The sequence below is a fragment of the Panicum virgatum genome, chromosome 5N (assembly GCF_016808335.1).
Source record: "Panicum virgatum strain AP13 chromosome 5N, P.virgatum_v5, whole genome shotgun sequence".
In the NCBI taxonomy this organism is placed as follows: domain Eukaryota; kingdom Viridiplantae; phylum Streptophyta; class Magnoliopsida; order Poales; family Poaceae; genus Panicum; species Panicum virgatum.
Genome location: NC_053149.1, coordinates 64,810,618 through 65,064,720, shown reverse-complemented (window position 1 = coordinate 65,064,720; position 254,103 = coordinate 64,810,618). Strand labels below are relative to the sequence as shown.

The 254,103-nt window shown below is 49.2% G+C and overlaps 22 protein-coding genes and 1 pseudogene across 27 annotated transcripts; 12 read left to right on the top strand and 11 right to left on the bottom strand.

Moving 5' to 3' along the window:
• The first annotated feature begins 2,506 nt into the window (after window positions 1-2,506).
• LOC120675921 (DNA polymerase alpha catalytic subunit-like) lies at window positions 2,507-28,727 on the top strand. Its single transcript, XM_039957128.1, has 31 exons — window positions 2,507-3,891; window positions 4,332-4,496; window positions 4,576-4,659; window positions 4,740-4,814; window positions 15,657-15,721; window positions 15,822-15,912; window positions 16,045-16,230; window positions 16,472-16,635; window positions 16,729-16,843; window positions 17,024-17,203; window positions 17,316-17,429; window positions 17,518-17,637; window positions 17,722-18,039; window positions 18,159-18,251; window positions 18,365-18,483; window positions 18,578-18,650; window positions 18,740-18,796; window positions 20,027-20,119; window positions 20,264-20,383; window positions 20,455-20,552; window positions 20,624-20,669; window positions 20,798-20,911; window positions 21,014-21,094; window positions 26,765-26,878; window positions 26,985-27,074; window positions 27,167-27,246; window positions 27,342-27,564; window positions 27,643-27,696; window positions 27,798-27,917; window positions 28,010-28,084; window positions 28,175-28,727. The coding sequence occupies exons 1-31, from the start codon at window positions 2,542-2,544 to the stop codon at window positions 28,319-28,321; spliced, it is 4,824 nt and encodes a 1,607-aa protein (XP_039813062.1). The 5' UTR covers window positions 2,507-2,541; the 3' UTR covers window positions 28,322-28,727.
• A 649-nt stretch (window positions 28,728-29,376) lies between these two features.
• LOC120675922 (protein S-acyltransferase 8-like) lies at window positions 29,377-33,443 on the top strand. Of its 2 annotated transcripts, XM_039957130.1 has the most exons (7): window positions 29,378-29,707; window positions 29,880-30,079; window positions 30,501-30,707; window positions 30,907-31,092; window positions 31,182-31,472; window positions 31,849-32,082; window positions 32,682-33,443. In XM_039957130.1, exons 3-7 carry the CDS (start codon window positions 30,705-30,707, stop codon window positions 32,994-32,996), a joined length of 1,029 nt encoding a protein of 342 aa, XP_039813064.1. In that variant the 5' UTR covers window positions 29,378-29,707; window positions 29,880-30,079; window positions 30,501-30,704; the 3' UTR covers window positions 32,997-33,443. The 2 variants fall into 2 exon arrangements, with proteins under 2 accessions (XP_039813063.1, XP_039813064.1); XM_039957129.1 differs by lacking the exon at window positions 30,501-30,707 and having other exon boundaries at window positions 29,377-29,707.
• A 15,367-nt stretch (window positions 33,444-48,810) lies between these two features.
• Window positions 48,811-52,243, top strand: LOC120676718 (ethylene-responsive transcription factor ABR1-like). The gene is made up of 2 exons (XM_039958045.1): window positions 48,811-49,194; window positions 51,127-52,243. The coding sequence occupies exons 1-2, from the start codon at window positions 48,963-48,965 to the stop codon at window positions 51,915-51,917; spliced, it is 1,023 nt and encodes a 340-aa protein (XP_039813979.1). The 5' UTR covers window positions 48,811-48,962; the 3' UTR covers window positions 51,918-52,243.
• Window positions 52,244-58,994: 6,751 nt separating this feature from the next.
• On the top strand, window positions 58,995-62,692 carry LOC120673958 (protein LIKE COV 2-like). The gene is made up of 7 exons (XM_039955005.1): window positions 58,995-59,280; window positions 60,438-60,490; window positions 60,583-60,692; window positions 61,157-61,324; window positions 61,579-61,676; window positions 61,864-61,990; window positions 62,166-62,692. The coding sequence occupies exons 1-7, from the start codon at window positions 59,161-59,163 to the stop codon at window positions 62,264-62,266; spliced, it is 777 nt and encodes a 258-aa protein (XP_039810939.1). The 5' UTR covers window positions 58,995-59,160; the 3' UTR covers window positions 62,267-62,692.
• A 2,316-nt stretch (window positions 62,693-65,008) lies between these two features.
• LOC120675072 lies at window positions 65,009-71,188 on the bottom strand (annotated as a pseudogene).
• Window positions 71,189-72,161: 973 nt separating this feature from the next.
• Window positions 72,162-74,662, bottom strand: LOC120672234 (protein YIP4a-like). The gene is made up of 3 exons (XM_039952552.1): window positions 74,001-74,662; window positions 72,798-72,872; window positions 72,162-72,706 (listed from the first exon to the last, which is right to left on the bottom strand). Exons 1-3 carry the CDS (start codon window positions 74,490-74,492, stop codon window positions 72,446-72,448), a joined length of 828 nt encoding a protein of 275 aa, XP_039808486.1. The 5' UTR covers window positions 74,493-74,662; the 3' UTR covers window positions 72,162-72,445.
• Window positions 74,663-75,280: 618 nt separating this feature from the next.
• Window positions 75,281-85,372, bottom strand: LOC120672233 (sterol 3-beta-glucosyltransferase UGT80B1-like). The gene is made up of 14 exons (XM_039952551.1): window positions 84,900-85,372; window positions 83,187-83,320; window positions 82,466-82,708; window positions 81,820-81,931; window positions 81,290-81,460; window positions 79,757-79,820; window positions 79,312-79,369; window positions 79,000-79,174; window positions 78,225-78,355; window positions 77,125-77,227; window positions 76,916-76,992; window positions 76,393-76,440; window positions 75,912-76,061; window positions 75,281-75,740 (listed from the first exon to the last, which is right to left on the bottom strand). The coding sequence occupies exons 1-14, from the start codon at window positions 85,099-85,101 to the stop codon at window positions 75,543-75,545; spliced, it is 1,866 nt and encodes a 621-aa protein (XP_039808485.1). The 5' UTR covers window positions 85,102-85,372; the 3' UTR covers window positions 75,281-75,542.
• A 19,174-nt stretch (window positions 85,373-104,546) lies between these two features.
• Window positions 104,547-107,326, top strand: LOC120672476 (bZIP transcription factor 12-like). The gene is made up of 4 exons (XM_039952892.1): window positions 104,547-105,557; window positions 105,648-105,719; window positions 106,225-106,254; window positions 107,018-107,326. Exons 1-4 carry the CDS (start codon window positions 104,931-104,933, stop codon window positions 107,096-107,098), a joined length of 810 nt encoding a protein of 269 aa, XP_039808826.1. The 5' UTR covers window positions 104,547-104,930; the 3' UTR covers window positions 107,099-107,326.
• Window positions 107,327-108,209: 883 nt separating this feature from the next.
• LOC120672475 lies at window positions 108,210-113,043 on the bottom strand. Of its 4 annotated transcripts, XM_039952890.1 has the most exons (14): window positions 112,825-112,935; window positions 112,628-112,693; window positions 112,176-112,241; window positions 112,017-112,092; window positions 111,544-111,621; window positions 111,121-111,218; window positions 110,868-110,941; window positions 110,507-110,597; window positions 110,283-110,440; window positions 110,021-110,063; window positions 109,267-109,332; window positions 108,804-108,881; window positions 108,562-108,626; window positions 108,210-108,514 (listed from the first exon to the last, which is right to left on the bottom strand). In XM_039952890.1, the coding sequence occupies exons 1-14, from the start codon at window positions 112,933-112,935 to the stop codon at window positions 108,505-108,507; spliced, it is 1,080 nt and encodes a 359-aa protein (XP_039808824.1). In that variant the 3' UTR covers window positions 108,210-108,504. The 4 variants fall into 4 exon arrangements, 3 of the variants coding, with proteins under 3 accessions (XP_039808824.1, XP_039808823.1, XP_039808825.1); XM_039952889.1 differs by having other exon boundaries at window positions 108,210-108,626; window positions 112,825-113,042; XM_039952891.1 differs by lacking the exon at window positions 111,544-111,621 and having other exon boundaries at window positions 108,210-108,626; window positions 112,825-113,043.
• Window positions 113,044-123,961: 10,918 nt separating this feature from the next.
• Window positions 123,962-127,271, bottom strand: LOC120672931 (tubby-like F-box protein 3). The gene is made up of 6 exons (XM_039953563.1): window positions 127,056-127,271; window positions 126,154-126,219; window positions 125,643-126,061; window positions 125,420-125,513; window positions 125,175-125,307; window positions 123,962-125,088 (listed from the first exon to the last, which is right to left on the bottom strand). The coding sequence occupies exons 3-6, from the start codon at window positions 126,006-126,008 to the stop codon at window positions 124,275-124,277; spliced, it is 1,407 nt and encodes a 468-aa protein (XP_039809497.1). The 5' UTR covers window positions 126,009-126,061; window positions 126,154-126,219; window positions 127,056-127,271; the 3' UTR covers window positions 123,962-124,274.
• Window positions 127,272-138,515: 11,244 nt separating this feature from the next.
• Window positions 138,516-139,905, bottom strand: LOC120672240. Its single transcript, XM_039952556.1, has 2 exons — window positions 138,850-139,905; window positions 138,516-138,750 (listed from the first exon to the last, which is right to left on the bottom strand). The coding sequence occupies exon 1, from the start codon at window positions 139,848-139,850 to the stop codon at window positions 138,882-138,884; it is 969 nt and encodes a 322-aa protein (XP_039808490.1). The 5' UTR covers window positions 139,851-139,905; the 3' UTR covers window positions 138,516-138,750; window positions 138,850-138,881.
• Window positions 139,906-143,015: 3,110 nt separating this feature from the next.
• On the top strand, window positions 143,016-144,983 carry LOC120676186 (sm-like protein LSM3B). Its single transcript, XM_039957418.1, has 3 exons — window positions 143,016-143,306; window positions 144,305-144,400; window positions 144,686-144,983. Exons 1-3 carry the CDS (start codon window positions 143,187-143,189, stop codon window positions 144,764-144,766), a joined length of 297 nt encoding a protein of 98 aa, XP_039813352.1. The 5' UTR covers window positions 143,016-143,186; the 3' UTR covers window positions 144,767-144,983.
• A 4,527-nt stretch (window positions 144,984-149,510) lies between these two features.
• On the top strand, window positions 149,511-150,329 carry LOC120672903 (protein BOLA2). The gene is made up of 3 exons (XM_039953513.1): window positions 149,511-149,713; window positions 149,808-149,830; window positions 149,949-150,329. The coding sequence occupies exons 1-3, from the start codon at window positions 149,651-149,653 to the stop codon at window positions 150,142-150,144; spliced, it is 282 nt and encodes a 93-aa protein (XP_039809447.1). The 5' UTR covers window positions 149,511-149,650; the 3' UTR covers window positions 150,145-150,329.
• A 1,725-nt stretch (window positions 150,330-152,054) lies between these two features.
• LOC120672902 (soluble inorganic pyrophosphatase-like) lies at window positions 152,055-153,841 on the top strand. 2 transcript variants are annotated; one of them, XM_039953512.1, is made up of 7 exons: window positions 152,055-152,534; window positions 152,656-152,684; window positions 152,769-152,834; window positions 152,913-153,086; window positions 153,177-153,297; window positions 153,372-153,453; window positions 153,557-153,841. In XM_039953512.1, the coding sequence occupies exons 1-7, from the start codon at window positions 152,402-152,404 to the stop codon at window positions 153,597-153,599; spliced, it is 648 nt and encodes a 215-aa protein (XP_039809446.1). In that variant the 5' UTR covers window positions 152,055-152,401; the 3' UTR covers window positions 153,600-153,841. The 2 variants fall into 2 exon arrangements, with proteins under 2 accessions (XP_039809446.1, XP_039809445.1); XM_039953511.1 differs by having other exon boundaries at window positions 152,057-152,534; window positions 153,177-153,453.
• On the bottom strand, window positions 153,678-156,537 carry LOC120672901 (fructose-1,6-bisphosphatase, cytosolic). The gene is made up of 11 exons (XM_039953510.1): window positions 156,058-156,537; window positions 155,875-155,949; window positions 155,736-155,797; window positions 155,578-155,644; window positions 155,073-155,186; window positions 154,894-154,980; window positions 154,724-154,794; window positions 154,562-154,627; window positions 154,303-154,389; window positions 154,140-154,215; window positions 153,678-154,025 (listed from the first exon to the last, which is right to left on the bottom strand). The coding sequence occupies exons 1-11, from the start codon at window positions 156,262-156,264 to the stop codon at window positions 153,906-153,908; spliced, it is 1,032 nt and encodes a 343-aa protein (XP_039809444.1). The 5' UTR covers window positions 156,265-156,537; the 3' UTR covers window positions 153,678-153,905.
• Window positions 156,538-157,437: 900 nt separating this feature from the next.
• On the bottom strand, window positions 157,438-162,027 carry LOC120673171 (VAMP-like protein YKT61). The gene is made up of 7 exons (XM_039953894.1): window positions 161,648-162,027; window positions 161,124-161,221; window positions 160,645-160,749; window positions 159,348-159,413; window positions 158,746-158,832; window positions 157,883-157,967; window positions 157,438-157,778 (listed from the first exon to the last, which is right to left on the bottom strand). The coding sequence occupies exons 1-6, from the start codon at window positions 161,871-161,873 to the stop codon at window positions 157,917-157,919; spliced, it is 633 nt and encodes a 210-aa protein (XP_039809828.1). The 5' UTR covers window positions 161,874-162,027; the 3' UTR covers window positions 157,438-157,778; window positions 157,883-157,916.
• Window positions 162,028-162,215: 188 nt separating this feature from the next.
• Window positions 162,216-162,920, bottom strand: LOC120673172 (histone H3.2). Its single transcript, XM_039953895.1, has one exon. The coding sequence runs from the start codon at window positions 162,817-162,819 to the stop codon at window positions 162,409-162,411; it is 411 nt and encodes a 136-aa protein (XP_039809829.1). The 5' UTR covers window positions 162,820-162,920; the 3' UTR covers window positions 162,216-162,408.
• Window positions 162,921-170,714: 7,794 nt separating this feature from the next.
• LOC120673006 (actin-7) lies at window positions 170,715-174,157 on the bottom strand. The gene is made up of 5 exons (XM_039953676.1): window positions 173,694-174,157; window positions 172,585-172,654; window positions 172,084-172,477; window positions 171,393-172,006; window positions 170,715-171,303 (listed from the first exon to the last, which is right to left on the bottom strand). The coding sequence occupies exons 2-5, from the start codon at window positions 172,639-172,641 to the stop codon at window positions 171,238-171,240; spliced, it is 1,131 nt and encodes a 376-aa protein (XP_039809610.1). The 5' UTR covers window positions 172,642-172,654; window positions 173,694-174,157; the 3' UTR covers window positions 170,715-171,237.
• Window positions 174,158-178,908: 4,751 nt separating this feature from the next.
• On the bottom strand, window positions 178,909-179,755 carry LOC120676284 (RING-H2 finger protein ATL74-like). Its single transcript, XM_039957520.1, has one exon. The coding sequence runs from the start codon at window positions 179,672-179,674 to the stop codon at window positions 179,012-179,014; it is 663 nt and encodes a 220-aa protein (XP_039813454.1). The 5' UTR covers window positions 179,675-179,755; the 3' UTR covers window positions 178,909-179,011.
• Window positions 179,756-202,653: 22,898 nt separating this feature from the next.
• Window positions 202,654-204,009, top strand: LOC120672144. The gene has a single exon (XM_039952442.1). It carries the CDS (start codon window positions 202,763-202,765, stop codon window positions 203,747-203,749), a length of 987 nt encoding a protein of 328 aa, XP_039808376.1. The 5' UTR covers window positions 202,654-202,762; the 3' UTR covers window positions 203,750-204,009.
• A 12,518-nt stretch (window positions 204,010-216,527) lies between these two features.
• LOC120674325 (E3 ubiquitin-protein ligase PUB23-like) lies at window positions 216,528-218,149 on the top strand. Its single transcript, XM_039955498.1, has one exon. It carries the CDS (start codon window positions 216,712-216,714, stop codon window positions 217,945-217,947), a length of 1,236 nt encoding a protein of 411 aa, XP_039811432.1. The 5' UTR covers window positions 216,528-216,711; the 3' UTR covers window positions 217,948-218,149.
• A 2,970-nt stretch (window positions 218,150-221,119) lies between these two features.
• LOC120677010 (putative UDP-rhamnose:rhamnosyltransferase 1) lies at window positions 221,120-222,697 on the top strand. The gene has a single exon (XM_039958353.1). The coding sequence runs from the start codon at window positions 221,184-221,186 to the stop codon at window positions 222,600-222,602; it is 1,419 nt and encodes a 472-aa protein (XP_039814287.1). The 5' UTR covers window positions 221,120-221,183; the 3' UTR covers window positions 222,603-222,697.
• Window positions 222,698-232,431: 9,734 nt separating this feature from the next.
• LOC120671837 (UDP-glycosyltransferase 91C1-like) lies at window positions 232,432-234,412 on the top strand. Its single transcript, XM_039952091.1, has one exon. The coding sequence runs from the start codon at window positions 232,722-232,724 to the stop codon at window positions 234,180-234,182; it is 1,461 nt and encodes a 486-aa protein (XP_039808025.1). The 5' UTR covers window positions 232,432-232,721; the 3' UTR covers window positions 234,183-234,412.
• The last annotated feature ends 19,691 nt before the right edge of the window (window positions 234,413-254,103 follow it).

Sequence of the window (254,103 nt, the reverse complement as noted above, 5' to 3'; positions counted from 1 at the left end):
TGGTGATGGTTCTAATTCTACTACTTCTCCTGGGTCTGGTCTTGGCAGTGTTGGTGCTGGTGGCTCTTTTACTGTTCCTCTTGGTAGAAGGATATCTGCAAGTGCTTTGCTGCAAGCAGCAAGCACTGGTGGTACATATGGTATTTCTTCTGAACTTACTGCCTACCTAGATAGTGACACTGTCAACCAGTTTGATGATGATTTCAACATCTTGACCTGGTGGCATGAGCACAAACAGTCTTATCCAGTACTTTCTATCTTAGCTAAGGATGTTTTAACTGTGCCTGTTTCTACCATCTCTTCAGAATCTACCTTTAGTCTAACTGGCAGGATCATAGAGGAGAGGAGGCGTCAGTTGAAGCCAGAGATGGTAGAAATGCTCACATGCATTAAAGACTGGGAGGCTGCAGATGAAAGAGCTCAGCACATGGTGGAGGATGGAGACCTGCAGGCAGCTTATGAAGATCAGTACCTTGATGAAACTCCAGCACAAGCTGCTGTGTAATAGGATAGTTTATTTGCACTGCATGACTATGAGGTTAACTTAACACTGGAACTTGAACTTAATGAGCTGGGCTGTACTCTTTTTTCCTATCTAGGGTTTTCTCACGAGGTGTGAGTTTTTACCTAGATAGGTTTTTAATGAGGCAGCCATTGCACAAAACAGCTCATCCTTGATATTTTGTTGATTTCTGTCATTTTTTGTTACTCAAGATGAATTGATCTGTTGAATGAGTCATGTTGCGATTTTAGTGCCTAGCCTCGTGCCTGAGCACTTGGGCGGCACGAGCCCGGCGGGCGGCACGGCACGGCCCGAAAGGGTTTAGTGCCGTGCCTGGGGCTCAAGTCCGGCACGCTGGGCGGCACGGCACGGCACGAAAGTCTTTTCGTGCCCAGGCGTGCCGTGCCTAATCGTGCCGTGTCTAGGCGTGCCGTGCCGCCCATTTGGCCATCTATAGCAGGGGTAGAGACCGAGGTGCGTGCGATGGACCGTGCGCCATGTTGACAGGCTTCTTTGCAACCTCACAATTCGTGATCGTGTGTTCTTCGTACCTGAAAATGGCGCTCTTATAGATTTTTTTACGCGTTAATCGAATTGGCTGTATTATACAGTTATGACGTTTCCGAGGATGCATCGCCGGCATCCAGAGGTACGTTTTGTCTCTGTGTGTGTCCTGGATGAACTTTTTCTGGGAAACGCAGAAGCCGGCAAATGGTTGAGCACAGCTAAGGCGCTGTTTGATTCCTCCGCGCTAAACTTTTACAAATGGTGCAACTTTTCGATACGAATTTAATAAACCAAGTTCCGCCACGACGTTTCGATACGAATCTAATAAACCAAGTTCCATAATGATTGACTACAGTGATGCTACAGTAACTATCATTTAATCTTACGGTCAAAGAACTCGTTAAATTCATTTCGCGAAGTAGCGCAGGGGTTGTGATTTATTTATATTTCTAATTAATGATCAAAGGTGTGAACAATAACGCTACCAAATCAAATAGGACCAAAACTTTTTTTTTAAATTACACAGTACAACGTAGACGCCCATAACACGCACGTACACTCACTCCTATGAACACACGACACAAAATCCTGCCTCTATGAGCACATCCGAAGGACTGAGCACCGGCAGATCTGAAGATTTTCGAAGTCACCACTGGTGCATTGACTTATTATCGACGGAAACGTCGCTTACCACTTAACTAGGCGTGTGGCCCGCGCATTTGCGCGGCTAGTATTGAAAATTTAAAAATTTGCATATTGTTGTATCCTTACTATTTTTTAAAGATTATACTATTTGTTATATCATACATCATCCTATTCATTATAGTAAATTTTGTCTTATTGTTGTTTAAAAATATTCAAATATGATCTACCTATAATAACAATTTGATTTGTTGAGTTTTAATAATATTATGCATATAATTATTCTAATTTTTGTTTTATTTTGATTGATTGTTATTAGCTTTAGTTTTTATTAATAATATATGTTTGTAACTGATACATAGCTAAATGATATTTTATATTTAATTTTTTATAGTAGTATTGATGGGTGATTTTTAGTTAGGTATATGGGTATTTTAGACTATTTTTTATCATAATAGCAGTGGTGAATAATTTTTATTTTCTATTTTTCTCCGATTGACATGGAAATTTCTAGACCTTGAGAGCGAACGTGGAGGCTCCGTTTGTTGGCCAAATAATAAGATAATAGAAGATGCATAATGCCGGTAAATTCTAAGAAAAAATGCAAGCACCAAAATTTAAACGCTATTGGATAGCGTCCCACTAGACGGTTCTGCCTACAACTCGAAGCCAATTCGCAGCAGGACCAAAGCTGCACACTATTCCTTCCCCGCAAACCCGACGCATCCCGATTTGCGTGGGCCAGTGGGATTCAATGGAGGGCCCGTTTCAATGTGGCCAGTGGAGGGGCCTGATTCAAGGTGGGCTTGCCATAAAAAAATAAGATTCAAGGTGGGCCAATGGGAGCTCAGGAAAGCTACAGCCCATTTCTTCGCCCCCGCTTGATCTCCATGAATCCACGGAAAAACCCTAGACCCCTGAAACCCTGCGCGCCAAATGCTCGAACACCTTCCCGCCAAAGCCACCATCTGCATTTCAATAAAGAAGAAGAAGAAAAAAATATCCACCCTTTGGCATTCGCAGTAGATCTCCGTGACTCCGCGGTCCACATCGAATTTGTGCGCGCGCCGGAGAGAGAGAGCGAGCGAGAGAGAGAGAGAGAGGCCATGGAGGACGCATCCGGCGACGCCGGCGGCTCCGGCCGCCGCACGCGCACCCGGGGCGCTGAGGCGGTGGCACGGTCCGCTGCGCTCGAGCGCCTCCGCGCCATCCGCGATGGTAGCGCCCGAGCCGCCGCCGCCGTTCAGGTGAAGGTCGACGCCCCGATCTACGACACTGTTGCCGAGGAGGACTACGCCGCGCTCGTCGCCCGCCGCCGCAAGGAAGCCGGCGAGTTCATCATCGACGACGACGGGCTCGGCTACGCCGAGGATGGTCGCGAGGAGGATTGGACCCACCGCGCCCTCCCCTCCTCCTCCGACGAGGGATCCGACGGCGAGGATGGCGCTCGCCGCAAGCGGAAGCAGCCGCGCCCTCCCCAGGCCAAGCGCCCGCCGCAGCAGTCCGCGGCGGCGGCGTCTCTCTCCGCAGCCGCCGCTATGATGGGCAAGCAGCGCATCTCTTCTATGTTCACCTCCTCAGTGTTTAAGAAGCCCGGCAGCGACCGCGCCAACGGCTCCGCTCTCGCCATCGACAGCATCGTGGACGAAGTCCTCGCCGAATTCGCGCCTGACGAGAACGACCGCGAGGAGAGGCGGCGGCGGATCGGTAGGGTTTGTGCCCCGCAGGCTCCTCCCCCAATGATTGCCCGCATCAACTCGGAAAAGGTTGTTGTAGATGCTGAAACTGTGGTAGGATCGGACAGTGGATTTGAAACTGATGGGGTTTCGGATCATGGAAATGATATGGTCGTGGAATTGAAGCCGGATGCGGAGATGGACACCAAATTGGAAGAAACTCATGGTTCTAGTGCTGAGTTAGTGGTCAGGGATGAGAGCTCAGAACTGAAGCAGGATGCTAATGGGGAAGTGAAGGTAGAGAAAGTGCACCGCCTCAATGCAAAGATTAAGGCAGAGCAGAACAGAAATGGTGGTATGACTAGTGCAACAGCAGGGTGGATGAAGGTATGTGGGGATGGAGAGAATGCAGGAGGCGAAGGAGGGGTGGCTGTTGAAGGTAATGCAAATGTGGATGAAAGCTCAGAGTTTGAGCTGAAGGATGGAGCACTGCCATTCTATATATTGGATGCATATGAGGAACCATTTGGTGCTAATTCAGGCACAGTGTATTTGTTTGGGAAGGTAAAAGCATTCAGACATTGAAATCTCAGTTACAAATATTTTCATAGATTATCCTCAAGACTACAATTTTTTAGTTTCTGATGCCTGACCGATAGCTTGTCCTTTTCTCCTTAATGCAATATTAGAATAGCTCTTGCACATACGAGAAAAAACTATAGACTGTCTTTAGCTGATAGTTGCACACTGTAAAGCCTATAGTCAAACTGATTTTTAACTACTTTCTCTGGTCACAAATACAAGTCCATCTAGGTTTACCCTAAGTTAAACTTTTAAATATTGATGGTCAAATTTGAAAAGATTATGCTTAAGGTAAACATTGATTGACCTACATTTAGAGGAAGTAGTGTTCTTGTACAGATTATTATCCCGAGATGAGACATGCCTTCATCTCCAGGTACTGGGTTATTCCTTTTATCTGACAGTCTGCTTTTCTGTTCTAGGTTGAAGTTGGCAAGTGGTTCCATAGTTGCTGTGTCATTGTAAAAAATATTCAGAGATGCATCTATGCTATTCCGAACCATTCAGTGTTCCCAAGGGAGTCCATATCAGGGCTAGAGAAGTCTACAAATTCTGATTTTCTGCCATCTCTTAGAGCAACTTTACACGTGAGAATGATTGTTTATGTTGAAAATATACTTGTACTTACTTGCAGCACTACTCTAAGCATAACATATCTTTTACCAGGAGTTAGCATCCGGATTAAAGAGTGAAATAGCTGATAAACTGTCAGACCTCAATGTGTCAAATTTCGTAATGACTCCAGTCAAGGTTAGTACTTGCACACACACAGCACAGGCTCTTTTATTTCCCCTTTTCTGGTCTAATCTATCATATTTGCCATGTCGTAGAGGAACTATGCATTTGAGAGGACTGATTTACCAAATGGAGAGCAGTATGTCCTGAAAATCAATTACCCATACAAGGTTTGTCCACCTTTTTTTGTTTGTATAAATGTTATTGTGGTTGCAATTTGACCGCTGGAAGTGAAGACAATGTATGATAAACAAAGGTGACTAGTATCAACCATAGCTGGTTGATTAATCTCTTGTTGTTGGGAAATAAAGATATGTTAATCTGTGTAACCAAATGACATTTATGATGTAATATGTTGTAGCATATGAATACTGAATATTTCTGTGAAGAGCTCCTGAAATTTTCTGAAACTATAAGAATCCGTATTTTATCTTGACTTTGATCCAAGTCATATTTATATTTTCTAATATTGTAGCATACATAGGAGGAAGCTATGAAATAACAAATGCGATCTTATAAGATATTGTAGGAGAGAATAATCCTTGTATTCCTCCAACCCTAGAAGGGTGGGTATATATAATACTTGTACATGGGCCTCTATACACATGTGCTTAATATACTCCAACACCCCCCGCATTCTGAACTACCGGCGCGGCGGTGTTCAAGACTGGACAACAAGAAAGCTAACACCCCCGCAGTCTGAACTATCGACGCAGCGGTGTTCAAGACTGGACAAGAAGAGAGTACAAATAGAGTACAAAGGGCCAATACCCCCCGCAGCCACAACTAGCCACCGGCTATGTTGAGGTTGGATCGAAACTCCGAGAAGGTCGAGGAGGGCAGTCCCTTGGTGAAGATGTCAGCAAACTGGGAGGTAGTCGGGACATGGAGTACCCGAATATCGCCGATTGCGACTCTGTCGCGCACGAAGTGTAGGTCGATCTCCACGTGCTTCGTCCGCTGATGCTGGACGTGGTTGGTGGAGAGATACATGGCGCTGACGTTGTCACAGTAGACGAGCGTGCTCTTGGCGAGCGGGCTGTGGAGCTCCGCCAAGAGCTGTCGTAGCCAGGACGCCTCCGCTACGCCGTTAGCGACAGCCCGGTACTCCGCCTCGGCACTGGAGCGAGAGACAACCGGCTGCCGCTTGGACGACCAGGAGACCAGGTTGCCGCCCAGGAAGACGACGTAGCCGGAAGTGGAGCGACGAGTGTCCGGGCAGCTAGCCCAGTTAGCGTCGGTGTAGACCACCAGCTCAGCAGAGGACGAGCGGTGAAGCACCAGGCTGAGGTCCACAGTGCCACAGACGTAGCGGAGGAGACGCTTCAGCACAGCAAGGTGTGACTCCCGGGGATCATGCATATGGAGACAGACCTGCTGGACAGCATAGGTGAGGTCCGGCCTGGTGAAGGTGAGGTACTGCAAAGCACCAGCCAGACTCCGGTAGTCAGTAGGATCAGTCACCGGATCACCCAGATCAGTGGACAGCTTCGTCTGAGTATCGACAGGAGTGGAGAAGGGCTTGCAATCAGTCATCCCAGCCCGCTCCAGGATATCGAGGGCGTACTGCCGCTGGTGCAGGAGAAGACCAGACGGGCGAGGCTCAACAGTGACGCCCAAGAAGTGGTGGAGCTGACCGAGATCCTTCATAGCAAACTCCTGCTGCAGAGAGGAGATGACACTCTGAAGCAACCGCTGACTAGAGGCTGTGAGCACAATGTCATCAACTTAGAACAGCAGATAGAAAGTCTCATCCCCACGGCGGTAGACGAAGAGGGACGTGTCAGACTTGGCCTCGGTGAACCCCAATGTCAGCAAAAACGTGGCGAACCGAGAGTACCAAGCCCGAGGAGCCTGCTTCAGTCCATAGAGAGACTTGTTGAGCCGGCAAACCATATCCGGACGACTCGAATCCACAAATTCCGCTGGCTGAGAGCAGTAGACAGTCTCTGACAGAGTGCCGTGAAGAAACGCATTCTTCACGTCCAGTTGGTGCACAGGCCAAGAGCGCGAGAGCGCAATCGAGAGGACCGTGCGCACCGTAGCGGGCTTTACGACTGGGCTGAAGGTTTCATCATAGTCTACACCAGGCCGCTGAGTGAACCCCGGAGAACCCAGCGAGCCTTGTAGCATCCAGATCCATTTGCCAGTCACTACATTGCAACCAGACGGACGCGGCACGAGGTCCCACGTTTGGTTGGCAAGAAGAGCCGCGTACTCTTCTTCCATCGCGCGACGCCAGTGAGTATCCGCCAAGGCGTCGCGGACAGAGGAGGGTACCGGAGAGACTCGCGGCTCTCCTTCGGTGGCGGAGAGAGTCGCGGCCTGAGACGCCATCTGCCGAGTCACCATGTGATGGATTTGCCGAGGATCCCGATGGATGACTGGCGGGTGGTATACCTCCGGCTCGGCTCGAGAGGGAGCCGGAGGAGGCGGCGGCGGCGGCTGCGACGGCTCCGGCGTTGGCGTCGCAGGAGCCTCCGGAGCAGGAGGCAGCGCCAGTGTCGGCGCCGAACGACGCTGGTACACCTGCACCGGCTCAGCGTACCGCTGCGGTGTCGGGGTCGGCGCCGAGCGACGCCGGTACACCTGCACCGGCTGAGCGTACCACGCAGGTGCAGGTGAAGGCGCCGGGGCAGCGCGTGGCGCAACTGGAGACACCGGGTCCGCGCGCGGCACGATCGGAGGTCTGGGGACCGCCGTGGTGCGACCGCGGGCACCGGGGCCGCGCTCGGCGCAGCAGGGATCACCGGAAACGGTGCCGGCGTGCCGGGAAAACCTGCATGAAAAGGACAGACAGGTAACGGTGGCTGAACTACCGCGTCAGTCGGAAACAGAGACTCCATCTCGGAGTCAGGAGGTGTAGAGGAGGTAGAGTAGGGGAAATCCGACTCGTCAAAGACGACGTGTCGGGAGATCAGAACGCGGCGAGAGGTGAGGTCAAAACATCGGTACCCCTTGTGGTCAGGGGAGTACCCGAGGAACACACAACGAGTCGAGTGGGGCGCCAGCTTGTGAGAAGCGGTGGCGGAGGTGTTAGGGTAACACGCACACCCGAAGACCCGAAGGTGGTCGTAGCGAGGAGGGGTACCGAAGAGAGCGTGGTGTGGAGTGGGAGTAGGAGAAGTAGTGGACGGAAGGCGGTTGAGCAGGTTGGTGGCGGTGTGGAGGCTCTCAGCCCAAAAGCGCGGGGGCAGAGAAGCCTGAGTCAGAAGGGTGCGCACGACTTTGTTCGTCGTGCGAATCATCTGCTCAGCCTTGCCGTTCTGAGGAGAGGTATACGGACAAGACATACGCAGCTGAACACCCCGAGACAGGAAGAAGGATTGGGAGGTCGAGTTATCGAACTCCAGCCCGTTGTCACACTGAACGGCCTTAACTGTGAGAGGGAGGAAACCTAGGCTAAAGATACCATGTAGGAGAGAATAATCCTTGTATTCCTCCCAATGTTCTTAAGGCGTCGCCTAGGCGACGACTAGGCGTCGAGGCGTGCTCGGGGTGGTAGGCGTCCCCCTCGCCTTGCCAGAACGCCTATGGCGTCCGCCTCAGGCGCAAGGCGTCCGCCTGGGCGTCGAAAGGCGTCGCTGGGCGTCCTGGGGGACGAGGCGGTCGCCATAGATGGGTGCCGCGCGGGAACTCGAGCAGGGCAGGCGGGAACTCGAGGGGCGGGCGGGAATCGCACGGAAAATTGAGGGCAGGCGGGAATTGGAGCAGGGCAGGCGGGAACTCGAGGGGCGGGCGGGAATCGGACGGGAAATTGAGCCCAGTCGTGGCTTAAGCAGAGGGAAACAGAGAAGAGAGAGGTAAAGGAGGGAACTCACGGTGGTGGCATGGATCCTCGCCGAGGCAGCGACTGCGACCCTCGCGGCTCTGCGCATCACCACGGCGACACTTGCAGCCTCGCGGTCCCGTGCATCTCTGCTCATCCGCGAGACCCGTGCAGCCCGGCGCGGCGGCGCAGCCCCGCCTCCTCTGCGCCTTCACGCGCTCCCGCCTCTGCTGGTACACAACCGCGTGGGCCCCTGCCTCCGTGTGCCTCCTCTGCTATCTCCGGCCTCCTTGCTAGACTGCAATGCCTAGGTAATTCATCTCCAATCTCCGGTCTTCCCTTCCCTTTCCTCTGCTTTGTGCTCGTGTTTATCTTCCCTGCTCCCTAGTTCCCTCTGCTGTCTGTGCTTGCTCTGCTCGATGCCTGATGCCTCTATTAGTCTATTGCTTGCTTGAGTGGAGTAATTGGGAAGGAAGAATGTATGGCGCAACAGCTCAACAAAGGTATGTATATGCTACTAAATTTTACTATCATGGTATATTTAGGATATGTCTATGGCGTCGCCTCGCCGCGCGCCTTATACGCCTAGGCGTTGTGAGGGGGGTAGGTCGCCGCGAGTCGCCGCAGCGCCTTAAGAACATTGGTTCCTCCAACCCTAGAAGTGTGGGTATATATAATACCTGTACATGGGCCTCTATACACATGGGCTCAATATACTCCAACAGATATTATGAGCCATTATTTTTGAAAGTCTGGCAGCTGGTAAGTATATTCTAGAAGTTGGAGACTGATTTGATATTTGTGGGCTCTACTCATCAACTGACTTGAACTGGGGGATATGTGTTGCACGTTTGTAGCAATGTGAAAAGCGAAAACGACTTAATGATGAATCAATGCGAAGTTCGGTGATAGAAAATTGCAATTGCCGGCTAATTTTCAATAGTTGACATCTAGGTATTCATCGTTCATGTCAGATATGATCTCTGATGGATAAGTCTTTGTGCTGGATGGATAAGGCATAGAGTCCTTGCAAGGACCAGGGCATATATTCCTTTAGCATATTTCAGTTTGCTAGGACAACATCTTGCTAGGACAGTCAGTTTGCTAGGACAGCATCTAGCTTTAGTTCTTTTGACTAGCATCTTAGCATCTTTTGCTGCAGCAAGCTTTGGCTGCCTGCCTTGGCTGCCTATAAGTATGTATCCCCAGCCCCTTGGGTTGGCATGGCTTTGAGTTTGTGAATATGAGAAAACCAGAAAATTGCCCCAAGTTCATTGTCATCCTCTCAGCTCAATGAGAGTTAGAATTGAGCTTCTAACATCTGGTATTCGAGCCGTACTTTCCTGTAGGTTGGATATCTCTTGCTCCTCCCCTTCCCAAGCCTCTGTAGCAGCCCAACCACCACCACCAGCAGCTAGCGCAGCAGCAGTAGCAGCTGCACCAGCAGCAGCAGCAACTGCACCAGCAGCAGCAGCAGCTGCACTAGCAACAGCAGCAGCAGCAGCTGCTCCAGCAACTGCAGCAGCAGCAGCTGCTCCAGCAACTGCAGCAGCAGCAGCTGCTCCAGCAACTGCAGCAGCAGCAGCAGCTGCACCAGCCGCTTCTTCCCCGTTCCCTTCCCCCTCTCCACGCAACAGCCCCTTGGAGGCGCGCCATGTCCGACGCACCGTCTCAGCGCTCGGTCGCCTCGAGCGCACGGCGCCAGCGAGACGCCGAGCTCGCCGCGGCAGAGGAGCGCAGGCGAGCGACGGCTCAAGCCGCTGCAGCAGCGGCGAGGGCGGCCAGGTTAGCTGCAGCGGAGCTGGCAGCGGCCAGGGCGGAGGTGGAAGCAGAGGAGGCGGAGGATGCGGCAGCCTCAGCGGCTCCATCGCCGGCGACGCCACCGCCGACGAGGACCTTGAGGAGTTGGAGAGGGAGAGAGCGCGGGAGCGGACCACGCGGTGGGCAGCAGCCCACCCCGGCGGCGATGGCTTGGACGGCGGCGCGCCCGGCGGCGGTCCAGGGGCCCGCGCGCCCGGCGGTGGCCTGGACGGCGGCGCGCCCGGCGACGGTCCAGGGGCCGTGCGCCCGGCGGCTGCCTGGACGGCGGCGCGCCTGGCGGTGCGCCCGGCAACGGTCCAATGGGCCGCGCACCCGGCGGAGGAGGCTGCGCCCCTGGCGGCGGCGCGCAGGGCGGAGGCGGCGCCCCTGGCGGCGGCGCGCAGGGCGGTGGCGGCGCTCCTGGTTGGGGTGTGCGCGGCGGCGCCCCCGGCTACCACGGCCTCCAGGCGGTGGTCAGGGACGTCGGTCCCGGCGGTGGGTGGCCCACCCTCACCAAGACCAACTACGTCGAGTGGGCCGCAGTCATGGAGGTGAAGCTCCCGGTGCGGCACATGTGGGAGGCAGTCCGGTACGGCGACGTCGGCTACGATGAGGATCGACGGGCGCTAGATGCTCTCATCGCAGCAGCCCCGTCCGAGATGCAGTTCACGCTTTCCAAGAAGCGAACTGCCAAGGAGGCCTGGGACTCCATCGCTGCGGCACGTATCGGCAGCGACCGCGCCTGCAAGACCACTCTCCAGGCACTTCGCAAGGAGTGGGAGAACCTGGCCGTCAAGCCAGGTGAGGATGTTGATGACTTCGCCCTCCGTCTCAACACTCTGCTGCAGAAGGTGGTGCAGTTCGGGGACGACACCTACGACGAGGAGAGAGCCGTCGAGAAGCTCTTCCGCTGCGTCCCCGAGAGGTACAGACAGACCGCTCGCTCGATCGAGTCTCTGCTGGACCTCTCCACCATGACGATCGAGGAGGCGATAGGTCGCCTCAAGGTCGTCGACAGCGACGAGCCACAGCCTCCCTCGGGAGGCATCTCCATCGGTGGGAAGCTCCACCTCACTCAGGAGCAGTGGGAGGCTCGGCGCGGTGACAGGAGGAGGGGGGAGCCCTCTTCCTCGACAGGTGGCCGCAAGCGCGGCAAGCCGCGAAAGGGGCGCGGAGGTGCCCAAGCCGGGGCACGAGGGCGCGCCGAGGGTGGCGCCCGCGGAGATGCTCAGGGCGGCGCTGCTGACAGGCCCAAGGCGGCACGAGACGACGCCTGCCACAACTGTGGCAGGCCCGGCCACTAGGCCAGGGACTGCCCGCAGCGGAGGCGTGGGGGCCAAGCCCACGTCGCGGAGGCCCAGCCGGATGGCGAGCCGGCTCTGTTCCTACTCCACGGGGACATGGAGCCGCACCCGACGGCACCGCCTGTCACCGCTCTACTCCACCTCGACGAGCCGCGTGCCCGAGTTCTCCTCGGCAACGGCTCCGACGACGACAGGGTCGATGGCTGGTACCTCGACTCCGGCGCCACGCACCACATGACCGGGCGGCGGGAGTTCTTCTCCGACCTGGACGTCGACGTAGGTGGCTCCGTCAGGTTCGGGGACTCCTCCGCCGTGGAGATCAAGGGCGTGGGCTCCGTGATCTTCACCGCCAAGTCCGGAGAGCACCGGATGCTCACCGGAGTCTACTACATCCCGGCGCTGCGGAACTCCATCATCAGCCTTGGGCAGCTCGATGAGAGCGGCTCCCGTGTGGTGATCGACAGCGGGGTCCTCCGCATCTGGGACCACCGTCGCCAGCTTCTCGCCAGGGTGGTTCGAGGGAAGAACCGCCTCTACATCCTCCATGTCGGGGTGGCCCAGCCTTTTTGTCTTGCAGCTCGCAGGGACGACGAGGCATGGCAGTGGCACGAGCGCTTTGGGCACCTCCACTTTGAGGCCCTGAAGCGGCTCGGCGCCAAGGAGATGGTGCGAGGCCTCCCGTGCCTCGACCACGTGGAGCAGCTCTGCGACGTCTGCGTGCTGGCGAAGCAGAGGCGGCACTCCTTCCTCCAGCATGCGAGCTTTCGAGCCAAGGAGCGGCTCGAGCTCGTACACGGGGACTTGTGTGGCCCGGTGACACCGGTCACACCAGGAGGACGGCGCTACTTCCTGCTGCTCGTCGACGACCTCTCCCGCTTCATGTGGGTGATGATCCTCGGCAGCAAGGGAGAGACTGCGGACGCCATCAGGCGTGCTCAGGCTGCTGCGGAGGCGGAGAGCGGCCGCAAGTTGCGCGTGCTGCGCACCGACAACGGCGGCGAGTTCACGGCGGCCGAGTTCGCGGCGTACTGCGTGGATGAGGGCATCCAGCGCCACTACTCCGCGCCGTACAGCCCGCAGCAGAACGGCGTCGTCGAGCGGCGCAACCAGACGGTTGTGGGGATGGCCCGGGCCCTCCTCAAGCAGAGGGGGATGCCGGCTGTCTTCTGGGGAGAGGCGGTGGTGACGGCCGTCTACATCCTCAACCGCTCGCCCACCAAGGCACTCGACGGCATGACGCCGTATGAGGCTTGGCATGGGCGCAAGCCAGCGGTCTCCCACCTGCGAGTCTTCGGCTGCCTCGCGTTCGCCAAGGAGCTTGGCCATATCGGCAAGCTCGACGACAGGAGCACTCCGGGAGTGTTCATCGGCTACGCGGTGGGTTCGAAGGCCTACCGCATTCTCGACCCGGAGACACAGCGTGTGCGCACGGCGCGCGACGTTGTGTTCGACGAAGGGCGAGGATGGGCGTGGGACAAGGCGGTGGACGACGGCTCGGCTCCGACATGCGACGACTTCACCGTCGAGTACGTCCACTTCGAGGGAGCTGGGGGAGTAGGCAGCTCTTCTTCGCCGAGCGTGCCTACCCCGGTCCCCGAGCCTCCACCGACTTCGGCGCCCGCCACACCGGCGGCACCACGCCCTTCCGCTACGACTCCGGCTGCACCACCACAGCCGGCGACGCCGCGCACTCCAGTACCGATAGCTACTCCTCCGGGCCCGTCTACTTCGACACCTGCTCGTGCTGAGCACAGTCCGGTGGAGTTCGCTACTCCGCTCTCTCACGACGAGGAGCGCGTCGACGCGTACCATGACGGCGAGCCGTTGCGGTACCGTACGATGGAGGACCTTCTCGGTGACCAGCCGGTGCCGGGACTGGTGCCTCACGACCTGGAGGCGCAGTTGCACCTCGCGTGCGACGATGGCGAACCTCGGTCTTTCGCAGAGGCCGAGGGACACGCGGCCTGGCGTGCCGCGATGCAGTCGGAGATGGACGCGGTTGAGAAGAACCGCACTTGGGAGCTTGCTGATCTCCCTCGCGGTCACCGCGCGATCACCCTTAATTGGGTGTTCAAGCTGAAGAGGGATGAGGCCGGCACCGTCGTCAAGCACAAGGCTCGCCTGGTGGCACGAGGTTTCGTGCAGCAGGAGGGAGTCGACTTCGACGATGCCTTCGCCCCCGTGGCACGGATGGAGTCCGTGCGACTCCTCCTTGCGCTAGCTGCCCAGGAGGGCTGGCGTGTCCATCACATGGACGTCAAGTCGGTGTTTCTCAACGGCGACTTGAAGGAGGAGGTCTACGTGCACCAGCCGCCGGGGTTTGCGATCCCCGGCAAGAAGGGTAAGGTGCTACGTCTGCGCAAGGCCCTCTATGGCTTGCGGCAGGCCCCGAGGGCGTGGAACGCCAAGCTGGACTCCACGCTCAAGGGGATGGGCTTCGAGCAAAGCCCGCACGAGGCGGCCATCTACCGGCGGGGCAAAGGAGGCAATGCCCTGTTGGTGGGTGTCTACGTCGACGACTTGGTGATCACCGGCACCAAGGATGCGGAGGTGGCAGTGTTCAAGGAGGAGATGAAGGCCACCTTCCAGATGAGCGACTTGGGGCCTCTCTCCTTCTACCTGGGGATCGAGGTGCACCAGGACGACTCCGGGATCACACTTCGACAGACCGCCTACGCCAAGCGCGTCGTCGAGCTCGCTGGGCTCACCGACTGCAACCCAGCCCTCACTCCGATGGAGGAGAGGCTGAAGCTGAGCCGTGACAGCACGGCGGAGGAGGTGGACGCTACTCAGTACCGGCGTCTTGTGGGGAGCCTCCGCTACCTCGCCCACACACGGCCGGACTTGGCGTTCTCCGTCGGCTACGTCAGTCGGTTCATGCAGCGACCGACGACGGAGCACCAGCAGGCCGTGAAGAGGATCATCCGCTATGTTGCGGGGACTCTTGACCACGGTCTCCACTACCCGAGGTGTCCTGGGGCGGCACACTTCGTCGGGTACAGCGACAGCGACCACGCCGGCGACATCGACACCAGCAAGAGTACGAGCGGGATCCTCTTCTTCCTTGGCGAGTGCCTCGTTAGCTGGCAGTCGGTCAAGCAGCAGGTGGTGGCCTTGTCCAGCTGCGAGGCCGAGTACATAGCGGCCTCCACTGCGTCGACTCAGGCGCTCTGGCTCGCTCGACTGCTGGGTGATCTACTCGGCAGAGACATTGGAGCGGTGGAGCTCAGGGTGGACAGCAAGTCCGCCCTGGCCTTGGCGAAGAACCCCGTTTTCCATGAACGGAGCAAGCACATCCGGGTGAGGTACCACTTCATCCGAGGCTGCTTGGAGGACGGGAGCATCAAGGCAAGCTACATCAACACCAAGGACCAGCTTGCAGACCTGCTCACCAAGCCCCTTGGGAGGATCAAGTTCCTTGAGCTCTGCTCCAGGACCGGGATGGTCCAATCCTCCCACAAGACGACGCACAAGACTTAGGGGGAGAATGATGGATAAGTCTTTGTGCTGGATGGATAAGGCATAGAGTCCTTGCAAGGACCAGGGCATATATTCTTTTAGCATATTTCAGTTTGCTAGGACAGCATCTTGCTAGGACAGTCAGTTTGCTAGGACAGCATCTAGCTTTAGTTCTTTTGACTAGCATCTTAGCATCTTTTGCTGCAGCAAGCTTTGGCTGCCTGCCTTGGCTGCCTATAAGTATGTATCCCCAGCCCCTTGGGTTGGCATGGCTTTGAGTTTGTGAATATGAGAAAACCAGAAAATTGCCCCAAGTTCATTGTCATCCTCTCAGCTCAATGAGAGTTAGAATTGAGCTTCTAACAATCTCTTAGGTTGGAATAGCCTAACCTTTTTAACAGAAAAAAATGATATGGTAAATTTGGTAAAATGATACACTCTTGTTTTGCATGTTTGGTTGGGCGGTGAGCCGGTAACTTAAGGGTATTGCTCTAGGAATGTTCAGGATTTATTTCCTAAGGAAACAGGTCCAATGTCGTAATGAAATCCATCAGTTCATGACTAAACTATTTTCTTTCTTACTGTTTAATTTCACAACATGTTAACTACAGTGTGCATGTGTCTCTTACCAACCATTCAAGTCTTGAATTGCATTACTTATGTTGTACAAATTTTCTTAGGATCCCGCCCTACCAGCTGACCTCAGAGGTGAACATTTCCATGCACTGCTGGGGACAAACAATAAGTACGATCCATAACTTTGCATTATTTGACACGGATTATACAATATAGTTCCACGTGTATTTTTATGCCTATTTTAGATGCTGATCTTTATATCTTTGCAGTGCTCTTGAATTGTTTCTCATCAAAAGGAAGATCAAGGGGCCTTCGTGGCTGTCAGTTTCCAAATTTGTGACACGGCCATCTACTCAGCGGGTATTTCCTTGACTTCATCCTGTCCTGTTACTCTGGGTTGTGTTTCGTAGCAAGTTGTTAATATTTGAATAGCTCCTTCCTAATTATTTGTTGTGTTGTATAATCAATGGTGCCTTCTTGACTTTACCACAGGTCAGCTGGTGTAAATTTGAAGTTGCAGTTGATTGCCCAAAGGACATATCTGTTTTGACGACAAGTACATCCCTAGAAGTTCCTCCTGTTGTAGTTGCTGCAGTCAATCTCAAAACTATCATAAATGAGAAACACAATGTGCATGAGATTGTATCAGCATCTGTCATATGCTGTCACCGGGTGAAGGTACACTATTCATTTGGCGTTGGAAAATATATTTTTCTAGCATTTGATTTACAAGTTTGGGTACTTTTGTGATGAGGTGCCAAGTGAATGGTTATCCATGTCTATGTGAATCAATTGTTTTCTAGACAAAATGGGACACTCCCAAGCTCCATTGCAATAGCCTTGCATGTGCCTAAGATTATCAAAAGAAGGAAACCCTCATGTCTTGCAGCCTTTCGTTTTTTTGGGGAGTCAATTTCAGATTGATAGTCCGATGCGTCCGGAAGATTGGCAGAAACGTGGAATGCTCAGCCATTTTACTGTTATGCGCAAGCTTGAAGGTAGCATATTTCCTATAGGCCTTGCTAAGGAAGCTTCTGATAGGAACCAGAAGGCTGGTTGCAACGTGCTGGCATTAGAAAGCAGGTGGTTACAGCCTTTTTCTATATATTACCCATTCATTTTAAGGACTTCCATCACTGAAGAATGCATCGTTTAATTGTTGTACTCCTTTTCCAGTGAACGTGCGTTATTAAATCGCTTGATGATTGAGCTTAGCAAACTTGATTGCGACGTACTTGTGGGGCACAACATTTCAGGATTCGACCTGGATGTCCTTCTACACCGTGCTCAGGTATTTTTGATCGTTACATGTTCTAATGGTTCTGATATTCAACCTGTAGTACACTACTCTTCTTGAGTTTGTGAAATTTGGATGAGCTTTGTTTATATAATAGTCAGGGTTAGTACCAGATGGATTCAAGAGAACTACATTATATTGCTGACTGTCATTTTTATCTAATGATTATTCCAGACTTGCAAGGTTTCAAGTAGCATGTGGTCCAAGATTGGTCGTCTCAGGCGATCAGTAATGCCCAGGCTTACCAAAGGAAACACATTATATGGTTCTGGGGCAAGTCCAGGAATTATGTCCTGTATTGCTGGTCGTCTTCTCTGTGATACCTATTTATGCTCTCGCGACCTTCTGAAGGAGGTAACTAGCAGTGCAATAGTTTTTACATAGTGGAAGGCAAACCGTCCATTCAATTTTTTTGGTATAGTTTCAGCTACCAGATTCAGCAGTTCAATCTGTTTTTGCTATGCAGGTGAGTTATTCATTGACACAACTTGCAGAAACACAATTGAAAAAGGACAGAAGAGAGGTTTCCCCACATGATATACCTCCAATGTTCCAGTCTCTGGGAGAACTTCTTAAACTGGTAATTTCATCCAAACTAAACATTGTGCTGCTGTTTTTGAACTTCTATTTTTCTTAAATCTATAAACTGAAATGCTAAACTCAACTAGGTTGAATATGGTGAGACTGATGCATGGCTTTCTTTGGAGCTCATGTTTCACTTGAGTGTTCTACCGTTGACACGTCAACTGACCAACATTAGTGGTAACCTGTGGGGGAAAACACTCCAGGTATAGTGATTATTATCATGCATATTGTCTAGTGAATCACATCACCATGCAGTTCTGACATTATCTCTTATGAAATTCCTGTAGGGTGCTAGGGCTCAGAGGGTAGAATATCTACTATTGCACTCATTCCATGCAAAAAAATTTATTGTACCTGATAAGTTTGCACGCAACAAAGAGATGAACTCCACAAAACGAAAAATGAATGCTGATACTGAGGGTGCAAATGCTGATGATGGTACTGCTGATCCTTCTGTTGGTGAAGAGGCGCATAATGGTGATCAAGGTAAAGCCAGAAAAGGACCTTCGTATGCTGGTGGCTTGGTTTTGGAGCCTAAGAAGGGTTTATATGATAAGTATGTTCTACTTCTGGACTTCAACAGTCTTTACCCTTCGATAATTCAGGTAAATGAACACTCTCAGCTTCTATAATTTTTTGTTTGCTCTCCATAAATTTTTAAGATCATCAGATATTCAATGTGTTGTTCCGTGTTCCCTAATGGCTTTGTATTCTGTGTCTACAGGAATACAACATCTGCTTTACCACTGTTGAGCGTTCTTCTGATGGCAATGTTCCTAGCTTACCAGCTTCAAAAGCTACTGGTGTTTTACCTGAGGTATTTGGATGGATGTGCCATTGAGATTAAAATTTGTTATTGCTTTTGGGTAAACAAGATTTTTATATATTTTTTTCTCATATATGTGTTTGCAATCGTGGCTAACAACTCAGTTGCTGAGGAGTTTGGTGGAGAGGAGAAGAATGGTTAAATCATGGCTGAAGACTGCTTCTGGTCTTAAAAGACAGCAGTTTGATATTCAACAGCAAGCATTGAAGCTTACTGCAAATAGGTAAGAATTGTCTATACAAAGATAAATATTTCCACTTGCATTCCTTCAGTATGATCAATGAGTTCTGACTTGCTGTTTAATGCTTATGCCTTAGCATGTATGGTTGCTTGGGCTTTTCCAATTCCAGGTTTTATGCGAAACCACTTGCTGAGCTTATTACACTGCAAGTGAGAACAAGTTTTGCTCTCTCACAGAAGTTATTAGCAAACTGTAATTGTTATGTTGTGATTAATATATCCTATGCCGCCTCTTTCAGGGAAGAGAGATCTTGCAGAACACTGTTGATCTGGTTCAGAATAACTTAAATTTGGAGGTATGTAATTGCTATATGTCCTTGAGGTCTCTGACTCTGTAGTAAACAGACATTCTGAAAACTGAAATTGCTTTATGAGGGTCATGGCAAAGAATAACTTTGTAGATATTAGATATTAGAATTTACACATCCCAAGTTCTGTTTTCCTTCATGCTGTATTATCTTTATTTTTTCGAATACGCAGGAGAGCTGCTTATCTTTGTATTTCATGAGAAGAAATAGTCCAATTACAAAACACCCCACCCCACCTTGGACTAGAATGGGGATGATGAACTAAGGTTTAAAAAACGAACTATTACAAATTAAACTTCATGAAAGACCTGACCCCCAACTCTTCTAAGGCTCAAATCTACTGAGCCACCTGGCCCTCACCAAAGGCAGCAAGACTTGAGGCAGCAAGACCCTTCGCACCTGCAGCCAGCCACAAATGTCGTTCATCCTTAAAATCCAGGAGTGTACGCTGCAGATTGGGAGCAGACCCATCAAAACACAAGCGTTCCGATGTTTCCAGAGGATCCATGCTCCAAGAATGATCAGATAATTGAACCCCTTTTTGTGTTGTTTAGGAATTTTCCTCCAAGATTTCTTCCACCAATCAGCCAACGAAATGCTTCTTCGGCTAGGTACCAAATTTATTAGACCCAGGGGCTGCTAAATGGAAAACCAGAATTGTCTAGCGAATACACATGAAGTGAGGAGGTGTTGAACTGTTTCATTTTCCTGTATTACCTTTCACTATACTAAAAAGTGGAACCTGTATGCTTGTCAAATATCACAGCCCATTCAATTCAATCATTCAATGATGAATAAATGAGCTTTCGTTATAAAACATTCTTGGCCTGTAATTATATTTTTGTCAAAGGGTATTACATGACAACTTCTAGAGATAAGTTGCATCATAAGCTTATGGGTCTTCTAATATTCTTTCCTACAGTGCTAAACTAAAAAAAATGCTATCTTGTAGATTTTGATCACTGATATAATTCTTATCTAACTGTCCACATTACATGGTTTACTCATTGTGCGAATTCCAAAATGCTACTGCATACACTTTCTGAAGCTAAAGAAACATGCTTTACACATTCCTTAGTGTTCTCTCTTTGAAGATATTTCTTAATTCTACAACCACTGCCCAAAAGAATTGAAGATGTCTCCTGAAAATCCAGTACATTGAAGAATGAACAGATTTCTTTTTAATGTATTTAACATTATTTTAATTGTAATGGACAGGTTATTTACGGTGATACAGACTCCATTATGATACATACTGGACTTGATGACATCTCCAGGGCAAAAACAATTGCTGGAATGGTCATTCAGGAGGTAAGATTCTGGATGTTAGATTTTTATGTTTGAGGTGCATATGTTAACTTTAGCAGTTCAGAAAAGGGCAGCGTTTAATATTCTCTCAATTATAAAATGTGCAAACTGAAGAACCATGATCTTAACAAGAATGCTTTGATGCAGGTGAACAAGAAGTACTGTTGTCTGGAGATTGATCTTGATGGCATATACAAAAGAATGTTACTTCTCAAAAAGAAGAAGTATGCTGCTATTAAAGTGGCACTAGATGGCAGCTTACGAGAGGTTTGTGCTTATTATGAATTTGTATGTTATGTTGTAGAACTGGAAGAGTTGTTTTAACATGTTCAATGCAGAACATTGAACGCAAAGGACTCGACATGGTCAGACGTGATTGGAGTTTGCTGTCAAAAGAAATTGGAGATTTTTGCCTAAATCAAATTTTGTCTGGAGGGTAAGCATTTAAATTTAAATTTTGCTCATGATATTTTTCTTGTCTCATTGTTGTGAAAATTGTCTCTGTAGGACATGTGATGATGTTGTCGAGTCAATTCATAGTTCTCTTGTCCAGGTTAAGAGCCTACCACCTCCTTAATTTTTAAATTATCTATTTATACGAATCATTCTTTAGGAAAAAGCTGGTGCCCTGCAATCACTTTGTTGATTTGTTTATATTTACTTTTATGTTAATATATTCAGGTGCAAGAGCAAATGAGAAGTGGTCAAATAGAGCTTGAAAAATATGTTATAACAAAGAGTTTGACGAAAGCACCACAAGATTATCCAGATGCTAAAAATCAGCCTCATGTCCAGGCAAGAGTTGCCTATCTTTTGTTTCTTTTAGTCTTGATTTTGTTGGGTAAGCCAGAGAACTCATTATCTGACAACTGTAATATTTATGTTGGATTTCCTTAGGTTGCATTGAGAGTGAGGCAAAATGGTTACTCTGGTTGCTCTGCTGGTGATACGGTTCCTTATATAATTTGCTCTCAGCAGGTACTACAAAATGCTGTTCTTTATGTTTTGCGGTGCCACTAAATCATCATACCACATTAAAAAATATTGTGATTATTAGCTTGTGATATGGCACTGATTGGCACTGCAATTTCACCATGCATACAATTACAGACCAGAAAGCACTAAATCACATCAAATTTACAAGAAGTATAAGACATGCTCCTATTGACATTCGCAATTTGCACCCACAAACTTTTGCACATAACTGTTGGAGTATATTGAGCCCATGTATAGAGGCCCATCTAGAGGCCCATGTATAGGTCTATATATACCCACCCATCTAGGATTTGGAGGAATACATCTGATAATTCCCTCCTACATGGTATCATTAGCCTAGGGTTAGGTCTCTTTCTCTCTCCTCCCCTCCCAGCCGCCGCTGACGGCAGCCATGGCCGGCCGCCGGCCCCCCTCCTCCTTTCCTCCCCTACCACCCTCTGCTGCCAGGCCAGCCGCCGGACCCTCTGCAGCCGCTGCCGGTCCTGGCGGCGCCGCTTGGCGCCCTGCCGCCGTCGGCGCAGGCGCGGGCGCGGGTCCTGGCGCCGCCGCTATGCCCTGGCGCGCCTCGGCTGCCACTCTGGTCGCCGTCGCGCCGGCTCCGGGGGCCGCTGCGGGTGCTGCCGCCGCGGGCGAGCTCGCCCTGGTGCTGCAGCTGCCCGGGCAGGGCCCGCAGCAGGTGCAGGGGCCCCTGCCGGCAGTTGCCCTGCAGCGGGCTCCCGCTGCGGATCCGGGCCTGCTGCACGCCCTAGCGCCCGATCCAGCCGCCGCTGCTGGAGGGGATGCAGGGGCCGTGGGCGCAGGAGCCGATCTGACCCTGCTGCACGCCCCAGCGCCCGATCCAGCCGTCGTCGCCGCCGCTGCCGGCAAGCAGTCGGCCGCCGCCGCCGCCGATCCCGCGTGGTCCGGCTTCGGGATGGCGCCCGCGGATGCTGCTGTCCGCGGGCAGCAGGCCGACGCTGCTCTCGCCGCGGCCCTTCTCGCCGCCAAGTCGGAGGTTTCGGCGGCCCAGGAGCGGGTCCGCGTGGCTGCCCTCGCCTGGGAGCGCGAACGCTTCGTGGCCGACGCCTCCGCTCACCAGGTCGCCGAGGCGGAGCACTTCCTCCGCGTCTCCTCCGGCCAGTTGCCCGTCGACTCCGAGCCCGGCGCCTCTTCCCCCCGCCAGGCCCCGCCCGCTGGATCTGGAGCCCGGTACGACCGTACGACTCGGCCGACCTCATGGTTGCCTAGCTCCATCTCCAGGCCGTCGGCGTCCAGAACATCAGGGCCCTGGTCACCGTCCTCCTCGACCCGACGTCCTCCTACGGACGCTGGCGGGACCATGTCCTGCTCGCTCTCCGCTGCTACGCCCTCGACGACCACGTCCTCCTCGACACGCCGATCGAGGCGCGGGATGTGGCGTGGCTGCGCCTCGACAGCGTCGCCATGTCCTGGATCTTCGGGACCTCGTTAGGACCCACGGCGGCACCGCGCGGCAGGCCTGGGTGGCGCTCGAGGGGCAGTTCCTCGGCAACGCCGAGTACCGCGCCCTCCAGCTCGACGCCACCTTCCGCACCTTCGTGCAGGCGGACCTCTCCGTTGGCGAGTACTGCCGGCGGATGAAGGACATGGCCGATGCTCTTCATGACCTCGGGGATCCGGTGTCCGATCGGGTCTTGGTGCTCAATGTCTTGCGGGGCCTGAGCAGCACCTATGACCACCTGAAGAGCTGGATTGCCCGCCAGAGGCCCTTCCCCTCCTTCCTGCAGGTCCGGGACGACCTCGCCCTCGAGATCACCAGGGGTCTCGCGCCCGGATCGCCCTCGTCCACCTCCACTGCGCTCGTCGCTACTCCACCGGCTTCCTCCGCCACCCCTGCCATCTTTCTCCTTGGTGCTGCTCCCGCCGGGCAAACCGGAGGTGGGGGGGGGGGCGTGGACGTCGTCGGCGGGGGGATGTGGTGGTGGTGGTGGCACTGGTGGTCCTGTTTCTGGGGGTACCGGTACCGGTGGGGGCCGTCGGGGCGTGCCGACTCCTCTGGCTCATGCTCCGACTCCCGCTCCCGCCTTTGGAGGTACGCTCTGGCCATCCTTCAGCAACCCATGGTCAGGGCGCATCTCAATGTGGCCGTTCCAGGGTCCGGGAGGGGGGCCTCGTCCTCAGCTCCAGCCGGCGGCCATGTTCACCGGTGCTGCTCCCCTCTCCGCGCCGTACTGGACCCCGTCCGCTCAGCCCAGCCAGCAGCCGACCTGGCCTGGGGGGTGGGACCAGGCCGCTCTGGCGCAGTCCTTCAGCACCATGGGACTGACGCCGCCGGTCAGCACCGAGTGGATTGCCGACTCGGGTGCCTCGTTCCACACCACTCCTGATGCCGGTATCCTCTCTTCTGTCCGGCCCCCACACCCCTTTTGTCCTTCTATCATGGTTGGTGATGTGTTTTGCCTTCCTGTCACCGCTGTGGGTTCTGCTCCTCGTCTTCCTAATATTTTTTTTTGCTCCTCAAATGGTTCACAACCTTCTTTCCATTCGCCAGTTTACTGCTAACAACTCCTGTTCTATCGAATTTGACTCTTCTGGTCTTACTGTGAAGGATTCGGCTTCTTGGCGTCCGCTCCTCAGATGTGACAGCCCGGGGCTCCTGTACACTCTTCGTCTTCCTGCTTCCGCTGCTCCATCTTCGACTTCTTCTACTGCTTTTGCCGTGGCGCCTTCTTTCACCACCTGGCACCGCCGGCTTGGTCACCCCGGCCGCGACGTTTTGGCTCAGCTCAGTCGTAGTACCGATGTTCTAGGCACTAGGGCTCCAGCTGAGCACCTCTGTCATGCGTGCCAGTTAGGTCGTCATGTTAGACTTCCATTTTCTTCTTTTTCTTCGCATGTTGCGCATGTTTTTGATCTTATTCATTGTGACCCGTGGACATCTCCTGTATTCAGCATGTCTGGCTATAAATATTATCTAGTTATTGTTGATGATTTTTCTCATTACTCTTGGACTTTCCCTTTGTGCGCAAAGTCTGAGACTTTCTCTACTCTCCTCTACTTCTTTGCCTGGGTGTCCACTCAGTTCGGCCTCACCGTTAAGGCCGTCCAGTGTGACAACGGGCGGGAGTTCAATAACTCCACCTCCCGTTCCTTCTTCCTCTCTCGGGGTGTTCAACTGCGTATGTCTTGTCCGTATACCTCTCCTCAGAACGGCAAGGCTGAGCGGATGATTCGCACGATGAACGACGTCGTGCGCACCCTTCTGATCTAGGCCTCTTTGCCCCGCGCTTCTGGGCTGAGAGCCTCCACACAACCACCTACCTGCTCAACCGTCTTCCGTCCACTGCTTCTCCTGCTCCTACTCCACACCACGCTCTTTTCGGTACCCCTCCTTGCTATGACCACCTTCGGGTCTTCGGGCACACGTGTTACCCTAACACCTCCGCCATTGCTTCTCACAAGCTGGCGCCCTGCTCGACTCGTTGTGTGTTCCTTGGGTACTCCCCTGACCACAATTGGTACCGATGCTTTGACCTCACCTCTCGCCGCGTTCTGATCTCCCGACACGTCGTCTTTGACGAGTCGGATTTCCCCTACTCTACCTCCTTCGTACCTTCTCCTGACCTCGAGGTGGAGTCTCTGTTTCCGACTGAACCGGTGGTTCAGCCACCATTACTTGTCTGTCATTTCCCTCGAGAGCCGTGGGTCTCTCCGGTACCCTCATCTGTCCGTGACACCTTGGCGAATCCTCACTGACGTCGCGCGATGGAAGAGGAGTACGCGGCTCTTCTTGCTAACCAGACGTGGGACCTCGTGCCGCGTCCGTCTGGTTGCAATGTGGTGACTGGCAAGTGGATCTGGACGCATAAGCGTCGGGCTGATGGCACACTGGAGTGCTACAAGGCTCGCTGGGTTCTCCGGGGGTTCAGTTAGAGGCCTGGCGTGGACTATGATGAGACCTTCAGTCAAGTGGGGAAGCTTGCTACTGTGCGCACGGTCCTCTCGCGCTCTTGGCCTGTGCACCAGCTAGTCGTGAAGAATGCGTTTCTTCACGGCACTCTGTCAGAGACTGTCTACTGCTCAGCCGTCGGGATTTGTAGACTCGAGTCGTCCGGATATGGTCTGCCGGCTCAACAAGTATCTCTATGGTCTGATGCAGGCTCCTCGGGCTTGGTACTCTCGGTTCGTCACGTTCTTGCTGACATTGGGATTCATCGAGGCCAAGTCTGACACATCTCTCTTCATCTACCGACGTGGGGATGAGACTGCATATCTGCTGCTCTATGTCGATGACATCGTGCTCACAGCCTCCGGTCATCAGTTGCTTCAGAGTGTCATCTTCTCTCTGCAGCAGGAGTTTGCTATGAAGGATCTGAGTCAGCTCCACCACTTCTTGGGCGTCACTGTTGAGCCTTGCCTGTCTGGTCTTCTCTTTCACCAGCGGCAGTACGCACTGGATATTCAGGAGCGGGTTGGGATGACTGATTGCAAGCCCTGCTCCACTCTTGTCGACACTCAAGCAAAGCTGTCTGCTGATCTGGGTGATCCGGTGGCTGATCCTACTGCCTATCGGAGTCTGGACGGCACGTTGCAGTACCTCACCTTCACCAGGTCGGACCTCACCTACACTGTTCAGCAGGTCTGTCTCCATATTCATGATCCCCGGGAGTCACACCTTGCTGCGCTGAAGCGTCTCCTCCGCTACGTCCGTGGCACTGTGGACCTCGGTCTGGTGCTTCACCACTCGTCCTCAGCTGAGCTTGTTGTCTACACCGACGCCGACTGGGCTGGCTGCCCGGACACTCGCCGCTCCACTTCCGGCTACGCTGTCTTTTTGGGCGGCAACCTGGTCTCCTGGTCGTTCAAGCGGCAGTCGGTTGTCTCCCGCTCCAGTTCTGAGGCGGAGTACCGTGCTGTCGCTAACGGCGTGGCGGAGGCGTCCTGGCTACGACAGCTCTTGGCGGAGCTCCACAGCCCGCTCGCCAAGAGCACGCTCGTCTACTGCGACAACGTCAATGCCGTGTATCTCTCCACCAACCCCGTCTAGCACCAGCGGACGAAGCATGTGGAGATCGACCTACACTTCGTGCGCGATAGGGCGTCAGTTCGGGTACTCCATGTCCCGACCACCTCCCAGTTTGCCGACATATTCACCAAGGGACTACCCTCCTCGACCTTCTCGGAGTTTCGCTCTAGCCTCAACGTAGCGGGTGGCTAGTTGTGGCTGCGGGGGGTATTTGCCCTTTGTACTTGCTTCCTGTCCAGTCTTGAACACCGCTGCGACGGTTGTTCAGACTGCAGGGGGGTGTTGTGTTGGTTTTCTTGTTGTCCAGTTTTAAACACCGCTGCGCCGGTAGTTCAGACTGCGGGGGGGTGTTGGAGTATATTGAGCACATGTATAGAGGCCCATGTATAGGTCTATATATACCCACCCATTTAGGGTTTGGAAGAATACATCTGATAATTCCCTCCTACAATAACCAAAATAGGAATTTGCTCCTATTGAGTCGGATATTAAAATATTTACATTCTTGATTTCCTTGATGAACCAACATTTTGAAACAGTGCTTTGGACTCATAAGAATCTGGATAAATGGAGGGTGTAATCTGCAAATAGGAAGAACTTTTTGTGGACCTGAAATGTAATTTTCAGGGAAAAAGAGATCTCATCATGTATTTATCCATTCTGAGCAGGATTCAGAAAATACACATTCTGTGGGAATAGCTCAAAGAGCTAGGCATCCTGAGGAGTTGAAAAGAGATCCTGACAAGTATATGATTGACATCGACTATTATTTGTCACAACAGGTTCTTACCCATTGTCATATGTTTTTCCTTTTTGAAAAAAAAGTGCGGCTGTCTTTCCTTATGCTGTATTATATACAGTGTTTCTGACTTGAAATTGCTTTTGCAGATTCATCCTGTTGTTTCTCGTCTCTGTGCTTCCATTCAGGGTACTAGCCCAGCCCGTCTTGCTGAATGTCTTGGACTTGATTCATCTAAGGTGCTTATTTTCTGTTGATTCATCGATATCTTAACGATTGAATTCATTTTATTTCTATGGTGTTTGTTGATCCTTCTTATTATGTGGATTAGTTCCAATCAAGATCGACTGAGTCTAGCAATCAAGATACATCTACCATGCTGCTATCAGTAATAGATGATGAAGATGAGAGGTAAACCTCTAGCATATCCCCATTTCAATCAATTGCAATTAACTTTTTTTTTGCAATATTGAACATATAGTAAAATAATTGTGTAATAATGACAGATACCGTGGTTGTGAGCCACTGCGTTTATCATGTCCAAGCTGTTCTGGTACCTTCGACTGCCCCCCTGTATCTAGTCTGATTACTAGTGCAAGTGCTACAAATGTATCAGATTCGGATGAAGCAAAAGATGCTACTGCTAATTTCTGGCGTCGAATGCGGTGCCCAAGATGCCCAGATAATGTTGAGGACTCCAGAATTTCCCCTCCTGTGCTTGCCAACCAGGTTATTATTGATTATTGATATCGAATGGCCTATAGTTTAAGTTGATGAAAAACTAAACCTAGTGTCGCCCATGTGTAGATGAAAAGACAGGCCGATAATTTCATCAACATGTATTATAAAGGTTTGCTGATGGTAAGTGTTTTAGTTTGGAACTTGGAACTTCTATATATTGATCAAAACCTATTTATTTTTATTCCTGACATCCTGACCTGTTGGCTGTGCCTTTTTGCCAGTGTGATGATGAGGGCTGCAAATACTCGACTCACAGCGTAAATCTTAGAGTTATGGGGGATTCTGAGAAAGGAACCATCTGCCCTAACTACCCACGCTGCAATGGTCGCTTAGTAAGACAGGTTCGTCAACACTCTCCTTGAGCCTTCAATGTGCTCATTTGAGCAAGTGGTCTACTGGTGTGATGTCTAATGCCAACCTGTGTGGTCAACAGTACAAGGAGGTGGATCTATACAGGCAACTGTCCTACTTTTGCTATGTGCTTGATGCAACCCGGTGCCTTGATAAGGTTACACATCAACCTAAGCACCCAGTTTTTGTTTAACTTTCTAATCCAAAGCAAGCTGTAGCTGATGTTAGGTTACTGCTGTGGATGCAGCTGGACCAGAAGGCAAGGCTCCCTTTCGAGAAAGAGTTTGCAGCGGTAGGCCAAACCATTAACTTGGCACTGATGGAGATTCAGAAAATCCGAGATAGATGCGCATTTGGATGGGTTCAGCTTAAGGATCTTGCTGTGTCAATCTGATGACTTCTTGTGATAGACCTCAATCAGATGAATTTGGTTATCACTGTGCAAGAAACTAATTGCTGCTGGTTTGTAGACTTGTAGTGTTGTTGGTTCTAGATCCTGTTGGTAAAGAAACAGTACAGGGTAAACAATTAGTTTTGCCACCAACCTTTCTAGTTTCATAGTGTTTTCCCCGCCTGTAAAGAGATGAATCTCCCACAGTATATTATGTGGATATACTTTTTCTAACCAAACTGAACCAGAGCAGACCTTCGAAGTGTCTCATCCTACAAGTGTTTCAGTGAGTGGCTGTGTTGTAAATATGGTGTGTCCGGAGATCTTGATGCCTGTACTGATGTACGCTATCATATATAGTTATAATCTGCTAATTCTCTAGTCACAAAAAAATCTGCTAATTGTTTGCTTTGACGTATGGTATGATATGTATATATAGCAAGAAAAATATTATTTCAGTGGCCAGATTATTAATGTTTTGAGTTCCGATAGGTGTAGACAGAGAAGTGGAAATAAACAGTTTGTGTCTGTGACCTGTGTTATTCGGAATTGGTGCTCTCTCAAATGTGTCATCTTTTATCTGAAATGCTCAGATTTATGCATTATACAAGGGGTTCTGAATGACGACTTGATGAGGGTAGGCGCTTGTTATGAAATGCCATACATTGCTACAATATTCTTTCCAAAGCACTGCTTCCTAAAGCATTATGGCAGCTGGCCCCGACAGAATTTGAAAACAATTCACGTCCATGACAATAAAATGGCAAGTTGTCATGCTCCCAAATGGCATTTGGCAGCAATGATCGTCGATTCAATGGAAGGTTAGCGACTTAGCGTGATCCCTTCCAGGGCTAGAACGCCAAAACTCCTATTTAGTCCTGCTTTTATCAATGATGGCATTTGGTCCTAAATATTATTTATGAAATTTTAATGTGTCTATGGCCTAGGCCAATGATGTCGGCAACGTGATACTTTGACGGCAATTTTGCAAAGGAAAAAAAAAAGTTAGCACGGTCCCGGTAACAAGTCCACGCTGTCATGCTCCTAAATGACGGCGCCGAACGAATTCTCGCCTCCCCGTCGCCGTCTCGTCTCTTCTTCCGTCTCTCGCATGGCATGCGCCTCTTTCTTCTCTGATTTGCCCCCAAAATTCCCGGTCTCAAGCTTGCTATTCTTTCCTTCCTCGCAATCTCTTGTGCCTCCATCACCGCGACCGTCACCTCCGGTTGCGGAAAGCAACAAGCCAGGGCTCCTTCTGCCGAAGTCTTCTCTAGCTGAGACTTCGGAAGGCGTCACGCTTCTCGCCTTCTCGGTCCCTTTGCACTGGAAGAGACCGGCGTGGAGCGGCCGAGTGGAAGAGAATCGTAGTTTTCGTTTCTTCTTTTGTTTGTAAGTAACCCTAGCTTGCTTGGACGGATTTTCCTAAGAGTTGGCCTTTTCCGCCAGCAACTATAAGCAATCGAGTCCATCTCATATTTTCCCCTCTACATCCAGTTCGTTGCAAATTTGTTTGCTGTATGGAATTCCACTGAATTAATTGATCCATCCATGGTTCAATTAGGTGGTTTCTTCTTCAGGGCAGAGGGTCAATCTCAGTTGACAACATCTCCAGTTTCCACGCGCGGCTGCTGCTTATTTTTCAAACTTCAGGGGTTTCGTCTTAACCTCATGCTGCTCTGGTGGATTCGATAGGGAAGCCAACCCTTAGGTGCAATGACGCAGCCACAGCAGCGGATATACCAAGCTTGGAAGGGGGATAACGTGAGAATTATTCGACATTTCTGTGTCTATTTCATTTAGTTTTCATATTCCTGTTGTTAATTTTAACTTACCAATTCTTTTGTGTCTATAGCAAAATAATCTTATTAGGTTGTAGCGGTATCTTGTCAAATGGGATCGCAAGTCTTAAAAAAATGCTGAGCACTTTTGTAACTTTGCTAATAGTGGAATTGAGCTATGGTGATATCTCGTTGTGTTTAATACTTTAATTAGCAGTCATATAGCCACTGTAGCGTTATTTACTGAACAATATAGAATTATAACTGTAAAAATGTTGAATTCTTGATGGTTCCTATAAGCAATATGGGTTCTGTTGAGTTAACATCGGTGAGTGTAATGACTAAGTTATGGAGTTGGAATGATACTTCAGAGTGTTGCACACTGATGTCACATTGTTCTTCAGGTGCAATATACGACACATCTATCACAGCTGCACCAAGAAACACAGACTTTCATAGATCATGTCCTTTTGGATTTGGCTAGGTTGCAGCCCTATGTGTCTCTGGCAGAGTGGCCGACATCTGGTAATCCTTGGGGCTTGGAGCATATGGGTGCAATACCAAGCGCTCAAAGGGGTCATGCAGCTGACTGGTGACGAAGTCTGGCTATGGTATGATGCCAGGCCAAAAGGATTGTCACTTAGCTGGGCATTCTCTGCTACATTATCAGCTTGGCTTGTTTTTGACATGCCAATATATATTTTACTGTTGTCATATGTTCTATCTTTAAGATCGTTAGTTTTTGGCATTCCTGATGCCTCACATTATTGGTTCAGTATCCTCTAACTGACTTCTGTGTCTTGTTTGCAGAGGTTCTTCTTTGGTGGGCGATTGATTTTTGGACCTGATGTTAAATCCCTAGGTGTTTCTGTTATCCTCATTGTTGTCCCGGTAGCTTTCCTTTGTGTATTTGTCGCGCGGCATCTCCGTCATCGGTTTCGTGCATATGATGCAGGATATGCAATTCTTATCATGGCAGTAGTGTACACAATCTACGTATGTATGCTGATGCAATTTCATGCTGGTATTTTTGTGTGAACATTTTTAAATAAATTTGGGTGTTCTTGTCTGCATTTTTGGTGTAGGTGCTTTTGTTACTCTTCGTCACTGCTGGTCGGGATCCTGGCATTGTACCTCGTGCTTCACACCCACCAGAGGAGGATATTCACTATGATGATTTGTCTCATGATACACCCATAAGACTACAATTTCCTCGTGTAAAGGAAGTTATAGTAAATGGGATGCCTGTGAAAGTAAAGTATTGTGAAACTTGTATGGTGTATCGTCCTCCTCGATGTTCACACTGTTCCATTTGCAACAATTGCGTGGAGCGCTTTGATCATCACTGCCCATGGGTTGGGCAATGCATTGGAAAGGTAAGCTATATCAGTAGTATTGGAATGAAAGTATGCATCTTGCTTCCACGGATACACACTTAAATAAGAATGTTGACTGAGCTAAAACAAAATATGTCTTGATCAAAAGAGGGATAACAAATAGTCATGTCTTAAACAAACATGCCCTGTTTACAGTTTACACAAGAAGAGAAATTTTCCAACACATTGAAGATCTTTGATGACAACTGAATTGGTTAAGCTTCTTATTTTGAACAATTTATGCATCTGGTATTGAGGAGCTGCGGCTCCCATGAACATCTCTTGAAATTATTTTTTTCATCTTAAATTGATTTATATCACACCATTTCTTAAATATTTACTGATTTTCTATTTGCTCTACTTGTCCATTGTGCAGCGCAATTACCGTTATTTTTTCCTGTTTGTTTCTTCTTCAACTGTCCTCTGCATTTATGTGTTTGCTATATCGGCCTTGTACATCAAGTTTCTCATGGATGGAGACTATCCTACAGTGTGGAAGGCATTGAAACACTCTCCTGCTTCTCTAGCACTAATGATATACTGCTTTATCTGTATCTGGTTTGTTGGTGGACTCACAGGATTTCATACATACCTCATCAGCACAAACCAGGTTGATCTTTCTGCTTCGTGGTTTGTCTCTTTGTCTACACCTACTTTTTTATGATTGCAAGTCCCTATCATCTAATCTTATTGTGCACAATGTAACAACAGATTCTAAGAATTGTTAAGAAAAGGGTTCCTGTCTGAACTGAAAGTTTAATTTCCTCTTCTCTACCTTCCCTTTTCTGTGAGTGGTTTAACTTGTGGCATTCCCTTTATGCTTTTCTGCTGTACATTTACATGGTGAAGGTTTTTGTCTTGGAGAAAAGCACACATCTCTTAGATAATCTGAGATCTCACTAGTTTTTCTGTTGCAAGATAACATTGTAGAAGTTTAAAGCAACTGTACAGGTTATTGGTGTGGTGAACTACATTGTTTTTATCAGGGGTTGTGATTAAAACGAAACTAAACTGCTTATTCACATGATTATGATAGTACTTATTTGTGAATATTGTGCTGTCTATGTAAAGAAGATATTTTTGGATTGTCTACTTGTCAAAGTAACCTTCAGGCTCTATACAGCCTTTTCCAGAACTGAAAATCAATGTTTCGTTTCCTTTATGGTACACCACTCCTAACATCTAATATAGGTGCTTTTGTGTTTTCAGACCACATATGAAAATTTTCGGTATAGATCAGATGGCAGGCCTAATGTCTATGATCAAGGATGTCTTAGTAACTTTCAAGAGGTTGTCTTTGCCAAGATACAACCATCCAAACATAAGTTCCGGGCACACATACAAGAGGAAGTACAAGCTCCACCAGCTAACGATGCTGGAGAGGTTGAAGACGAACTAGTTGGTGGTCCTCGGGCAAAAGTGGGAGATGACCTTGATATTGATGGTGATCTGTTGAAGATTTCACAATGGCAGCATAACCATGGGGACATTGATATTGAAATGGGAGGTGGGAACGCCAATTAGATGGACGATCAGTTTCAGACTACAAATTTTAAAGCAATTCAGATGCACAGATATACAGTAAGAAGCAAGGCACAACACTCGGGTTAGGTACAAAGAACTGAAAGTTGGGATGTAGCACAAGAAACTGCTGCAGCTATTCTTTTGGCCTCCGAATCTGCATCGCCATCTCCAAATCTGCATCGCCATCTCAGAGAGATGCACACTGGCTTTTGTTTGCTCATACTATCCAATACTAAGCTGAGGAACTGAGGATTCGGCAGCTGCAGAGGCTGGGCCAAAAAGCCTTCAATGTCTATTTGCTCTATTGCTTCCAGCAGGGATGGCTAGTCTCCAACGGTCTTACATTCTCATGAAATGTATGTTTTAGTTCAAAATTAGGGCAGCTTCTGTCTCGTCAGGTTTTATCAATATAATTCTTTTTTGTAAATCACTGGTGCAGGATATTTATGGTTGTCACAGAACAGTCCAAATAGTACCAATCAAGTGCAATAATTAACACTTAAACTCAAACCAGAATTACTGCACTCAACCAGTACACTCAGACCGCCTGCTGTAACCAGGATCGATTACACAGGAACTCTCGCCAAAAGACGAGCACAGATGATTACTGGCAACAAAAGCGTTCAAAGTCATTAACAACCCGAGTTTAACAGGAGCGCCAACTTAAACTACAATAAGAGTTTACAAGCCAGTTTTACAATTCAAACCTCAGAGTTCAAACGCAGCGGAAAATAATTTAGAGATAAAAACAAGCTTCAAAACAATACGATAGATAACGTCGACGCCAGAAGACAAACTTCACATCTTGCCCACTGATGTGAGGCTCACCTGCCCGAACTTCACGGAGAAGACGGGACCCACACGACCGACCAACCCGGAGGAAGTGGTTGACCGATCCACGAGGCGCAGAACTCTTCGGAGTCCTCCGGAACGCATCCTGCTAAAATATATGGCAACAACAAGCCTGAGTATTCTAATACTCAGCAAGACTTACCCGTCCATGGGTATACTTAGCCTAATAACTAGACATGAAAAGCTTTTTGGCTCTGGAGTTTGTTTTGCTGAAAAGCTACTAATATTGGATCCTTGCAATATTTTAGCTCAATTTAAGTTTATCAGGTACCAACTAGATTTGCCTAAACATCTAGAGCACACATGGTTGATCACATTATCTTTTCAGATTACCACAGCCAACATTCTCAGTTCAAACTCATTCCACTTCTTTACTACGATGTGATAGAGAGATCAAGGTTCTCATATCCGCGAGTCACGGCGAATCGATTCGATTTAACCTTGCAAGGTGGACCTAACACACACGTCACATATAGGCCCCGTCGGACCCTACATGGCAACCCTTCACATATGCACACCGAATAACCGAACTGCCCTGCGATCCGGGACTGCTAGCCCCACCGATACCATCGAAGGGTCAGCCATGAGTTTGTATACTAGCTCCACTGGTGAAGACAGTATCAAGTCCGGCTACCGGTGCACATATGGTACTGAGCTTACCGGTTTCGACTACCTCCTACTTCCGGCATGTGGTTAGTACTGTTCAATCCTCGATCAGTAGTGCCAACAACGGTACGGTCCTCAATCGACACAGGCGGAGGCTCACTTTCCATAACTTCCATATCCATAACCAATCCATCTCCGCCCGGTCTCCATTTTTTCTTTCTTTTTTCTCAAAGATTCATTCTCCAGTAACTTTTCATAAGTAACAAGACCTATATCTCGCGAGTGACAGGAATCACTCGTCTTCTACCGAATCCTAATTAAGCATTGCAGTACTAACGACCTGTATACTAGTAGAGTGACTGAGGAAAACTAAGGATCATGCATCTAAGGTTCCAATCAACTCCTAGAAACTTAAATGCACAATAATTATATAACAATTATTGAATACTGAAATTAAGGGTTATGCACCGGGGCTTGCCTTGCCAGTTAGCGGGGTTAGCGACTTCTGGATCTGGCTCAACAACTGCTTCGGCTTGCGGTTCCCCTGCTTGCGGCTCCTGGATCGGCTCAGCGACCAACTCGTAGACGGCTTCGCTCGTGACGTCTACACGTATGAAAGAGGATGCCATGCAAGACTTAAAATGGTGCAATGAAATGACACAAGCGTTCAAGAAGAAATGATTACACCGAGAGAAAAATTAAACACAACCCTAGAACAACATGGATCAAATTATCTAGGGGCTTGTTTTGTTGCAAAAACACATGCATGCATGAAAGAATTGAATACAACAAATATAAAAGAAAAGAGTCTAGCTAGGAACAAATTAAAAGCAAGGACTTGACTTGCAAATATGCTCTAGCAACAAGAATTTATTAGAAAACATGATTTGGATAAAACACGAAACCATTTATTTTAACCCTAGAAAAGAAAACAAACAACAATAGATCCACAAACATGCACATAGGTTATGCACCTGAAAATTTTCTAGTGGACTACACATGCAAAGAGTAGGTTACCATAAAATTTCAGGATTTTTAGACAAACAGAACACCCCATATAAAATAAACTAGCTTAAACACACACCGGATTTTTAGCAGGGGCAAAAGTGACATTTACCAAGAACAAGCATTTTTCTTCTGAAGATCTCGATTTTAGAAACCTAACAAAATTTATTTTGCATTTTAGGATTTTTCTATGAATTGTTTTGCAATTAAGAAATTTCAGCCGAGATACACAATAAAGAAAACAAACAAAAATACCCTTAATCCCCCCTCTCTCACTGACCCGTGGGCCCCACCCGGTAGTGGCTCAGAGAGAGAAAAAAAGGGGGCGCCCCTCCCCTATTCTGTCTGGCCTGCCCCGGCCACGCCCGCCGGCGGTGCGCCGAGCGCGCGCGGCGGCTTGGGCCGGCGGGGCAGCACGGCGGCCTCGCGCGCAAGGCCTAGCACGCCCGCGGCCGAGTAGGGGCGCGCGCGGGGCAGCCCAGGGTAGAGCTAGGCAGCAGTGTTGGCGCGGCGGCGGCGGCTTGCGGCGGCGCGTGGTGCGCGGCGGTGGCGCGGCCACGCCGGCCAGCGCAGGGTCAGGGAGCGGCGCTGCGGGGCGGGGCAAGCACCAGCTCGTCCGGGCGGCGCTGGCGCGCGCGGTGGCGCGGCCCTGAGCCGCACGGGCTTTGCCTGCGGCGTGCGGCGGCGGGAGCAGTGGCGGCCATGGCGGCGTTCCGCCGGCGCCGGCGCTAGAAGGGGAGGGAAAGGAGCTCGGGGAGGACGAGTGACTTACCACGAACCCGTTCTTGGGGTCGATTTAGGCGGAGGGAGGCCGGAAAGAGGTCGTCGGCGTGAGGGGCGGAGCTCCGGCGTGGATGGCAGTGGCGGCCGACGAGAGAGGGGCCGATTCGGCCGCGAGACGACTCACTCGAGCTCGTGAAGGGGCGACGTGGGTGCGGGGCGAGGCTGCGTAGCTCGGGGCGCGAGGAATCGAAGCGGAGCGGCGATGGATGGCCGGAATCGGCACCAGCGCGGCGAGCGGCGGGGCTAGGGTTCCTCGGCTCCGCTGGGAACTCAGTGCGACGCGAGGAAGGGAACGAGTAGGCGAAACGGGACTTGGCGATCGACTCGGCAGCGGAGAGCGCTTAAGCGGCGGTCGTGGTCGTCGGCGTGACGCGTGGCGACGCCAACGTCGATGGCCGGCGGTGAACTGAGCAAAAACAGGGGAGCCACAGTTGACCGAGATTGAGTGATTTTTAGCCAACTTTGACCATCCAAAGCTCCAAATTTTACATTGGAACATGAAATTTGGCCAAAATAAAAGTTGTAGAGGACGAGAAAATCTACAACTTTGCTTTTGGGCGAAAGTTGAATTGAAGCTCGAATTATTGAGAACAACGAGATCGAACACGGCTAAACAATGTTTTACCACACGAACTCGATTAATGCTAACGATTGTGTTTAACCTTAAATAGCGATTAGTCTCGGTATTAGCGTCAAAACTAACACCGGGGTGTTACAATGATCCTACTCGTAGGTTCTCTTGTGCATTTCAACCAGCGTGTGTGATGAATTCTTACCCACGCATCCTTCTGAGGATGTCTGTATATATCTTGGTTGAGAAACTTCAATATGGTGTAGTGAATCCAAATTGCATTGCCGATATGCTGTCCAGTCGTTCAATTCTTTAAATGCAGCATGCATTGTTTTTCAGCTGATGTCGTCGACTTCAGTGTTCCTGTTCCCTCGGTTCAGAAGAACAGCGGCAACATCGGCGCGATGCAATGGCCACCGGAATCACAGCTGTCTTTGAATGTTAGCCGTGTCTATGCCAAACATTCCTTGTTAGTTTCTTGATTCAGACTTTTGCACTGGACTTTATAGTTGGTGCTGGAGCCATGGTAATGTAGTAATTGCTGAACTCTGAAGACACTAAAATTGTCAGCACGTCTAGTCTATTCAACGCAGTATCTTCTTCAAATGGTTCTGCAAAGGCCAAAGAATGATAAAATATCATGGGATGTCAGCCCTCACCTCAAGGTATGTATCCGGTCACATACGCACAAGTGTCTACTTCAATCGTTTGTGTTTTTCTGAAGTGTTCACTGCACTTTTAGAAATGGACCGAAATTTGACCAAAGCAGATGCACTGGATCAGTACTGAGGAGGCTGGCGTTTCGTTTCCGTTCAAAACATGGCTCTCGTTGATGCACTGGATGGGATGCCAACTTGTGTATCAAATGGCCCTGAATGGCTAATGCTACATCTTACTTTTGATGAACGGTTAAAAATGCCGCAGGTTTTCAAGCAACTGCCGCGCATGGCGTCTTCAAGAGAGCACTGCAGCCACAAGGAGACGGCCGGAGCTGCTCTGATGGACACTGACTGGTCCTTGACCGGGGTCGTGTGAACCAGTGGACTTGCCTTCCATCCATTTCTCTCCCTTTCACGTGGCAACTTGCGAGATCGATCTGTGTGCTGCAACAGTTCACGCGTTTTTGGTCAAAATCCCTGAGCCGCTGACGAGAACACTCGATTGGCTAGCTGGTGGCCTCGAACGGGAAGACGTCAAGACGACATGGGTGACGGTGAACCGGCCGCTGGTCGATTTCCATTATCCCCTTGCCTTGTCCATTTCCGCTTTCATCTGACCCGGCGCCCCCTAGTTGTTGCTACCATTTACAGCAAGTTAGCAACTGATCCATCCGCAGTTACAGAGACCGAAGGGTGAAAGCACAAACGCCATCGTCATAGTTGTGGTCAACTAAGATATGATTCAAGTGTGCCAATGACATGTGGGACAGATTATGTGTTGTCATTGTCGACATTACTGTTCGTTGCTAGGTCAAGATATCCATGAGATTACAGTTTATCATTTTGATCTAGAAGGATTTGATTTACAATTAATAACCATTTGACCGTCTTGTTCAATAGCACAATATGCAAGAGACTTCTTTCCCTTTATCACTTGTTCGAAACCTATGATCTCTTTTTTTTATCAGTACTCATCCCTTTTCTATGCTCACCATCTAGTCAACATAATCACGTCGTTCGAAAAAACAATTGTTTCAACATCAAGAAAACTACCAGAAAGTTAGGAAAATAAATAAATTTCGTAGAAATTTATGCAAAAGGAAGAAAATTTCTGGAGATCAAGAGAGAAGTGAAGTGCCTAGAAGGATTTAGCGATATAGTTTGCACAAAAGTTAAATGTTTCGATCTCCAGAAGTTTACAGTATAATGTATAATCAAAAGCTCCCATGCAAAGGTGAGCCTTTCTGTATTATTTCCTATAAATTATTCTCTCTCTACAACATTTTGTTTATTTTCTCTGTTTCTGTTTCTATATTTTCCTCGAAGGGCGACCTGCATGGCAGGATGGTGGTGGTAAAGATACTCAATGAACATCAATGGAAAAGTAAAAAAAAAGAAACGAATTGATTTTTACATGGCAGAAAAGAGAAACAGAGTTCAAGTGGGAACGGAAAATGTCAATTGCATGGTCTGCACGCCCCTATCATTTTCACTAACATGTGGCTCCAAGTCCACGTGTCGGTGGTACGCGACGGGTAGACAACCCAAAGCACCAACTGTTGCGTGTAGCATATCTAGGAGTAATGGCGAAACCTAAACTTTGTAATAATAAATGTTGCAGATGCGCTGAACGCTGCCTTCGTCTGATCCATTCACCCCATTGTCGTGCGTTGATCAAACATAAGGCGTTGAAATACGACCTTGCATTGCAGATTTGCAGTTGCAGGCATGCGACGACGCTGTCGCCAAGGCGGCGGCGCTGAAGGTCAGACTGAGACCTCGCCCTGACCCCTGAGGCCTCGGATTAGCCGCTTGTCAATGCATCCTGCATGGCCAAATGGTCGCCATGGAAGCTCCATGGTCCTTGCAAGTAGGCATGCCCAATAGTACCACTTCGTTTTTCATTGGAGATCTTACGAGCCACCAAAAAAATGGCATCATGAACTTTACATATTTCACTACTAGTAACTGGCGCGTAGTTTGGCCTGAGCTCTCCTGGTGAAAAGGAAAAGAAAAAAACAATAGACAGATTTTCTGTGTTTGCATACATTACTACATTATATACCAATAACTAATAGAAAGTACTCCTACTTAACAACCCAAATAATTTACTCCTTTCTAAGAACAGAAAGGAGAAGCTTACTCTGAACGAGATGCAGATGAAGCGCGCCTGTTTCCAGATTCTAGTCAGCCATGGACAATTGAACACTCTCTTCACCAGATCGGCTCTGCTCTTGAGGCAGAAGGCCTTTTGACCCCAGGTGGCGGCGTGTGATATGATACTGGTATTTCCTGCCTAACAGCAGGCGTACGGACGAGCGGCAAGCATGTGCCTGTGTCAGTTTCTTTTCTTTTTGAAATTAAAGGCAGGAGCACTGCCGCATCATTTAAGAAGAGGAAGCAATTGTACATCACACGTCGAAGCGAATGCCACCACACACAAACAAACGCACGCGAACAACGCACACAACAAGACACTACACCACCACATCTTGGGAGAAGAGCCAAAAAAACCGCCGCAATCCGCGTCGTCGTCACCAACACTGTGTCACAGCCAAAGCCGCAACCCGCTGCGAGCACAAGTGGCCACCTGAACTCCTCCACCATGAGCTATCACCAACAAGCTGTACACACAAGGTCGTCGATCTCCCTGCTCAGACATTGCTTCGGCAGAAAACTCCCGTCGCAGCACCAATGAAACCACCGATCCTGGCCACTCTACGTGGGGGCCTCGCCTCACACTTCTCTGCCAAGGACTCGGATATCTGAAACTGCAAAGAAAGCAACACCTCCGCCCAGCCATCACTGAGATCACCACTGCACCAAGCGCGCCAACCCGAGGCTACACCCCCATGGGCTCTCCACACCTCCCTGCCAACACGGACCAAGCGCACCACCACCGCCACAACGCACAGGCAACACCACCAGCCGACCACCACTATTGCCACAGGCCGAGACGGGTCTCCAGATGCGGCGCCTCCAAGAAGGACACGACACCAATGGCGCCGACACCGCATGTCCAGAGAGGACCAGGTTTTCACCCTGAGACCCCGCACTGCAAGAACATGGTAGCCCTCAATGATGCCCACAGCGGGGGAACGACGCCCGAAGGACGCCGTCACCACTGTCACCGAACAGTGAAGGCTTTCGCCCGGAACCACACCATGCCTGCCGCACGCTCTTGACCAAAACAGTAGCCCGCTCCCCACCGCAACCACAACACCTCAGCCGGGAGAAGCTCAGCACCGCTGGAGGCACCACCACGACACCACCAACAAACACCTGCAGCCCCCGACCCCACCACCTAGGCGGCGCCGGACCTGCGTCTTTGTCGAGGGGAAGAAAAGGAGCACCCACCACCTTGTTGAAGCACCCGCTGCCTGTGCACCGGACACCGCCAGCCCACCATCTCCAAGCCACCACGGCTCAGGTCAAGCAGCAACCAAGGAGTCCCCGGCCACGGCCGTCGCCGGCATCACGCACCAGCCAAAGCCGCCGCCGGCCGGCACCATCCCTGCGCGCCCCCACACCAGCCGCAGTCGCCGCCACCATGCCGACCGCCGCTGCCGCTAGGGCCATCCGCACCGGCCACAGCCACCACCTTCATCACGAGCGACGGCCGCCGCCCCCGCCACGCACTGCCGCGCGCCCCAGCCGCGCAACCCCCAGATCCGGCCAGGGCGGCACCAGATCTGGGAGCCCGACCTGCCACCGCCGCCAAAGCCTCTGGCGAGAGGAACTCCAGCCACCTGGACGGCCGCACCCGCCAAAGCCGCCGGAGGGAGGGGAAGAGGAGCCCGCCGCCGCCTTCACCACGGCCGTGCGGGTTGCCAGCGGACCGCTCCGGCGGCGGCGCGGCTGGAGGGGCGGGGGGCGGGACGCGGCGGCGGCTAGGGTTAGGGAGCCCGCTCGGTCGCCGCGCGGGGGCGACGCAAGCGGGGTTTCTCCTCTTCAAGTTTATGTCACCGCACCCTTCTTACACATGTCAGTTTCTTTTCAAAGGGCTGTACCTTTGTCAGTCACAATGCGATCTTGCCCACGCATGCACGTAGAGGACAGGCATGCGATGCAACAGTGCCATAGGGGTGTCCAAATGTCAAAAGGTATTCGTGACCAGTGCAAAAAGGAGACGACGAAATGCTCCATGCATTTGAACACTTCCTGTTCTTGGGACTTCAAATCCTGAACCCACCAACTTGGAACGTTGAATTTTGAGGCGCTGCACGCCTGCCCTCCACAGCTGCGAAGGTCGCAGCTCCCAAGTACTTGAATTGGCTTTGTTAATTGTTAATTGTGTGCCTTTCGGATCAAATGAATTGGCTTTGTTAATTGTTAATGTGTTTGGCAGACTCTTTGCATCGTTTTGCGAGGGAAAGCATCGAATCTTTCTTCATGTTTGACGACCAAAAAGGTTCAAAAGTCTGAACTCTGAAACTCAGTTAACTAACTCCCAGAGTACGAATCCAGACAGCTTGCCTCGGGATCAAAGCTTCTGGTTTATTTTAATGTGCTTGGCAAAACTCTGCACCCTCCTTTCGAAACATCTCCATTTTTAATTAGGAAAATAACACTTCGAATCATTCTCTGTATTCATTTTTAAACTTTAATAATTCTACCATCAGTATATGCATTGGCATTGACGCAGCAGAGGGCAGAGGCGAGAACGTCAAACGGTTTGACAAAAGTGGCTGCTTTGCATGCCTCCTCGGCAAAGGAACCTTTACCTGCGCAACTGAGGAACTGAGGGCCGAGGTGTTCTGCAGCTGTCTAGGGCGTGATTGGTTCGCGTACAAGGACAGGCTCTCGCTGGACAGGTTGACAGCAGGGTTATGTTTGGTTGCTTGTATGCGCTCTGTATGCTTGAGATGAGATAGTGTTTGGTTGCTAGCGTTTGGTTGCTAGCGTGGGAACATATTGTATGAGAAAAATAGATAAAAATCATAATCATGGTATCTAATATCTGCAACAACTGTCTTATAACTCTTCATTCATCTTATTACTCTTTAATATTATTTAAACATCTTAATATCATTTATTATATGCTAATTATGTACTAATAACACCATTAATCGATGTAATTCGCATCCCATTAGCCTAGCTCGGGAGAAATAACCACTATTCTCGTTTCTCAGGAGCCAAGCTGAGCGATGTGTTCTACACTACCAATGCAAGCAACTATCCTGCATCCCACGAGCCTGGCTGCGACACAAGTGGCGGACAACCAATCACACTCTTACATCTGCTGAGCATCTCCAACAGATTACCCAACCCTCTTCCCAATACTAAAAAATTAATAATTTCGTGATGAAGGTGCTCCAACATATTACCAATCCAATCTCTATTACCTATAAATTTTTGGTAATCACCAAAATACACCTCCCTCTCGCCTAAATGTAGGCAGTTTTTTCTTTACCCTATTTTTAATGATTGCATTTTGGTAGTCTGGTGCATTAACTATTATCTAGAACACAGAAGTAGTTATTTGGAATGGAGAGAGACTTTGGTGCTGATTTATTATGAGAGAGCAGTACTGCTGACTGGCTGGTAGCTGGTGGTTGGTGCTGATTTAGTATGAGAGAATAGTAATGCTGGTTGGTTGACTGACAAGCCAAGCGAACACAAGCTCCCAACTTTGTTTTGGAGAGCCACGGACAAAACTTTTTTCTCTTACCAGTTTGGCACGCATGCAGAAGGAATTGTAGGATGTCGGCACTAGCTGTCGTGCCAAAGCATCGGCCGGCGGCCAAACTTTGGTCGCCGATTTGGCGGGGGCAGGGCGCAAATATGAACTGAGCATGGGCACGGAATTTAGGGCATGCCTAGTTTTGGCATGCATCCAAACAAAGTAGCTGGGCACGGTCAAAGGCCAGTTTTTGGCCTGGCAGCCAGCGGCACCGGCACCTATCCAAACGCGCCGTACATGATTTCTTTTTTGAAAAGAGCCGTATATGAGTTCAAGCAGACGAGCTCCTCAAGAACATCTCCTGTGGTCTTGCTGCCGTATATATGAAACTTATTAACAGTTGACACACACAAACGCACGTGTACTAATCGCCGGATCATTGAATCCTTATACTTTAGAGCAAAGCTTATAGTTGCGCCGACTGCCGGCGGCGAGCAGCGCCACATCACCCAAGCAAAGTGGTGGATCCCATCATCATTAACTGCTATGTGCAACGTGGAAGCATTTGAGTGGAGAAAAGCTAGTAAACAAGATGCAGCAATGGATTTCGCCAGCAAAAAGCGAGCGTCTCGTGAATCGGTTGCTCTCTTATCTCTCATACTCTCTCTCTCTCCTCCATGTAATATCCCGCCCGCTTGCAGCCCGTCACTATACTTGCTCTTATTGTGCTTACCAACTACCTGTGCAGACTGCAGACCCACCAATCCACTGAAGATGGGCCAAGTGAAATGGATTGGGTGGGTTGGCAAATTTGTATCCATTCCTAGGATAAAAAGTTTAGCTAGGAAATAAGTTTTGCGTGCTCTTGCTCCCTCTAGTCAGAAAAAAGTGATCTTTTCAACTTCGAAGAAGTCTAAAAACAAAACTTTGCTACTCCCTCAATCCTAAGTTATTAGTCATTTTAGTTTTTTTTCTAGATACATAGCAAAAACTATGCATCTAGAACAGCTAAAACGACTAATAATTTGGAACGGATGAAGTACCTAATATCCCAAGTCAAATCTTTGAACTTTGAATAGAAATATATATAAAAATTTGCTTTAAAAAGAGTTAAATCTTATAAAAGTATTTTTTTCATAATGAATATATAATAGTGGCAATCCATATTTTAGATTTGACGGTCAAAGTAAAAGGAATTTGATTTAGGACAACCCTATATGAACCTATTTTTATGATTCCCTATGTGTAAGTACTCCATGTTATGGTACACATTCCCATTTGCTGAAAATTCTCTTCACCATCGGAACTATAGAGATTTGCCATAAGCCTTTCTCTTAGCTTGAACGATAAATAGCTGAAAAATCATATAATTAACATAAAGTTGACATTACCAGATTCATCATCGAATGTACTTTCATATTATATGACCTTTTTTTAAGTGAAAGTACCTTTGTATATGAAGATGTTATTAACCAAATTATGATGTTGGAGATCATGTTGGTATCTTTCGTAGATGACTTATATTCAGCATTGGATTCAGTAGTTACAAGTATCCAAGTTGCAACCAGAATATTATGTGACTTCAAGGACCGTAACAAGTGTGCGAACAAAATTAGCACGGTCCAAGGAACATATTGAAATTTAGATCATATATATATATATATATGTAGTTTTGTAAAGTGGAATAATTATCTAGCAATGAACTAGGTCCAAACCTCCTATATATCCGACATAGAAATAAATCATGTAACCAGTGGTTTGGCAGGAGTCAAATTATAATTCGTGGACAAACATGCAAAAGTGCCACAACATTGGACAATGCCTCAGTTGGCATCATATGTAAATTATAACGATTGCTTGACCAGAAGGGCTCTATGATTGTCCTAGTCTTCCATGTCAGGTTCCATAATCTAGTTTATTTTTTTGTGCAACTTTGCCATGTGTTTTCTTGCTCAGAACAGTACTAGATGATTGGATCCATGCGTGACGGTGACATTTGATATGCCAGTGAGCACCAAACGTCGCAGCACGCGGGCACGCTCTTGAAGTCCTATTCATGCATATGCATTGTATCAGTCTGGAAATGGTTTCTGCTGACCGTACGTCACCACCGACCAATGACCATTATGTGATTGTTTTTGTACTCCTTACAGTACAGAAAAGAAAGATTAGGGAGGAGAATCTTTCACGTAGGGACCATGCTATACTGTTGCATCGGCGTGCCCGTCCTTGCCTGGATCGCAATCCTTAGCCTCCTAGCACGTTTGTATAAGTGTCATTAGATAAGCATAAAAGCATCTTCAAGAGTTACTCATCTTTTATTCCCCAAATCATGATTTTTACCAACTCCCAAAATAGTATGGAGAGGGAAAAAAATAGATCATCTCCAAGAGTTTCCTATACTTCAGTTGGAAAAGGAATTGTGAGTCACAATGTGGTGCCTATTTTTTAGCACAAATATGAGAAATAGGCCAATTGTTAGGAGATGGGGAATTAGAATAGAGAATTATTGGTGAGTTTTTTTTTCCTCCAAAAACCAAGAATGGGGAAGAGAAATAAGGTTGGGTGTCAGTCTCACATTCTGTGATTCTAATAGTTGGGTGGTGCCCAACTATTAGGACTTATTAGGAGGGGGGATAAATTGGATTGATGGCTACAGTTGGGTGGTGCCCTGGTGGGAGATAATAGCTGATCTGCCGTTGGAGCGCCGGGCCCACGCCAAAGACTGATCTCGCACATGAGAAACGCCAAGGATCCGGTCCAAAAGTAGCTAAAACTAAGCCTCACAAATAAAGCTGCCGGTCCCTCCCTTCACTTGCCATCTTTATCCAAACCGCCCAGCCCAGGCCAAATCAAATCCAGTGATCGACTAGTGATGCGCACACACACTCGCACCCGTCTTCTCCAATCCAACCCGTACGCCCTCACTCCTGTGGGGCATTACATTCATCGGTGGATGCTCGCTGATCCATCCATGGCATCATGTGATGGGGGCGCATCATCGATCTTCTCTGATCTTCGGATAAGCGAGCACTCCGGCCGCATTGCTCCACGGAACTACTGTCCTTGCGCGCAATGATTGGGATTATCCAACCCTGACAGGCGTAAGCCAAAGCTGCTTTGATTCCTTGATCGCTTTGCTGTCACCTCATCAGTAGCTCCGATCCACCAGCTGCTAGACGCTAGATCGTCGATCCAGATCAAATCTTCCGTGGGATCGTCGCCCTTTATCCCCCGTTTTGTCTTGTTCTTCCTCCTCCAATGCACCGTATCGCAACAGGATGAGGAACTGCACCGCATGCCCCCGCACATCGTCGAGAAAAAGGTGCCTGTCACAGTTGTTGGGGCCCTGCAGTGTAGCACGGGGAACGGCCGGTTGACACGCACGGAACTCATGGCACGCATGGAACACGTACACCCGTCGATCGGCTCTTCCCCGCTTCGAGAAGCTCGCAGCGATTTCCCCTGTTGCTAGTTGCAGGACCAGGAGTCCAGGACGGGGCGAGCACTGCACTGGCCACTGGGGTACTGGCGTGTCACTCGCGTCGCACCAACCGGCCGGCGGCCGCCGCCGCCGCCGGAGTCCGGATCGAGCGCGTCCGCGAGCCACACGAACCCCCACCTCCTCCTCCTCCCAGTGGCCGCGTCAAGCATCGCGCGGAAAAAGGGTTCGTGAAAGTTAGCCGAACAGGGGAAGAGGATCATCATCATCATCACGATTACCAAACTTTACCAATCCCCCGTCGCCGTCGCATCCCAATAATAACACGACCGGACTGGACCCGGTCACACTCCCACTCCCTGATCGGCTGATCGACCGCTGAGCACGCGAACGGGGCACGGCGAACTGGAGTGGTGGTGGTGCGTGCCGCGCAGAAGATACCGGCGACACCGATTGATGTGACGAGGGCGCTGCTGCTCGGGCCCCAGACCTGAGACCTCACGCGCTGGCGCAGGTGTGCCGATGATTCCCAGCGACGGCGAGGGGAGTGGGGAAAGCACGAACGGCAAAGGCGGCGGGCCGCCGACTTCGCTCGCTCGCTACCGGCGCGGGGCCGGCCGGAGCCGGGGGATCTGGACCAAACCCTGCACTGACGGACACGGGGGCTCCGCGTCACCAGCGGGCAGCGGCCAACGGCTCCGGGGCACGCCACGACACCGCCCCCGCACCAGTGGATGCCTCAGGGCCGGCCGCCAAGTTGCCCTGACCCCGGCGGGCAGCCGGAACTCGGCACCGGCAGCGCAGCGCGCAGCGCTGCCAGTCAGACCCCACGCCGTGCTAAGGAGGAGTCGTACGTGTCAGCTGTCAAGCTGGGGATGATGAGCGGAGTCGCGATCCGGGCATCCAGGCCTGGATTTCTGGCGTTAGATTCTCTCTGTATAGGCCACGAGGCCGTACAGGTGATCTGAATTGGCATGTCCTATGAGATGTGGTCCGTGTGGTACCAACTGTTGATTTTTTGGGCGAGCGCATGCTGGGGCAAGTCCGCAAGTTGCAATTGCAGCGGGCGGCGGCGGTTGAGTTGAGCCTCAACACCGCCCGCCCCCCCCCCCCCCCCCCCCTCGCCCCATTCCTAATTTGCCAAATGCCACGAAACCGTTGGTTAAAACCATAAATTCCCAGGGTCAATTTCCCAGCTAGCAACGCGTGGGAGGTGAATATCTTTCCTTCAAAGAGGGGAGAAAAGAAAAGAACATTCTTCACCAAAGCTTACACCACCAACTATTAAAATAATCTCGAGCAAGCAAACATGCCCCCGACATCGGCCGAACGATCGAGAGAGAGTCAACGCGACAGCAACTTGCTTCGTCTTTAAACATTGACCGTGTAACTATCCAACAAATGAGTTATCATATAGTTTACCCTGTCCCGGAACGAACATTCCAAGTTTCCAATCACTGGTAAACTGGACAAACAATCCACACAACCCTCTCCTGGCAACCTGAGGAAAATTATCCCAGGAAACAATCAAATTAAACTTTGGAAAAGTAAGAAAGAAGTTGGAAAAAAAAAGAGAGAACGGAAGAGGGCCGCGCCGGCGGCACTGGCACCTACGCTACGCTCCGCCTCCGTAGGAGAAAGAAGAGTACGTCACATCAGTCATCACCAAGAGGATCCAGGCTGACCCCGTCAACCTCAGGCCTCAGCGTGCGTGAACCACGACGCCAACCAAGCCGTCCCAGTCATTCGCTCTTCCCCTCCATGTCGGCACAGCATAATCCACCCGCGCTCACGCGTTAATCCAATCATAATCTTCTTCTTTTTTTAGAGAGGAAATTTAATGCTAATCTAATCAAACACAACCACAAACACGAACACGAACAAGAAAACTCACCCGTCACCTCTATCCGCATGCACAGTGCTCTTAAAAAACTGCCGACCTGGTAAGAAAAGATGATCAACAGGGATCGGCGAATGCATGCACCCATCGCCCAGTTTGAACCGAACTTTGCAAGACGGCTATTCTGCCACGTTGCTCGCACGAGCCTTGCCTTCTTCCTTTTTTAATTTTTTGTTTACTACAAGAAGAAAAAAAGAGAATAAACGAATTCAATAAGCATACCCGCACGCCGCCTCTACTGCTGCTATATATATCCACAGGTCATCCGTCATCGTCTGAAATATTCGGAGGGGTTGAACGGTCTGACGCGACACATACATAGCAGCTGCCCTCTCGCGACGACTCTGCTCTGTGTCGCGTGGCGGGTGAGGAGGGAGGCCCGGTTCGGGTTCGCTGCATGCGCGGGCGGCGACGTTGACGTGCTTCGAGCTGGCGGACCAACGTGGACCGCAGCGCGGCGGCGCCGGCGCCGGCGGCGGTGGCTGGCCGGCGAAGGGCGGGCCGGACGAGCGCGCGGCGGCGGGGATGGCAATGGCGGGCGTCGGCCCCGGGGACGTCATGTCCGAGTACCACCAGGCGCGGGAGCTGTCAACGATGGTGTCGGCGCTGGCCCACGTCGTGGCGAGCGAGCCGTGGGGCGGCGACGAGGCGCCGGCGCCGAGGGGGGGCGGCGGCGTCCCGGAGCAGCAGGCAATGCACGGCGGCTACGCGCGCGAGGTGGGGAGCTACCACGGCGTGCCGTCGCCGGAGTTCGCAGGTAACCAACTCAAACCATGTCGGCACGTTTGCTTCCCCGCACAAGCTTCTGCACGCGCTCGCTTCTGCTGTTGCTTCGCTGCTTACCGCCAAGCTTCAATTCCGCATGCTTTTGGCTTACCGCCTGCTATTAGCATGCTTGCCTTTGCCATGGTTTTTGTTGTGTTTTTGCTCGAGACGTGGCAGCTGGCGTATGCGATCTATTTTAAGGTTGTCGAAATGTCACATAGTAGTATGCAATAAAGTAGATTGGCCCGTTTGGTTTGTGCTGTGCTAGTGAATAGTGACACTTTAATCGATAATTACAATGCCAAACAAAGCCAGTTTACAAAACTAACTTCAGAACCCCGTACTAGTGACCCTGAAGAATCTAATGAGGTATTTGACCACGCGATCAGAGAATGGCTATTGTAGCATCACTGTAGCAAATCATCAATTAATTACCGTCATTAGATTCGTCGCCAAAAGTTACACTCATCTCTAAAAAAAATTTATAAATAGACTTTATTTAGTACACTATGCATGCGAGATTTTTTTGCGGAATGAAATAGAACGAAAGGAAACAAACAAGGCCATTGCTAGGCTATTTATTTCTCTCCTCGACGCAGGAAACTGCAGCGCTGTACATCAGGGCATGCATCAAGATGTTACGCCTTCTTTTGTGAATCCTCTTTGCACAAGCAGACAAAAACAACACCGTGCTTTTGCATACGAGCGGTTTTAGCATATTCGTTTTCAATCACTTGTCGATTCCGCTGCTGTTCATTGCATCACATCTCCATCTCTATCTCCAATTCTCCACACGCCTTTGTTCCGATCATCGAGCCATACGCAACGGCGCCATCAGAGTTCCTTCTTCTTCACTGCTAGCTAGAGCATGTAGTAATCATCTCCATCTCCATCTAATCAGGACCATCCATATTCCATTCCCCGCGTAGCTGCTAATCAGCCTAGAAATAACAAAACAATAAAAAATGGGGAGGAGCGCAGGTACATTCCTAACAGTAATCGGGTCGTGTCGTGTCGTGTCGTGTCGTGTCGTGTCGCATCGTACGTGTGCGTGACATGTAGCTCGGAACAAAAACCTTGGACGGCACCATACCGCTAGTCAGAAGTCACATGAAGGCAGCAGGCAGGACGTGCATCCACCATGTCCGTCTGGTCTATCCGGAGCGCGGGCTGACATCAGGAATGGAACGAGCCATACCTGGACGGCACCACGCCTCGTCCTCGCACACAGTTGTACGCCATCCATCCACCACCCCCACCCCAACAACCCTTCACAAATTCACTGCACCCTCCCGCCCTCCGCAACCAGCCAGCCCAGCCAGCCAGCCAGCCATTTCCATGTGGGGCCGTTGGCCGTACGCTGCGAGCGCTACGCACGCGCGCGTGCCCCGCTTGCGTAGCGCGTAGACTTCAAAGCTAAGATACACGCAGACGCAAGGCTTCTTCCCACTTTTTTTCTATTTTTTGATTCGAAACATAGCTTCTTCTTCTCTCATTATTTTTTTACATATATGAAAAAAATAAATTAGTTATGGTGCCAACAAGGATACACTACAGTACAGAAGGTGCGTAACTCCTTTCTTGTTGAAGAAACAAACAAAAGCTATAAACATGGCAGCACTGTGCTGTCTCATTGTCATGAGTACTAGCAACCTTTTTTGCCGTTTTTAAGCCCTGCCTTTTTATACTGCTTTCTACTACACCATTCCTGCCTTGTACATGCTCGCAACGCCAGATTCTCTCTCATGTAGTAAGTAGTGCGCGTCGCACTCGCATGCAAAAAATAATATACTCGACAAGTGATCAAAGCCGATCGCGCTTGTCGCTTTGATCGCTCATCTATTCTCCGCTTTTGCTTTTGCCTGTGCCTACTACACCTCACCGCCTCACCTCCTGCGCGCGCGCGTGTATATATATCGCGCAGGGTCGGAGCAGGGCTCGGACACCCAGAGCGCGGGCGCGGCGGCGGCAATGGAGGAGCACCACGCGGCGGCGCTGTCCGGCCAGGAGGGGCCCGAGACGCCGCGCCGCCGGTACCGCGGGGTGCGCCAGCGGCCCTGGGGCAAGTGGGCCGCCGAGATCCGGGACCCGCACAAGGCCGCGCGCGTGTGGCTCGGCACCTTCGAGACCGCCGAGGCCGCGGCGCGCGCCTACGATGAGGCCGCGCTCCGCTTCCGCGGCAGCCGCGCCAAGCTCAACTTCCCCGAGGACGCGCGCCTCCACCCGGCGTCCACGGCGGCCGGGGCCGCGCCGGCGCCGGCGTCGGCGCCTCTCGCCGGTGCGGCGGCCTCGACCTCTCCCGCCGGCTACCACGCCGGTGCCGCCCAGGGCACCGACTACCTGAGGTACCAGATGCTTCTGCAAGGGGCCACCGGCAACCAAGGCACGCTCCTCCCGTTCTACGCCGGAGGCGGCGGCGGCATGAGCAATATCTACGGCGGCGGCGGCGGCGGTGGCGCCATGAGCAATCCATACGGCGGCGGCGGCGGCGACAACACGAGTGGGTTCTTGGGCTCCTACTACTCATTCCCGCCCTCCTCTGTTTCTGTCGCCACCGTGCCATCCTCTGCTTCCTCTGCTTCGGGATACTACTACTCGTCACCGTACGACTCGCACCAGAGCGAGTCGTCCGCGGCGGCGTCGGACTGGAACTGGGAGACCTCGATGCTCCACTGGTCCGACTCGGGGTACCCGCCGCCACCTCATAGTCAGTAGCCGCAGCTAGTCGAAGACGACCCTCTTCTTTCTCCCACTCCTCTCTCTCTTGAATAATCACGTGAGCACGGCTGGATGGAGACGGGTGTAAAAGGCAAGAGCAAACCAAATCAAAAGGAAGAAGATGCTTTCGTTTCTTTCATGTAAGATGTCGAGCCAAGGGATCTTTGTTTCTTGATTATTAGTTTTGATCGACGATGAGGTAATCCTACTAATTGTTTTCCTGTTATTTTTGTTGCAAAGTTAAGAGATGGAGCTCTAACCATGCATACTTCTCCATGTCCTTTCCGGGACTTAATGTGTTGTTAGTTTGTTAGCGATTGTCAGATGCTTGTTTTGATTATAGTACTAACCTTTTTGAAAGAAAAAAAGAATCTTCTTTCTTCTCATTATGGAATGAAATGGAGATTTCGTGGATACTCACTCGGTTAATAAAGCAGAGCTGACATATGAATTAGCTGGATCACATTTAGATTTTGGAGTCTAGTACACTGAAAAGTTCTGGAGGATGAAGATGTTGCTTTTTCAAGAGATTTTAATGGTATGTGCTGGCATGCATCACAACACTTGAAAAGGGTGTGGACTTCTGTTTTCTATAGTAGGAGTACGTACTAGCTGCGTATCAGCGTCGAAATTAACCACACGAAACTGTCCCAAAGTAACGACGCCCAAATTAAAACTCTACAATATAAAGTATATTCGCAAATTAAGCTATCACGCCCTGACGCCCAAGTAACCGCTGCATTCTTTAATGACTCGGGTATTCTTGATTTGAACGGTGATGTTTACGGGCCATTGGGCCGACAATACCAGTACTAAAAGAGATTAGCCCATTCTTCTGTTTGTCAAATGGGTCTTTTTTATTTTTGTATTTTTTTTAAAAAAAATTACAGAAATATATTTTTGGTTTTAGGTTTTACAGTTCTATACCCCTACCGCCGGGAGGGGGGCGGCAGGGGTCTACCGCCCGGCAGGGATGCGGTAGGGACTTATATGTAAATAAAAATAAATTTGTTTTGCGCAGAGGTCCTTCGAGGGAGCCTGCCGCCCCCCTGCCGGGCGGCAGACCCCCTGCCGCCCCACCAGTTGGCGGCAGGGGGGCTGCCGCCCGGCAGGGGGGGCGGCAGGCTCCCTTCCCAAATATAAAACTCCGCCCCTTCCCTCTGCGCCCTCATTTTCTGCCCACGAGATCCAGAGAGGGGAGAGGGAGAGAGGAGGGGTGAGGGAGGTAAAAAAACCGGCGAAGCCCTGCAGGATTTTGGATCCGAACCGCAGGTAACCAATATTTCTCAACTATTATAGACTTGTTTCTAAAATAATTATGAATTAGAATAGATTTAGTTTTTGGATAGTGAAATATAGAATAGTAAACTTAGAGTGACAGTATCTTATTGTTATTGCAGCATAAGGCAATGGCTGCCTCCAATTCTGTTCGATTTTCATGGACCGAAGAAAAATCTAGTATATTTCTTGAGATCATGACACATTTTGTAATCAGTAAGAAGTTGGATCCATTAGCGGATGGTACGATAGAGATGGTGTTGTCCAAATTAGTTGAGTTTAAAGATTTGACATTGTTTCGAGATATTACAATACAAGATTTAAAGGAACACCTGCTAGAACGTTGGAAGATATACATGAGGGTATGTGAACTAGCGAATCATCCTTATGTTATTGGATTCTTACAAACTACTTGTAAGATATGGATGCGGCCAGAGGTGTATGAGATGCACATTAAGGTAACTCTTATTCAGTTCTAATCACGTCCGTTATTTATAATCCATATTTACGAAATAGTAAAATTATTGTGTAATTATATGCTAGAATTACCCCGAGGACACGGAGTTGATTAACAAATCGATACCAAATTTCTGTAAATTGGTATGTATCTTCGGTGGAGTTATGCCGCAAACTAAACGAAGGAGGTGTAAAAGATCTTCGGGTGATAGTTCTCGGCCTCCGTAAGAACAGATGACCGGAGGTTCGTCAAGTCATGCAGCACCACCTCGAGCACCTAGTTGTGTTAACTGGGATGACGATATGGATGACTTCATGCCCCCCAAATCATGGCCTCGAACACCTGATGTTCCTCCCCATGTACATGAACCTAAAACCAGAAAAGAGAGAAAAGGAAAGTCGAGAGGTTCGTCAAGTAATGCTGCACCACCTACAACACCACCATCTGTCAACTGGGATGACGATTTAGATGATTTCATGACATGATCTGTAACTTATGATGGACATCAGTTTTAGATTGTGATGTAAATTATGACGGGACGCCTGTACCTTTAATTGCAATACTTATATGTTTGCTATGTTTGATTGTAATGATTATATTTATGATACAATACCACATAAGATACAAATGAACGAAATATAAATAGAACGTTAAACAAAATACCACATAACATATTACATTGAAGGTTTCATTCGTTACAACCAAATTCGAGACAAATACATAATATACTTAGTTTCGTACACACAAATACATTGCAAGCTGTTACGTGCACAACTAGATGCGGTGAATTCTTGTAGGTGGAGCCGATCCATCCGTCGGATTCCCGGAAGGTTCAGCCTCGGCAGCAGCAGTGGGTACTGAAAGCTGTGGGCACTTCTTGTAAGTGTGACCGTCCGCTCCACACAAGTTGCAACGTTTTTTCTTCTTTCCAGCCTCGGACTCGTCCATTCCGTTCCGGATCCGACGTGTCTGCCGTCGGCCTATGCCCCGCTTCGTAGCTGCATCAGGAATGAGCATTGGATGGGGATTTTTTTGAGTGAATGGGCCTAGAATACCGATGCCGTATATCTCATGACACCAAGTCTGTGTTGCGGCTTCTTTTGTGAAATATTGAGAAACATAGGACGCAGCATCTAACCCAGATACAGAACAAGCCGCGATGACATGGGAGCATGGTAAGTGATGCACCTTTGGCTTCTGACATCGGCAGAACACCCTCCCGTCAATGGTTATCAAAACTTCTTGAATTACCCTTTGTCTGCGGACACCCTGTCCGGTCCTGTCCCTGCATGATACCTCAAATCTTTGCTCCTTTGTGCCCATCGATATGACTGAGTGAAATCGAGCCTTTTCAATTTTTTTTTCCATGTACTCATTGACCCTTCTGCAAAAATGCACTCCTGGATCATTAAGTAAGGGAGCAGCTGATGCGTATCGCTCCCGAAAATACCTTATACATCCATACATGATGAACTCAACAATGCCAACAAGAGTAAATCCACGAACACGACACATTACCATATTGTAACATTCAGCATGGTTGGTCGTCTCGATCCCATAACGTCTCCCATCTGTGTCATACAGAAGTGACCACTTCTCTTTAGGCGCACCATCAATCCACTGTGAAAATGGCTTAGCATGTCCAACTAATGAATTTGTAGAACGTCTCCTGCTGGATGATGAGGCCTGGCTCTTAAGCAATTTAGCGCTCATGTCATCAATTATACCCCACAAAGCATCAAACTTCCTCTTCTGATTCTGAGTACACAATCGCTTGAACAAATTCATCAGATCCTTATTCTTGAACCGCTCATAAAAGTTAGCAGCCATATGCCTCACACACCACCTATTGACAACATCTGGCCATATAGGAGGTGAAGATTGACTACCTTCTTGGAGCTGCCTTATAGCTGCAAGTAGACCTGCATGCCTATCACTGATAAGGCAAACATTAGGCCTTCCAGCAACAACGTGAATCTTCAGACGTTCAAGAAACCAGTACCAGCTTTCTGTGTTCTCATTCTCAACAAAGGCAAAGGCGATGGGAACTATCTGCATGTTGCAATCAATTCCGATTGCCGTCAATATTGTTCCCTTATATTTCCCTGTCAGGAAAGTGCCGTCAATACACAGAACAGGAAGACAGTAAATGAATGCCCTCACACATGCTCCAATGCAGAAGAAAGCTCGCAACAGAATGCTTAGCCCCCCTAACAAGTTCGGTACACTATATGTATCAAAAGCACTTCCAGGATTTCTGTGCACAATAGCTTCAAGCATACGAGGTAGGTTGTCATATGATGCTTCATAAGTGCCAAACCTCATCTCAAATACTTTTTATTTAGCCCGCCAAGCCTTTGCATAGCTGATCACATATTGGAAATTCTGTTCAATGTCCCTAATTATCAATGCAGGCTCATAATCTATTTTGTCAAGAATCACCACATACATCTTCTTAGCCACGAAAGTTGATGTGATATAACGATGATGTCCCCACAACACCTGCCAATGTACAAGTATATGGTGTAACAATTGAACATTCCTAATGTGTCTTGAACTTTCCCTTGTATGCATGCACTCGCCATGTACAGTCTCTATCTACACACCTCACCTCGTATTCTTTGCTGCTAGACTTCAGTACTCTGAATTTCTTCCTCAGAGATACAGCCCAGAGCTTCACAACATCCTTCACATCCTCAATGGTACGATATTTTGCCCCTTATATGACCTCATTCACTCTGTATTCAAACTCCGGACATCTAATATCTTGTACCACTGGAATACCAAAACCCTCTTTACGCCATTCACCTAACACTGGGAAGCGCTCATCGTCCTCATCGTCCGATGAGTCCCCACATTGCTCTATTATTTGTGCATCCTGGTCTTCTTTCTCCATGTCCTCCACAATTCCAGGTATCCGCTCGCCTTCATCTGCTAAACCTTGTGGTTTTGGTTCTGGTTCTGGAGCTTGCATGTTCTCTTCTTCTTTATCCTCTTCCATCTCTTCATTGCAGTCAGATGTTGTGTGTGTTGACCCTTCACCTAAATCACCGGTCTTCTGGTGAATCTGAATTACCATTGCGAGAGACCACCCACTTTCAAGAGCTGCGTGCATGTAATGTTGTCATTCTTCCGTACTACTTATATGCGTCAACTCCCAGAAATCCTCATTAGCTTCCCAGGAAGTCAAAGTATGAACCGTAAGCAAATGGGTCTTTGGATTCACATTGAACATCTTGTGAAGACATTTCCGTATGGACTCAAAACTCCTCTCTAGAGGTTTATTTAGACTGCACTGTCTTCTTTACAATGCTGATAGATTTACTCCATAGGAATCATGAGTAATTCTATAGAATTCACCGTAATGAACTTGAAATGCCACTTTGCTCGACATATCTGGCCATGCAAAGACTTCATTTTAATTAATCTAATATCTACAAATATACTATGCCTTCAATTATAACCACTAATACGAATCCTAAGTGCTTACAATAATAAAAAATACTAATCATAAAATTAAACATACAAAAAAATCTGGAATGACAAAGTTAAGAAATATTGATTACCTGCGGTTCGGATCCAAAATCCTGCAGGGCTTCGCCGGTTTTTTACCTCCCTCACCCCTCCTCTCGCCCTCTCCCCTCTCTGGATCTCGTGGGCAGAAAATGAGGGCGCAGATGAAAGGGGCGGAGTTTTATATTTGGGGAGGGAGCCTGCCGCCCCCCTGCCGCCAACTGGAGGGGCGGCAGGGGGCCTGCCGCCCAGGCTCCCTCCAAGGACCTTTGCGCAAAACAAATTTATTTTTATTTACATATAGGTCCCTACCGCATCCCTGCCGGGCGGTAGGCCCCCTGCCGCCCCCCTGCCGGGTGGTAGGGGTATAGAACTGTAAAACCTAAAATCAAAAATATATTTTTATAATTTTTTTTTGAAAAATACAAAAATAAAAAAGAAGCTTTGTCAAATGACCCTCTAATCTGGTCCATGTTTCGTTGCATCGATAGCCCATCGGAACTGTAAGCAGGAAGGTCCAATCCGCTCTTCTTCATTTGGACAAACGACGCCGAGTCAGTGATTATTAAAGAAAAAAAAAGACGACGAGTTAGTGAGACCGCTCCTTTACACGATAACTGGATAACAACATCAATGCTTATGCAACCCGTCCTAAAGGAGAGAATATATCTGCTGCAAACTAATTTTTTTTGCAAACCATACAAATTTCAATCTAAACTATCGAATCAACATCCAAGGGGCGTGGAGGGATTATGTAATCTTATAATTAATTGACGCATCTAATCATATTTTTGCAAATCCCCCTCCCACTCCTCATGTGCTTTCTCTTGGATATTGATCTAGTGATTCAAATTGAAATTTGCGCGATTTGTACGAATAGATTGATTTTCACTTGATATGTTTGTTTAACAAAAAAAACTATGCGATTCCCCCCTCCCGCACCCACGCATACATAGATTGAGACGATAAATCTCATCACGAGTAAGGATAGAAGTGGATCGAGAAACAAATTCAGATATTTTGTACATCCGTCTTTCCGTTTTCATTCTTAGGATGGAATCAAATCGAATTCGTATATAAGTAAATTCTGATATTTTAAATATTTATCTTCCCGTTTCCATGCCTAGAGACAGAGTGAATATGATTTCTCCCGCTCGATGACTGCGATCCAATCCAACCGGACAGCGCCTCGACTGGATGATGTATATCCAACCATCAAAATGGCTGCTGCTGCATACTGTCATACTGTGGCCGCCTCGACCGAGCACGATTCCTCACTGGCGAGTGGGACCAATCCAGTTGCTGGACCCGCCGATCCCACGGAACAACCTCTGAACTGACTCTGTGGGCCCCCACAAGATCCTTCCGGATGAAGCCCGTCGGGCGCCTGGATAATAACGACCGCCGAACTGCGGTTTGGGCCGACCAACCTCTGTTTCGTTCGAACGAAACCACGCTGGCCGGCCGCGCATTCCGCCCGTCCCACTCGGGCCAGCTCACGGCCAGCCCGGCATGGACCAGACCCAAACCGATCTCCCCAAGGCCCCAACGGATGAACGCGCTCCCCGCTGACGCCGTCACCACTCGCCGTCATCCTCACCCGAAGAAGTTTCCAACGCGGCATCCGTGTCACCGGTGGTCCCCGCAGCCCAACCAATACGCTGATCGCCACGTGGACGACGGCTCCCGAAAGTACAGACATGCTGACAGGTAGGCCAGTACGTCAGTGGTGGGCGTCCAGGGGCAGATTGGTCACTCCGCCACGCCAGTCGCCAGGGTTGAGTTGACGTCGTCGTCGTCATCTCTCTCCCCGGGACCCGTCCCGTCCCTTGCGTACTCCGCCGCCAACCGCTTTGCTTGCTGCTACTCGCCGCCAGGCAAAAGGAGCCGCCCCAGCCCGCCCGCCCCCCAAGCGACGCCTCACCTCGCACCTGCTTCGTTCCACCCGCTCCCCGCGGGAAGCCTCTAGAAGGGGGATTCACCGGCGGAGCCATGGCGGAGGAGAAGGAGTCGACGTCGATCCCGCTCAGCCAGGCGGCGGAGGCCGTGGACCCCGAGGACCCGGCCAAGTCGCCGCCACGGCCCAGCTCACCCACCAACTCTACGCGCAAGGTCCGGATCTAGCCCCTACGCATCTTAGTTCGGCTCGTGATTCCCGGCAGCATTGCGCTAGCAGCGCGCCCGTGCTGCCCCTTTTGGGCCTTGCACCTTGCTGGTCGTTCGACTAATAGATTTCTGCTCGCCGTTTGTCGGATCTGTGCGGGCTTGGAATCGTGCTTGTTGGCGCGCGTATCAAGTGGTTGGCTAAGTTGATGGAAGCACCGAGGCGTTATTGGATTTTTTATGTGGACTGTTTGGATTTAGGAATTTAGTTTAGTTTGATCGAACTTCCTATACCCCTGAGTGTGAAGAAGACGTTTTCATCAAATGAAAGATTCCTATGGCATGTATTAGAGATGTTTTCTAGCTACACTGTGATGCACCTATCAGATACGTTTGTTTCATTTGGACATTGATAGATTGGGGGATCCGTTAAAGTTTGTTGATGATTGTCTTCATGTGGTTGCATAGTACTTTGTTTCCTTTATGTGGTTGAGCTTAAGTTGGTGCAACCGTTTGTCATATTGTTGTGCGATCTTTTACGGAAGTCCAAAACTTCTTAAGTACAGGATAGTCCATGAATTTGTGTATGGTTTTGTTATTTTGTTTAGCATGCGGTGGTATAACACGGTCCAGATTGAAATCTACAATGACCTAAAGTCTAGACAAATGTGCATATTGAAGAAGTGAAATATGTTTTCCGTGATCCTTAGTTCCTTAGTCCTTACTGTTTTTAAAAATGCTCATTTCTCTGGGGAGCACACCTTTAACAATTTGATAGTAGCATTACTGTGTTAATGGTATTAGAAAGAACGGAAGTATCCGGGGGTCAAACCAACTCTTAGGTTCAAAGGCAGCATCCAAAGATGTGTTTGCACTATATAACTGCCCTTGCAAAGAAATGTTTCAAGCATGAATTGGAAAACACGTACAGCCCTTCAACTCTGGAGGCTAAACTTTTCTTTTCTTGTTTTGCCTTCTGGCTTGCTATTTTGCATTTCCACTTGGAGTTTGATGATACATGTCAGACCTCTCCATCCCCAGGACTTATATTGAATAAAACCCTTGACTTGATCTCTTTACGCCTGTTATACCCCTTTTTAACTGTTTTGCAAACAGTACTTTATTATGCACAAGTAAACATATCATTTTTTTTCACCATTGCGCAGGCATGCTGTGCTGTTCTTCAAAGTTGGGTGTCAAGAAAATTTATGACTGGATGGTATGCCTTTCTCAAGAACTGAACTAAACTTGTTGTGAAATTGATGGATTACCTTCTATATATGCATGATATCCTTTTTTTTATGTATGCAGTGTAGTACTTTTCCCTGTTGCTATCACATTCTTCATCACATGGTGGTTTATTCAATTTGTCGATGGGTTTTTCAGTCCCTTATATGCAAAACTTGGAATCGACATATTTGGTAATTGTTGTACACATACTTCGAACTTGCTGTTTATTGTGACTGTAAACTTACAGAAAGACTGTATGTGGATCTCTTACATATCCTTGAGGATATTCTGTTGACATGTCATCCATATAGTTGGATCTCTTATATATCCTTGCGGATATTCTGTTGACATGTATGAAACTGATCACCCGAAGTCCTAAAAATGTAGGCCCTTTGGCATAACAAATTTGTTTGCACTATGTTTCAGTGGTATTTGGATCCCAATTCCCACATTATGATGCTAACAGTATTATTCAAACTTTGGCTCTTTGTTAAATTGATGAAATCCAATTTTACTTAAGATAATCTACTGTATAAATAATTTGATTAAGCTCGATCTATTCTTGCTATGGTGCCCAGAAGAACTTGGTTGCTGCTAAATTTATTTTAATGTGTGTCAAGTGTTATGCTTATTTGTTTTCATGATAAATTTGCAGGTCTTGGTTTTTTGACTTCTCTGGTATTCATATTTATGGTTGGAATATTTGTTTCATCATGGGTTGGTTCAACCATCTTTTGGGTGGGAGAGTGGTTTATAAAGAAAATGCCATTTGTAAGGCATATATATTCAGCGTCGAAGCAAGTCAGCACTGCGATTTCACCAGGTTACATACTTCTACACATGTTCAGATTCTGAAAGCTTTGCCATACTCTCTGCTTTCTCATGGTCTGCCTTTAATAAACTTTGTTGACATGAGCCTGTAGCAACTGAGTTCCGGATAAGCTTGGAAAGTTAAAACTTTTAAAAATAGCAGCCGAGGGAGGGAGGGAGCTTCTATTGCATATGACTGTTTTTACTTTTTACTATCTTAAATTATTTTGCGTAAGAAGAGTTCTCATGAAATTATTTTGTTGACAGATCAAAATACGACAGCTTTCAAAGAAGTTGCAATAATTCGTCATCCACGAATTGGTGAATATGCATTTGGATTCATAACATCAACAGTAGTCCTTCAGGTATTTGATCTTCCATGTATACAAAAGGTTGCCGAAGTGAAATTCATACTTTTAGTGACCCTATGATGCATACCAAAGAAAATGAACTGCAACATATTATTAGATTTTGATTTTGTATCTGATACATGCATGCCCCCTTTGATGTGGTCGTACTTGTTCTCATGGTACCTGTTGTGTTTTACTGCAGACTGACAAAGGCGATGAGGAACTGTGTAGTGTTTATGTACCAACAAATCATCTATACATTGGTGACATATTTTTGGTGAACTCTGAGGAGATCATAAGACCTAATTTATCCATTCGAGAAGGAATTGGTATGGTAGTTCAATTCTTATGGTGCCTATCCTCATGTTATTACGTCGTGTGCAATTTTTCTCAAACATGCTAGTTGTTTAGCAGCTCGAGTCAATTTTGCATTTAGAAATCCATGCATTGTTGTTTGCTAGGATTGATAAACCAATATATTGTTTGTTCTCTTGGTTCCTGCAGAAATAATTGTTTCAGGAGGAATGACCATGCCTCAGGTGATTGCATCAATGGAGCCCATGCCACGGATAAGCCAGAACATTCGTCTTAATAGAATGACGTGATTTAACAAGTCACAGATGCAGCAAAGTAAACGTTCCCAACCTTATTAGCCCCAGCTGGTGTCTTTGGCGTGTTTAACTGATGGTTGCACATCAAGCAGATAATGAGACCTGTGGGTTTGTGATTCTGTGTCTGGGCTGTGTGTTTACCCTGTGATGTGTTACCTGTTTGGATAGGGGAACAACTATGTTCTGAGCCCATCATGGCATTGCAAATGCAGGGTAAGCATCGTGTTGATGCTTTGAGATACTATTGTATCACTCATGTTGTGGTACAACTAACTAGTGACCAGTTCAAAATGTTAATTTCTACACGTGAGAGATGTATAAGTAGCTTGCCTGATTAAATTCGTTTGTAACAGTATTGATGTATAACATCTTAAATTACAAAAAAGAGCATCGATGCCCTGACCTGGTTTCTTCTGTCAAGAACACTATGTTGATCTGTTTTCTTTTTTGGTGTGTAACTAATATTTGGCTGTTGTAGAGAAAATGGCCTCTCATGCCATATTTCAATATAATGTTTTGGCGATTGATGACACACACAACACTTGGACTAATGTGATTGTTAAGATGACTATTCTCAGTCTTTTTAGGTTCAAGTGATGACAAAGAGAAGAGAGGCGTAGCAAGGCCCGAAGGGCCGCCCCTACGGGGGTTCCAGGGCAGCGCCCTGAAAGCTCTTTGGTCCAAGGGACAAGGATTGAGGCATTTTGCTATCATCGGTTAAACCGATGTAGGGCAAAATGAACTCACCGGTGCAATCACAGAGAAGGTTTGCGGGCTAGGGTTTTACACCGGATGAACCGACGTTACGAAAGTTATATACGTCGGTGCATTGGCAGATGAAGACCGAGGAAAATACCTACACCGGTTGAACCGACGATGCATCGGTCAATTGCATCGGTTCAGTTGTCCAGAGAGGTGGTTTTTGGAGGAACGTGAAGAAGTTACACTCATCGGTTGAACCGACGCTAATATTACATACACCGGTTGATTACATCGGTTAAACCGGCGATACACCGGTTGATTGCTAACGGCTAGTTTTTCAAATAGCAGTTTACATACACCGGTTGAACCGATGATGGCTTTTGGGGTACGTCGGATTAACCGGCGTTACGCAGTTTTCTGGCAGTTTTTCTCCAACGGCTACATTTGCTTGGGCTGCCTATATATATACCCCCAAGGCCGGGTCATTTGAGTGTGCTGGAGTTCAAGGAAGTATATAAGAGCTAAAGATCATCTCCAACCACCATAGAGCTTCATTGTACATCATATAGGCTTAAGCACACTTGTGAGAGTGCTTAGTGCTTGTTTAGGCTTAGTTCTTGAGAGAACTAGCTTGAGAGAAAGCCTTGCTGTGGCAAGCACCTTGTGTACTCGTCGTGTGACCCTCCGACTTGGTGTGGAGTGGCAACGACACTTTGTGCGGGGAAGGAGGCCCCTACTTGGTGTTAAAGCTCCAAGATAGTGAAGACGGTGCCGTGGTGACGCTTCGAGATAGACGGTGGCGGTGACCTCGCCTTTGTGACTTGGCGTCACTTAGCCTTTGCTTGTCGGGAGCCTTGGAGGCGTGGCAAGACGGTGATCAAGCGAAGAGACTCGGCATCACACTTTCGTGTTGGACAAGTAGCCGTGGACGTAGGGAGGGACTTTGGTGTCCTAACCGAACCACGTTAAATCGTGTGTCTTGGTGTCTTCACGGGAGTTTGCATATCCTCTCCCTTACCACTTTACTTACCGCATTACGTTTCCGCATTTACTCTTACTTGCTTCCCTTTACCTTCCTAGTTAGTTTGATTAGGATTGGCTATAGGTTGCAAGTCTTTTGAGGTAATTAGAGGGTACCATAGATAAACCTTAGTCATAACTAGCATGTGTAGGACGTGTTAGGTTTATTTTATGCAATTAGATTGAGCCCTAGGTTAAAAAGCGATTAGCGACCTTATTCACCCCCTCCCCCTCTAGGGTCGGACACCCCGGTGATCCTTACAGCTGTGAACTAGTATTCGCACAAATCTACAGATGTTAATCTACTTTACTATATAAGTACGAACTGTATGGATTCAGCTACAGAATACGTTTTCTTCTCTTCGTATCCTTTTGTTAAAGGTGGTTGTTAAGCAACTGGAATGGATGCACAAGTGTGCTGCTTTTAATCAACCTGATTTGCTTTATGCGACACTAGCGGGAGTATCTGCATGTTGCAAATTTCCTTTTTTTTGGTGGACACCAATATATTTGTTTGTCATGTGTAGCCGAACAGAAGTCATGTATGGGTTTAGATCGTTATTCAGAGAAAACATGGCACATTGTCCATCCCCCTGAGTCTGATTATGCATGCACATGTTATATGATCAGAGAGTTGATGAAATATATGTGAATACCTATCTATACATGCTCGCGAATGGGATTGGGAGCTAGTCCCAAGCTCAGGTGCATTCCTGACCTGACCTCAAGGCTTGAAAGGAATCAGAAATCAAGAGATGGAATCAGAAATCAAGAGATAATATATAAATATTCATAGTCTGACAGTAAACGAGATAATAAAAAAGTAAACGAGATAATAAATAATACATTCACGCAAATATACATGATCGTGACAGGAAGAGGAAGGTGATGAGCTCCTTGAGGTGACAAGGCTCGACTTGCTGGGCTGACACGATCTTTTTATTGTGTTCATGGCGAAGCAAGGGAGTTCAGATGAAGCACGCACTGCACATCGTTTTTTCCCAAGTACATAACTTAAAGGGGGACTTGCTCAAGGAAGAGGAAGGCGACGAGGTCCTTGATGTCGCGGCCATACGTGAGGCCGTCCCTGCCATGGAGGTAGTAAATTTCGAGCATCCTTGTCATGTCCAGCAGCAACCGTGCTGCCGGCTCAACCGCGCGGTCCATCTCCATGTACGCTTTGTTGATCCTCCTCCACGCTTGCTCCACCATTGTGCCGATCGCCGCCACCGCCTCCTCCCCCGTCGCGCCATGTTCTTTCATGTAGCACTCCACGGTGCTGGCCACATCCTTCATGTTCTTTCTCCGCTGCATGTGGATGCAAAGGAAAAGAAAAAAAAAGTTGCTCACATGTGCACCTACATAAATTCAGGTCTGAAATGTCATTTTATTCAGAAAATAAAGCACATACATAGCCTGCAGGAGTAATTAGGTAATAAGTCCTCCAATAATTCATTTGCTAGCTCTTAATTAGATGATCGAAAATGAGCAATGCCGATCTTACTCAAAATGGATGCATCTTATTACCTTGTAAGAAGCAATATCATTGAGGAAGCGGCCCATTTCGGCACTAGCACGCACCATGTCAGGAACGCTGAACGCCCACTCGAATGCCTCCTTGGTTACCACCTGGCCTGCGGCCATCAGCGCCACGAAGAACAGGAATGGCGCACCCGTGGACATAAGTGTCACCTCCACATGGTCATTGAAGCCCGGGACTTGGTTCTCATTGAACCATTTAGTCTCTTGAAGGTAATATTTCGACTGCGATTTGTACTGCACAAAATAAGTCCTGTGATCAGGTCACTAAGGAAAAAAAATGTGTGATTAAGAAGCTTCACAAAAACGTGTGACGCATGCATGAGACATCATGAGTCACTGACGCAGGAACGTTCAACCTGCAGGGATGAACTGATGAGATAGCTAGATAGATAGTAGTTAAAGCAGACTACGTTGTTATCTTAAGAAGATAGACTAATAAAGCAACATGCTTAGTAGAAAGAAGATGAGCTATACATGCACTATTTTTTTTACCATTTTACAATTTCACTGAGTTCCATTAGGAGTTTTGAATGAACCACACATAGTGTTGATGAAGTGTCAAGGGAGAGTGATGTTCTACCACATATTTATTAGTAGAGTAGATGGATATGATACTCTGCTGGACATAGTCGTATAGTCGACTATATTTTCCGGTAGCATAAGACATGTCAGATTCTAAAGATTTACTGGTAGGGCCCTTACAGACATGTAGGCAAAAGATTCTATAGATTTATAGGAGAGCCCTTATACACATGGAGCCCTTATCCACAGCGTCCTGTTTTCCTCCTTGGACTTAGTAGCTAATATAATTACGGTGACTATCTGGTAGCATACCTGTTTTATTATGTAGGCCATGCGGTATTTCTCGAACGGTTCCATAGTATCCTCAATCTCTTTAAAATTGCTCAGTGTTTTGATAGACAACGCGCGCAGGTATTCTGGTAGAAAAGAAACGACACTTTCGTTCCATCTGCAGATAATGATGACGTACATACTAAATTAGTTTGTTTGCTTGACATACAACCATTTTGTATAACTCCCTTATAATCACGATATTAGAATCTTTCCATCATTAAATTGATTCAACCCCGTCAATCTTAGTTGTAATGGAGCCACAGAAAATGGTTTTTATATAATGTATATCAATGGCCAACAAGTATTAATATGTTGTTGCGCGAAAGAGCTAGGGTTCACAAGTGTGGTATGGAGTGCCGAGGCATTTTATAGATCATTCAAAATATTACACAAAACGTGAAGAGATCATATACTACATACCTTTGCATAGCTTCATCTAGCATTTGGCACTCCTCCATAGTGGCACGGACATCATAGGTGTCATCCAGCAAACCGATCAGCGAAAACACCTTGGTGACAGTTATTCGGATGCGAGAGTTCTCCTCCTCGTGGAAGGCGCTGAAATTGTAGAAGTATGGTTCCACGATGCGATCTCGAGCGTAGGTTAGCCCGACACTTCTGTAGAGATCCCTCCACCATCTGTAGTTGAAATTGATCATTAATTACTCGTGCGCATCATTGATGAAAATGCAAAAAGATTAATTAAAGAGGGGGAAATTATTATTATTATATATTTTGATTGACTTACAAGGAGAGGTTTCTGAGCTCCATGAGATGGAGAGATCTTAAGAGGTTAAATTCCAGCCTTGCGACTTTGCGAGCTCGAGCAATGTGGCGTCGGGCGCCTCCTCTTGCTCATACTCGATGATGTAGTGCATGGTCTCCAGTCGCCGCATGAAACGGGGCCGCGGAATCTCAAGGGCGCGAGAAACCTGACCTGCGATGGGCCGGGTGACCCAAGCTTACCTATCGCGGCCTCAAGGTGTCGCCTAGCGAAGGCGATGGCTTCGTCCAGGATCGCCTCCCCGGGGACTGCCATGTGAGCTGCGTTGTACAGGCTAAGCAGGCCCCTGGGGTCACTTATTAAATCTTCACTGAAACTACCGGTTTCATCTCTAAATAAATCAAAGACATCTGCAACGGCTCCGGGACCGGTTCAATCAAGCCACCTCGACACGGGGGGAGTAGACTCGACCCCCCCCCCCCCTCGCGTCGCCACCGAGGGGCGACCCGAGTGGTCCGCCGCCGCCGCCGCCCCTAGCCCCTCCGCCTCCCTTCCCTCACCTCGCCGCCGCTAGAGGGCCTCTGCGAGGAAGCCCGCTGGGGTCAAGGACGGTGGCGGCGGGGCCTCTTCCTCACGTGCCTTTCCCCTCCGTTCCAGTATCTCTCTTCCTCCCTTCTCGATGGGCCAGCATGGCTGGGGGCCCCGGCACCGGCGGCCGGCGTCAGATCCACCTCACGCCGGGCCGGATCTGCCCTCTCCCCGCTCACGACGGCAAGGGCGGGGTATCCTCGGCGTCTCGCTGCTGCCGGCGGCCGGCATGCCGTCCCGGTCCTACAGCTCGCCTGGTGGCCGGATCCGGCTCCGGCTGGATCTAGCTGCTGGGCGCGGCGCGGAGCTCGGCCGTGGCGTGTGCGAAGATGCCGTCGCAGGCGGCTCCCTCCGTGTGGCCGCGGCCATCATGGTGGCCGGGGGGCAGCCGGGGTGGCTGCCCAGTCGCCATGCCTCCTCTTCCCTATGCCTCCATGCCTCCACAATCACCTCTCCACTCGATTGGCGCGGTGATCACGTAAATTGACCTGCTCCTCTTCAAGACAAGCTGAGGTATGAGCATGGTGGCCATTCCTATGTGCCTCGTCTCAGTTGGACTCTACCGTGGCTCCGCATGTGTCCGCTGCTGGCGCCTCTACTTCGTCGGCGCTCTCTTTATTGATGGAGACTCCAAACCAATTGCCGGGTGGTGAAGTTCGTCCTTTGCCGGCCCTCCTTCTTTTGGGGCTTCCTCTCCTCAAAGGGCGTTGGATGGCGGTGGGCGGCGCCCGGATGTGCCTTACTTGGTGTTGCTGTCAGTTCGAAGGGAGGTCGTCATTTCCGACGACATTCTGGTCAAGTTGTCTCCCTCAGCCTTAGCCCCCATTCTGTTGGGCGAGCCCTCCCAATTCGTAGAAGGGTGGCTCACAGGGCGGCGTAGCTGCGAGGGGTGGGTGGATGCAATTTGGCTCTTGTGAACCTGGCAAGCAAGTTGTTCGGTTGCGGCTCTCATTGAGTTGGTTTCTACTGTGGTTCCACAAGTGTCCGCTGCTGGCGCCTCTACTTCGTCGGCGCTCTCCTTGTTGATGGAGACTCCAAACCAATTGCCGGGTGGTGAAGTTCGCCCTTTGCCGGCCCTCCCTCCTTTGGGATTTCCTCCCCTCAAAGGGCGTTGGATGGCGGTGGACGGCGCCCGGATGTGCCTTACTTGGTGTCGTTGTCAGCTCGAAGGGAGGTCGTCGTTTCCGGCGACATTTTAGTCAAGTTGTCTCCCCCAGCCTTAGCCCCCATTCTATTGGGCGAGCCCTCCCAAATCGTAGGAGGGTGGCTCACAGTATGGCGTAGCTGCGAGGGGTGGGTGGACGCAATTTGGCTCTTGTGAACCTGGCAAGCAAGTTGTTCGGTTGCGGCTCCCATGGACGATTGGTAGAAAACTTTTGGTGTACCCTTGAGCTGTATTAGAATTTGTGATGTGTACATGTAACCTCTCTTATATTTTCTCTCTTTTCGGCCTAGCCGATCTCACGTTGTTCTCCCTCGGCTTGCCGAGATGATCTTTGTAAGTGTCATTGTAACGGCTCCGTCTCGAGCTCTTTCGATCAATGAAATAGTAGGTGGGGATCTCTCCCCCTTGAATTTGTTCGAAAAAAGACATATGCAACGACCATATGTGATTATATCCGTTACAAAGTTTTTTTTTCTATTGGGAATCTCATAGAATAGGTTAGTTAATTAATCTATGAGATGCAAGTGGGCTAGCCCGCGAACCCGCATATAGGCTAAATTTTTGCGGGTTATTGCGGCAACCCACTTAATTAATTAAGCTTGTATGTGGGTTTTACGGGCTACTGCTTGAGCGATTGACTAGTTTTAACTAGATCGATCACTGATAGGTTCAGTAATAATCTATATGATAAGAAATTGATTAGCTTTGCTGAGCTTAGCTTTATGTAACTAGATCGATCATCGATACCTGTAGATACCCAGAAGTCATGTTGCCTAAGCGGCTAAGCAGACAAAACCGGAGGGCAACGACATGCAGGTTGCTGGACATGCCGGCATCGTCTAGCTCCTCGTCACTGTGTATGCGGCTTAGTGCCTCCTTGATCTCCTCGCGGAAATGGTTGTCCAAGCCAAGGCGTTCGAGTTGATCCACCAGAATCACCATGCCAGCCACGCTCGTTGCTCTGTCGGCACCAAACATCTGGCGCACTTTCCCCTTGAGTTCATCCGCCCTCTCTCTCATCCACTCCTCTGACCTCTGCTTAAGCATATGCACATGCATGTTATGTAATCAACAGGGAGCTGATCAAGAACTGCATGTGAATGTAGATGTCTAGCTAGCTACATGCATGCCTGCAAGGGTGGAGGATTGTAGGTCACAAAGAAGTCGCCCCACACGCAGGGCTCAAATGGGCTGCCGCCTGCAATGGCGGCGGGTGCAACCGTGCATGGTGTCGCCGGCGGTCTGCTGGTTAACAGTAGCTTTGGTCGCAGCCATTATGGGCTGTATGCGCCTATTGGCCGGCCGGCTACAAACGCTTGACAACTTTTATGTAACTACGATGGAACAGCAAGCTGTCACTGCATTTGATCTCCATTTATAGGCTTGCTCCGGCAAGTTACGTGAGTCCTGAGCTACTAGCTATGGGTTTTTTAGATGTCGCATTCTCCACCGTGCATGGCAAAATTAAAACCTCAAGCAATCGAGGCACACCTTGCAGGCGGACACCGACACGACATCCTTTCCGACTTTTTGCAAAAATGAAATACGGCATCTAAAGAAAAACAGAGGGAGTAGCCAGCAATCCGAGTAACGTGTGATGTCTTTTTTCAGCGACAGTGACTAAGTACATTTTTCATTACAACGCTGCTAGCGTCGGGACGTCCGATGGGGACAACTCCCATCGGACAGTCCTTACAACATCGAAACAGAGTTGCTAAAACATCAAGAAAATTTGTCTGCAACATAAAAAATCAACGTGTGCAACATCAAAGAAACATGCACTACGACTCATCAAATCATTGGGGTGCGTGAGTAAAATTTCCGCCGCAACATTGGAGCTTTGTTTCGTGCAATATTCATTTCAAATACATACAACATCAAAATAAAACTATTGCAATATCACAAAATTACTGTTGCAACACCATGAAATAACAACTGCAACATTCGTGCGGAGCCCTCTGCCGAATCAGATTTCTTCCTCCGTGGCAACACAGCAATGGCTGCCGCGAGATCCGCTCCGCTGCCCGCAGGGCCTGCTTCGCCGCCGCTAGCCGGGGCTAGGAGAGCGCGGCCGCCGCTGCTCCGCCGCCGCCCGCGAGGCCTGCTCCGCCGCCGGAAGCCGGGCCAGGTGAGCGCCGTGCTCCGCCAACCAGGCGTGCGCGGCCGGCTCCGCCGTCGGGGGGCCTTGCGCTGCCACTTGCAGGCCCTGCTTCTCCGCTGCCGAGCCGAGGGCCAGCGCAAGCACCGCGCGGCTCCACCGCCGAGGGCCAGTGCAAGCGCAGGCGAGCGTGGTGAGCGGGCGGGTGGGGATCGGACGCATGATTGCTAGCAATAGCATTACCGTTTTCATTAAGAGAAGAGTAAGGTGTTATGTCTTATAAAGGATAGGTAGTGTTATAGGTAGCGAGCTGCCATGCACGTGAAACTCATGATGAAGACATAACTAGGCTATATATGCACCATCAGTTTTTTTAAGGTCATGTTTAGATCACAACCCGTAAATCCCATAAACATAAAAAAAACATCACATCGAATGTTTGGACACATGTATGGAGTACTAAATAAAATCTATTTATAAATTTTTTTGCATGAATGGGCTATAAATCGCGAGACGAATCTAATGAGCATACGTAATCCATGATTGCAACAGTGATGCTACAGTAACCAGCATCATTAAATTCGTCTCGCGATTTACAACCCATCTATACAAAAAGTTTTATAAATAGACTTCATTTAGTACTTCAAATTAACAAGATTTCATCAAAAAAAAATTTGCGTTTAATCTAAACACGCCCCGAATTGAACCATCAGTTATAACTGTTAACCCTCTCAAACTTGCTCCACAATTAATCAGGAACGAAGGCGGAAGAAACTTCGTTTCTGCATCTGGATTGTCATATCTTTAGTGATCTCTATCAAGCTTGCGTGCCTGCAAGCTCAGTTGCCTCTTCCGCTCTTCCTCGTGCTCAACAAACAGCACAAGGTCATGTCTTTTACTCATCAACATTCTCTGCCCATTTCAAAAAAAAAAACTCTACCCTTCAGGTAGCGGCGGCCCCATTCCGAAGGTGCCATAACGGCCCACTAAGGCACTAACCAAGCGTCATTTTTTGGAAAAAATGCAATGCGTGTATTTTCTTCAATAAAAAGAAAATAACTATGCAAATAACTTGAAACGTTACAATTAAGACATCAAAAGGCAGCACACAAGAAAATTAAATAGCAGCGTAGGTACCTTGTGCTAGATACCTAGACTCAAAGCATAGGATGTATCTTCAAAAGGACAAAACAAATTATGAAATATTTGAATTTTGAATATCATACGATAGTAAAAGCTTGACATCCAATTAAGTGGTCCAATGTATGAGCCTTTTACAACATAGATCTCAGCTAATTTTAAAACCGTATGCCACCAGCCCATTTAAGACCAAAATCCCCACGAGACAATTCCCAGACTCCATGAGGGTAGTAACCCTACTAATATTTGTCTACTCAAACTTGTATGTATTCAGGTGGTTCGATCATCGATGAGGAAATTCTCACACCTCAGAAGTTACTACAACGCTCACCACATTCATTAATCTATGGCAATTATAAGGAAACCAACTGAGATATACATGAGGAAGACAGGATATAGGGCCAAAGCCTTTCTCCTTGGGTTGACTGCAGCACTCATGAATGGATACGCAGCCCAGGAGCTCCATGCCAATGTGATTGCCACCACGACAATCTTAAGTATGACATTGTCCTTCAGCATGCAGACTAGAGCACCGACATCCAGTGGGAACAGGCAATAGCCAAGAAGACTGAGGCTTTGGAAGAAGATGATGTGTCCACCCTGAAAGGAAACATTCAAACATTACTGCAAGTTTTCACGCCACATGCAAGTGGATGTGTGATCATATTCGTGTAAAAGAGGGATGTCTTACCAGAAGCAGAACATTTAAAGTTAAAATTATCGCCCCAGCAGCCAGGACAGCAAATGCCACAGCAAATACTTCAGACTACAAGGACAAACAAAACAGCAATCAACATTTTGCACAAACGGAACCACATAAGCCAATTAACTATAGATTTGATAAAGGGTAACAGAAACACACACATTGCATGTCTATTAGGACTCTTCTGAAAGAGGTTCTATGTGACCAGTCACCAGTGCAACAAGGGGGAAAACATAACTAACATCAAAGTTCAATTGTATACATAATAAAACAGAGCGGAGCCAGTGAAGCCTTTCAGGTAGCAACAAATCAAGGTCACTTACGGCACATGAAACAGCCCTTTAAGAAATTTACTGTTTCATCTTTCCTGAATATAGTAGATTTATCGAACAAGTTTGAGGCACTATTTTTCATTGGGTATTTAGACATAATTGATTAAAAATCAGTGATGAAATTACTCTTTTTGTTAGTATATGTGCAGACAAAAAAAAATTTGTTAGGTATGCAGAGACACAAACTAATTACTATCAGCGGGTGACCACCACTAAAGAGTACAGAGAAATCTTATGAGCCAAAGATTCAGTGCTACAGGGTACAGAGTACAGAGTACATACATGAAGTTTAACCATAGTGATGTGGTGCTGCTATCTATTTTACAGGGTACTAATAAGGTGCATTCTAAAACTCAAATCCAAACAAAAAAATTGGTATAAGATCAACAGTTAAACATGTATAGACATATTAGAAGCAATGATTGCTAGGACAAGAGCATAATTAAGATGATCAAAGCGCAAGATACTAATCAAATTGGGGAAAAGGAGCTCCCACATGGACAAAGCACGCCATTCACACCGACTGCTTTGAACCTCAGAAAACAAAAGGCAATTCCAATTGATAAAGCTGTATGAGCAAGTGCTATCATGGCATACAAATGACATTACACATGAACACCATAATCGATCAACCGGAGGTCAAAATTAACCTTGCAAATGGTAAACTCCATTGTTCACCTCTAAGCAAACTTCACGTGTGGCATCTAGTTTACCAAGCTAGCTTCTGATAGATTTGGGGAATATATAATATATGGCGTAAATAGGCATAACATAAGCCATATCAAGTCACACTATCATCACAACGACCAGATCCATGTGGACGAGAACACCAGATCTGGCTAAGGGAGTAGGCGTGTACCTTCTTAACGGAGGCCGACCAGGAGAGGGTGAGACCGAGGAAGACGATGAAGAAGAAGGGGCCCCACAGGTCCCAGTCCCTGAGCGCCTTGCCGGGGTCCTCGCGGTAGGGGTTTGGGAAGACGACGAGCTTGAGGTTGCTGACGATGCGGGCGAGGTCTCGCTTGACGGTGTCCCACACGGGCTCGGTGAGCGTGTTGGGCAGAGGGCCGAAGCCGTCAGCGCCGATGGGGACGGAAACGGAGGCGGACGCGGGCGGCACGGGGGAGACGGAGATCGGGATGGAGGCAGCGGGGAGAGGGGGCTTCGAAGGGACGGGCGCCGGGGCCGGGGAGGAGGAGACCGGGATGGAGGCGCGCGGCGGGGAGGGCGGCCGCGCGGGGAGTACCGTGGCCGAGGAGGGCGCGGCGTGGATCAGGCTCTCGATCTCGTCCATGTCGGACTGCGCCGACGACGGGTGGAGCGGGATCGTGTCGCCGTGGTTGTGCGACATGGCTGCCGGCGTGAGGCGCGCGCCGGCAAGGGCGAGGCGGATCTGAGCAGGCGGTGGAGGCCGGCGAGAGAGATCTCGCGGGAGGGTTGGGTTTGGGGGTTGGAGCCTTGGGACAAGGGAGGACCTTGCCTGCTTGCTTCGGTGGGAGGAGGCGCGCAGGAGCTCACGTGAGTGGGTTCGGCTGCTTGGCAGTGAAGGCAGCGAGGGACCGTAGGATTTACTCGTCGGTGGTCTACGCTTTCGAGAAATGGACGGTCAGATCGTGCGTGTTAGCTTCTCATAAGCATGCGCTTTTCCAGAACTCGAAACTTTGAAAGTGTATTCCATAAGGTAAGTGCAGAATTGCTGCTCCAGCTCCAGCCCCAACTATCAACCCGTCTTCCATGATTTTGTTCGGGGTGATTACTGATTAGACATGGATCATTCTTTTACATCAGATGTAGCCTAATTTCCTTGCCACAAGTGTTCGTCGTTTATTGTGATTACCAGTCTTTATACATACATTCGTATAAAAACGATTTTGTTTGTAGAAATATATTGCAACAAAATACGAAATCATGTTATGTATCTTATCATTCATCAAAGAACGTGACATACCATAACACTGTTCGCTTGGTTTGTTCGTTTGATTTGCCAGCCAACAATTCTTTTCTCTCATATCAAATCAGTATCAACCATCAGACAGACAGCAATACTTTTCTCCCATAACAAATCAGCACCAGCCACAACCAAGCGAACAGAGTGATGTAGGGATCTTGTAGTCGTGTTGTGCTAGCACATTGACAATGTAGTACAATATTTTCGGACTAACAACAAATTATGAATGTAATAATGTATACAACTCCAGTTGCCTAACCATTTACGGTGGCAAAGCTATAAACACCACGATCTTGTTTATTGTTATCGCATTCACGATGGGATATTGGGATTCGAAGGGGGGAAACACCCTCAGCGTAAACCATCATTTATTCCACTATTTTCTGAAGATTGTGTTTTATTTTTTTAACCCATGAATGAATAAATATTAACTACCTAAAATGTGAATCACAGCTAAAAATTGAATGGAGAACAACACTTTTCTAGGGCTCGGGAAAACCATTGGAAGAAGTCTATGCGTTCTTCCTCTACATGTGCAGGTGGAGCAAGTGGCAACTCCGAAGGCAGATGTCGGTGAAATGCGTCTACAGCAGCCGCCACGCCATCCTCATTCCCTATTGCTATCGCCAGCTCCATTGCTCGTGATTTTACCTTGAACAAAGGGGGGGGGGGGGGGATCAGATTAGTTAGTACAAACTGCCTTACCAAAGAACAGCATTTTGCGTCATAAATCTGATGGCATACTACTATATACACAGAAAGAATGAATCTAAAACATCACAAAAGATTAGAAGCATATATCAATGCATGAGATTGTACTACCTCAGGATCAAGCATGAATCTTATTGCATTGGAAAGTGCCTCAACTGTGAGTGCTGCTATAGGTATAGGTGCAGGACCCACTCCTCGTGCATGAACTCTCTCAGCCCAGAAGAACTGGTCTCCAAAGAATGGCACTACTGTGGTAGGACACTGTTACAAAAGAGTGGTCAATAACACTTGCAAAGGATAGAAGGTAGTCATCAGTATAAATGCTAATTGGCAACTTCTTGGTCATTGCCGAATAAATGTTGTCCTTGTGTACTGAGCGAACTCTGCAGTGCATGAGCCTTTTGCTTTACAAATGATGCAGATTATATCGTCAGGGGAACCTTTAATGGAAAGGGCCACCTTCAAGTGCTCTATTTTACTTTCTTTCAATTTTGCACAAAAATATAAGGATCTGATCCTAAGGCCCTTATTACGTTCTTTTACCTCACTTTAGCACAAATAAGTTCATTCAGCAAAGAGATTAGCAGCTTACCCCAGCTATCAGCCCTGCGGCTGTAGTACCTGCTCCACCATGATGCACCTAATAATCATACATACAATCTGATTAGTAAATTGTATCCCTATATAGAAAAATTTTTCGATCAAGTTTTAAATGACTTAAAGCATAGTGCGAGGGCAAAAATATGTTTAAAGTGAAATCTTGCAAGTAATGTTTGCTAAAATACTATGGCCTTGGTGCCGTACCAACCACATATATACTCACTAATCACCATACCACCTGATATATATTGCTCCACCGATTCTCTATTTGACATTACTGTTTTTTTTTTTTTGTATTCACGATGTAAACTTGATAACTACTTTTTACAGCTTCGTATCAATATATAACATTAGAACTGTATTTTATGAAGACATAAAATAAATTGATAAATAATTTGCTATCATTATATTAATAGAATTGTTCTACTTTATGTCACTTCTTACAATTTGACCACTATTTTTTTAGTCACTTCATATGTGGTACCCTGATGGCATATCTAAAATAGTAAACTCACCACTGCAGCACATCGAGGAAATAGCCAGTCGTGAGGGCAATCCTCCAAGATGAAGACATCCACTGGAACTTCTGAAACTACAGTTGGAGGTTGTGTACATGAAATAACAAGTTAGTCTACTCATGCTGTTCTACATGCTTCAGGTAGCAATGCCAACATAACTTCATCATGATCAGGTGTGTAGACAAAAGGATTGATTGGCAACTTACAACTTCCAAGAGCTCCCCAACCACGGCTAATGATCCCCCTTTGTCCTGTTTCTCTTAATGCATCCAAAATGGTAGCAGTGACTTTCTTCTCATCATCAAGAGGCTTCCCAGAGACATAACATAAACAAAATTTCAAAATTAGAAGGCCTAGTTACATAAACAGAATTAGAAGGCCAAATTAGCATAAATAAGATGATAATTGTGTCAACACGACAAAGGGAAATAAGCATTTTGCAGAACTTATATCAACCAATTTGTAACAGGGTGATAATCTATCATTGTGGTACGCTCCTATCAAGGCAGAAGCTTAATCTTACACTCGAAACAACTCTATCAAATATTTAAGTAGTAAGATCCAGTCAGCCACTGAGTGTAGCAGCAACTGAGTGTAGCAGAGATGCGGATGTTGCGGTGGTTTTGTGGGCACACAAGGAGGGATAGAGTCCGGAACGAAGTTATTCGGGATAGGGTCGAGGTGGCACCAATTGAGGAGAAACTTACCCAGCATCGGCTGAGATGGTTTGGACATGTCCAACGAAGGCCTCCTGAGGCGCCGGTGCGTAATAGGGTTCTTGAGCGGGTCGATAATGTAAAGAGGGGTAGAGGTAGACCTAAACTGACGTGGGATGAGTCGTTTAAGAGAGACCTTAAGGATTGGAATATCTCTAAAGAGATAGCTTTGGATAGGAGCGCTTGGAGACTAGCTATCAATGTGCCTGAACCTTGAACTTATTTCTTTCGGGTTTCATCTCTAGCCTACCCCAACTTGCTTGGGAAAAAAGGCTATGTTGTTGTTGTTGTTGTTGTTGTAAGATCCAGTCAGCCACAGCAATGGGATGCATTTTAAAGACATCAAGTAGTGGTTGACATGATCCTTGATTCTTTAATGTCTATACAGGCGAAATGTTATCATTATTACTTTTAACTCATACAATCATTATGAGTAAAAACTAAAAGAAGGGATGACCATCCATGGAGTATGATTGAGAATGACAAAACAAAATGAAAGGAATCACACTTCCAGGGAACAAAGAAACAGAGATTTTGACTTGCATAGCTGTAATGACCTACTTAATATAGATGGCGACATATATACATACCATGCTACCAAAACCAATATATATTGGCTTGGTCCCCTGTTGAAGCCACTGTGATAGCTCCGGTGGTGGTTGATACTTTGTTCCAAGATTTAAGAAGCAATATCCCACAACATCTACTAGAGGGCCCCAGTCTGAAGAGGATAAAAATAATCATGGATAAGAGTTTAATGTTAACCTCGTTTTATGCTAGCACACATAGATTTCAATGATCATAAAGTTTATCCATTTATTTGACTGTCACCTAGGTATATGCATTTAATAAAATTGGTAGATGCAAAGAACTGTGTAGCCCTGACAAATGATGACAATAACTATAGCACATGATTTCCCTTTTCTTCAATTTTGTAGAACGTTGCAGAACTAGAACATTATATCCATCTAGCCTTGCATATGCGCAAGAAAGATTTTGAACCCTAAAACTCATGTCAAGTCTTTGCTCAGTGGTTTGTCAGAGGCACATCAGCCACGCCAGCCAAAGTTCCTCCAGAGGGGCACCAAAATGTATAAAACCCAAGTCTCTTTTGGATGTTGACTAGTCAATGGCCAAGACCTGTGAGTAGTGTGACTCACACGCACACAATAATAAAAAAATCATCGGATGGTATTGTTTATAAGATAAAATCCAGGAGGGTGCATTATGTTCAGTCCTAGCTGTACCTTGTGCAATAATATCATCATATCCATAATTCAAACAGAAATATGGATATCATGGAAAAACATCAGTAACTGATAAGTATCTTGCACAGTGAAGTTAAATAAAGTAAAATCAGGTTACCTTTTGGCTTTGGCATAAGTTGAGGGCTCCACATGTATCCAGTAGGTAAGTGAGATATAGATCCGTGGTATGTGCTGAAGTAAGCAATAGGGGGCAAATTTAATTTCTTCCTAAAATCATTTATGAATCCCCTGGTGCCCCACCAAATTATTAAATCCAGAATAAGATACGATAGCTGAATGTGAAGTATAAAAATGTCAGAATTATATTTTTCTGGAAATAAAATAGAACAATTGTACCTTCATATAATAAAGAGAAAAAAATCACAAGTCTTGCATGTCTACAAAAGTGAGAAGGTTGAGGTGGTAATACCCTGTAGGTTGCGCTCTGAGGCATTCGTGCCAATGGATGTGGAAATTCATCGGTTGGCCTGTCTACAAATGCTAGCAGTTAGGAAACATGCAGAGCAAAGCAACTGCCTATAACTGTTAGTTAGCGGTTAAAAAATATGTATAACCTCACACAAGTATATCACATATACTTTATTAAAGTAGTATTTCTCTACTTTTTATAATGTAACTCAGGAATCTACGTGACAATTATTTTCCATACTGAGTTGACCATATTAGCACCAACCAAAAGAGGCAACACAAAGAATTAATCTTAAGGTAAACAGGATCGACAATACAAATTGTGTTGTTTGTGTCAACTTCAATTCATGGTTCTGTGGAAATTTGTTAGCAGATCTAGAGTGATATAAAGTAATGTAGAAATTCACAGGGATAAAAACTCGGCAGATTCAGCAGTACAGACTTACGTCCATGGAAAAGTGAAGAAGATATGCAGAGGTATTCCAAGAGCCTCAGCAATGTGCAGATGACCTGAAAGTCACATGATTTATTAGCATAGACCAATACAACCTCTTCCTTGGCCAGAAACAACTTTCCGATTAGCTTCAGATGCCATATGATTGTGGTGAAGATTTAAGATGTGAGCAAGCAGGCTAACAGCAGGGATTTTAAACTTGGAGATGTTGTGGAATAGCCAAAATAAGGTTGTCAAATAGTACCGACGGCAAATGAAATGGATTCTAGAGTAGTTTCAGGGGCTGACAAAATCTGATTTGCTAACTGCTAAGCCAAAAGCTACGATATGCACAGTCCTATACAGAGTTAAAGACTAGTTAATATAATCAAAGAAAGGTAATTAGGCACAATGTTTGCTTCTGAAATTAGAAATTTCCATCATAATCAGAGGATAGCAAATTCCGAACCGCAGGTACAGGAGAAAGAGAGAAGCCATATACAGGGATCTACACTTTTATTGGAATGGAAAAATATGTCAAAGTAAAAGAAGTGATAAAATTTACAGTAGACTACAGAAGAAAACACTGGTTTTATGGATGTTGCTCAAACCTCAGTTACTTTGCCTAACTGTCCATATGCACAGTACTTATCATAAAAATGTTTCACAAGCCCCATCTTTACAAAATTCCACGTGAGCTGACAAGATGTCCAATTCCATGGTGCCATAGTTTCGTCTCCACACCTCCACTAGCACAGCCGTATTGTCAGCTCAGGTAGTAGTATCTACTAGAAGTTGGGGGTGGGGTGGGGTGGGAAAACCCAAGTTCAGCTAGGCGGCGCCTAGACGGCGACTAGGCGCGACTAACCGGTAGTCGAGGGGGTTCCGCCTCGCCTATGGGGGTAGGCGGACCCCTAGGCGGGCGGAGGTCGCCGGTGAGGTCGGACGGCGGGCGCGGGCGGCGTTGGACGGCGGGCGCGGGCGGCGGCGGGCTCGAACTGAGGGAGAGAGATGCGGGAGAGGAACTGGCGGCGGGGACGCGGGCGCATGGGTGCGGCGGCGGGGACGCGGGCGCAGGGATGCGGCGGCGCGAGCGCTGGGATGTGGCGGCGCGGGATGCGGCGCTGGCGCAGGGAGCGGAAGTGGCGGCGTGCGGGAGAGGATGCGGAAGAGAGATGCAAGTTGGGCCTTTAAATGGGCCTTTTCCCCGTTCTTCTCATTTCATGAGCACTGATCTTCTATTTTTTTTCTTTTCTTTTAAGTATTTGTGCATGTATTCTGCTAAAAAAAGTATTTGTACATGTATTAATCACCGCCTAGAAAAAACGCCTAGGAACGCCTAGGCGCGATTAATCCCGCCTAGGCGCTAGGCAGTGGGTCAGCGCCTAGAATCCGCCTAGCGCCTAGCTGAACTATGGGGAAAACCATTGTTAATAGTTTCAAATTCATTAATGGATGTTGAAAATCGATGCAAAGTAGATTCAAAATTTATTAAAGAATGTCAAAAGTTGAAAATAAATTAGCAGTTTATGATGTACAGACCCACCATAAGCAGGAGGATTTGCTATTATTGCCTGAGCTCTGAATGGTGTTCCAGTATCCAAATCAGGTTCTGTGCATGCAGGTAGAACTGAGAAGATAATTTCCTTAAGTTGCTTTCTTTGAGCGTAAATCTCTGTTGGTGCAGCCAGGCAAAACCCTTTGTTTTTTGTCATGTCTGCAGTTAAAAGTGCATTCCTTAATCAAAATGAGTATGAATGACACAAGCATTCTTATATTAATTTAATTGCTAAAGAATTGTATGTCTTTTCTTCCTTAAAGAACAAGGTGCGCAAATTAATGTTTCATTCATTAACTAAACATAATACAATTTTGCATAGGCTCTTTTCTTTAACACATTTAGACAGCTATCTAAGTGGACAAAATAACTGAATGATACTTCACATTTGGTCACAGTTTTTATAGAGTAAGACAGCTAAGTGGATTTAATTATCTCAGCAAAATTATACAACCCAGAATGTTTTTTATCTGCAAAGACAACAGAATATTTATGATATAAGAGCACTAGAACCATACACTGAGCCATAATCCGAGGATCACCACCCAATGGGTAAAAATCAATGCCAGCTGACTTCACGAAAGTACGGAAATTGACATGAGTTGCCAGTCTAACATAATGACCAAATTCCTGCAAAGAATTCCATTTGTTCTTTTATAAAAGAGACCGGGCAGTGAACCAATACTATAAACCGATATATTTTTCATTGATAGTGAGTCAAATATTATTAAGTTTGTTAACACTGGGGTATTGAATTGAGCATCTACACGGTGAAAGATGCCTAGGTTGATCCCCCCCAACATGTCAGAATGCGTATCAAATACAACAGGGAGGACATGTTAAATCCGAGATAAATATCCCATGAGTACCGTTACTGTATCATCTGAACATTTTGAAGTATAGCAGACAAGCATATATTTTTCTTGCACTTCCTCAACTACAGGTAGACTTGCACATAACTTATAAAACTTTCCAACTTCAAAAGAAAACAGAGAATAATGATAATTTTACTCCTGGTATACTTGACTACATGCTCAAAAAAATTGAATTAAAATATGCATTTTCCAGAAGCCTCGTTAGAAATCAATATACTGCACAATGCTTATATTTCTGGAGGGCTTTGGGAAGTTGAGCCCTCTAGCAGGTGCTTGTAGGTTCACCAACCTGAAGTCTTTTAGCTAATGCTATAAAAGGCTGAACATCCCCTCGGGTTCCAACTACAAGTATAGCAATCTTCAACTTTGGGACTGACTTGGTGATTCCAGGTGTAACTTTTTCAATTTCATGCGGTATATAACCAAAAGCATCAATCTCTGAGAGTTCTGAGGTAACAAGAGCACTACGTGTCACATCTACCTCCACGGTACCATCATTCTGGAACTTTACCAGCTTCTCGAATATCTTTATCTGGAGCACCAAACAACAATGAATGAATAGCTATAACACAAATGACCATAAGTATAAATAAACCACACAAAGGAAAAACATGGATATTTCAAGACAACATTTATATTTGGCTGGAAAGATTGTTTCCAGCTTCTCGCAAATTCTCCTGAACAAAAACAAAACCTTAGCTCCCATATAATCATAGCGACAAAACTAAATGCAGCTGGTTTCTTGCACCAGCATGCATTATACTAGAAATCTGGAACTAGATACAGAGATTATTGCAATTAGATATCAAGGCTCCCTGTGAAGGCTAGTATCCATAGCCACCAAGTTTTAATATCAGAATGACAACAGGATCACTGCATTACTGGTATGAATAAATGGATGGACAGAATCACATGCATGTGAGTAGTTGGGATCAATGTAAACACCATCCTACGTATTTAGTATGCAAGAACAATACAGTAAATAACAAAGTGAGCATCAATACGCCTACCTTCTCATTTTCCGATAGCATATCCAAAGTGAGGTCACACTTCAGTAACCTATCAGAGTATGATCGTACAAAAGTGTGCTCTTGCCCTTTAAAAATACCAGAACTTGCAGCTGTCGATTTGCTATGCCCAAATACTGTAGAAGATCAAGTGGATAATATTTCAGAGCAAAACAAAAGCACATTTGGAACTCGCTAATACAATTCTGTTGTAACCATTGTTTCCAATACAATTTATTTATTCTATTAGACCAGTTTCCCTCTTTTTACAAACAGTGTTTTCTTTTATTCTGGAAATATGGCACACTGGCTTTACCAGATAATATGACACCCTGCAATCAAAAGCTGATTGAAAACTAACTAACACAGCTGGCATAGTGTTCAGTGACTTGCATATTGAAGATAAAGGAGCAACCTTCTGGTTCTGCTGAAGCTATAGTAACTTTGAGACAGATGTTTGGCAATTGGAAAACACGAACACAACTAGCATGAACAAATAAAAATCTAGACAATATTGCAATTTGTGGCAGCCAATACGACCAAGTAACAACAGCCGAGGCCTAGCACAGCGAGAAAATTGCATATTTGGGACTCTAAATAATGCGCTTCGCAGTTTTGCCATTTTTAACATTGACATCGCAAAATTAGGACTCCAAACATGTATAAGTTGATTATACTGCCATTTGCCGTATTTCATCCCTTCTCTAATTTCTTTTTCATGTATTTAGGATGTGAGTTGACCCTTTTGCCGTGCTGCCCCTTTCTTCCGATCGAGTCTCATCCGGAGTGCTGCCCCTTTCTTCCGATCGAGTCTCATCCGGAGGATCGGAGCGTCGCTCTCTCTCTTCCGTTCGTGAGTAGGGCCGGCGGCCATGAACAGCCTGCCGCCCGATGAGGCAGCCCCCGCCGCCTGCAACCTCCCCTGGTCCCTGGCCGTGGCAGGCTCTGGACGCCGCCGGCACTGGCCCTGCACAGCACAAGCCAGCACCTGGCCACCGCTGGCTCTAGCCCATGGCCGAGGCAGGCTCCCACCGGCGGCGGCAATGGCCCCTGGCCGAGCCAGAACCTGCTGTCCTCATTCACGCTGCTATCTACGGGCAGAGGCATACACAAGACGGGCGGCTGCAGCCGGCATGGTAGATGGAGCTATCACCGGGAGAGGCGGTGGCGCTGTCGCCATCGTCGGAGAAGACTGGATCGAAGTCCATCTGGTCCAGGCTAAGGGACAAAAGGGTCCATTCACAACCCAAATACATGAAAAAGAAATTAGAGAAGAGAGGAAATACACCTAGTGGTAGCATAATCAAGTTGCACATGTTTAGAGTTCCAATTTTACGATGTCAATGTTAGAAATGGCAAAACTTCGAAGCGTGATGTTTGAAGTCCTAAATATGCAATTTTCTCGCACAACAGCAACCTTCATCACAAATAAGTCCGTTATTTTGGATTCTTACACCTACAGTGGTGTAAGCATTCACCACCTTTCCCTGATTCCCCCTTTCTCAACATGTCTATCACGCACTCCAGCTGTATATCACGCATTTTATCGCACAACTGAATAGCATGGCGAAATCACGGTCTCTCTTCACGAAATTCAGCACATATAACATCTCATTTTCCATGCTTACACATAGGCTACAATTGAAATTCTCAAAATTCACATGCACACCGTGCGCACTTAGAACCAAACCAAACAATCCCGAAACGTAAGCATACCTCGCTGCCGCGACGAGACGAACAACTCATCTTCGCCCACCGATCCGGAAAACCTGGCGTCCATGGAGCTCAGCACGAACTCCCCCATCCCCTCGGCGAAGGAGGACGACGCGCCCGCGCCCGCCGCCTCCAAGCCACCCTTCCGCCTCCGAACGCCGCCGCCCACTCCCGCCTCCTCCCACACCTCGCCGTTTCTCCCCATACCCTGCGATGGCGAGGTGGCAACAGGCTGCCCCGCGGGATGAGAATCTACCAGCGCTCCCAGCCCCGCATCGCCATTGCCCGCGCCGCGGCGAGAGCTAAACCCTTGGGAGCGTGGACTCTGGGGTGGGGACAGGGCAGGGAGACAGGGCGGGACGCGCCGGCAGAAGGTGGCTGGATGTCGCGGGGAAGGGGTCGGAGCCGGGGTGGGGCCGCGCGGGCCTGGAACTGGGAGGAAGCGGCGCCACCGGACAGCGGCTGCGGCGGGAGAGAGGACAGGAGAGAGTTGAGAGACCGCTGGGAGGAAAGAGAAAGGCGAGCCCCGTTCTGGGGTTCTGGGCTGGAAAGTATCCTTGCCGTAGGTTCCTTAACGGACGGTGGATCGAGGAGTTTGGTCTATGGACTCGGACCATGGGGGTCAACGAGCGCGGTGGTGATCTGTCCTGACAGGCTGAGACGTTGCATCTTCGATGGGATTAATTAATGGCTAGGGCCTACTAGTCTGTGAAAGAGAAGTGTCTCGAGCTTGAAACGCAGGGATGAATACCGGGGGAAGACTAGTCCGTGCGCTGTGCCACGCTGTGTTCACATGTCCACTGTTCAATGGCGAATGGTTTTGGAGCGATTTTTATTTTTTTTAACGAAATTATACTTAGCACTTTTTCTTACTGAAATGAAAAGAACCGAGGGAGGGTCACAACAATTTTTTATACTTCCTACGTATGATCAAGTATCAGTCATTCAAAATTATCCCGAGCCAACTCACTTTAACTCGCATAACTTCTCATATTAAGACAAATAAACTATTTTGGCCTAAGGTTATTTGAAAGCTTGGTAATGTTTTTGCTTTCCAAACAAAAGGTCGTGTTGTTTCCAAAACTAGTCTTCCATCCATAGAAGAAAAACCGGACCGAACCATCGATTGAACTGGAGAAACCAAGAGGTCCAACTGGCTCGATTTGATATTCCGCCAGCATCAAAGGGAAACAAATCAAGATATTGAAGAAAAAAATAAAAGCAATATTCCACCAGTATTGCTACAGCCAGCCTAATAGCTTGAAAATCAATGTTTTAAACAGCAGTGCTATAGTGGCGCAATAGTGTTTTTTAAGAGCAGTCGCTATGATTATTACAGTAGAAAATAGCAAGCTATACTGGCGCTAATGACATTTTGAGAACACTACCGCTAAATCTTATAGGACGGCGGTAAATCTTATAGCTCACTATTTAAATGAAACATTGATGAAAATAAACGATAGTAATAAGATAGAAATCCTATAGGACGGTGGATTCAGCGATATACACAGTTCACACTTGTTATAGGATTTCTCCTTGTGAAGCGCTTTCTAATGCCGAATTTTTTATACTTCTTATACTGGCGCTAATAGCATTTTGAGAACACTACCACTAAATCCTATATTCCACTATTTAAAACATTGCTAAAAATCCTATAGCATTTTTAGAACCCTACCGCTAAATCCTATAGCACACAAAAGTTCACGTGATGGCATACAGGTGTCTCCGAACTTTTTAATGGCATACATGTAACCATGAAATTTTATAATGACATACAAGTAAAAACTCTCCAAACACCCAGGGATCACTATATTTCTTATCGTTACGATCATTCACAAGCACCAAGTTCTCATAAAAAGAGATATAGAACCTGGCATCTGTCGTGGTGCTGCAAACCACAGCCGGGTGGTGGAAGGCACCCCCCTAAGCCCCGAGGGTGTGTACTCGGGGGTTAGCTAGTCCTAGTTCGATCTCGCTCAAGAACACGATGAACACAGCAAAATTTAGAGTGGTTCGGGCCGCCGGAGCGTAATACCCTACGTCCACTGTGTGTTGTATTGCCTTGCCTCGAGAGAGTTCGAGAGAGCCTATGTGTCGTGTGTCTGTTCGGCCTTGTAGTGTACAGCGAGCGCCTCCCTTTTATATCTCAAGGGAGGCGCGTACATGGCTGCTGGGTCCCCGACAGGTGGGCCCAACGATGTAGTATAAAATAACATACTGTTCATATATTATGGCGTCGCAGGCAAAGGAGATCTCTCTCCTGGATTCCCTTGCCTGCTCCTGGAGTCCCCCGTTCAACATGTCCAGGCGCTGTCTTGTCGGAACGGTGCCAGATGTAGCTAGCGGCATCGCCTGCCACGTAGCTGAACGGGCTGTGTAGCTTGCGGCGTAGACGGCATGATGGAAAAGTGTCGTGCCGTCGTATCCCATTAATGCGGCAGACGGGCTCTGCGCGGGTGCGGCTGCACTGTGTATCTCGGTAATACGCGATACACAGTGGGGGCCTGACAAAGGCTACCCCGCGTGCAGTGGTGGCAGAGCACGCCTCAACCACCAGCATTGAATGCGATGAGAGGGCGAGGCTTCCAGCGGAAGGCTTGCGCTTGAACCCGCGCCCGTGCCTCTAGGACGCGGGGCGGCTCCGGACCCCTCGGCGGTATGTTGGTTCTACAGCACGGGAGGTCCGGACGGGTGCAGGAGGTCCCGAACCCCTTACGGGGGGTCCGAGGCCCCGGCTGCCAGCTCGGAGCTTCCCTTCCTCTGGGACATGTGGCGTCTCCGGACCTATCCCTCGCGGAGAACGGATCCGGGGCCGTTTGCCCGGTGAGGTAAGAGCCTGACCCGTGGGGCCTGGCTGCTCCGTCCTTTGGGAGTAGTCACGAATAACTAAACAGGCCCTGCCTTGCTGCAGTAGGAGTGGGTATCCCTGCTAAAGGGTACCGACAACATCTGTACATGTGATCAACACCCCATAAAATGTACTGATGGAGCTTTCCTTCTTCCTTCCAACCTTTGCGCCCTTTTGCCTTCGAGCTTTCCTTGCCCCTTTGTAACACCCCTATGTTAATCGTCTCGCTAATCATGAGTTAACTCGCTAATTGTGGACTCAAATTCGTCATTAACGCTAATCGCGTTTGCTTAGTAAACATCTAATTAGCCGTGTTCGATCTCGTTTTTGTCCTTGATCCGAGCCTCAAATCGATTTTCGCCCAAAACGAAAGTTGTAGATCTTTTCTTCCTCTACAACTTTTATTTTGGTCAAATTTTAAGTTCCTATATCAAAATTTGAGTTCTAGAGGGTCAAACTTAAGTCAAATTCATTTCAAATGAGTTCACTGCAGCGACAGAGTTTCCACTGTGACGCCCCCGACGTCCATACCACCGCTGGCCGCCGGCGAGCGACGCCACGCATCGGCAATCCCGGCGATCCTCGACGTCTGAGCGCTGCTCGTATTCTCGCGGACGCCCTCGAACCTTCCTGCCCCGTCTTTCCCTTCCATCCCCTTCCTCGCACGCAGCGGAGCCGTGCAACCCTAGCACCGCCGCTCGCCGCGCCAGCGTTCGCGCCGACCATCCATCGTCACCATGCCCCGATTTCTCGCGCTCTGAGCTGCGCGACCTCGCCCCGAAGCTCCTCCATCCCTCCACGAGCGCGACCGTGCCCTACCCCGACCGAATCGAGCTCAGACCGCGGCAGCCATTGCCGATCTCCGTCGAGCTCCGCCCCTCTACGCCGAGCTCCCTCTCCCGGCCATCCTCTGCTTCAAATCGAACCGCGGTGAGCTCCTCCACGATTTGCTCTCGCTCCCTGACCCTATCCCCGTCGAAATCCGCCACCACCGCCTCCGCAGTGCCGCCGCGCCGCCGCGGAACACGCACGCCGCCGGACCTCCCTGTGCGCCGCCGCTCGCCGCTGCCGCGCGCCCTAGGGCCGCCTAGGCTCCCTGAAGCTCATGCCGCCCGCCTCCGCCGCCGGCCGGCCCGGGCCAGGCCGGAACGTGGCCGCCGCTGCGCGTCCTGCCCCGGCGCCGCCGCGGTCCGCCGCGAGCCACCCTGCGCCGCCCTACGCGCGCGCCTGCTCCCCCCCCCCCCGCCTTGTGTTGGCCGCGGCCGAGCCGCGTCGCTCCGTCGGGTGGGCTCCGCCGGCGGGAGCCGGTGCTGCGCCGCCTTGGCCGCGCGCCGCCCGTGCGGCGAAAGCAGAGGAGGGGGAGGCAGCTGGGCCGGCGCCCACTGCCATGTGGGGCCCGGCTGTCAGCCCCCCTTTTTCCTTTTATGTTTTTAAGCTTTATTTCTTTATTCCGGCTGGAAAATTTATAATCGCCTAGAAATTCACAGAAAAATGCAAAAAATGCCAAACAAATTTTGTTAGGTTTCTAAAATCATGATCTTCAGAGGAAAAATGCTTAACCATGCTTTTTATCACTTTTGCTCTGCTGAAAATTCAGTTTGTGTTAAACCTAGTTTATTTATTACCACTTTTTCTATTGCTCTAAAAATTATGAAAAATTTGCTATGGCTTAATTCTTGCATGTGTAGTTCACTGAAAAAGTTTCAGGTGCATGTTCTATGTGCAAGTGTGTGGATCTATTTGTTGTTCAATTGATTTTCTAGGGTTAAAATAAATGCTTTCGATCGTCGTTAAATGTTAGAAAAATTTGGGTGGCATGCTTACTGTTTTCAAGTTAAGCTGGTAAATTTTTGTTGCTAGAGCTTATGCGCAAGTTAGGGTTTTGCTTAGATTGTGCCCTAGCTTTACTCTTTTCTTTATATAAATGTTGTTAGTTATTATTTCATGTATGTGTACCTCAACAAAGCAAACTCCGGTTTTAATCCTTGCTGCTCTAAGCAAAGTTAGTAGTTGTTTTTGGAAGGAAACACTTCAGGCTAATGAGTTGAACTTCTGAACCGCATTGCGTTGTATCGTTTTGAAATGCATCTTTTCATAAGTACTCATGCATTGCACTGAGTTCTAATTTGTTGCATGACATATTTTATTCGTGTAGACGCCACGAACGACGCTGTCCACGAGCTAGTTGCTGGGTCGGTCCAGGAGCCACGAGCAGGAGCGCAGTAGGAGGACGCCGTTGAGCACGCCCCCGGAGACCTAGTTAACCCTGCTGACCTGCCAGGCAAGCCCCGGAGCATAACCATATTTTAAATTATTCAATGTTTAATTAAGTATTGTGCATTTATGTTCTAGGAGTTGAATGGAACCATAGTATGCATGTTTTCCCTAGGTACAGTGGGCCTATACTAGTATGCAGGTGTCGATAGAAATGCTCTGCTAAATAGGAATTCGGTAGAAGTCGAGTGATTACTGTCACTCGCGAGTTTAGGATCTTGATTCCTTAGTTTTGGCTTGAAATGAATTGTTGAATAAAGAGAAATGGAGACCGGGCGGAAATGAGTTGGATTAATGGTATAGAATGGATGAAAAGAAATCTCCGCCTGTGTCGATTGAGGACCGTTCCGTTGTTGGCAGTGTTGACTGAGTTTGAACAGTACTAACTACATGCCGGAAGTAGGAGGTAGTCGAAACCGGTAAGCTAATTACCTGATTTGCAACGATACTTTGAATCGCGACCTGCTACTCTGGGAGTGGAATGATGGCGGGTGTTGGATAGTATGTCGCCTCCGGGTTCTCTGGGAGTTCGCCGTGAGGGACCCTTCACCCGGGTTTTGGCAGGCGTGATTCAGACGTCGGGGTGATGATGGGAACAGTTGACGTGTGTGGCCCGACGAGGTTTACGCGTGTCGTGTGAGTTAGGTCCACCTTGCAAGGTTAAATCGGTTCGATTCGCCGTCTCTCTCGGTTAAGAGAACCTTGGTCACTTTGTCACATCGTAGTAAGAAAGTGAATTGAAAACGGAATGGAAAAGGCTGGTTTGTGAGTTCTGAAAGATAATCTGTTCCACCATGCGTGCTCTAGATGATTAGGCGAATTTAGTTAATACTTGGTATACTAAATGGAGCTAAAATATTGAAAGTAAGGATTCACTTCTAGCAGTCTTTCAGCAAAAGAACTCCAGAGCCAGAAAGCTTTGCATGTCTAAGTAATGAGCTAAGTATACCCAAAGTCGGGTAAGCCTTGCTGAGTATTAGTATACTCAGGGTTATTGTTGAATCCTTTTAAGCAGGTTGCGTCCCCGCTGACTTCAAGGAGATCTGTGCGTCCTGGATTGGACAGCCGCTTCCTCCGGGTTGGACCATCGAGTGGGCCCCGTCTTCCCCGTGAAGATTGGGCAGGTTGGCATCACATCGGTGGGCAGGATGTGGAGCTCACCCTTTTATCGTCGTTGTGGCTATCGTATTGTATTTCGAACTCAGTTTTAAACTTCCGCTGTGCGTTTGAGCTCTGTTGTTTGTATTTAAACCTTTTATGTAAAACCGGTGTTGTAAATTAATTTGAAGACTTCTGTGTGCTGGTATCACATGTGCTCATCTTCGTACGGGTCTAAGTGCAATTGTGATCCTGGAGTACAGTAGTTTAATCGGGATTTTACCCGACAGCCTGTCAGGTTACACCGTTTTAAGTGCACAGTAACTGGATTAAGTATTAAGATGATGGTTAGTGCATTTAAGCCGGTTTAATTTGGACGGTGCTGCTACACCCTTGCTCCCCCACGCAGGCTGCTCCTCACCTCCACAGAGAGATGGCATCCCTTGCTCATCCCCGCCGTTTCCAGTCCGAGGAGGAGTTGAACACGGTGCGCCGCCTGCTTGGGTGGAGTGCACAGGAGACCGGTTGGGGGGTCCGAGCAGGCTCGGTTCCCCTCGGCAACCTCCGCGCCGGGGAGTTTGTGCTATTCACCTCGCACATCTCCACCGGCGTGGGACTGCCGATCTCTTCGTTCCTGCTGCTGCTGCTGCTGGAAGACTTCGGCCTCCAACTTCAGCACCTGACGCCCCACTCCGTCCTCCTGACATCCATCTTCGTGCATTTGTGCGAGATATTCGTGGGAGTGCGGCCCTGCGTCATCCTCTTCCGCTACTTCTTCGTCCTGGTGAAGTCCGGAAGGAGCAAGGACGAAGTGGGGGGGTACTACTTCCAGATGATGAGTGACCTGCCGACGCCTTACATTCCCGGCCTTACTGGCGGGAAGTGGGAGGAGTGGCGCAGGGATTGGGTGATCGCCACCACCGAAGCCAACGAGCGCTTCGCCCTGCCGACCGAGGGACCTGCCACCGACCGTGCATCCTGGAGGGCCAAGCCGTCCCTGCAGCCGGAATTCGACTCTGTGCTGGGCAAGATCAGGTCGCTGGCGGAGAGCGGCCTCACCTCGTGGCACGTGCTCGGAGATTTCCTGAAGCGCCGGATCGCCCCCTTGAAGCAGCGGCCGCGCCCTGCTTGGAGCTTCACCAGCCTCAACGACTGCAGCATGACCCATCGCGGAGAGGGGAGCGACCTGACCCAGGAAGCCTTGGAGGTCTTGGTACGGGCTGTGACGGGGGACGCCTTTATCCCGGAGAACCTGATCCTCCCCCAGGGTATTGTCCCCCTCTGCGAGGACTCCGCGAGGGTGGCGGTGCTGGCTACCCTACCAACTCTTGACGACTGGGGGCTGGCCCCACGCCAGACCGGAGGCGATCCGAACCGTGGGCTCCGGATCCCTGGCGCGTCCGGGGATCAAGCTACGCTGAGCACCGCGGGGTCCGGCCCTACTACGAAAGGGAAGCAGGCTGTGACCAGTAGCGCCGCCACAGCCGGTTCCAGCCAGGTGCGGAGCAGCTCCGGTGTGTCGTTGGGAGACGCAGGCCGGCGCAGGTTACTTAGGGGCGACGGGACCCCGGTCACGGAGTCCGCCGCGAAGCGTCAGAGGACCGCTGAGAGCGCGGGCCAGGGTAGCTCCCGGGCCACCGGCCCTCGCGGGTCCTCCGGGGCGACTGCGTCGCCACCATCGCCGCCGAGAGATACCTCCCGCCGGCAGCAACAGCAGCAGCAGCAGCCGCGGGAGCAGCTGCAGTGGGCGCGAGAGCGGCAACAGCAGCAACAAGAGCAGCCCCGAGTTGCGCCCGCGCCGCAGCCACGGGAGCAGCAGGAGGAGGAGGAGCAGCCCCGGGTTGCGCCTGCATCGCAGCTGCGGGAGCAGCAGCAGCAGCAGGAGGGGCCCCGGGTTGCGCCTGCATCGCAGCCGCGGGAGCAGCAGCAGCAGGAGGAGCGGAGGTCGGGCCTCCGAGGACGCTGGGTACCCGGCGCTTCTGGGTTAGTGTTATTCTGCTCTCTTCCCCTGTGCCAGGTGCTCTGCTTTTTGCTGAAGGCTTCTCCACTTTGTTGCCAGGGCTCCTCGCTCGTCGGCTGGTGCCCAGGCGACCACGGCCTCGGCGGCGACAGCGGCGGCGACGGCGGGTGCGGGATCCTCAGGTGCAGCGACCTCTGCCAGCCCGGTGGTGCCCGATGTGGTGCTGACGGGCGCGTCATTACCAGGCTCAGCAGAACCTAACGCTGCAGCGGCGGGTGCGCCTGTGGGGGCGCGGCAGACGTAGCGGCGGCGGAGGCGCCGGCGCCGGGCGCAGCCGCACCCGATGCAGCGACGGCGGAGGCGCTGGCGCTGGGCGCAGCCGCACCCGACTCGGCGGCGGCGGAGGCGCCGATGCCGGGCGCAGCCGCACCCACCGCGGTGGTGGCAGAGGCGCCGGAGACGACTGCTGCAGCGGAAGCTCCCACCTCCAGCTCCAGTCCTGTTGCAGAGGAGGAGTTGGAGGTGGTCTTTGGCAGGCAGCTCCTGCAGCTCCAACTCCCGGAGGAGGAACCGACTCCCCTTCCCCAGGTGCTGACCCAGGTCCGGTGGTCGATAGTGGAGGCAACCTCCTCCGCCGAGGCGGCCTTCCGGCGGGAGTGGTCTGCCCTGGAGAGCGAACGCCAGCGCCTCTCCGACTGGCACACCCGCCTGGAGGCGCACACGAAGGCGGAAGCCTCCCGTGCTGCGGAAACCCGATCAAAGCTCAAAGCCGACCAAGAGGCCTATCGAGCCAACCTTCTGAAGGGGTTCAACCGGGAGCTTGCAGTATCGAGCCGGGAGAAGGCCCTGGCCCAGCGGGAGGAGACTTTTGCCTTGGAGGTTGTTAGCTTCGCGGCTCAGTGGTCCGACCTCGAGACTCGCCTCGCGGCCCAGCAGTCCGAGCTGGAGATTCGTAGCCAGGGTCTCGAGGTCCGGAGGCAGGAGCTCGACGACCTCTCTGCGACTCTGCAGGGATGGCGCGAGCAACTGCAGGAGAGAGCCAGCAAGCTGACTATTGCCGAGGCGGATCTGGAGGAGGACCGGAAGTCCCTTGATAAGCGGGAGTCCCACGCCTCCAACATGGAGAAGGAACTTGGGCGCCAGCGGGACTCCCTCAAGAAGCTGAAGGAGTGATCGGAGAAGAGGAAGGCTGAGCTCGAGGAGAGGTCCCGCGAGATGGAGGTGGCCAAGGCGGCTCTAGACACCCGGGTGCAAGAGGCGGTCCAGGAGGCGGTCCGGAAGCACCAGGAGGACCAGCGCATGGGGGCCCAGTGGATTGCTGACTGGGCGACCGAAGCGAGCCTAGCACTGGTGCCACTTGGAATGAGCCCAATCCAGGTGGCGGAGCCGCCAGCTTCGATAGCTGACGCCCTCCGAGTGCTAAATTCTGCTTCGGATAGGCTCCGGCGTCTGGAGCCGGTCCTTGCTGGCCAGCTCGAAGCCGAGGGTCGCGAGCTGATCCGGATGGTGGCGGAGCACATCCTGACCTGCCTCCAGAGCCACGACGCGGCCATCTCGCTGACGCCCGTGGTTGATGGTCCTATAGCAGAGACGGAGGCCGCCGCTCGGGACAGCGTGCGGGAGGTCGTCGACTTTGTTGCCGCCTACTTCAAGCGGGAGCCTGCAGACCCTTGAGCTGGGCATTGTATTTTTGTATCTTTTGCGTTATGTAACAAATATTGTACTAGTTGAAATTTTGGAATAGAAGAAACTTCAACTTAGCTTTTTGTTAATTGTTGGTTTGCGGTATACTGCACCCCGGCGCCCTGGCCCCCTGGCGGATAGGTTCAGTTGATTGGACCTGTCTGCCACCTGAGCTGTAGAAGATACTCCGGACCTCCTTGGGCATAGGTGCCGCATAGTTTGCAGGCTGAGCAAGTGTCTTATGCCTTTTCCTGCGTAGCAGAAAAAACTACAGAGAGAAGAATCAACTCGTTCGCATGCTAGTAATGATACTGCGACTTAGCTGTTTGACATATGCAGATGTCGTGGCACAAAGCGAATGCCCCGGCCCCCTGGGAGATAGTCTCAGTTGTTTTTGAGTCTGTCTACCAACGAGACTGGACCTCGATCTGCATGAAACTTTAAAGCGGATGCCGGGACCCCCTGGTAGGTAGGCTCAATGGTTGAGGCTGGCTACCACCATTCAAGGTTTAGCCTGTATACCACTTCAAAGTTACAGCTTAGTAGCAGGCACGCGCGACCTATTCTGGACCGGCCCCCAGTCTAGTACAAGGTCCAGAGCTCTAGATATACAGGTCCGGGCATTTCAGTGTTTGTTATAGAGTGGAGTGTGTAGGCTTAGGGTGCGAGACCAGGCTAAGGCGCTGCACAGGGCTCCGGACCACTCCAGGAAACAACATGACTTCTCCGGACCTGGATATGATGCTCCAGACCCTTCCTAGCAGTGGGTGAGGTCACTCTATCGTATTCGATCCTTTGAGATATGGAGCTGGACATGCCGTGTAGGACTGAGGAAGCCAACTCTTGAGCTAGAAGGAGGTCCGAGCCCCTAATTACCCGGCTCCAGGTACTAGAGCACTCGTTACAGGGCGGTGGAGTGTGTAGGCTTTTGGGTACGGAACCGGCTAAGCGGCTACACAGGACTCCGGACCACCCCAGGAAACAAGCACCCCCTCTCCAGAGTAGGTCCCTAGGGGTTCGGACCCCTCCCCAGCAGGAAGATGGTCCGGTATCTGTACGACAGTCCAGCAACTCAATACAGATCTTAGTTGTAGCGACAAGAGTGGAAGTCCGCACAGGGGGTTAGAAAAGTAAAATCTCGAGAATTAGAATGTGAAATTAAATTTTGACACAAAGACAGAACTGGGAGAAAATCTTTCCTTTGCAATCTTGATGTACATGGCTTGCGCGATGGATGCCAGAGGCCGGGTTTACGAGGTCGGACCTCTACCGCTCTGAGCCGCGCGTTAGCCGACGGTGCGATGGATGCCAAAGGTCGGGTTTACGAGGGTGGCCCCCAACCGCTCTGGGCCGCACGCTAACTCTATCTTATTACAAAGGAAAAGTTTATTTCCCTGCTCTGCCTAGGTGTAAAACTTATGTAGATGCTCTATGTTGCATGGGTTGGGCAGCGGCACTCCATCTTCTGTGGCGAGGCGAACGCACCCGGGCCGGCATACCTCTGTGACCTTGAAGGGCCCCTCCCAGCTGGGGGAGAGTTTGTGGAGCCCCGCTCGGTTCAGGATCCGTCTGAGGACGAGGTCGCCAGCCTGGAGCTCCCTACTGTGCACGAACCGTTGATTATAGCGCCGGAGCGCCTGGTTGTAGCGTGCATTTCGGATTGCTGCTCGCCACCTTCGTTTGTCAACGAAGTCCACGTCGTCACGCCGCAACTGCTCCTGCATGGATTCGTCAAAAGCCTGGACCCTTGGTGAGCCCAGGTGAATTTCTGGGGGAAGGCATGCTTCAGCCCCGTAGACTAGGAAGAATGGAGTCTCCCCGGTGGCTCGGTTGGGTGTCATCCGGTTGCCCCACAGTACGCACGGAAGCTCGTCAACCCATTAGGCACCATGCTTCATCAAACAGTTGTAGGTGCGGGTCTTGAGTCCCCTGAGGATCTCTACATTCGCTCTCTCAACCTGTCCATTGCTGCGGGGATGTGCCATGGACGCAAAGCATAGCTGGATGCCGATGTCCTCACAGTACTCTTGGAAGAGTCTGCTTTTGAATTGGGTCCCGTTGTCCACGATGATGCGGTTTGGGACGCCAAATCTGCACACAATTGACTTGAGAAATGCGACTGCTGATTTCTTTGTGATATTCACCACAGGGGTAACCTCCGGCCACTTTGTGAACTTGTCGATGGCGACATAGAGGAACCGGTACCCGCCGACGTCCCGGGGGAATGACCCCAGGATATCCACGCCCCACACAGCGAATGGTCATGAGGGCGGAATCATCTGCAGAGATTGAGCCGGTGTGTGTATTTGCTTTGCATGGAACTGGCATGCTTTGCAGGACCTTACCAGCTCAGCAGCATCCTGGAGTGCTGTTGGCCAGTAGAAGCCATGCCGAAAGGCCTTGCCAACAAGCGTGCGAGATGAGGAATGACTTCCACACTCGCCTCCATGGATCTCCGCGAGCAACTCGCGACCCTCTCCCTGGGAAATGCACCGCATGAGGACACCATTGGCGCCACGGCGGTAGAGATCCCCTTCTACCACCGCGTAGCGTTTAGCCAATCGGACTATGTGCTCTGCGGACACGTCGTCATCAGGGAGAATGTTATCTTTCAGGTAGCCCCGAATCTCGGAGATCCATGCATCGGGAGCTCCCTGAGCAGGTGGGGGTGGCTCTATGAGGTCTCCAGGATCCTCAATAGAGCACACAGCCCAGGTCGGGCACCATAGGTGGAATGCCGCCGGGACCGCTAGCTTCGAGGTGCTAGCTTGATCCCCTTCACCCAGTTCGGCAGGCTGGGCGGTAGGTCTCAGCAGTCGTCTTTCGAAGACGCCCTCGGGCACGGATGCCCAGGTGGATGCTCTCGCGGAGAGATCATCTGCTGTTGAGTTGAGTTCGCGGGGAACATGTTGCAGTTCCAAGGCGTCGAAGTCCTTCTCGAGCTTCCTCACGTGGATGAAGTATGCCGCGAGCTGGGGATTGTTGTAGCTGAAATCCCCTCGGACCTGCTTGACGATTAGTTGTGAGTCCCCCTTCACCAGAAGCTGCCGGACCCCCAGAGACAGGGCTTGCGCCAGGCCAAAGATCAGGGCTTTGTACTCCGCCATGTTGTTGGTGGCCTTGAACTCAAGGTGCACCATGTACTTCAGCTGATCTCCGTTTGGGTCGATGAGGACCACACTAGCTCCGGCCCACTTCTCGCGGGCGGACCCATCGAAGAAGAGTGTCCAGTGGGGCTCGGTGAAGACTGGAGTCCTGATTTCCGGCTCCAGGGGTCCGGCGTTGAAGTCCGGACCCCCAGAATTGCTTGGGGAAGGAGTCCACTCCGCTGTAAAATCAGCCAAGATCTGGCTCTTGACTGCATGGCGAGGCTGGAAGTCCACTTGGAACTCAGCCAGCTCCACTGCCCACTTGGCGATATTGCCCGTGGCGTTGGAGTTGTGCAGGATCGCTCTTAACGGGTAAGAGGTCACTACGACAACTCGGTGCGCCAGAAAGTAGTGGCGCAGTTTCCTGGACGCAATAAGTATCGCATAGATAAGCTTATGCGTCTCAAGATACCTGGCCTTCGCCTCGTTTAGGACTTCGCTGACGTAGTAGACTGGCTTTTGGATGGTCCGGACCCTGGTGACCGGGTCCGGCTCGCCCTTGTCCGCTTTGTCAGGTCCTTGGGCCCCAGCAGTTCTGGGCTCCCACTGGGACGAGGCTCCTCCTGACCCCCTTGTGCAGGGTCTGGAACTTCAGGCAGAGGTGAGGTTGACGGGCCCCCGTGTCCGGGGTCCGGCTCACCATCCTTGGCCGGGGAGACCCTGGTGTTCCCCTGGCGAGCTTGCTCCGTCCTTTCGGCGACCAGCACCATGCTGACCGCTTCCGCAGACGCAGCAAGATATAGAAACAATGGCTCACCGGGCTCTGGAGCCACCAATACTGGCAGTGAGGTGAGATGCCGCTTCATTTCCTAGAAGGCTTGTTCAGCCTCTTCGGTCCAAGAAAATAGACCGGACCTCCTCAATAGTTTGACGAAGGGGAGGGCCCTCTCAGCCAGCCTCGATATGAAGCGGCTAAGAGCAGCGAGAGATCCAGTAAGCTTCTGGACATCCTTGATGCGGCCAGGAGGCCTCATTGCTTCGATCGCCTTGATCTTGGCTGGGTTTGCCTCGATGTGAGACCAGGAAACCCAGCAGCTTCCCCGCCGAGACGCCGAAGATACACTTCTCGGGATTCAGCTTCGTGCGCGTGGCGCGCAGCCGGTCGAAGACGAGGGACAGGTCCTCAACTAGTGTTGACCCTACCTTAGTCTTGACCACAATGTCATCGACATAAACCTCAACAATATCTCTAATTAGATTACAGAAGGTTTTGTTCATAGCTCGTACAAACGTGGGTAAGGCATTCTGTAGACCATATGGCATGGCAATATAGCAATAAAGCTCATCTACTGTTACAAAAGCAGTATGCTTCCTATCCTCTCTAGACATCTGAATCTGGTGAAAACCAGAGTATGCATCTAGGAAAGACAAAAGGTCACACCCGGAGGTGGAGTCCACGATCTGATCGATACGTGGAAGAGGATAGGGGTCTCTAGGACATGCCTTGTTGAGGCTGGTGTAGTCGATGCACATCCGAAACTTCCCGCTGGCCTTTGGGACGACGACCGGGTTGGCCAACCACTCAGGGTGGTGGACCTCCTCGATGAAGCCAGCGTATAGGAGCTTGCGGACCTCATCCCGGATGAAGTTCTGCCGCTCCACAGACTGCTTCCGAGGCTTCTGGCGCACCGGCGTGGCGTTAGGGTAGATCCTCAGATTGTGCTCGATCACTTCCCTGGGTATCCCGGGCATCTGTGATGGTTCCCAAGCAAACACGTCGACATTTGCCCGGAGGAAAGCGATGAGCGCGTCTTCCTATTTCTCCTCCAGGTTCCCCGCGATGCGGGTGGTCCTGGAGGAATCCGCCCCGATCTGCACCGTCTTCACGGGAACATGGTCCGGATCAGACGGTTGAACCTTGGGAGCCTTTGCAGGCGCCCTGGGTTGCGAGGTGGATGGATCCTCCTCGGAACCTGCAGCCTCTGCCGCCAGAGCATGCAGTCTCTCAACTACAGCGACGGCAGCGGTGCGGTCGCCCTGCACGGTGAGGACACTGGCAGGGGAAGGCATCTTCAAGATCAAATACCCGTAATGAGCAATGGCCATGAAGCGGTAGAGTGCCGGTCGGCCAATGATGGCGTTGAACGGGAGGTTCACCTCCGCAACATCGAACAGAACGCTCTCTGTGCGGAAATTCTCCTCGGTCCCGAACGTGACCGGCAATGTGATGCTCCCCAGAAGGAACACCGGATGTTGGCCCACTCCGGAGAATGGGCGAGAGGGAGTCAACTTGGACTCCGGGATCTGCAGCTGCTTGAACGCTGCATAGCTCATGATGTTGAGGCCAGCCCCACCGTCGATCAACACGTGATAGAGCCTCACGTTGAATATGACAGGAGCGGTGACTAGAGGTAGCACACCAGCTCCGGCCATATTCTCCGGGCAGTTGGATGGCCCGAAAGAGATGGTGGTGTTCATCCACCTCTGGTGCGGCGCCGCCTTCGGGACCCCCGGCTTCACCGAAAGGACCTCTCAGCGAAGGGTCTTCACGTCCCGCCGGGAGACAAGCTCTCAGCTTCCGCCGTACATTACGTACAGCTTCTTGCGGCGGTCGCCGTTGTCGGAATCGGAGTCGTCGTCGTGGTAGACGCCCTTCAGCTCCCGAGCGGGGGACTGGTACCCCAGCTCCTTCTCCCCAGCAGCGGCTCCGCTGTCGGAGGCTTTCTCCTTGCCAGGCCGCTGGCGATGAGGGGGCGAACCGTCCTTGGAGGACTGCTCACGCCGCCCACTGACCTGCTTCGCGAGCTTCTGGATCTCGCGGCAGTCAGCGGCGCTGTGGCGAGCGATGGGATGCACCGAGCATGAACCTCCGCTTCCACCTTGCGGGCGAGGGCGTTTGCCATGTGCATTCTGGCCCCCAGCCGCCGTTGCTGCTGCTGCTGGCGCTGCTGCTGCAACGACTGGTCCGCCAGAATGCGGCTCCCCGCGACTCCGGTTCTTGTTCTTCTTCTTTTTGCCACCGCCCTGAGCGGTAGCACCGGAGCCACCAGCCTTGGTGTCAACGTCTTGGGGGGCTGAGTGCCATGCACGGCCCTCGGCGGCCCTGGCACACTTGTCTGCCAGGGAGAAAAGCGTAGTAATGCTTTCCACCTCGTGCGTCGCCAGCTTCTCGAGCATCTTCTCGTCACGTACCCCCTGGCGGAAAGCAGTGATAATAGATGCATCGGAGATACGAGGAATGGTACCCCGTACCTTGGTGAAGCGCGAGATGAAGGCCCGTAGCGTTTCTCCGGGTTTTTGCCTCACGGCGTGAAGGTGTGCCTCCAAACCATGCTGCTGGTATGCGCTGGCGAAGTTCGCTGTGAACCTCGCACAGAGCTCCTCCCAGGACTGGATCGTCCCAGGTGTGAGGTTCATGAGCCAAGTCCGGGCTGGCCCAGACAAGGCTACATGAAAGTAGCTCGCCATGACGGCGTCGTTACCACCAGCTGCTGTGATGGCGGTAACATACACCTGCAGGAATTCCGACGGGTTAGTGGTACCGTCATACTTCTCCGGCAGGTGCGGGCGGAACTTGGACAGCCATGCCACTGCGGGAGGTGATCCGCGAGCGCTGCACAGCCTACCCCAGCCACCGGGGCGCCCGACTGTATCCGGGCATTCACCGGAGGCTTGGGTGCCACCACGTCCAGATCAGCGTTGAGGTTGCAACCCTCGATGTTGAGACGGCGCTCTCGCGCCCTCTCCACGGAGATGCGGGCGTCCTCTCCCGCACGCCTGCGGTTGAGCTCCGCCCGCAGGTCTTCTGTCCGTGCACCCCTTACTGTGGGGGAGCGCACGGACTCCGACGCACCGCCCTGACGCTGGCGGTAAGGTACCACCGCATTGCCGGGCGGAGGTCGTCGCCCAGTCCTTGCAGAACTGGGGGAGGCCTGAGCCAGGTGGAGGAGACGGTCAACGTCGTCCCGCCACAGCCTCAGGGCGTCTGGCGAGGCTGCAGCAGCCGGGGGGTTGCGAAGCAACTCCCTAGCTGCTGCCAGCGCTCCGCCGCTCGCAGCTTGTGAGGGGGCCCTTGATGGCCGCCCTGACTCTTGCCGGCGAGCAGCGCGCGCCGCCGCCGACGGTGGCTGCTCCACAGGCACAGTTGCCCCTGGAGCAGGAATGCGAGAGGCGTGTGGCGTGGAGGACGCCACACCCTCCGTCATCTCCACGTCGTCCACACGAACCATGGAGACGAGGAAGAGATGAACTGCGACCAGCTAAAGTCCCCTACCTGGCGCGCCAAATGTCATGGTGCTGCAAACCACAGCCGGGTGGCAGAAGGCACCCGCGTAAGCCCCGAGGGTGTGTACTTGGGGGTTAGCTAGTCCTAGTTCGATCTCGCTCAAGAATACGATGAACACAGCAAGATTTAGAGTGGTTCGGGCCGCCGGAGCGTAATACCCTACGTCCACTGTGTGTTGTATTGACTTGTCTCGAGAGAGTTCGAGAGAGCCTGTGTGTCGTGTGTCTGTTCGGCCTTGTAGTGTACAACGAGCGCCTCCCTTTTATATCTCAAGGGAGGCGCGCACATGGCTGCTGGGTCCCCGACAGGTGGGCCCAATGATGTAGTATAAAATAACATACTGTTCATACATTATGGCGTCGCAGGCAAAGGAGATCTCTCTCCTGGATTCCCTTGCCTGCTCCTGGAGTCCCCCGTTCAGCATGTCCAGGCGCTGTCTTGTCGGAACGGTGCCAGATGTAGCTAGCGGCGTCGCCTGCCACGTAGCTGAACGGGCTGTGTAGCTTGCGGCGTAGGCGGCATGATGGAAAAGTGCCGTGCCGTCGTATCCCATTAATGCGGCAGACGGGCTCTGCGCGGGTGCGGCTGCACTGTGTACCTCGGTAATACGCGATACACAGTGGGGCCTGACAAAGGCTGTCCCGCGTGCCGTGGTGGCAGAGCACGCCTCAACCACCAGCATTGAATGAGATGAGAGGGCGAGTCTTCCAGCGGAAGGCTCGCGCTTGAACCTGCGCCCGTGCCTCTAGTACGCGGGGCGGCTCCGGACCCCCCGGCGGTATGTTGGTTCTACAGCACGGGAGGTCCGGACGGGTGCAGGAGGTCCCGGACCCCTTATGGGGGGTCCGGGGCCCCGGCTGCCAGCTCGGAGCTTCCCTTCCTCTGGGACACGTGGCATCTCCGGACCTATCCCTCGCGGGGAACGGGTCTGGGGCCGTTTGCCCGGTGAGGTAAGAGCCTGACCCGTGAGGCCTGGCTGCTCCGTCCTTTGGGAGTAGTCACGAATAACTACACATGCCCTACCTTGCTGCAGTAGGAGTGGGTATCCCTGCTACAGAATACCGACAGCATCTGTACATGTGATCAACACCCCATAAAATGTACTAATGGAAATCAAACAAGTTCTCGATAGACATGCCAAAGAAACTAGGCAATATGTCATCTGAACATCATGTCCGCTTGTATTGGGAAGTCCATACAGGGTGTGTTTAGTTGGTGAAAAAGTTTGGGTTTTGGCACTGTAGCACATTTCGTTGTTACTTGACAAATAATGTCTAACTATGGACTAATTAGGCTTAAAAGATTCGGCTCGTGCTAATCAGTTAGACTGTGTAATTAATTATTTTTTCAACTGCATTTAATGCTCCATGCATGTGTCCGAAAATTCGATGTGACGGATACTCTACAAAAAATTTTAGGAACTAAACAGGGCCACAGCTTGTATTCTGGGCCTCAGGCCTTCCCATCCAATTCAACTTTATAGGTTGTTCACCGGATTCAACTTAGCGTTGAACACTTTGCGGGTAAAAAAATTCAATCTTCAATCGCAAGTTGTATAGAGTGGAGGGTATTAATGTTACTCAATGAGGCTTAAAATATCCCAATACCAGAAGGGATATAACCAAAAGCTTCATTGGTGTTGTTCAAGGACAAAAAAAAGTACCATCAGCTGTAGAGTTGTATCGCACTCGAGAGTGATCTTTCATTTGAATTATGATGAAGTTCTGGAGACTAAATTTAGTAGTGTTGAATTGTGTGCGTGTTGACCTTCCTTGCACTGGGCAATGAAGTACAGCTGTGTAAGGACATGACTCTCTGCTTCCAAGGTTTCGCGGAGTGATGAATGTGAATCGAATTACCGGGCGAGGCGAGCACATTCTCAGCTCATCTCATTGGCGCCGTTGCTGTCGCCGGCCCTTCCAACACCTCGTTCGAGGATGATCCTTCTTCTACCAGACAGCAACTGCCCGCTGCAAGCCGACGAGCGACGAAAAGGCAGCCTGCGTCCGCCCGCCAGGCAACCCCCTCGCGCCCACGAAGAAAGCCCAAAAGCGCGCGCCGCGTGGAGACGCTTCTAGCGGCCGTCCAGGTGTGGACTGGGCGGGGCGTGCGACAGCTCAACCCTATAGATTTGTCCGCTGCGAAGCGGGATCTCCTGTGCCGGCGACCCCACGGCGCACCGCGCTCCGCTCGTCCGCTACGCTACAAACTGAGGCCACAGGCTGGGTCCAGCGAGGGGAGCCCCGCAGGGGATCCCTCGTCTTATCGCCTCGCTATTTGCTCTGACACGGCACCTATCCGCCTATAATAAACAACCCGGCGGGCCGGACTGCCGGCCGGCGCGACCGGTTCGGTCGAATCGGACGGCGGGGAGACGGTGCACCAGCGAGTGACCATGGCTATAAACTCCCCCGTCCCATCGAGCACGCCCTAATCACGAGCCACTCGACGGTCGGGCTTCCGTAACCACGCTACTAACCTCTGACTCCCCTCTTGGGCCAAGCCGGGAGCGCACGGCAGGACACCGTCGCTTCCCCACGTTTGGAGCACCTCCCTCCCTTCCCTCCTCGCTCGCATTCCGAGTTCCAGCCAGCCAACCAACCACCGCGCTGCGTCTCCCGAAGCCTCCCTCGCCCTCCGCTCCGAGAGGCGAGAGCAGAGCTGCAGAGAGAGAGAGAGAGAGAGGCAGGAAGAGAAAAAGAAAAAATAACCCGACGGAAGGGACAAGGGCGCGGCGAGGCGGGGACGGGGAGGAGGCCCAGGGCGCGGGCGCGGGGGCGGCAGGGGCGCCAAGCGCATGGCGTCGTCGAGGGTGATGCCGTCGTCCTCGCCGTCGCACACGGCATCGGATCTCGCGCGCTTCGCGCAGGCCGCCAGCAGGCCCGGAGGCGGCGGGGGCAGCGGGCTGGGCTCCATGAACATCGAGGAGTTCCTCCGCGGAATCTACGGCGACATGCCCACCCCAGCGACGCCCGCGCCGGCCGCGGGCCGGCCGATGCCGCAGGCTCCGCCGTCCGCGCCGGGGATCGCCGCGCGGAAGACGGCGGAGGAGGTGTGGAAGGAGATCACCACGGGGGGTGGCAGTGCGGGGACAGCGGCTCCCGTGCCTCAGGCCGTCGTCCCCGCTGGCGCGGGAGGCGGCGCCAGCGCCGGCGGCCCGGAGATGACGCTGGAGGACTTCCTGGCGAGGGAGGGCGCGGTTAAGGAGGACGATGTTAGGATTTCGGGACCCTCGGCGCCGGCCGAGGGGCAGGTGGTCATGGGGTTCCTGGGCGGAGCGGAGGGCGTCGGTGTGGCTGGCGGCGGAGGCGGGAGGGGAAGGAAGCGGCAGTTGATGGATCCAGTGGATCGCGCTGCGGTGCAGCGACAGAAACGAATGATAAAAAACCGCGAGTCTGCTGCCAGGTCACGCGAGAGGAAGCAGGTGAGTGCACAAATGTTGCATTTCTGAAGAATTAAGCATTGTATTTTGCAAATCTTAGTGAAAAATTTGACTTCTCGTCGGTTGATGAAGGCTTATATCGCTGAGCTAGAATCTCTAGTCACGCAGCTCGAGGAGGCGAATGCCGAGCTGTTGAGAGGACAGGTAATACTCAGCTCTGACACCTTTCATGGGGTCTGAATGGCGGCGCTGGGTACGGGAAACCGTATTTCTGGGATTTTTTTACTATCCATATAATTCGATGAGTTCAAACATTGTGTAATTGTTAGTTTGGTACGACACTTGGTGTTGGGCTATGCAGCCCAAAATGTACCACGACAACATTTGTTTTCAGTAACCTTTAGGAACTTCAAATTATTTTACCAAAAGAAGATTAGAATACATAATATTGCAAAATGATGGACCCCAAATACAAGTTCCAGTGCATATAGTATTATTGCTACTAGATTCTGTTTACCCTTAGTGTAACTGGGTTGAAATTTTTTAGAACTACTTTTCATTATGCTCACCTTATGTTATTCCCTAATTCAGTTCATCTCCCTGCTATGCATAACCTGAATGGTGCGTGAAACCATTCTTTTTAGAGACTATATAGGGCTTGAATGTTCATCTGTATGCGCATCTTACCTTCTAAATGATGTTATTTTAGGAGGAGCGGCACCAGAAGCGGCTTAAAGAGGTAAGTTTCTTAAGATTTTGCTTTTTAATTTAATTTATGTAGATCATCAAATTCAAACATTATTAAAATTTTGTTAGCTAACTTTTGAAATTATCACTTGAAAAAGCATGAATCATCTTTTCATCTCACTTTAGCACTCGTTTCTGAATAAAGAATCATCAAATACTGTTCATGCTTAAAAGAGCATCTTTCTATGATTTCTCGAATCAGGAAAGTTAGGCATCCTTCGCCTGTTTGACACTGCAATGAGCTAACGTGCCTAAGGCTCCTTGGTAGCCGGCCAAAGTGGTTTGGCAATAGATAACGTGTGATGTCGATAGCTTGCAATTCCAATAGAGCAACACATGACAAGTGTGAGATTGTCCTTTTCGTATTTCACTTTCTCTTGGGGCCATTTGCCTCTAAAAGGTGGTGAACTGCAGGCACCTGAGTTTTAAAAAGGCTAGAGCCTGCAGTCTTGAAAGTACTCCTCGGCTGTAGCCCCATATGTCAAAGTTGAAGCTGAATACAATTAAATATCGTGTAGTTTTGTCACTGTCCATTGGAATTGGGACTGCGATGTATTCTGAACAAGGTTTGTGCAAATGGTCCAATATGAAAGAAACATGGCGTATTGTTTCACGTCCATTTGGATGTGCAGGGTGTAGTTGACTTGATGGCTTATGTTGGGCCTTTTGGGTTCACTAACTTGAGCACTATTCATTTGTTTTTTATGGTGCCTTTTTATTTTGTTCTCTAAAGAATTCATTTGGTTTATATGCAGCTTTTGGAACGAGTGACGCCAGTCATTGTGAGAAAAAAACCGTCACAAGATCTTAGAAGAACAAACTCGATGCAGTGGTAGCCTTGAGCCAAGCTCAGCTGCCATCCCCCTACAGTTATAACATAGCGTTTGATCCTGTATGTCAATTTTCTATTCTATTTGCGGCAACATAGTTGTAGTACCTTAGTAAATAGCATGAACGGTTAGCGACACAAAGCTTAAATGAAATCATGTCATGTTGTGGTGTTCATGAGCAAGAAAGCCTGTTATTACTGTTTCAGTCTGTTTGGTTAATGGGCCTATTTTGCATGTTTGGTTACTTGAGGCTTATTATAAATTCATAAGCCTCTCACATGGAGAGGCTTACAATAAACCCAAATATGTATTTGGTTGTATGGGCTTATAATAAACCTCTGTAGTAGCTAATGACCTTTATGGCTAAGGGGCTTATGGAGAGGCTTATTATAAGCATCACTTTAAAGGGGGTGTTTCTTTTGGGATGTTTGGATGCTAATTAGGAGTATTTAACATAGACTAATTATAAAACAATTTCCACAACCCCTAGGTTTATTTGCAAGATGAATCAATTAAACCTAATTAGTCTATGATTAGCTTATATGATGCTACAATAAACATATGCTAACTATGGATTAATTTAGCTTAATAGATTTGTCTCGTGAATAAGCCTAGGCTTATGCAATTAGTTTTATAATTAATTTATGTTTAATCGTTCTAACGGGCATCGAAACATTCGATGTGTTAGGGTTAAAAAAAATAAACCCTAGTGAGCTAAACACCCCCTAAGTCTACACGTTTGGACGGAATGGGACTTATTATAAGCCTCAAGTAACCAAACACCCACTAACTTATCCTTAATTAAGCTGCGTATATTAGCCATAATGATTAAGAATTGGCTGTACGACATTCAGAACAGATGTTTCGAGGGTCTGCTGTGTAGTTTATCGGTGACCTGGACAAGCCTATCCTCTTCATAATCTGCAAGTTTTCATAGAAGAGCAAACTTTGCATACAAATCTTGTGAAGGTTGTTGGTAGCGAATTATGAAGATATTAATATGTAAATCAGACTGCAAGTTATGTGATCAGATTCATCTTTTCAAAAAGTCTGGTCAAATTCACTGGTAATAATCCATGGACGGAAGGTAAATACTAAGCAAAATAAAACAAAATTATTAGTGATACTGTACAACACAATACCCTCTTGAGCGACTATTGAATTCAATTTGCTGCGTTCGATCTGACACAAGACGCGACGGTTTTCAAGACCTCGGATGGTCGGTAAGCATCAGTTTTGCAAGCTATTCAGTACTAGAGAGTTGAGCACAATTCCTCTTGGGAATGTTCGTGAATGATGGTGACTCAAGAAGTCAGATCATGTTCGTACCAGGCCGTTACTGTCTTCAAGAAATGAAAAAAAGAAAGCAAATGTTCCGGAGCTACAGGAGATCAGATGAAGGTAATTGTCTCCTACAGCTGCCTTGCATCAGCTACGAAGATGATGAAGGTAATTATCTCCTACTCTGCCTTGCATCAGCTACGAAGATACTACCGGACTCGCACCACCCTGCCACCACATCAGTATTGGCACACTGCGGTATGCACACGCAATGTGATCGTCAGAAAATCTAATCTCCGTGCCGTAACAACTAACAATGACGGGGGTGTGCATTTTACATGTGCGGTGGTGCTGAGAAGACTTATATTATGTGTATATTAAGTTATGGTGTTTTGGGGCTTTATACATGGGGCGTGGGAGATGAGAATACCTTTGAAAAACCCAACCAATTGGAATCGCCTCGAAATGAGAATGCTCGTTCACTTTCTTTCCAACACCCACAGGTAATCTGTTGTGAGTTTGTATGTCAAAGAGTCTATTATCCATTGGTAAACTAAAGTAGCATAAAGAGTTTCCTGCATCGACCGAATTAACTAAATTCTCCAAGCTACAGGTTTACAATCTCCAACAAGAATTCATGCTATGCAGTTATATGTTGCATCAGTACATCATGCGCAGAAGGATTTGATGAAAGCCTCAATGATACAGCAATGGCGAATTGAGAAATCAACATAAATGAAACTAATGATCATCATGGAGTTTGTTGCTATAAGCCTATAACATTAGGCATTCTACCTACCTTCAACCAGGCATGGTATAAGAAGTAATGTACTGCTAACTAGTAGTTCGAGCTGTATGAGATCAAGGTCTAGGGAAACAAGTCAGATGCATACCTCATAGTCAACACCTTGGACGTAGATAAAAGATTGGTCAACTGATGAGAATGAAAGGCCTGTAATCTGCATGGGAAAGAAATAAAGTGGATGAAATTTACCCCTGTGATTTGCATGAAAAATGAAATGTAGTTCACATTTCCCATTTTCATAATTCTCCCGGTACTATATTTCCAATATCTCAGCAAGTGGTGGAGCTAGCATTGAACATAGGGGGGGGGGGGGGCGTTGCTACAGTGATCACAGTAATGCTAATAGCCTCGCCTCAACACCCTGTCACACACAACTTTGATTAATCTAATGCTGCTGGATTAAAGGATTTGGAATTAAGGTATGGCTTATTAAATGGGGCTTGAGTAAATGGTGGGATGAACTGGTTCAATGGCTCAAGTACTCTTTCACTCTTTACATGCCATAGACGACTATTCTTTTACCCTTTCAGTCAGTTTAGTCAAAACGAGCAGAGGCTCTTCTTCTTCTATCTTTGGAACTCCCATCCATAATAGAAATTGGAGAGAGGCGAGGTGCTCCCTTATCCAGCAACCAGTATGGAGTACTTGAGCTCACTCTCCCTTCCATGGATCTGCCACTTCCTATGCTGTTCTTCTCTATATTATTAGTAACAGCAATTTAGGCAAATAGATATGCATAGGCTAGCATGGAGGAAGGAGGGGGCATGGCCCACTTTGGCCCACACGTAGCTCCGCCATTGATCTCAGCTGCAGGAAGTAGGATCAGAAGTGACATATCAAACCTCATACTTGGAGCAGCCCACCCATCTTGACAAAGCAGACCACCTACATACAAGACAGAATCACAGAAACTGAAGTGATCAATCAAATTAGATTGATTCAACCAATTGGCTAAAGGCTCTTACAGTCTTTATGCCCATTCTCCATACGGGGTACAATAAGAAAAATGAATAAAAAGTTCTGGAAGCACAAGACAGACAGAGTGCATTCTTATATGCAGTTGCTCAGATAATCATTAAAACTAAACAGCAGAATCAAACCAACCTGCGAGGATCATAGATGGTGACAGCACGGTCTGTTCCACCAGTAGCAATTGGCCCTGAAGGCGAACTACAAACGGAATATATAACATCTCCAATGGATCCAGAAATGCGTTGTACACATCCCCCATTGTTGTTCATTCTTAAGTCCCATATGCTCAGCTGCAACAAATGACCATGAGAAGACAAAAAAAAACACATTTAACAGATGTTGAGCTGGAGTATAACCTGAGAACATTCAGCAATTGCCAACAGAGAATTGCTTTCATTCACTTGTGGCGAGCATTGAACAAAGCTGAATGAAGATGGATACCATAACCTGCAGTTTCAGTTTTACCCACAAAGTCATTAAAATTACAGACTACAATTGAGGAGTTTGTGATTTAGTGTGTTGAATGTGCAGCAGCTTACTTCAAATATAAAGATTGTACATGCAAAAATCATATATGAGAGTTGAAAGTGGGTTAGGGTTTCTTTATCTGGAGCATGCCATTTATTGGAGAAATCTGACTTTTGTTAGCGACACAGTCACACAAACAGTTGGACAACATAAATTGTCACAGCCAAATCTTCTGATGTGGAAACTTACGTGCGCAAACTGCGAACATGAAAGTCCTGATCGTAGATGTCAATGCTCTTGCATAACTGGCGAGCAACAGCTACCTGAAAGGAACATCAATTAGCATGGATTTTTCAAACTCCATGCAGCAACATTCTTATGCTAAACTATAAAAAATCAATAAGAATGTAAGGAAAAATGTTTCAGTAAGACCACAAGGCAAACTTTTTCTGAGGAGAGCACAAGGCAAACTTGAAGTCTATAGGTAAAAGTGCAAATATACCATGGATCGCTGAGTTGGGCTAAAGCATATCCCAGCCCAACTGCCTTCCCCAACACCACAATCACGAGGTGGTACTGAATAGGATGTCCTGTCAATGTCTGAGCAAGTTTAGTAATGACATGTTCTGCTTCAAACTTGAAACTAATACAAACTTGTTTGGTAAAAAATAATTCATATTACAATTTCAGAAGTACCTTTGTGCTAAGATTAACTTCCAAATAATAGGCAAAAGCATATAATGAAACTACAATTCTTGAATCTGAAATGTTTTGATTTATTTAGTCATTTAGATTACATGGGCTAGATTACCACATAAAAACCTCTCTTATGGAAGAGGAGAAAGCAGTCATTGGGTTCATTTCAATCATTTTCATATTTATTCACACCATGTTGAAGACAAGATAATGAAGATATATCATATACCATCAGCCATGATGTCCAAACGAGATACAATAAGGTGACCATACGAGTCAACTGTTCCCAGGATCAAGCAGTTATCACCTAGTATGCCAGGAAAAACAGAAAACCTTGATACAAGCCATGGAGATCCAAAAATCCACAGTATATTCATCAGAAATTTTTAAATATGGCAGGAAGTGCTTGTTGAAAAATTTGAAGCAGATTGTAGTTCTAACAGCATTCCCTCCAGCTAAAACATAATGTATGGTCATGCTATCCATGCACGCTCTCTGATACCAATAGCCTTTAGTTTCATCCGGTAAAGCTGGATATGCCAACTCAAAAGCAGGAAGATAAGATATCAAAAGTTCAAAATAGGTTTTGGAGGTTATTTGACTCATATTACTATATTATCTTTTATACCAATTGCCAAATGAGTAACGCAACTACAAAATAAGATCCAATGCCATGTTATCATTAAATGCTGAATACTGCACCTTCACCCTCTGCAAGAGCCACACTCTGAATCTCAGAACGATGCGGGCAGCAATTCACAATTGACGAGCTTATGACCTTTCATAGAGAATTGATTTTTCAATAGGCATAACTGAAAGAGGAAGAGAAACAACAGTGCCTAGGAAGCAAGGGAGCTCTACCTGAGCATTATCAGGAATCAAAAGGCTCTCCTTTCCTTTCGACAGCATTGCACCATCCATGCTTATCTATCGGCTCCAAGATAAGAGAGGAAAAAATAAGTTCAGAAACAAGCTGTGTCAAAAATAATGAAATGGGCTGCATCCTCTCGTTCCCGCACTAATATGGCTCCCACTCTAACACTAATCCCTATATGAAGAAGATATCGGCAACTAGAAAATCAGACAAGACAATTTCAGTAACCCCGGTTCCAAAGCTAAATGCAATGAGCTTCGATCCTAACAGCTAGCGCCACAGCAAACATTCCAAGTTGTCATAAGATTACAGAAACCACCGCCGAACACTCTAATCAGCGACTTTCCAAAGGACTCCACATTAGCGGGAGCATGATTTACAATGCAATAGAGTTCTACGAGACAAAAGGAGCAACGGAAGCCGGAAGGGGGATGTGAACCTCGATCTTGTAGACGCGGCAGCCGGAGGCGAGGTAGGCAGAGCAGGAGGAGCCGGCGCCATTGACCTGAGAAGCGGGGAAACCGATGAGAAGGGGCAAATCGGAAGAGCTGGAGCTGAGGGTTTAGGATGCGCCCCCGTGCTTGCGAAGCAAAGCAGGCGTGGGGCAGCCGCTCGCGTTCGTGCGTGCGTACGTACGTGGATGGCGAGGCGGGTGGGCTGGAGGATGCCGGGCGTTGGGTCGGAGAGCAGGGCCGGCGGGACGGCCGCCTTCCGCAGGCTCCGCGGCGCCAGCATCGTCGGCCGCATGTTTCGCCTCCCTTCTTCCGCAGCGAATTCCGTAGGGTCTTTTATCTTTTTCCCTTCTTTTGCTCTTGCCACTTTCGCCCCCAAGGGGTGGAGACGGCGGCGGACGAACAGTGCAGGCGGACAGCAGCAGATTTATTACTAGGCCCGGTTCCGGTAAAACAGCAAGCGCTTGGTATTTCTGGCGCCCACGATTGTCGTGTCCGCACAAGCGCTCCGTTGGTGCGAGTGCGATCATAGTTATCAAAATTGGAAATTTAAATATTATTCCTGCAACTCTCTTCCTCCTTTCCATGTTTAAATAACTAAATTATAAAATAACTATATTACTCCCTCCGTCCATGTTTGATGGTACCTAACGAAAAACTAAAAGTCCAAAATTGATATGTGCCAAAGGTGATGAGGTGAGGTAGTGTATAAATGCGTTGCTTCATACTGGTCAAGCTCCCTCGTAGCCCGTGAAGCCCGTTGTTGCCGTCTCTTTAACACAAATGTTAAAGAGACGGGTTAAACAGACAACTTATACAATGAGTTGTCTGTTTAGCTGTCTGCAAGGTATTTAATTCATTCTTTGACATAAAAATTATGGTGATCTAATGCATACTTGATTCTTGTTGTTCACATGAGAGAATGCACAATACATTAAAATAATTCGCATGACTCTTGCCGATTGGAAAACTCGCTCCTCCATGACTAGCGGACAGAAGCTCACCGTGAGTTAAATTACCAATGATTTAGGGCATGAGTGGCTTGGAATTTGGAAGAAAAGAAATTGGATGACGAGAGGGTTTCATTTTATCTCTTACTTGCACCAGGGATGCATCACGGTAGCTTTTTTTTGAACGAACCGCACAAGATAGTGCGAGTTTCATTGATATAGCAGAGAAAATACAAGTCTACAGCCCTGGGAGGCCATAGTCAGGAAAACAAAAAAAATGGAAAAAAAAACCAAATTCGCCCGGTTGGATTGGGTCATCGACACGAGGAGAACTCAAACTGCCACGAGAGGCCCAGAGGTAACCACCCCACACAAAACGGCAACAAAGTCGAAACAAGCCGCAGCATCCATCCGCACTCCACACTCTTATAATCGTCGAAAAAACTTCGGTGTGACCCAATGTGGAAAAAGAAACGAAGAGGTGGACAACACCGCACCAAGAGGGTCGCCGCAGGATCCTTCGCCGCGATGCCGCTGCAACCAAACGCACCACCCAACAGAGTGAACAACATCGGATCCGGGCCACTCGTAGACTGCCACGCAGTAGCCGCCACGATATCACAACGCGCGGGGGCCTCGCCGCTTCAGCCGTTGGACTCCACCTCTCACGTCTGCGCACGGGGGCCTCGCCACACCCGCCACAAACCTCTACGCTAGGATCCATTTCAGAAGTCGCCGTCAGAGTGGTGAGCAAGGATGCCTGCTCCCCCGGGTCTCAAACAAACCGCCAAGCCATCGCCGCAGTTTCAACTTCGCCTCGATGCTTTACCCTCGCATCTAGCCACTGCCGCCATAGCAACAAGCCAGGGAAGTCGCTTGCGCCATCTTCCGACGTTGTACCGCACCAGGAGGCCACAGCTAGGCTGAGCAATCCGCTGCAAGCCAAGTTGTCCTATGGTGCCGGTGCCGCGAGTGCCGTCATTCGACGCAGTCCCACACCGCACTGACCGTTGCCAAGCAATGCCAGCCGCCACGGTCCGCTGCAAGCAGTCAACCGACCACCAAGCAACAACCCCTGGACGCCACCAAGACATCGATCGCCTCTGCGTGGCCTTAGCAACACCCTTCCAGCTTGCCAAGCAGCAGAAATATCAACCCCAACCGAAGCCGCAATTGACCAAGGACCGGTGAAGCCACACACCAAGCTGGGTCTCTAGAGACGACGCCTTCAAGAAGGGCACGACGCCAAGAGCGCCGCCGTCGCTCGTCAGAGGACAGGGTTTTCACCCAGAGAACCCTTGCAGCAGAGTTGTAGCTCCATAAATGACGCCCCCAACAGGAAAAGTGACGTCAAGGACGCCGCCATCATCCCACCAATAACACCGGCGAGGGCTTTCGCCCGGAGCATCCCAACCCCAAACTGCACGTGCACGGCGTGGCAAAACCGACACCAAAGCCACGACAGCCCGTCCGAGACGACACCGCCGCCGCGCCTCCACACGCCCATGCCGCCGAACTCCACCTCGACTTTGATCGCCGCAAGCAGTGTCGCGCAGCAATGTCGCACGGCCGCTACCGAGACCGCCCCCGCGCGAGGGAAGCACTCCTACGCCGAGGCAGCCGCCGCGCGCGGGCGCCTCGCCGGCTCGCCCCACGCCAATGCCGACACCGCGCGTAGGCCCGTGCCCAAACCAACGCCGCCCCCCCCCCCCGTGCCTCGCAACGTTACTGCCGCTGCGGCGAACGGCCGCCGCGCACCAGGCAGCATGCCCTGCGTCAAGGCCGCCCACAGATCCACCCATGGGGGTGGCAGATCCAGCCATGGCGATGAAGGATCCGGCCGCCAAGACTCCCGAGGAACCCCACAGACCAGCCTCGTCGACCGCTGCCCGCACCGGCGAGCACCTCCGCCGCGCGGCTTCCCTGGACGCCAAGCGCGCAGCCGCTGCCTTCAGCCACCTCCACGCCGGCGCCTCCTCCGTGAGCCCCCACCGCAGCAGCTCGCCGGGCGCGCATCCCGCCGGCACCTCCATCGCCGGCTGCAATCCCCCGCCTGATCCGCGCGTAGCTCGGAGAGGCCCCGCCGCCGCCCTCCTAGGGAGCCGCGCGGACTTCCGACAGCTCCCTCCGGCGGCGGCGAGGAGGAGGGGAGGGGGACGGGGGCTGGCGCCGCTGGCGACTAGGATGCCGCCCGAGTCGCCCGAGCGGGGGTGACGCGGGGGCTCCTGTCATGCAAGGGGAGAAGACCCTGATGGTCTGTACAGAGCAGCCGAGCATATTGCGACGATGCAGGATCACTACGTGAAAACTCAAAATAGGTAACACATGATTGGTAACGGGTCCATAAAGCCCGTTACAAGCTTTGTCAACAGTAACGGATCTTAGTAAATGCGCATTACAAATAAACCCAGCAAACCATACCCAACCTAGCTGATTATATATCATGTGTTGATTATATATCATTGGCTAGCTGTGGCTTGCAGAAAGATGTGAGGAGGGGGAAGCTAGAGCCAAGGAGCTTGAGAAGCTGCACCTAGACTAAGGAAGGTTAGTTTTCGATAGTGACTCGTTGTAAAGCTCATGTTTAAGATGTTCACCCAATTTCATAATTTCATGGAGGTATGCATGACCTGCTGAATTTAGCCTAGCAAATTGATATTTGGCCTAGCAAATTCATAATCTGCACTTGATATTTGAACTTGTTGGATGGTTTTTATTCTAATGGCAAAGTTGTTCCACTCTTACATTCTTAATAATATCGACATTACTCACCTGAGCATTAGTTTGTTAATTGATAGTTGGATGCTTTTTGTCCATGCTATCAAATCAACTTTCCTGATATTAAGTATTTTAGATTGTACTCACCTGAGCATTAGTTTGTTAATTCTTTTTGTTTGGCCATTTTCGGTAAGTGATAAGTATTTTAGATTGTTAAATCTTGTTGCTCTCTCTCTCTCTCTCTGCATACCAAGTCCCCCCCCCCCATATTTGCCCAAGACCTGATGGAATCTGCTCTGATGTCTAATGTGCTCGCGTGTCTTGTTGCAGGCCCCGAAGAAGGAAAGGCCCTGCACTGTTAAACTGATATTCTACAGATTAGCTTGAGGTTTGCTGAAAGTACAATCAGTGCAATATCTATAACTTGGGTTGCTTGCTGGCTTAGCTCTGTTCTGCAGCAAGTTAAACTTGTCTCTGTTCTGCAGCAAGTTAAACTTGTCTCTGTTCAACTTTCTCTGAATTGTTTGATTTGGTTAGGTCAGTTATGGTTATCTACATTTGTCATACATTTTTGTTGCTATCAATGCTTATTGGCTAAGATCTGTTTATTATCTGCAATAATGTGTTTAAAATAAGCATGTTTTGAGATGATTAGTTCTGTCATGTAAACCTATCTTGATTATAAACTCTTCAGAACCTGTGTTCTTGCTCCTGTTGGAATAATTGCATTATAAGTCTGGACTGAGTGTAATCATTTCGTAAATTTACATTGCATATATCTGTGTATGGATGTAATTGGATGGACTATGGATGTAATTGGATGTAACTATGTATGGATGTAATAAAAGAATAGAAGAAATTTTGATTTCTTTTTTTTTAATTCCACATAGGTAACGGGCATTACCATAATGCCCGTTACCTATAACTGTTATTGGTAACGGGTGTATTGATGTCCGTTACTGATATTCTGTTATTGGTAATGGTCGTAATTGATGTTTGTTACCAATAATCTGTTATAGGTAACGGGCATTGACTTAATGCCCGTTACAAATGACTGTTATTGGTAACGGGCAAATGCCTGTTACCGATGATGGGTCATTAGTAACGCGATAATGGTAACGGGTGCTATGCCCGTTACCAAAGGGCCATCCGTGCCCGTTACAAATTTGAGGTTCTCACGTAGTGGATGTTGCGTGCATGGAGCGAGTGCTAGTTCAGGTCAAACCTACCCCGCAGCGGATTCTGTGCTTCTGCCGTTTTCCTGCAGCACGCCGCACAACAGCGAATTTGCTTGTCGACTCGCCTGGGAGCACGTGAACGGCCCGTAGACGAACGAGTCGACGCCCGGGGGTAACTGCATCTCTGAGACAGAGGCGGAGGCACCCATCACGCAGGGTGGGGCATATGTCCCAGCTAGCCGCCGGGAACTCCGACCCCCACCCCTCCTCCTCCGGCGAGTCCGTGGCCCGGCCCCCAATCCCCGGCGACGGACCGGCGGTGCTGCTGCTCGCCTGCTCTATTTTTGCGGCGAGGCGTCGAGACGGGAGGAAGAAGAACGAACTGTTATTGGGCTTGCTTGGGCAGTTGGGCTTATATTGTACCGATCGGCCCATTCACGGCTGCGCTAGGTCACAGGGCAGAGCCCTGGGCGCCGCTCGCTCGCCCAGCCGCCAGGCCAGAGGCGCCCAGTCGCCATCGCCGCGACCGCTCCCTGCTCGAACTCGCCGCGACCGCGCGCCCCCGCTCCGGCTCGAGCTCGCCGCGGTCGCCTGCTGCTTGAGCTTGCCGCGACCGTGCGCCCCTGCTCCGGTAGCTCCGGGCGGCAAGGGACCGGCGGTGGCGGAGATCCGGAGGCGAGCCGGCGAGGTGGAGCGGCCGCAGCGTGGCCGCCCCAGGCTCCTCCATCGCAGCCTCGCTGGCACGCCTCGAGCTGGGCGGCCTCGAGCTCCGGCCGCCTCGAGCAGTCGAGCACGGCGGCGCGCGCGTGGCCCAGTGACGCCCGCGTCCGCGCCGTCCCCGGCAGCGGCCCCTCCCTCCCCCTCCCCCTCCTTCGCCGGCGGGCGCGCAGCACGCCTGCACACCGCAAGACACGGCGGCCCATGCCATTCTTCCCGGCGGCAGAGCTCCGTGCGGCGGGCGCACGAGCAGCTGCCTGTCCCTGCCCAGCGGGTGCGCGCACGGGCCGGCGCCGAGGACGCGGACGGCTGCGAGCGGGTGTTGGAGAGCGCGTGGGACGGCGGCGCGCGGCGGGACCAGCGGACAGCGGCGACGGCGACTCCTCCACCTCCACCGGCCCGGCCAGCGGCACGGTTCTTGGGGTCACTGCGTCATCGTCCTCCGAGAAGAGGCAGGGGATGTGGGGATCGACTGTGCGGAGCTGCATTCCATCAATGGCGGGGCGGCCTTGCTCGGAGCGGCGGCCCCTTCTCTTCCTCCCCCTTCCTGGCGCGCCCCGCGCCCCCGCCGGAGGCCCTCTGCAGTCGATCCAATTGAGAATTTCAGATGGTGGGAGAGGAAGAGGAACAAGCCCAGGAAGAGGAACAAGCCCAGGAGATGATTGAGAATTTCTACTATTGACCGTTCTAATATAAGGGATCAACTTGAGACATTCATATTGCATATGCGAAGAGTAGACCTTTTCAAGGACTGTCAAGATTTTTCAAGTTTGGCTATGAAGATGGTTGAACATGAAAGACATTGATTTTCCATTGGTCTATCGCCTTATTGAGCTAGCATTGCTTCTACCAGTGGCAACTGCATCTGTTGAAAGAGCCTTCTCAGCTATGAATATAATCAAGACAGATCTACGCAATAGGATGGCTGATGAATGGCTTAATGATTTGTTATTGTGCTACATTGAGAAGGAAATCTTTAGAAGCATTGATGCAAAAGAAATCAAGAATACATTTCAAGCCACAAAAAATCGGAGAATTGACTTGCCTAGACCACCGAGAAGACCTAGACATGATTAGTGGTTTCTTAAGATGCTAGACTGCTAGTGGTATGTGTTCTCACTACTTTTTACATATATTATTGCTTATATGTCATATCACATACTTGCTCTTTTTCAAATTGGCAGGTTGGTTATCTTAATTCCTAGATCTTGCCATGCTGGTGTATATTGAATTAAGAAATTATATTGTGGTGTTCAATATTCTACGACATTTTATTTGGAAGGTACCATCTTTGATCTTAAAATGTACCGTTTATTAACCTTTCGTATCGTATACGTGTGATTTTCCTATGAAAGTGTGAAATAAAGTGCGATCTTGAATAGTATGAGTCATGTATCTCGCGCTAGTCCGCTCCACCTAAAATTTTTAGCTAGCTCCGCCACTGTCGTGAGAGGTCTGTTTGGAAAAAATCCTTGCATGTCGACCGCTGACTACGGCGCGTTGTACGTGCCCTAATTGGCAGGATGCAGTACGCGCGGGAAACGACGCGATACTGGAAATGCTTTTGCGCGGCTTTTGAATGGGTTTATGAGTTTGTTGGTCTTTGTGCCAGAGACTTGAGCGCAGATCAAATCTGGACGGAGGGAGTATATCAGTAAATTTATTGATGTTGTATGACATTTAATATTCATAATACTTCTCTGACATTTCTATTGAGATAGGCAAAAAATCGTGTCCCGAAGCGCAAACCATGCGGACATGCCATTTGATTTAATGATTCAATTTAACAATTTAAAATTTTGCTCGAGCTCGATGCAGGCTTTGTTTAAATCCAAAATTCAAACTTCCAAAAGTATCACATCGAATATTGCGGTACCTGCATGAGAATTAAATATAGACAAAACAAAAAACTAATTACACAATTTGCTTGTAAATTGCAATACGAATCTAATAAGTCTAATTAGGCTGTGATTAGACACTAAACTACTACAGCAACACATGCTCTAATGATAGATTAATTGGGCTTAATAGATTCGTCTAGCGATTTCCCGTCCATCTGTGTAATTAGTTTTATAATTAGATCATGTTTAGCCCTTTCAAACTTTATTTGAAAATTACTACAGTACATTTCGTCCAGATTTTTGCAGGATTAAACAAGACTTCAATCATTTTTGCAGCGAGGAGGAATGGAGGATAGAGGTATAAACGTAAAAGAAGCCCACGGCAAGGCATGACCACATTCTGGCCATTCCGATGCGGCCCAATAACCTACGTACTGCTCCTGGAGATGTCTAGCCCGAAATCAAGTGTGTGGATAGTAGATCCTATCCTATGCAAGGTTACACGGGCACGTCGGTCCGTCTCATAAAATTTCACTGCCCAATCTGAGCCATCTGCCCTCCATACATGTCTCAATGGCGCGGGTTGCACGAAGGTTCTGCCTGTCCATGCCTCTCGCATCGCTTTTTCAAACGAGCTGGGACGCACGGTCGACACCGGGGCCGGGCCAATCCATCCGCTTGCTGTCCACCTCCAGAGTCTCGAAGTTACTCTTGTCAATGTCCCCACGACCCGCTGCTGCCGTGCTGCGTTCCAGACTTCCAGTCTAGTACCATGTGCTAAAGGTTGCAGCGGCAGCTTGCCATCCCGGTTCAGCCCGACAAGGGCAACAACACGTCAACACGTACCGGCCGGCCTGTCGAGATATCGGCTGCTCTCATCTCCATCGATGTATCTGAACCTGGATGCGCACGAAATATCCTGCCCCGCTGTCGACGTCTCACGCGCCACGCCAGCGAGGGCACGTCCGAAAACCACAGCTGCACGCTTGCACTAGGCCACACGTAACGCGCAAGCCGAAGACGCCAGGTATTACCACGCGCCGGTTTTACCCATCAGCGAACGGATCGCGCCCGATCGCGACGGCACACGCCGCCGCCGCCGAGCGACTAGTGGGCGACCGGCCCGGGTCGCTCCCCTAGCCGTGCCCGCCACACCAGCCCGCGCGCACATCGGACGGGTGGAGCGGGACAGCTCCGCGCCGCGCACGCACGCGCGCTGTCGCCGTTGCCATAGGTGGGAGCGGTTTGTGCCGGCGTGCGACGCGAGGACGAGGTGACGCCGTCCCTCTCGCCGACTCGCCCGTGGTGGATGGAGCACCGGTCGACGGAGCACTAACACTAAGAGCGAAGCGAGGCTCGCTCGCTCTCTTTTTCGTTTTCGAAAGATCACGCTCGCTCGCTCTCGTTGCCAGCGATATAATTATTCCTCCGGAGAAAGGTGGTGAAGCGAAATGAATAATGCGCGCGCGCTGCGGATCTCGCGCCCCGTGGTGCGCTCCAGGTCGGAGCAAAATATTCCGCTCGCCGTATCGCGCTCATGGGCCCTCTCGCTTTCGGTCTGTTCTTTTCTTGCCATGCTTCACCTAGCTCAGCTCAGCTGTTCCGGCCGCGTCTTCCTTCCCTCGGAAACAACTCGAAGCAAAAGACGGGGCCACGCCGAAAGAGCATGGCTTTATTCGGGCCGAAAAGGCAGGCAGGCAGGGGCTCATGTGGGGTGATGCTCCCTTGTCACACACAGCACAAGCCGCCGCCGCTGCTTCTCCCGCGTCTGAATCTTGTGCGCCGCGCTGTGGGGGATACACAAGACGCATATACGCGGCTGGGTAATGAGAACAATCATGATTAGACACAGGCGTGCTCGTAACCACTGATAAAAAGCATGGGCTGGTGACCTTATTGGCACTTGGCGATCCTTTTTCGAGGAATGTTGAGTACCTTTTCCTAGCTGTGATGAGTGAATTGTCAATCGTGCGGTGTGATCGTGTGCTTAGTCTTTAGTTGCAAGTACACGGGTGTCGAGTGTCGACGGAGAGCTGCCGTGGAGGTGCTGTGGCCGATGGACTGTGCGGTGGACGGCGGTGAAGGGCAGCCGGGACCGGAGCTCGGGCCGGGCGGCAGCTGTGGCGTCCACTCCTAGATCGAGGGTGCAAGCACCGGTGGATGGCGGGTTTCTTGGTTTGCGCCACAAAACCAAGTTGGCGAACGGCGGTTGAAGACGTCAAGTCGTGGAGGCACGGACGTCGGTCTCGGGACTGGCGGAGGAACGGGCGTCGACGGCGTCTAGGGCCTCGCTGCGGGCGAGGAGGTGACAGGCGTCGAGTGGCGTCTAGTCAGAAGGCCGAGGCGGGAACGGCGTGGAGGCGGGAATCTTCCCGCGTGTGGAGTTTTGGCGGTTTTCTCAAAACCGGCCACCTACCCGGGTTTTGCGGACCCTCCAAAACCGCGGACCGGATCTTCATCCCCACAGCGGCATCGCGGAGAAAACTTCGACTCGAAGAAAGAACATTGGCCGTCGGATGAGTCCTTGTATCTTTTTCCGGTTTTGCCCCTACGGGTCTTCTAGTTTAATTTCAGCTCTTAGGGGTATTTTAGTCTTTAGAGGGAGGTTAGGAGGATAAAAGGGAAAAGGAGGCCAGCAGAGAAGGGTGGCCTTGCCCCTGGAGCCAGACGGCGCCCCTCCCCTTTGTCTCCTCTTCCTTCCTCCTCCCTTCTCCTCTCTAGGGATTGAGGTTTTAGCCATGGATTTTTGAGACTCTTTGTACGGAGAGTGATTGGGAAAGGAGACCCTTCCCTCCTTGTGCCCTCTGGGTTTTTGAATCGAATTCAATTTCGTGTCTATTTGGAGCTTTCGGTGTTTGAATCTTCCGATTTCTTGAGTTCTACGTTTTGGGGATTCATCCACTTGTTGCTGTGGTCCTTAAGGCTCTTTTGTGCGACTTGAATCATCATAGCCGTGTGCTAAAACTCCTGTAGGTCGTGAGCCCTCAAGAACCGAGTTTTTAGAAAATCCCGAAAACCTCGTTCTTGCTCGGTAATACCTCGATTCCTCCCAAATCATGGAGTGATTCATCGATTCCTTCCGTGGACATGTTCACAAGTCCTTTGTGATCATGCCTACAAAATTTGATGAGATTTGGACTTGATTTGGCCCTTCGATCATCGAGTTTTTCCAAGAACGCGGGCTGGAAAATTGTTTCTGGGCACGAGCAGTTTTTTCCTATCACCGGTTGAACCGGCGCTTGCCAATGGATCAACTGGTGATCAGAGTTTTGCCAAGATTCGTGTTTTAGGATTTCTGATGTATTGCACCAGCGTGGTTGTTAAAGTCTTAGTTGATTCTACGTCGGTTCAACCGGCGTTGTCATTTTGCTTTCACCGGTGCATTGAGCTTTGAGCTTTTCCTCGTCGGATCAACCGGTGCTCTCTGAGTTCGTTTGTGTGTCTCTCTCACCAGTTGAACCGACGCTGTTCAAACCTATACGTCGGATCAACCGGTGCTTGCTTTTCTCGTGCTGCAGGCTCTGTATCATCGGTTAAACCGACGTACTCAAGTCTATGTACGTCGGATCAACCGGTGATATATACCGTGCTGAATCTTGTGATGTTCTTCACGTTTGCTTCCGCGTTTATTCTCGTTTGTTCCTAGGGTTGTTTTGTGTTTGTGTAGCTCCTCTATAGCTATTCCACACTTCACCTAGGAATCAAGGGTTGGGTGCGCACTTGGGATCATAGGCCGAACTTTCGCTTGTGAAAGTTTTTAATCGGCTCTCATTCACCTCCCTCTGGTCGCCTTTTCGGTCTCCCACTTTTGTGGGGAAGCAAAAACCCCTAAAGCCCCCTCTCACACACTTCTCCAGGCACAGGACGAGATGCAGCGGACTTTAAACGGCATAGCCAATCCAGAGACGAGCGAAAAATGCGCACCGTACCGAGCTTTATTTGCTGCTATCTTTTCTGAAACCATGCATGTACAATCACCGATTGGAACTTTCTTATCATGTGGCAATGCCACTGCAAGTATATTACAGATCGGGTAACATGTCCTAATGGAACTTGTAATCAATTGGGGAGAGGGGGGCCAACAATACATGCATCCCACATAGGTCCACTTCACGGCTACAGCAAGCAAGCAAGAACAATTACAACCAAGAAAACACCACTGGAAATGCAAAGAGATACCGAGGGCCGATCGCCAGGGCATCTGCGTTCTCTTTTACCTTTGTTCTCCGTTTATTCACAGGCCAATTTTGTATCAAAGCTGCTCAGACAGATAGCAAACGCCTGGAAAGCCGAGAGGGGGTAGCGATAGTCCATCGTGAACATATCCCTTGCCACTTTTCCAAACTGTAGAATCACTTTGTCAGGATCTGGAGTAGGCTGCGAGGGAGTTGGAGCACCTGCGGGTGGTGGGGTTGTTGCGGCAATCAGCTGGAAGTTCTTCACCGATGCGATTGTCACACGGCCACGGAAGTTGAGACACCAGCACTGGAGCTGTTCATGCCACCTAGGTGGCTTATTACGAAGAACCAGTGGCCTCTCCTTGATTTCACTGTCCTCGTGGTGATCCAATCTGCCGCTAGCAATGCCCGAGATACAAGCACTGCTGCCAATGCCCGAGAAGCGAGCACTGCTGCCAGCAATGTCGGAGAAGCGAGCGCTATTGAAATCCATGGACGAGTCCATGATGGACTTGGACAATGAGGTTGTGCTACGGAATGACTGCGAAAATGAAGCTGTGCTGCGGAATGAGTCCTCCAGAGCTCGAGGTACAATCTGCTCCGGCTGTCCTGGTACTATGCCACCTGGCTCCACTGATGAGGCGGGTATGGAGTGCATGATGCAACGCATCCGCCTTGGACCTCTTGTGCCAAGGACGTTTAGCTCATATGACACCTGAGCGATGTTGTAACTAACAGAAGGCAACTTCGGAGAGACTTTTGTGGAGTTGAACCTCCTACTGGTCCTTCCAACAGGAGGAACTACAGCCCCATTATAGGGGGCCTGTGTATCATAAATTAAAAATTTTGTGCCAAGGAAGTTCGACCTGAAAATTGGCAATACTAGGCTTGTTAAACTTTCAAAAGAACAAAAAAAAACGAAGTGCATACCTTTCATAAACGTCATGTTTACCTTATTTTTCCAATGTAGGTTCTGCTTGATCTTGAGGTGCTGCCAGAATCCATTGATATAGTGTACTCTGTGCATGTGGCCTTCCGGTGTCTTCTAGCCGATAAGAGGAATTTTCCACTTTCTGAAGTAACAACTGTGAAAAGGTTTGCATGATATGAGATGTAACAGCAAAATCAAGCACTCAAGCAAGGAAAACTTATGAACAGTGCTATTGAAATTTGAAGTGTGCAAAGCAGACAACATACCATTGCTAAGGCACAGGTAGAGATGGTAGGTAGATTTTGACTTATTCCTCTTTATAAAGCATTGAATCATTGTATTTCCTTCTCGGGGACCAGGCTGTCAAAGAAACAAGAACTGTATGAAGGACAAGAAAGATATCTGCTGCTCATGGTTTGGAGTAAATTCGCAATAGCATTCAGCTCAAGACTACTCAAACCGAAGGAGGTGAGTTCCTTTTCCCTTTACCTGTTTTAGAGACACAGGGAAGGTGAGCTTCCCACAAAACTCTGGGCTCAACACAATCTCTTTACACATTTCCCTCCATGTCCTACAAACAGCTGCAAAGCAAACAACATGCTTCCGTGCTGGCCAGGTGCTCTCGTCAGCCTCGAGTCTCCGTATTATATCACGGATGAGTTCAGGAGGTAGGCTTGCCCAGCGGCTTTCTCGGATTATGGAAGGCGAGTCATCGAGTTCATGCGATGAGCTATGGGTCTTCCCTTTGTGATGCCCGGTAAGGCCATAAATGCTTGCGAGGGTCACCTCAAAGCTGCGTCTGGACAAGCTGCCGAAGCCATCCCTAACATCACGGACTATGCTACGAAATGACATCTACGGTAACCAATTCCAGATAACAAGGCATACAAAATCCAGGAGACTATGGCCTGACAATGGAAAACAAACAAGGGTTACTAACTACAACGTTCTCAAAAATTGCGCTGGATAGGAGATGGACAGAGAATAAGTCTTACAGTACCTCCTTTGAAATGATATCAACAATACAAAGTGCATATGCAGAAGAAACAGCTGCTACAATCTGCACCTGCAAAAAACAAAAGAATTAATGTGAGAATGAAACTTAACATGATTGAATTTAGTTGACATATGGTCGCATCATCACAACTAAAAGTTGATTCAACATTGACATCATAAGAACCGTGCATAGCCTAACTAGAAACCAAATCTGATTCCAAATCTATAATGGCTCGGGATGCACGCGGGGACTTTTGACTTTGACTACACAACCTATATTAGGTACGGAGCATCACTTTAAACCCAAGAAATCTGGGCTTTAAGGAACACAGGCACATATAATTGCCAAATTCCCATGGGAACTTCTGTAAGACACAGCACCAGCCACCAGAACAATATTAAAGACAGTCGCTAGTTGAGATAGCATTTCGCGAAGGAAATACAGGGATGTACTGGACCAACGATACCGTACCAACGTACAAACTACCAGGATCCAGTTTCCTCATTATTTCCTTCCAGGAAATTTTAACTTTAGTTTCATATATGCAAGTTGGTATAAATTTGGACTCGAAATACGCACGGTAAACGCGTTGAGATCGAAAGGTTTCGCTCGTCAACCACGCAATGTAACCGGCAAAGCTAAGAGGACGAAGACTAGTGAAGAAAACCCCCCTAGAAGTCCAGATTCCTCCCCGAAATCTGCCCTGGACAACGCTGTATGCACCGAATCAGCTCAAACCATGTACCGATCTGGCCATGAACGCCCCCCAGGACGCCACGTCCACCGCAACGCCACTCGGCACTCGCCCACACACACCGCCGGACCAGACAAATCCCCCCAAAACCTATGAAGATCAGAAGAGAACCGGAACCACAGCACCCCCAAGTTGCGAAACAGGAACTCACATTCCTCGAAGCCGACGCCGGCCCGCCCCGCCACCGGGGGCACGCAGGCCGCAGATCAGTGCACCCCGCACGAGCCCCGAGCGTCCCCGGGCTGTCCGTCCTCCACGGGCCACGGCTGCGCTGCCGCGGCGCACGCGAAGAGCAGGCGGGGAAGGTGAGACGAGGAGGAGGGGCAGGGGAGGGAGGAGGAAGAGGAACCGAATGAAGAGGACAGTGAGCAGGGGCGCTGGGTTTGTTTATCCGCCCCTGCGGTGGTGGGGCGGGGTGGGTTGACCGCACCTATCCGTTCCGTCGCGGGGCGCCCCCGTAACGGCGCTCGGACGGGGGGTGAGGGGTTCAGGTGGCAGGAGGCAGGCAGGAGGCAGGGGCTTTGCCTTGCAACGGCGCTCACGCCACGCCATGAAAAGCGGGGCGGGCAGCCGGGCACTCCGTGTGTGTGTGTGTGTTTTTTTTTCAATTTTTTCCCACTGCCTTTCTGCTTTGCCGCCCCGCGCTCCCCACACGGTGGTGGGCCTGGCCGGGTGGTGGTCTGGTGTAGGGTTTACAAATCCGACCGGTCCGGTCAAACCGGCGGGGTCCGGTTCTAGTATACCAGACCGATTTGATTGGAAATCGATTCAAACCGATTGAATTCAAATTTAAATTCAAAAGTCGGAGTGCTATAGGTTCGGACCGGTTTACCGGCCGGTTTGGCCAGTTTATCGTTGAGTTAATGATATTTTCCGACGATTAAAAGTGGTTTCCCGGTGTGAAATAAAAGGAAATTTCGACATGAGCTATGCACATATTAATGTAAATGACCACACCAAAGTAATAATTTATAATCATGTATACAAATACAATAGTAATAAGCGTGCATACAAATACCGAGTCATACATTTATACACATCAAATAAAAGTTCAACGTAGGAATGGGAAGACCTCCATTTGGGACGCAGTTTGGTATTCGGCAGTGGACATCACAACGATACCTCGCACTCTAAGCAGCTCAACCTTGTAGTGTTGCCAAGTTTGGCCCGTCCACGCCGATGTTGTCTGCCATTCCTAAACTAACATAGTGTAAAAATGAGGGTCTTCCTATTCGTACACCCACCTCGTTGGTGGCTGCATGCTGATGTCAGGAATGGAGTAGTGAAAAGACCGCGAGGAATCGCTGTAGGCGGAAGAAGAGTACTGTGGAGTGTCGTAGTCCATCGGTCCAACCGTTCTCCTCTGCGATTGCGGTACTCCATGGTCAGTGTCCTGAGTAGCATGTGTGAACTGAGTCTCCCCTGCAATCAACCATACATCATAATTAGTACTCAATACTCATAATCAGAAATATGTGTGCATTTGTATGTGCAATGTATACCTGTGAAACGAACACCACGAGCACCACCACTACCACCAGCAGCACCACCAGCACCACTACCACTACCACCAGCAGCAGCAGCAGCATCAGCACCGTCACTATCATCACCATCATCGGTCGAGCTGCTATCCTTGGACTCCTGATACGGAGGACTACGCTCACCTTCGCCATCATCAGTCTCGGTGTCGCTGCTCACTAATTTTGCTATTCCTTTGCCTTTTCGACGCTTCGGGTCACCCTTCGTATGCCCCTTCTGCAACTTCCTCTTCCCTAGGTGAGCGTCACCCACATTTTTACGTGCCCAATTGCTGATGGAATCATCCCCCGTAGCTTCACGTAAATCTGACAGGTTTATTTGATCTCTGACAATATGGGACGAGAGAGGGATGTCACCGTCATCATCATCCTCGTCCAGAACTGGAGCCCGGTTAGATCTACCATATTCCATCCATTCCCGCACCGGATTATTCTCATCATAGAAAGAAAGATGGGCCAGCTGGTCAATGAAATTACCTTCTTCACGCATCGGTGGGCCGGAGACCTCCTCAAGTCGGAGATGAAAGTTGTAGTTAACATAGACAAGCTTGTTAAGTTTCTTGTGCGACAACCGATTGAGAACCATTGTATGCAGCAAGGCAAAAGTACTCCAGTTCCGCTCGCATCCACTGGACGAACAATATTGTGAAACAAGCCGCATGGCAAGGTACTGCAGCTTTGGAGTGCTTGATCCGAACATCATCCACCAGGATGCTGCATGTGCAACCGTGTATGTAAGCAATATATTCGAATAGAGAAAACAACAATGTCGTACGGAGTAACTCTTACATGGGGATGTCTTTGGGTCCATCGCCATCCGCATTACCATTTCACTGCCAAACTCGCCAACCTTCTGCCGAAACACGACAAGCTCCTGCAATGTCTGCACGGCGCTCTGGAGATCCGTCATGCGCTGAAATGTATCCTTGAGTCCACGAAATATTTCTTGAGTTGGATCCATCGTATATGCATACCTCGGATTTAGGACAGCAGCTGCAAAATATAAATCACTTCAAATAAGCATAAGGTTAATAGAGCTTAAAAATAGATGACTCGTGTGTGTTTACCTGGACCCACATACATGCCTATGAACACGTCACCCAACCTCTCGTCCACCACCTCAATATACTCCTTCAGTGTGAAAACATTTGTTCCAAAGAAAGACCGCAGCTCCCGTTTCATAGTCTGGTAGGCCATCACGACTTCGCACATGTTGGGCCTCTTGTCCTGATTAGCGAAGCGGAGGAACTTGTATATTGATTGAACCGTGTCGATGATATATTTCAATGCATCCCACCACTCCATACTTGCAAAATTTGCATCAGTAAATCTACCATCTTCGGTATTCGCCCATTTGCTGTGTTGGAACTCAGTAGATGCCATCCACTGCATGAAACGATCACGTTTCCGATATATGCTCTCTAGGAACATGTAGTTGGTTCCAAATCGAGTAGCATTCCACTTGACCAACTCACCACCGATTGCGTTCTTTATCATTATATTCAACTGACCATGATTGTGTAACCAATTTGAAATTCGCTTGTACTGCTTGATCATAACAACATGTTCAGGCCTTCGAGCTATATCCTTCAACATCAAATTGACGGTGTGTGCTAGACAAGGTGTCCAAACTATGTGTTCATACACCTCACTTAGTAGTTCCTTGCATGCTTTCGTGTAGTTCGAGTCGTTATCGGTGACTACGTGCACGATATTCTCCGGTCCAATCTCTTCCACCACCTTTCAAATCTCCTGCAAACAAAGACAGATTGTTTAGTAACATGTCAAAACATACTCAATGTGAATGGAACATATTTAGGGGCTACCTTGAGCAAATATTCAGCATCTTGAGTTCTTTCACTCGCATCAATAGACTTATGGAACCACATGACTCCATTGCAATATATCAAAAAATTGATGACACTCATCCTCGTCGGGCCAGTCCATGAATCACACATCAACGTGACGCCAAATAAGGGCCAGTCTTTCTGAAACTTTACGTACCTCATCTTCAAGTGTTGCTCGTTCTAATCAAGGTACTTGCCATCAATATCCCGTCCAGTAGGTGATGCGATACCTTCACCTGCAACCATATGAAAATTATGAGATACAAGAATATAAGCTCATATGTGTCATTCCAATGAAAGAAAATTTACCCCACTTCTGTGTCTCCCTGACCGCGCTAACAAAGTATGGACTGCCAGCCTGTCTTCCACGTACTCCTGCAATATGGAAAAATTTTGACCAAACTTTACCAATAGCTTCCTTTGCATTCTTACCCTTCTGCGTCCAAGAACATGTATCAATCCTTGGTTGCGTCATTCCTCTTCTCCCACCAGCTGCCAAGTTATAGTCCTCCACCACAGGACTCTCCTTCTGCGAAGTGGCCCTTCGAAATATCCTCTGTATAGCATTCCCCCTCGTCGAACCACTACCCCCTCCACGCTTGTATGCACCTTCTCTCTGTTCCACCCCCCGTCGGAACTCTGCTTCTGCTCTCGATAGATTCCATGGCATGCTGCACCTGAGCCTCCTCATCTTCTTCATCACCGGAATAGTTTTCCTCCGCTGCAGACTTCTCCCGTCTCAACCTCTCTCGAGCCCGGTCAGCAGTTGTCTTCTTTGCCCTATCAATGTCACGCTGAAAGAAGTTCCGCACATCAGGTGGCACATTCCTGCAATGGACCACCTCTGCCCCGCGCCCAGCCAAATGTTGTTTCAATCTAGTCGCACCACCTCCCCCTTTCTGCGTACGACAATAGTTGCATCGCCATCCGGGATAAAGATTTTCACCGTGTTCTCATACAACATCTCTGCTTGCCATTGTCTATCTGCATACATGAACAACAAAAACATATCATCTAATATTCTAACTCCTAAGTCATAATGTCAAAAATCATCTAATACATCTAAATCAAATTTACCTAAATCCTACTACATAGTGTAAAAAAACATCTAATACAAATAAATCTTACATACATTCTAAATACACCTAAGTCATACACCTAAATTCTAAAACAAATCATCTAATACTCTAAATCAGAGGGGGGAAAACCTTATCTGGGTGCGGCTTACCGCCGCTAGTGGCCGGTTTACCGCCTCTCCGGGCCAGTAAACCGAGCTTCCCAGGCGGCTAACCGGTCGGGGCCGGTAGCTTACCGGCGCGTCTGACCGGCTAGCCGCGCGCCGCGGGCAGCTTGCCGGGGTCGAGCGCCGGATGGGGCATCCTGGCGGCGGACCTGGCGCGAGTGAGGGGGGAGCGGACTGAGGGGGGGCGTCGGGGGCTGAGGGTTACCCCCAGTGGGGTTAACTGGACGCTCGCGCGACATGAGCCTTAATGGGCCGTCTGTTTTTTTTCTTTTTTTATTTAACTTCAAATTTCCGCAAACTATACTAAATGAATGAATTTTTAAGAAAATTTGACACCATTAGATTCGTCGCATCTTGAAATATTTTTAGAATTTTTTTGGAAATTTGTCATTTTTTTAATTCAAATTTAAATTTTGAATTTGGCCCGATTTGATACCGCCTAAATCCGAAACCGGGTCGAACCGGTTTGACTGGTAACCGGTCAAACCGGACTAGTTCTCACCGGTTTGGTTAACCCTGGTCTCGTGGTGGGGTGGGGGGGGGGGGGGGTTGAGGGGCGGTGCTCTGTGGGGTGTGCGCGAGTCCGGTCGCGCCGTGCAGCCCTGCCCTCACCGTTGAACGAACAGGGACTCAAGGAGTTCAGAGTTCAGTTCAGTTACCTATACCCTTGATCGATCCGCTTCACCGTTGAACGAACAGGGACTCAAGGAGTTCAGAGTTCAGTTCAGTTACCTATACCCTTGATCGATCCGCTTCTGACGGCACGCCATCAACTGTTAGGCATCCGTAACCATAATAGTTGGGGCTAGCTATGTAGTTTATTAATGTGGAGAAGACATAAAATCAAAAACTTATATTATTGGATCTACCTGTTCTTCTCCCATGTTCTTAATCTACGTAAAATTATTAGCTATTTGCTGGTCGTTACTTTTTCTTACTACATCAATCTAACTAGCTAAATAGATCAACGTTGGACGCACTTAGGGGGTGTTTAGATTGAGGGACTTCAAAAAAGTCCTAGGGACTTTTTAGTATTTAGAAGTATTAAATAAATATTAATTATAAAACTAACTGCAGAACCCTGGGGCTAAACTGCGAGACGAATCTAATGATGTATCTTAATCTATGATTAGCGAATGGTTACTGTAGCATCACTGTAGCCAATCATCGATTAATTAGGCTCATTAGATTCGTCTCGCGAAAAAGCACTCAGCTGTCAAAAAACATTTATAAACAGATTTTATTTAATAATATAAAATAGTAAGATTCCTTTTGATGTGATAGGGACTTTTGGAAAAAGTCCTGGAGCCAAACAGGCCCTTATCACGGCGCTCGACAGTGGTGCGGCAGGTTGCCGTAACTTTTTGCAGATGCTGACGCGGTAGAACAGAATTGTACAGCAGCAGTAGCGGTCGTCAAACTAACCGTATGGTGCCATGATGAGGCACCTGCACAGGAGATGAAAAAGCAGCTCAAATTAATCCAAGGGAAATCCATGGCACCTGATTGGTGTATCATGACACTACCATGGTAGCTAGCCACACTGTGGCCGGCACTCGATGCTGCTCTGACCACCAAGGCACTGTGTCGGCTCTAATGGCACTGACTGAATTATTTTTGAACAGTGGACGCATTCTAGAAAAACAGTGGGGAGCGTAACGGCACCTAAACGTTCGCTTAAACTTGTGAAAAACAGTGGGTACAGTACGTGACTCCTTCCTCTTGGAGCGTCCCATCCATCAACCAGACTTTGTCCAGCAGTTTCCTAGTTTTTTGTTGGGTTTTTTTTGTGTCCAGGACACTCCCAAAACGCAATTTTGTGCGCTGCACACCCTACTTCTTGAAATGGTCTGCAACCCACCGTGAGTTATAAATTTTGTGCGCTGTACATCGGTCCTATTAAACTACTCATTTGCAATCTGGAAGGAGATAGAATATGCCCTAAAAATACTAAAATGCCCCCTGACCCTAACCCTTATCCATTCGCTCCCGCACGGGTGGAGGAGGCTCACGCGGACGCCTCCGCCCCCTACCCGCGACGGCCAGCACGCCCGCCCCTGGGCGCGCGCCCGCGACGGCGGCGGCGGCGGCCTGCACGCGGAGCCCGCGCTCGCGTCTGGGACGGCGGCGGCGGCCTGCACGCGGAGCCCGCGCGGCCCCCTCCACGACGCAGTCTGCACCCCCTCGCTCGCAGGTAGTGGTGCTCTGCCCCTTCCGATTCCGCGCCTAGTTCTTTCGTGATTTTGTGGATTCCGCGCCTAGTTCTCGCAGGTAGCTCGCGGTAATGCGGATTTTGTGGATGCGGTGTTAGTGGCCCTGATTCGATGGGTGGATTTTTGCGCTAGGTCTGATTGCTCTCGATTTGGGGGCGGGGATTATCGGCGATTTGGTGGATTTGGTATATTATCGGCGATTTGCGCTAGGTCTGATTGCTCTCGATTTGGGGGGCGGGGATTCGATGGGTGGATTCTACTTAAGGCCATGAGAAGTTTACTCCTCACCTAAACATGAACTGTTCTGGTGGCTTTGTTTACAGCTTGGTTTGCTGCGTTGCTGTAGTTTTTTCATCTTGATCTGATGTCATCGCATCGATCCCCGATTTCCCGGCGTGCTGTGAAGCGGCTGCACAGCACCGGATCTCCGACAAAAGCGTTGGACTTGTCATGGGTTCCAGATGGGTAAGTTAAGGTCACTCTTGTTACTACCATTGAGGTTGTAGGTGTAGCGTTCAAGAATAATTTGGGGTCATCCTTATCTGTTCTGCTTCATTCTTTAGGATGGATCGCAACACGGCCTGTAGATTTGCCATCCGCATCCTTAGCTATCAGGAGCATGGTACACATGTGATTCATGCCAGCTGTAATAAGAATTGGGTTCGTGATAAGAATACAATTTCATGGATGGATTTCTATGCTGACTTAGATGCTGAGATAAAGCAAAGCAGTGTCCAAAGTTTTTCAGTGAGCTTTTGGGAAAAGGTTGCATGTGAGTATAGCGATATTGATTCTGATTCCTCATTGCTTGCTGCAATTGATATGTATTGGGACATCAGAAGGCTTCCTGTGGTAGTTTCAGTCATTAACCAGCTAAATCATGATAGCAGTTTATTTAGTGAAATTGATGTTGTTGATATGAAATCAAATCAGTTTTTAATATGCAGCACTGAAATGAAGTCAGATCTAGTTAACAGTGCATCTGATCTTGTTACTAATGAGACTAATAATCCTAATTCTCATACCAATGATCCTTGGGGTGAAAATGATGAAATAGAGTACGTTGGAGTAGATGATGAGCCTGTTGAGCCTGCTTCTAATATTGGTTTTGATTACATTCCTGACACTGATGAAGAAGATAATGATGATTGTGCTATTGATGATGAGGAAAGTTGTGATGTGGTTGAGCATATAACTGACTTAGAAAACCCCAAGATTGCTGTTGGGGTGACATTTGAAGATAGAGACACTTTCATGAGAGCTATTAGTCAGTATGCTATTCTGAATGAGGTTGAAATTGTGGCTCATTATAATGAAGCAAAGAGATATAGAGGATATTGTAAAGTCAAGAAGTGCAAGTGGAGAATACATGTATCACAACTGCAGGATGAAAGGACATGGCAGATTAAGAAGATGCCTAACAAACACTATTGCAAGAGCACAAGTAAAGTTGAGAACAATTGCATGGCTAATCAATTCTGGGTTAGGGATAGAGTAATCCAATGGTTGAGGCAAGATCCCACAATTGGAGCTTCTTCTTTGAAGACCAAGTTGGAGGAGAAGTACTTGATCAAGTTGTCATACTGGATTGTCTACAATGGCAGGAGATTAGCCCTTGATGAGATCTTGGACAAATGGGAGGACAGTTTTGACTATGCTTTTGCATTCAAGGCAGAGATAGAGAGAAAGGCCCCTGGCAGCATAGTAGTGATAGATTGTGAAAAGGTTGGGTCCAAGATGAGATTTAGCAAGATGTTTGTTGCTTTGAGGCCATGTATTGATGGATTCAAAAATGGGTGCAGACCATATTTGGGCATTGACTCCACTGCTCTTACTGGATGGTGGAAGGGGCAGCTAGCTGCAGCTATAGGCATTGATGGACATAACTGGATGTTCCCTGTGGCGTATGGTGTATTTGGGTCAGAGACACAAGATAATTGGGGCTGGTTCATGAACAAGCTTGCAATGGCAATTGGATCCCCACCTGGACTTGTCATTTCAACTGATGCTGGAAAAGGCATTGACATAGCAGTGACAAAAGTCTTTACCAATGGAGTAGAGCATAGGGAATGCATGAGGCATCTGTACAAAAATTTTAAGAAGAGATATCGTGGAAAGGTCTTTGAGAAGAACCTATGGTCAGTTGCGAGAGCTTACATGAAGGACATATTTGACAATCACTATAACATCATGAAGGCATCATCTACAAAAGCAATGAAATGGATTGAGGACAATCACAAGCACTTATGGGCAAGATGTTACTTCTCTACAGCTAGCAAGTGTGACTATGTGACCAATAATATTGCTGAAGCCTTCAATAACTGGATAAAACACGAGAAAGAACTGCTTGTGATAGAGCTGATGGATACAATTAGGCAAAAAAATCATGGAGAAGTTCTATCAGCGAAGAACTCTAGCCATGAAGTTAAATAGTAAAGTGCTGCCACACATAATAAAGGCTCTCAATGCAAAGAGTAGAGGACTGGTTGGATATTCCATCCATAAAGGACTTGGTCACATGACTGAGATCAGTGGTGTTTATAGGGATTTGACACCTTGGAGACACACTGTTAATCTGGAAACAAGAACTTGCACCTGCAAGAGATGGCAGCTCACTGGACTCCCATGTAATCATGCAATCAGTTTGATATGCTCTTATAGGGGTCTAGAGTTGGAGGATTATGTCGACAGTTGTTACTTTGTGTCAAAGTTCAAATCAGCATATGAAGGTTGGATGGAACCAATACCAAATAAGAGCATGTGGCCTCAAGTACAACTAGAATTCAAGTTGTGGCCTCCAGTACTCAAGAGGGCAGCAGGTAGACCAAGAAGTAGGAGAATAAAATCAGTTGCTGAGGGTGGCAGCAGGAAAAGAAAGAAATGCAAGAGATGCGGTCAGTTAGGACACATGCAAAAAACCTGCAATGAGACGGTGTATGACTCAGATGATCCACCTCCTGCACAACCAAAACCAAAGAGGGCCAAGAAGGAGAAGGTACCAGCCAGCACAAGTACACCTAAAAATAAGAGGGCCAAGAAGAAAAAAAGTACCGGCTAGCACAAGCACACCTAAAAGCAAGAGGACCAAGAAGGAAAAAGTTCCAGCCAGCACAAGCACACCTAAAAGCAAGAGGACCAAGAAGGAAAAAGTTCCAGCCAGCACAAGCACACCTAAAAGCAAGAGGACCAAGAAGAAAAAAGTACCAGCCAGCACAAGCACACCATTGAAGCTCAAACATGCACCAACAGTACCATCTATTCCATTTGATCTAAACTATAGTCCTGGGGCACTAACTAGAAGGTAAACATCTATACTTTTTTTAATATCAAAACCTAGACTTAATTTTTTTCTCTAATCTTTGTTTTCTTTCACAGCCGAGCTAGGAAAATTGTAGTGGAGGAGGCTGAGGTGCATGGAAGAATGGCCCTGGACCATCTCATGAACGTCTGATGTGTGTGGTTATTTGTGTGGTGTAAACTGACTAGTCTAAAGCTTTTTAACATGCCAAATTAATGTAATTTGTGACATGTTAACATCTTTTGACATGCCAAATTGATGTAATTTGTGACATGTTATTGTGGCTACAAATATTGTCTTGAATATTGTGGCTGCACGTCTGTTCTATGGCTACATATATTGTCTTGAATATTGTCAATTATGCTACATATATTGTCTTCAATATTGATGCTACATATATTGTTTTTGGAAGGCTCACGTATGCTATATGGCTTTGGAAGGCTCCCTTAAACTGCTAAGGGTATTTTGGTCTTTTCACATGATGTTCTCTCACCTCTCAGCAAGCAAAAGAGTTGTTTAATGGGGGTGGTGTGCTACACACAAAATGAATCATTCAGAGTGTGTTACAGACTAATTCAAAGAGTATAGTGCGCAGCGCACAAAATCATGTTTTTGGAGTGTCCCATAGACAAATTTCCCTTTTTTTTGTTTGATAAGGAGTTTCCTAGGGTTGGTCGAGACCTTCGAAATGCTGTAGAAGCTCCCACTGCGGACTTGACTCCGGAACACAAGAGCCGCTCGATCCGCTCAGATGAGCTTGCCGTTTTCTACCAAAGTCCAGTCTCCGGGGCGCGCGGTTTCTGGGCGAAAAGGAACTCTGCAACGCGTGCGTTTTTTTTTTACCGGAGACGAACAAGGCAAGGTGAATTCCTGCCTTGCACAGGTGAGCAAGCAAGCACGCACAGGCTCTGAAATGCCCAGCGAAAAAGAGGCCGACGCGGTGGGGGAAAAGAAGCAGCCTTGGGGCGGATCGAGCCGGGAGAGCTTTTACCCTTTCCAGCGGTGAAGGAGAGGCAGAGGGAGCTTGCAGCCGCGCGACAGGAAGGTCGCGGCGGCGTAGGGTGGTTGTGCGGTTCGGACGTTCGGTCCGGTCCGGTGACGCAGGCTTCACGGCCCCGCGCCGTCTGTGTTGGGTGGGAGCAGGCACGGGCGCACGGCCCCGTCTCGGCGTCGCCGTCGCCGTGGCGGGCGAGGGAGCTTGAGCTAGAGCCCGCGGGATCGACGCTCGTGGCACCCTGCCCTGGCCAAGAAGGTTCCAGCGATCGGGACGTCACCGAGCGCAGCTGGCGATGGCCAGTTGGGGTCGGGGCCGCGTCATCGTGCGTGGAGCGGCCCGGGCGGGCGCCTGACGCCAGCCAGCCCCGGCCCAATGGAGCCTCCAAGCGCCACCGGGCGGCAGGACAAGGCTCCCTTCCCCCGAAATTCATAGTTGCTTTCGGCCGAAAACGAACGATAGATCCTGTAAAACTCACCTGCGGCCAGTGGCGGAGCTCGGATGAAATTTTAGGTGGGGCGCATCGCAAACATAATTTTGTAATCATATTGTGAGGACGCACATCAATAACTAATCTATGTCAAATTTAAATAATGATTGATGATCGTACCTCTAATTTGAAGATAATTGTCCATTAATTCAACAAAGATCAATCAAACAAGGAAAATATCCAATTTATAGACCAAAATTCAATATTCCAAAAGCTGAGAAACCTGTAAATTTGAAGAGCAAATCAGTTAGTGACTTGGTGAGTAATATATGAAATTATGAATTGTAATGTAATAAAACAATTATGAGGAGAGGAGACATACCACTACACCACTAGCCTACTACTATTAAAGAACTAATCATGTCTAGGCCTTCTTGGTGGCCTAGGCAAGTCAATAGCCCGGTTTTTGGAGGCTTGAAATGTCTTCCTGACTTCACTTTCATCAAGGCCTCTAAAAATCTCTTTCTCAATGTAACAGAGTATCAAATTATTAAGCCATTCATCGGACATCTTATTGCGCAAATCTGTCTTGATTATGTTCATAGCCGAGAAGGCTCTTTCAACAGTGGCAGTTGCGACAGGTAGAAGCAATCCTAGCTTGATGAGGCGATAGACAATTGGAAAAGCAATGTCTCTTTCACTTTTAACCATCTGTATAGCCAAACTTCCAAAATCATGACAAGCCTTGAATTGTTCAACTCTTCTCATATGAAGGATGAATGTCTCAAGTTGGTCTCTTATATTAGAGCGATCCAAGTCAGAGAAATCTTCTTTATATATTTCAGTCAATCTTGCAATCTTTTCAACATCAAACTTAGAAAAGGAGTCTCTTGGATCAAGACATGAGAAGCAAACAAGTAACTCTGATGATACCTCATTGAAGCGATGGTCCATCTCGGTGATAATAGCATCAATAGCAGCCAAGAAAGTATCAACACGGTAATGATGCTCTTGGGTGATTAAGTTACCATCTAGCCTTGATCGACCCCATCTAGGTATTGAGTCATCCATATTTGGTATTGGAATCTTCTTTTCCGTACAAAATGATTTGACTTCACGAAGCAACGGCTCCCAACCTTCATTTCTAAAGGACATCAACCTTGTTTTTACATCAACAAGCAATGACATAGCCTGAACAATATTTTGATCCTTTCTTTGCAGCAACTGAGATAGCTCATTAGTAATGCGAAGCACCTTCAACATCAACTTCATATTCAAAACAAAGGAGAAACTCTCCATCTTGCGCACCAAACCACCCGCTCGACTAGTATTACGCTCATCCTCATGAATCATGGACAACACCTTAACCACAGAATTCCACATTGTCTCAATACGAGCTAAGGTTGTCAAATGAGAACCCCACCTTGTTTCTCCAGGTCTAACTAACACTCATGCTTGAAAAAAATGACTTCAAATCTGCGCATATACAATCACCAAAATCTCAATTACCACATCTCAAGTAAATGGCTAAATACCTAAACTAGAAATTCACAATTATACCTCTTGTCACAAATTTTTTGTTTCCAATTGTAGAAGAGGCATTCCTGTTGGTGATGGGGGCGCCTGCACCACGGCCCCGACCCCGGCCTGCTCCTCCCCCTCGTTCTCCTTCTCCCCGGCCAGTGCTACGCCCGCGACCGTGGCCAGCGCCTGTCGTCCGCTCGCCGGCGTCGCTGCGACCATCCTCGTCCACCATCAGAGCGCCGGTCGCTCAGGGGCTCGCCGGCTCGGGGGCGGGGCGCCTCTGGACGTCCTCACGTCCGGCGGCTGGCGCCTGGCCGCGGCCGGGGCCCGGGGAGGCAGCCAGGCAGGCAGAGGCGCGCCCGCGCCGGGCACCGCAGCGCAGGTCCGCAGGGCAGGGCGCAGATCCGCAGCCAGGCACCGTGGCTCAGGGGCTCGCCGGTGGCGTGGCTGCGCAGGGCGGCTCCGCCGCTCCGCGGCTGCAGGTAGCGCTACTAGCGATGCGGCGTGGCTGCGCAGATCCGCAGCGCGCAGATGGCAGACTGCAGGCCGCAAGCGGAGAGGAGGGCCGGAGCAGGCGGCGGCGGGCCGGCGGCGCGCTACTAGCAATGCCGCGATGGCGAGCGGCGGCGGTCTGGGCGACGGTCTGGGCGGCGGCGCGGATTGGAGGGCGCCAGGAGGGATCCCGTGAGCGTGAGGCCGTGACCGTGAGGACTGAGGAGGATTTGGGGATGGGGAATTTGGGCGGTCCGCGGTTGGGCCAACTCAATTGGGCCTTGGGCCTTTTCCACAGGCTCCCTCTCCCCGTTTTTCACAGGCGACATGACTCACGCCGCCGCCGGCTGCCGCGGCGTCGCTCAGGCGCTCACCATGGCCGGCCAGGTCGCCCCGGAAGGGAAGATGAAGAGGGGGGTCTTGTTGGGCAACTCCGGCGGTAGGTGGGGCAGCTGCCCCACCCTGCCGCATGGAGAGCTCCGCCTCTGCCTGCGGCATTACTCTACTTCATTATTGAAGTAGCCAAAAAGATCTTACCACCAATTTCAACCTGGTGTTGATTTGTCGAGTGACCGGGAAACTTTCCTTTTCTATATGGTTTCATGGAATCAGGCAGCTAAGTGCAGAGAAAAGACGGCAGTTTTAAATTTCTTAAAAATATTATGGTAGAGCACCGGTGGCAGGTTCCCATCACTAATCGAGATTAATCGATGGATCAGATTTTAGCAGTTAGTAGCGCTGTACTGAATCTCGATGTCTTTTCCGGCCCGTGGGAAAATAATGGCGTCGTCTTGTACAACACGAGCATTTGTCAAAAGGATGTATCAGAAAGGCTGAACTCATCGGCGTTATCGCTCCAACCACTGCACCGTCTAAACAATCCCGGCTGCTCGCATCAGCACGTAACTAAACCCCAGCCGATGCATGAATCATGCAGCAAGGGGCCAGGCCAGAGGGGATAAGATAATGCTGCGTTCGAGTCCACGCTTTTGTCAGCTACCAGACGGAAGAACACAACGCGAAGAAACGAGCATGAGCTGTTCCGTCATCTCTGCTCTAGCTACTCCTAATTTCTGTGATCTATCTGCAACTGTTTCTTGGTTCTTTGCCCTGAGCGATTGCAGTCAGGTCTTTTGCCGAGCTCTCGTCTCGTCTCGTCTCGTCCCTGCCGTTCTTGTAGCTGCAGGCTCGCCTAGCTGGCAGAGCAAAGAAGGACGTTTTGGTTTCATCGTGATGTATGTTTTACCCAGCTTTTCTCCTTTTTCAGCCGATACGTTTGTGTCACTGGGAAAAGAAAAGGTGGATTGATGCTACCGATGCTTCTTTCCATTCAACGGCAGCATGAAAGAGGATAAAAGCATGGTAGACATGAACGCCAGAGATCGAGTGGTGAACGTTCAAAACAGTAACAGGGACAGCATGATAACGCTGCTAATGCCTACTAGAAAAAACTCGACATCTCTCCCTTTCGTTGCCACTTGCCAGAGCGAGACCAATAAAGCTGTACGTAGACTTTTGGGGGGAGAGAACAAGTCTTGTATACGACACGCGTGAATGAAAATGTCAACAGGGGCGTACAAATACTAGTCATCGTGTACGGCGACTGCCTAATCCAGCGGAGGACAACTGTTGCCGCCCAGGGACTATTTTTATTTTGACATGAATTTAATTAGATAGCCTTAGCTTTTTTTGCGTATAACAAGAAGATGTGTGGGCTGTGTGGATGTAAACGTCGAGGATCATCATCATCAGATGAAGGTCAGTCAACATGTTCCTTCTCGTGCTTAAAAAACTGTCAGTGGAACATCAACGAAAGCGTCAGTCCGACCTAATAAAATTCGAGCTTCCAACGCTAGCTAGGAGCCATGGGGGAAAACTACAACGGGGAGGCGTTACGGAGAGGAGGACAAGAGGGCGCAACCTGGATGCTGAGCGTCGCCCCATGGCTGTCATCAAACTGTTCCACTATCGGCAGCTCTTGCGACGCATTTCGTCAGACCTTGCTGACATGTAGGTGTCGCTGCCTGGATTCTTTGACAACAGGAGCAAGGCTCCAGGAGGAAATTGGCAACTTATGATAAATACGTCAGGACGTGATGTGCTAATTTTCTTTCAATATTTTTTTTATTCTACGGTTCTCGTAGCAGGCGTTTTTTTAGAGAAAATACAAGAACACTTAATAAAAGATTCATATCCTTCAGCAGCTGAAGAAATCGTGATGCTGATGCTTGATGGCCCAAAGAATACTGAAGAACACGTTGGAAGTGTGCCCGTGGAGGAGGGAGGGAAATTCCTGGATTAGCATATAATTGGGCCTTTTCCTTTTCCTTTTTTTGAGAGGATAATTGGGCCTTTTTGTAGGAGGAACACTGAATTGGTGGGCTGGTGACAATGGCGACGCCTGAGCCCCCGCTTACAAAACTCTACACGGGCTTAATTTTGGGAGCCGGAGACCAGCTGGAGAACATGGGTTTCCAGTAAAGCCCATACGGCCCATTGGCCCGGGTGCGCAAGATGCTTTACACAGCAAAAGGTCCGGCGGGCGCCGCAGCATCTCCCCACCAAAAAAACGCAAGCGCATCCGTCGCCGAAGCATCTCCGCCCGCCGCCAGTGCGTGCTTGCTGCGACCGGCCGTTCGATTGGTTGGGTAGCTAGGGTTTAGGGGGTTTGGGCGCGGAGAGGCAGGAGGGTAGGCGGAGGAGATGGCGTCAGCGGAGGAGGAGATCGCGGTGAAGGAGCCGCTGGATCTGATACGGCTCAGCCTCGACGAGCGCATCTACGTCAAGCTCCGGTCCGACCGCGAGCTCCGCGGCAAGCTCCATGTAATTAACCTGTCTACTTCTCTTTGGACAATTTATTCTATTTTGTTCTCTGCTCGTGGTTGGTTGGGTGTATAGTAGCGTACTGGCTGGTTGCAGTGGCTGTTGCGTTAGGGTACGAAACGACGGGTTTAAATGAACGATTTGCAATGGGCTGGTTTCTTTTATGGGATCCGACGCATCCAAGATGAGCTTCTAGGTTGCTTTAGCTTGATTGTATCTGTGCTCTGTGTTACCTTTTATCAAATCTGTCAGAACTAAATGTGGCAGTTCATGTGCTGATGTGGGGCAACAATTCGATGAAAATTAGAGGTTAGATATGCCAGAACTAGGTGCTGTGAATTCGAAACCATTTACAAGGATTAATATCTCAATAACATTGTAGGGATATGAGAGGTCATAAGAAAGGAGAGGATTGGAATGTGTAGAAGTTCCATTATTCATATGCAATGAATTATTCTCATTTTAGAATAAGGTCATGTCTCAACTGTAAGCTCTTTTTTCTGAACTTTGTAAGTCAGGCTTAACTGTTTGAGATTCTTTCATTTTTGATGAGGGGAACTGATGCATCAGTCCTTCAGGCTAAATAATAAGCATATATTTGACATGAAACCCTTGGGGCATTTTATCAATTAACAAGGTAATGGATAGCCTCTAGCAGTACGATTCTTGGAATACGTGAATGTCATGTAAGCATGCTGTGGCATTATAGTGAGTTTGTACTAATCTGTTCAGAACCTCATGATGAATGAAAATTCTATTGCTGAGCATTTTGTAGTTCTGTGATCCCTTCCATGGCTTGCATTTATTCCACCTTATGCTATGCTATTTAATTTTCAGTTGCATTCTCCCCTACTGTCTCTTGCTTTCAGTTACAAGTTCATGATACTCCCATCTTTCTCATGAGTTCGTCAATTCTTTTTGTCCGTGGAGATTTATATCTTATAATTTGGTTGTTTTATTATGGGACAACTGTTGCTGATGTCTTCCTTTGAATTCAGGCATACGATCAACACTTAAACATGATCCTTGGAGATGTTGAGGAGGTCGTGACAACTGTTGAGATAGATGATGAAACATATGAAGAAATTGTGCGCGTAAGTCCATTGGCGTTTTTGCCCTAATTCTTGAAACTGTTTTTGTAAAGCTAGTTTCGGATGTCAAATTATCATTGTTAGTGTGAACTTTTAGACTCCTTGAGTTTCATGGTTCTGATTTCTGCTGCTATAAGGTGGCATAACTCCATACTATGATAATGAGTTAATGACTCATACTGATAACTTGATGGCACAGGACAGCTATTTTACTTTATCTATTGTCAATCTTTGAAATGTGTAATGAAGATGTTGATACACTAACTCTTTGCTGTATAATCTTTGCAGACAACGAAACGCACTATCCCCTTCCTTTTTGTCCGAGGTGATGGTGTCATATTGGTTTCTCCGCCCCTGCGAACTGCATGAAGCTAGAAGTTTTAGATGCAGCTGATTGTCAACTATTTATTTACTCTGTATTTGGCCACTTGATGGCTTGGAGTGTATGCCATGTGCTGCACTGTTACTGTTTTCTGATGGATTGTAGGCTTAACGAGTGATACAATCATGTAACTACTGCTTGGTGTTTGAATCTTATGGTTGTCAACGCTCTTGCATAACAGCCTAACTGATTCCTTGCTTGTTAGTAACGAGTTGGCGAGTTGCACATTCATAAGACTAACTAGGTTAACCGCGCGCTATGCCGCGCCCACTTGAAAATGTGGAGCAAAATGGTTGATGGTTACATATGCGTATAGAGCAGGAAGAGAGGTCCGTTGAAGGGCGTAGCAATGGGCTGATTGTTGTATATAGGCCGAAAGGAGCGAATGCCAAATCTATGCCCCGCGTCGGGCTTCCTCCCACGGGGAGATTGGGCTGACTGCCACAATCTCCAAGCGCTCCCAGGCCACCAATCACAGGGTGTATAGGAGTAAGAATAAAAATAAATAAATATATGTGTTTGAATTTTTTTTTGAAGAAACGGACCCAAGGGGGGGTGCCATGTCAATAGGGGCATACTGCGTTGGCTGTCCGCAGTCGTCGTACTCTAAATTCACCCTCGAAAAAATATACTATCTTGGTCATCTAAATGAACCCTCTACTTTACGTCCAGTTTTACTGCACCTGTTCCTTCTCTATCCCATCCACTATGCCAACAACCAGGTGTGGAGCTCACATGTCAGTTTTTTTTAACCCCCGCACCCTCCTGCCCCCTCCCTTCCCCATTCTCTCTCTGCTGCCTCCCTCCCTCCCTCCGCCGTTCGCCCCTCCCCTGCATTCCCCGACGCCCCGCCGCCCCTGCATCCCACACCAAACTTCCTCCTTCGCCTCCGCCCCCTCCTCCCTCCGCCGTCGGCGGCTCGACAGCCCACGCGGCCTCCAACCCCTCCCTCATTTTCTTCTCCTCCCCTGCTCACCTCTCCCGCCCTCGGCCATCCCCGCCGTCGAGCCATGCCGGCCACCCTTCTCCCGCACCCCTGCGCGGGACAAGCAGCGCCAGCCTTCACCTGCGCGCGCGCGGCGGCCGCGGCCCCTCTCTGCCGGCTCCTCCTACGGGGCCATGGCGGTGGAGGCCACTTCCCCCCTCGAGCTCGGCCAAGGCCCCCTCGTCGACGGCGGCCATGGCGCGCGGGCCGCGGTGGGGTGGCCACGGCAGCAAGGAGGTGCTCCGTGCGCGGGCATCCGGCCGGCCACTCGTCCCGGCCCAGGCGGGCGCACGCGGGCCGCCGGTGGCCCCTGTCCGTCCCTACCTGCTCCGGTGCGCGCGCGCGGGCGGGCCGCGGCGGCGTGGTGAGCCGGGCCGGCCGTGCGCGGTGTGCCTTGCGGCGGTATGGCGAGCAGGGGAAGGCGGCGGGGAGGGCGCCGCGGCCACAGCGGAGTCGTGCGGAGCGGCGACGGGGCGGGTCGGCACGCGGCGGGCCTCGCTCTACGGCTTGGATCTGCGGCGGCGTCGGGCGTTCCCCTCCTTCCCTCCCTCCCCCTTCCCCTGCGGGCAGAGCTCGGGCGGCGGTGGCGGCGTCCAGTGGCGAGCGGTGGCGGCGGGGGGGCAAGGGAGGTGCGTCCTCGGCGCGGCTCCTCGGCTCTGCTCTTGCCCCGGCGCAGGCGGAGCTCTCCCTCCCTCTCTCTCGCTCTCGTGGCGCGGCGGCGGTGGACCCGTGAGGCCGTGACCCATCCCCGGCGCAATGATGCGCCCTCCTCCCCGGTCTCCCTCCATGGCTCTGTGCTCCGCCGCGCCGCTGGGCGCGGAGCTGGACGCGGCGGTGCGCGAAGCGGCGCCGCCCGTGGAGACGGGTCCAGCAGACCCCGGCGGGATCCACACGCAGGCGAGGCGATGCGGCAGGTCGGCGCGTGCGGGCATGCAGGGAAGGCAGAAGCGCCAAATCGATGGCTCGCGTCTGTTTTCTCTCTCCCGGGCACGTGTCGCTCGTGGAGCCTTGGAGCGCTCTCGAGGCTCCCTATCCAGGGTGCATAGTAACTAGAGTACTCCAACAAGAGAAGGCAAAATACGACATGCATATGGTTATTTGCATTGTACACAGTAGATGTGTTGGTCACGCATATTTCTTCGTCTCCAACAGTTAAAGCAAATCGGATTGCGCCTCGCCTCCTCCGCCCATCCCACCCGACCCCGCCGGCGGCGCCCCCTCCCCAAGCTCCTGCCGCTCCTCCCTCCCGGGCAGATCAGGGGCGGGGCACGGCGGCCCCTCCCTCTCTGGTGGCGGCGGAGTCCATGGCGGGGCAGTGGAGGCACGCGCGACGGCGGAGGCCTCGACGACGGGTCTCGGCAGATGGTGGTTCGGGCCATGGCAGCAGCGGAGGTAGAGGCCCGCGGCGGCGGCCCTCGACGGCGGTGGCTGGGATGGCGCGCCGCAGGCCGTGGGCGCGCGGGGCTCGGGTCGGATGGGCGGAGGCCCGCCGTGCGCCGACCCTCGAGTTGCCGCTCCGGCCCGCCACGGCCGCGCATCCGACGCGGGGTCGGCGACGAGGCGCGCCGCGGCGGCGGTCCCCTCCATCGAGCTCGCCGCGGAGCCCCTCCCCTAGAGCTCGCGGCCGCCCCGGCCCCCTGGAACTCATGGCCGTCGGCCGTGGAGCGGTGACGTGGCGTGCGACGGCCCTTTGCCCCCTCCCTCGCGGCGGCCATGGCGGAGGCCCGCGCGGCACGGCGGCGGAGGCGGAGGGGTGGCCGCGGGCACGGCGATCGGCGGTGGCGGCGGGCCGGCTCGAGGCTGCAGCTGCGGCGTTCGGCGGCGGTGGCGGCGCGCGGCGGTAGCTGCGGCGCTCGGCGGCAGGGCCGGCGCGAGGAGGGAGCCGGCCGCGCACGACACGGGCTCACCGCCCCTCCTCCCCACCTCGAGCTCGGGCCTCCTCCGCTCCTCTCGCCGGTGGCCGCGGAGGACGTGGGGCGTCGGCGGAGGGAGGAGCGAGGAGGAGCGCCTGCACGCCGCCGGCCTGGGGAAGGGAGCCGAGCCGCGTGGAGGGGCGGGCACCAGCGCGCGGGCCAGCACGAGGAGGGAACTAGAGGCTCGTCGTCGGCATGGGAGAGCAAGGGAGGGAGGAGGGAGAAGGGGAGCGGCGCCGGATCGTCGCCTCCTCCGCCGGCCGGCCGTGCCCCGCGCCGGCCTTGCGCCGCGCCGCCGCTGTCGCCAAATGCATTCGAGGAGAGAGGGAATGTATTTTTACATCCCTTTTCTCCTCCGTTGGCAAAGTGCCTCCCGCGATGCATCTTCTGTTGGAGAAGAAACCGGGTATGCACAGTGGCCAGCGCGAGGCAAAAATGCTTTTGCCTCGCGCTGTTGGACTCAGTCTAAACTCGGAGCAAATCTGTACCGCAAGTACGCAATATTTGTTGTCTGAATGTCTGATCTTGATCTGATAACTTTCTCATGTCGGAAAGAGCGTCATTGTTGGACAGCCAAAAAAATAGTTTCGACAGCAAAGCTGTGGTTGAAATTAAAATTGTGGAAAGCCTGAAGCCCGATTCTTGGGGAAAAAATTCGGTGGAGACGGTATGCAACCAGGCTTCCGTGCATACCGTCCTCCGATGCCGTCCACGGGAGATCCTACGGTGTCTTCGTAAGAATCTGGCTCCCATGTTTGGAGGAAGCTGCATGCATCGGCTCCGAGCCTCCTACGCAGCGTCAGAACACGGCTAGGCTCCTGACCAGCGATCCTTCAAGCTATCGGCTTCCATAACCCGAGGGTTTGCAAACGCATCTACTATCGCACAACTGGGACGGTGCCGGCGGCGCGGCAACGCAACTGCTCCGACGGCACGACGACGTCCGGCCGTGTGTCCGCGCAACTGCTCCGATCCTCTTCACCATGCTCCAACACATCCAGGCTGAATGCAACGAGGCAGATGGCAGCCATAATCAGGAACATGATGAACCATCTCATCGTCAAGACGAAGATGAGGATAGTGTAGATGAGGTGAGGCCTCCAATTTTGCACGAGGAGGACATGCTTGCATGTGGTCGTGGAGACGAAGAAGAGAAGACGACCCAGGTAAGCTCCTCTTCGTTCTCTGAAGAATCTTGAGACGAGACGAGGCGCTGCTAGCCACACGCGGCGCAGGGAGCTAGCTTTGCGGGGAGGCTGCCATGTCGCCGGCGCTCAACTGCGACCACCACATGAACCACCGCGCTCACGCCGGAGGCCGTCAGCACGCAAATAGGAGCTGGCTTTGCGGGGAGGCTGCCATGTCGCCGGCGCTCAACTGCGACCACCCTAAGAACCACCGCGCTCACGCCGGAGGCCGTCAGCACGCGAACCGGCACCTACATCCATCGCTTCATGTGGCTCGACGATGACGAGGTCGAGCCGAGCGAGGACGGCTGCCGTGCGAAAGCCTGAAGCCGAGGCGCTATAAGCCGAGATGCGGAGCCCTCCCGAAGACACCGTAGGATCTCCCGTGGACGGCATCGGAGGACGGTATGCACGGAAGCCTGGTTGCATACCGTCTCCACCGAATTTTTTCCCGAATCTTGAGACTTTTTAACTTGGCAACTAATTCGAATCCGTAAATTTTCCAATCATACAAATTCCCCAAATATTCGACTTTTTAACTTGGCAACTAATTCGAATCCGTAAATTTTCCAATCATACAAATTCCCCAAATATTCGATTCCCTGGCCACTAGGGCTCTCGGAGGAACAACAGAATATTGCAACTGTGCTCAGCAGGAATAATTTCTGGAAACCAAAAAGAATAAAAATAAAGAGGCTCGCAGACGCCAGGGCCAAATCGTCTTCTTGCTTGCCAATCCGACGCACCACCTAAGCACATCGGCGGCGAAGAGGAGGCGGAGAAGCGATGGGCGTCACCAAGGAGGACGTCGAGGCGGCCATCACCTCCGCTCTCAGCCCTTCCCATCTCGTAAGCCTCTCCTCGCTCTAAACCCCTTCCCTTAACCCATCAATCTCCATCCTAAACCCTAACCGCTTCCGCCGCTGTGGCTCTGCAATTTCAGGTGGTGACGGATACATCTGGAGGGTAAGCTCGCTCCCAATGCCTAAACTTTAATTTTTCTACGCATCTTCAGTTTTGACCGACCATCGAAAGGACGGATCTCTGTTGCGTTGTTGATTGATTCGTTGCCGTCGGTGTGAAGGTGTGGCGCGAGCTATGAGATCGAGGTGGTGTCGGAGAAGTTCGAGGGGAAGCGGCTGCTGGAGCGGCACCGGTTGGTGAACACGGCGCTGGCGCCGCACATGGCGGAGATCCACGCCGTCTCCATCAAGAAGGCGCTCACTCCGGCGCAGGCCCAACCCCAGCCGGAGCCGGCCGCCGATAAGCCCCAGGCTTAAGTGCTTAACTCGCTTCAAACAGTTTGATCACATATGCACCATGAGTCAAGCTCATCTCTGTTGTAGTATGTGGTCTCTGATACATTAACTACTGGTTGAATAATGTAGCAGACGCAATTGCAAAATTGCAGGATGTTATGCTTGACTGCTTAGAAATTTCTGTGCTGTGCATTTAACTTCAGAGATATTCTGGGTGCTTCTGCTGTGAGACTGGGGTGGTAAAGGGCCATATTCTTTTGCCTAGGTAATGTAAGGGCCGGGTCCTAAAAGGACCGGGTCCTAAAAGGACCGGGCCATAATCTTATTCAATTTTGAGCTAAAAAAATGAAGGGCCAAAAAAGATTGTGAAGAAAACATTAGGGCTATGGTCCATTACCACCCCGAGCTGTGACCGTTTGCTGGAAACTTAAACTGTTGTAAGTTTTCTTGAATCCTCGAATGTCTGCTCTTCTATTTCTGAATAGGTTGGATATGTTGATCTTGTGGTGTTTATTGCAGCCAAACTGGCTGGACCAAGGTCTGGTAATGTTGGGGTGATGATGATATCTTGTTTGCCACAGAATTGTTTTTTTTCGATTGATGATGCAGGTCCTTGCTGGTACAAATGTAGATACAACTTACAAGTATTTGATGCTGGAAATAGTTTGTAGATAGTCATATCGTGTTGTGTAGTATTGCATTACTTGATGTTCATATAGACATGCTAGAATTGTCGTCAAATAATAGCACTGTGATGCTATAATTTCTTTTTTTCAAACATTCCGATGTGTTTGATACTTTGATACCAAAGTTTGAGCTGGTGATAGCATACCATGGCACCGTTCTATTTCGAAGTGTCCCTAGGATATCCTGAATGCACTTATGCACACAATTCTGTCTGAATTCAATGGAAATATGGATTAAGCCTGCCCTGCATCTACCACACTCCATAATATGGAGAGAAATGTATACCACCTGTCGTTTTGTTTCAGCTAGCTACAGCCTCCACTTGAAAGTCGGGTAAAAACATCCATGAACCTTCAGTCAATCCATGATGATTGTGTCAGTTCCTTAAATCCTTTGTGGACAGCTGCGCATGATGCTAATGCTAATTAAAAAAACTCGTTAAGTTTTGTTAGGCTTGGCACATTTTGAAAAAACGCAATTCTTGCCCAGATTTTCCTCTGAAGGTGCGCATTCCGAGTCCTGGAACTGAATCGTGTCCATCGGGAGACTTGTCCTCCGGGAGAATGGTAGGTGTTACCATCTAAAGTCTTCAGATTTTACCGTGTTACCAAACTTAATAACATCTATACTTGTGCATCAAAAAGTCATTCAAAAATTAGAATTTAAAGTAAGAAAATATCTACCATCATACAAAGTTTTAGGTTAAACAGAAACTTGTGCAAGAAAAAATGTAAAAATAGAAATTACCACTTGAATAGTTGTGGGTTCAACTAGTCATGGATGATCTCCAACTTGCAATTATTTAAGTGCTAGTTTTCTTTTTTCCTTCTACTTGTAAAAGATTTTGATCAACCTTAAGGTTTTCGTGACGTTGATGTTTGCGTACTCTATTCATATTTTTGGACAATTTATATGCACGCATTTAGGTATAATCTTATTTGGTAACATGATAACATCTACCGAGTGGTAACACTGGGTATTTTTTTCAGATCTCCAGTACTGCCCTTTGATTTTCGATCAAGGGAAACGTGTCAGCCATGGGATTACTGGTAGAAGGGACCATGTTTTCAGTACAGTGTTGTTAGGGTAGGAGCATCGGCGGCGTGCCTGCGCCAAACCGCACCGGGGCGGGGGCGGCTGCCGGATCCTCATAGGGCCAGCGCGAGAATACCGGCAGGCAGGCAGGCAACGCCCGGTAACGAGTCCTAGAGCTCGAAGCTTCGGCCGTGACGAGGGCCACCAACGGATCCTCACCGTGCGACGGCGACGCAGGTCGAAACCTGGAGTGTGGCTAGACGCCGAGGAAGCCGAAAGAACTCGCGAGAAGTGGTGCGCCGTGGCAACACTCGCCTGGGACCTTCGCGTGCCCCTGCTGGTTGCCAGCGCCGACCGGACCCCATATACACGGGCACGCGCGGGGGAGGCCGCCTGAGCCACGCACGCTACGGGGACACGACGTGCTTCGTGGACGCGCACGCGCGGCGCGCTTGGGTGATCAGCCGAGCCCGTTGCCGCTTGGAGCAGGCGGGCGGCGGAACCGTGGCAAGTGAGCGCGCGCGGGCGCGGGACGGCGAGTGGAGAGGAGGTGGTGATGAGCGAGGCGGACGGGCGCGCGGGGGCCGACGACCCGCCGAGCCGCCCCGCGCCGCGGCTGAACGAGCGGATCCTCTCGTCCCTGTCGCGGAGGTCCGTGGCCGCGCACCCATGGCACGACCTCGAGATCGGTGAGAGAGAATTTTCTTCTTCTTTCCAGCGTCGCCGGGCGTTTCGGGTTCCGGACTTCGGGTGGGTAACCTGCGGCTGAGTGGTGCTAACGCTCGAGAATTTCTGTGTACGTGTGCCCAGGTCCTGACGCTCCTGCTGTGTTCAACGCTGTGAGTACTATCGAGTCCAAGTCAAGTAGAGATCCTGTCGCAACACGGCTTCATTTTGTTTTCCTCCTCTGATCGTTGAGGCAGGTCGTGGAGATCTCGAAAGGAAGCAAGGTCAAGTACGAGCTCGACAAGAGAACCGGGCTCATCAAGGTCAGACAGCTCCGTCACGATCGTAAGCACTGTCGTCATGCCCACAGCAGAACAACTGATCCGAGCTCGTGCTGTCAGGTCGACCGCGTGCTGTACTCGTCGCTGGTGTACCCGCACAACTACGGCTTCATTCCGCGAACGCTTTGCGAGGACAACGACCCCATGGATGTGCTGGTCCTCATGCAGGAACCGGTTCTTCCCGGCTGCTTCCTCCGAGCCAGAGCGATCGGGCTCATGCCCATGATTGATCAGGTATGCATACGGCATCAAACCCTGCATCTTCAGATCAGTTCTCGTCGAGAAAAAGATAAGATCGATCTGTTATTGGGATTCTTGGGACAGGGAGAGAAGGATGACAAGATCATTGCCGTCTGCACCGATGATCCCGAGTACCGCTACTACAATGATCTCAGCGAGCTCTCGCCTCACCGGGTCCAGGAGATCCGACGGTTCTTCGAAGATTGTAAGCTTCCACAACGCCCTTCCCTTCCCTTCCCGTTTTTGCTGCTCCATATAACTGTCCAACAAAATGTTCAGATAAGAAGAACGAGAACAAGCAGGTTGCTGTGGACGAAGTTCAGCCTGCGAGCACTGCCCGCGATGCCATCCAGTACTCCATGTTAGTGCCATCAAGCATTTTCAGGCCTCAGAGGCCAGAGGGTGATTTTTCACCTTCCGGTATCGAACAATTGATTGATGATGACACGATCACTTTTTTGCAGGGATCTTTATGCGCAGTACAATTTGCAGAGCCTGAGACAGTAGTTCTGTGGCACCTGGGCATTTGGTTCTCCACGAGTACTTGGCGTGTGTCGAAAAGTCGAATTGAATGAACTATGAGTGTGCTTAGCCAGAGAACACAAGACTTAGCTGCTAGAGATGTATACATGTATGTATTAGCGTCATGTTGTAACTTGTAAGGAGGCCTTTTTAGTTGCTTGTGAAGATGTTCAAGGCCTCCATACTATTATACTGAATCTTACAAGCTTAAGACGACACAAAGGTAAGAAATGTCTGAATCAAGTTACAGCAAGGCCAGGAAGTCGATTTACACCTCGTATGATGCCCTGATCAAGCCGAGCTTGTCTTTGCCAGTTCGGCGTACAATGCTTTGATCTCTTCCACGTCGTCGTAGCTGCCGAGGAATACCGGGGATCTCTCGTGGATCTTGGTTGGGACCAGATCAAGAGCCTGCCAGTGCCAATGTGTCAGCTTGTTTTGCGGCAAACTGAACGCGCAGGGTTGACACAGAACAAAATTGTTTCTACTATTTTTGAAGAAAATGAACAGAGGCAGAAATCCTACCCGTTCTTTGCCTGTGAAGGACTGACCTCCAGCCTGCTCCATGAGGAATGACATGGGGAAAACTTCGTACAGAACACTGCAAAACCAAACCAAATTGAGTCGGCTTCAGAAGCATGTATGCAACTGGCTAACGGATGCCAAATCAGAATAGGCATCAGCTTACCGGAGCTTTCCATTCGGGCTCTTCTTGTCAGCAGGGTACAAAAATACACCCCCATAGAGCAAGGTACGGTGAACATCAGCAACCATACTATAAAAGTAAACCATCAACGTCAGTGTGTGTGTTAATATCCAAATCCAAGTAGTACCATCGTACGTAATGTTTGATCCAAATGACAAAGGACTCATACATTCATTTGTCCACTGAATCTTGTGAAAGATGTTCCTTCAAAAGAAGAAAATCTAGTGAAAGATTGACTCACCTTCCAATGTATCTCAAAGATTTAGGTGGCGAACCATCTTTGGGGTATTTACACTTCTCCACAAACCTGTCATTTATGGTCTAAATTTTAGCTAGAGCTTTGTTTCATCAAAAAAGGCTGGGCAGTCTAAGGTGGTACTACGAGAACATGAACAATACATACTTCGCAACAGCCGCATCCCAATTTTTGGCATTCCCTTCATTGACTGAATAAATCTTTCCCTTCTTAGGTATCTGCACAAAGTGAAGGATGAATAACACGGTCATTAGTATTGTGTTGCCTGAACCATTAAACAAATAATGATTGAACCACAGTAGGTGACTCAAATTAACCTTGATGTCTGGATGAGTCAGTATGAACTCGCCAAGTGATGGGTCAAGTGTGAAGCCATTGACACCACTCCCAGTGCTCAGAACAAGCTGCAGCAGATTAATTGCGCAAGTCAATTTCAGATGGGGACACTTAAAAGAAGATTGTGTTGAGGGAAGACGGGTTTAGAAGACTCGATTACCGTGCAAGAACTGCCATACATGCAGTATCCCGCAGCAAGCATGTTCGTTCCAGGCTGGAGCACGTCCTCCAGCGTCACATTGTCCTTGTCCTTGATCATGTAAATCCCAAAGATCTATAAAAAAAAAGTTTCCTAAATGAAGCTCATGTGATAAAATAAGAGGAAGGAGAAAACATGCCGCATGCTGAATGTAAAAGGCCCATATTCTGAAGGAAAAGGGCATGGAAAACCTCAAAAGCTTGGCTGTGCACAGTTTGTTACAAATATTATGATCCTTAAAGTAACTGATGAAGAAAAATCAAATTGGATACAACATGTACTTCTATACTGTCAGTGCTGAAATTTCCAGTTATTTCAGATACCACCCGTAAATCTGGGAAACCAGGTGGTAGTAATACGAGAAAAGGAACTGCTCGTTTGCTGAACTCTTACTTTTGGCGTCACTATCCTCAGATTCTGAAACGAAATTTCTACGTTCCGTGAAAGGACCGGGTCGTGCTCATACCGTTCCGATTGAAACGCCACAGTCGATGTTGGAGGAGCCATCAAGCGGATCAAAGCAGACGCAGTACCTTGCAGAAAATCGACGCATGCATTTCAATCTTGAGGAACAGAGTAGCAGAAGCTAAAGCTCACACCACGGTAGTAGCAAGCAGTGCTCACTTCCCACGCAGCGCAGGATCCACGAAGGTTGCCTCCTCGTCCTCCTCCGACACAAGTATGCACTGCATGCGTACAAAACGTTAAGAATAGAACTGAAACGGACGAGGGGAAATGGACAAGGAGGATTCTAGATTCGTACGGTGCGGCCGCTGCTGACGAGGGCCTTGACGAACACCTCGTTGGACAGCACGTCCAGCTTCTTCTGCTCCTCTCCCTGTCACACGCCGTCGCACCAAGTTAGGCAGCTCGAGTCCCGCAGGAGAAAATCGTGAGCGATCCCAGGCGATCGATCGGGGTACATAAGCCTGCCGGCGCCACTTGCCTGGACGTTGGTCTCGCCGGCGAGTCCGATGAGCTTCGCGAGCCCGGCCTTGTTGACGGCGGAGGCGACGAACTTGCAGCCGAGGACGATGTGGGAGAGCAGGATGGTGAAGTCGCCGCGGGACTCGGGGTTCCGGCTCTGCTCGTTCAGCACGTGCCGCGTGATGGTCATCAGGTCCGTCCGGTGCGCGTCCGCCGTGTGGTCCATCTCGCCGCCGCCGCCGCCGCCGCGCTCGCTGCCCACCCTCCCTCTTCGTTCGGCTGGCTGGCTAGCTAGCTAGCTGAAGTAGCTAGTGATCGCGCAGTGCAGAGCGAGCGGGACACGAGCTTACCGGCGCGGCCGGGAGCTGGGTGGGTGGCTGGCATCGGCGTGACGTGTCGCGCGGTGGTTTTCCTCTGGCGGTGCCGGGTGGGGTAGCGCGGCGCGGCGGGCGAGCGGAAAGTGAGGCTGGGAGCCAAGGGCCGCGGAGCTCCAACGGAATCGGCGCGGAGGCCTATCCATCTATCCGCTGCGGCTTGTGGTGGTGGGTGCGGCGGCGTCCGTGGCGCGCGGCAGGACGTTGCGATGGTAGGGGACGAGAGCGAGGCGTTGTCCCGTCGTGGCGCCTGCCGACGAAACGGCGGGGGAAGGCGGCAACGCGGGCAGGGGGGATTAGGACCAAGCAGGGCAGTAGGCAACTAGGCTGTAGCCACGGCAGCACGGCCTGAATCCGACGCGATAGCGAGACGGCTCTCGTCACTGGCAAATGGGAGCTCACAGCTCCCATGAGTCCATGACCATGATGCAGGGTTACCGCCGCCCTGATGGCCTGGCGGTTACGCGTGGAATATGCCTGGTCCGGCTTCAAAAATCAAAAGTGAGAGCGCCATGGCGGCCGCTAGGATACCATGCCGATTGGACGGTTCGCCTTTACGCTAGGCAGGTGCGGAGGTGCCGGTCCATTCCGGGAGTTGCTTTACAATTGCCTTCGCAGGTCCGGTGACTGGTTGAGAACTTGAGATTGGCAGCACAAGGGAGGTTGTGAGCCTGATAATGCCAGCACGCCACAAGCTCGGGCGAGGGTGACTATCAGCATGGAGGATTTTTTTTTTGGAAGTAAATCAGCATGGGTGTTTGCAGCTCGGCTGTTTGGTTAGGAAGTGTTCCTAGTTGTATTGAACATGTGCTGCAAGATTGTAATGTGACCTAATCATGGTTAATGAAAAAATATTTTCCTCGCAAAAAAAAACATGTTGGCGATTTGGCAGTATCCGGATGACCAGGTAAACAGAAGTAGCAACACCAGCAAGCGTACAACCTACTGTACTTGGACCTTGGTAAAGTAATGCAAGGATGTAACATAAGAGCTGGGAACAGGACACCAAATGTGCTCCAGCATGCTCCGAGAATTCAACAATCTTTTTTTTTTGTTAAGAATTCAACAATCTGTGCAGGGGAAACGAAGATGTCGGTGATTTATGCAGTTTGCGGTAAGCCTTATAGTACAATAAATGATGTTAGTGGGTGCTACAAGGTTGCATAATCACCAAAGAATGATGGTACAGAGCTTGATCATAACACAGCGATTTTCACATGGAGAAAAACTCAATTCCAGATAATCAAGGAAAGAAATCGCTGTCTCCCTAACATCAATCCACCAGCATCGACTTCAAGCCTTGCAACCACGCTTCATGGGCAATTTAACTCACAGTAAATTCGTACAATATAGATCGTTTTTGTCTCTGAAAAATAGAAGGAATAAAAGAGATTGCTGAGAAATTTATTAGATGACAAGAGAAGACAAAGCCTCACAATAATTAAGATCTTGTGAAAGAACAGCTTTAACCTGGTACTTCGAAACAATGATACAGGACCAGAGTTTAAAGTATAGTGCAACACTGGTTTGTCTTCTTTGCCTGCTTGTAAAACATCTGGAACACCGAAAAAACCCCTCAAGAAGATGAAGCATACAAGAACAAACTCTGAGATAATGCATACTAATAATTAAATTTAGGTCAAGCTGAAGAGCAATAAGAAGTTCTAAGTGCACAGATCTAGCCTAGAGAAACAGGACCTTGAACCCTTTATTACACTTTGCACCAATCACTCTGCACGATATGCAAACCGCAGCTGTTCGGGAAACTGAATAGTATAAATTACAACCTGCAAGCCACGCTCTACTTGCTCTAAGCTCTAAAGAGATCATGGGCCCTTAGCAAACGCTGCCACTACAGCATTAGAGACTTAACAGTATTCAGCAAACCTATACTGCAACTAACAAGCCACGCTCTACTTCCTCTAAGGCTCTAAGCTATAAAGAGATCATAGGCCCCAGGCAAGCGCTACCACTTGAGCATTACACTTTAGACTGATATTCACCAATGGTGATAAATACCAAGGTGACTGAAGTGTGTCGGAAACTAGCTTATTCCAATCCATAAATGTCTGATTATTACTAAAAGATTGTGGCATGTTAAAAATTCGCTTCTAATACTACTGTAAACAGTGATTGCTAGCTGGAAAAGTCAGCAATATACATCCAACAGAGTATATAAACCTGAAAACAGTGCTAGTACATAAGGATCTGGAGTTGTTGATTGCTTAACTTATGACAGCATAAAGTAGCAGGACGTAGCAAAGCTTTAATATATTTTACAGTTGTACGACATCAAAGCAATCATTAACCAGACAAACCAAAGATAGGGTTACCTGTGAAGCAGCACTCAGGTCAGAGCTTTTCTCAACCAAGCTATCCAATCTCTCTCCTCTGGCAAGAACACTCTCAATAGTTTTATGCTGTTAAAATATTCAAGCATAAATGATCCACAATTAGCAATAGTTGACAAATTACTCCCATATTCAAACATAGTAGCTTCAGAACAAGATGGGGCAGAATGGCTGATTGCTCGAAAAATAACTTGAAGCATGCACAAAAGGCCATAAAAAATCATAACTTTATCCCTGAAGGCCTGAACTGTATAGTTCTTATTTACCAGATGAGGAGCGGTTCTTATTTGAATGTGTACCCAACTACTATGAAATTAAGCTCAATATGTAACACTACCGAAAACAGTGTTGGCTTAGACTAAGACCGTCTAGGTCAACTATGAAGCACGTAAGGTCTGATGCTCCTTGGCTTGGATCACTAAGCCCATCAAGATATAGTGCCAGCACAAGCATATAATGCCCAAGCTTTATGTTATAGCAATGAAATGTAATCATCTAGTGCGGTAATCCAAGGAAAAACTTAATTTCATGGTGCAAAATTTAAACAACTCCAACAAAGAAAGTTTTAAATATGTAACACTTACTAGGATGATTTTTGTTTCATCCAAGTCCCTCTGGATTTTCATTAATTTGTCAGCCTCTGCAGGGTCCTACAAAATAAAAACAGTTGTGAATATGTTCCCTTATGTGACATGTAAGGAAGTAAACAAAATACAGGCATAATCTGCTGCACAAATATAACCAAGTTCATTTAGCCACAAACATCACAGTATGCATTACATGATATAATATTACTTCCAAAAATTAAAATGTTCCTTTTGGGCAGCCATCAGAGCAATCCAGCTGCATGAATAAATCTTTGGTATTGGAGATATGCTACTCCCATACGTCTTTCAACACTTTGGACCCACCCGCAGGGTACGTATCCCTATTGCTTTTTCATATGGACTGTATTGCCCTTCTCTTGTACGTCACTCATCTCATCTGTACGTTGTTGCCCTAGGTGCCGTGGCAGGTTGCCGCCGCCGCCCCCCATCACATAGCATTCAGTTGAAATAATCCAAAAATTGGAGATCATGGTGAGTTCTTGTACAAAGGGGAAAAAATCATGATGACCTCGTGATGAATGACTGATCCTGTCATCACCGTACTTGTGATGGGGGGCGGCGGCAGCAACCTGCCACGGCTGCAGGCACTTGCTGCAACCGCTGCACGCGCGGCAGGCAGCGACCCTGCGGCAGGGGCGCTTTGGCCTGCGCGGCAGGTGCGGCAGGGGGCAGCCCGCGGCAAGGTGTCGGGCAGCGGCAAGGTCTCGACCGGTGACGGGACCGGCAGCGGCACTTAGGGCAACGACGTACAGATGAGATGAGTGACGTACAAGAGAAGGGCAATACAGTCCATACGAAAAAGCAATAGGGATATGTACCCTGCGGGTGGGCTCAAAGTGTTGAAAGACGTATGCGAGTAGCATATCTCCAATATTAGAAGTTGTAGTGGTATATCTCCAACTCTTAAAAGTTGCAATGGTACCCTTCCAATTAACCCTAAATCTTTAGTGGTAATGCAGTGATATGACAATCTGGAATGATCAAATATTAGGACAAGTAGGCACAAGCAGGATGTATTATTTTATAAATGCCAAAAGGCCAAGCCCCAAAAGCCTCTTGTTTAATCCAAAATAAACATGGCATGTTGCGATGAAGATACCAGAAACAGACATATTGTTGAAATTCAATTCATTTAGCTGTTCTTTTCCATAGAAGGTAGCATAAAACAGCGACAATGTGTTAGATCCTAACAATAGATGGTGATTATTTTTATAAGCTTATATCAATCAGCGCATGGACAGAAGTCATTTCTATTTCACAAAAAGTTGTGAACCTGAAATTTTGTCAAAGCATCCGTGAGGAAAGGCCACTGTTGAGTTCCATCCGCAGTAGCAGATTTCCAGGAGTCCCCAAAATCCTTCTGGTACTCATCAAGAACCTACACAAAATTCATCATATCAACAACTGGATTTCTTAAAGGGACTATAAGTAGTACAACATTTTGATAGTGGTGCAGATGGTTGCCTTGTAATAAAAATTTAAGGGACTAGCCAACTATCAAGCAGTCTAGGTTTTGACATTGCCAATCAAACATGTCCAGTAATGCACGCTAACATTGCAACAGTGCTGAGTATGACTACAATTATCAAAGGTGCTGCGAACAGCATACTTATAGTGTGACTCTGATTCATCCAACTTAACTATGTTTCGAACTAACAACTTTTTGACCGGCAGGCTGTACTTGTAATCGGTAAGCGGGACCTAAGCAGAATGCAAAGACATGAGTGGAATCTCTGGAATAATGGTTGGTACCTTATTCAGAAGAGAAAATGCACTCCGTACAGGATAGTGATCGTCCATGAATGCCACCGCACAAAGACCATTTCTGTTGTGTGAATGGACCTTGTATTCTGAAAAACATACATCACCACAGCATGAGGAAATGCACAATAAAAATGTGTTTCAAATCTTAAAACAGGATCAGCCATGAACTGTGATGCTCCCCTAGCTAGTAGATTGGAGTACTAGGATGCACGTACGGACAAATTATAATCATTAGAATTGGTTCAAGGGTTGCCCCAAAATCTCTTCTGATAACGAAAAGCTAGCCCAAACACAACTTCACCGATAAGATCAGTTAGAACATCATGTATCAACAGACATCGCTACTTTCCCACTCGCAATCCAAACAATGTCATCATTCTTCCTTGCTCCAGAAATCAAATTACCAGCGCTTCCGCAGGCAAAGGATGCCCATGCCCTATGCCCTCCGACCAAACCCGTACGAGCCTCGGATCTCCTCACCGGATCAGAAAGCTAAGCAGATCTGAGGTTACCTTCGTGCTGGACGGACTGACGCTGGCCAGGCTGGGTGCGCTGTGCGACGGTTCGGGCGACGAAGACGATGAACTCGCGGGCGGCGCTGCGCTGGAAGTAGCCGAAGTGGCTCCCGTCCGTCGCGTTCGCGAGCACCACAGCCTCCGGGCCCGACCCGCCACCGGACGAGGAGCTCCCGGCGCCGGAACTCGACGGCTTCAGCACCAGAAGGGCGGTAATCTTCATCTCCTGACGCACAGATCTACGGCGCTCGCGATCTCGTGGCTGCTCCGCGACGGCTAGATGGACGGAGATCGCAGACGAGGACGGATAGAAGCAAGCGCCACTTTCCCCTCTTGCCGGATTCGGTCGCAACGCTCTAGCCAAGACGAGTCCCAGAGGTAGGGAGCTGAGTCAATGACAGTGGGCCCAGTTTGACAGCCAGAACCACCCTGTCGAGATCACCACGAACAACTCCGAACTCTGAAGAGCGAATTCGCAGCATCACCAGCACAGAGAAAACTCTTCCAGCCGCATTACAAGATGTAATTAACAGAACCGAGAGCAAGCAGGGATCTCGGCACAAAATTTAGGTAACAAGGTGCCATTGCATTTCATTGATCCATTGCAACACCAGGGAACAGAAGATACGATGGGATAAATTACAGCAGTAGACGAACCAACAACCAAAGCTAAGGAACCCAGCACATCTCCACACCTTCTGATTGGACACAGAAGGCAAGCTACTATTTCTACTACTTCCCTTCCACGGCGGCGACACCTAGGCCCTCTCGCCACGGATGCGGCGGGCAAGCTGGATGTCCTTGGGCATGATGGTGACGCGCTTGGCGTGGATGGCGCAGAGGTTGGTGTCCTCGAAGAGCCCGACGAGGTAGGCCTCGGCCGCCTCCTGCAGCGCGGCGACGGCGGAGCTCTGGAAGCGGAGGTCAGTCTTGAAGTCCTGCGCGATCTCCCGCACCAGGCGCTGGAACGGCAGCTTGCGGATCAGCAGCTCCGTGCTCTTCTGGTACTTGCGGATCTCCCGGAGCGCGACGGTGCCGGGGCGGAAGCGGTGGGGCTTCTTCACTCCGCCGGTGGCCGGGGCCGACTTGCGCGCCGCCTTCGTCGCCAGCTGCTTCCTCGGCGCCTTGCCGCCGGTGGACTTCCTCGCCGTCTGCTTCGTGCGGGCCATCGGGGGAGTGGGGGAGGAAGGGTAGAGATTTGCTTCGCTGGTGGATTCGACGAGGGGATTGCTCGGGAAGATTGCTGATTGCTGAGTGCGATGAGGAAATGGAGCGGCGGGGTGATTAAATAGGGGGAGGAGCGGACGGGAGACTGGGAAATTTTGGGGCGAGCGGCGGGGGGCTCCGTGGAGCGAAATGGGGTTTGGAGCGTTGGATTGGAGGAGAACGGACGGTGCGGATTCAGTTTGGAGGTGAGCACGCGGATCGTGGGTGAGAAATCCGTGGGAACGAGGTTCCTGCGTTCTGATTGGCTAGAGTTCGGGAAGAGAGTGTGGTGTCACGCGGATCGTGGGGGCGATCCGTGGGAGGGGATTTCTGTGTTCTTATTGGCTGGTTGACGTGCCCCGCGGACTGCGGCGAAGTGTGGGTGTAGCGGCGGGGGTGCGCACTGGACTACTGCGACACCGCTGGACCTGGACAGTGACTCAGGCCATGTATAGTTCGTGAAATTTTTTTGATTTTGGTTCTGTAGCACTTTTGTTATTATTTAATTATTAATATTTGATTATGAACTAATTAGACTTAAAAGATTCGTCTCGTCATTTATAGTTAAACTGTGTAATTAGTTATTTTTTCAACTACATTTAATGCATCATGCATGTGTTCGAATATTCGATGTGATGATACTGTAGCAAAAATTTTGGGAACTAAACAGGGACTCAGTGAAGAGTGAGCAGCCGCAATGTATTTGCCGAAATCGGCATTAGCATGGAATCCACGTGGCGGAGGCGCTCCCCTGCTCGCTCGCGTATGCCCGTGGCGGAGGTCGCCGAGCGCCGGCGACACGCGCGCCGCCGCAGACCACGGCGCCTCTGCTCCTCTTCCCAGGAGCTCGCCGCCTGCGGCTAACCTCCCTCCTCTCCGGCGACGCGGCCATCTCGAGACAGGGTCCTCCCCTCCCTTCCTCTCGCTCTCCGGTGGCGCGGCCATCGAGACCGACCCCTCCCCTCCAGTCCTCTCCCTCTCCGGCGGCGTCGGCTGCGGAGGCCTACCCTGCTCGCGGCCCTGCTCTCCGTGGATCGACGGCGGCGGTCGCGGAGCCTCGGGTTCCCAGCGGCGCTCGAGCGCGTGCTCGCCGTCAACTCCGCGGCGGCGGCAGTACCAGTGGCAGCATAGGGAACTGGCGGCGAGAGCAGGGAGCGCCGCGCGGTGGTTGGGATGGCGCGGCGAGGCATCGAGCTGTGAGCGGAGGTGGGGCCGGACCGAGCGCAGCGTTCGCCCGCTGCTACGCTCAATTTGGCGTGCACGGGACGGTAGCGTGCCTATTACCATCCCCCGCAGCAGGCCATTTCTACAGTACCGCATACTAGAGGACGGTTTACCGTCCCCCAGTGCGGGTAGCCTTATAAGCTACCTCCTTGATCTCACCATCCCACAGAAACTTTTTTGGGCGTAAATTTTTAAAAGCGAATCTTACTATTTTGGAGCACCAAATAAAGTCTATTTATAAAAACTTTTTGCATTGGATGGGTTGTAAATCGCGAGACGAATTTAATGAGCCTAACTAATCCATGATTAATTCATAATTAGCAGATGATACTGTAGCATCACTGTTGCAAATCATGGATTAAATAGGCTCATTAGATTCATCTCGCGATTTACAACCCATCCGTGTAAAAAGTTTTACAAATAGATTTTATTTAGTACTCCATGTATGTGTCAAAATATTCGATGTGATGTTTTTGGAAGTAAGACCTGAGGCAGAATGGATCCGCTTGCTCCCGACTGCAAGGCAGAATGATGTGGCGCACATTGCGGCGGATCCGGATCCCACAACCATTCAATGCTTTACAGTACTAATCAGCCAAAAATAGAGGTTGTAGTGCTTCGCGGCCAGCTTCAGGGGGTGTTCAAAAACAGGGACTTCAAAAAAGTCCTAGGGACTTTTTAGTATTTAGAAGTATTAAATAAATATTAATTATAAAACTAACTGCAGAATCCTTGGGCTAAACTGCGAGACGAATCTAATGAGGTATCTTAATCTATGATTAGCGAATGGTTACTGTAGCATCACTGTAGCAAATTATGAATTAATTAGGCTCATTAGATTCGTCTCGCGAAAAAGCACTCAGCTGTCAAAAAAACATTTATAAACAGATTTTATTTAATACTATAAAATAGTAAGATTCCTTTTGATGTGATAGGGACTTCTGAAAAAAGTCCTGGAGCCAAACAAGGCCTCAATCGGCGCGTCGCGAAACACCTGCCCCGTTCTCTCTCCTCATTTCTGTCAGCTCCACGTAGACATCCGTCCGCTTGCAGCCAATTTACAAAACCAACTTTGACCATTAATTACGGTGTCAAACAAAGTCAGTTTACAAAACCAACTTCAAAACCCTGCGCTAGTGACTCTGAAGAATCTAACGAGGTCTTTGACCGCGCGATTAAATGATGGTTACTGTAGCATCACTGTAGCAAAATCATTGATTAATTACCGTCATTAGATTCGTCGCGAAAAGTTACACCCATCCCTAAAATTTTTTTGCAAATAGACTTCATTTAGTGCTTCATGCATGCGAGATTCTCTTCTAGCGCTAGGATCCTAGCGCGAAACCAAACAAGGCCAATATTATACCTGCTCTAGCATGGCTAATAGCAGCGCCCACTACTGGCTGTGAGGCACACCGTGATGGTGGTGGACCCCACTAGCTCAGCCAATAGCAGCGGAGGCAGAGCCTTTTTCGCTGGCTTGAGCAGGCGCATTTATGGATGGATGAAAAACTCGTGGTTCGGTAGCTCGCTCGGCTTGGCTCATTAGTAGATCGGCTCGGCTCGGCTCGGCTCGTTGGAAAATATTAACGAGCCCATCTAAGGTTTTGGCTCGGTTTTATCGAGACGGCTCGCAAGCCGCTGGCAAGCCGAAACGAGCAACTCAAAATGTGAAGCCGGCCCATCGGCCACTTGGCCCAGCCCAGCCACCCAGCCTGACTCGATGTAACCCTAACCCCTAACCTTCATCTCCATCTCTCTAAGTCCCTTGCCCTTCCCCTGCGCGGCGGCTACGCAGCCCAGTCCTCCGACTCCCTAAACCCTAATCTCGACCCCTATTCCCCAACCTCGCCCCGTCGACTTGCCCGTCGGCTGGCCCTCCGACAACCCGCCAGAAGTCCCCAGCCGCTCTGCGCAAGCATGCAGCGTCGCGGCTGGGCCGGCGCCCCTGCGCACCTCATGGCCGGTGTCCGACGCCCCTGCTGCCTCACGGCCAGCGCCCTCGCCCTCTACCCTCTACTCGTAGCCATGGAGGAAGGCCCTGGACAAGCCTGGTGGCTCTAGGCTCTGGTCTGCTAGCTGGTTGGCTTTTTTTTCGAGCTAGCTCACAAGCCAAACGAGCCAGCTCGAGTTGCCAAACGAGCGGAGCCGAGCCTGACTTTTAGCTCAGCCCGATAACGAGCCGAGCCGAGCTAGCTCGTTACCATAACGAGCCAGCTCGAGCTGAGCCCAGCCGGCTCGATAGCTAGCCTTGGGCGCATTGCGAGTTGTCCACAGTTTTCTCTCTCTTTGTCCATATAGGTTCTCGGCCAGCACTCCGCCAGCCATTATACTTACTGTAAGTCTCCATATTTATTCCACAAAGATTGTTTACAGCAAAAGTAATGATTTAGTCCATGCTGGTTTAAAGAATCTTTACAGCTCATCTCTTAGCCCACTTATATAATAGTTTAGCTCTCCACCATTAATACATGATCCAATTGTTTATCTCACAAAATTTTTTAGTTCTTGTGTCGAAGCTACCTGTAAGCTTATAGCCTCTTTCTCCTCTCTCTCTTATTCTCTTTCCTCCACCTCAATATTTTGCTTGCTTACAACAAGTATTATGAGAACGTTTTGTCTCCCTCAAAAGCCAAGAAGCTGAGGTGGAGGAGAGAGAGGGAGGAAAAAATTTCCTCAGCCGAGCCGTCGATGAAATGCAGGCAAATACATGCTTGTGGGGCCGCCATCACCGCTTTCTGGTCTCTCATTCCCTGCTCTCGCTGCTGAGCTGCGCAGACCATTAAATAATTGTGGGACCTATTGCAACTGTGCAGATCATTAAATGATTGTGGGACTTGCTGCAACTAGCTCATGATCTGGACCGTGAGACGCCGGCGCGGGTGAAACCATGCTGTTAGAGAAGTATTATGAGTACAGTCAGCAGGCGATTCGGGTCTCCACGTCATATAAAAACCCAGCTGGAAGAGCGAGAAACGGAGAGGGAGGACGGAGCGAGCTTCTCACGAGTCTCGACTCGCTAGTGTGAAGCTGCATACCCGAGGCAGGGCACCTTTTGCAAGCTTACGGTCTACTGCTGACCAATAAAGAGAGGACTCGTCTCTCTCATCTCTGCCAAAAAATTAATGCTCCTAGCCGACTTCTCTGCTGCCCCACTATGAGAAAGCTTTTTTAAAAGCTGCAGATAACATGGCCAGAACATACCGCCCGCTGCTAGCTTAACCATTAACCATGCTCTTAGGGTCTGTTTAGTTTATTTTGTAAAAATTTTTTCAAAGGAATCTTAGTCATTTGAAGTACTAAATGAAGTCTATTTGTAAAATTTTTTGCATAAATGGGTTGTAAATCGCTAGACGAATCTAATGATACTAATTAATCCATGTTTAATTAATAATTAGCGGATGGTTACTATAGCATCACTGTTGCAAATCATGGTCCGCCTCAACGACGCTGTCCAAATCCACAGCCTAGGTGCAGTCCAGAAACAATAAAGAAAAGAAAATCTCTCTCCGGCCCTACTATGCTCCGGCATATGCTCTCTCGACCAGGGTTTTATTTCCCAACCGGAAACCGGTTACCGCCGCCCTCCGGTACCGGTTTACCGGACCGGTTAGGCCGGTAACCGGTGGAAACCGGTTAAATTCAAATCCAAATTCAAATAAATTCAAATTTTCCCGTGCAACCGGTTCCGACCGGTTTACCGACCGGTTTGACCGGTTTACCGGCCGGTTTGACCGGTTTGAAATTCAAAAGCTCCCGTGCAACCGGTTTACCGGCCGGTTTGACCGGTTTACCGGCCGGTTTGACCGGTTTGATCGGTGGGCCTTCATGGGCCGGCCCATTTTTTTTCTTTTTCTTTTTTGATTTAACTTTAAATTCCCACAAACTATACTAAATGAATGAATTTTTGAGAAAATTTAACACCATTAGATTCATCACACCTTGAAGTATTTTTAGAAATTTTTTGGGAATTTTTCATTTTTTGAATTCAAATTTAAAATTTGAATTTTGGCCGGTTGGGTACCGCCCGGAACCGGAATCGGACCGGACCGGTTTGACCGGTAACCGGTCAAACCGGACCGGTTCCCACCGGTTAGATTAACCTTGCTCTCGACTCCAATAAACGTGCTATGTGCTAGCCAGTGAACAAAAGCTAGCGCAGGAAGATTTGCAACTTTTTCCTCCTGTACGTCAGCCCAGGCTGACGATGTCACCTCCTGTTGGAGGAGGCTTTATATAACTTTCAGACCAGCCAACAAAAACCTTTATTATACCTTCTGGCCCAATTAACGAATCGATCATTTACTCCCAACCATCAATGCTCGAGCCAGCTCAGAAAATAAGGTGAGATAATTACTGCAAGCGTGCGAGCATAATTAATTCTATTCGGTAATCCTTCCGATTAAGAAGAGTTATTAGGGGTACTTTGGACTTTTAGCACTGCTACTATCTTGACTAAAATTTTCTAAACGAACAATCTTTATGGAATGGAGGGAGTAGCAGCGAGCTTTGGTGTCATAATGCTTATCAGTATCGTGGGGAAGAAAGTGGGGTCTGCTTAATTTAAAAAAATTATCCATCCCCAACCTCCATCACATCACTGCTTAATAAAGTCCGGAGGGGTTATTTTTAAAATATTATAAAATTATTAAAAATAAAAAAGATTCGGGATGTGTGGTGAGAGGCATGGTATTATGGTGATATACTGGTATTATCGTATCATACATATAGTAAGGACTGGTTACCATTGTTTTTCAAAATAAATGTTTGTCTTGTAAGGACTGAATGAAATCAAAGATATTGTTCTGTAAATATAAGGACTATAAAAATATATTTTGTAATGGATCCAATGCCGTCCATTTCATTTTATAAATTTTGTTATGTTTTTACAAATATGGTTAAACTTAGGATTGTTTGATTTAGGTCAAACTCCAAAGCCCCTTGTGTTAAATGGTAAAGAGAGCATAAGAGAGTACTACTTCGAGAATATCAGAAAAACTTGTGAAAGCCCCCTCCCCCGCGTCGCTCTCGGGGGCACCCCGGGCGCACCCCGCGCCGCCAGCCACCACCCCGCCCAGGGTCGCCTCTGGTGGCCGCCGCCGTCGTCGGCAACCGCCCGGGCGGCGGCGTCCCGTGGCCGGGCCGAAGTCGGCTCCGCCCGCCCGCCCCCACGCCTCTCCTCTTTCTCTCCCACCTCCCCGTCCCGCACTACTGCCTCGCCGTCCTCGCCGCCGCCGGCCGCTGGGGCCGGATCCGGCCTCCTCCTCGCCGGCTTCGGGCCCCCCTTGACCGGATCTACCATCGGTGTGGGTCGCCGCCCCCGGTTCTGCCGTCGGTGATGGCCGCCGCCGCTGCCCCTGTGCTGCTGCGCCGCCCCCGCCGTCGGTTCGGATGGGGGGTCTCGCGGCACGCCGCCGCCCTTGGGCCCTTGCCCACTCGCCCTCGGGTGGCGGGGGGCCCTTGGCCGCGCCTCCGCCACCTGGGGGGCGGGGGCCCTTACCGTGCCGCCGCTGTCGCGTCGGTTGGCCGGGGGCTCCTGGCTGTGTCACCGCCGCTTCGTCTGGCCGTGGTGTCACCTCCTTGCTCGACGCTGCCTCAGGTGGCCGGGTTCCAGACTGTGTGGCCGCACCGCTGCTCGCCCTGGGCGGCCCTCTTCTTGTGTCGCCTCCGTCGGGGCTGGTTGCCGGCCGCCGACCTTCTTGCTTGGGGTGGTCGCCTTGCTGTCATTGGCTCTGGGTTGGGTACGGGTTGAAGGCGAAAGCCTTGGTCCGCTTGCAGGCCGGTGGCGGCGACGCCCAAGGGCGTCGCTTATCTTGTTGAAGGCATCACTCTTTCCCATATGCCCTCCTCTTCGCCGTGCTCGGATCCCCCAGCAGTAGTCGGCTCCGGGTTGGAAAAGGGTTGTGGTGAAAGCCTTGGTTCCGCTTGCGGACCGATGACGACGACGCCCTCGGGCGCCATTTACCTTCTTGAAGGCGTCATCCTTCCGCTCTTTTCCTCCCTCTCCAGCTTACCTTCCGGGTGAAAACCTAGACCTTGTTGGTCGGACGACGATGAAGCCTGTGGCGTCGTTTCCTTCCTGCAGGCGTTGTCTTGGAAGCTGTGCTGGTGGCGGTCTTCTGCTCTCCTCGGAGAGTTTCTGCTTCTGCGTCTGCCTTCGCCTCATCTCATCTGCATCATCTAGGTCGCACTTGGTCGTCGGTTCTCTTTGCTGGCGGATGCTTTGCCGCTTTTCCGGTTTGGCGGATGCTTTGTCGCCGCGTCGTGTTGGTTGAAGTTTGCCTCAGGCGGATGCTTTGCCGCCGTGGTTGGTCGTTCGGGTGGATGCTTTGCCATCTTCGTTAGGCCGCTGACCTTTGTGTCATGGACGTTGTTGTTTCTGCTAGCAGGTTCAGTTGTAGTGTTCTGGCTTGTGGTGTGGGTCGTGCTCTTTGTCATCCCATGTTGCTTTGCTATTGTTCGTGGTGTCTATGTGTTTTCTTGTCTGTGTGTTCGTTTTTTCAGTGTTTTTTTAGTCATTTGTGCTCTTGTGTTGGTCAAGCTTTGTTTAGCTGCATCAAAATTGTGTCTGTAACTGCTTTCTTCTTAATGAAAAACGTGCTCAGGCACGGTTGCGAAAAAAAACATAAGAGAGTACTCCATAAAATCTTGCTTCAATCATAGCACTATGTAGAACATTTCAAGGATAAACAATTTAATCCCCTGCAAACAGAAACATCTGTATCAAGAGAGAGAAAAAAAACACCTACAAGTACAGATCATCAACACCCACGCCGGGGCGCTGGCTACAAAATGCAAACTCTGCTCCATGTACTGAAACCAACTCAAAGCTCTCAAAGACTCAAATTGCAAGGGCGACAGCCGTCCATGCCCTTGCATCTTGTAAAAACCCAAATCAACCGCATACATCAGGACGCCCTGATCCATGCTGTCGTCGAAAAAAAAAACAAACTGACCCGACGATCTAGACTGTGAAGCACTACACTGGTGTCTTCATCTAGAACACCTCTCAACTTTACCACCATTTTACAATGCTCCACGGCGAACAGTTGTTCAATGATTCAGAAAGAACCAACAATGCTAGAAAAGCCACGGGATCTCCAAATCTTGCACCTTCATTCTTCAAAATACAAGTACAGATATACTGCTCCAGGAACTCAGAAGCACTTCATGTGGACGATGGATGGACCGGATTCATCATACTCCGCCTTGGAGATCCACATCTGCAGACAGAACAAGGAATCATATTTCAGAGCAACAGAAATGCAAAGGAAGCACAAATATTACATTTAGATTTTGAGACAGTAACAACCTGCTGGAAGGTACTGAGAGAGGCCAGAATGGAGCCACCAATCCAGACACTGTACTTCCTCTCTGGTGGCGCAACCACCTTCACCTTCATGCTGCTGGGGGCAAGCGCAGTGATCTCCTTGCTCATACGGTCACCGATACCAGGGAACATTGTGGAGCCACCACTGAGGACGACATTGCCGTACAGATCTTTCCTGATATCGACATCGCACTTCATGATGGAGTTGTACGTGGCTTCATGGATACCAGGGGCTTCCATGCCAATGAACGATGGCTGGAACAGCACCTCGGGGCACCTGAACCTCTCTGCACCGATCGTGATGACCTGGCCATCGGGGAGCTCGTAGCTCTTCTCAACGGTGGAGCTGGTCTTGGCAGTCTCCAATTCCTGCTCATAGTCAAGGGCAACGTAAGCAAGCTTTTCCTTGATGTCGCGGACAATTTCTCGCTCGGCGGTCGTGGTGAAGGAGTAACCCCTCTCGGTAAGGATCTTCATCAGGTTGTCGGTAAGGTCACGGCCAGCAAGGTCCAATCGAAGAATAGCATGAGGAAGCGTGTACCCTTCGTAGATTGGGACAGTGTGGCTCACACCATCACCAGAGTCGAGCACAATACCTGCAAGGAAAATTGTTCTCAGTTGCACTGCTGGTTGAACGTTGACATCAAACATGTTCTCATCACAGTGACCATACCGGTTGTTCGACCACTTGCGTACAGGGAAAGAACGGCCTGGATGGCGACATACATTGCCGGGCAGTTGAATGTCTCAAACATGATCTGGGTCATCTTCTCCCTGTTTGCCTTTGGGTTGAGAGGGGCCTCTGTCAGCAGTATAGGATGCTCTTCAGGTGCCACACGAAGTTCGTTGTAGAAGGTGTGGTGCCAGATCTTCTCCATGTCATCCCAGTTGTTGACAATGCCATGCTCGATTGGGTACTTCAGTGTCAATATACCTCTTTTGGATTGAGCTTCATCGCCCACGTAGGCATCCTTTTGGCCCATGCCAACCATGACACCAGTGTGGCGTGGTCGGCCTACAATGCTCGGAAAGACAGCCCTTGGTGCATCGTCGCCAGCGAAACCGGCCTGTTTGGCATCAAGAGTTTGTCAGTTGAGGTCAGAAATGCATAAACAGGCAAAACGAAGCTGAAGACCAATGTGCCAAGTGTCAACTAAGGATTGATTGAACCAACCTTGACCATTCCAGTGCCATTGTCACAGACAAGGGGCTGGATATCCTCTTCAGCCATTCCTCACAGTATTCTGCAGCAGAAAGTTGTATTCAGAAATCATGTATGTCATGATATTGTGAGGAAACGCAGGATGTACTCAAAATTCAGTGCAGCGGTAGCGTCAAAAGCGTCACACAACTTGAGTGGTCCACGGACCCAAGTAAACAACAGAAAATGGTATGATGACATCAAAGTTCAGTATACCGCCCATTAATCAAAAACTAATGTTCAGATACTGTTCATGATAAAGAAACTGCTACTTGACTGTATAAGTATAAGCTTCCGAACAATGAGGTGTAATGACTAGACTTCATTGGCGTCTGATAGTACTAATTATTACTATCTTGATTGGCATCGAGTTCAGTGACATAAAACATTCATGACACATCAGAGTTTTGGTTTCCTATGCACAATGATAAAACACATACCTGTATGGTAACAGAAATTAGCCAAAATACACCACCCCCCAAAAAAATACACCACCTATCTGAAACACATATATGGATGCATATTCGGTGAGCATAAATATTACAGAAATGAAAAGTCAGAATTGGGAGGGGGGGGGGGCATTTTACTCAAGAAGATGGTTAATTTAATATTCGAGACAAACAATAATGTGATTCCGTAGCTTCAGATCATCTTCCTGTTCTTCAGAGTGACCTGGAGCTCTCCACTATCTTGCAACGGTTTAGCATAGCACGCATCAAGGATTGCAAAGGCCACATCCTATCTTAGCACATGCTACCATGGTCTTAGGCAGTTTTAGCACACGCTAAAATGGCTAAATTAACCTTGTACAAAATTGACTGGACCGTAGCGCCCATCACACAAACAGAGAATCCGATCAAACACCACAGAGGCAGAAATTAGGACACATATACACACATGCCGGTAGTTTTGGTCGTTATGCTTTGGTCAGACAAAAACACCCAAAACAAAAGCAAAATTCACATGAAAATCGAAGTCAACACCGTCAGAAGCTGGCGCGGCGATCTATCGAACCAACTGCCTGCGACCGATCGTTGCCTCCGATCAAATCGGTGCAAGAGCAAGGGAAAACCCAGCTGTACCTTGGCGGGTTGACAAGGAGGCGAAGGGGATCGGATCCGCCCGGCCCTTTGCTTCTGGAGAGCTCCGGTGACGCGAGCCTGAGAGCGAGACGAGACAAATGGGGGAGAGCCGCCGGCAGCCAGCGCGGGGAGCCTCTTTATACGAGCCCGCCTGATTGGACTGGTCTGCAGGTGCTGGAACCGCGTGTTTGGCTGCAGCCTGCAGGGTGGCGAGCGCCGGTGGGAAGCCGCCATGTCAGTATGTCAGCGCTCGCGCTCGCGCAGCGGCGACCGGGCCAGCCAACGGCCTCTGGCCTCGCCGGGGCCGGGTCAATGGAGGCGCAGCGGCCGCCCGATGGGATTAATCATCGCGGGCGGACGGCGGCCGCGGGGCGGAGCTTTCGGTGCCGAGACCGGCGCACGTCCACGTCGGATGACAGGGCGGTTGGGGCGTGTGGGACACGGGCGGCGGCCGTGGTCCGTGTGGGCTGGCTGGCCGGCGACCGAGCCGTCGTCAACCAAACTCGCGCACGAGGAAGAAGAAGGTTCTAGAAACCAGCCCAAAACCTCAAGAAAATTGAGAAAGGCCCACGGATTTGTTCTGCTGGCCCAATGGCTCCAAGCTCGCCACCGGTTGAGCTGGGCTGATGGGCTTTATGATGTATAAGGCCTGGGCTTTGTTGACCCACGGGGCTATCGATCGAGCAGCCTTTTTATTTCTCGTTCTGCCGGCCCGGCCCTCTCCATGTATACTGCCCTAAGAAAAGTTTGAACCCCCTCAAAAAAAGTCGCTTTTCTAGCACGTCACTTGTCACATGGGATTTTTTTCGGAGATCGTCAGAGGAAACCCCATCATGTTCCACTCTCGAGGACACCCATTTCACCCTTTTTACCGAGTGCGATCTGAGCTCAAAGATCTACCACAGCATAGCAGACTCAGCAGAGGCGACAGGCCGGACAGGTTAAACAAAAGCCATTACTCACCCCCAACCCAATCCTCATCGGATGATCGCGATTTCTGCCATTCATGTGGTCCTGTCCGTGCCCTAAACGAGACTAGCTACGAGGTAGGAGTAGGACGTCAGTTACCATCAAAACCTACTCCTCCCCAGTGGTTAACCGTTTTCACGCGCTCGTGACTCGGGATCGCAACGAGAACCGCAGCAATTGGAGCCCAGAAACTTATCAAAGGGATTTTAAACGCGATAGTTTGAGACCGTCGCCATTATCTGCGTCGAAATCGCCCCGCACTAGCCCGGCCCGTATCACCCTCGCCCGGACCGGTCGCCGGACCAAGCCGCCGGCCGGCCGGCAAAATTAAAGCGCGAGACCGAACTCCCGGGTTTAAAAAGTCGAATCATTGACTCTTTTTTTTTTCTTCCCCAGCTCCTCAAAGTGGCAATAATTCGCACGTTCTGCCGGGGATCCGACGCGACTCCGCCCGGTTCCTCTGACGCCGGAACAGGCAGGCAACGCCCACGCCACGCGCGGTGAACCGAGCCGGGTGCATGGCGTGAAGGGTGGTGAACTGGTGATACATCGTGGGTGCTTTCAGCACTCGAGCGCATGATAAGGCGATACGCGAATACGCCTCAGCACTCAGCACAGCAACGTACTGGCGTTACGTGATACATCGCCGTTGACGCTTCCGGTAGTGGAAGGCCCGGGGAGAAGGCATTACGTGATTCACGCCAGCCAGCCGACGGAAGGGGGGTGGTCTGGACGGGACGGACGGGGCGGGGGCGGGGGCGGGGAGAAGCTTCCGACGTCCAGATCAAGGGCGTGCTTCATGGCTCCGCATTATATCGGCCGGCGGTATTATTGCGGTGAATAGTGTTAAATAATGCAAAGCTCCGCTCCTAGAATTGAAGATGGTATCCAAGGAAGCAATCGAAGATGGGCACATGGTATTTTTCAGTAAAAAAATGTGTGTTAGTCTGATGAAATGGTGGCATTGTCATTAATTAATTGGGCATTGCTACGGTACTCCTATTACCTCCTAAGAGGTAAGAGGTTGAATAAATCTGGACCTTTAAATTTTAGAGGAAAGAAGCCAATTAATTAAATGTAAAAATGATTTTACATGCCGTTTCAGTTAGCATGCATGCACGCAGGGAATCTAGCGTGGGCTGGGACCCTTTTTACTCGGATGTGGTTCATTTTCAATCTACTGCACGCATGTTACATTTAGTTGTTGTCACGTTAGAATAAAAAAAGTGTAAAAACATGTCGTATTTTAATTAGATCTATTTTTTCTGATGACTTGGAGAAAAATTAGATAGACTGATTCCATCATATATGTACCCTTTCAAAAAGAAACAAATCACGCATATCTTTCAAAACAATTGCCATGTATATAACAAAAAGATGACATCCATGTGACATGCATATCACCTATCTATTATTTTCATTGGAAATAAAAAATGCACCTTTTTCTAATTACAAAATATTTCGCCTATAATAGATCTTAATTGTAAGATGACATGTTGCGACAGGCAAAATCAGCAAATGGGTGTATGACGTGATTTGAGCTAGGGATATGACTGGCTAGGTGAATTCTTTTCTACCAAATCCATGTCATGAGATAGGGTTTGCAAATGTCGTGTGATTAGAGGGGAAAAGAGCAAACGTGTGATGTGATTTGAGCTAGGAGATGATTGGTCAGGTGATGGGAAAAAATAGAAATATTAGATCTCAACTAATCATGCATGGAAGTTGGATCTAATTCTCTACTTTGGATTTAAAATAAAATTATAACTATTACCTCATAGAAGGTAATATAACCTTTGATCAACGGTCCACAGTCATTTCGGTGTACCGTAGCAAACCCCTAATTAATTAAGAAAGTGGTGGAAAGTCTTGAGATCCTTGGGATGGATGTTTTCTATCTCCCTGGATGAAGTGCTCAACTGACAAATCTTTTGCTGTTTTGTTGTTGGCATAGAGTGGTTCCACATTCCTTTTCTCAAAAAAAAAAACTTTACTCATCTATCTTTAAATAAATGGCGTTTTGGATTTATTAGCATCATGTAAACGTCTGGAGTTTCAAAGCAGATGGAGTATTTTGACTAATTAATGTTTAACATTTCTTCGCAGTGGAAATATGTGAAATGGTCAATGAAATCAGAAGTTTGACGCTTCATACTATATATATATGTCTAAGCACCTAACTGCCCAAGTCAGGAGACGATGATAATGATTACAGCGCAACATTCATTTCTGATTCTTTGGAAAAGGAAGAAATATATGTCGTACGAGTAGCGGTTAATCTCGTTTTTAGTTTAATTTCCTTGGGTACTCCCTACCTAAGCTTACAACCAAGCTTACCTATATTCGACACGTGAAAGAGGTCCGTTTATTACTGCTTCAGAGTTCATACAATATTTCTGCGAATACTTTCTCCTAATAACTTTTCTCGAGACGTGTTTTAAGTTCTTCATTCTTTTTTTTTTTGAGGAATTAAGTTCTTCATTCTGGTTCATGGGCTGAATGTTTAGTGTGGGCCGTTTCATGTTTCCTTGTTGCAGGAGCCGAACACATCGGGCCTCGCTCACTTCAGAGTTCCAACACGTAATAATTGCAAAACTGAACAAGGTCGAGTGATGGACAATTTCCGTGCTAGCATTGCAAACTAAAATGGAAAAAGCTATATGACGACAGGTGGCGCTGCTGTGCGAGCGCGCGACCGTCCAGCCTAGCAGGCCGCGTCCAACGTCATGCATCTCGGGACTTACGTTGTCACAGGACCCTAGAAAGAAGAGGACAAAGATAATGTCCCCATGGGTGTCGGTAATATCATTTCCCCCCCTTTGACCCCTCTGACATCTTTGTGTATCTTATCGTTTTGAAAGTATGCCTTCATGTGCATATCTGAGCATTTTTTGCCATATACTTTTTTTTGCTACAGATCCAAATGATGACAGGGCCCATGAACAGTAACATTGTCAAGAACGCTTTTGAGTTTTGCGATTCAAATTATGAAATGGTAAAACCACAATTTTCTTTTTCTTGAAAACTTTGTGATGTCTGCCTAGTAACCTAGTTTGCAAACTTGTGTTATATGATTCTAGCAAATTTTAGCCTACAGAATCCATTGGTAATTGCAATATTACTATGGAGTAGTTTTCCAATGCCTTTGTTTTCTGATTGCAAATATTAAGAGTAACGAGTAGTTTGTGATTTGCAACATTCAGAGTTAGGTAGCTTTCTGATATATTCAAAGTTAGATATTTGTCGAGGTCACAGACTCACAGCATACTGCTTCAATTGCTGAACATTGCATATCACTTCCCATTCATAGCGTCATTTTTGTTTCACATTATGTTTTAACCGAATGCAGAACAGAAATTGAATTGGATTAGCATGTTTGTGCAGTTCAGCAGCATTTTTTTATATCAGCAACCCGATTTTCTTTTCCAGCAACTTATTCATCCCCTTAGCAGCAACTTATTTTCTGTTATCATGTGAGTTATTCAACTGATTTTTCTACAGATACTCTTTCCCGTGCACCAAGAGAATATAGCGCAGCCAGGCGGCGATGGCCACTTGTTCGCATTTGCTGTAAATATTCCAGATAAGAAGTTTCAAATCATAGACTCTCTAAGGAATAGCGACAATGTTGAATTGAGATGGAAAGCCAATCAGGTGCATGCAAAAGTGATTACCCTATGGAACAAGTACACATCTAAGGTTCAGGGGTGCAAGATTCCTACCATTTACAACTTCGAGACTTCATTGAGGGGTACAAGCAATTCGGGATGTAAGCACAAGTCATTCTTATCTTTTTATCCTAAACTGAATTCCAAACTGTAGATATTGAATTCCTAAACTGAATTCGGGTACAAGCAATTCCTACCATTTACAACTTCGAGACGCAGTTCATCTCGTTTTTAGTTTAATTTCCTTGGGTACTCCCTACCTAAGCTTACGACCAAGCTTACCTATATTCGACACGTGAAAGAGGTCCGTTTATTACTGCTTCAGAGTTCATACAATATTTCTGCGAATACTTTCTCCTAATAACTTTTCTCGAGACGTGTTTTAAGTTCTTCATTCTTTTTTTTTGAGGAATTAAGTTCTTCATTCTGGTTCATGGGCTGAATGTTTAGTGTGGGCCGTTTCATGTTTCCTTGTTGCAGGAGCCGAACACATCGGGCCTCGCTCACTTCAGAGTTCCAACACGTAATAATTGCAAAACTGAACAAGGTCGAGTGATGGACAATTTCCGTGCCAGCATTGCAAACTAAAAAAGCATCATGACTGCAGTGTCACAGATGAGAGCACGTTCAAAAATTTTCACTGTCCACCAACACTATACAGTTAATCTCCATAGCTTTCCGCTATTGAGTCTCGTTCTGCCCGGCACCAGCGTCAACTCGCACCTGAAGCTGCGCGCCCTCCGGCGCCTCCGCTCTTCCCGGCAGGGAGGGTTTAGCGGCGAACGGCGCCCGCCTGCACGTGGGGCACGTCTGCCGCGCGGCGAGCCAGCGGTCGATGCACCGCACGTGGAACCCGTGGTTGCAGTGCGGCAGCGCGCGGACGCGGTCGCCGTGCGCGAACTCGGTGAGGCAGATGGCGCATTCCGCCGCGCCGCACCCGGCGAGCTCGACCTCGGGCGGGTAGACCACCGGCGGCGGGAGCGCGCGCCGGCGGGACCGGCCGGCCTTCCTCCTGGGGTCGTCCTGGCAGGAGGAGGAGGAGGAGGCCCCCGACTCCCCGGCGCCGCCGCCAGGGGGCTCCTCCTGGCCGTAGCACACGCGGCACGTGACGCGGAACGCGCACCGCACGACCGCGTGCACCGCGAGCACGACGACAACGCCGCACAGGAGCAGCGACAGCACCGTGATCACCGTCGCGTTCAGCGAGCTGAAGGGTGCAGCGGCGCGCGCGCGCGCTTCGGCCACCTGCACCTGCTCGTGCACGGCCGGCCCCTGCGAGGGGGCAGCTGCCGCCGCCGCGGCCTGCGACAGGAGCCTCCTTGCATGGAGCTGTTCGACGTCCATCTTATCTTGGCAGAGCTGTGAGTCTGTGACAACGTGAAGAAATCAGGGTGCGCAGTAGAGCGAGAGCAAACCTTGTTACAGTGGAGCGTGTTCTCTCGCGGCACGGCGTGGGGGAGGGGGGTTTATATAGGAACTGGGAATGGCAGTAAGATATTTGGGGTCGCCCTCAGTATATTGTTTAGCCGCAATTCCAAAAGGAGATTAAGCTTAACCTGATGGACTTGTCGACCGATCTAAACTAATGGAACGTGGATCAATGGGGACAACATCGAGTCATGGAGATAAGATGCACCTCACTAGTCTATAGCCACCTGATGAAGAGCCAGATGCGCTGCATAATTCAGAGACAAGTCTAGAATTAACAATATACTTTTGCAAAGCAGGAGCTTCATCATTCTAAGAAAAAGGACAGACATGTTTCTGCTTTGAGGTTTCCACAACCCACCAGTCTGAAAACCAGAGATTACTATCTCTAAGGGGGTGTCCTGCAAGATGATGCTGCAATTGCAGAAGGCTGTTCCCACTGCTGCCAGATCAGAGTGGGGAACAAATTAAAGTTGTCGGGTACACAAGATGAAGAGGAGAGCGCAACAAACACCGACGTACAGATTGCGTGTTTAAGGCTTTAAGCTGACTTTTGTATGACCAAAATGCGCCGGCTCACTTAAACTACAAAAAAACAGAGGTGGGCGCCAAAACCGCACTCACTCTCATCATTAGCGACTAAATAATGTAAGTTCAAAAACACTCGACATGATCAGGAGTATTGGAGCCTCCACTACTGCGACCCGCCGGCGAGCGGGAGAGGGACACATGGCCGCGGAGGTGCCACCGCGGCGGTGACTTGTCAATACGGGGGTGGCTCGGCCCGGCCGCGTAGGATTGCTCTCAATCCGACGTGTCTGTATGTAACGTTCCTGGCCATCCGACACCTCCTGGGCTCCGTGGACAACGGTTTCGTAAATTGCGGACCGGACCGTGTCAACAATGCTTATGGGCCTGCAGTAGTTGCCCCAAAATAAGAAGGATTTCAGTAAAAAAGGGAAAATTTTCATTTTATTCTCTCACCAATTCACTTTATCCTCTTTACCCTCTAAAAAAAATTTAGACTCAATTTACTTTGCTAAACATACTATTTCAAATGGTCCAATCTACTGCACTGAGATTTCTCTTTCTTATTTCTCCATGTATAAGTGGAATTTTAACTTCAAATTAAATTTTACAATGTAACTTCTAATATAATACCCCCTATGCTAGAAAATTATATTATGATTTTTTTCATGAATAATTTTCGTGTGGAATAGTTTATCTGTGATAAATTTCACGTTAAATATTTTCAACCTACAAAAATAATTATAGAAAATATTTGAAAGTGATCTAGGCCCCTAAGTGGGTTTTGGTGAATAATGACAAAACACATGTATATTTAATTGTGTAATTGAGCATTTGTGCAGGTGATGAATATGTATAGGTGAATCAAATGATGACGTATGGCCCCCAAAAAGAAAATGAAAAGGCGGTGTTTAAGTGTACTCATGATATTAGATTTTATATTTGAATTTTGAGTATAGGGACGCCGTACTATTAAGTGGGACTTGATTCAAGGGTTTCGATTTAAATCTTGTGCTCAAGAGAACCTAGACAAACACCTGTGAGCCACAAAATATACTCAAAAGAGCAAAACATGAGATTTCATCTTGCCTAACCCGGATACTCCGGGTATAGGGCCGGATACTCCGGACCCCGTTGCCCGGAGTGTCCGGGTGCTGTTCTTGGGCTGAAAAATTAGGGTTGCCCGGAGTCTCCGGGCATATACCCGGAGTCTCCGGGTAACTGTTCGCCCAACGGCTATTTTTGGGTCAAGGGGTATAAATACTCCCTCCCCTCCTTCAGTTCACCTCTCTCTTGCCATTCCTTCGAGCTGAACTCCTCCTAAAGCCAAAAGAGAGCTCACTCACTCCCCTCTCTTCATTCTTGAGTGATTCCTTTGAGGGATTTGAGTGAGAAGCAAGCAAGAGCAAGGATTCGTGCTAGTGAGCCTCATTCCCACCTCTTGAGCACTTGGTTTTGGTCAAGCCCGCGGATTCAAGTTTGTTACTCTTGGAGCTTTGTGCTCCTAGACGGCTAGGCGTGCTTGTGCCTGCTCAATCAAGGTTGTGAGCTGCACAAGAAGTTTGTAAGCTCCATTCCTCGCCGAGGAATCCATAGTAAGTGACCTTGGGCTTGAGAGGTGATCTCGCCCTTGGGAGAGGAGCATAGGGGTTCTTGAGCACCGTCTCTCGAATCCTTCCTCAACGGAGACGTAGCACCTTCGGGTGTGAACTTCGGGAAATAAATCCTTGTCTCTTTCGTGTTAATTTACTTGATTTCATTGCTATTTGCTTGTGAGACTTCTTTTCTAGGGTTTGAGCTCGATCTACTCACTCACGAGTTTCTAGTGAGTTTTGTTTGTTGGATATCAACCTTAAGGAACCCCTGGTACTCGTATTTTAGCTCGATCTACTTTTCATACATAGATTCCTGCAGTTTATTTTTAGTTTGTTCATACCCGGAGACTCTGGTTATAGCTCCGGATACTCCGAACCACAAAACCCGGAGTATCCGGGCTTATACCCGGAGTATCCGGGCTGAGTCTGCGTCTGACAGTTTTTAAGTGTCTTTGAGTTGCAGATTGCCTATTCCCCCCTCTAGGCATCTTAAGGTCCTTTCAATTGATATCAGAGCTTGGCTCTCCATTCAAAGGGCTTAACCGTCCGGAGAGGTCAAGATGTCGGATGATGAAAAGAATCCAGAGAATCCAGTTGATGAAGGTGAAAAAGACGATTCCAGTGATAAAAGAAACAAGGACAAGAATGCAGAGCCATCCAACAACAACAAGAAAGAAAAGAATATGAATGGTGGAGAAGAAAGTGAAGAAGAGACATCCGATGATGAGATGTCTTATGAGAAGTGGAAGGCATGGAGGAAAAAGAAGAAGGAGCAAAGGAAGAAAAAGTCTAGCTCCCGAGTTATTATTGATTCTAGTGATGACTCCGACACCGATTCCAAGAGAAGAGCCTCACGCTCTTCAAACAAGGGCAGCTCATCAAGGTCAAAAGGCAAAGGTGATTATCGAAGAGTTGCTCATGACTACACTTTTTCAGTACCTAGTGAGCACAATGCATCAATCCACATGGGCAAGCCACCTTTCTTTGATGGGACCGGATACAATCAATGGAAGACAAAGATGTACGGCTACATGAATGCAATCCACAAGGATGTGTGAAAGGTTGTAGAGGTTGGGTGTGAACTACCGGAAGAAGATGAAACTCCAACACCCATTCAATCATATGTGCTCGAACGAAATTTTCAAGCATTGAACATGCTTCACACATCCGTGAGCCCTGAAGAATTTAATAAGATAGAAGATGCACAAACCGCCAAGGAGACTTGGGACACTCTCCTAGTGAACCATCAAGGGTCAAGAAAAATACGTGAATCAAGAATCAAAATTTGGAAGATGAATTGAGCTTATTCTCCATGAAGAAGGATGAAGGTGTGAAAGAGATGTATAACCGCATGAAGAAGATCACAAATCAAATCAAATCTCTTGGTGGTGACAAGTGGGGTGACCGTGAGATCATAGACAAGCTCTTGACCGTGTATATGACTAGGGATGTTACTCTACCTAGCTTGATTAGAGCCGAAAGAGGATTCAAGCACTTCACCGCCGAGAATGTCCTTGGAAGAATTGAGGCTCACCATGATCACTTGAAGAGAGTCAAGATTAACCAAGATCTAGCTGAGCTTCAAGAACAAGCAGCCAATAATAGTGGGTTGTCACTTCAAGCTAAGTCAAAAGGCAAAGAAAAGGCAAACCAATCCTCAAAAAATGAAGGCACTAGTAGTGATGATGATAACGAGCTTGATGATGAGTAAATGGCCTTCTTTATCAAGAACTTCACAAGAGTATTGAAGAAAAGCAACTTTAGAAACTTTGGAAAGAACAAGAAGTATGAGCCAAGAAGAAGATCTAATAGGCCGTGCTTTGGGTGTAACAAAGTTGAGCATTTCATTGCCGATTGCCCAGAAGAGAAGAAGAAGAATAAAAACACCAAAGAAAGCACATCCAATAGAGATAGATCAAGATATAAGAAGCAAGCCGGAGAAGCTCATCTTGGTCAAAAATGGGATTCACAACAAGAAAGTGAGTCCGAGAAAAAAGATGTTGCAACCATGGCTTTTAAGGCATCATCTCAACATCCTACAAACTTGTTTGAAGATCTCACCGACGATGAGGATGAAGATCCTATCATGTGCTTCATGGCTAAAAACTCCAAGGTAACATCTCCAAACTCATCGGACGATGAAATGGATAATGAAGTAGAAGTTGTTAAACTAGTCAAGAAATATGGTAAAGGGGCCGCAACTAAAATGATGAAATTAGTTATGAAACTAGATGAAGCGGATGAGACTCTTGAAACACAAGAAGAATTGCTTAGACTTGAGAGAGAAAAATTCAAGGCTCTTTAAAAGGACCTCGCCATTGAAAGGGAGGAAAACAAGATGCTTGTGAACTCAATCAAAGTCAAGGATGTCACTCTTCTTGAGTTGAAAGAGTCACTCTCTAGTGAAAAAGAAAAAGTGGATGATTTGACTAGAAAATTTTTCTTTGTCAATGACACTAACACTTTCCTAAGGAAGGATAATGAGAAACTTCAAGAGAGCATAACAAGCTTACAAGCTAATCACATGGCACTTGAAGTTCAATTTAATACTCTTTGGGAAAGTACTTCTAAGACTAGAGAGACATCTAATTCATCTAGTCCTTCGACAAGTAATGGTTGTGCACGGTGCTATAACATCGATATTCAAACTTGTGCTACTAACCATATTGAGATGAATGCAATGAAGAAAGAAATCTCTAGACTCACTCATTTGTTGCAAGAAGAGGCTCCATCACATACTCAAGTCCCAAAGAAAAATCCCTCAACAAGGGTAGATGAGTTTGAGAAACACACCAAGGGATTTGGGTCAAGATACATGAGCAAGTTTGGGTTTGAAAAAGGTAAGGGACTTGGTAGGAATGGGCAAGGTACTCCACATGCCATTCCATTTATCAAGAACAAGAACAAGACCGCCTTGGGTGCTCAAGGAGGTCTAGTGAACATGACCACTCCCATTCACAAAACAAATGATGTGGTTCAAGAAAGTGGTCATGTCAAATTCATCAAGAGAGGCACAACATGTGATGAGGGTGCTAAGATTGTTGCATCCTCATTCAAAGAAGATAAGTTCAAGGCCTCTAACCCAACCAAGATCAAGGCGCAAGAATCATCTCATGTATCCTTTTATGTCGATTATGTATTGACAAGGAACCACCGTGGTAAAGTGGTTGCCAAGTTTGTAGGACACCGTAAATGGAACACAAAGTGAAAAGCTATGTATGGGTGCCCAAAGTTCTTATGACTAACATTAAAGGAGCCAAATATTGTTGGGTACCTAAAAGAAAAGAGTAACTTTGTTTTGTAGGGATACTCCTCCGGTGGATCAACTTGGGTGATTGATAGTAGATGCACAAATCATATGACCAGATAAAGGAGTATGTTCGAAACAATAACCGCATCAAGTGGAGATAATTTCATTACCTTTGCGGGAAATCAAAAGGGAAGAGTGCTTAGTACCAGTAACATTAATCTAAACTCAAAGTTCACTCTCTCAAAAGTTCTTTTAGTTGAGTCACTTGGTTACAATTTATTGTCTATCTCACAACTTTGTGATTCGGGCTTCAATTGTTTGTTCACTAACGAGGGTGTGACCGTCATTAGAAGAAGCAATGACTCTGTTGCTTTCAAAGGGGTGCTCAAGGGAAAGCTCTATCTTGTGGACTTCTCTCAAGAGAAGGCTCAACTTGACGCTTGCTTGATAGCAAAGTCTAGCTTGGGTTGGTTATGGCATCGCCGACTAGCTCACGTTGGGATGAGAAATCTCAATAAACTTCTAAAGGGGGATCACATCCTAGGACTAACAAATGTTTCTTTTGAGAAAGATCGTGTTTATAGTGCATGCCAAGCCGGGAAGCAAGTTGGTGTTCCACATCCATCAAAGAGCATTGTCACCACCATCAAGCCATTTGAACTTCTACATATGGATCTCTTTGGCCCGGTGGCGTACATTAGCATTGGTGGTAACAAATATGGTCTTGTCATTGTTGATGATTATTCTCGTTTCACTTGGGTATTCTTTTTGCATGACAAAAGTGTAGTGCAAGGGACCTTCAAAAAGTTTGTAGTGACAACGGTACCAAATTCAAAAACACTAATGTAGAAGAGTTTCTAGATGAAGAGGGCATTGGTCATGAGTTCTTGGTTCCATACACCCCTCAACAAAATGGAATTGTTGAGAGGAAAAATAGAACTCTCATTGAGGCCGCAAGAACAATGCTTGATGAGTACAAGATCTCGGATCAATTTTGGGCGGAAGCAATCAACACGGCATGTCATGCAATCAACCGCATATATCTTCACAAGATCTTGAACAAGACGGCATACGAGCTTCTACTTGGTAAAAAGCCTAACGTGTCTTACTTTAGAGTCTTTGGAAGTAAGTGCTTCATTCTAAACAAGAAGCCCAAGAACTCTAAGTTTGCACCTAAAGTTGATGAAGGATTTCTTCTTGGTTATGCCTCAAATGCTCATGGCTATCGTGTTTTTAACAAAACCTCCGGTTGTGTTGAAATAGCGTGTGATGTGACATTTGATGAATCTAATGGCTCTCAAGGGGAGCAAGTTGATAATGTTGTAGGAATGGAAGAATCATCAAGTCAAGCCATCAAGAAGTCGGCGATTGGTGAGATAAAGCCTCAAGAACAAGTGGACAATGATAATGATGATGAGTTGATGTTTCAAGGGCCATCTACCTCTACATCCACTGCAAAACCCGGAAACTCCGGATATGAAGCCGGAGACTCCGGACATAATGACCGGAGTATCCAGACTCCAGACCGGAGTATCCGGTTCACTCAAACTGAAACAACAACTCAACAACAAGATAAATCTCAAGATGATAGAGAAGCTGAACCAATCCAACATCAATCCTCCATTCCACATCCAAGGGTTCATCACATAATCCAAAAGGATCATCCTGTGGATAATATCCTTGGAAGCATAAGTAAATGGGTAACCACTCGATCTCGTTTGGCTACGTTTTGTGAACATTACTCGTTTGTTTCTTCTTTGGAACCTCTTAAGGTAGATGAGGCATTGGATGATCCGGATTGGGTGATGGCTATGCAAGAAGAATTTAACAACTTCACTCGGAATGAAGTCTGGTCCTTAGTAGAAAGGCCCAAGCAAAATATCATTGGAACCAAGTGGGTCTTTCGAAACAAACAAGATGAATATGGCGTGGTAACAAGAAACAAAGATAGGTTGGTTGCTCAAGGCTACACACAAATCGAAAGTTTGGATTTTGGTGAGACTTATGCTCCCGTAGCTAGGCTTGAGGCAATTCGTATCTTGCTTGCCTTTGCTACTCACCATGATTTCAAGCTATATCAAATGAACATGAAGAATTCTTTCTTTAATGGACCAATCTCCGAGTTAGTATATGTTGAGCAACCACCGGGTTTTGAAGATCCCAAATTCCCAAACCACGTCTATTTGCTCCATAAGGCGCTCTATGGGCTCAAGCAAGCCCCTAGAGCATGGTATGAATGCCTTAAGGACTTTCTCTTAAGGAAAGGCTTTGAAATAGGCAAAGCCGATCCTACTCTTTTCACTCGCAGAAATCTTTGTGTGCCAAATATATGTCGATGATATTATATTTGGCTCTACTAACAAAACTTGGTGCGATGACTTTAGTAGGATTATGACAAAGAGATTTGAGATGTCTATGATGGGTGAGTTGACCTTTTTCCTCGGATTTCAAATCAAGCAACTCAAGGATGGCACTTTCATTAGTCAAACCAAGTACATCAAGGATATGCTCAAGAAATTTGACATGGAAAATGCCAAGCCCATAAAAACTCCCATGCCAACCAATGGGCATCTCGATCTCAATGAAGATGGCAAGGCCGTGGATCAAAAGGTATATCGCTCCATGATTGGATCCCTTCTTTACCTTTGTGCATCTAGGCCCGATATTATGCTTAGTGTGTGCATGTGTGCAAGATTTCAAGCTAATCCGAAAGAATGTCATTTGATGGCGGTTAAGAGAATCCGAAGATATTTGGTCTTCACTCCTAACCTTGATTTATGGTATCCCAAGGGCTCATCTTTCGACTTACTTGGCTATTCCGATTCGGATTATGCCGGTTGCAAAGTGGATCGAAAGAGCACTACGGGGACTTGTCAATTCCTCGGCCGGTCCTTAGTAGCTTGGAGCTCTAAGAAGCAAAATTCGGTTGCCTTGTCCACGGCGGAGGCCGAGTATGTCGCCGCCGGTGCGTGTTGTGCACAACTCTTGTGGATGAGACAAACGTTGAGTGACTTTGGTTGTCATTTTGATGCAATTCCTCTATTTTGTGACAATGAGAGTGCAATCAAGTTAGCAAACAACCCGGTACCACACTCCCGAACAAAGCACATAGATATTCGTCATCACTTCTTAAGGGATCATGAGGCTAAGGGAGATATTGCTTTACAACATGTAAGCACCGACGGGCAACTTGCCAATATCTTTACTAGGCCTCTAGATGAGTCAAGGTTTTTTGCTTTGAGAAATAAACTAAACATCTTGGATTCTCGTAACCTAACTTGAATTACTGCATACACTTGAGTGATCATAGATTAAGTGGTTCTCAAAATGAAAAGATCTTGAAAACTTTTAAGAATGTGTGACTTTTGTTTTATGAAAAGTTTGATTCTTCACTTTACTCACTTGAGATCATTGTTCTCCTTGATTGATTGTTGGCTGATCTTGAGTCGAGTAATTTCTCTCACACCTTTAGATCTTCAAAATCTATCTATACTAAATCCATCTAGATCAAGTTCTTTTGAGCCTTTTTCTGCTCGGTTTGAGGGGGAGCCGGAGTCTCCGGCCTGATACCCGGAGTCTCCGGACTGTCCGGATTCTCTGGCCCAAAGGCCGGATACTCCGGATAATTAATTTTTCCTATATCTACTGCGAGGGGGTCGGGGTCAAACCGACCTCAAGTCCTTTTCACCGCCGCCGCCTCCTCCTCTCTTCCCCTCACCTCATCTCACGCCCTAGTGGCGATTTCGACCTTCCAACCATCAAGAACTCGTCAATCCTTGAAGGAAGGCTCTCCTCTCGTCCGGAAACTCTGGGGAGGCTTTGGATTTGAAGTTCCCGCGCTCTCAACCGTCTCAAAGGTATTTTGAACTTCGGATCGCCTGATCTCCCAATGCCGTAGGTTTCTTTGAAATATCTTTAGGGAATCTCTTCCTAGCATGTGTAGGAACCTTTGGCTCAAGTTTCACGCAAATCCCATGGCAAAATCCTTAGATATTTGTAACCTAGGGTTTCAGGTGCTCGAGTCCGGAAACTCCGGATATATACCCGGATACTCCGGACCCTCTGGGCCGGAGTTTCCGGGGATATACCCGGAGTCTCCGGACTGGATCACCACAGGCACATCCACTTCCTCCAAATCCTATCCAGCTTGGTATTGATCTTACTTATCTATTCTTTAGGCATGGTGAGGCCACGTGCTGGTGGGTCCTTGGAGGATGCGGAACAAAGAAGGCAAAAGCGGCGTCATGATCCTCGCGCTCAAAGGGATAATCCCCATCCAAACCCTTCAAGGGAGATGCGTCCACGACATCGCGCGGGCAAGGAACCCACAGGCAGCAGTTCAAGAAAGGAGCCAAGGAAAGCTCCTTACATTATGCAAAGCCGACCCGCGGCTCCTCCATCCCGTCCGACTCCAACAAGCAAGGGTATTGCTCATGACATTTGTCCTAAAACCCCTCCTCGCTTGCAAGTTGAATACACTTCTGAGCAGTGCAACTATCCAAGCATTCCAAGGCTTCATCGACCTGGAATTGTTCCAGGCTTTGCGGTTGAGATGGAAAGAAATTACTACAAGCAAGATGTGGCACTTAGGGAGGCACGCAAGGAGAAAGTCTACAAATATGACAAGAGTGAATGTCTTGAGAGGCGTTTTTGGTGTAAACTCCATGAAGACATATATTCCTCAGTGGTGATGCGCAAGTCTCGGGCTCCCATTGTCCCATGCAAGTACGTGGATTGGAAATATTATGAAGATATGAAGGATCCATTCTTTAATGAGGCTATGGATAAGTGCAAAGAGATGGGTCTTTATGACATCATGGGCTTTCGCTATGATTGGAATGAGGAGATCCTAGGTCAATTTCACTCTTTCTTGTACGATGATGAAAAGGAGATTGCTTTCTATTGGACCACCGAGGGAGTCAAATATGGAGTAGATTACATGACCTTCTCTAGGATACTTAGACTTGGCACTAAGGATGAGAAAAGAGATCATATTCATGTTGAGGAACAACTCAAGCCATATCAAGTACCTACCTTGTTCTTCAATCCTATTTGCGCTCAGGAAGGAAAAGTAAAATATCTCCTACCGGTATACTATGCAATGAATCAATTCTTTAGAGCCACCATTGATGCAAAGGATGGTGATTCCGTGGCACTTAGATACTATGCAGTAAACCTTCTAGCCCGTGCTTTGCCTAGTGGAAAACATTTTTGCATCATGGACTTCATTTGGAATGAGCTAAGAAGGACTATGATTGAGGCCAAGAAGTCACTTCCTGCTGCACCGTATATCATATACATGATTGAGAGGGTGACAAAGGTCACATTTCCAAAGACGATCAAGCATGAACCTCTTCACCTCCGTGCCCGCTCTGGTGACGCACCACCTCTTCCTCTATCTCATGCCAGTGCAACAAGAAACCCAAGATATGATCCTGCTCCATCTTCTTTGGGTGTCTCTTCATCGTCTCGTCACCATCACCATGACTCTTTTTGTGAAGAGGGCCCTACGTAGCTTGTTCGGAATGTGTAGGAACATTGCACAAGATGTTCATGAGAACACAAGGTCGTTCAATGAGATTCGGGGTCACATGGGGCTTCCTTTGGATACGCACCGCGAGCTCCCGGCCTTCGATGATCCATTTGCAGAGTGGGATGCCGCCGATGAGGCTGCTGTTGCTGCGGCTCATGCTCCACTTCCTCGTGCTCGTCGCCAAGCCCGTTCTCCTCGTCGCTGTGCTTCTATTTCCTCTCGCCGTGCTCCTCCAAGTGGCCAAGAGATCTTTGATGAGGAAGAGGAGACCGAGGAAGATGCGCCCCTCGACTACCGCGAGCACCCTGATTCAGCTGAAGATGAGGACACCTCCGAGGACGTCGCCCAAGATGAAGATGATGAGTAGATGGACTTCGTGCTCCTTTTCATTTCCTTTTTGGCACTTGATGACAAAGGGGGAGTGAAGGTGTCATTTATGTACTCATTTGGTCTTGTATTGAACTTATTTCCATTTCGTTTCGAACTCCTTTGATCTTTGTAAGGACTATGTGGTGTGAGAACATTTGTAATGTGTGCTACTATGTGCTTAGATGCCATATTTGTCTCTGTTCTAAGGAATTTGTGCTAGTGTGAGAATTCTTTCTCTGACTTGGTGACTGTTTTTCTGTGTTCTGGTTCAGAAGGGCCGGATACTCCGAGCTACAGGCCGGATTCTCCGGATTACCTGACCGGAGTCTCCGGGCTCCTACCCGGAGTCTCCGGGTCTCGCTGGCAGACACACTTTTTATTGAGTGGATAACATGTCATATGCATCACTCATGTTTTTGCACGCACCTGTTCACCCCACTATTAAACATATAAGAGTTTTTGTGGTTCTCTTGATATATGCTAATTGTTGACATGTTAAGTCAAAATTGAAATTCAAAGTTCCTGGCATACATTAAGGGGGAGCTCTTATATGCTAGATGTTTATTGTTTTATGTTAATCAAATGAGCTACATGTGGGTTGTCATCAATCACCAAAAAAGGGGAGATTGAAAGTGATCTAGGCCCCTAAGTTTGTTTTGGTGAATAATGACAAAACACATGTATATTTAATTGTGTAATTGAGCATGTGTGCAGGTGATGAATATGTATAGGTGAATCAAATGATGACGTATGGCCCCGAAAAAGGAAATGAAAAGGCGGTGTTTAAGTGTACTCATGATATTAGATTTTATATTTGAATTTTGAGTATAGGGACGCCGTACTATCAAGAGGGACTTGATTCAAGGGTTTCGATTTAAATCTTGTGCTCAAGATAACCTAGACAAACACCTGTGAGCCACAAAATACACTCAAAAGAGCAAAACATGAGCTTTCATCCTGCCTAACCCGGATACTCCGGGTATAGGGCCGGATACTCCGGACCCCGTTGCCCGGAGTGTCCGGGTGCTGTTCTCGGGCTGAAAAAATTAGGGTTGCCCGGAGTCTCCTGGCATATACCCGGAGTCTCCGGGTAACTGTTCGCCCAACAGTTATTTTTGGGTCAAGGGGTATAAATACTCCCTCCCCTCCTCCAGTTCACCTCTCTCTTGCCATTCCTTCGAGCTGAACTCCTCCTAAAGCCAAAAGAGAGCTCCCTCACTCCCCTCTCTTCATTCTTGAGTGATTCCTTTGAGGGATTTGAGTGAGAAGCAAGCAAGACCAAGGATTCGTGCTAGTGAGCCTCATTCCCACCTCTTGAGCACTTGGTTTTGGTCAAGCCCGCGGATTCAAGTTTGTTACTCTTGGAGCCTTGTGCTCGTAGATGGCTAGACGTGCTTGTGACTGCTCAATCAAGGTTGTGAGCTGTACAAGAAGTTTGTAAGCTTCATTCCTCGCTAAGGAATCCATAGTAAGTGACCTTGGGCTTGAGAGGTGATCTCGCCCTTGGGAGAGGAGCATAGGGGTTCTTGAGCACCGTCTCTCGAATCCTTCCTCAACGGAGATGTAGCACCTTCGGGTGTGAACTTCGGGAAACAAATCCTTGTCTCTTTCGTGTTAATTTACTTGATTTCATTGCTATTTGCTTGTGAGACTTCTTTTCTAGGGTTTGAGCTCGATCTACTCACTCACGAGTTTCTAGTGAGTTTTGTTTGTTGGATATCAACCTTAAGGAACCCCTGGTACTCGTACTTTAGCTCGATCTACTTTTCATATATAGATTCTTGTAGTTTCTTTTCAGTTTGTTCATACCCGGAGACTCTGGTTATAGCTCCGGATACTCCGGACCACAAAACCCGGAGTATCCGGGCTTATACCCGGAGTATCCGGGCTGAGTCTGCGTCTGACAGTTTTTAAGTGTCTTTGAGGTGCAGATTGCCTATTCACCCCCCTCTAGGCATCTTAAGGTCCTTTCAATATTAACATATGTTTTTAACATAGGGAATCATGTTCACTATCACCTCACAAAATTTGAGCTTAAATGTCAATATGTATAGACTGAAATAAAAAATATTATTAGGGATAGATTGGATGACTAATTTGAATTGTTAGAGGAGTGAATTGGTGGGGGTCTAAAATGGACTTCTTCCAACTAATTTTAAAAATAGGACTGTTGGAAAAATAGGACTATGAAGAGGCTCATTTTAAAAATTTCAAAGCAACAATGCATGGCATCCACTAGTTTCATATTGCTAGTTTGAGTTGATACAAACCAATTTAAATAGAAGAGTTCTCTCATGTGGTTGAATACATGACAAGAGAAAATTAGGGCTAGTTTAGAAAATGCGTGAGTTATTAGATGTAAATAAGGTCAGTCATGGAGACATGAAAATACCCACTAACTCCTCTATTGTGCTGTGATATTGAGCTGTTGAATCTTGATGACTTTTGTCCTTGGCATGCACCTAGGAGGAGGGTGAGCGATATCTCCGAGCCATGGCCTGGCTCGCACCGTCCGCCCAGGCCCGTGCCGGCCAGGTCTGCCGAATGCAGCACTCTTCTGTTTGGTTGATGTCTGCGCGCAGCCAGGCCAAGAAGAAACGATGATTGGTTGCTCGCATATGCTAGAGCCGATCCGCTTTTTCTCTCTGCACGCTCGCTCATGCGCGCTCGCAGCGCACTGCATGAGCCTGGCCCATGGGATACGCTCGATTCTAGCGTTCCTCTAGAGCTTGGCCCCGGGGCGCTCCTTCCATGTTCAGAGCCTGGCCTTGCAGCTACGCCAACCAAACAAAGGTCTCTTCTCGTATGCAGAGGGCCTGGCTGAGGGAAGGTGTGGGCAACCAATCAGGCCCAAGATTTTTGGACAGCGCAACTGAGCGATCGCTCTCGACGCTGATCAACTATGTTCTACGTTGCTTCAACTATATGATTTGCACTGTATCGTGTCTCCACAAGGACGGAACACTGATCTTTAGATGTCATACACCCTTTACATGAGTTTAATTTGGCCCTCTTTAGTCTATGTACTATTAGATGTTAAATGTAGCATTGTTTTATATATTTTGCTTCAAATTAAAGTATGATAGTTTTAATGCATTCTTCCAACAAAGTTGCGCACGTATCGATCGGCCATCTTGAATAGTTGAAGCCGTTCCGTATGCGTGGTGCTGGAACGAACCTACATACTCGACTGATACCTACTATAAACGCATGGCGGGGCACCCAGTGCAAGTGACCTCTGCAGCCGTGTCACTCGTTCCTATCCACCGAGGCATTGCAAGCAAACACTGTCCAAGCTAGGCTCCAATGCAAGCGTTACTGCAAGTTGCAGGAGCGAGATCAACTTAAAAACAAGAGTGACAGATGACGTACATACGCCAGTAACAAAGTAGCGGTCTCGATCGTCGTAGATGTACAAGCCTATGAGCTAATCCTATCCTTTCAGACCCTCCATGGGGACGGCGCACGGGGCAGACGAGGGGAAAATGTAGGGGGTCGGATAAGAGGTTGCGAGCTGATGTGGTAAGTGTCTATCCCTTATTTGAGTGAAATATTACTTCTTCTCACTCAATTTTTTTTGGACCACTGGATTAAAATCCAAGGGTTCTCCTTCATCTTCTACCTCCAGCTTCTCCCCTTCCACGCCGCCCAGCCCTGCCGCCACCCCACGGTGCAGCCCTAGCGCGCCCGCGCTGGCCGCCGCGCAGGCCCCTCCCGCCGCCTCCCGCCGCCGTTGCCCCCGCCCGACCCCGCCCAACCGTCGTCCTCTGCCGCCCGGGCCGGCGGCGCCACCGCCGCCGGCCTCGCCGCCCCCGCGCCCACCACCACCGCCGGGCCGGCCTGCCACCGCCGGCCCTCCTTCTAAGGCCGATGGTGAAATCCGGAACCCTAACCCGAACCCTAACCTCGCCGGAATTGCTCGCCGGAGTTGGAGAAAAAGGTGTAGATGAGGAAGAAAAAAATTCGAGTGAGGAGAGCCTATAAATCACTCGAGTGAAATTTAGCTTTCCCCGGTAATTAACTCCGGTTTCAGCCAGAGCCCAGGCTCTTGAGTCTTGATGGATTGGTGCCGTTGGCTAGCTGTCCGTTCTGGCGTAGTATTTCGATGCGATCCGGAGCTGCCTTTCCAGATCGAACACCACTCCGCTTGCCCGCCCGTCGGCACTCCCGGGTTGGCGCCTGCTTGCGCGACGGCGTCCCGCAAGGCCGCGTGCCAGCCTTGTCCACGCCACGCGACGTGTCATGTATGTAGCACCTTGTCCCCGTGGGTGTGGTGGGCCCAAGCCTGTTTCCATCGCGAGTTGCGACCTTGAGCCTGTTCGGCTGGTAAAATAAATAATGCTCGACTGGTAGATTGAATAGTATTGTGTGAGAGGAAATAAGTCGTAATAAACCAAGCCTAGACCAGCCGAACAGGCTCCTTGTGTTGCGCACCTGTTTATGCCCGACTGCGACGATCCACATTTGTCCTCCCGGCTCGCCGTGTCATGCGTCCCCACGCCGGCGCTCCCTGCCGGCTTGCCGTCCGTGCCTGCACTTGCGGGTCGCCTGGTCGGTCTGTCCTGAACTCGCCTGCATGTTGGACGAGCATAACGTCGGCCCTGTTTAGTTCGCTTTTGTTGTTATTTGACAATTAATGTCGAATCATCCACTTAAAAGATTCATCTCGTAATTTACCGTTAAATTGTATAATTAGTTATTTTTTCAACTATATTTAATACTTCATGCATGTATTTGAAGATTCGATGTGACTGTAGGAAAATTTTTAGGAACTAAACTGGGTCGTATTTGGTTGGATTCGGCTTGGGGGCTTGATTCTGGCGAATCACTTCGAATGGGATCTTTCAGAGGAAAGCCGAAGTGCCGAACCAATTCGGACAGAGACAGACACCAGCGGACCCAGAAACCAGAGGCTTGCACTGAAAACTGCCGGGATGAAACAAAGGGCCTGTTGAGCACTAGTGGATTTCTGTTGGGCCAGTGACTGGGCTGGGCCGTAACATTTGATCTTTCTGGCCTTAACAACCATTTCTGCTGGGCTACATGTACTACTGCGCAAGATTGTGGACAGATTACCTGTACAGAAAGTGTACAGAGACGGATTTTTTTTTTGTCTGCTAGCTCAAGTATGGCCACCACCAAGAGAGCGAACGCGATTGGACCTTCTCCACGGTTTGTTAGCCCCAACGGGCCCAACCCCAACCCCAAACAAACAAAAATAACGTCGCCATCGCGCATTGAAGCCAGAAGGGCCGGGGGCGCGACTGCACGGACCCGAGCCATGTGACCGCCGGACCCCTCCGAGCTAGCGTGGTCCGCGGGGCGCGTCCGCACCACCCGGCCACCCGGCACTAGTACTCCGTACCCCCACACCAACCCGCGCGCGCGGCCCCGACCTGCTGGCGCTGCTGCTCCCGTCGGCCGTCGCCAAGCAGTCAAGCACCCGCGCGGGCCTCGCCGCCGAGCGGCCAGCGCTCTCCGTCGGCCCACACGTAGCCGGGTGGTCCTGGTCCCGGACGCCCCGTGCCCGGCGCGCGTCTCGTGTGCCCGGTGTGCCCTGGCCGGCGGGGTGCCTCCCGATTCGAGGCTGGGCGTGGGCGTGGGCGTGGGCGTGGCGTGTCCGTGCGCGCGCGTGAGGTGAGGCTCGTCAACGCGCTCTTGATGCTGATCCTGCAAAGCGCCGGCCTGTCGCTCTCGTTTGTCCCTGTTGATTGGGTTTTAAGCTAAGGAAGCACGAGGAGGCGAGGGGATTATTACGATGATGGACCCTTCAAAAACAAAAAGATCACGATGCACAGGCCGTCGCGTCATTGCTGCACTGGCATGGCATCGCGCCATCGCGTCTGTATGGTTAACGGTCCCGGCCGGCCGGGGAGATCTTGTACCGTTGCGCCCGGACAGGGAGGCGTACGTACCGAGATCGGCAGCCAGTGTTCCTGTGACAGATACTGTAATGCATGCATGGCATTGGGACGGGCTCTGGGTTTTGGTCTGCACTCTGCAGGCTGCATACTGATAGAAGTCGTAAGTTAAATAGATCGAAGGAAACAGACGTATATGTACCGGTAGTATGCCGTATGCGCAAGGGTCCATTTCGGCAAAGCTGGAAACCTAGAACACGTGCTGCAAATTACATACCACCCCACCATCCTGCCAACACACACAGCCCCGTCTATGCATGAATTGGTCCAGAGGCTAGATTCCAAAGTCCCCACTAGAAGACGAGAAATTCATGATATGCATGACTTTTTTTTTGGTAAGATTCCATTTCACCAGATGCTGCACGGAATTTTTTTGTTTCATTGCTAGCAGAATGAGCTAGACGTTCCTGCTACTAATAACTATTTATTTTCTCTGACCGAGAACTAGTTGGAGAGTTGTCAACTGTATATTATCATTGCTAGAAAAAGGTCACTCTGGGTGCAAGCATCATCGCAAAAATGCTCACGCGTTGACAAGTAGTAATCCATGGAAAAAGATAGGTTTTACCACCTATCATCATACAAGCATCAGAGCGACGGCGACGGCGACGCTGATGCTGACGGAGGAAGTACATCAGTGCACATGCAAGTGTACACAAGCCGAGATAGCATGCACAAATTATTCCTGCATCCTGCAAGGCCCAATCTGTCGCCCCAGCGCAACGCTAAGGGTCAAAGGAGTCAGGGGCTCTCGGCGTTGCTTGCCCACGCACCGCACCTGCCGCGTCCGTACGTGCACCCATCAGCCGGTGCCCGGTGGCCCGGGCTAAGCTAGATCGGTGTGCTCCATCTCCGTCCAAGCACGAATGCCAGCGCATCGCGTCGCCGCCCGTGCCTGTTCGCTCCAACCGATCCATCGTCCGCGCCCGTACGGCGTCCTGCAACGGCCCAATCGATGCGCGGCGGTCGTTCGACCATTGCTCTTGCCACGCACGATCCGTATTGCCTGGCCATTTTTTCCCCTCCCGCTGAGGCGCGGAGCGATCAGTCGGAATGTAACAGGCCCGGTCATGATCGTTGGGCACTACCAAAGAATCGCTATTTTATCCCTTTTATCCCGGTTTTCCACCCGGGATTGTCATCCAGGACAAATGTAGGTATTCTTTTGTCCTGCCAGCGATTCAACCGGGACAAATCCCATTTTCCACAAATAAAAAAAATCGGATCCCCAGCTCCCGCTTTCGCGTTTGCAAGCTGGTTCTCCAAATCCAAATATTTATCCAAAACTGCAATATCAAAATCAAGATCTAATTCATAACACAATCTCAAAATCAAGATCTAATTCATAACACATCACACATCAGTACTTCATACAACACACGAGTAAGAAAACACAAGATCTAAAACTGATTGATTCACATCACAAAGATCCACAAACGAACAAAATCAACAACAAAGCATGCGTTCGTCGCCGTCCTTGCGCTTGTCCCCGCCCGCCTGCGCTTGGCCACGCGCTGCGGTGGCGGCTCGCTGGGCCCCTGCCCACGCCGGTCTGGGCGGCGGCAGCGACTGACCGCGCCGGTCTGGGCCCTTGCCCGTGCCGGTCTGGGCAGCGGCGGCAGCTGCCCGCACGGGCCTGGCGTCGCGCGGCGGTTCGTCGTCCCGCACGCGCGGTGGCCCGCGCCGGGGAGGGACGGATCGAAGGGAGCTCAGGGTGGGAGGGGAGAAAACTTCACTGGGAGGAGATGTCGAGGGAGAGAAGAAAGAGATAGAGCTGAGAGAGAAGCAGTGCGGTGAAAATAAATAAAAGGTTGTCGGCGTGTGAAAGGCCTTTTGTTCCGGTTGGACACTCCAACCGGGATTAAATGTATCCTTTAGTCCTGATTGAAGCCACCAACCGGGACAAAAGTTCCGCGCAGCCTTTTGTCCCGGTTGGAGGCACCAACCGGGACAAAAGTCCTTTTGTCCCGGTTGGTGCCTCCAATCGGGACAAAAGGCCCCTGTCCCCCGCTGGCCCGGCTAGCCGTTGGACCCGGGACAAAAGCCAACTTTTGTCCCGGGCCCAAAGACAGCTGGGACAAATAAGCTGAAACAAAGGACTATTCTGTAGTAGTGGGGGCAAGTTGTATACCTGCGTGGCTGTGGCTGTGACTGTTGCAGGGCAGCTCGATCGGCCAAGAGTGTTGCTGAAGCAAGTCGTGAAGTCTTGCAGGGGGCGGAAACAAAATCATGGAAGCAACCACCACTGGGACAGTGGGCGACTTCACGATCACGACTTAGCTCTAGCTCTGTGTGTGTGTGTGTGTGTGTCCAAGCGTGATGTGAAGGTTGCAGTCCTGCTTTTAGCTAGACAGAAACACTGTTGCTGGATCGATCCACCCGTCAGATAGATCTGACGTTACTCTTGCTACATGCCGATGGGTAATGTGACCACGGTCCCTATTTTTCATTTTTCGTTTAAAAAAGGTGTGACCACTGCTCTCTAATAATAGACATATTTGCTTTTATTAAAAAAACTAGCTTATGTAATTTGGTTGTTGTTTTCCTCTCTCACGAGTCTGGTACAATCCAAACAATGTACTAGATCAAAACTTATATACGGTCGTCTGTCGGGCTTGACCCCTGTAGAAACTACTGGAGAGTAGTATGCCGACAACGTTAGTGGTGCACCAATAATGCACGAATCATTTGGTCAAGTGATCGTATCGAAGAAGTACACCGGCCTCCCCCGACACGACAGCAGCACGGTTGAACGAGCAGCGTCGCCAGAGTAGTCCTGTCTGTATGTACTCATCCGCTGCCTGTCAGACAATCAATGAAGCTATGTTACTCCTGTGTAAGTAGGATCGTCGCCCGTCGCCGATCCTGCGGTCCACGTACTGTGACTGACGATGTACCGTGTAGACCGTTCCGTTTGCCGTCCTTGGGTACTCTTCTTCCCCGAAACAGAACGTTTGGGAAACGCATCACTGCATCAGGATTTGGCAGCTGATCCTTGTACCTTATAGCGCTCGATCCCTGCCGACCGTCCCAGTACGTCGCCGGGGGTCCTCGGTCCCAGCGCGTGCGATCGAGCCCGGCCGCGTCGCCGTCAGGACCATGGCACGGGCGTGCCGGGCCGGGCAGCGGGCGCGGCGTTCACAGGGACACGGTACACGAGCCGTAACAGTACGCGGCGGGCGGCCCCCCCAATCATGGCACGGGCGCCGGAGGCCGTGCAAGCAATCCACTATTCCCGTCGCGCGTCGTGCGATGGATCGATCGGAGGCCGGGGCCGCGCCGCGGGAATGCATGGATCGATCGGCGGATCCCGCCCGCAATAACTCGCGTGCTTGCGGGTCACGGCTGGACAGCGCGGCAGGACGGAGCACGCAGGCCGCGGCAGGATCATATCCAGGCTAGTTGCTGCTGAATCAGTGGATCGTCCGGACCCGTCCGCGTCGCTCCTCCCCAGAGCTAGCTAGCCATCGAGCGGCTGGCCTGGCCGGAGCAGCAGGCTAGTAGGCTTGCTCGCACGCAGGCAAGTCAATTTTGCAGTTGATGGTTCGGTTTAGGCCCTTAATTGCGCTTGATTAAGACCCGGGAGAAGATGGATGGGTGGATCGCGTAGCGGTTAGTGTACCTCATCGAGCCACATGGGGGTGGGGAGTGGGGACTGACTCGCCACTGAGCGGAGGGTTTCTCCACATGCGGCGACCGGGACTGTCCATCCAGAATGTACTGTCCCGGCTATCTATCCCCATCGAAAGCACAGGCGACCTGCTGGCTGCTGCAGCACGATTGCACGAACGGGTCGGAGCAGCGCCGCAGCAAGTGGGCATGCCGAGACTCGGGGAGCCGTACTTCCATGCCGCGCCCGGCGCCCCGGCGGCAGATCGGTCCACGTCCCACGGGCCACGGCCGCAGATTCACCTGTCAGAGCCGTGCGCGCGCGCCGGTGGCCGGTTGGGTGCGCCGGACCACCGGATCATGTCGCGCTCGCGCTGCACTGTGCGCGTACGTACGTACTTGGATCGGCGCCCTCTCCACTTCGTTCGTCGCGGCTCGCGGCACCCTTCCCTGTTAGATGGCGTGTCGCGACATCAGGGTCCCTGTGCCAAGGCTGGCCCTGACGGGTGTCGCCGAGTGCCAGGCGATTGGCGGCACGCGTAATTGTCCGCTATCGATCATGCCTCCAAGCACCAACAAGCTCCTGTAGTCTTGTTCTTTCTACATCGTGTTTCCAAGCAAGCCGGGTCCACCTCAGCGTGCTAGTAGCTCGTACCAGTACTCCATGGGCTAATCTAAATCACCAATTAAATTGCGTTATCTCAGACGAAATCGTCGCGCGTTTCATGCATATATATGGTTGGTCTCCTACTCTCCTTCCTACACGACAAATCGTCGTAGAAAATCGCCGGCGAGCATCCGAGGAGCGCCGTGGAGGACACCCGCGGCACACTCCCCCACGCACCAGCCCATGCCCATGAGCCGCCCGCCGGGCAGCGGCATGCGGTTGCGTCCCCGGGGCGTACGCTACTACGCTAGCTAAACGTGTGGGCAGATCCCGCCCCCCCCCCCCCCCACCCACAGCGTACCCGTCGAAGGGGCCAAGGGGGCCGACGGCGAGCGCCCCTCCCTCGGGCGGCACGACGCCAAATGAATAACAAAGATCCGGAGGGATCAGCGTTAGGGGTGGGTGTAAATGAGTGATTTTTAGGTGCACCTCCAACTCTTTTTAATTTAAAATTTTGTACTAATTTTCAAATTGAGATATAGTTTTAAAAAATTAATATAAAATTTTGAACTAAAGATAGTTGGATGAGCCCCTAATAATTACTAATTGACACCCCTAATCAGGGTCCACCACACCCCACCGTGGGCCGCGCCGCCAGTGAACGCCGGGCCACCGGGCGCCCACCGCGACGCGGCACGGCGCCCGTGCCATCCGTGCGTGGCTGCGTGCGCCCGCCCGCGCCCTGTCCGTCCGACGATCACTTGGGCGGAACGGCTCCGCCGCACCGACCACGCTCTTAGCCCGTAGCCGCCTCACCTCGTCTTGCAACCAAAAGGCACTTCTTCCTAGGACAATCATGGATAGTATATTTTCTTCACCTATAGTGGTAGCTGTAACTTAATTTGGTTCTTCCCCTCTCTCCAGCTCCTTGCCCATTTTTTTGGCAAGTCAACAGAGCAGTTTCCTAATCTCATGTTTACTTTTTTTTATTCCAGAATTGAATTAGTTTACATGGAATAGCTTGTTGAGCCAATTCTAGGATTGAATTATTTACTCAAAAAAATTATAGGATTGTAGTATCCAGTTGAGCCAATTCACTGAAACTGCCTGAAAAACGGGGATAGCTTGAATTGAAGGTTCATCTTAGCTAGATGTGAAAGTTTTGCAATGCCTGTCCTTTGATCACTTGCACAGTGGTTGTTGCATCATTATGCGGTAGCAAAGACTACTGTATCCACTAAAGGGGACTGCACAAGCACAGTTTGTTGGGTGATCAATTAGGCGCTGCCCAACTTCTTAACCCACAAATTAAGCGTCTTAATTTTCTACTGATTACACTACAGCTTGGCCCAAATCTATGCAGCGAAAACTCACATGCACATGCACGACTGGACCAGCACCAGGGAAAGAACTCCCCCACCCGAGCTACCCCCGTATAAAAGCCCCACCACCTCCTCTTCCCCTCGCCCTCCATCCTATCGAATCTCTCGCGTCCCCAAGGCCGATCACCTCCGATCCCTCTCACGTCACCACATTCTCGGCGAACTCTCCCGGCTTCAAGCTCCAGCTCTGACCCCTCGTGGTGGTCGAAGATGTTGTCTTCGCACCACGAGGCCATGCTGCCGTACGCGCCGCGGCCGCCGTCGCTGCTGGTGGACCGGCGGTACAAGCAGGGCGGCGAGGCGGCGCCCAATTGCCCGCGCTGCGACTCGCCCAACACCAAGTTCTGCTACTACAACAACTACAGCCTCAGCCAGCCGCGCTACTTCTGCAAGGGCTGCCGCCGGTACTGGACCAAGGGAGGCTCCCTCCGGAACGTGCCCGTCGGCGGCGGCTGCCGGAAGAACCGCCGGGGCAAGTCGTCCGTGAGGTCGGCGGCCGAGTCCATCGCGAGCGGCCGCGACGCGGCGTTTGGGCACCGGTTCCCTGGCCCCGTCCGGCCCGACCTGGTCCTGGAAGGCATGGTAGGCAACCCGGCGAATCCCGGCCAGGCCATCCCCGACGTGCCCGCCGCGGCCGATGGCTCCACCATTGACCTCGCAATGCTGTACGCCAAGTTTCTCAACAACCCGGCGGCCGAGGCAGGCGTCGGTGCCGTGACGCTGGAGTCGGGAGGGCAGGTCGACGAGGCATTCGACACGTTCAGCGCGTCCAGCGACCTGCAGAGCCCTGGCGGCGTTCTGGCGCCGGCGCAGTTCGATCCATGCCACGACGGGTTCGGTGAGTGGTCCGGGCCAGAGAGCAGCACTAACCCCACCCCCACGAGTACGGCTAGTACTACCACCACAACCACCATGCTGTGCAGTGACGTGAGCGTGCAAGCTGCGCTCGGCGAGCTCAATTTCGGCATGGATCAGAGCTGCTTCGACTCGCTAGGGTTGCCCACGGATGTCGGCAACCTCTCGTCGTGGTGTTCGATCGTGCCCAGCTTGTCCACGTTGGAGGACACCAAGTACGAGTCGTTGGATTCGTTCCCCGACGACGCCCTGAGCCTCCACGAGAGCATGATTAGCGGGCCTGATAGTCATGATTATTGGAGCGGGGATTGCCAAGGATTGGAGGCTCTCTACATGCCGTAACTACACGATCAACTTCTTCTTTTTGGTAATTTGTGATGTTGTGATTGGTTTGTTACATTTTTTTCTTTTTTCTTTCATTCAATTTGGTTTGGAAGAATTATATAGAGAGAGACATGTATGTTTTGAAGAGAGGTGAGGGAGGGAGAAATCGATGTAATGAAGTTAAGGGTTCGGTATACTTGTGAGATAGATCGAGGCAATACAATTATAAAGCTCTAAAATAGTTGTATTTTTATAATAACATGGTGTAATTAGCATCATATCAGTCTTTCTCTGCATATGTGCAGAGTTTATCTACAAGTTTCAGTGTCTACATGAATTGAATATGATCGTTGATGACAATTGAAACGTTCACTGCTTTTACCGGAAATAATGCTAGCTAGAGAATCTGCTGGAAACTCGACAATACTATTTACCGACCAAATGAATTTGGAAGTACAAGCATATGCATAGCAGTGCTGATTCTCTTGGAGTCCTGGTCAACATCATCACACTGTATGAAAGGACTAGGCTATACTAGTTAGGAGAGTACATAGCTTAGCGTCCGAAGCAAATAGTACCGTGCATCCCAAGTATTGAACAGGGCATGTGTCTCTTGTCTCCCGTCTGCTCGTTCGGAATGGTTAGTCGAACAAAAGCAGTGTAATCAACTCAGAGGAGAGGGGTAGCTGCCATTGCCTAAATGGCTAGAGAGATTGCTCCTCTCGAATCATATACACAATCCACCTCCATGATCACTCCCTTCGTCTTTTCATCAGTTTTAGGCTCCACCGTTAACCTAATTTAAAGGCAGCACTTAGTCCAGCTGTGTGTTCATCTTTCAGTTGTTGCCAGTAAGCATAATTCTGTTTTGATTGGAAAAGATCAATAAGCTAAAACTGAGGTTCATTTTATTTTACATAAAAAGTAGTAAAAGATGATTATCGTAGTCGCTAGATCAATAAAAGATGCACTAATCCATTAACCGTTCCAAACTCGTAGCCATTGGATAACACATTGCGCTTTGTACGTACATATGCAAAATGGTTTTCCGTAGCATTATTCACCAAGTGTTGCATAGCAAGCATAGGATGATAGGAGCATGTGGCCATGTTGAATTAGTAAACGTTTAGTCGTCGTCCATGAGAGATGAGTTGTTAACGCTTTACCAAAAGATAAGAGTAACTATCTTGATCGGCAGCCCTACGTACCTGTCCTCCTATATATGTGCACAACTGGAAATGTTTTAACAGTCAACATCTTCTGTTGGACCACATGATCATTACTTAGTACTTTCACTGTGGCTCTAGTAAGGCTAGTACTGCCAAGAGTTACCTCCTCACGAAGAACAATGCATAAATCTTTAAGTAAACCTGTTTTGCAGTTCTCGACAGAAGATCGCGTCGAAAACGGTATGTGGAGGAGGAGGAGGAGGAAGAATACTAGAAAGAATTTGGTTGACCAAGGCAGATCGATCGGGAGCAGCGCTAGCTAGCTGATCACACTGCGGTGCCGGTGCACTACCCGTGCGCGGAATATTTTACAGGGGTCAACGCCTCCGATCCTCACGGTGGGGTGGGTCGCGTAGGGGAGAGAGCTCCGCTACATGACCGGCATGCGTACGCGCCCTATAGCTTGCATCGTCTGCGAGCCGAGACAGTAATGATCGATCAACCTTGGGACTTGGGAGCGAGCTGCCCCTCCGATCTACAGAAATCAGGGGGCCTAGGGCCGCTTGCACATGGGTTCGGATCCGGGAGAACAAGCCGGTGGCCCATGATCCGAGGAGCGCGGCGGTGCAATACTCATGGTGATCAACAGCGCAAGATATCTCTTCCGCCCTTGGCTCGCCGGCCTGCCTGCTGCAGCATCCCAATTGTACTCGATCGCCGTAAACAAACGGTGCGACCTGCGTTTGCGCGTGCGAGCTTGTGGTCTGGCGTCGAGAGTGTGACATCAACCACATGGAGGAACTGAGAGAGGCAGCATGTATGGCTGTGCGGAACGTTCGCTATCGTTTCAGTAAACAGAACTCGATCTGCAGCGTTATCATCATCAGATGCAGAGACAGTTAATTTCGCCATTCTTCTGTTCAGTTTTGTATCATAGCCAAAATTGGCACATGGCAGCGACCACAGCGTACGTGTATACGCGTACGCCCTTGATTCCTACTCCTAGTTAAGTACGGTCCTTTTTGGTACCTCAGAATCTTGCGCGATTCTTAATTACCTGGACCGATCGATCTATAGGCCTGAATGGCGTATACAGAGACCTAAAATAACGCTACTAGGGCAGGCAGGGTCGATGGTTCGTACGTCGAGCTAGCTGAGGACTCGTACTGGACGTACAGCGCTCCTTGTACTAAGCTGCAGTCAACTCCTCACCTCGCTGTGGTTCAACTCCGATCGAGCTCTCGTCGCCGATGCTACCTCGGCATGAGCAACGGCCAGCGGTCCTCATGCATGTGTTCTCTATGCCACCCACCCATGCGGCGTTTGCTCATCTCCACACGTAAGCGGTGCCTTATCTTCGCAGCAGGCACGCGGCCCTAGCTAGCTAACGGCGCCACGCCACTTGTCCATTATTCTCGCAAGAGCCAGGACGACACAGTATACTACTGTACCTACAATGTGTTGACCGAGCTCTTGCTCGGCCACATTTCGCTCGTCTTTATGGGCCTGCCACTGCAATTTTTATCGCCTTTCGATCTAGCGACGCCGCGCCGGTGAAAGGAAGCAACTTGTTTCGGGATGGGAATGATTTAGGGCTGATGCGATGTACCCGAAAAAAAAAAGGCTGAAGCTATGGTGCATGCATGATTTCCAACCCTTTGTGGCTCGTTTCTTGGTGGGCCTGTCGTGGTTCGTAAGCGTGGCTTTGACTCGGAGAATTTGATTGCTTCAACTGACTGACTGTTCATTGCCGACAAAGATGGGTGCCAATTTTCCGCCGCTTGACCGCTTCAGATCGCGCACGGGCTTGGAAAATCGGGCTGATTGGGCTGGCTAATAATGCCTGACTTGAAGCCCACTCCCCGATAAACTGGGCTGTATGGCTGGACCGATTCATCAGCCTGCCTCGAGGTCAATAAACGGCCGAGTGGGCCAACACCGTAACAGCTGGGCCGTTTATTGACCTCGAGTGGGCCAACACCGTAACCCTTCGCCGCAGCTGCTGCAACGCAACAAGGCTCTTGGTTGGTGGGAATGGTGGCGGACTGGCGCCTGGCGGCACGATCCGACCATTTGGACCGAACCGCCGGCGCCCGGTTCCGGCTAACCGGTCCGGTTTGACCGGTTACCGATAAAAACCGGTCAAACTCAAATTTGAATTCAAAACCCGCAGTTATACAGGTTTCGAACGGCTAACCGGCCGGTTAGACCGGTTTACCGGTCCGGTTTGACCGGTAACCGGTCGGTTTGACTGGTAACCGGCTAAATTCAATTTTTTTCTTTTTTTGTTTAAATTCAAATATCCGCAAAGTATACTAAATGAATGTTTATATAACATGTTTTAGCCTAAATGAATCCTCCAACCCTTTTTTTACTACTTTTACATTGTATTTGTATACTTTTGTATGCACGTTTTTTTGTTTAACTTCAAATGCTCGCAAAGTATACTAAATAAACGAATATTTGAAAAAATTTGACATCATTAGATTCGTCGCAACTTGAAGTATTTTTAAGATTTTTTTAGATTTTTTCCATTTTTTAGAATTCAAATTTGAATTCAGGCCGGTTTAAAACCGGCCGGAACCGGAACCGGTCCGGGCCGGTTAGACCGGTAACCGCGGTAACCAGACCGGTTCCGGCCGGTTTGGTGAACCCTGCTCGTGGGTAGCGATGAAAACGGACGGATTGCACGGAAAAATCTCGTTTCTATATTTTTTTTGGCAAAATCGGAATCAGGTTCGAAAAATACGGGTACAGAAATAGGATCGGATTACGTGGAAGTACGGAAATAAACCATTACGGATGTTGAGCCGGAAAGAATAACGCGATCAAATATTCTCGAGTATACATTAATAAAGTCACAAAATAATATACACGTACGAAGTTATTAGTCCAATATTCACTAGTATGCCATGTGTTAATATGTTAACATGCATACTTAGTGATTAGTATGTTTTTGAACATATCAATTTTTAGACATATCTTATGTAGATTAAAAACGGGATGAAAAACGGAATAAATACGGGTCAATTCCATGTAAAAACGGGATTCCTCGAAAACGGACGGAGAAACCTCATTTCTACTTCTGTAAATACGGAAATGGGATCCCACAAATACGGAAACGGACGGACAAAAATAGAAAACGGAACGGGTAGGAAAACGGACGGAGAAACCTCATTTCTACTTCTGTAAATACGGAAATGGGATCCCACAAATACGGAAACGGACGGACAAAAATAGAAAACGGAACGGGTAGGAAAGAGAATATTTCCGTCCGTTTTCAACCCTATTCGTGGGGCATACTGTAGCACAACTTGGGAGCCCACCAAATCTACGGAGGCGAGGACAGTTGCCGCCCTTTTTTTTGATAAAATGTTTTTGTATTTCTAGATAAGGAAAATGTACATATACTCATACAGATACAGAGACGTACGGTAAGGATACAGAGACAGCTGTCCCAGCCGAACTTCACAAAAGACCCTGAAAGAAAAAGAAATTACAACGAAGCCCCTAGGATCTCTGCGAACTTGCCACAAATCCTCGTCGCCGGCCACCGTCGTCGAGGAAGACATTGGGCATGACCCCGAGCTGGAAGAGCCCCATCGCGCGCTGGCTTTGAAGGAGTCGAAGTAGATACCCATCTCGAGGGATGGGATATAGCCATCGGCGGTCGCCCATCGACCGAGGCTGCACCCCAAGCTCTTCAGCTCATGGACCACTGCTCGCCATCGACGACCTCCGCCGTCAAGGGAAGCTTGAGCACGGTCCAACCACCAAACCTCCACGAAATTCACCAGCCGCTCTGCAACCTTAAAGCAAAAGGGCCACAGTCCCGCCGCCTGTTGGAGACGACGAAGCTCGGAGCCCGGACACCCGTACAGGGGACTCACGGACGAAGCAGCCGCCGACGCCGGCCACGCCAGCAACCGGCAAGAACTTGCGAAACAGGGAAAGAAAGGATTCGTTCCCCTTTCGCACCAAAAGGGGAAGTCACTGGCCTCCCGAAGATCTCGCCGGAGACGACGCCGTACTCGCCACCATCACAGGAGATCGACTGAAATTGGAACCTCCCAGAAGCGTCGCCGTAGATGAAGCCGAAGCTCTGGAGGACACTTATTCGCCGATAAAGTGGCCGTGCCGCCTCCACCGCGAACCCAAGCTCCGCCGCCACGAAAGCCGGCGAGCAACCCTAGTAGCAGCAAACTAGAAACTAGCTACCCTACTATCTACACCGGCGAGCCAATCCCGCTTCCCCCTCCTCTCCGATGCTCAAGAGCCGCCGGAGAGGAGAGGGAAGCCGCCGGATCCGCCCCCGGATGCGAGTCGCCGAGGAAAACGCCTTTCCGCCCGCTCCCTACTGTAGCGTGAGGAAAGAAGCCTCGCGAAGCGATTCTCTGACAGTTGCCGCCCAGTTGGTTCGGCTCGACGATCTGGGCTTCCTTGGCTGCCTTGCCAGTTGCCACTTCGCTAGTCACAGAACTGGGAGTTGGCCGCGACAGGCCAAGAGCAGCTTGCTGTTTTTTTTTTGAAACAGTACCTGTAATATCATTATAATAAAACAGCGTACACACACGAGTGCAGATACAGGCACCTTCTAGAAAAGTACAGAGAGGACAGTTGTCCAGCCAAACTTACACAGAAGACCTTGGAAATAGAAAAAATTACAACCAGATCCTTGGATTCTTCTGCGCTTGCCACTCGCACCACTCGTCTTCCACCTCCGTCCATGCCGAAGCTACTGATGGAGATGGGAGAGAACGGCGCCACCTGGGTCAGTGGGAACACCATCGCACCAAGGCTTTGATTTGAGCCGCAATAGAACAAATCCATGAAGGGGCATCGGCCGGGGGGGCGCACCCCATGCTCCCCAGACCCAAGATCACCACACCTCGCCGGCCGGCGACGAACACGGTGCGCAAATCCACCCACCAACAAACCACAAACCAAGTAGCCAGCTCTGCAACCTTGAGGAAGGCAAGCAGCCAGAGACAAAGGCTTACCGGCCTCAGACTAAGAAACCCCCAACCTCACCGTTGACGCCTGACGCCTGAGAAGAACGCCACCGGGGCGAGGAAGAGGCCAGGGGAAATTATTCCTCTGCGCCGTCGTCGCCTCCGCCTCGCCAATGCCGCTAGGAAACAAAAGCCGCAGAGGATTACCCCCCGGCAAACCCTAGCTCCACCGGCGACGACCGACGGCGAGCACACCTTAGGACTAGTAGCGAAGCTAGCTATCCTATATACAACCGCACGCCGATTCCCCGGCCCTCCTCCCTCTCCGGCGTCTCTCCGGCCGCCGAAGAAGGAGGGGACCAGCGGAATCGCCACCGGGAAAGCTTTTCGCCTCCGAACACCCCTGACAACTGTAGCTAGGGAACGGGAGCGAAAGGGCGGGAACCCGCTGAGCAGCTTGCTGTTGTCTGTATGCAATCCCCAATTCCCCATCACCGTCATTCTGTGACATCTTAACGAAAATTCTGATTAGGCATCAACCAGAGCAATACATACTCCCTCCGTCTTTTTTTAACTGTCAATTATGAGGGCAGCACGTTTCTCGAGCGACGGTTAATAGAGAACAGAGGGAATACACCATAAGAGCGACGTTTCTCAGAATTACGCGCAGCTGGTAGTAGCAGGGTTCACGAGCTTTTAATGTGTTGCGCCCCAAAGTAGCAACGCGCAGCGAATAGGAGACCGGAAAGCACGTATGCGTCCGGGGATTCAGTATTCGCCTGCCACTTTTCCTTTCTCTCTCCGCCAGCGAAACTTTTGCTGACCTATCCAACAACTCGTCCGCCTACTCGGCCTTATTATACATGCTCTAAGGCAGGGTTTAAAATTTCGGCGGCATTTCGGTGTATTTTTCGTTTTCGGTCTTCACCGGTTTTTGGTTTTTCGGTGTTTTTCGGAATTTTTCGTTCCGAATTTAAAAATTTTTAAAAAATTTATAAATAACCATTAAAAAAATCAGCAAAAATTATGATAAAAAACTAGAGGTTTTTATTAGCTAATAGCATTTGAAATCATTCAAATCTAAATTGATTTGGTAGGTTAAATTGATGATTTGGGTTCATATCCGTTACAGACCCGTTAACCCATTAAGAAAATATCCACTCCCCTTTCACTCCCCGTGACCAACGGCCTCACCCACTCCTTCCTCCCTCTCCCCCCGCGCGCTCACCCACGCTCTTCCTCTGCTCGCGCATGTAACCGTCTACGTTTTAGCGTTATAAACCTAAGTCAGGAAAATCGCATAACTTGCAAACCACAAAATGAACGAAAGTGAAACTTCATGGGCATGTCACACAAATCATAACAAACCAAAATCCCAACAAAGTCAGAGAGAGAAAATAAAATTTTACACATGAAATGACGAGTTGTTCCAACTCCGATTTTCAAATTCAATTAACTGAAAACCGGTTTAAATGGGCTAAAAACCAAATTGCAATGTGTTGTATTAATTGGACTATGGACTTAATTGTAATAATTTTAATAGACTTTGTACTTTGGACTAAGTACGTGTGCACTTTGGACATGAATTATGTGTTTCGTTTTCGTATTTCTCATTGTGTGCTGGAGTTTCTTATATATTGTGCATTATAATCTATCAATATAGACAAACTCCCCAAAATTTTCAATTTCTTTTCATAAATACATAATTTCCCCATTATTTTCCAACTGTTTCCATCATTTTTCGGTGAAAAGCACCGAAAAACCGGTGAGATGCACCGAAAAACCGGCCGGTATACCGAAATTTCGAAATTTTGAATTTGAGATCACTTCCCATCATTTTCCGACGGTTTCCATCATTTTTCGGTGAAAAGCAACGGAATACCGGTAAAATGCAACGAAATTCCGGCCGGAAAACCGAAATTTCGGAATTTTGAATTTGAGAGCTCTTTCCGGTCGAAATTACCGGAAAACCGCGAAATTTCGGCCGGTATACCGTTTTCGGTGGCCACCGAATTTTTTTTCAAAAACGAAAACGTAAACGCTGCTCTAAGGACGTGTGTATTAAAGTGCTTCCATTCTGTGAAATCATAACAAAACGAAAAGTGCTTCGTACGAAAAACAAATACCAAAAAGGCCCTAAAATCACATGACTGAAACTGTGGACGGATTACATTAACACTGACATCTACCGCTACCGGCCATCTCTTGATAATGACAGATTGACAGTGACGGACGTGGACCGGTCAGCCTTTATGCAAGTTGAAACAGTGCTATGCTAGAAAGCCAGCACGAGGTGCTGCGAGTTCTCCACATGCCCAAACTCGGTGACGGTGAAAGCTAGCGAGGTCAACGCCGCGCGCGTTCCCACACACGTACAAGCGCTGAAGAAAAAGGCGACTTTCCCGTGCAATTTCCCAAAGGTGGAATACGATGCATGAGTGAGAATAAAAGGAGAAAGGAATACACATAAAGTAACAGTAATGCTAAGGATAGGATGTCCAACACCCCCATCCAACAATCGGCCGCATTCATTCACCATCTTTCCTCACCGCTTGCGCCTCTCAGCCGTGCGCTTTTGCTCCTCGCCGATACGACTGACCGGGCTGGCGAGTTCATGCTCCCGCTCTTGATGATTCGCGCTGCGCTCCTGCTCCGTTACTGTCTGCAATAGCGAGGGTGGCGCGGTGAATATTGCAATTCTTTTTGGATATTGCAAGACCTGATTTATGTTTTTTCAACGGGTGATCGGTTTTTGCCAACATTTTTTCAGTTTGTGATTTCTAATGTTGCAACATATAATTTTGGATGTCCCACAAGTTAAGCGTCAATGTTGCAAATATTATTTCTGCATGTTACCATTTTGAGTGTATATTGTATGAAACATGATGTACATATTACTGTACGAATTTGATATCTCGGAATCGGATGTCAATTTTTACATATAATCTACTATCTTATTAATTAGCCAACAAACGAAGCCTCCACGTTCGCTCTCAAGGCTTAGAAATTCTCACGTTAATCGGAGAAAAATAGAAAAATAAAAATTACCCACCACTGCCATTATGATAAAATTAGCCCAAGATACCCCTGTTCCTAATTAAAAATCACCCACCAATGTCATTATGAAAAATTAAATATAAAATATCATTTAGCTATATATCAGTTACAAATATATACTATTAATAAAAACTAAAGCTGACGACAATAAATCAAAATAAATTAAAAATAGTATAATTATTAAGTAAGGATACAACGACATGCAAATTTTTAATTTTCAATACTAGCCACGTAAATGCGCGGGCTATTATTATTTGGCCAACAAACGGAGCCTCCATGTTCGCTCTAAAGGTCTAGAAATTCTCACGTTAATCAGAGAAAAATAGAAAAATAAAAATTACCCACCATTGCCATTATGATAAAAATTAGCCTAAAATACCCCTGTGCCTAATTAAAAATCACCCACCAATACCATTATGAAAAATTAAATATAAAATATCATTTAACTATGTATCAGTTACAAACATATATACTATTAATAAAAACTAAAGCTAACAACAATCAATCAAAATAAAATAAAAATAATTATATGTATAATATTATTAAAGCTCAACAAATCAAATTGTTATTATAGATAGATCATATTTGAATTATTTTAACCAACAATAAGACATAATTTACGATAATGAACAAGATGATAGGATGATGTATGATAAAAATAGTATAATCTTTAAGTAAACATACAACGACATATAAATTTTTGAATTTTCAATACTAGCCGCGCAAATACGCGAGCTATATGCATAGTTTCATATATTGCAACAAGAGGTGAGTGTGATGATGTCTAATGTTATCTAGTGAATTCTCAATGCTGCGCCGATAAAGTAAGAAAAAACGAAAAAGCAAACGACGATGTCGGCGTTCAACGAGCTCTAGGATCGGCCTACGATCCACATGGAAATTTGGAATCGTGTTCTCTCTGGCCATGCCCACTCGCACCCTCAGAAAAAAAAACTAAAGGTCAACTCCATCGAACAATCAGTCGGCATCATCTTCCCTCTGGCATGTACTACCTATTCGTCCCCACAAATTTCGCTACAGAAATTCATCAGCGTGGAGGGAATATGTAATCGTGACACGATTCTTGCTTTGGAATTTAAACACTTCTTTATCGATCGTTGGGTACGAGCTTCCCTCCCTCGAGGCCTGCTACTCCTATATAATAAGTATTCGTTGACATCAGGCGTACGTGTTTCTGGGCCTAATGAAGTGCACGAACTGAGGTAAGTTACATGGGTAGCTTCCGAAGATACCATACTGGTACATGGGTATGTGCAGGGTGCACATGACTGGCACGAGCGTGAGAGAAAGTGCGTGCATGGAGTGGCAGCAGCAACCTTTATTTCTGAGCCCTCGTTTAGATGTACTCGTAAACTTTTTGAAAAGAAATATTTTTACATTTGAAGTATTAAATATAAACTAACCACAAAATTAATTGCAAATTCCGTCCGTAAATCGCGAGACGAATCTAATGACCCTATTTAATCCATCAGCAGCATATATTTAATGTAGCAATTACTGTAGCAATTTAATGTCTAACCATGATCTACTTAGATTCATTAGATCCGTCTCGTAATTTACAAGCAAACTGTGTAATTAGTTTTTTTATTTTATCCAAATTTAATACTCCATGCATTTAAAATTCTCATTCGATGTGATAGTTTTGGAATTTTGAATTTTACATCTAAACAAGGCCTGAGCTGAAATGGGAGTGTGGGAGCTCTGTCGAGTTGTCTGAACTGACCTGACGGTATATGCAACTGATCTACCCATGGATTTGACAAAACCATGCGTGGAGGAACCCCGAGATAGATCGACCTCGATCCAACGGTGTGACAAGTTGGCATAAATTTCTGTACTAATGTGAGGTAAGGTAAGACTATTAAGGTTAGATTATGATCACAGACAAATAATTGGCACCTACTACGTACATACTGGTCCAACTAGCTAGATCAAGGTTTCATTTCCAGCTGTTGATCGAGCTAGCTAGCATTGATTATTCCATCCATTTTCGAAGACCAGTTTCTATTGTTTGTCTCCCCATTTTTATTTTTCCTCTGGCGAAAGAAACGCAAATTTGTTGACAGTAGTGGTAGGCTTTGTTGGGAGAACTATTTTGTTGTGGTAGTATATCACAAAATTAAATGAATTATTTATCAAAGCATAAATCCAAATGAAAATCTTCCAGCTTCACATCGATAAGATAGATCATATCTTACGCCCCGTTCGGCTGAGCAGAATTGGCTGGGCTGGTGGCTGATTCCAGCTCTGCTGGTGGCTGGCAGCCGCGGCTGGCAGGTGGGACCGGGCACCAGCCCAGCCACTAGCCCCCGCCACTCCCGGCGAACCGAACAGGGTGCTAGTTTTAGATGGAGGAAAGCCAACGAAAGATTCTGAGGTTGGTGACTAAAAAAACCAAGCAATGGCAGGCACAAACAGACAGGGCTGTGTTTATTTCCAAAATTTCTCACTCCAAACTTCACTATTCATCTATCACATCAAATCTTTTGTCTCATTCATGGAGTATTAAATGTAGGTAAATAAAAAAATTAATTACATAGTTTTGATGTACACGACGAGACGAATCTTTTGAGCCTAGTTAGGTCATGGTAGGACAACAATTATCATAAACAAACGAAAAGTGCTACAGTGTACTACAGTGTCCGATGTGACTCTTTTGGAAATGACCCTGGGCATGTGCTTATTCGGAGGAACAACCCCGGATGTCTGACTTTCCAAGAAGACTGGAACGGGTCAGCAGATCACTCTGATTAACCGCTACAGATGGCACCAGTGATTGTACTTTGCACAGCTACTGCTCGACTACCATTCAAAGCAATGACTCTAGCGTCCAATCATAATGGGGGCAAAACCAGAGTTTTCGTGGGGCCGAACTAATAGTTGAAGAGTGTTAATTTGCTACAAAACATGCATAATTATTTCTGAAAAAGAAATATAAAAAATGGAAAACCAAAAGCAACATACGACTATGGTTGCACACAAAGTGTTGTTCAAAAACAAGATTAGTATGATCTGTGCAGATGGATGACATGCATGAAAGAAAAGGAAAAAAAATAACACCGCAATATGTGAACACGCCACATGTCGCCACATCTTGGAAGTTGGAAGCTCTTCTTGAACCTCTAGCTTCAATTCCTCTAAAACAAGTACAATGATTTAAACATCGGTGATTTTCTCTGTAGACTTGTTCATCGAAAAAAAACAATAATGAGTCGAAACTTCTCATATGCAATGAAAAGTCAGAGTACGAGTTCACTACTTCTGCTAATGTTTCAAACTAGAAAATCCGAAGAAAGCTAAGCTCTTGAATACAACCATACCAAAGTCAGCCTTGTCACCATACCAAGAGGGAGGCAACTAGGCAAGAGCCAACGACATTAATGGACTACACCTTAATTTGCAACCACCAAAGGGTCTTAAACACTAATACAGGGCAACTAATACCACCACGGCTGGGAGTTTCTGCTCTGACCCGACCGCGCGGGGCGAGTAAACAAAACGCACCGGGGGGCATGTGATGCGACGCATGTGAACACCACCGGAACGAGAGACGGAATCCCGGGCAGTTGGGCACCGTGCCTTTAAACTAACCGACGACAACCGCCCGCGCTCACCGTCCTCCCTCCCGGAGCTCCCCCTCTCCCGTAGAAGTTTCAAGTGTCAACTCCCAAGCAAGCGCTCGCCGGCAGCGGCGGTCCACCACCGCCCACGTTCTCAGCACCTTATAAAGCTTCCTTCCGCCTCACACCTGCTCATCAAACTCAAACCCCGATCGTTGACAATGGCGAGCGCGCCCGCCGAGGTGCCGTCCCACTTCCTCTGCCCCATCTCGCTGCAGCTCATGCGCGACCCCGTCACGCTGCCCACCGGCATCTCCTACGACCGCGCCGCCATCTCGCGATGGCTCGCCGCGCCAGCGCCGGCCGGCGGCCGGACCTGCCCCGTCACGCGCGTGCCGCTCCCGCCGCAGCCGCAGCCGCAGCCGCAGCTCACGCCCAACCACACGCTGCGCCGCCTCATCCACTCCTGGCTCGCGTCGCTCTCCCCCGGGGCGGAGGTCGACGAGGACGTGGCCGCGCTGCGGGCGCCCGCGTCCGGCGCCGAGGTGGCCGCGCTCCTGTCCGACGCCGCCGCAGCGCGGGTCGAGGCGCTCAAGAGGCTGCGGGAGCTGGTGGCCGAGTGCGAGGACAACCGGGCGGTGCTCGAGTCCCAGGACGGGGTGTTCGATGCGCTGTCTCGCGTCGTGAGCAGCGGCGATGCGTGCTCGACGGCGCGCGAGGAGGCGGTCGGTGTCCTCGCGTCGCTCCGGATCCCGGGGCCGGAGCTGGCCGGCGTCGTGGCCAGATACATCAACCTCGGGGAGGCACTCACGGCCGTGCTCCGCTCGTCCAACTTGAAGCCGCGCGCGAACGCCGTTCTGCTCGTGAGGTCCCTCTCGGAAGCGGCCTGGCCGGCCTGGGTGATCGGGCTGAGCCCGGAGCTTCTCGCCGAGGTGGTCCGCGTGGTCCGCGACCGCATCTCGTCGCGCGCTACCAAGGCGGCCCTCCACGCGCTGGCCGCGCTCTGCCCCCACGGCCGGACCCGTGTCAAGATCGTGGGCGCGGGCGCGGTGCCGGCGCTCGTGGACCTCCTGCTCGACGACCCCGAGAGGCGCGTCTGCGAGCTCGCGCTGGCGGCGCTGGACCGTCTGTGCACGTGCGCCGAGGGCCGCGCCGAGCTGGTCACGCACGCGGCGGGCCTGGCCGTGGTGGGCAAGCAGGTGCTACGGGTGTCGGATGTCGCCAGCGAGCGGGCGGTGCGCGTGCTGCGATCCGTGGCACGGCACGCGGCGACGCCCGCCGTGCTGCAGGAGATGGCGCAGTCCGGTGTCGTGGCCAAGCTGTGCGCGGCGCTGCGGTCGGAGCAGTGCGGGCTGAAGACCAAGGAGAAGGCGCACGAGGTGCTCAAGCTGCACTCCAGGACCTGGAGGGCCTCGCCCTGCCTGTCTCCGAAATTTTGGGGGCTCTACCCTTCGTGATGATCGGCGAAGGGACGTTTTCCTGTTGATTCATTCGTTTTCCTAGTTCCAGGATAGGCATCAGATTGTGCCTGGGCAGAAGATGAAGAGCGCATCTGAGCTGAACTTTATTTTGTTACCAAATTGGTCATTTGTTCAATTCGGCGCACTCTGATTTTGTGCAAAGATGTTGAGATGGAAAATGTTTCCCATATTCGCTGAACTCAGATTCAGGTACCGTTAAAATCAAGAAAGGATGGCTGCTGCAAAAGGAAAACGGGGAACCTGAATGATACATTGACACTTGATCATTTCCTTTTTTTTTGGGAAACGATTGATACTTGACCATTTCATGTGCGATCCACAACAAGATCCGCGCTGAGGTAGGCTTCTCTACTTCCAAGTTCCAACACAGCGATTGTTGAGTGGGACTATAGATGTCCAAGCGTGCCGCACCGCACGACATGGCACGGCACGGCACGACATGGTTGGGCACGGTCGGCTAGTCGTGCCGTGTCGTGCTGGCATTGCGTGCCGCCGCCGCGGCCCAGGCACGACACGACGTGCGCATGGTCGTGCCGTGTCGGCACGATGGGCACGGCGGCCCGGCGTGCTCGTGCCGACCCGGGCCCGACGGCGCAGGGAGGCTGCGGCCCGCGGCGGCGACGGCGAGCGGCGTGGGGAGGCCGCGGCATGCGGCAGCGGCAGCGAGTGGCGCGGGGAGTGCGCGGGCCGCGCGCGCTGGCGGTGGCGGCGAGCGGCGTGGGGGCCCACGGCGGCGACAGCGAGTGCCGAGCGGCGCGGGGGAGGGTAAGCCGGCAAGGTGTGCTACGCGCGGGGGAGGCAGGGGAAGCGTAGCGCCATAGGTGCGTGAGAGAGGCAGAGAGGCGAAGAGGCGGCTGGGTGAGGGAGGGGAGTGAAGAGAGTTAGGGTTTGTGAGGGCTTTTATATTGCCAGCCACCGTGGTGGCTTTTAGTGGGCTGCTGGGCCACTAACGGGCTAATGGCAAGTAGGCCTTCACGTCTCTTCCAGAGCTACAGTTGAGAGCGGCGGGCCGAGGCGATTCACCGTTCCCCCGTCGATTCGCCGTCGTCCTCGCCTTCGGCGGCCTCGTCGGCGTCGGAGGAGGGGGACTGGATGAATCGACGGAGAATGTATACATACCCTTGCTTATTAGGCTTAGTTTGAATAAGTTAGGGTTAGATCTTCTAGCTTTCTTCATTACTGTTGGTGCCTTGTCTCTGCTCTGCCTCGTCCGAGGCTTCGGCGGCCTGTTTCGGCCGAGCGCTGGGCCGGTGTGTGGTGGGGAACAAAGAGGACAAGTTCGAAGAGCTAGACCTTTTCTCCTCGCGCGGATCCGGTGATTTCTTTTGCCCCTCCATCGCCTTCTTCGGTGACGGCACCATTGTAGATGCCATCTCAGGCGAGGATGTTGGGAGGTCTGTCTACCACTTTCTTGAGAAATCGGGGGAGTGGTTGTGTTGCAACTGCTTGGGCGGTTTTCCCCTTTCGGTTACTCTGTTGTTCGGTGCGTTTGGGCAGCCGGCGGTGCTTGTGGCATCAGAACCCAAGTTCCTCGGCGTTGTGATGGCCGGCGGTCATTCTCTTTTGCTTGGGCGTTCAACGTTTCCACGGCATGTCGATGCTCTCGATGTGCTACTCGGTGGGGCATTCAAAAACTTTGTTTCTTCGTCGGGAAGGGCTTCGGCTTCAAGCTGCATCATTGGCGCAATCCTCTTCCAACCTATGGTGTGGCGGAGTCTCGTCGGGAGGCTGCTCTGGGCGCCGGCGACGAAGACGACCGGGAGATCCTCGTTTGGGCTGCATTGTATTTTTCTTGTTTTCTGAGGGTGCCTTTGCAAAAGTTGCAATGTAAACCTTATCTTATATATATGAAATGCAATCCCGGTTTCTAAAAAAAATAACATCTATCAGGTCGGTGCCGTGCTAGGCTCGTGCTGGCCCATTATTCGTGTCGTGTCCGTGCCGGCACTGCGTGCTGGGGGTTCGGCCCACACACTACACTATGTCGTGTCCATGCCGGCACTAACACTAAACCTATCGTGTCGTGTCCCATGCCGCGCATCTGACACGGCTCATTTGGACATCTATAAGTGAGCGACGTAGATTCTTGTTGTCTGCTTTGTCCGGCGAGAGTTCATTGTCCGGTGTGATCTTAATAGCACAGCCTATATGTTGTGGCTTCGAATTATCTCATTGCATCGAGTGAATTTTACCGGAACGAACGTTCAATGCTCACTTTTTTTTAAGCCTCTCATCTGGGTACAGCTGTAGTATCTGTTCATACATGCACTCACACCCACTCTACACACGCACACCTCACTCACACCACACATGTACAAACAAATCTACAACTATACTCAGATCTTTGGACCGCGTCCTTCTCGAGATCACCGGAATCCTCCATAGGTGACGGGCACGTCACAATCCCATTATAGCTTCACGCGTAAGAGGCAATGCTTGGAAGCATCCAAGCGAAGACTGAACACTGGGAAAAATCCCCGGTGAAGCACCTGGTCCGATCCCAGGAATCGAACGCAGGCTGGCTGGGCGAACACCCTCGCCAGCAGCCACCCGAGCTAAGCTCGGTCTTCGTTCAATGCTCACTCGGATGACTGATCCAAGTAGATAGAGTGATTTTGGGCTACTTTTTCATATCAAGCCTGGCCCAGTAGAGAGTTGGTCGGAGCTGAGAGCAATATTAACAAGAAGGCTGACTGGCCCGCCTTATTTGTGCCTACGTATTAGCCGGCCCACATCCTTCTAGCCCAATTGATTCTGTTGGCAATTTACATCTCAGACCTAATATTGGTTTCAGTCATGTCTTATTATTTTGTTTGATCGAAACTACTGCAAAGGGCTGGTGCCAGGTGGAACACCAGGAGAGAGAGAGATCAAAGTTTGCCGAGCAAAGCTGAAAGATAATGTGTTGCAGTGTTGCATCCTGCTGTGGTGAGTAGCATGTGGAGAAATTGATGCGCATCATCCATGACACAATCAGACAGAGAATGATTGTTTGGTTCTATTTCTGTATATGCTCACTAGTCACTGCTGCCCTATTTGGCCAGCAAATGAGGAAGGAAAGTTCAAACTGATGAGTGAAGACGTCCTCAAACTGAACTCTGTCTTCATAACTGCACGAATGCGACTGTACGCCCAGACGCCAATAAAATCAGAGGAACCATCTCCCCGAATCTCCTCAAAAACCTCTGCCTTCCATTGCCAAAGCCTCACGAATGGACGCCAGCAGCGGGAGCATGCACGTTCTGATGCTGCCATGGCTGGCCTTCGGCCACATCATCCCCTTCACCGAGCTCGCCAAGCGCATCGCTCGTCAGGGCCACCGCGTCACTCTGCTCTCGACGCCAAGAAACACCCGGCGGCTCATCCGCATCCCTCCGGACCTGGCCGACCTTGTCCGTGTCGTGGACATAAAGCTGCCGCGCGTGGAGCGCCTGCCGGAGGACGCCGAGGCGAGCATCGACCTCCCGTCCGACGACCTCCGCCCGTACCTCCGCCGGGCCTACGACGCCGCCTTCGCCGAGAAGCTTTCGGACATCCTGCAGGACGCGGAACAGGGGAGGCCGGACTGGGTCCTCATCGACTACGCCGCGTACTGGGCGCCCGCGGCCGCGGCGACGCACGGCGTGCCGTGCGCGTGCCTGAGCCTGTTCGGCGCCGCGGCGCTCAGCGTCTTCGGCCGGCCGGACGCGCTCTTGGGCCGCGGCAAGTACGTCAGGACGAAGCCAGAGGACCTCACGGAGGTCCCCGACTACGTGCCGTTCCCCACCGCCGTCGCGTTCCGCGGCTTCGAGGCGCGCGCGTTTTTCAATCCGGCCTTTGTCGTGGACGGCTCCGGCGTGTCGGAAGCCTACCGGTTCGGCAAGTGCATCGAAGGGAGCCAGCTCGTGGGCATCAGGAGCAGCGCCGAGTTCGAGCCCGAGTGGCTGCAGGTGCTCGGCGAGCTCTACCGGAAGCCGGTGATCCCGGTCGGGCTGTTCCCTCCGCCACCCGCACAAGACATCGGCGGCCACGAGGCAACGCTGCAATGGCTGGACAGGCAGGCGCCGGGATCCGTCGTGTACGCGGCCTTCGGCAGCGAGGCCAAGCTGACAGGCTCACAGCTGCAGACAATAGCGCTCGGCCTCGAGGCTTCCGGCTTGCCGTTCCTCTGGGCATTCAGGCCGCCGGTCGATGCCGACGAAGGCGAAAGCGGTTTGCCGGAGGGCTTCGAGGAGCATGTCAACGGCCGAGGGCTCGTCTGCCGCGGCTGGGTGCCTCAGGCCAAGTTCTTGGCCCATGGATCGATCGGGGCGTTCTTGACCCACGCCGGCTGGAACTCCATCATCGAAGGCCTCGCCCGCGGCGTCAAGCTGGTGCTCCTACCGCTGATGTTCGATCAGGGCCTCAACGCGAGGCTTCTGGTGGAGAAGAAGGTATGCGTCGAGGTGGCGCGAGACGAGGGGGACGGCTCTTTCGCGCCCAAAGACATTGCCGGTGCCTTGAGGAGGGTCATGGTGGAGGACGAAGGCGAGGTGTTTGGGGATAAGGTTAAAGAGCTCGCCAAGGTGTTTGGAAATGATGAAGTGAATGATCGGTGCGTGCGAGATTTCCTTAGGTCCCTGTCGGAATACAGCCGACAGCAACAAGGGTAGTACTGCATTGGAACGGAAATGGTTAAAATTTAAATTATGAAATTTAGTCGTGGATATTCGAACATGCTATTCACATGATGGGTAGAACTCCTGCATGCCTATCGTTTCACTATTTTCTAACAACTTTATTTCACTACATCAAAGATCACTGCGGTGAACACGTATCACAACAAGGTGCTTACTGCCTCCTTGTCTTACAGTATGAAAAATGCCTCATTTTTTATCTTTAATTTTCCTTACAAATATTAATGCAAAATCTACAGCATATTAAAAGCAATTTGAAATATGAATATAGTGACTCGACTTTTGTGTAATGCAAAATACAATTCGACTAATTGTTAGACAAACCTTATGAAATACATGTAATTGTCGCTGTGGAGCATTTGGAGGAAGTTCAGGATTAGATGGCCAGGCTCAGGATGTGTCTTTTTGAGCGATCCGATGATTGTGCCCGGTCCATTAGTAAATTGGGCCCAGTGCTAAGGCGTTTTGTGTTCTAACAATATTTTAGGTCAATATAAAAGGAATATATCATGTGCAAATCAACTCCTTCGTGCAAACCGTGCAAACTTCAATCTGGGCCATCAGATCAACATCCTAGGGGTGCGCAGGGGGGGTGGGAGGGAGAATTTGCAAAAGCGTGATTAGAGATGATTAATTGTAAAATTACCAATCTCGATGTTGAACCAGTGGTCCAGATTGAAATTTGCACGGTTTGCACGAGAAGATTGGTTTGCACTTGATATATTCCCCAACATAAAATCCTACTCTTCAAAAATAGCAGCTAAGTAATCCTAAGTAGTGAAACATACATATGAGTTACGTAAATTGTTAGAAGGGGAAAAAAATTAAACTCGAATAATATTTATTTTCAATTAAATTAATAGCATTTTTCATATATATAATATAAAAAACTATCTTTTAGTGGAAACATTCTTTATTTAAACATCGAACATTGTTTTTCCCAATAAAAAGTTTTAGCTTCATTTTTAAAAGATAGTTTTGGTCAACAAATATAATCATAAGTGTCTTGATTTCTTCTTGTAACTTGTAAGAGATACAATATGTTTTAGTTAAATTTTAGAACTTTTAAACAAAGCCCAGGTTGAGAGCCCCCGTTGAATGCCGCCGTCAACACCGATCATTCCTGTCCCAGCCTTCATCACGATACCTAGTCAGCTAGCTGGAAGCAATCCATGTCAACAAAAATAGGGGAGAGAGAATAGAGCCGGCTGCTGATGAAACGCTAGGCTGAGACACAAGAATCAAGGAAAAGTGACAGCCTTTTGCTCTCAGTCAATAGCCATACAAATCTATATCTATGGTAGCAGAAGCACTGTGCACTGACTCCGGGAGGGTGGATCGATGGTGAGCATGGTGAGCTCCCTAGCGCTCACCCGGCTGCGCCAACGTCGTCCGGTCCATCGCCGGCGGCATGCCTCTTTTCCACACCACCACCAAAGCCGACCGGTGACCCACTGGCGACACCCAATAGTTCATGTCAGTTGGAGGAGGAAGAGGTTGACTACGGAGATTCCCCTGTCCTTGTGGAGGACAGCTCGGAGGATGGGATTGATGAGGCAGCCGGATTCCCGGTGGAAAAGGAAACCCAAGAGGATGGAGTGAAGCGACTACTCCGCTCCGTCGTTGTCAAGCCAACAGCTCACCGTGTTTCCTACAAGGACGCTCTCGCCGGAGTCAGAACATTCAAGCCAAGATTCAATGCTTCCACCGCAGGAGAGGTAGGTTGGAGTGTTGAAAGGAGAAGCCAGTGTGGGAACAAACCTAAGGTATGGGCGAGGCTGGGAGGTAGGTCGCAGAGCATTCATGAGACTCGGCAGAAAGGTGTCTTCCTTCAAGGAGCGCCTCGACCACCACCCTCCAGAAGGAAGCCTGCTGCAGCTTCTCAAAGCCAAGGCGGCGAACCGCTGCTTCAACTGCTTCGCGAGAGACCACCGCATTGCACAGTGCCGCGACCCGCCAAGGTGCATTCGGTGCTCGCGGTCGGGACACAAGGCCAGATATTGCAAGGCGCCTGCTGGCGGCGAGGCGCTAAGGGTGCCGAAGGCGAGCGGAGTCCGAGCGCTGAGGAGGGATTCGGAGACAAGTAGCAGGCAGCACCAAGTGACGACAAGGGTGGCGATGGAGATCATTTCGGGCGACCCGGGGCTGCGCCCAGAGAGGGTGGTGGCTTGTGCGGCGCGCACATCGGCCATCCGGGAGGCGGAGCATGAAGCCCTGTTGCAAGGGCTGCTGGCGGTGCAGATGGATGCGAGAGTGCCTCTCGACTGTGAGATGGTGCGCCGGGATGCTCTACAGCAGCTTCGCATCCCGGAGCACTCCGGGACCGTCTCCAAGCTCAGGGAGGCCACCTTCCTGCTCCGGTTCGACCGGCCTGAGCTACGCAATGCAGCTCTGAGGAGGGGACCTCTCATGGCGGGCCGTACCAGGTTGCACATCATGCCCTGGTCTCGGCAGTTCGGAGCTTCCGACAACAAGCTAATGTATCGGGTACGTGTTTGCATTGAGGGAGTGCCCGCTCATGCTACTCAAGAAGAAATTGTTGCCAAGCTTCTGCCACCATCTGTTTTTATCGAGAAGTTTGACTATGAGTTAGTGACGGAGGATGAGAAAGCTTGCATGTGTTTATGGGTTTGGGCTGTCGATCCTGATGCCATTGCAAAAGAGGGTTTGCTCAAGTTAGAGGAACCAGTTGAGTTTAGTGAGGAGCACCACAACGATTTCTTCACACGGAGTGGCAACATGGAGTTACCAGTGGTTAGGGCCGAGGCGGCACGTATGCTGGACTACCCTGTCCTAATCCATTTGGACCGCATAGTTGATTATTGCACACCACCGCGCAATCCCTCTTGGAGAAGTTTTGAGAGTGCAACCAGTGGCATTCCGGATGACTCGGTTGATGTTGAGTGGCCGGTTAACCATAAGCTGTACTGGCAACTCGGCACATGGAGGATCCCGGTTCATGAGAGGCTGGGAGAACGCCGCCGGGATCTCTCGCCACCAGGAGGAGGAGGCGGAAGGGGTAACCAGATGCAGTTCCCACCTGCTTCATGGCATGACATCAACAGAGGTACGAGGGCGGCGGAAGGAAGCAGCCGACAGGGTCACTTTGGTTCCCGGTGCAATGGTGGATATCAGCGCCGGGAGGCCGGCGAGTGTGGCGGCGCTATGGCCGACGTCGCCGGAGCTGAAGAAGATGGTGGTGGTAAACACACCGGAGGTGAAGAAGTACAAAAGCAAGACGCACTGCAAGCTGAGCAGCAGACAACAGTCCTACCAAAGAAGAACTCGTTCGAGGATGATCCGGTGGCTGCAGAGCTCTCTTTCCCTTTTCATGTTTCGACTGATAACGAGGTGCCCAAGTGGGACCCCATGCTACAAGAAGCAGAGGATGGTCACCAGCTGGGAAACACAGACAAGAGGTAGACGGTGGAGGAGGCAGTCCAGGAACTCGTTTCGGCCCTAGATGCAGCTCACGAGCAGCACGAGATGGACATTGTTTTGGTGCCGGACCCAATGCAAGAGGAGGTGTTTGAAAACTTTGACTTAGCAGCACAGGTTGAAGACCATGGGAAGACAGTGACCGGCCAACAGGCGAGTTTGTGTGAGCACGTTGTTTCATCTCAGGCAACACTGAGCGCCGAGGCAATCATGCAGCCAATTGATTCAAGTGGGGAGCCGTGTGGGCCTGTTGTAGGGCCGCCAGTCTTGCAGCAGTATGGCAAGGAAACTCTGCATGAACAGTATGGGCCGAATGACTCAGACCTCAAACTGCCCTACATAAAGGAGTTGCCAACCCCAATTCTGAATGCACCACCTGCAACTGAAGCTACTGATTCTCAGAAGTCGCTTGATACACCACTGAAAGAACACTCAAAAAGGAAGAGCACAAGACTTGCAAGCAGGCCCAAGTCTAATCTCACGATGGAGCAACAGGCAACAGCCTTGCTTATGAAAAAATGTGGGATTTTTGAAGGATAGAATAGCAATGAAGCACCATCTGTGCAAAAACTTTCAGAGCAGTTTGTGGGAACACTGAGGGAGGATACTTTCACTGAATACAGAGAAATGTTTGGGCTGCCAGCTGAGGACGACACCGACTACTTGGGCGCCATTGCAATCCATGCCGATGCGTAGACAGGGATACCCCGTTCTCTCTGTGTGTGTTTGTGTGCGTTGGTGTCTTAGTATGTGTAAGTTCTCTTGGTGTGTGTTTAGTTGGGTTTCTGCCTTGACGCTCGTGCTCCGTCAATGGCGTGTCTTAGTGTGCTTGTGGTTTGGAGGTGTGGGGGACGCTTTTATTAGCCCCCTGGGAGTGTTAGTGTTCTGTGCCCTTTGCATGAGTTCTCCAAGTTCCTATTATGAGTGAGCAAAAGTGTCTATTGCTAAATTGGAATGTTCGTGGACTTAACAATAAAGCAAGAAGGAAAGTGGTCAAAGATCTGATGCAACAAAAAAGATGCACAATTGTAACCTTGCAAGAGACAAAGCTGCCAAATGTGACAGCTCAAGACATAACTGAGACTTTGGGTACTAGGTTCAGTACACAGTTTGCCTTCTTACCAGCTCAAGGAACCAGAGGAGGAGCACTTGTGGCAGTGGATGAGGACTATCATACTATTACTCATTCTGAGTTCAGAGAGCACATTGTCTCGGTTTGCATTACATCTAACCAATGTCTGGCAACTTGGTGGATAACAGTGGTATATGGCCCACAGGGTGACAGTGAAAAAATTGAGTTCTTGCGTGAGCTGAGAGAGGTAAAAATAGTGGTTGGAGATAGATGGCTAGTGATTGGGGATTTCAATCTTATTCTGCGGGCAGAAGATAAAAGCAATGCAAACCTTAATCGGCAGCTAATGGCAGAGTTCAGTAACACTCTGAATTTTTTGGAACTTAAAGAACTGAAGCTGAGAGGGAGAAAGTACACGTGGTCAAACGACGTCACACAAACAAGGATTGACAGGGCTTTTTGCACAGTAGATTGGGATCTCATGCTACCTGATTCGACTCTAGAAGCACAATCCTCTATGGTCTCGGACCACAGTCCACTTATTTTGACAGGCAATGCAGCAACCTCAACGTTCAGAGGGTTTCACTTTGAAAGTTTTTGGCCCAAGTTGCCGGGATACTCTGAGACAGTTCAAGCAGTGTGGAACCGACCTGTACATGTTTACAACCCATTTCTAAGACTGCACATCAAGCTTGCTAGGACAGCTAAAGCACTAAAACAATGGGCGAGAAAGAATATTGGAAACAACAAGCTTCTTTTGACAGCAGCAAGGCAACTCATTGGCATTCTGGATGTCGTGCAGGAGCACCGTCAACTAAGTATTTCAGAGATCAGACTCAGACGGGATCTAAAAGTGCGTTTCTTGGGGATGATAGCAGTGGAAAAACTGAGAGCAAAACAGCAGTCCAGATTAACTAATATTCGAGCTGCAGAAGCAAACAACAAGCTTTTTACTTACAAGCCAATTCGAGAAGGAGGAAAAATTTCGTCAGAACGCTGCATAGTCAACAAGGAATCATGGTCACACAAGAGGAGAAGGCACAATGTGTTTTTCAGCATTTCAATGGAAGGCTAGGTGCCCAGCAGCCAAGAACAGTCACCATTGATTGGGACCAGATTCACTTGACCAGGCATGATCTACAACATTTAGAGACTGAGTTCACTGAGGATGAATTAAAAGCAACTGTGCAAGACATTGCTCCAGACAAGGCGCCGGGGCCAGATGGGTTCATTGGCTATTTCTACAAAGCAAGTTGGGAATTAATCAAAGAGGATCTACTAGCAGCTGCAAATTACTTTTATAGTAACCATGACTAACACTTCAGTCTGCTTAACAGTGCACATATTGTGTTGCTACCAAAAAAAGAGGATGCATCAACAGTGGGAGATTATAGACCAATTAGCCTGTCCCATAGTGTAGCCAAGCTAATTTCAAAGATGTTGGCTACCAGACTCTCTTCAGACTTAGACACATTGGTGTCAAGAGCCCAGAGTGCCTTCATCAAGAGAAGGAGCATACAGGATAATTTTCTGTACACACAGAACATAATTAGAGAACTACACAGAGCTGGCAAACCAACCTTGTTCTTGAAACTAGACATTGCAAAAGCATTTGACACAGTAAGATGGGACTACTTGCAGGAAGTACTCGAGCAACTTGGCTTTGGGCAAAGGTGGAGAAAATGGATGACAACACTTCTGGCAACTTCTACCTCAACTGTCTTACTTAATGGAGCAAGAGAAAGGTGGTTCAAGCATAGGACAGGGGTCAGACAGGGTGACCCTTTGTCGCCAATGTTGTTTATTCTAGCTATGGAGCCATTGCCCCCCCGAGCTGCGCAGATCTGAGGCGAGGGAGGGGAGGGAGGGCACAGGAGGCCGGCGGGGAAGGGGAGGGCAGAGGAGGGCGGAGAGCCGTGGGGAGGGGAGGGGAAGTGGTGCACGGGAGCTAGGGGAGGTTGTCACAGCCCGAGAACGTGGAGCGTGCGGAGCGCCGACGCACGCATCGCGGCATGCCACGCGTCCGCCTCGCCGTCAGCCATCCTCGAGCCGCGTGCCGGCCATCCCTGTTCACCGCACGCCGCGCCCATTCCGCGACCGCGCACAGCCTAGTCAACGCCACGCGCTGGCCATCCTTGGACGTCGCGCCGCGTGCGCCCTCCCTCGCGCGTCCCTATCCGCGCCGCCATCGCCGGCATTATCCTCTTCTTTCTCACGCGTTCCTTCCTCACCTTCAACGCCCGACCGGCCCTTGCCCAAACCATAGCCCCGTTGGCCCCCATCTCCATTGCCGCCGCTACCAGGAGCTCCGCCGGCCACCGCGATTCGTCATCTTCGGTGATCCCCTCGCCGATTCCTCGTAGGAGCAGCTTCCCCTCCCTCCTCGTGACCGATTTCGCCCCTAACCCGGCCCCCTCTCCATCCCTGCAGGGCCGCCGGCGAGCGCCCTCCGCCCGCAGCTCCTTGCCTGCGCCGCCGCCGGTGAGGCTCGCCACCTCCTCCTCATTCCCGTGCGCGCCTCCCCTGGCCCGCTCCGGCCTTGCCTCGTCACGCCGCCGTCCGCCGGCGCCGCCGCGTCGCGCGCGGGCCGCGCAATGGCCGCGCGCACCACGCGCACTGGCGCGCCGTCGCCGCGCTCCCGCACGGGTCAATGCGGGCGCTGAGCCTTGAACCGGCCTGGGTGGGGCGCCTGCCCGTGGGGCCCACCTGTCGGCCTCTGGCCTGGCGGGTGTGGCCGGATCCGGGTGCACCTAGCAATTTTGCTAGGGTTTTCTTAGGTGTTTTTTTCTGCAATCTTGCAAAATGTGTAAAAATTCGTGTATAACTCCAAAAATTATGAAACTTATTTTGTTGGTTTCCTCTAGCTTAGATTTGCTCAAGAAAAATATTGTTTTGCATGTTACTTTGTTGTAGATTTATCTATAGTTTTATCTTGCAAAAGTGAGTTTAATGCTTATTTATTTGTGTATTGCTCTAAAAATTTCAAATTAAATTTTTTAGACTACTTGTGAGGTTTAGTTTTCAGTTGTGCAACTTGTTCATATGCTTCCTTGCTGTTTATCAAAGTTTTAGCTTGTTTTCTTATGCTTTGTCTGAAAATGGTTTAATATAGAACTTTTTACTGAAAAGTGAGAAAATAGTAAAACCAGTTTTGTTAGCTTTGTTTTCATGCCTGGTATCTAAGATAATTTTTTTGGATTTGTTTAGTTAAGTTTGCATTCCTTTTCTGATTTACCTTGTTTAGAGTGGCTGAAAATTAATTTATTTATGATTAATTATAGGAAAATGGTTTTGCTGCAAAACCAATTTTCATGAGTTCCTTGCAATGTTCTCGGAATGCTCAAATTATTTCATGATTTATGCTTGTTGTTTAGTTCATTTCTTAATTCTTGCATCGCATTCATGCATTATATGTATAGTATGTATGTACTGCATTTTTTACCTATCTTTATGCATAGTCCTTCCTTGATTTGTTATCCTTGTTCTTATCACTAGTTAGTTAGTTAATTACTTAACTTGATTAGATGCTTAGCTCTGGTTAGAATACTTATATTGCTCGCTAGACAGGAATGGTTTGGAGGATCACTTTTACCGGTTACCCTTGATCGCACTGGTTCGGTTGGGTTGTTAAGAGTTTGGTAGTATCGAGATTCGAGCGGTATGGTAGGGCCTAGTGAATGGAGTCACATGGGCATAGTCCGCTTGGATCATTTAAGGACCGTCCGTGGATGACGTCGGCTTTGAGCACCTTTCCCTGCTACCACATATCCAATATAATGGTACGGATAAGCCAATTACCTTCTTTGACTTGATCATTGATGTGCAGTCCTAGATACGTGGCTACGGGCTATGCAGAGAGGCTTAGAGGTGTCCCCGGGTGGACCTACGTGTAGGAAAGTTTAGAGATGTCTCCGGTGGAAACTAAGTCTCTACGCGTAAGCTAGGTGTGAAGATTTCAATGATCGAGCCATGTTGGGAACGGTTGACGCGAGTACCCCTTTATCCAACTTTGGCCGGTTGGGTGAGTCGCATGGTCCTTGCGTCATGTGGGTAAAGTAGTACACCCTTGCAAGGTTAAATCAATTCGAATTGCCGCGCTCTCGGTTATGAGCAAGCTCTTTGTCCGTTGAACTCTTCTTAGAAAGTTTCAGTTATGATGGAAATGGTTCATGGCACCTCTGTGACTCATTATATTGTATACTCTTAATGTACTAAAATTGTTTGGGGGTTTGGGCAATGTTAATTAATTCTGATAGGTGATAGTGTAGAGGGCTAATGCTTCTGCAATAATTACTTAACTTTAAAGCTTTTACTTGAGCCATTGCATGATCCTTGTTTATGTAATCGCGTAAGTCTTGCGAGTACCTTTTGTACTCAGGTTGCTTTCTAAACCTAGTTGCAGGTGAGCCAGAAGTGGTGTTCGGCCACTTCTACCCCGCTGATCCTAATGCGGGGGAGGAGTAGGTCGTTGCGGCTGTGGTGATGTCCTTGAGCAAGGCATCATCATCTTAAGTATGTTTTATCGTAGCTGAACTCCGTGAGAGCATGTAAATTCAATAAACCCTAAGCCTGTTTCTGTTTAATATGACCTTTGTGAGCCCAAGGCTTGTAAGTGAAGCTTGAAACCCACCTATATCGAACTTGTAATTTTAAGAGTGTAAAATTGCTCTTGTGGTTCATCGGCACTGTGTATGTGATTGTATAACGGTACGTGTGCTTAATTCTGGGCATGTGGCAAACACGTACCGGGACTACCGTATTTGATGTTATTTTGAACGTATGACGTGTCGGTTATTCGTGTCTCTAGATGTGGGATAACACGTGGCATGCTCTCCGGCCAGCACGTGTTAACTCTCATCTGGATGATAATGACTGGCGGTTCGTTTAAAATAGTATCAAATTGGGCGGTTCTCACATAGGTCAGGCGAGGGAGGGCCGAAGGGGAGAGCCGGAGAGGAGCGGCAGGAGGAGAGGGCCGGAGGGGAGAGCCGCGTTATGGAAGGTAACCACGCTGATCGGGGCCGGAAGACCAATGGGAGGGCAGGTACGGAGTGAGGCTAAACAATACCCGCGGTGAAAAAAAAATCACCGCGCCCCTAATTGTACGGGTGGGAGGGTGGTTTTCAGTTCATCAGGCATCCTGTCAAGCGATTTGAGCTTACACGTGGGCCTCATAGATGTGGGTTGTGAGATGAGTGGTTAGAAAAATCTTGGTGAAAAATGTTCCAATTGTTTAGGTTCTTTATAGTATAGTACATCTTCAATCCAACCATTCTAACAGCCAACTAGCAGCCAAGACATATTTCCAACTTCATATAACATGGCAACAGAATTTAGTCTTCAGCTGGCTAAATCTTTAGCCGCCACCCCCTCCCGGCCTCCCCCACACCACTACTGGATCATGTCGGCTGTGATTCGTCAGCTGTGCCATAAATATTTTTCCTTTTTGAGAAAAGCTGTGACATGAATTTGTTCCGCGGAATCCATGGCACAGCCAAATTTGACCACTGCTTGCCTATTTGACCACTCCTCCCTCGAGTCAAAAATCTCTGCTCCTCATCGCCAAACTCCAAATCCTGACACGGATGGGGGACGCTGGCGGCGGCAGTAGCAGCATGCACGTTCTGATGCTGCCATGGCTGGCGTTCGGCCACATCCTCCCCTTCACGGAGCTCGCCAAGCGCATCGCTCGTCAGGGCCACCGTGTCACCATCCTCTCGGCGCCGAGAAACACGCGGCGGCTCATCCGCATCCCCCCGGACCTCGCCGGCCTCGTCCGCGTGGTCGACGTTCGCCTGCCGCGCGTGGAGCGCCTGCCGGAGGGCGCCGAGGCAAGCATCGACCTCCCGTCCGACGACCTCCGCCCGTACCTCCGCGTGGCCTACGACACCGCCTTCGCGGGCAAGCTGTCGGACATTTTGCGGGAGCCGCCGGGGCCGGAGAGGCCGGACTGGGTTCTCATCGACTACGCGGCGTACTGGGCGCCCGCGGCCGCGGCGCGCCACGGCGTGCCGTGCGCGTTCCTGAGCCTGTTCGGCGCCGCGGCGCTCTGCTTCTACGGGCCCCCGGAGGCGCTCATGGGGCGCGGTAAGCACGCCAGGACGAAGCTGGAGGACCTCACCGTGGTCCCCGGCTACGTGCCGTTCCCGACCACCGTCGCGTACCGCCGCTTCGAGGCGCGCGAGATATTCGAGCCAGGCTTGGTGCCCGACGACTCCGGCGTGTCGGAGGGCTACCGGTTCGGCGTGTCCATCCGAGACAGCCAGCTCGTGGGCATCAGGAGCAGCGCCGAGTTCGAGCCGGAGTGGCTGCAGGTGCTCGGCGAGCTCTACCAGAAGCCGGTGATCCCGGTCGGGCTGTTCCCTCCGCCACCGACACAGGACGTCGCCGGCCACGAGGGAACGTTGCAGTGGCTGGGCAGACAGACGCCGCGCTCCGTCGTGTACGCGGCCTTCGGCAGCGAGGCCAAGCTGACAAGCGCACAGCTCCAAACCATCGCGCTCGGCTTGGAGGATTCCGGCCTGCCGTTCCTCTGGGCGTTCAGGCCGCCGTCCGACGCCGAAACCGGAGACGCCACGGCTGGGTTGCCGGAAGGCTTCGGGGAGCGGGTCAACGGCCGTGGACTCGTCTGCCGGGGCTGGGTCCCTCAGACCAGGTTGTTGGCCCATGGATCGGTCGGAGGGTTTCTGACCCACGCCGGCTGGAACTCCATCACCGAAGGCCTCGCGAATGGCGTCAGGCTGGTGCTGCTGCCGCTGATGTTCGATCAGGGCCTCAACTCCAGGCTTCTGGTGGAGAAGAAGATCGGGGTCGAGATCGAGCGGGACGAGGACGACGGCTCGTTCGCGCCCAAAGACATTGCGGCTGCTCTGAGGAGGGTCATGGCGGAGGACGAAGGTGAGGAGTTCGGGACTAAGGTTAAGGAGCTCTCCGAGGTGTTTGGAAATGATGAGATGAATGATCACTGCGTTCGAGATTTTCTCAGGTGCCTGTATGAGTACAGCACAGCAAGCAGCAACAGGGATAGTTCCATTTCAGGTCTGTAAGGCCATGAACAATTTGTTCAGAAAAAGGGCAAGGAAAAGGAAAGCCCGTTTCAAGTAATCAGGTGTGACGTAATAGTATATTTTACTATTAATAATTGTAGTCTTCTTTTAAAGCCTACAGATAAATAGGATTTTAGGTGGACGAATAGATAAATTACAGAAATTTTTACAAAAATAGCATAGTTCTTTGCTGTCATGTGTGTATACTTTATAGCATGGTTGAAAGTGATCGGGTGCTATAGCCTAAGAGGGGGAGGGGTGAATTAGGCACTAATAAAAACTTAGACCTATGGCTCCAACTAGTTTGCACAAAACTTAAACTAAAACATTCTATCTAGATGTGCAACTAGGTTGTTCTAGTGTGAAACCCCTATCCCAAAAGAGTTTAGCAACCTATAGTCTTTCCTATCAAGAAACTATTCTACGAAAAAAGGCACACAAATTGCTAGTATGAAATGCGGAAGCTTAAAGAGCGGGATATGAGATAGCAAATTCTTGACGCGGGTGTTTATCCCGTGGTTCGGTTAGCCACAAAGGCACACCTACATCCACGTTGTTGTAGCACTCACTAAGAGTATTGCTACTCGGCCACCAAGTCTCTTCCGTGAACACAATCACGGTCACCTTGGCCCCGGGGTTCCACTAAGGAGCTTCTCCACAAAGGATGGGGGTCTCCACGTCCCCCGCACAAAGATGTCGTCGCCGCTCCACACCAAGTCGGAAGGTTGATGACGTTGCCGGCGAGCTTCACGCTCCAAGATGCCGGCGTACCATGCTCTTGTTTTGGTTCGCTAATGAACCACAGCACAAAGGCTCGAAGCCTTGCAATTTCACTCACTAAGAGCTAATCCTTTACACAACACTCTCAAAGTGTGCTAAGGGCTAAGGATATGATCTTGATGCTTTTGTATGGCTTGGAGATGTTCTTGGGTGTGTGTGGGATGTTCAGCAACTCCAGCAATCTTCAAATGGCCGGGGTGAGGCATATATATATGCCACCAAGTCTTGTAGCCGTTGCTACAACGGTCAGCAGAAAATCTGCGTATCATCGGATGAACCGATGCCTCTGGCATGGGTAGCGTCGGTTCATCCGGTCACTCTAAGCACGAAGTAGCCGTTGAACTTCTGACTGCTGACACAGTGACCACCGGTTGAACCGATGCTTGCCCGTCGGTTAAACCGGTCACTCACAGCCTTCTTCTCTTCTGCTGACGTCAATGCACCGACGCAATACTCCAATGCACCGTCGGTTGAACCGGTGCTGAAGAAAACTTCTCCTGGGCACTTGACATCGTCTCTGGTACACAGTACGCACAATGCACCGATGCCCTTTCTTGGACCGTCGGTTCAACCGGTGACTATAGGCTGACTTGGCTTCGATTCCCTCCTGCACCAAACATCATAGCGTCGGTTCTTCCGACAAGCGTCAGATGCACCGATGCATAGGCATCGGTTCTTTCGGTGCTCCTGATCCGAAGACCTTTTAGGGCGCTGCCCTGAGACCCGCGATGGGCGGCTCGCCCTCGACCCCCGTCCGCTAACCGGGTAGCAGAACCCCCGTAGAGGCTGCCCTTCGGGCCTTACTACGCTTATCTTCTCTTTCTCTTTGTCATCACTTGAACCTAAAAGCCTGAGAATGGTCATCTTAATAATCATATTAGTCCAAGTGTTGTGTTGTCATTCGATCACCAAAATCACTCGAAATGGCATAAATGGTGCCATGTTCTTTCAATGGTTTCTGCTACCCCTAATGATTCACTCGAGCCTTGACCAAGCTTTGGTGGTGGCAGTGCTCGCAATGTGATATGGTCAGTGTAACACCCCAGTGTTAATCGCGATGCTAATCGTGTGCTTAACCTGCTAAGTATGGACTTAAGCTCATCGTTGGCGTTAATCGAGTTCGTGTGGTAAAATATTGCTTAGCCGTGTTCGATCGCATTTTTCTCCTTGATCCGAGCTTCAAATCAACTTTCGCCCAAAACAAAAGTTGTAGCTCTTATCGTTCTCTACAACTTCTATTTTGGCCAAATTTCACGTTCCAATGTAAAATTTGGAGTTTTGGATGGTCAAAGTCAGCTAAAAACCACTCGATCTCGGTCAACGGTGACTTCCCTGTTTGGTCAGTTCACCGCCGAGCTCGACGTTCGCGTCGCCACGCGTCAGCCGGCGTCGATCCTCGCGCTCCGCGCAGACGTGCAGACGCGTCCTTATCCCTTTCCCCGGAGCCGTGTCCGTTTTTCCTCCCCTTCTCCTTCCTCACGCGCGTGGGTTGAGCCGAGCTCGAACTGAGCCATCGCCGGCCGCCGTGCCGACCATCCTCGCCGTCGTGCCTCGATTCGCTGCGCCCAGAGCCGAGTAACCTCGCCCTCCACCTTCTCCATCCATCCTCGAGTCCGATTTCGTCGTCCCCCGGCCGAATCAGGCATCCCCGCCGCCGGCCGCCATTAGAGCTTCGTCGGAGCTCCGCCCTCACACGCCGTGCTCCCTCTCCGGTCCATCTCCGCACGAATCGAGAGCATGGTGAGTTTCCTCGCGCTCTCCTCCTCCTCCCAGACCGCTTTCCCCCTTGAATCCCCCACCGTCGGCGTCGGGGTGCCGCCACGCCGCCGTGGTCGCTCGGCCTCCGCCGCCTGCGCGTCGCGGAGTGCCCCTGCGCGGGGCCTTGCAGCGCTGCTGTGCGCCCCACCACTGCCCGGCCACCCTAGTTGCGGTCGCACCCTGCTCTTCTGCCGCCCTGCGCCGTGCCGGCGGGAACGCCGCCCGCCGCCGCCTTGCCCGGGGTGCGCCGCCGCCAGGCCTTGCGCGTGCCTCTGCGCCGCCCCAAGCGCGCGCTCCTGCCCCCCCGGTCGCCCTGGCCACGGTCCGGCCGGGCCATGCCGCCGGCCGGCCATCGCCGGCGGGAGCCAGCGCCGCGCGTCGCGAGCCCACCTGGCCGCGCGCCGGCCATGGCCCCGGCGGACCGAGCAGACAAAAGCAGGGGAGGCGGGGGTGGAACTGGGAGCTGGGCTCCCACTTACATGTGGGGCCCAGCTGTCAGGCCCCCCCTAATGTTTTTCTTTTTTTTGTTTTTTGGCTGAAATCTTCCAATATTTGTAGAAATTCGTAGAAAAATGCTAAAAAGGCAAAACCTATTGCATTAGCTTCGTAATTTCATGCTCTATTTGATAGAACCATGAAATGGATAGTTTCATCCCTTTTGATAGATGATTTTGATTGCACTTGTTTAATGGTAATTGAGACCGAGAGCACCTCCTTCCGGACCTAAAGTTGAACTGGATCTGATCAATGCACCCTCTCGTCTTCTGTGATGGAGACACTTCAGGCTAAAAAGAAACTTAGAACCAAACCCTGTCGCCGCTTTCCACCATCCCGTTAAACCCTAGTTGTAGCGGCTGTTGGTAAATTTTTGTCCATGCAGCCTTTTGTGAGTTTTGCATTGTATTGCGTTGCATCATTACTTGAGTCTCATGCTTGGCATATTTTAATCGTATAGACGCAGAAACCGAAGTCGCATACAAGCTGATTGCCGAGCCGATCCAGGAGCCGCAAGCAGGGGAACCGCAAGCCGAAGCAGTTGTCGAGCCAGATCCAGAAGTCGCTAACCCCGCTGACTGGCAAGGCAAGCCCCGGTGCATAACCCTTATTTTTAATTACTCCATGTTCTACTAAAGTATTGTGCATTTACGTTCAAGGAATTGATTGGAACCATAGATGCATAATCTTGGCTACCCAGTGTCTCTAACTAGTATACAGGTCGTTAGTCCTGCAATGCTTAATTAGGATTCGGTAGAAGACGAGTGATTCCTGTCACTCGCGAGATATAGGTCTTGTTACTTATGAAAAAGTTCTGGAGTGTGAATCTTGAGAAAAAGAAAGGAAAAATGGAGACCGGGCGGAGATGGATTGGTTATGGATATGGAAGTTATGGGAAGTGAGCCTCCGCCTGTGTCGATTGAGGACCGTACCGTTGTTGGCACTACTGATCGAGAATTGAACAGTACTAACCGCATGCCGGGAGTAGGAGGTAGTCGAAACCGGTAAGCTCAGTACCATATGTGCCCCGGTAGGCGGACTTGATACTGTCTTCACCAGTGGAGCTAGTATTCAAACTCATGGCTGACCCTTCGTTGGTATCGGTGGGGCTAGCAGTCCCGGGTCGCAGGGCAGTTCGCCTATTCGGTGTGCATATGTGAAGGGTTGGTGTGTATAGCCCGACGGGGCATATACGTGCCGTGTTGGTTAGGTCCACCTTGCAAGGTTAAATCGAATCGATTCGCCGTGACTCGCGGATATGAGAACCTTGATCTCTCTGTCACATCGTAGTAAAGAAGTGGAATGAGTCTGAACTGAGAATGTTGGTTGTGGTAAGCTGAAAAGATAATGTGATCAACCATGTATGCTCTAGAGTACTAGGCAAACCTAAGTTACAGGGGTCAACTCAATTGGCGCTAAAATATTGAAAGTAAGGATTCAGTGCTAGCTGCTTTTCAGCAAAATAACTCCAGAGCCAAAAAGCCTTTCATGTCTAGTTAATGGGCTAAGTATACCCATGGTCGGGTAAGTCTTGCTGAGTATTAGAATACTCAGGCTTGTTGTTGCCATATCTTTTAAGCAGGTTGTATTCCGGAAGTCTTCGAGGAAATTAGTGTGTCCTGGAGTGGTCAGCCTCTTCCTCCAGGTTGGACGGTCGAGTGGGTCCCGTCTTCTCCGTGAAGTGAAGGCAGGTGAGCCTCACATCAGTGGGCAAGATGTGAAGTTCGTCTTCTGTCGTCGACGTTATCTATCGTATTGTTTTAAAGCTTGTTCTTAACTCTAAATTGCTTTCCGCTGCTTTTGAACTCTGAGATTTGAATTGTAAAACTGACTTGTAAACACTTGTTGTAGTTGAAGTTGGTGCTTCTGTTAAACTCGGTTTGTAAATGGCTTTAAACGTTTTTGTTGCCGGTAATCATCTGTGCTCGTCTTTTGGCGAGAGTTCCTGTGTAATCGATCCTGGTTAAAGCAGGCAGTCTGAGTGTACTGGTGAAGTGCAGTAGCGGAGGATTAAGTTAAATGGTTAATAGTGCACTTGATCGGTATTATTTGGACCGTCCTGTGACAGCTGGCATCAGAGCTAATTGCACTGGGGGGTGATTACTGGTGTACTTAACTATGTTAAGTAAACTTTGTTTTGCAAAAATTTCGGGTTTTCGAAAAGTTGACGCTTGATGCGCTAAGGAATAGAGTAGATAGTTCGTATGCCCTAATTATGTTCTATAAGTTAGGTGGCATCTAAGTATCTATTTTATTCCAGCACTTCCAGCATTTACTTCTCGTTAAACCTTACTTTTATGGACAACTACTATTCTGTAACGATGCACCTACGCTGAGGTAAGCAAGGTGAGTATTCTGATAGTCCTTAGAATAGCCCACGTGTTTCATACGTGCGCGGGTCCCGTATGTTGAGCATACGAGGAGGTGATAAGGCTCAATTCAAACGAGTCTGTCGCTATCTGCCGCCTGATATGGAGTGCGGATTTCTTACCGTGTGATTGTGATCACGACCATCTCGTAAGGCAATGTTATGAGGTGAAGACTCGTTATGCAGTTGGTCATAACCGTGTACTTTGGGACACGTGTACCCTTGGGTGTCCTGTAAGGCGAGTGTACGGGAAGTGAACACGTTGTTATGACGTATGCAGCGCTGCCCATTCAGCGTCAAACGTTTGGGTGCCATCTCTATAGTGGATGGTAATGTATGTGTGAATATGTGGGAAACTGCATATGCGTTACCCGTGTGGCGTAGGACACATGGGGGCCGTTCGTGTGTGCTGGCACGAAGGGTCCAGAAATGGATATTTATACCTATCTCTTGTTGTCTTGGTTTGTTTGCAGGAACACTAACTACGTAAGCACGTTATGAATCCTTGATCGTAGGAACGACTAGTATATATAGGGAGAGTACGTAATTGTGCCACTAGTCGTCTTCGTATACCATAATCGGTAATTGTTTGGGTGAGAACGATAGAACGTGCATGCATCTTGCATTCTCGAGTTGGTTGGTCGCTTCGTAGTTAATAGTTGTGCAACGTTATAGCTAGCCGAGTTACCAACCTGCTGTTCAACCCGATTAGATGCGGTTTCAACTGAAGCAAACCATTTTGTTCTCTTGGTGAACCATATCGCGAAGGGAACGATTCATGTTGTGTGTTCATATTAATTATGCACATTCTTTATTGCATGGATTAGTCCCGCTAGCGAAATGGCTAACCAAGGGATGGTGTTTTTGCAGATGGGAAATAACAACACTGCTAACCGTGGAAATGAGGGTCAAGGAGCACAGCCACCACAGTCTCCCTCCTTGACTCAGGCTATTGCGGCTCTTATCGCCGACCGAAATGAGCAGACCGAATTGTTGAGGCAACTAGTGCAAATCAATGCTGGCAGAGGCCGACAAGCACCACCAGCAGAAACTGACTACGTCGGTTTTCTTGCTACTCAACCACCTCTGTTCCACAAAGCCGATGATCCCCTTGAGGCAGATGCTTGGATTCGCACCATGGAGGACAAGTTTGGCATTCTTAATTGCACAGAAGTGGACAAGACTGCCTTTGCAGCGCAACAGCTGAGAGGCCCGGCAAAGATATGGTGGGCTAGTCATTCAGCTATGCAACCAACAGAGAGACAGATTCCCTAGTCAGAATTTAGAGAGATTTTTAGGGCACATTATATTCCAGAAGGTTTCATAAAGGTGAAAGTGGAGGAGTTTCTAAATCTGAAACAAGACAACAAATCAGTGATGGAATATGCTAATATTTTCAATCATCTTGCGCAATATGCTGCACATCATGTAGATACCGATGAAAAGAAGCAAGATTGTTTCCAGAAAGGGTTAAATACTGAGTTACTCATGCGTTTAGCAGTGAGAACATTTACCAGCTACAGTGACTTGGTCAGTAAAGCTATTCTCCAAGAAGATGCGATGCTGAAGCATGAAAAGGCGAAAAAGAGGAAGAAATCACCTATTGGGTCTCCTGGGAATATGGTGCAACGCCTACGCCTGGGATCCACTAGCTTTTCCCAAACTCAATATCAACTACAACAGGGGATGTCAGAACATGTGACTCCTTCACAGCTGGAGCAAAATAAACCAGTATTGCAGCATGTTTTTCACTCCCACCCTGACCCGTGCAAGCATCACCTAGCCGAGGGTTGCCATCACTCAGAGAATATCTGTTATACTCCACCCAAGCCGAGAAAAGGCTCTAGCAATACAAATAAGAAAAAGAAGGTGTCGTATATTAAGGATGGTTGTGTGAGTTACACCACTTGTGAGGACGTGCCAGAAGGGGAACATGTGATGGAGGATATATTTTCCCTCAATGATCATCCAATTAGGGTTCTATTCGACTCTGGTGCTTCGCATACATTTCTTAGTAAGGCTTGTGCAGATAGGCACGGATTGAAAATTGATTGCATGAACACTTCATATAAAATTCAATCCCCAGGTGGTCAAATAATCACAAACCAAATGGCAAGAAAGGTACCAATCAACTTGCCTGGGAGAATCTTTCCGACCAATTTTATCATTCTCCCACATCAAGGGATTGATATCATATTGGGTATGAATTGGATGAAGGCACACGGAGTTGTGTTGGATACTCAGGCGCATACTGTTCATATCAATTCAAGTGCACATGGTTCTACGGTGTTACTTTTGACCAAGTACAAGGCACACAATCCGGCCATAAATAAAGTGGAGGGTAAAAGCTTGGAGAACATACCTGTAGTGTGCGATTATTTAGATGTCTTTCCAGAGGATTTACCTGGACTGCCCCCTGATCGGGACGTTGAGTTTGTTATTGAACTCCAACCGGGTACAGCACCTATCTCTAGAAGGCCATATCGGATGCCCCCGAATGAATTGGCAGAATTAAAAGTACAATTGCAAGACCTACTGAATAAGGGTTTCATTCGTCCAAGCTCATCACCGTGGGGATGCCCAGCTTTATTTGTGAAAAAGAAAGACCAAAGTTTGAGGTTATGTGTTGATTACCGGCCTCTAAATGCGGTTACCATCAAGAATAAATACCCATTGCCTCGCATTGACATTCTCTTTGATCAGTTAGCCGGAGCTAAGGTATTCTCTAAGATAGATCTTCGATCCGGTTATCATCAAATAAAGATCAGACCTCAGGACATTCCAAAGACTGCTTTCTCCACTCGCTATGGTTTATTTGAGTATCTAGTCATGTCTTTTGGATTGACTAATGCCCCGGCATACTTCATGTATCTTATGAATTCGGTCTTCATGCCTGAGTTGGACAAGTTTATTGTGGTATTCATTGATGACATCTTGATCTACTCCAAGAATGAAGAAGAGCACGCCAAGCACCTTCACATTGTTCTTCAACGTCTACGAGAGCACAAGTTGTATGCAAAATTCAGCAAATGTGAGTTTTGGCTTAAAGAAGTTCCTTTCTTAGGCCATGTCATATCTGCAGAGGGTATTTCAGTTGATCCAGGAAAAGTTCAAGATGTGTTGGATTGGGAGGCTCCCACATCAGTTAAAGAAATTCACAGCTTTCTAGGATTAGCTGGGTATTATCGTCGATTCATCCCAGAGTTTTCAAAAATCGCTAAGCCTATGACCGAGCTACTCAAGAAAGGTGTCAAGTTTCATTGGAGTGACAAATGTGAAGAGGCTTTCCATACTCTGAAAAAGCTTTTAACTTCTGCACCTATCCTGGCTCAACCCGATACATCAAAACCATTTGACATATACTGTGATGCATCTGGTACTGGTATTGGTTGTGTCTTGATGCAGGAGAACCGAGTGATTGCATATGCGTCTAGGTCACTCAAGCGCCACGAGGAAAATTACCCAACTCATGATTTGGAATTAGCTGCTGTAGTTCATGCTCTGAAGATATGGAGGCATCATCTCTTAGGTAGTCCTTGTCGCATCTACACTGACCACAAGAGCCTTAAGTATCTTTTTACTCAACCTGATTTGAACATGCGCCAAAGGCGATGGTTGGAACTGATCAAGGATTATGAACTTGAAGTGCATTATCATCCGGGTAAAGCGAATGTAGTTGCAGATGCGCTAAGTCGCAAAGCTCACTGTCATTGCATCTCAGTTATACCATTAAGCGAGTCTCTTTGCTTTGAAATGGAAAAGCTGAACTTGAGCATTGTACCACATGGCACACTGGCCCATCTAGAACTCACTCCTACTCTTCGTGATCGAATCATCACAGCACAAAAGAAAGATAAAGGAATAAAGGAAATTCAGAGGAGATTATCAGAAGGAGATTCGAAAGTAAGTTGTTTTCACCAAGATAGTGAGAATGTGTTATGGTTTAAGAACCGATTAGTGGTGCCTAAGGATTTTGCACTCAGAAAGCAAATTCTTGATGAAGCTCATACCTCTCGACTATCAATTCATCCTAGTAGCAACAAGATGTATCAAGACCTCAAACAACAATTTTGGTGGACTCGGATGAAAAGAGAGATTGCCAAGTATGTGTCAGAATGTGACATCTGTCGTAGGGTCAAAGCTAGTCATCTCAGACTAGCTGGAATGTTGCAACCTTTGAGTATTCCTGAATGGAAATGGGAAGACATCAGCATGGATTTTATTGTCGGTTTACCTCGAACTCAGAAGGGTTATGATTCGATCTGGGTCATTGTAGACCGCCTGACCAAATCCGCACATTTTCTTCCAGTTAGAACAATCTATCGAGCAAAGAAGTATGCCGAGTTGTATATGGATCGCATCCTATGTTTACATGGAGTGCCCAAGACTATCATATCAGATCGAGGGACCCAGTTTGTTGCTCGCTTCTGGGAACAATTGCATACTTGTTTAGGAACTCGACTGATCCGCAGCTCAGCCTATCACCCTCAAACAGATGGCCAAACAGAGAGAATTAATCAGATTTTAGAAGATATGCTCCGCGCATGTGTTTTAGCCTACCCGCAGAAATGGGATGAATGCTTGGCATTAGCTGAATTTTCTTATAACAATAGCTATCAAGAAAGCATTAAAATGGCACCATTTGAAGCTTTATACGGTCGTCGATGCCGTACTCCACTGAATTGGTCCGAAGTTGGAGAGAGGACTATTTTTGGACCTGACATGGTTAAAGAAGCCGAAGAACAAGTTCATCTGATTCAAGAAAACTTGAAGATTGCGCAGTCCCGTTACAAGAGTTATGCGGATAAGCGGCGTGACCCACTGGTTTTTGAAGTCGGTGACCATGTCTATTTAAAAGTATCACCTTGGAAAGGCGTGCAAAGATTCGGGATAAAAGGAAAGCTAGCTCCTCGCTACATTGGCCCATACCCAATTGTAGAAAGATGTGGTCCAGAGCTTACCGGTTGGATCTTCCAGCAAAATTTTCGGCAATTCATAACATTTTCCATGTGTCACAACTGAAGAAGTGTTTGAGAATTCCAACTGGAGCTATTGACAGTGACTCAATTCAATTAGAATCTGATCTCACTTATCCTGAGCGTCCAATCAAGATACTTGATCGCAAGGATCGAGTTACTCGTCGCACAACCAACCGATTCTATAAGGTTTAATGGAGCAACCACTTGGAAGATGAGGCCACTTGGGAGCAAGAGGAATTTCTTAAAGCCAAGTATCCTGATTTCCTAAGCTCTTATCCAGGTACTCCACCTTTCAACCTTCTCTTCTTATACGTTCTATCATGCGTGAATCTCAGGACGAGATTCCTTTAAGGAGGGAAGGCTGTAACACCCCCAGTGTTAATCGCGATGCTAATCGTGTGCTTAACCTGCTAAGTATGGACTTAAGCTCATCGTTGGCGTTAATCGAGTTCGTGTGGTAAAATATTGCTTAGCCGTGTTCGATCGCATTTTTCTCCTTGATCCGAGCTTCAAATCAACTTTCGCCCAAAACAAAAGTTGTAGCTCTTATCGTTCTCTACAACTTCTATTTTGGCCAAATTTCACGTTCCAATGTAAAATTTGGAGTTTTGGATGGTCAAAGTCAGCTAAAAACCACTCGATCTCGGTCAACGGTGACTTCCCTGTTTGGTCAGTTCACCGCCGAGCTCGACGTTCGCGTCGCCACGCGTCAGCCGGCGTCGATCCTCGCGCTCCGCGCAGACGTGCAGACGCGTCCTTATCCCTTTCCCCGGAGCAGAAAATCTGCGTATCATCGGATGAACCGATGCCTCTGGCATGGGTAGCGTCGGTTCATCCGGTCACTCTAAGCACGAAGTAGCCGTTGAACTTCTGACTGCTGACACAGTGACCACCGGTTGAACCGATGCTTGCCCGTCGGTTAAACCGGTCACTCACAGCCTTCTTCTCTTCTGCTGACGTCAATGCACCGACGCAATACTCCAATGCACCGTCGGTTGAACCGGTGCTGAAGAAAACTTCTCCTGGGCACTTGACATCGTCTCTGGTACACAGTACGCACAATGCACCGATGCCCTTTCTTGGACCGTCGGTTCAACCGGTGACTATAGGCTGACTTGGCTTCGATTCCCTCCTGCACCAAACATCATAGCGTCGGTTCTTCCGACAAGCGTCAGATGCACCGATGCATAGGCATCGGTTCTTTCGGTGCTCCTGATCCGAAGACCTTTTAGGGCGCTGCCCTGAGACCCGCGATGGGCGGCTCGCCCTCGACCCCCGTCCGCTAACCGGGTAGCAGAACCCCCGTAGAGGCTGCCCTTCGGGCCTTACTACGCTTATCTTCTCTTTCTCTTTGTCATCACTTGAACCTAAAAGCCTGAGAATGGTCATCTTAATAATCATATTAGTCCAAGTGTTGTGTTGTCATTCGATCACCAAAATCACTCGAAATGGCATAAATGGTGCCATGTTCTTTCAATGGTTTCTGCTACCCCTAATGATTCACTCGAGCCTTGACCAAGCTTTGGTGGTGGCAGTGCTCGCAATGTGATATGGTCAGTGTAACACCCCAGTGTTAATCGCGATGCTAATCGTGTGCTTAACCTGCTAAGTATGGACTTAAGCTCATCGTTGGCGTTAATCGAGTTCGTGTGGTAAAATATTGCTTAGCCGTGTTCGATCGCATTTTTCTCCTTGATCCGAGCTTCAAATCAACTTTCGCCCAAAACAAAAGTTGTAGCTCTTATCGTTCTCTACAACTTCTATTTTGGCCAAATTTCACGTTCCAATGTAAAATTTGGAGTTTTGGATGGTCAAAGTCAGCTAAAAACCACTCGATCTCGGTCAACGGTGACTTCCCTGTTTGGTCAGTTCACCGCCGAGCTCGACGTTCGCATCGCCACGCGTCAGCCGGCGTCGATCCTCGCGCTCCGCGCAAACGTGCAGACGCGTCCTTATCCCTTTCCCCGGAGCCGTGTCCGTTTTTCCTCCCCTTCTCCTTCCTCACGCGCGTGGGTTGAGCCGAGCTCGAACTGAGCCATCGCTGGCCGCCGTGCCGACCATCCTCGCCGTCGTGCCTCGATTCGCTGCGCCCAGAGCCGAGTAACCTCGCCCTCCACCTTCTCCATCCATCCTCGAGTCCGATTTCGTCGTCCCCCGGCCGAATCAGGCGTCCCCGCCGCCGGCCGCCATTAGAGCTTCGTCGGAGCTCCGCCCTCACACGCCGTGCTCCCTCTCCGGTCCATCTCCGCACGAATCGAGAGCATGGTGAGTTTCCTCGCGCTCTCCTCCTCCTCCCAGACCGCTTTCCCCCTTGAATCCCCCACCGTCGGCGTCGGGGTGCCGCCACGCCGCCGTGGTCGCTCGGCCTCCGCCGCCTGCGCGTCGCGGAGTGCCCCTGCGCGGGGCCTTGCAGCGCTGCTGTGCGCCCCACCACTGCCCGGCCACCCTAGTCGCGGTCGCACCCTGCTCTTCTGCCGCCCTGCGCCGTGCCGGCGGGAACGCCGCCCGCCGCCGCCTTGCCCGGGGTGCGCCGCCGCCAGGCCTTGCGCGTGCCTCTGCGCCGCCCCAAGCGCGCGCTCCTGCCCCCCCGGTCGCCCTGGCCACGGTCCGGCCGGGCCATGCCGCCGGCCGGCCATCGCCGGCGGGAGCCAGCGCCGCGCGTCGCGAGCCCACCTGGCCGCGCGCAGGCCATGGCCCCGGCGGACCGAGCAGACAAAAGCAGGGGAGGCGGGAGTGGAACTGGGAGCTGGGCTCCCACTTACATGTGGGGCCCAGCTGTCAGGCCCCCCCTAATGTTTTTCTTTTTTTTGTTTTTTGGCTGAAATCTTCCAATATTTGTAGAAATTCGTAGAAAAATGCTAAAAAGGCAAAACCTGTTGCATTAGCTTCGTAATTTCATGCTCTATTTGATAGAACCATGAAATGGATAGTTTCATCCCTTTTGATAGATGATTTTGATTGCACTTGTTTAATGGTAATTGAGACCGAGAGCACCTCCTTCCGGACCTAAAGTTGAACTGGATCTGATCAATGCACCCTCTCGTCTTCTGTGATGGAGACACTTCAGGCTAAAAAGAAACTTAGAACTAAACCCTGTCGCCGCTTTCCACCATCCCGTTAAACCCTAGTTGTAGCGGCTGTTGGTAAATTTTTGTCCATGCAGCCTTTTGTGAGTTTTGCATTGTATTGCGTTGCATCATTACTTGAGTCTCATGCTTGGCATATTTTAATCGTATAGACGCAGAAACCGAAGTCGCATACAAGCTGATTGCCGAGCCGATCCAGGAGCCGCAAGCAGGGGAACCGCAAGCCGAAGCAGTTGTCGAGCCAGATCCAGAAGTCGCTAACCCCGCTGACTGGCAAGGCAAGCCCCGGTGCATAACCCTTATTTTTAATTACTCCATGTTCTACTAAAGTATTGTGCATTTACGTTCAAGGAATTGATTGGAACCATAGATGCATAATCTTGGCTACCCAGTGTCTCTAACTAGTATACAGGTCGTTAGTCCTGCAATGCTTAATTAGGATTCGGTAGAAGACGAGTGATTCCTGTCACTCGCGAGATATAGGTCTTGTTACTTATGAAAAAGTTCTGGAGTGTGAATCTTGAGAAAAAGAAAGGAAAAATGGAGACCGGGCGGAGATGGATTGGTTATGGATATGGAAGTTATGGGAAGTGAGCCTCCGCCTGTGTCGATTGAGGACCGTACCGTTGTTGGCACTACTGATCGAGAATTGAACAGTACTAACCGCATGCCGGGAGTAGGAGGTAGTCGAAACCGGTAAGCTCAGTACCATATGTGCCCCGGTAGGCGGACTTGATACTGTCTTCACCAGTGGAGCTAGTATTCAAACTCATGGCTGACCCTTCGTTGGTATCGGTGGGGCTAGCAGTCCCGGGTCGCAGGGCAGTTCGCCTATTCGGTGTGCATATGTGAAGGGTTGGTGTGTATAGCCCGACGGGGCATATACGTGCCGTGTTGGTTAGGTCCACCTTGCAAGGTTAAATCGAATCGATTCGCCGTGACTCGCGGATATGAGAACCTTGATCTCTCTGTCACATCGTAGTAAAGAAGTGGAATGAGTCTGAACTGAGAATGTTGGTTGTGGTAAGCTGAAAAGATAATGTGATCAACCATGTATGCTCTAGAGTACTAGGCAAACCTAAGTTACAGGGGTCAACTCAATTGGCGCTAAAATATTGAAAGTAAGGATTCAGTGCTAGCTGCTTTTCAGCAAAATAACTCCAGAGCCAAAAAGCCTTTCATGTCTAGTTAATGGGCTAAGTATACCCATGGTCGGGTAAGTCTTGCTGAGTATTAGAATACTCAGGCTTGTTGTTGCCATATCTTTTGAGCAGGTTGTATTCCGGAAGTCTTCGAGGAAATTAGTGTGTCCTGGAGTGGTCAGCCTCTTCCTCCAGGTTGGACGGTCGAGTGGGTCCCGTCTTCTCCGTGAAGTGAAGGCAGGTGAGCCTCACATCAGTGGGCAAGATGTGAAGTTCGTCTTCTGTCGTCGACGTTATCTATCGTATTGTTTTAAAGCTTGTTCTTAACTCTAAACTGCTTTCCGCTGCTTTTGAACTCTGAGATTTGAATTGTAAAACTGACTTGTAAACACTTGTTGTAGTTGAAGTTGGTGCTTCTGTTAAACTCGGTTTGTAAATGGCTTTAAACGTTTTTGTTGCCGGTAATCATCTGTGCTCGTCTTTTGGCGAGAGTTCCTGTGTAATCGATCCTGGTTAAAGCAGGCAGTCTGAGTGTACTGGTGAAATGCAGTAGCGGAGGATTAAGTTAAATGGTTAATAGTGCACTTGATCGGTATTATTTGGACCGTCCTGTGACAGTCAGCTAGCCAAAGCTAAAATTATGGCTCGCAATGTTTTTTTTATGCCCGTGTGCCGTTAAATCAAAAGATAAATAAATGTAGGAGTTTTCGTCTTCTTTATATACTTTGAATTACACAAGAATGATCATATTTCCGGTTTCAAATAAGATTACCATATGTTGCAGTTTCTTATAAGAATTAGTATATTGTACACAATTTCTGGTCTAAATCATTTGCATATACGCTATGCAATAACTGGTGTTTTATTCTACCCGTGTACTAACCGAACTTAATGGCTCACAACACTGTAGAAAAGTTGGAACTGGACGATGCAAGTTGATGCATGTTTTGCTCTAAATATAAGTTATTACGTATTATGATTTTTTTTTGCCGAATTGAGGTCTACCCCCATTTCGAAACGGAAATAGAGAGTTTCACGAGAGAGGGAATGGGGGGGGGGGGGTAAGGGGGAGGACGACAGGGATGATCGGTAGACAAAATTTCTTATTTAAAAATACGTGTGAGTCCCACGGGTACTCTACTAATATAAATAAAACATATTGCTTAGTTGGTTGCACATTTCTGAAAATAAAGTCATTGCGGGTCATTCAAATACCCCAGCTTAAGAGAACAACAATTTCTGTGAAGAAAGGCAACCTGAGCTCATCATGGAAAGCCAACACTATATCTTTTGGCTCAACCTGCTAATGGTTTGGGCAGAGCCTCTGGTTTTGCTACGATAAAGAAATCGACCTTGTAGTAGGCCAAAGAAATAAAGCCACGCAAGGTCCACTGGTCATATATACACACACAGAAAGCATACCTGCTGCTTCTTGTGTTCAGTAGCCGCTGGCGTATTCCCCGCAGCCGCTTTCCCAGCGTCTTCATGTGAGAACCGGCCAAAACCTTTTCTTGCCATCTCTCATGCTCGTGCGTGTCGAAAGGCAAGCAATGTTGTTCTCGGAGCGCAAACAGCAGCAGCCATTGTGCTTCCGATGCACAAACCTGGCCCTTGCAAAAACTTTTAGAATTTTGACACGGTACACCCTCTTACCTCTCAGGAGGTAGGATGTAAATTAAATCTAGACCGTTAATTTTATAGAGAAAAATTCAATTACAAAATAAAGAAAAAGCTGTTACGGCGTTAGCCTTCCTAAAATCGCGGCGTTTGTAAAACAAACTGCATGCATAAATGCATTTGAGGGGGATCTCGGTAAGTATGTTAGAGCATCTCCAGCAGTTTGCCATATTTTATTTGGCATATCTTGTGTTTTGCCAATTTATAAAAAGATATACCAAGTAAAAAAAGAGCTTATCTCCAACAGTTTGGCATAATTCACTTGCCAAACTCAGATCTAACTTACATCAGGAACTCTGAGAGAGAAACAAAATTATATTTATGCACTTCCACCTTTTGAAAACTTAAATCAGAAACCCTTCTCTGTTATTTATTTCTTTTTTCACCCTCCCACCTGACTAGAAACCACGATGCCAACCACGCACCGCGCGCGTATATTTGCGCGCCGGAGGCTAGTTTTTCCCATGTTGCCAAAAATTGCCAAGTCTTTTGACAAACTGTTGAAGAAGTATTTTTAAATTTTTTGCCAAAAATCAAAGATGGCAACTCGATTTGCCAAACTGCTGGAGATGCTCTTAGGTTGGCTTCCATATAATATTCGTTGTTTGCCAAAACGCACACATGCCAGCCTAGTTAAGGAGCTTATTAATTTTTTTCTATTCTACACATTGTCACAGCTAATAAATTGTCACGTTACACATTGTGAGATCTAGATGTTAAAACTCATTCATGTCGCATTACGAAATAAATATTACACACCACCTATGTCTCGTTACGAAAAATAATGTTACAACACAACCATGTCATATTTAGAAAAAAAAATGCAAACGTTACATGCAATCTGCTTATGGGTATATGTGACGGCACATCACGTGAAAAAAAACAGAAATCTATAGATTTCAACTAAACATGCATGCAAGATAGATCTAATTTTATATTTTCTAATTTGAAATAATCTGCTTATGGGTATATGTGACGACGTGGAAAAAAACAGAAATATATAGATTTCAACTAAACATGCATGCAAGATAGATCTAATTTTATATTTTCTAATTATAAATATATAAAATAGATAATAAAGCTATTACCTCTTAAAGGGAAATATAACATTAAATCAACGGTCCACAGTTATTTCGGTGTACCATAGCAAAACCCATTTAGTAATTATTATCCGATCCTGGGTTAACTAGGTTTAAAAGATTCATCTCGCAAATTACAGAGTAATTAATTATTTTATTTAGCTATATTTAATACTTCGTGTATGGGTTCAAAGATTCGATGTAATGGAGAATTTTGTAAAATTTTAGAATTTTGAATGCAATTAAACAAGTGCCTGGCCCCTAGCTGAGATGACATCTCTTGGACCAATGGTTAAAGCTATCGTACAATCATGCATCTGTAGTCGCCGTAGCCCGTAGGTAACTGTACAACCAAAGAGACAACTCGCAAGATCTTAAGAAGCCAATAGAATTTACTGAGTAACGATCAATATCGACAAGAATGGTGAACAAAAAACACATGTCATCGTCAGCAACTCAGCATCCTCCAAAAATTTGGTTGTTTTTCTATAGCTCGGTTTTCAATGCAAGCGGCAATAGTTTGGACTTTGGAATTTATAGCGCTCAGAATGGGTCGATGGTCATCCGATGATGATTCAGCATGTGTTTGGCCTCTAGTGCTATTCATAATCATGGGTAGTTTAGAGCGTGTTTAGTTACCAAAAATTTTCACGCAAAAAATTTTCACGCAAAAATTTTTACCTCCCCTTCAGACGCATGTAGCATTAAATGTAGTTAAAAAATAAAACTAATTGCACAGTTTAAATGTACACGACGAGACGAATCTTTGAGTCTAATTAGGACATGATTAGTCATAAGTGTTACAGTAACCTACATGTGCTAATGATGTGGTCAAAAGCCTCAATAGAATCATCTCGCAGTTTCCAAGCAAGTTCTGAAAATTAGTTTTTTAATTAGTGTCCGAAAATCACTTCTGACATCTGGTCAAACATTCGATGTGACATTTGGACCAAAAAAATTCACTAAGCCTTTGTTTAGATGCAAAATTCAAAATTCCAAATCTATCACATCGAAAGAGAATCTTACATGCATTGAGTATTAAATCTAGATGAAATAAAAAATAAATTGCATAGTTTGCTTATAAATTACGAGACGAATATAATGAGCCTAATCAGGCTATGATTAGGCACTAAATTGCTACAGTACACATACTCTAATGATGAATTAATTAGACTCATTAGATTCGTCTCGTAGTTTACAGATGAGTTTTGTAATTAGTTTTATAATTAGTCTATATTTAATATTTTAAATGTACAAAGATTCTATTTCAAAAAATTTATAGGCGCAACTAAACAAAGCCTAACTAAACGGACCCTTAACCTGCCTGCATTTTTATTATCCATTCGAACTTCGCAGTTCGCAGCAGTCATCATTCGGACACACAAGCAAACACATTGCCACAAACAGTGGGCTTCTGCAGTTCTGCTGATTCTGAAAAACTGGGGGCACAGGATGGGAAAACTGTGTGCGAGCAGTGGGTTTTCTGCTGGATAGGAGGGAGCATGCTGCACGAAATATTAGTCCTGTTTAGTTTCTAAAATTTTTTCTAAGTACCCGTTACATTGAATCTTCGGAAACATATATGAAATATTAAATACAATAAAAAAAAATTAATTACATAGTTCAAAGGATAAATGACGAGACGAATCTTTTAAGCCTAATTAGTCTATGATTGAATATTAATTACTAAATAACAACAAAAATGCTACAGTACTAAAATGTAAAAGTTTTTGCGAACTAAACACACCCTTACTAGCTCGGCGTTGGGGTCGTTATCGTGTGTACACGCTGCAAAGGGACAAAGGCAACGGGGCGCTATAGCACGTCTCCTCGTAAAATGTTGGAGAGTGGAGACCATTGATGTGCAACGCTATTTCTCCACTTGAAAAGTGAAACTGTATGTGAAACATGTAAGAAGAAACACTGTGAATTTAAAACACAGAGCATTTCTGTTTTGTCATCTAACGAAACAAATAATTGTAAAATTAAAACCACGCTGATTCTCAAATGGTTAAAATTTGATCGAACCCTGCAAAGGCCGTGGCCAAACCCTGGCTGTGTTTAGTTCCCAAAAAACTCTCCCCCAATTCCAAACTTTCCATCACATCGAAACATTAAATATAGCAAATGACACATGCATGGAGCATTAAATATAGATAAATAAAAAAACTAATTGTATAGTTTTGATGTACACGACGAGACGAATTTTTTTGAGCCTAGTTAGGTCATGGTAGGACAACAATTACTACAAACAAACGAAAAGTGCTACAGTATGCTACAGTGTCCGATAACAAACTGGTCCAAATTCAAAATTCAAATTTAAATTAAAAAAAAATAAAAAATTCCTAAAAATACTTCAAGGTGCGACGAATCTAATAGTGTCAAATTTTCTCAAAAATTCGTTCATTTAGTATAATTTGCGGGGATTTGAAGTTAAACAAAAAAAGCATGCATACAAAAGTATACAAATACAATGTAAAAATAGTATAAAATAGGATTAGAGGGTTCATTTAGGGTAAAACATGTTATACAAACATTCATTTAGTATACTTTACGG

Excerpts from the sequence above, each read along its gene's own strand:
- LOC120672903 (XM_039953513.1), top strand. The coding sequence starts at position 149,651 with ATGGGCGTCACCAAGGAGGACGTCGAGGCGGCCATCACCTCCGCTCTC. Across the intron at positions 149,714-149,807 it reads CTCTCAGCCCTTCCCATCTC|GTGGTGACGGATACATCTGG; the intron begins GTAAGCCTCTCC and ends CTGCAATTTCAG. Across the intron at positions 149,831-149,948 it reads GTGACGGATACATCTGGAGG|GTGTGGCGCGAGCTATGAGA; the intron begins GTAAGCTCGCTC and ends GTCGGTGTGAAG.
- LOC120672144 (XM_039952442.1), top strand. The coding sequence starts at position 202,763 with ATGTTGTCTTCGCACCACGAGGCCATGCTGCCGTACGCGCCGCGGCCG.
- LOC120672240 (XM_039952556.1), bottom strand. The coding sequence starts at position 139,850 with ATGTGGAATTCTGTGGTTAAGGTGTTGTCCATGATTCATGAGGATGAG.
- LOC120673958 (XM_039955005.1), top strand. The coding sequence starts at position 59,161 with ATGGCGGAGGAGAAGGAGTCGACGTCGATCCCGCTCAGCCAGGCGGCG. Across the intron at positions 61,677-61,863 it reads CATCAACAGTAGTCCTTCAG|ACTGACAAAGGCGATGAGGA; the intron begins GTATTTGATCTT and ends GTTTTACTGCAG. Across the intron at positions 61,991-62,165 it reads ATCCATTCGAGAAGGAATTG|AAATAATTGTTTCAGGAGGA; the intron begins GTATGGTAGTTC and ends TGGTTCCTGCAG.
- LOC120672931 (XM_039953563.1), bottom strand. The coding sequence starts at position 126,008 with ATGTCATTTCGTAGCATAGTCCGTGATGTTAGGGATGGCTTCGGCAGC. Across the intron at positions 125,514-125,642 it reads TCCCTGTGTCTCTAAAACAG|CCTGGTCCCCGAGAAGGAAA; the intron begins GTAAAGGGAAAA and ends TTTCTTTGACAG. Across the intron at positions 125,308-125,419 it reads CTACCTGTGCCTTAGCAATG|TTGTTACTTCAGAAAGTGGA; the intron begins GTATGTTGTCTG and ends ACCTTTTCACAG.
- LOC120672901 (XM_039953510.1), bottom strand. The coding sequence starts at position 156,264 with ATGGACCACACGGCGGACGCGCACCGGACGGACCTGATGACCATCACG. Across the intron at positions 155,187-155,577 it reads GTGGCGTTTCAATCGGAACG|ATCTTTGGGATTTACATGAT; the intron begins GTATGAGCACGA and ends TTTTTTTTATAG. Across the intron at positions 154,026-154,139 it reads CCTTCACAGGCAAAGAACGG|GCTCTTGATCTGGTCCCAAC; the intron begins GTAGGATTTCTG and ends TGGCACTGGCAG.
- LOC120673171 (XM_039953894.1), bottom strand. The coding sequence starts at position 161,873 with ATGAAGATTACCGCCCTTCTGGTGCTGAAGCCGTCGAGTTCCGGCGCC. Across the intron at positions 159,414-160,644 it reads ATGCTTTGACAAAATTTCAG|GACCCTGCAGAGGCTGACAA; the intron begins GTTCACAACTTT and ends TTTATTTTGTAG. Across the intron at positions 158,833-159,347 it reads ATGAAACAAAAATCATCCTA|CATAAAACTATTGAGAGTGT; the intron begins GTAAGTGTTACA and ends ATATTTTAACAG.
- LOC120674325 (XM_039955498.1), top strand. The coding sequence starts at position 216,712 with ATGGCGAGCGCGCCCGCCGAGGTGCCGTCCCACTTCCTCTGCCCCATC.
- LOC120676718 (XM_039958045.1), top strand. The coding sequence starts at position 48,963 with ATGGCAATGGCGGGCGTCGGCCCCGGGGACGTCATGTCCGAGTACCAC. Across the intron at positions 49,195-51,126 it reads GCCGTCGCCGGAGTTCGCAG|GGTCGGAGCAGGGCTCGGAC; the intron begins GTAACCAACTCA and ends TATATCGCGCAG.
- LOC120672902 (XM_039953511.1), top strand. The coding sequence starts at position 152,402 with ATGAGCGAGGCGGACGGGCGCGCGGGGGCCGACGACCCGCCGAGCCGC. Across the intron at positions 152,535-152,655 it reads ATGGCACGACCTCGAGATCG|GTCCTGACGCTCCTGCTGTG; the intron begins GTGAGAGAGAAT and ends ACGTGTGCCCAG. Across the intron at positions 152,685-152,768 it reads CTCCTGCTGTGTTCAACGCT|GTCGTGGAGATCTCGAAAGG; the intron begins GTGAGTACTATC and ends TCGTTGAGGCAG.
- LOC120676186 (XM_039957418.1), top strand. The coding sequence starts at position 143,187 with ATGGCGTCAGCGGAGGAGGAGATCGCGGTGAAGGAGCCGCTGGATCTG. Across the intron at positions 143,307-144,304 it reads AGCTCCGCGGCAAGCTCCAT|GCATACGATCAACACTTAAA; the intron begins GTAATTAACCTG and ends CTTTGAATTCAG. Across the intron at positions 144,401-144,685 it reads CATATGAAGAAATTGTGCGC|ACAACGAAACGCACTATCCC; the intron begins GTAAGTCCATTG and ends TAATCTTTGCAG.
- LOC120672476 (XM_039952892.1), top strand. The coding sequence starts at position 104,931 with ATGGCGTCGTCGAGGGTGATGCCGTCGTCCTCGCCGTCGCACACGGCA. Across the intron at positions 105,558-105,647 it reads GGTCACGCGAGAGGAAGCAG|GCTTATATCGCTGAGCTAGA; the intron begins GTGAGTGCACAA and ends CGGTTGATGAAG. Across the intron at positions 105,720-106,224 it reads CCGAGCTGTTGAGAGGACAG|GAGGAGCGGCACCAGAAGCG; the intron begins GTAATACTCAGC and ends ATGTTATTTTAG.
- LOC120673006 (XM_039953676.1), bottom strand. The coding sequence starts at position 172,641 with ATGGCTGAAGAGGATATCCAGCCCCTTGTCTGTGACAATGGCACTGGA. Across the intron at positions 172,478-172,584 it reads ATGGCACTGGAATGGTCAAG|GCCGGTTTCGCTGGCGACGA; the intron begins GTTGGTTCAATC and ends GATGCCAAACAG. Across the intron at positions 171,304-171,392 it reads CTCTCAGTACCTTCCAGCAG|ATGTGGATCTCCAAGGCGGA; the intron begins GTTGTTACTGTC and ends TTCTGTCTGCAG.
- LOC120676284 (XM_039957520.1), bottom strand. The coding sequence starts at position 179,674 with ATGGACGTCGAACAGCTCCATGCAAGGAGGCTCCTGTCGCAGGCCGCG.
- LOC120671837 (XM_039952091.1), top strand. The coding sequence starts at position 232,722 with ATGGGGGACGCTGGCGGCGGCAGTAGCAGCATGCACGTTCTGATGCTG.
- LOC120677010 (XM_039958353.1), top strand. The coding sequence starts at position 221,184 with ATGGACGCCAGCAGCGGGAGCATGCACGTTCTGATGCTGCCATGGCTG.
- LOC120672234 (XM_039952552.1), bottom strand. The coding sequence starts at position 74,492 with ATGTCGCACAACCACGGCGACACGATCCCGCTCCACCCGTCGTCGGCG. Across the intron at positions 72,873-74,000 it reads GGTCGGCCTCCGTTAAGAAG|TCTGAAGTATTTGCTGTGGC; the intron begins GTACACGCCTAC and ends TTGTCCTTGTAG. Across the intron at positions 72,707-72,797 it reads CTTTAAATGTTCTGCTTCTG|GGTGGACACATCATCTTCTT; the intron begins GTAAGACATCCC and ends GTTTCCTTTCAG.
- LOC120672233 (XM_039952551.1), bottom strand. The coding sequence starts at position 85,101 with ATGGGGAGAAACGGCGAGGTGTGGGAGGAGGCGGGAGTGGGCGGCGGC. Across the intron at positions 79,175-79,311 it reads CTCAGAGCGCAACCTACAGG|CTATCGTATCTTATTCTGGA; the intron begins GTATTACCACCT and ends CTTCACATTCAG. Across the intron at positions 75,741-75,911 it reads GATTCATGCTTGATCCTGAG|GTAAAATCACGAGCAATGGA; the intron begins GTAGTACAATCT and ends CCTTTGTTCAAG.
- LOC120675921 (XM_039957128.1), top strand. The coding sequence starts at position 2,542 with ATGAATCCACGGAAAAACCCTAGACCCCTGAAACCCTGCGCGCCAAAT. Across the intron at positions 16,844-17,023 it reads TCCTTCTACACCGTGCTCAG|ACTTGCAAGGTTTCAAGTAG; the intron begins GTATTTTTGATC and ends TGATTATTCCAG. Across the intron at positions 20,912-21,013 it reads AAAATCAGCCTCATGTCCAG|GTTGCATTGAGAGTGAGGCA; the intron begins GCAAGAGTTGCC and ends GGATTTCCTTAG.
- LOC120675922 (XM_039957129.1), top strand. The coding sequence starts at position 30,032 with ATGACGCAGCCACAGCAGCGGATATACCAAGCTTGGAAGGGGGATAAC. Across the intron at positions 30,080-30,906 it reads AAGCTTGGAAGGGGGATAAC|AGGTTCTTCTTTGGTGGGCG; the intron begins GTGAGAATTATT and ends TCTTGTTTGCAG. Across the intron at positions 32,083-32,681 it reads ACCTCATCAGCACAAACCAG|ACCACATATGAAAATTTTCG; the intron begins GTTGATCTTTCT and ends TTGTGTTTTCAG.
- LOC120673172 (XM_039953895.1), bottom strand. The coding sequence starts at position 162,819 with ATGGCCCGCACGAAGCAGACGGCGAGGAAGTCCACCGGCGGCAAGGCG.
- LOC120672475 (XM_039952889.1), bottom strand. The coding sequence starts at position 112,935 with ATGCGGCCGACGATGCTGGCGCCGCGGAGCCTGCGGAAGGCGGCCGTC. Across the intron at positions 110,598-110,867 it reads CATGTTCGCAGTTTGCGCAC|GTTATGGTATCCATCTTCAT; the intron begins GTAAGTTTCCAC and ends CTGAAACTGCAG. Across the intron at positions 109,333-110,020 it reads TGGGCTGCTCCAAGTATGAG|ATTACAGGCCTTTCATTCTC; the intron begins GTTTGATATGTC and ends TTTCCCATGCAG.